The sequence below is a fragment of the Dermacentor silvarum genome, chromosome 7, assembly GCF_013339745.2.
Source record: "Dermacentor silvarum isolate Dsil-2018 chromosome 7, BIME_Dsil_1.4, whole genome shotgun sequence".
Taxonomy (NCBI): Eukaryota; Metazoa; Arthropoda; class Arachnida; order Ixodida; family Ixodidae; genus Dermacentor; species Dermacentor silvarum.
In genome coordinates this window covers 101,984,452-102,272,809 of record NC_051160.1, presented here as the reverse complement: position 1 = coordinate 102,272,809, position 288,358 = coordinate 101,984,452, and the positions used below count along the sequence as shown (strand labels likewise).

Below are 288,358 nucleotides of genomic sequence, written 5' to 3'. Positions count from 1 at the left end.
GCACAGCAGTGCTGCTAATGCGCTATGGTTCTGTTGTCTCGGCTGCATAGCCACAAAAGGCAGTTGTTGTTGTTGGTGGTGGTGGTGGTGTGCGTTTTCTTTTCTCTTGATTGTGCTTTAGCTTATCGTTATCGTTTTATCTTTACTTTTTTTTTTTTACTTTGTGGAGTGTTTGCGGGGGTGGCTGGAAGGGAGGGGGGCGTGTATAGCGAAAGTCGACGCGTGGCTCACGTGTCCTTCCTCGACGGCGGACCATTCAAATGGACGTGCTTCACGCCAGATAAGGTCACGCAGGGGAGAGAGAGGCGAGAAACCGTGTTTACGCGCCGTGCACCGAGAATCACAAAAGAAATTACAAAAAGATGCGAAAACTCGCTTCGTCCCGACGATGAGGAAAGGAAACAGCCGTAGGTCACCAAAGTATTATTTATAAAGTGAAAGTCCCGGAAATAGCTGACCCTCGGCGGCGACCCCAGGAAATGCGGCTTTTCTGGAGGCAGGATACGGACGGCTGAGGTCTAGCTGTTTCCTTCTTCTTCTGTCCCCTCATCTCTGGCAACGAACGCTTGCACTCGCACGGCGGGCGGACTTCCTTTGAATCCGTGGAAGTCGCCTTAGAATGCAGTGTGCGTAATTAAGTCTATGACCATACAGGTACAGCGCGAGGAAGGGAACAGACTAGAGTTACTGTACAGGCTCTCCCTTTAGGGAGGCTATACAGTAACTCTAGAATAGACGAGTTGTGTGGGGCTATCTACTCATGTCTCTTTTAGGTATAGAAAGATAGAAGATGAGACAGACAGAGACACAGACAGACAGAGACAGACAGAGACACAGACAGACAGATATACAGATAGATATACAGAGACACAGACAGACAGATATACAGATAGATATACAGAGACACATACAGACAGATATACAGATAGATATACACATATACAGCTAGATAGATAGATAGATATACAGCTAGCTAGCTAGCTAGATAGATAGATAGATAGATAGATAGATAGATAGATAGATAGATAGATAGATAGATAGATAGATAGATAGATAGATAGATAGATAGATAGATAGATAGATAGATATGCAGCGAGTGCCTCTCACCCCGGTTCCCTATTCCATCACTTTCTTTTTGCTTATCGTAGACGTGTGCGAATACTGAAAACTTTCGGAAAACGAATGGAATGTTGCCCTATGCCCGATTCGGTTCTCTAATCGAATAGCTACAATTCAAAAATCCGAATTTTTTCCGATGAAGTTACGTCGTTAGTTGGGCGAGATCAAACGTGAAATTGAAAGGAAAAAGCGATAACTGTCCTCCCATTCACAGTGGACACAACAAACGAGAGCACACTGCGTCACTCAGACAGCCAGACTTGTCCGGCTTAACACGATCGCGCGCGATAAGATAGACACGCCATTCGGTAGCGGGTATTGTATGGCACTATATGTAAGGATGGAGCGCCTGTGTCGTCGTATCGGATGAATACGCTGCAATGCTATACAATACTTTTCGATTACATTCGCTTCTGCCACTATTCGACCAGTGTTCGATTTGGTCTCAATGATTACTATTCGCACGCGGGTAATTTTTCGCGCTCCGGCGCTCACCTGCCCGCGAATCACCTGCCCTTTCTCTCAATATACAGAGTGATCAACGGTGTCGTCGCGTAACAAGAAAGGTCGTTAGAACGAGCGTTTCGACAATTAGGACTTGTCCTTGCCAGACCCTGAGGAAAACAAGAGCCCCTTGTCGAAACGTTGGAACCAGCGACATTCCATGTGACACGACGACACCGTCGATCACTTCAAGCCACCGTGTTCCCGCGAACTTCTCTCTCACTTCAATTAATTTCATTAAGGTCTCTCGCTCTCTCGACAGAAAGCGAAACGACGCCACGCACATGGTATAATTTCAGATTGTATCGACAGTCGTCGATCGTTCCAAAGATTCCACGAGCGACGAAGTTTTCAAGGAAATCGCTTCACACAAAACGCGCGAGCAGTGCGAATATCCACGCTTCCCGCAGCGCATCGGCAATGCTTGGGCATTATCCCTCTCAGCCACCCACTCGAAAAAACACTCGCCTTCCCACCTCCTCCTAACGACAGTCTCGTCACAGGCACGCCGCATAAGAGCTATCCGTGCCGGCACCGCAGCAGCGCGGACACCTCATCAGACGCACCGAAATTCGCATAGCAGAACGTTGGTCTCACGAGAACGACCGGCATTTCCTCCCACCTGCTGTTCGAAAAACTCGAGCGCAGAGTGCGCAAGCGGCGCCCTTTTTTTATTGAGTCCTCGCGCAACGCTCGGGAAAAAAAATGTTTTTCGAGAGAAAGAGAGAGAGTGAGAAATAGAGGAAGAGGGAGAATGGAAACGACGACCACCACCTCTTGTCTAGAATGCGGCCGCATTCTCCAAAACTCTCACTGCACGTCGAGGACGGATGTGCACTTTCGCGTTCTTCGTTCGCCGCGGAACCCGGACATTTGCAGCGGCGCCCACCCCCCAATCCCCGCGCCATGACCATCACCGCCGTGATCTCGCGCGATCCGGCCCCCGCAAGGCAGCGGCGAGTCGTCGGCGAAAGACCTATTCGCCGAGCTGCAGCTAGGCGAATCGAGAGGGGAAAAAAAAAAACAAGCGAGCGGGCTCGCAGCGTGGAAACATTAAAAGGACACGATGCGGGCTCAAAAGGCCTGAAAAACAAAACAGAAAAAAAAAAGCCAAGCGCTCAGTAAAGTTAGCCTAAGCGGCGCGGGGTCACCCAAGTGGGCGACGGCATTTTCTGCCGCTTCAGCGTAAAGGCGGACGTTCCTCGGGGAAGGAATAAACAGACGACGGGAAAGTGCGATATTAAAGGTGACGCTGGTGCACTTCTAGAAGTGTAAAGTATGCCAGCCTTTCGGCAGAGCCCCGGGGCTTCGTGCGTCTGCAAGGATCAAAACTGAAGGCCGCGCTGGCGACGCCGCAGCGAAATTCCTGCACCAGCTCCCACGCGAAGTCGCAACTATGGTATCGTCTGGCCGAGGCCAAGTAATGGTTCCTGAATTTAAAAGAAACGCACGTACATCGCATTTGACACGCGAAAGAAGAACTGGTTAAACCAACGATTAGTATTCGTGGACCTTTACAAAGACAAACCGAAGTGACGTCACAACGGCGCCCCATTGGTAGGGCGGTTTCCGGCGTGAAATTTCAGAGGGAAAGTTTCGCTTTCGTGGCGTCCCTCTCAGTTACCCTGCTTCCTCTTGCTCTCGTAAGAAATGCAACGAGACCCTTTAGACTAACCTCCCTGTAGAGCCAGTATTGGACGGCGTAAATGAACCCATCATACAGTGCGGTCCATTGTTAAAGAGAACACGTCAGTGCAGGACTCGCGCGAATCTTCCCCTTTGGCAAGGGTACCATTGCCCGGCTTCGCAGCAGAAGACACCTGTGGTTGGTGGCGTTGGTTTCCTACACAGCAGTGGAGTACATTGACCATGGCCTGCCGGTCTCGGAGGCCAGCCATTGAAATAGTTTCAACGGCCGGCACTGGCAGCTGCATCACCAGTAAAGTGAGAGCTGCACATTGAAGTGTTCCCTTCAATAGCGAACCGCACAAGTACATCCTATCGCAAGAATGTGAAAGTCAGCTGCGCACTGCAGACAACGGCACACTGGCCTTATCTATTTTGCGATAGGATGCACATTTATTAGAAGCATGAACTACGTGTGCATACGTGAGCAGTGCGGATCTGCCACATTTGCAAATTACCGGAACGATGGTGTACGTAATCCCAGAAAACCATCAGCACATCGGTGACGCAGAGAACTTCTTTGTCGACAAATACCATCGCATCGCTGAGGAGTAGCGCAGCGCGATACTGTGGTATGTGTACATGGGTTCACAACATACCTGCAAACCTGTAAACATTGACATTCGGAAAACTCCGCGGGCATGGCACTGAAGGTGAGGAAGATATATATATAGGTAGTAGCACGCGAGAGCAAACTAAGGTTGCTCGCGCCTGAAACCGTAAAAAGCGACAGCGCTGTATCTCCTGGAAGCTGTGACAACGTTCGTGGGAAAGTGTCCTTCGGATCCTCGAGGACAGACAAGCGCGCTCACTTCAGGAGCCTCCATAGAAGCGAAAGGGGTAAACATGCCTCTTGTAAACGCGCCGGTAAAGTGCTTTCCTTGGGCGTGCGCATATAACGGCGCTCAGTATGTATGTATGTATGTATGTATGTATGTATGTATGTATGTATGTATGTATGTATGTGTGTGTGTGTGTATGTGTGTGTGTGTATGTGTGTGTGTGTATGTGTGTGTGTGTATGTGTGTGTGTGTGTGTGTGTGTGTGTGTGTGTGTGTGTGTGTGTGTGTGTGTGTGTGTGTGTGTGTGTGTGTGTGTGTGTGTGTGTGTGTGTTTACAACTGTGCGTCCCGGAGCAATAACGTGGTGACGACAGGCGCTATACTTCCGAATTGATGGAGAGTAATTGAATAATTCAATTGCATGGTTTAAAGTCTAAGAAATACACTCTGGATTATGAGGGATGCCGTAGAAGTGGGTGGGAAGGGCTCCGGCTTAATTTTGACTACCTGGGGTACTTAACGGAGACACTAAAGAGAAAAAACTATTTCTTCTGTAAATTATCAGTAAATTACCCTCCTGCAATATCAAACACACCCCGTTTACCACGATAAGACGCTTGGTAAGCCAGAAAACCTTACCAGCTTACCACTGTCGTTGAAAAGAAAAGTGTACAATCATTGCATTCTACCGGTGCTAACATATATGGGGCAGAAACTTGGAGCTTTAACAAAGAAGCTCGAGAGCAAGTTAAGGACCGCACAAAGAGCGATGGAACGAAAGATCTTAGGACTAACGTTAAGAGACAGGAAGAGAGCAGTGTGGATCAGAGAACAAACGGGGATAGCCGATATTCTAGTTGACATTAAGCAGAAGAAATGGAGCTGGGCAGGCCATGTAATCCGTAGGATGGATAACAGGTGGACCATTAGGGTCACAGAATGGATACCAAGAGAAGGGAAGCACAGTCGAGGTCGGCCGAAAACCAGATGGGATGATGAAGTTAGGAAATTTGCAGGCGCAAGTTGGAATACGCTAGCGCAAGACAGGGGTAATTCGTGATCGCAGGGAGAGGCCTTCGTCCTGCAGTGGACGTAAAATATAGGCGGATGATCATGAAGCCAGAAAACTCGAAAAACACAGAAGACGGGTGGTGACGACTCCTTGAAGTTCCCGCACCAGCTCGCTGTGACGTCATGAATTTTGACAGCGTCCTTCTACGGTCTATATATAGTTAATTATTTAGCGGTGAATATCGACTACATTGTGTTCTAAAGGAGCCAGAGATTGAACATGGCGAGTTTCAGGATCTTTTGCTTAGCTACAGTGGCCAACGGGGCCTTAATACGAAAAAAAAAAATGCTTTCGTGACGTCACAGTGACGCACAGGCGTTGGGGATTCGGCGCGAAATTCAAAAAATGAAGCTTCGACCTTCCCTTTCTCTTCTAATATCAACCTGTTATTCCGAAATTAACCACAACGGAGTTTTTCAAAAACGCTTTGTCCGTCTAAACTGATTGAGTGTTTTGCTTTGGCGTCCAGTTAATGTGCACCTAAATCTATGCACACGACCGTGCTTGAACATCCGCCCCCATTGGAATGCGACCGCCGTGGCCAGGAATCAAACCCGGGACCTTTAATTGATACTTTAGGTGCGACAAGTAAGTCGACGGCCTCCCATAACCGTTAATTTGTTGCACGCCTTTAAGAGGAAGCTTTAGCTCGGGCCAAACTCCGATTCCGCCTATTCAAATATATGTAAAACGCAGAAACGCTTTTCTGAGATAACCCCTGGACCGATTTGAATGGACATTGCTGCACTTGAGAGAGAAAGTTAAATTCTAGTGACTGTTGGAAGCGAAATTTAGATTTTAAAAGGCCTGAACTTTTTTCAAATAAATTTTCGAAAATTCGTAAGTTTGAAAAAAAAATAGCAGCCCGAAGTTAATAAATTCGCAGCTCTGCACCAAGAACTGATATCGCAGTTCTGTTAATTGCATCCTATTAGATCATGCAAACCGGACAAATTTTAGGTCAATTTATATCCTACGCGAATTTTTGTTTACAAGGGATTTGCAAAGGCTCATATTACTCGTTTTATTGAGAGCCATGTGTAATATACCAAACTTTGATATCGCTAATCATTGCTGAGCTACTGAGTCGTAAACATAATAGTTTCGTTTTCTGAAAACTTGCGATTTTTTCGAATGATGATGATGACGAATGTAGTGTTTCGTGGCCCCACGGCCAAGTATCACCAAAGTGCGCCAGGCCTTTGTTAATATGTTCGAACTGGAGCGATGAATTACGAGTCGTGGATAAGACGTGGCTGTAAGGGGGCCTAAACATAGTCGCTGTAATGTACGTAAAATCTACATGTAATAAAATTATGGCAATGACTACTGAAGTGTACTATGAACATGAAGAATGCATCGCAAAATAATGATAGGATATACAAAATATGTCAGATGCAATAATTGCCAAGAAGCCCTACTGCCTAAACAGAGCCCTTGAACCACAAGGGCCTGGAGGCATCTGCTATACTGGGCCAGTATTTTGTAGCGATGCGTTGTGCTTTACTCTACATACTAGTCTTATCCACCACTCATGGCCGGCTGATCCCGTTGATAACGTGAGCGGACCGTCGCTCTGACCAATGACCAAGCGCAAAAAGCGCGAAAGGGCATTAGCATCCGAGACGCATCGCTACAAAATACTGGCCCTGAACTGATATCATAGCGGCATCCTCTGGAGAGAGGACGCGCTACGAATTTCTTGGCCAAACTTTATCAAAAATTTACGACATAAATCAATAATTCGCTACCAACAGTGACATTTTGATTGTTCCTTTTAAATGCAGCAAACCTCATGAAATTTGGTGCAGTGGTTGCCGAGAAAAACGATTTCTCCTTTCCCACGTATTTAGATAGTAGCCCCCGAGAATAATACGAGTCGGTATGGCAATTATGCAGTCCGCCACAACACACGGCTAGTTTTAGCGTTACCTGCTATTACTTAACAAGTTCCTCGGTACACCGTCAGCATGGCACACAAAGCGTACATGTGCACGGCATACAGCGCGACATACAGCCCCGTGTGCTTGCGTTGTGGTGCACGCTAAAGAGAACCCCGGGTGGTCAAAATTTATCCGGAGCCCTCCACTACGGCGTGCCTCATTATCGGAACTGGTTTTGGCACGTAAAACCCCCAGAGAAGAAGAACAAGCGATATGCAGCTACCGTAGCCGTTAATCGAAACCGCGCTCTTCAACGAGGCTGTATAAACATCAGGCAGACGCGAGAATAGTTATTCAAAAAACAACCGCCCGGAATGCACTTCAGCCGCGAGTTCAGCTCACACATCCCGGGTTATCTGTTTTGCTAGAAAGCGACTTGCTGAAAGGTCTCCCGTGGTAGATATGGCAACTGTGGTCACATCAGTTGGATTACTCGAAGAGGACTGTACTCGCAAAACACATCACAGTGATGGTAGATGATACCCCTGTCACAGGGGCAAATTTTGTGTCACTTTGAGCGAGTGCACTTCGCCTTCAGTGTCACTCGCAAGCTGTCAGACAAGTTTAGTGACACCTGCCGTAGATTGCACGTGTCAGCGAGTGCGTTCGATGAACTCACTTTGCTGCGCTGAAGTGTGTAGCCTCGATATCACTTAAACATTATATATATATATATATATATATATATATATATATATATATATATATACCCACTCAATACAGAGTCGACACAAATGCGAAGACCACTTTTTTTTTTGCTTCAAATGTTATGAGCGTCCCCGTGACATATCGGTGAAACCAAAACACGGTTGAAACGTTCATTTCCGGCACCCATCACGCCGTCCGATCGCCGACACTGAGTCCGCCATTTTGACTCTCGGAATTTGGATTTCTTCCGTGCTTGCATCAATGGGTTCAAACGAAACATGTTAACAAGAGTATACTATTTTCGTATCGAAGGTTCTCGTAAATAAGCTTTTTTTTTTTCCTAAACAAGTAAATGTTCCAACACTCAAACTGCTGAGAATCATATCAAGCCCTATGGCTTCATTGTCGTCATTGTCATCACTTCCGAATGACAGTCGGTTTTGCCGTCTAGAACCACACTACCGAAGTGACACCCAGCGAGGCGAAGTGACCTCGCTCGAAGTGTCCTTAAATTTGCTCGCCTGACTAAGGTATAACAATATGCCGCTACACACTCCACCTCACCAGTTCCGTGCAATGAAGCGAAAGCTACGGCTCGTGTTAGCCAATCGGCAAGTAGGAGCGGCTGCGTGTTCCGAGAAAGATACGTGGCTCGGTCATCGCGCGCGCCACTGATTCGTCTATGAAGCATTCCATTCATTCGGCGTCGCGTCGCGTGGAAAGGCGGGCTGGGCTGACTACGGTTGGCGGAAACGACTAAGTTGGTGAGACCGAGTAGACTTACTTAATCACTTGATAACGCATGTCCTAACTGCAGCATTGAAGCCCATCGGCAATAAAGTAGTATTCATTGAGCAGAAATCCTGCACCTTAGCGCCAGTTTCGAGATATGCCTAAATATATGTAGAAAAATCCACCTTATTCCAAGTGTGTGTGTGTGTGTGTGTGTGTGTGGTGTGTGTGTGTGTGTGTGGGTGTGGTGTGTGTGCGTGGCGTGTGCGTGTGTGCGTGACGTCATCACTTGGTCACGTGTGTGTTGGTACCATCGGATGTTACCGCCGGAAGAAGGATTTTTCGCTTCATGGGGCATACAAGGGTTTCGCCTTAAAACGCGTTCCAATGAGCACCGAAAAATGGAGCGCTTATGCGTGAGACCGCGGTTGCCGTATCTACCGTAACACAGGAGATATTCAGCGTGCCTTCATTGAGGCAAGGTAGTACCCGTCCTCTCGCCGAGGCATGGCGTGCGCGCGCGGACACCCGAAGCAAGCGGCCGAAACACGTTCCACGCGGCTGCCCCTCCTTTGTGCCTGCTCGCAGCTGCGTCGGAAACCACGCCCGTAACGGGACTCGGACAACGATGACCGACCAGCGCAAGCACGGAGACAATGCAGAAGTCGTCACGCTGTGTAACGCACAATCACCCCATCCGGCTTTAGCGAACTGCCCGAGTTAGCCGTGAACCCTATAGGGCACGCGCACCACCGCGTGAGCGCAAGTCCGACGACCGCCAGAGGAGGGAGGCTTGAGCTTGTCGCGTTTGCGCAATACCACGCTATGGTACGGCACTAACCATAGCCTCCTCGATACAGTTTATCGAGGAGGCTATGCACTAACACAACTGGTATAGCTACATCCTGTGACGCTGAGTTTAACCAGAGAGCACATACGCACAGTTAATACCGCAGTCACATACATTTCGTGATTTTTTCTTCGGCGAGAACACTGACGCGGCACATTTTTTTTTTTTTTTTCATACGCATCGTATTTTGAGATATCGTCGCAAGATGTCAGTCACTACCAGCTCTGCTACTCCTCACCGGGCTAAGGGCCGGGAAATGGGAGTTACAGGAAAAAAGATGGCGACTGACAATGCACTAGTACAACGAACTATATACAGGTTGTCCAATACGCAGTATGCGCACTATACACATGCACTACGCGCTGGAGTAGTGCGTCGGCACGAAACATTCTCGTGCGAAGCTGAGTAAATGGCACGTTGCCACTTCAAAAAACGCCGGAACAAGCGGTCGCCCGCCGACTGCACGTGGTGGTTGAAGTAAGCTAAGGGCCCTTTCGAGTGCATGGAAACCATCCGCAGCGATGGCCGAGTACGAGGTTCGCAGCATGCGCAGGTTTTGAGATGGCCTCAGAGATCAAAATGTGATCTCGGAGGCCATCGTTTCTGGAATAGGCGCCCGCTAGCAGCCATTTTCTATACTTTCACGTGCGCTCTAAGAAAATTAAACTCGTCACAAATGAACCCCTGAACCCCATTTCCCGCATGGGGTTCAACATTTCGACTTATGACATTGCCTCTATGGGGGGGGCTTTGGCTTCGTATGCTCGTGGAACGGCAGAAAACATCTATTCAGCTACTCTAAAAACAAATTAAATTATGGGGTTTTACGTGCAGTAACGATGGAACCCAGCCTTTAAGACGCAAACACCAGGACAGAAGTAGACGGCCACACGCTCTGATTATGAGGCACGCCATAGTGGGGGACTCCGGAAATTTGGACCTGGGGTTCTTTAACGTGCACCTAAATCTAAGTACACGGGTGTTTTCGCATTTCGCCCCCATTGAAATGCGGCTGCCGTGGATCCATTGAAATGCGGCTGCCGAGGTCGCGGGATTCGATCCCGCGACCTCGTGCTCAGCAGCCCAACACCATAGCCACTGAGCAAGCACTGCGGGTTATTCAGCTACTTGAAGGATATGCCTTCTTGTAAAGCAATATGCGAAAACAAAAATGAACTTAACCCACTACAAGATGCCATACTGAACAGAGAGAGCAAGTGCCCAGCCGTATTAGCTTCCAACTGGCTTCACTAAAACACTTTGCACATATTACTCAAAGTGATCGGCACAGATGTAATCAGAGGAGTATCAAGATGTACGCGACGTTTAAAGTAACCTTTCCACCGGTGATATTGATTTTCATGCAACCGTCTCGGCGTTCACACTTGCGCATATACAGCACGTGTATAGGGGATAACACATCCCTATGTCCATTCAAGCACCGCATTCACAGTAGGGTCGTGAGCTTTCACAGAAACCCTTACCCCCGTACACGCGGGGTGTACGGCATGTGACGTCAAACAAAAGGCTCGATCCGCCACCGGCGGGGCCTCCCTCCCACGCGCAGTCTAGCGTTTTTTTTTTTTTTTTTTTTTCGGGTCTCCTTGGCCCAGATTCCGATTCCCAGACCCACTGAGCCACACTCGCCGTCGCCGTGAGGAATTACATAACGTAGCCAGAATGAGTCACGAGCCCACGTACATACCAGAGGGAAAATGCCGTACGAAAAGTATTCTTTTTTAGGCAATGACAAAATTAGTCGTAGTGATGTCCTTTAAAATCGGGATATGCGAACGCCCTCTACCAAGGCTTACTTGCTCTGAAGCGCATAATTCTCTGCGTGGGGCGCTGTACATGAAAGAGCGTCATTACCTCGCCTCCGCTTTGCTCACCTTGGCCGCTATAATGGAACGATCCCTTTCGCCATACTGCTTGCTTATCATCCACCGTTCACGACAGGCCGATCCCGGCGATAACGTAGGTGAAGCGCCCTCTGTCAATTAACTGTCAAAGGTCGCCCAGGGACACAAATGCAATGCAATCGAAACATTAGCTTGGTCCATTCGTTCAACAGGCTGCCGTACAACTTAGGCTTGGACGACTCGAAATGCATACCATTTCGCATGTCTACCGCGAAATCCGTTACCAAAAGTAGTTTTTTTTTTTTCATATATTTTCAAATTTTGTTTTTTGGTGCTCTTGTGACATCATTGTATGCCCCTTGCTCCGCCCTCATCTAATAGCCCTCTGGGGTTATTATTAAGTAAATAAATAAATGATTGTTGTTTCTTTTTTACACTCCTTCTGTCCTCGTCATTCCAATACACTTTTCTCACATTTCCCTCAGCCTTGCAAAGAGCACGCAGGTGAATAAAACTTCTATGCCACCAGTCATCTGTGCTGCCTCTTTTCAAAGTCGCAGGCATCGGTTCTTTATACACAGGCGTGAGTGACATATCTAGTTACGATTAAGCAGTGTTGGATAGTTAAAAGTACGCGGAGCTCCAGATGAACGGCGGTCAGAAACGGCGGCGATAGAGCGGAAAGGCAGTCGAGGACAGCAGAATATTAAGATTAGGAAACTCGCAAGCATAGGTCGGCATCTGCTGACAGCGGTGACCGCGATGCCTCGTGGTGACGTGCCCTGCAGTGAACTTCAATCGCGGACGACGAAGGGAGTATACGTCGATATAGGTTTCCATTCTGTCTGTCTCTCCCATCGACATCGCGATAATGGGCCCGAGGTCGCGGGTTCATCACGGTCGCGGTGACCTCGTTTCGATGGCGGCGAAATGAAAAAAAAAAAAAAAAACGTTCGTGTGCCGCGCACTGGACGCACATTAAAGACCAGCAGGGGATCAAAATTAATCCGCAGTTCCCTGCCTCAGATAGTTTGGCACGTAGAACCCCAGAATTTGTCTTTTCACGTGTCTCTCTCTCAGGAGGTCACCTTTAACCCGTGTAGCTGTTTTTCGATCTTTGCACCGGTATCCAGTGGAAGGCCTGCACGGGCCAGTAAGGAACTAAATCCAACCCACAGCAATTGGCAGACTATAGCCTTCTAAAATGGCACATATAGGCTGCACTTGCCCAAAGGACAGTTTTCATACGTCGAGGAAATGGCGCGTAAGTTAGACTCGTTAACCACCAGGGAGGGTACTCTGTAAATGTCCACCTAGCGGACACGTCAGTTACGGATGCTAAAGTGCTGACTGGCTGGGCTGGAACAGTCAGTTTCCTTCTCGCTGGTTCAGCGCTAGCCAATCAGATGTGCCAGCAATGGACAATTTACTAAGTGGATACTTTACAGAAGAACCCTCCAGGTTCTGCATTCGAGATCAAAAGTGGAGGCATAGTTTGTGTTTCTTTTTTTCTTCTTTTCTTTTTGTACACTGTGTCGACAAGTATTTAAAAAAAAAAAAAAAACAAGCACGAACAGGCCGCGAGACCTTTAACCTCACGTAATGACGCCGTTGCCGGCTGCCGCTCTTAGCACTCGGGGTCAGAAAAAAACTGCGGCTTTTTACCGCGTTCAATTGAAAGGTTAGCCTAGCCAGGTTTAAACAGCCTCTGTTTGACCGCAACGTTTCCGGTACTAGCGTGAACAATAATGCCGGCGATCGACACCCAGCAACGCTGCGTTCAAACAAAGGGCGCAAAACGCTTACGCAGAGCGACCGACTGCGCTGTGTTTGTCGACTAGCGTAAACACTAGACGGGGGGTAGCGCCGTGTGCAAAATCCTCCCACCCCCCCTCCTCCTCCTCCCCGACGGACGGCACATAATCGCAATTTACGAACTGTAGCCGGTGTGTTCGAAGGTCGTGTTCATTTGGAACGAATTGTGTGAATGACACAAGTTTCGAGATATGCGTTGCCGAAATTTGCGTCGAAAGGCACATTGGCGCCCCTGTTATTTTGGTCCTGAAATGCACAAAAGACCGTTTTGTTAACTTCCAAGATTCATTCTAAGCCGGCATGCCTTGAGAGCTCTCTGGCTTCAATTTGTAAATAGCAAGATGTGTTGCAAAGTAACTAGCTTAAAAGATAATTGCTGAAATTTTGTTAACCAATTCCGCATTTAGATTTGTTGTCCAAGTCCGCCACTTCGAGCTATCAAATTCGTGGATTACATTTGTGCTACCTGCCTCCAGAGATTTGTTTTTTTTTTTACTTGTTTTATCGAAAAGAAAAAAAAAAACGAAAAAAAAAAAACATACACAAGGCGGAAGTGCGACGTAGCCATAGTCAAAAGTTCGACAAAAACTCGTCCCGTCAGGTTTATTCCCGATCATTATATGTCACGTGCTACTTAAACTGACGACTGCCTTACGTAACAGCACTAGCTGAACAAGGAACCAGTATGGGTTCGGAAACCTCAAACTAACCGACTTCGTCAATACCTTTGTATTTGGTCGGATAACATTTACTTGATCAGAACATTTGTATTCACACGTGCATTGTATTCACACGGGAACCTTTGTGCGCGCACTTGTCATCTTTCACGGTTGACCGCGTTTCACCATCCAAGTGCTGTCGCTCGGCTCAGAACGCGCCTGCATGTATCGGAAGTTTCTCGAATGTTATCGATGGCTCTATCCGCTGTCTGTTGTCACCGGCCCTTGTGTAATCTGACTGCATGCGCGCGCGACGCGGATTGTGTAGTACTTTCCGGAAGACACGCGGGCACCAGGGATTACTCTGGAACCTTCGATGACTCGTGTATAAAAAGCCGACGCGCTTGACCCGTATGTTTCGACGATCGCCGACTGCGCTCGCCGCTATCGTTGCGCTTCGAGCATTACTTGTTTTGTGGGCACAAAAGTTCACCCCCCCCCCAAAAAAAAGTTAGTTTCCTCATTCACATTGTTGCTGCCGTGTTCTTGACCCTCACGACCACGTGACAGTGTATGTCTTATTTCCCTACGACCCTGCCAATGTGCCGAGGGCCCTCCTCTATACAACTTCATGGAAGCACGACGTAATAGACGCTCAACACCGCACGACGGACGCGAACGTCGTAACCGGAGCCGTTTGTCTGTTCGGATTATCAACGCAGCGATACGGCGCGCAATGCACTCCGCTGCCTACACGTCGCAACACGCTGCCTCGTCCTGGCAGCAGTCGCGACAGCTGCGAAGTTGCCAGGCTGCCGGCGAGGCAGAAGAAAACACCGAATGGAGGTCGCCATGCGTATTCTGCTACACAGCGACAAACGCCGGCCATTTTTATTACAACGCATTCGCCAGGGCGATCAGTTGCAAGGACATTAAAAGGAATATTCCGTTTCACGCATTGGAGGCAACGTGGCGAAAGCTATATGCAACCAGTGCGGTCACAAATGTCTCACTCCGCGCGTTTCCCAGTGTAGTCCTTTTACAGCGAAGCTGCACACGGCTAGGTTCTGACCCAAAGTGCGTGCATCGACAGGGCGTGTTGAAAAAAGTCGCGTCGACAGAATTGAATGTATGTAAGTTGCTTGACATAAGTGTCAAAGCCAGTAACGGATGACCATTACGTCACAGTCTACCCACCAATTAAGGAGGATTAGGGTGGATTAAGCATTAGGGTTGATTGAGGAGGATTAGGGTGCATTAACTGGATTAAGGTCGACTAAAGTGGATGGAGGACTAGGGTGGATTAAGGTCGGACTAAGGTGTACTACGGATAATTACGGTAGATTAAGCCGCATTAAGGTGTCTGTCTTGATGCTTTAATTGCATATATATATATATATATATATATATATATATATATATATGGAAGAATGAGAAAATGAAAAAAGAAAAAAAAAAGAAAGACGTGTGTTGACGCCGTTTTGAAGTTCCCGTACCACCCCGCCGTGACTTCGTCGATTTTGACAGCCTCTACTAGGTGTTCAGTACTGGCGTCGCCGTAGGGCCGGTACCTCGTCGGTCTCATCACCCATCCGAGGCGATCGCTTCTGTCGCCGTCGCGCGACGGCGGCATCGAAATAGGCTACAGTTTGTTATTCACAAGGAAGAGTAATTAACAGAACAAAGTTATGCTGAAAATTAGTCATTGAAGATCTTTTTAGATAAGAACCTGCCTGACGTTGAGAGTACGCATTCGGTCCCAAATCGAATGCGAATGAGTTCTGTGAACTCATTCGGTTGAAAATGTTGTTTTGAACTAATGTCATTCGTTGCAAATGACATTAGAGTTGCCGTGTGACAGGGATATAATTGCCTATGTGTGAAAAAGGGCAACATTACATTCTGAGGGAGCCAAATGATCTCGCAAGTTATGATAACATTTCCTGCGCCCTAAACCACCCTAAAACAAGGCAATATACAGATTTAGCTTAACGTTAGCGTAATAGCAGGGTTAAGGAAATACTGTTAACGTTCCACAAACAAACTTTGCAGAAAGCTAGTTTTGCGTGATAGCGGGTTTACATGCGGGACGCTATTCCATTACGCTTTGAATTTTGCTTACATCGTGTACCTGAGTGATTTTGTCTGTGTGCGCGTCCGGAAAGTGGGAGCCGCGTTGTATTTGTACCTTACATGTCCGCCGATCTGCGGCGACACAGTTCAAGCTGTCTACCATATAGCATAGCCTCCGAAATCTTCCGATCTCAGAGGCCGTATGCCGTCGTCGCGCCTATCTCCCGACTTCACCGATAGGTAGCGCTGGCATCTCAGAAACCCTACAATGCAAAGCAACGGGGCAGATTTTTTTCAAAGCACTGGGGTTTAGGGTCAGTGAAGGAAAAATAGACTTTAAGCGGGTAGAAATAACCAAACGGAGGTTATCTTATTGGTGGCTAAAATCAAGGCAGGGGTGAAATTTCACCCACCACAAAGTACAATATGTTAATAGTCACGGCTAGGTGGCGTATGCCACTGCCCGATTTAAAAGGGTTCAGCCTCAACCATCCATCCATACTTTCCCTTGTTAGGCTTGGTTGCGTTTGAAACAAGAAGCTATCTCGAAAACTCCTCAAGACTATCCGTTACACTCCATCGTCAAAGTGGCCTGAGACTAAGCGAAAGCTCTTTACACAGTCATTTGCTAAGAACGAAGTGAATTCTACAAAAACAACGACAAATTCAGTTCGAAGCGGGCGGCCGGGACAGCCGCCATGTTTTACGTAAACTAAGTAAACCACGCAAAGACGGTAGCGTTAAATCTAAGAAATAGCGTGTTGTACGGTAAACGGCATGGGTAAACAGCATGGGTAATTTAGCGTTCTGCGCATGCGCATTTCGATCCCGCTATTCCGCTAAACTAAAACTTTGAAGAGCGTGACGTCGGACTAACGTACTGCCGTACTGACGTATTCAAGTTCCCTCGCAGACTACGACACCGACGGTACATGCGCAAGAAAATGGTAATTTGTAGCTTTGCCAAGTTACTCCCGGCCCAACTGTACCAGTGAGGTGCAATTCAGTTGGAATGCACTATCGGATTGGACTGAATCACGTATTCCACGATATTCCAACGACCCGGCCAGGCTTGCGCTCTCAAAAACCGACGAAATACACTATTTGCAGATCGCGTATGTTCAAAGTTGCGCTTCTTTCTTGCTGGCAGACCACAACCCTCGCCCATGCGCGCTGTCGACAACGATTTCTCCCATTGAAAGCGATAGTAAGGAGAAAAGTTTAGCTGACGAATTCGCAGAAATTCTCCCTGACGGTAGACCTCCGAATAAAGAAGTTTCGAAAGAATGCATAGAGTGATTTAGCAGTGCTGCCCTTTAGCGTCAGCTTACAAGTTCCAAGAACTCTTAATTACTTTGAACCGCGCTAGCAATTCTCCAACATGCATCAACGAGATACTCGCCCGGCGAGAATTTCACCATTTGCGCGAACATTTCCCTTACCCTCATCTCTCTCACTTTTCTTTTTCCTGCGAGAGATACTGGGAAAATATGGGCACATATGCAAACGCACAATGGGCCAGAAGATGGCTCACAGCTGCGCCGCTCAGTCAAGAATCTACGCCCAGCTGGCCGGCGCTGTCAGCGTAGGAGCCACGAGCAACCGGAGAGCATTACTCGCTTTCAAACTATCTCCAGATCTCGCTCCAGAAGAAGACAACGCACAAACACTAAAAACGATTCACGCGAGCCGAAACTACTGCAACGACAGTGCATACAAGTTATTTCACCACCACCACGCACGCAGGCAAGCGCTACACAATTTGCAGATAAAGTATAAGAGGACAAGCCTCTTTAACCGCAACGTGTGCATCAACCGATCTTCCGTTCGGGAATTTACTACGCTGCAAGAACATTACGAACACATTCATGCTGCGTCACATGAAGCCCAATGCGATCGATCGGGTGATCTCTTACTGTTTTGCAGACAATCAAGGCAGGACGTTACAAATCACACACTAGCTTGAGCAGCTACGCGACCATGCAGGCCTTGAGCATGACGCACAGTTCCGAGACACACGCATAGAAACGCACCTGGATGTCTCTTGGTGAACACTGTTCCACAGTCTGTACGCAAACACCAAATGCCGCGTGCCCACTTGGCCACCACTTGCACACGAGGCCCGCCTGGCTGAAGACATTTCTCTGCAGCCACTCTTTAAACACGGACGCCTCACAGAAAATGTCACGGGGCAGGCGGGATCTACGCAGTTCCCCAGCACTGCTTACACACCAAGTGCATCAACCATTCTGAGGTCACGTGGTAGCCCTGGTTACGCATGCATCATCACGTGACTGTATAGAAGCTACTTGCGATGATTCCCCATAGCTACTAAGTACCCACCAGCCACAAGTACGCACTGTAGGTGCGATGGCATCCGTTTTGCATACATATCCAATTGTTCAGTTGAAAATACGTGTTTGCAGACAGATGAACCAAGGTCCACACACTAAGTGGTGGCTATCTCGATTGCTCTGTGCAACTTCGCGCGACTGCACTGAACAATGAAGTCCCCTTCGAGCCCAACACACTGCGCTGAACATATGTCCCAACTGTCCTGCCCGAGACTTGGCATATACTACAGCTGTAAGCACACGTGAACCGTGATGCATAGAGCATTGTGAGGTGTTGAAGCACTGTGCAATACTCGGCAAAACACACTCAGTGCACTGAAAATTTCCGACCCGCATTTGAGCACAGGCAATAATCACGAGCACGTCCACTTTTGTCACGTCTTTCACACGATGTAAGTATACTGGGGCCCGAAAATGTTAAACGTGCAAACTGTGGATGTGCTAGAGCGTTGCAGCTATCAGCAAGCCCATAGATTGAGGTTCCAATGGCTGAAGAATGCTCGCTGCTACATAGCATCCTTTGTGTGTTGATGTTTTGTGTATTGAAGAAAAAGAATTATGCGGACTAGCTGAAGGATGCCTCTTGTGCTACTTGAACCGAGAGGGTCTGAGAGTGACATTCTTTGGCAAACTCAGCTGAGCAAAACCTTCACTTGAATTTAGTGGGATCACTTTCTGCCAGATGTATCACTCCCTCCAATGAAAGGACTTTTTCCTATCACTGGCCACTCACTTCTGTCCATTAGACTACACAATGCAAGCAATGCATTTCTTTGCAGCAGTTTTGTCACTTCTTGATATGTCTGTTTATACAGCTACAAAAGTGCCCTACACATCATGATTAACACCAACATTAAAAACAATATGGAGAGTGCAATGGCTATATATGCGTAAAATAATTCCAAGATATTTCAAGGTGTGCCAAGATGACCGCATCTTTATTGCAAAGAATGCAGATGCAGTTTCCCTCTGATCCAAAGTTACAGTCTGCTTATTTTATCTTAGTGTTACTGCTAAAAAAATATTTTTTCTGAAGTTCTGTGTGAACAACTGAAGCACCATAGAGAATAAGTTGTGAACACGCATTCACGCATCTTATACAGCTGGTCGGTTTGTTCTTATTGCATTTCAATAGTATCATTCATTTAGAAAGAAAAACCTACAATGTGCTTGGAATTTAACTGAACAAGCTTAGGAATGCAGCAGGGCTATTTAAATGCAGATTTCCTGTCCATAAACCTTCAACACCACCACAAAGCCAGTCAAAATGCAAAGTGCTATCTAGGTAACATTAACATACATTTGCAAAGTGTTTCTGAAGAAAGGCATTATGTGTGCTTGTAATGGACCCTATGTGCCAAGCAACATTCCAATTCCCCGGAAATCTTGCAATACATGCCAATGTGGAAATGTTAAACGAAACACATCAAATGTGCAGGTCACTTCCAAAGCTTGGAAACTGGATTGGTAACCTTTCTCGCAGACAGAAAAACCTTCCAACGCCTGTACGCTTGCCCTTCTACCACGAGGGTTGCAAGACATGGCAGTTCTACGAGTACGAGTTACTAATATTCCTACACTGGCAAGAGATTGTGCAATGGCCAACAGCTATGTAGATGAAAAAGCTTCACACACACATGTGTAATGCTAAAAAATCTTGGGTACATAAGCAACATCTCGAGGCCTGGCTAGCATCAGTCGAAACACTGGCTCTGAAAAATTCATCTTTAAGATCAAGCAGTCTCAATTCCTAAGTTGCCTAGTCCACTACAACTACAGAGAACTCTCTTCAATACTGGATATTGTTGGGTTGTACAGCGAAAATCAGGCTTGCAAAGCATAAAATTTGAAAAATGAAGCTGCAATATAGTAGTGCCATTTGGTGAAAAATACTGAAGACTTTTGTGCTATTCAGAATTGATAAACTTATTCACAGGCTTTGGTTCTGTAGGGACGTGGTAAACAGGCAAGCTGCTCTATAGTGAAGCTAGAATGATGTGCACCCCAGACAAACGGAAATATTCATGTAATGATGGCCAAAATTTCAGCTCCCATTGCACAATGGTTCTACAAAGCGTGTGTGGCTGCTGTGAATAGGTCGCATAATCGAGCGGTCAGACAAATCTGTATCAGAAAATTGGCTGTCAACTGCATTGGCAGTTCTCGAGTTGGTTTTACCCTAAACTTGACGCAAATAAAATATAGTAAAATCATTGGCATCTGATACAGCAATCGTAAACAAGCTACAAATACCAGGTATTTTAAAACAAAGTTGCAAAAGTTGGCAGCTATGAAAAATGTGAGCAGAGCGCTCGCACAGGTTGTACGCTCACAATATTAACGCCAAAAATGTGCATTTTTGAAAGTGCTCCAAATTTCCAGCATCTCTTAACAACTTAGCCAAACCAACTGCAAAATGCAATGCTACTCAGTATGAACTGCTATATTTGTGCATTTTCAATAACAAGGCAATGCACTGGGTGAAGACCATCTGCTTACACAAAGCCAACAGCTGCCTCTGGATGAAGCCACTACATGCCTGCTGCAGGAGAGCCTCATATGTACAGTCTGTTTCACACTTAGGGGAAAACTCGCAGCGCCTGGCAAGGCGCTCCGAGTTTTCCCCTAAGTGTGAAACAGACTCTACATTCAACATTTCTACAGATTTTTAGTGCTCAATTCCACCATTCAAGATAAACACTATGCATTATTCAAGTGAAGTAACCATGGCTTTCCTACAAACAGAAAAGAAAAAGCTAGAGCATACTTGTTGAGCATTTTGTAAGTGTGAGAGAATTCTGAAAGCAGCCTAGGGAATGCTACAAAGATATTTGATGCAAGTTATTGTTTACCGAAACTCAAAAACAAGGTTGTCCTTAGTGCAATTACCAACTACCATAAAAACCGGAATATAGGTCGAACTTTTTTTCAAAAAACCATTGCGAAAAGTCGACCCTCATCTTATATACCGGACATTGGCGGAAAAACTAGGGAAGTCTTGCAACAATGGGCAAATGAAGTAAACAGCCGCCTTCCCCATCGCATTCAGGCTGCTTTTTCACATTTTGTTTCAAAATGAGCGGAAGCCAAAGGCAATTCACCGTCGCCTTCAAGAAAAAGGCGATTGAGAACGCGGAAGCCCACGGCAACCCGCCAGGTTGCCGTGGGCTTAGTATCGTGCGACCATCGACCCGCGTGTTTGTCAGCACCTTATCATCACGGCACGGAGCAGCATTTAAATAAATACTGTCACCATTGTGCAACCGGCAGAGTCGCATTAGTTTAAGGTAAGGGTGTCTTTCGGTACTTTTGCCATTGAAAACGATTTTTTTTTTTTTTTTCATTTTTAGAATTGGTTAGTTGGGGGGTCGACCTATATTCCGGTTCGACCTATAGTCCGCTTTTTACGGTAGTCCTCTGGGAGCCTAAAGTCAAACCTGACGAGATGAAAACTAATACCCATTGCTTAATAGGTGACAATTTTGCAAAGGCATTGAATACCTGCATTCTTTTATTCTATGCTTTCTCAATTCCTTACTTTCTAAGTCTTGCGGCAGACCTGCTAAAATTAAACAAAAATGTTCACCTGTAAGAACTGCCAGAAATAGACAAGGATGGTAAGCAGTCCTGCCACGTTTCTAGTGCATTTGATGCAATTCCTAAACACTGAATGCTTGAACAAAGTTGCGCAACTCTTCGTCCTTGTCTGCTTATCACCCTACCTTTTGTCCCTAAGTCATGAACCAACTTGCCCAGCAACACGCTTTGTTATATTGTCTTTCCAACACTCAATACAGACACCTCCAGCGAACTGCATGATCATGCAATGCTACTCTATGCCAGCAGCTATTAGGATATGTTCACAACAGTGAAGCAATCCATTGCGTTGAAGCAGTAGCTGCTATAACACCAATCATTGCCTTCCTACGTATCATCATGTGCCTGCAGACAAAAAAGTTTTGATGCATGGGCAGCATTTACTTGCGGCACTATTTCCAAGGCACATTCAGATTCCCCTCAACAAAATCCATGCGAGTCAATGCCAGCATCAAGATTGTGTGTCCCTTTCTGCACACAGAAGATTTGCAGAGAATTTATGAGTGATGTTTAATTACAAGTACTCATAATGCACTCAATTACAATGCAGGAGCCAAAGACCATTTTCTCTGGAGATAACCATTACATGCCCGCAGGCCAGGAAAATGTCCTAGGGCACGCAGGCAACACATTTTACTGCTTGAGAGCTTAACAATATGCACTGACGTCAATCATCCTTGACACTACAAAACCCAGCACTTTATGTTAAACAGCATGAATCGATCAGTTAGCCTTCCCACACAGTGAAGGAATAAACCTTTGCCATTTAACCTGGCACGCCATACTGTAGAGCTCTGCATGCAGGTTACAATGCTGTTGCAAGTTACTATTACTTCACCAACAGTTGCAATACACGGAGCCAAAATCCAAAAGCTGACCCAATGAAATCACCAGCTACTCTGTAGAACTTTATGCATTTGATGCCAGAAGCCCTTGGATGCAAGACAATGTTTCGTTCCTCGAACCCACGACATGAACAATGCAGGAGGTTGCTCAAATGCATTGAAACTTGCCATTTTGAGTTTTCTGTGAATAGGCATGTTCATTTGCAAAGGTAAATTGGGATCTGTATGCACCAAACATTTTCTGCAAAATAGCTATTTAACCAGAAAACGCATTTCTGCGTTCATACGACAAACCCAAAGCTTCACCTCGCGCGGTGTTTTTTTTTTTTTTTTTTTTTTTTGCGAAGGCATGAAAACGTATGAGCTGCTTCGCAAGCGTGCCCCGACAAGACCGAATCATTACAAGTAGCTTGCTTTCAGAAAACATGCGGGCCCCGAAAAGGCTCTTAAACTGCATTCCGAGAAAGGTATACATACATTATTCCACCGTGTTTGCGATGGCATTCGGCGCTCCGAATGAAATGTTCCGAAGACCAGGTTGTTTTGGTTAACGACGCAAGTGGTTTCTAGAGTTCGCGCACACTTCTAGCTAACACTCCTCCACGCGCGGGATGCTAAACATAAAAACAGCCCTTGGTCAGGTCATCGATGTCATGCTTCCTTAAAAGTGCAGCAAACAAGTCAACAAACGACTCCCACGAGACATTTTCCGGTCGCGAAAAGCCGAAGAAATTCACTTGCGTTCGACAACAGCAAAACCGGTAAACGACCGCTTAGTCATGAGAAGTACAGCGAAAAGCATGACGCCCTCGGAAATGAGAAACTAAAACAAGAAAGAAACGAGTTCCAGAAGCACGTCTGTTCCCGTCCCACGTGAAAAGGCATCGGAACAACCGCGCAAACAAAGGAGGCTTCTTTCGCCGTCGTCGTGATGCACCGCCCCTACGAGGTCGTTACTTTTTCCCGTCACGGACGGGCAAGGCCGACGTTTCGGCTGGCAGCCAAGTTCGATGACCAAAACACACGCCCCGAAACCCCGAGTTCGACGCGCGCGCAACACACTTCGAACGAAGCTTCGGCTCATCGAAACGCGGAGCGTGAACGGATTCGTCGACGGCGCCGTTCGATTCCAAAACACCAACAACGCCTGCGAACTTAGGGACGCCGTTCGTGGGAACCACACGCACGGGCCAAAACACCAGAAACGCGATTCCGCGTTTCAGCACTTGGCAACGACAGACCTTTGTTGTTTTGTTCTATCTTTCAAACTCGCCCTGCCGCCGTGCGCTAAAACACGCCTCTGCAGAGTTTCCCACACGGAACGAGAGGCGGTCACGGAACAGCCTTGACTGATTTTTTTTCGGAACGACCGCCGCCGCAGCACAAGCCAGAACCTGTCGCCGACTTTTGCGTGCACGAGCCGCCAGACTATTACAACAAACCTGTTCAACGTGCAGCGTGTCGAGCAGCACAAACTGTCGCGGTGATACCGCACTCAAGTGCATTTGCTTTATTCGAATTCAAAACTCCCGATTGGCTAAATCTGCAGTGAGAACGCGGTTTAACCGAAAGAGAAAACCTGGAGAAAAACCCGTGAGCTTTGAAATATTATACGCGAGCGGCGCGTCGAAACGACCGTGCCAAGCGATGTGCTACGGGCGAGAGAATGTTTTTGTTTGTTGCCGCCGCACGACGGGAACCTGCGGTTCACGGCGCTTCGAGCTCCCGTCACTACGGTGAAGAGCCAGTAGACATCTACCCAGAGGTAACTGGGCGTTAAGGATACGCATCGGGCGAAACCACGAGGGTGCCGTTGAGAAATTGTAAATATCGGGACGCGGCGACGAGCAGTTTATTATCGAAACGGCCGTGCTCTCTCGGAGCGGAGTCGGCTGGTCCGTTGTTCGCGTGCAAGAGCCGTTGCTACGGCGCCGGCAGCGCACGATGCCGCCATGTCGCGCGTTCTGCCGGGTGCTCGGGTGTTTCCGCGAGCCTTTGGCGGCGAATCTCGAGCGTTTCGAAAAGGATGAAAAACGCACGAGGCGATTACTTACAGTTTCTGGTGGTCAGGCATCATCCATTATCCAACACAAATGTCTGCGTCCGTCGTGACAAGTGCCGCCACCTATCTTTTGTAACAGCTGCCAGCGACCGCGCGTCGTCGACGCTTGGCGGCGCCTCGAGGTCAATACAGCGAAAACAGAACTAAATGGAGAAATGTACACATTAAATAAAACATACTAAGAAAGTATTTAAACCCACCATAAAACAAAAGTTAATTGTTTATTCTCATAATAAGAAATGAACAAAAATTGACTATGATCAGTTTTTTTGTGGTAGAAGCAAGCAATGGCGGGAAATTCAAATGTCTTGGCATATTTGCTGCCGGTCACAGCCTCCACCTCTGTATATTCGCCACGTAAGTATTTTTTTTCTCACTATATTTATCCCACTCGCTTCATTCATTAGTATGTGCATAAATGTATAGGTAGCATTTACTTAGTATCGTAGTATGTGTAGGTAAAATTATTAGGGATAACATGTTTCTCCATCATTATTTCCTTCAAATACCTAACGGTTACTTTTTCAAAATCACTGTGAATATCCACTCTGCCTATATTGCGGAAACAGGCAATAAAGAAAGAAAAGTTAAATACAGCGAAAGCAGTATTTATTAAATCGCCATATCTATATCACTATAACCTATCACTCATTCAAGTTACCAGAGCAAATATGTCAAGAATTTTCTTGAATCTGACAATATTCTCTGTAATGCTCAGCATGGTTTACGGCATGCATTCAGACCCATCGCTCTGCCAAGTGTATTCACTCCCTTCAGGTAACTATAGCTGTTGACTTGGGTCTTCAGGTTGAAGCAATATTCATAGGCTTTTCCAAAGCTTTAGACACTGTGACTCACCCTAACCGTCTTCATAAACTTCACCTTATATTAAATAACCATTCACTTGCCGAACAGATTAGAAATTTATTTTCCAATCACCGTCAATATGTCTTAACGGGAAGCTTTAGTTCGTGGCCAACTGCGATTTCCCTATACAGATACATGTAAGACGCTCTCATGAGACAACCGATCGACTGATCTGAGTGAAATTTCTTGCATTTTGGAAAGGGAGTTAAATTTTAGCAACTGCAGGAAGCAGAATTCCGATTTAACACCTACTTTTTATGAATATTGTCAAAAAATTTGAAGCTTCAAAAGAATTGAAGCACGAAGTTTACAAATCTGTGAACTGCATCTATTAGAATATCTAAAGCGGACAAATTTGGTAGAAGAGTCTATACAGCTTACGCGACATAGTTACAATTATTACGAGACATTTACAAAAGTCCAACTCAGAAATTAGTTGTACTTTTGAGCGCGGTACCAGACATTAATTTTATCCGAGATTTAGATGTCTCAATGGGTGCAGTTTTTTTTTTTTTCTGAGTTACAGAGTTGTAAACGTGTAATTGGAGTTTGTTTTCATTTTGTGAGTTTTGAGAATTTGATTTCTCAATATAGATGACGAATAAAAAATCAGTAGCCCCTCCCCTGTCGAGAAAATGGGGTTAAGCGAAGCTTGTCGTGTGTTTCTTCGGTGTTCCTCCGAACGAATTGCACTGACGAGTACCACGTTCTGCTCGAACCACAACCGGTCACACGCACTGCAGCTGGCTCCGAAGTTCCGGTTGCGAAACTCGCGTTGAAACCTGGCCGTCGCACAGGGGCAGTTGGCGCTATAGCGTTGCGGAGGCGTGCACCACCGTACGCTGTCGGGTTCCTAGAGGAGGAGGAAAAACATTTATTAAGAAAGAAAAAAAAAACAAGCAGGCGTCTTCCTGCTTGTGTTGGGAGGTGCCCTCAGTCCAGGGCTCCTGCGGCTCTTGCTGTCTCCCGGGCCCGCCGCACCAGTTGTTGCTGGTCACGAGGGTCCGAGCTAGTCAGCACGGCGTCCCACTGCTCGGGTGTGGGGTTGGTTATATGCGGGGCTGCCTGTATATTGGGGCATGCCCATGTGGTGTGATATAGGGAAGCGTAGTCGTTACAAAGGGGGCATTTGTACGAGTACAGTGCAGGGTGTATTGCGTTTAATCTGCTTAAATGGGGGTATGTGTTGGTTTGTAATTGTCGCCATGCTACTGTGTCTTCGCGTGAGAGGGTCTTGTGCGGGGGTGGGTATTGTCGTCTGTTGAATCTGTGGTGTTCTAATATGGCGTGGTATTGTAAAGGTACAGGCTGCATAGATGCGGCCGTATCCCTCTCTTGTGGCGCCCGGGTAGCATGAGCTCGGGCGACAGCGTGCGCACGCTGATTTCCACGGAAGGACTCGTGTCCTGCAGTCCATACTATTTCAACGTCGGGTAATTGAGAGGCTTGTTTGAGGAGTCGGGCGGCGATGGAACATATTCTGCCTCTGGCATAGCTACGGCAAGCTGCTTGAGAGTCGGTAATAATTGTAGCGTGTGAATTATTTGGTTTGACTAGAGGCGATGGCTAAGGCGATGGCTGTCTCCTCCGCTTCGAGGGTGTTGGTAGTGCGGACCGTCATCAAGACCACCTCTTGAAGGTTATGGTCGACAACACTGACTGCCATGGCTGCTTTTCGGGGGTACTGTGCGGCATCTGTGTATAGTATGCTGGGGAGGTTACCGTATCTTGTTTGAAGAGTCTTTGCGCGAGCTTTGCGACGACCGGCATGATGTTCCGGGTGCATGCTTCTGGGGATGGCGGCTACCTTGATATGCTCCCGGATGTTGGGGGCCAGATAGATTGATTTTTCGTGGCCTCGGCCCTGTGTTGGGTAGCCTAGGCGCGCTAGGAGCTTCTTGCCTGTTGGTGTGAGGGCTAGGCGTTCTCGTTGGCTTGTGAGGTGGGCGTCTATGATTTCTCTTACTGTGTTATGGACTCCTAGGGCTTCGAGCTTGAGTGTGGCTGTTCCCGGTGGTAGGCCGAGCGCTTGCTTGTATGCTTTCCGCAGAAGTATGTCTATTTGATCTTTCTCCTTGGGAGTGAGGGGAAGGTACGTACGGGGCAGCGTAGGCGATGCGGCTGATTATCAGAGCCTGGACGAGCTGGGTCACGTCGTCTTCTTTCAGGCCGTGTTGTTTGGCGGTGATGCAGCTGATCATTCTCATGACTTGGAAAGTCGTATGCTTGAGACGTTGGATCGTGTAGGCGCCTCCGCCGTCCTGTTGTATGTGGAGGCCGAGGATGCGGACGCGATTTACTGTGGGTATTTCTTTGCCGTCGAGGGTGGGTGTAATGTGGGGTATTTCATTGAGTTTTCTACGGGATTTCTGTCGAACGACTAATAGTTCCGACTTCTCGGGAGAGCATCGGAGACCGCTGCTTCTTGCATAATGCTGGACGACGTCAGTCGCTTGTTGGAGTGCGTCTTGTTTTTCTCCTTCAGAACCAGTGGTGGTCCAGATAGTGATATCATCGGCGTATATTGCGTGCCTGATTCCTGGTATTGCATTGAATTTATCAGGTAGCTTCATCATAGCAATGTTGAAAAGGGTGGGTGATAGAACGGCACCTTGTGGGGTTCCTTTGTTGTGAGTAGGTAACGTCGGGGTTCTGAGTGAGCCAATGCCTACTGTGGCCGTGCGGTTGGTTAGAAAGGCGCGTACGTAGTTGTAAGTATTACGACCACAGTTGGTAAGACTTAGGTTTGTAAGGATGGTACTGTGAGCCACATTGTCGAAAGCACCTTTAAGGTCTAGTGCTAAGATCACTCCGGTGTTGTGTGGTGAAATGTGTTCAAGGACTTGTTCCTTCAGTTGAAGGAGAACGTCATGGCTAGAAAGGTGGGGCCGGAATCCGAACATCGTTTCGGGCAGCAAGTCACTGGATTCTAGGTAAGGTTGAAGTCGTTTCAGAATGACGTGCTCCAGAAGCTTACCTAGGCATGAAGTCAGTGATATTGGTCTGAGATTTTCTAAGCTGGAGGGTTTGCCTGGCTTTGGAATGAGGATGATGTCCGCGAGCTTCCAATCCGCTGGTAGCGTACCCGCCTCCCAATGATGATTAAATAGGTCAGTAAGAGATTGAATAGTGCCGTCATCCAGATTGCACAGGAGCTTGCTATTTATTTTGTCCTTGCCTGGGGTGGTGTTTCGTGTGAGTGCATGGATTGCTTGTTGCACCTCAGAGATGGTGATCGGCTTGTCCAGGTCGTGGTTGTCGCCTCCGCTGTACGTGGGAGATTGTCCCTGTGTGAGTTTGAAATCTCCTATGTACCGCACCCTCAACTTTTCCAGGATGTCATCGTCAGATCCCGGATGGTTGTGGAGGAGACGTTGAATTGTTTGCTGGCTGACTGCTTTGCTTTGCGTGGGGTCAAGAAGATGGCGTAGTAGCGACCATGTTTTGGCCGTGCAAAGAGTGCCCTGCAACTTGTTGCATAGTTGTCGCCAGTTGTGACGGGTAAGCTCCCCAGCATAAAATTCCCGCGGCTTCCTGGAGGACTAGACAACGATGACGTTTAGCCTCAACATCACGTTCGCTCACCGCGCCTCTTCGCTGACATTTCGCCTGGGCTTCAGAAGCCCTCACGCTAGAATCGGCACGTCGACGAACGAGCCCTTTGCCGAGCGCGTTCATTATGGATAGATTTCCATGAAATTTCTTCAAAATTTAATCTGTCCGTTACGTAACACAATGAATGGCCCATACACCCGTAAACGCAGCCTCCCCACTACGACGACACTAGAGAAGTGAAATTCTACACTGGAATTATTAGCGGCAACACAGCCAGCTGTGGAAGCAGACGACGACGACGAACACGGGAGCAGTGGTACCAGCGCGTGCCTCGTGCCTGTGCAGCTCTGAGAGCAGCTTTTTTTTTTTTTAGCGTTACATCACCGGCGCAGGGTAGCGTATACAAGCTTCGTTTAAAAAAAATTATCAGGCAGGCTGTATTGGCAACGCAGCCGCTGTAAGTGAAACGTCGTTTGCGTACGGCTGAGAAAGTATATGGGTATATTAGGGTACAGATATGGACGTAACCAAATGCGCAAGTGACATTTATTCGTGCATTATAAAGTTCACATGCTTAGCTTATGACCACAGGCGTATCTACCAGAGGAGGGGGGGGGGGCAATGCAGAACATTAGCCCCCCCCCCCCCCCTCCTGCACACACACACACACACATTTTAAAGCGGGCTCTATCGGGTGCCCACTGGCAAATCCAGCAAAACAACAGCTCAGCCAAGTTTTCTTTCAGAATATCGCCCACATCAGAATGTTTTTTATTCTCTTTTATTACACATCCTCTGCTTGGGCAGCGAGGATTGTCTTTCGGGCCTCGCACCCACGCGCTGTAACACGGACGCGCCATGCACGCCTGCATTGCGGAGGAGGCAGTCGCCGGGCAGTCCTAAATAAGTTTCACCGCCCGCCGCTTGAACAATATCGGGTTTGTTGGGGCCCTCTATAACCTAACCATATTTGAAAACACAAGATGAAGGTTGCTCCTGTAATTTACCGGTATGTAATCAGTGGTGCCATTTTAGCGAACTTGTCGCTAGACTTTATTGTCTGTTTACGACAAAGCTTTCTGTTTAGCGACCGGCAACGCTGTTTAGCAACTTCAATGAACAATTGGCGATATTTAGCGACTTCGAAGTTGGGAAAGTTGCTTCAGAAATGGCCTTCTAGAACGCAGGTTGTACGCAATCAGCTACCAGGGTAGCTGATTGAGCAACTTGGTAAAGCACTACTCGTGAGTCTATACAGCGCGGAGCACTAAGTGCGTTCGATCGTTGATGGAGGTTCGCAAGCGTAGCAATAAACTAATTTAACAAAACCAATTCGAATGTTCCGATTTAGAACACAGAAGATGAATAAGACAGATCAACTGCACAGAAATGCGTAGATATCGGAGCGACTGAGCTCATTCACGCAAGTCTGAACAAGTGTCTCCTGTTGCTCACAGCTTTCGGATCTATCAGTGCTTCACGGCGGCTCTCATGCAGGTATATCGAGGGCGGAAGCGTAGTATACGACCTGTCTAAAGATCTTGGGGGTTCAGATGTTCTTGTGGCTTCGTACATTACGCGTTATCTGTCTTCATTGGCCTAAACTTCAAAGCAATTTAAACAATTATTTTAATGCAGAAGGCGATAAGATTCTGCGAGCACGCATCTAATCGCTGCTAATTGCAGTGGTTCCGCTTGTCCATGCGGCCGTGGCGTAATGGTTTCAATGTCGGGCTTCTGTGCTAGAAGTCCTGTGTTCCAATCCTGCCGTCGGACAAATTTTAGTAATGTTTCATTATTTATAACGCAGTAGGTTCTTTAAAAACGGGCAAGTTTGCACTAGGTGGTGCAAAGCTTAGGCACAGCGAAACTGTCGATCCTCAAGCCTTACTGGCTACTGCTGCTAGGTATTAACTTGGTTTAACTTAACAACGTATGTAGGGAAGGTATTCTCGAGCGCTCATTTTGGGAGGTACCTTCCCTTTCGCGACATTTCGCGAGGCTAGCGCTGGACACGTCGGCGCCTACGAGCGACAGCTAGCGTTCCTGGCATGCCACAATCGCAGGCAGGGTTGGCACAGTGCCAAGAACGCTGTTGCTTGCCGACGCCGAACGCGTTGGACGCTAGCCGCTCGATATCGCTTGCTTGCTTGCCTTCAAATATCAATCGGCCAGCTTTTTTTTTTCTTTTCTCCTGGCTCAGCGCGCCGCGGAGAGAAGAGAGGCGGGGTCGGGAAGGGAGCTGGCGAGGGAGACCACGTGCGCATGCACGCGGTCTCCTCCTCCTTCTCCTGGTTACCATGGCTACGGCGCGGCAGTTTCTTGATACGAACCACGAACCACAAATTACGGCTGGATTAAACAGCTTCGCTGTTAAAAACGATCACTTTGCAAAGTCACGAACCCATTTAAAGCAAGGAGGACGAAGTTTAGGCACATCCATGTACTATACCCACCATTACCATGCTGGCCGAACTACCCTCCTTGCAGCTCCCGTAGACACTGTAGCGCCCCAGTTACCTCTAGTAATTGTATGAAACTCGTATGCATTGCTCCATTGCCCGATCCACGTTAGCGTTCGAACTTGTACGGTCAATTGACCAGCCTGGAGCTCGCGCCTGTCCTGACGACAGACGCCCGCTTCACGCTGGTCATGGTATACGGCATTCGCAGTTGTTCAGCATTTACAGGATGTTTCACTTAATTTGGGCCAAACCTTAAAAATAGGCAACTGCTATACTTAGTTGGACAGAACCAAGGCAATGTTGTTTGCCGTCGCTTGGAGAGACTCAGATTATTCTTTCGTTGCATTTCGCGTAATTACATAATCAGTCTTGATTAATTTGTCAACTTCTCAAATATTATATTTACATAAAACGTGTCAACTGGGAAAAGCTCCCGATACATCTTTCTGTCGCTCAGTACGTGCTATATAAAAGCGTTTTTTCGAGCGTGAAGATGCCCGCGAATACACGCAAAATTTGCTCGCGACTGGCTGCTCCAGGTACTTTGCGTGTATACTCGTGCGCAGCCGCACACCAGAAATTCAATTGCAGGAAAACGTGTAAAAAGGCTCACCGAAGGGAATTAAGACTTTACCGTGGTAAATCGGTGTTGCACAATCCACCCTGCATATGTGGCTGTAAATGAGGAGCTCCACTATATACTATACAAGGACGTATATATATATATATATATATAACGCACCTCAACAAACTAAGACATCCTGCTCAACCAGGGCCACTGTGTTTTTTCTTTGACGACAAAAAGCCTTTGTCGGGACCAGGCACACAATCCCTAGAAAAAAAAGTTGCAGTGGCTTAGCTCGGCTATGCGAGGATATACGTAGCGTTAGCAAAGGTTCAGCTGATTATTCTTAGTTTATTCTTAAGATTATTCTTAAGATAAGATTATTCTTATGAGTCAAGCTTCTCCGTTCTTCTGCGCTGTTGAGCAGCATTTGCGCTTTCCTTCTCCATGGCTATACCACACTGGCAAACGCCAGTCAGAAGCGCAGCGGCTCCAGTGCAGTGTCAGACGGCGACTGCACAGCGAGCGCGCGCCGGCGCCAGTGCGTCTACCACGGCTACGACGTCACTCCTCTGGAATGCGCAGACCAGCGGCGGTGAGTCGCGCACGGCGGCGGCGGAGTGCGCGAGAGGTGCCGGCTCCGGTGGCTCCGGTGCGCAAGCCGTGTGACATCACTGATCCTTACGCATGCGCAGCACGGCTCTTGATGTGCCGCGCGAAACGGGCTTGGCTAGGCCAGTGTAGCTAACGCTACAAAAACGGATAGTTTGCCTCCAATCCATAGGATGTTCCGCGTGTCAAGAAAACATTTCCCCAAGTTTCCCCAAAGTGTAAAGGTGTTTGAATGTGTCTCCAGTGAAGGTGATGTGATACTTCCGCACTTCTTTCTACAGGGACTCAGGCTATGTGGTTATTCGTGGCTATTGGAAAGGTTATGTGGAGCTTTTGAACACTGTTGTGAAGTCTTTGGTGGAGAGGGCGGATGCCGGACTACCCTGCCTGTGGCCGCAAGACTCAAATCCCTGTCACAACGCTGGAAAATCTCGGAAATGGCTCTCCGAGGATTTTCACGGTTTCACTGGCCCCAACACCTCGCCCCCTAACTTCACTGATAGCCATCCTATGAATTAGTACGTGTGGGGCGTGTTTGACCAGGTAACCAACCGCAGTGCCTGTAACACCGAGACCCAGCTGATCGACACAATTCAGGTGGCTTTTGCGGCTCTCCTTCCGGACACCGTGAAGACCGCTTGTACCAGATTCCAGAGCCACCTCAAGGCTTTTTGTAGATGCTGAGGGTGGCTTCTCCGAGCGATTTCGCCTATTCATCTTTTCCCCTTTGTCTTTATTCCGTGTCTCCTATAGATCTTGTTTTGCTTAATGTATGGCCACTTTTGATTTTCACCTACAAGTGTCAAATTTACCCCGAACACCCTCCAAATATCCTAGCTGCCACCAATACACGCCGCATAGAGTTTCACACTATAAAACCTAGAGGGAAATGTGGCGCTGCTGCGCCGTGGTATGCAAGGGAATGTCGGTATATTGTGGATTCGGATTGGCATCGTTCTTGGAGAGCCAGAACGCCTTGAAGTCGCGCCTGGCTAGCACCGTTCCGTCTGTCACAATGATTCATTTCCTGCTAAAACAGCACGTAAAAAACTGCTTTAGCTTTATTATTACACAAAAACATGTTTTGTTTAATTTTGAGGACATACTACTGGATGCACAATTCTATGAAACGTAAAAAGTATCAGCTGGCCGCTAAAGTTGGAGGGCAGACGACAAAATTCTCGCTCGCTTTGGAACAACTTGTCGTCTGTTCTTGCTTTTCTTCGCTTGATGCTGCATTGTAGGTGAGTAAACTTTATTGAGAGATGTAATATGGGTGAATGAAAGCCTATTATGTAGATTTTATTTTAAGAACGCGTTATTTGTGTAGCCATATCCACGTTTTAGACGAAGCCTCGTACAACATCAGCCAACACAAGCCCCGCAGACACATATCCCGTCATTCCCATGAGGGCACGGCAGCCCTTTAAGAAACTCGCATAGACGGTGGCGCCAGTTTACCCTCTAGGTGTTATAGTGAGAAACTCTATGACACGCCGTCAAGGGCATCATTCCTTTAATAAAGCGAATATCTATAGATTTCCTGATCGCTTTCGGCTATTCGCTTTTACAACGACAATCACTGGCCATGCTTTCTGCACAAGTTTATTTTCGCACTATATACACGCCCGTTTCAGTTCCTTGGAAGACAACTTTCAGCCCAGAGCATCTTATATGCGAGATTAGAACGCCATAACGTTAGCACGTTAGCTGCCAGGTCGGTGTGATGGCGCTCTCCGTCGGCATGCTGTTGTTCGTGGCCGTGAGCAAATTTAATAACGGTGATCGGCGTCGCACTACACGAGTTGGCCTATTTTCTTCACCTCCAATGTCACTGGCGGGTGGCTGACCATGCACATCCATGCACTTCCATAGCCTATATACGTATACTTTCCGAATTTGCATGCAGGATGCTATGCCGCCTCCTACCAAGGTCAAGGGTATACTTGTGGTCTTAACTTACCGGCGACGTTCTGACGAACGCTGCAAGCGAAGCCTAGCCTATACTGAAGGCCCCAGCATCCAATACCAGTCTTTCGCGCCAATAAAGCATTCTCCCCCTCCAACTACACCAAAGCCAATAGAAATAATGCACACAATAAGTTTACATCTAATGAATAAGATGGAGCAGGTATACCAGATGCACGAGGAAGTGCGATAATTAAAAGGAAAGGGACACCTTATGGCCGGCGCCATTTAAATTCAGTCATTAAGAATGAATCTGACAGAACATCTAGTAAAATGTATACGCCATGCTTATTTAGCAGTTGATATGTACGTATTGCAATTCTACGTATTGATACAAGTTATCAGTAGCCCTTTCCTGGCCTAACAGCATTTCCCTCCTGCTCCTGATCTTGCCATAAGGATCGCCACAACCTGGATGTCGCCTGAACCTTGTGAGCTATATTCACGCCTGCAGCCATTCCTAGTGTGGCAGGAGAAGCTTGGGGTGTCGTTCTGAAAACGGCAATTAACGTGTTCTGCGATTGTGGCCTCCTTTCCCAACCTGTATAACCAAATGTGCACCCACAACAATGCAGGGTAATGCGGGTGGTTAACGTGCGCGAAATGAAATGACACGCTTATCGAAAGCAGCAACCTGTTGCATTTAGATATCGGGTGCTTAAGAGGACACTAAATAGAAGAGGTAGTTGTGCTGTACCAGTAATTTCCCTTCTACAACATTTAAACAAAACCACCCTTACCGTGATCACGGCAAGCGGCCACAAGAGACTGGCGGCGACGCCGCCTTGAACGTTTCGCACCAGCTCCCCATGACGTCATGATTTTGACGACGTCTGATTCTTTTAAACGAAGCTTTCTATGTCTCACTGATTAGTCCTTGAGCGCCGAAAACGCACTGCAGGAGAGCCAACTTACACAATGGAACTATCTGCGCATCTGCGCACACAATAGAACAACGGCTGCGCACCTGCGCAAACAATAGACTGGCGCACGACATACGTATCGTATAACACTACTGTTTACATTCGCAGTTGCACCGATAACAATGGGAACTGCGACGCCACGCTACCCAGACGAACTGTGTATATCTGCATTGAATTACGCGCGTCATGCAATGCATTCCCGGCCGTCACCATGGTTAAGCCGCGAGTGTCACGCACGGTAGAAGAGGCTGCCGTACGCGAACGTAAACGCGATCGTGTCCGTAAGGCCGATCCCGTGTATCGGCAACGGCAGAGCCTCTCACAGTCTACCGCAGCGATCACAAATGTAGAGTCGTCCGTGAAAGCGTGAGTGTGTGCGTGTAATCAACGGCTACATGATCTAAAATGAAAGTTATGCAGCTTACCGAAATGTGACCTCATTCAGCTTAAACGTGCAAAAAATACAATCCTAAACAATCAACCAAATCACATAACCATCACATCGGGTTCTTTCAGCCACCTCCTGAATTGTAATGACAATGTGATCAGAGAACTGAAGGTACACGTTGGACTAGTGGGGCTGGACGCGTGGGAGGAGGGGGGGGGGGGGGGTTACAACACCTAAAGCCCCTCAATTATTGAGGGGCTTTAACAACACCCGACCCCTCCTCCCCCGGTCGGTGCGCCACTGCTTGCTACACCATGTAGACACACGCACAGTCAGATTAAGTTCAAAGCAAAAACTTCCTTTGCGTCAATGCATTTCTTGGGTGCGTTGCGTGGTCGTTGGCTTTGGACTTCGCATGGGAGAAGGCTTCGCGTTCAACCATCTTTCTGTAAGAAAGGGCTTTGATTTTTATCTTGAACACGGGCTAAATTCTATTCTAAAGGAACCAAATACTGAGCCTTGGCTAGTTTCAAGAACATTTACTTTACCCCGAACCCCTCCAAATATCCTAGCTGCCACCAATACACGCCGCATAGAGTTTCACACTATAAAACCTAGAGGGAAATGTGGCGCTGCTGCGCCGTGGTATGCAAGGGAATGTCGGTAGTCACAACGGCCCAAATACGAAATATACCTTAAAATATTTGACGTCACATTGATGTACAGTCTGTTTCACACTTAGGGGAAATCTCGGAGCGCATTGCATCGCGATGCGGCGAGCGCTGGAGTTAGGTGCCGGAAGCAGCTCGCGCAGGCGCAGACGCTCGAGGCGCGTTATCTTGCGTCGAGCTGTCGACGCGGTTGGCGGCGAGCAGTCGACGCGATTCAAGATAACGCGTTTTACTGAATATAATGTAAGCGTGAATGAATAAATACAAGACAGTGATAGAGAGTTTTTGTTAATCAGGAAAATTCGACCTCAAGCCCCCTCCTGAATTGTAAGGACAACGTGATCAGAGCTCTGGAGGTACAGGTTGGACTGGTGGGGCTGGACGCGTGGGGGGAGGGGGTTATAACACCCGAACAACCCCCCCCCCCCCCTCCCCGGTGGCTGCGCCACTGCTTGCTACACCATGTAGACACACGCACAGTCAGATTAATTTCAAGGCAAAAACTTCCTTTGCGTCAATTTATTCCACCGCGGGGAAACACCAACGCAATGTCCGGACGTATAGCGGGCAGTGAAAGCCTAAAGCGTCCGCCAGGAATTCAACTCTCGAAAGCGTGCGAACAGCTTGGCTCGACACCCCCGAGAGCACACGGCCAACAACCGTCCCTTGAACGAATAACGTTGATATATAGATGCAGGCCATATCGCTTGAACACAACTCCCTTCCTGGAAGGCGTCGAACCTGTGATCATGTAAAATTCGCGAGAACATTTGGCCGATGCCGATAGCATTTGGCCGATGCTTTTAAAAAGCACACTAATATGACGTTGATCCGGCCGTTCGAGTGCCACCGCAGGTGTATATTTTAATTTTAGGCTTGAAGAAACACGGTCGCACGTTGTTAGGGCTGGCATGTCTAAATATCATTCGACACGCGACGTGTCTTCGACCATACATACGCAAATATTTGTTTCCATTCAAAGCGCGAAAAAGAGAAAGAAGTAGAAAAGCGTCGAACAAGAGGCGGCAGATACAAAAGTCGAAAGCGCTAAAATAACAAATGCGCGAGTTTCACATACAGCGGTGCAAAAAGTACCGTCCTTCGCGCGTAAGTCATGTTCCCGCCCAACGCATACAGTGCAGACAGACTCCCACAGAATGGGCGGCAAACAGAACAACGAGGCTAAAACGCTGTCACAGCAATGCGCCACACGAGCAAGTTGTCGGCGGCTGATGGCTTGCTCGGCGGCGTTAGGCCTCGCACTCTCCCTGGACGAAGTCCTGGCGGCCGGTGCAGCCGAACGCGTCGGCGAACTCTCGCATGTTGTGCAGGGGCAGCATGCAGCGTTCCTGCGCCGACAGCCGACCGCCCGTGCTGTCCGAGGTGCACCACAGCAAGCACGAACGCGAGAAGAAGGTGCGCTGGGCATTGTGCATGTAGAGCACGGCGTCGTCCTGCGCATGCGCGGGGGCACGACACTGAAAGAACCGCTATATGTGACGACGTCGCCAGTGTATACCTTTAACAGTGTATTGCATGCGTCGACAACTAAAAGGGCACCAGGCAAGCACAAAGATTACAGTCGAGCATCGATATATCAGAATTAAATTATGGGGTTTTACGTCTCAAAACCACGACCCGATTATGAGGCACGCCGTTGTGAGGGACTCTGGAATACTTTGGACCATCTGGGGTTCTTTGAACGTGCACCAAAATCTAAGTATACACGGGTGTTTTCGCATTATGCGCCCATCGAAATGAGGACGCCATGGCCGGGATTTGATCCCGCGACCTCGTGCTTAGCAGCCCGACACCATAGCCACTAAGTAACCACGGCGGGTGATATATAAGAATCACGGACGCAACAAATTATCTGATATAACGAAGTGCTATATCCAAAATGTTTCATCCATACTTATCGGTGAGGAATGTTATAACAAATACTGGATATAGCGCGCATATTTTTGCCACGTCGTTATAACGAGTTTCGACTGTGTCACAAAGTACGTGCACGCGCGTCCCTTTGATATCGCCGCCATTAGTTAATGTTGCAGCCGCGGCGACGCTTAAGCGACTGCACTCGCCTGACCTGCTCGTCACGTGAGTTGCTGGCGCGCAGCGAGGGATACTGTGGGGAGGTCAGTGCGGGATGCCTCACAGTTTGCTTGGAAACTCGGCGGCGTGGCCGTGCATCCGGAGACAGCTGAAGAATGTGGTCGGTAGGCGAAGTTCCGCAGGCCGGCGCACTCGGCCGGAGTGACACGCGGTGTGGTCCACCATCGTCTTCAGCAGCGAGAAACCAGCAGCACGACGCGTCTTCAGATCGGTGTATCTAGAAGCTCACGTGTTCCAACCTGCCATCAGAACTGTCCGTCGGACTATCTTTCATCCCGTTTAATCTTCCGTTTAGGTAATCATCGCGTGTTCGTTTTCGTATATTCTTTCAGCTGACGGTTCGTGTAGTGTAGTTTCAGTGTAGTGTTCGTGGGGGAAGGGAAGGGGTAGAAAAATCGAAATGTCACCTCGAGATAACTCGTCCTTTCGCCGCAACAATGTTTCTTGGTTGGGGAAACGGAAAGAAAGGAATGCACGTGGGCCACAAGTGAGTGTCTACTTTGGGATGCCACGACCGAAGGATCGACCGAACACAAAGAAAGTGCGAGGCGCTCGCAGAGGATCGTGCGCATACTGCCCGCCATCGTACACCGGCGAGACGAAAAATAAAGAGGCGCGGTTCATGTCTCACATACAGAGGCATAGTTGAGACCATGCTTGTGTCCAGGTACAGCCCAGTACGTGGCAGGTGCAGCGTGTGGGCCAGCCATGCGGACGTCTCTGAACAGTTTGTGCGGTGTGATAGGGTCAGTAACTTGACGCTGCCGCAGTGTTACAGATAAAGGTGGCGAACTGCTTCCGCGGCGTTAAAAGTCGTTCTATAGAAAACTCCTAGGGTGGTCCCGGCGCAGGTGGTTGTCTTGGTAACCGTGTATGAGACAGCGCGAGAAAATTTGGGGGAAAAGAGATGAATTAAGCCGCATAAGCCAACCCCCCAACCCCCTTCCCCTGGATACCCCCCTGGATACCCCCCTGGATACCCCCCTGAACCGAGCTGCCATAGGGGTTTTGCTTTATGTGGAAGGGGTGAGGTAAGGGACTGTGTGAAGGAGTCCAGGACTGAGACGCTATTTCTGAGCGATGCCTACCGCTCGATTATATGCCAGTCTTATCCACCGTTCAAGGCCGGCTGATCCCGTTGATAACTAGGGAGCCTACATGCGACGCTGTAGCAGTGTTGCATGTAGGCTACCTAGTTGATAACGCGGGCCGAGCGCCGATCTCATCAGCACTGAGGAAGTGCGACAAGGAATTAGCATCGGAAAAGGCATCACTTCAAAACAGTAGCCAAGGTCATGTAGGAGCCACTGCGTTGACAGTTGTGGCGTCTGGGAAGGCGTGCTACCGCGAATGCACGACGGCAACGTGTGAGAAAAATAAGAGAGTGTCATAGCATGTCCGATAAGGATGTCGTGCGCACGAAGTAGGCCGGTGTGCAGAGGTGGAGGACGCATTGGCCGGGCAAAATAATCACGGGGGCTTGGCCCGGAGAAGTCGGGAGCCCTACGGCGAGCCTACTTGACCATTAGTTCCCCCGACAGTGCCGCGTGACCTGATAGACATATGATTTAAACAGGTGTGAGAGACCGCTAAAAGGGGTAGAACTTCAACAGCAAAACTTGCGACGGTGACAAGCAATGAGAGCAGAGAATGTGTGCTGACTAGCAGCTAGACAACCCACTGTCCTCGACAAATTAACTTGTCCCATTACCCTCGCCTGTACACTTTTCAACAAAGCACGCAAGACGCTGTTCTGGCAAAGAGCAAAGCAGATCAACAACGTCCAAGATAAGCGTGGCACACGCCACTGATTGGATCTTGAGAAAACCTGTACGATAGCCGCGGAACTTGGCAAATTTACAGTCTGACAGGCGACCACAGACAGCGTGAAAATGACAGGCGGGTGAAGGGAAACGAGGGGGAAACGAGGGGGAAACAGAGGCAAGCATCTACAATGACGTGTAGTTCAGCAAGAGGATGTTACACTATTTAGGCATAGCATATGTTACGTACCAAACATGCACCCTTTTGCGAACAAGGAAACCTTCAACCTGGGGGCAACGTTTCAACAAGGGGAGTAGTAGCCCTGACGAATACAAACGCTAATGGACCTTTTTCAGAAAAAATGTAGGGCCGCGCTTTCCCCTAGTGGCGTCTTTTGGCGAGAGGGCGCGCCGGGCAGCTGCCTTCAATACAAATGTGGAGGCGTCGTGCGAAGTTTTCGTTTTTATTTGAAGTTTTGACTTATCTTTCGTGATTGTCGGTCGCGATCTGCAACGTGCATAATGCCGAACCTTCGGTAAGCATTTTACGATTATTTTACTGCCTTAAGCATGCCACAGAAAAAGAACAAAGGCTGCAGGCTAAAGTGCTGTGCACCCGGTGAAATGTTCGATGGGCAACGACAACAAGAGCTTAATAAAGGAGACGTCGCGGCAAAGAGCTTATATAGAGTCGCCGCATCAATTTCGGTCAATGTGGTGAAGCGTACCTACATGGTGTGTTGTTCTGAAAACTAAGAATCGCGGACAGCCGATCTTGCACGCGAACACTACCCCCCCCCCCCCCCCCCGGCACGCTTTGGCAGCCCCAATTCACAGACCACATCTGAGATCCTGCGCCATTCAAATTTATCATATTCTCAGGTCCTGAGGCCTCCGTTGGCAAGTATTTTTATCTTCGCGTGGTAAATGATCTCGCAACAATACATATCTGTATTGCGGTGAAGCTTAGTCAGCCGTTATATAAAACGCATGCTATCGTAGAAAAAAAAAAGATTTTGCGCTTATCGTACTTCTGTTATCGCTAAAATTTTTCTGAAAGATCATATAGCCTGGATCATTCATTTTAACCCATGGCGTTGTTACTTGCTTAGTTTGTAAGCAAGAACTGTGAATTTGTGTTCGTGTGCACCTCTCAGATGCTACCCCGAGCAAGATAGCGAATCTCGAAGGCCATGCTCTGCATTATTATTGCAGACGACGAAAGTGACATATATAGCCGCTACGTTTTAGCCATTATTTAGAAATATAAAACATTCTGCAATTACTTGCCAGGTTTGTCAAGAAAATATAAAGCCATGTTGGTAATGTCTGAAACATGCCTGTAATCTCGTTTCCGCCATCTGCAATACGTCAGAGAAGAACCTTCGACGTTTGATTCCAAAAATTGCTCGAGGGTGCATCTGAGAGGTCCAAACGAGCACAATTTCGCAGTTACTTCTTGACGAACTAGGCAAGCAACAGCGCCAAGTGTTAGTTTGAGCGATCTGGGCGAAAAAACAAACAAACATGCGATTCTTCATCATAATTTCACCAAATACGGAGCTGTGCTAACAGCAAATGTCTTTTTTCTACTATTTTAAGGGAAAATGGCACATCCCTGTTTGAGACCCTTGCCGACAGTACTCCCAGTAACAAACGTCAAAAAGTGCTCAGTTGCACGATTTTTCGAGCTTTAAAGCGCGGTGAACAAATATTTGTACTTATGAGAAACATTCACGAAGCTTGCACCGCACTTCCTGACCTTAAAAGCAAGAAAACGCTTGATGTTGCTTGTGCCCGTCGCACAACGTCCATGCAAATGCAGTAAACCCTCGCTGACTCGAACTCTGATATCTAGAATTATCGGATAAGTCGAATTTTTTTGCCTAGCACGGTGTCAACTTCATGGGTTAATTTTTAACCCCTTATCTCGAAACGCCACTGTGACGAACTCCGGATATCTCGAAACCTAGACTGCGAAAATGCTGAAAAAGAAAAGGCAGTACCGAAATGTTTTTTTGTACTTTTTTGCGCAGCTGTGGTATCGTCAAAAAGGGAGCCCAGGGCCGGTATTTTGCAGTGATGCCTTTTCCGATGCTAATGCCTTTTCGTGCTTGGTGAGCGGTACAGCGACGGTCCGCTCCCGTTATTAACGGGATCAGCAGGTCGTGAGCGGTGGTTGATAAGGCTAGCATAGAATAAAGCATAACGCATCGCTACAAAATACAGGTACAGGGGCGCCATAACGTACAGCTTTTCCAAACTGTTTTTATTCCAATCTGCTGACGTCAAATTTACGTTAACCACCGACGCAAGCATCGGGCGGTGACCCGCAGCGTTGTCTGAACAACCCAATCAAACACTCTCCTCGTTTATAGGAGGTCACCTTTGTTCGCTTTCAAAAAGGATAACATTACCTGCACTGAGAGGTTTTGTTATCTAATTGGCTGACAAGAGGCGAGGAGCACGCTCTAGTGGAGAGGGTTTCGATGAGGCCGAGCCAGCACAGTGAAAATAGATAGCCGCATGAAGAGGGTGGTGCCGGCTTCTCCAATTCGTCCGCTTCGCCTTACTTAGCTTGCGGTGGCTGGTCGAAAATCGCGGCGGCGTGCAACGGAAGGATAAGAATGCCGCTAAAACGGATCCTCAGCAAGGAAGAGTTGGCAGAGCAATGTCGTATACGTGTCGAAAGGGCTCGATAACGTTTTACTGCCACGCAAAAAGGCTTATCATGCGCAAATAAATACATGCTCACCGGCAGGTGCGAGTAGCGAGGGCCTGAGCGATCGGCGGGCAGCCATCTTCTATTCCTTTCGGAACGGGGCAGTCTGTGGCTACTCAGAAAAATTTTCAGTTTTGTTCGGCATATTAATGCTTTTTTTTTCGCGTACACGTCACATTGACGCGGTGAGTTTTCGCGGTTTTGTGAGGTCGCGTGACAGAAAGGCGAAGTGGGCGTGGCCAGAAAACATTACCAATAGCAGAGGGCTAATGGTGAAAAGGCGCCGAATCAGGAATAATTATTTTTCTTTTGTGCGGTTTAATCATGCATAATCACTGTGCACACGTTATATCAGATGGCGAGCTATCGCGGTTTTCATAACGTCGCGTGACAGACAGGCGAAGTTGGGAGTGGCCCGAAAATGTTTTGACCAATCGTGGTGGGCTGCTTGCAGAAATTGTAATAGAAAAGTCTGGAATAGCTTGATGTTATAGCGCCCCAGTTCTGCAAATTTGTCCGAATGCCTTTTGCATGATTCGACTTCACCCTCATCTACAGTTCTCGGCCGGCTGATCCCATTGATTACGCGAGTGGAGCGTCGCTATACGACCGCTGACGCGCGCAAAGAGTGCGTGAAAGAGCGGCGTCGACGAGAGGCGAGCGCGCCGACACTTACTTGTTAAGGGCCGTGCCTTTGCAGCGACAGCTTATCCGGTGCAGTTCATTTTCGCGTTTTCTCAGTGGTCAGCACGAGGCTCTGCGGAGGTTATCCTCGGTCGAAAACTCCGGGGAACCGCGAGCACGCCCGCGAGATTTTTAGCGTGACTCGGCTTCGAACACGGTGTTAGCATGCATCTGCGTTTGCGCTTATATGGGCGAGGTTCGCCGTTACCTATAAACGACCGACGTGTCGGTAGCTAGGTCGCGCGTAATATCGCAAGAATGATGTACTAAGAGTACCGCTCCTGGTGCATTGAGCTTTTGTGAGGAAGTCCGCGGTAACCGGCGCCATATTGGAAAGGCGTCATGTTGGCTTTACCCGGTGGTTATGCTTATATTTTCGTGAATTCGGCTATCTCTAAGCTACGCTTATCTCGAAATTCTTTTGCAGCTTTTACTACGTTGAGTTAACGGGGTATTACTGTACATGGTAGTAACAGACGATAGCGGAGGCGGCGCGCTTTCATCTGGTTTCCTCAGCCGGCTGCCTCTAGGGGCGCACGTGACTTTCTGAGAATGTCCATTTCACTCCACGCCGAGTCCTTCCTTGTTCAGCCACTGTCAATCACTCCCATATGAGATATGCGATGCATGGTCGGGGCCTAATCAGCGGTTTGAAAAAAGTCGCAGTTTCGCCCGAAAGGCGAGGCATCGATTGCGATAGTAAATTAGTAGACAACTCTACGAAGTAAGCATATTAGTTTTATCGGCCGTATAAACTTGCAAACATTCGCTTACTAACTAAATTAACAAGCACGGTGTCAGGCGCGCCCAGGTAAACATGAACACATCTTGCTCGATGACCGCAGAAACTCGCTGCCAAAACGCTGGAGTGAGGCAGCGCGGCAGCAGCAGCGAGCGATTTCACATTTGTGTTGTCTCTCGCTTCAACGCGAACTAAACGTCGAAAGCACAGCGCATACGAAGCTGCCGGCACTCGGCGCATGCACTTTGTACCCATCGCAGATCGCTTTGCCCATAAGGCCCGCGCGGGCGCACACTGTTTACGTCGCAGATCGCTTTTAAGATACGGCGCCCTCGCGGCCACGCCATAAGCAGCAGCCGCTGGCGTAGAACGCCCGCCCCACTCTCTCACCTATACCCACAGACGACGGTGCGCTTCCGCCGCCCCACCTTCCTCCCTCGCACGCGCCAGATTGAGCCGCGATCGTCGGCTGACTCTCACAAGCTTTCACTCGCAGATACGACGTACGGCGCGCGGCGACGATGTTATCATGTTTGGACTTTATACGGAACATCACGACGACGGCGACGGCGTCAGAAATGAGCTTGGAGTGGCCATTGCAATAAAGAAGTCGCAGTTTCGCCCGAAAGGCGAAGCATCGATTGCGATAGCAAATTAGTAGAGAGCTATGCGAAGTAAGGATAATATTTTAATGGGCTGTATAAACCTTTAAAAGTTCGCTTACTAACTAAAAAGACAAGCACGGTGTCACGCGCGCACAGGTAAACATGAGCACATCTCGCTCGATGACCGCGGAAACTCGCTGTGAGAACGCAGGAGAAAGCGCGCCAGCAGCAGCGGCGGGCAAATTGACCTTCGCGCTATCTCTCGTCTCGCTTCAACGCGAACGAAATGTCGAAAGCACAGCGCATAAGAAACTACCGGCACTCGGTGCATGCCCTTTGTCCCCATCGCAGATCGCTTTGAAGATGAGGCCCCCGCGGGCGCGCACTTCGCCCACGTCGCAGATCGCTTTCAAGATACGGCGCCCGCGCGGCCGCGCTATGAGCAGCAGCCGACGGTGCATAACGCACCCCTACCCCTTCCCACTCCCTCTCAGTCGCCTCCCCCTTGCCTCGCACGCGAAAGACCGCGCGCTTCCGGCCTGCCTTCCTCCCTCGCGTGCGCTGTATTGAGCCGCGACTGCCGGCTCACCCTCATACGCTTTCACTCGTACACACAGCGTACGGCACGCGGCGACGGTCTTATCGTCGTTGGACTTTATACGGAACCTCACGGCGACGGCGACGACGGCAGAAATGCGCTTGGAGTGTCCATATAATTGCTATCGCAATAAAAAGGAAGAAGGACGCTAATTAGCGCGGGCGCAGTCGACGAACCTCGCGTTCGGCCAGCTCGCTGAACCGCTTCATGACGGCGTGGTAAGCGAGGTTCACTCCCTGTACCCAGGTGAAGAGCGTGCCCTGTTCGCCGCCGCGCGCCTCGCTGCCCGATTCAAAGCCCATGCGCTGGCGCAGACTCTCCAGGCACTGCACCGACCGGTTGTACCGCTCGCGGGTCTCCTCCGTCCACAAGGGCGACGGCTTGGATTGAACGCCGGACGCGGCGGATGCACCCGGGTCCTTGTTCATAGCCTGGCACGGGTCAAGTAAAACAAGATGTCGCGTTAGCGGAGTACTCGAAAGAATTTCTAAGAACATAGACTGGTTCTTAGAAAAGCTTTATACATATACGCTGTTCCGAAGGAGAAGTTGGGTGCACAGATAAGGAAGACGACGAAGCTGGCAAGGGACGGAAAGAATGAATACAAGATGGCTGACCTCACAGTTTAGCCCTATTGTGCATAATTTCTTTCAGAACGAGACATTTAAATACCGAAAAAAATGTTTGTTTTGCGAAATGTGCAAAATTCACTGAGAATAAGAATATTCAAAGAAAATAAAAATTGTTTTGTGGAAACGTTTTTCAGCAATAGATCAGTGGTAAACAGCAGGCTGAACACTGGAAGTGAGCGTCACCCAAGCCACTCAGGGCTTCGTTTGGAACTTGTACAGAGAGCTCTCATCATATGTAAACCGTAGGTGTAAATCGCATTCGCTTTACGCAACGTGTGCGACACCTCTGCAGCCGGAGATCTTGCATCGACCCATCTCCTGCGACCATGCTCTAAAAAAGAAAGAGAGTCAAGTGCCAAAATGTATGAATTCTTTCTTTTCGAAATAACACTCCGCTGACATCTTGTGCTTCCCTTGTGTGTTCCTTGTCTTCTGCTTCCTTCAAGCTACTTTCACGTATACGAGCGCCGAACTTCTTTTTCCTCGTCCTGTGTTCTTGCTCTAAACCAACAAATGACTTGCTGCCTGTCAGTCAGTATTGGCCGAAGGCATTTAGCCAGAAACTCTGTACTCAATACTGAAACCCAGCAAGGAGACAAAATTGCTTTCTGGTGCGTTGCCTGTAGGCAGCACTAGTCCATAAGGGGTTATTTATTTAAAGACTGAATTATTTAAACACAGTAACTTATTCAGGAAGTGGCGGTTGTCCTTCCTCTTCCTATTATGTTGTACGGCATCCCGATGAGTCTGTACCAATTTGCCCAAATTTGAGTTTTGTTAAAAGCACCGTACGAAGAGCTCCAGCACAACGATAAACATTGCCTTCGCTTTCAGTGCTTCACCAACATCGAGCGAAACTGCAGAACTTCTTTTTCTTTTTTGCCGACACTTCTGGAACATTACCCTGCGTAAGAGATAGCCCCCCCCCCCCCTTTACCCCTCTCCCTCCGCTAGTACCCCGCTTCCCTCGTAGGCTTCCAGCGATGCACACTGATAGCCAACCCCTGAGTGACAAATATTGCATTACGACAAAACTCATGCCAACGGAGTCTGTCCTGTACTGGACCGACAAACAAAAAGTTAGTGACGTTTCACTTCGTGAACGCGGGTGACGCGCAAGCGTATGGCTACTAGAGCGCACATGAAGCGATCGGCCCTCTGTGCGCCTCGACACCTCAGCTGTCCGCATCGCAGATCGTATTTAAGAAAGGGCTCGCGCGGCCGCGCCACAAGCAGCAGCCGCCGGAGTAAAAGCCCCCCGGTGCGAAGACGCGTCGCGCTTCCTCTCCGTTTTATACTCCGTCGCGCGCGCGAGATTGAACCGCTATCGTCGGCTCCCCATGGCGCGCTTTCAATCGCACATACAGCATATGGCGCGATCATGCGATGAACCCGGTACGCCCATTCCGCGCACACCACCCGTAGCAACTGCCAGAGGAGGTCAACTCAGCGCGCCTCCGCCTACCCTCCACTGCGTAGCTTCGCCTCTTTTCTCCTCCCCGCGTCGCTCAACGCCACCTAGACTTCCCTCTAGGTGGCGTTGATAATTGCTTTGCCGCGTGCTCACGAAAACAAAATCAGGAAAGAAACAATTTATGACAACTCAAAGGGAAGCTCTTTACTTATCGGAGCGAGATCAAGCTGCCTTAGAACAGGCACTCACAAAGCGAGATACAACAAGGAAGAAGCGTGTGCTTGCTGCGGTAGAGCTAGGGAAACGATGGAGCATGTTTTATTAGAATGTGTATATATCTGCCCAGCGGTCGATTTAGGGTCCATTAGCCTCCTTTAAACGCTTGGGTTCAGGGATAGCAAGGGGAAAGTAAACATGCCCGCATTAGAGATCAATAAGATGCGATTGGAAGATTGGTGGAATTAGGGAAACGACAAACGGAGGCGTACAAAAACAAAGCTCCCAATAGGGGTTCAGAAAGTTTGGTGAAGCGAATTCTTCGCGTTTTTTTTTCTTTGAGTATAGGTAGGACAAGATAGTATAGATAGGACAAGAGCTTGGTGGCGCAACCCACCGCCCCGTATACCAAAGGGGACGTTCCTAGCATCCATCCATCCACAGCGCGCTCATTTGTACATTTCCCGGCGCGCGATTCTCTTCTCCACCTCCAGGCCCTTTCCTCCTGCGCTTCCTTCGTGGCTTCACACTACCCCTTAACGACACTCGGTGAGCCTAGCCATTTACCCTTGCAGGCAAAAAGAAAAGAATAATAAATACAGCTTAGCGAAGACAGTTGAACACGGTCGTTGTTGAACTGCGTTCAGCTGGGTTATCCCATGGTTAATTTTTTTAAATTAAACAGAGCGCATTTCTTTTCAGCTGCAGCGAATAGGCAAACCGTGACGTTATCAAGATGTAGCGGCGCTGCCGTAACATTCCCAGTCGGCAAACTTCACGTGTCAGTTTTAATGGCGATTGGAAGATTGGTGGAATTGACAGACCCAGCGAAGCCTTTCAATAGTTACTCCGGCCTTGATTATTTTTTAAGTGAAACTTTGCGAACGTACCACTCATACTGAACCGGATGATTCTGGATTGTCCTTCGCTGTATGTGCTCTCTGCCCGCTTGAAGCTTGTTCACCCGATAATACTACTCAGACCCTGCGACATCTCAAGGGCATAATCGCTTCTCACGTGGGTGTTTATTACCGACTGGCATGTTATGAGCGTGAAAAAGAAGACAAAATATTGTTTAGTTTATATAGCACTGATAGATGCCAACATCAGCATATTCCAGTATACACGACCATAGTCAGCGTGGCCTCGTGTTTTACAGCGTAAGCTCCAATAGCCGTTTCTGGCCGCGATGATGCCGCCGCCGCCCCTAACCGCTATCGCCGGAAATGCGAAAAAAAAGTACCCGCTCTCCGCCAGGATCGAACCCAGGCACGCCGCGTGGGAGTCGGATACCTTACCACTGAGCCACGCAAGCGCTTGCTATACAGACAAGGCGCGCAATCAAACAAGGCGCGCAATCAACGCTATCCTAATGTTAGATGTGCGCCACGTATTCTGGGTACCTCTTCGGTACACGTTATGGCGTCTCCTCGCAAGGTACGAACCGCTGCAGAAGAAGCAAATCGTAGAGCTACGTGCGCGGATACAACCGGGCATCATCGGGCTCAGCAGACTGCTGTGCAGAGAGCATTACAAGCCGCAGCTCGTCGTCGACGCCGACGCCGGGTGGACAGTTCAGATCGTTCTCGTCAAAATCGAGGCGAAGACACTTTGCCGCGATGACCTTGTTGTGCGTGATGCCGGGATCGGAGCTACTCTTGCGCCACTCAACCAGCTTACGCTGCGACTGTGCTGCGTGTGCTGCGTGTGCTGCGCAGGCCTGTGACGTTTTTTTTTGTCGTAACAACTTCTTTTATTTGCTTAAACACAGATATGAAGATGTAAGATCGTAGGGTAAATTGGCGCGGTGATGTTACGTCCTGCATTTCATGTCGACTCACTGTATTTCGGAAGGCAACTCGCGTTCGTCGTCTTTGGAGAGACCATATACGGTATAGATAAAATTGGTGTTAATTTTTTACGAAAGCTGACGGTAAGAATATGCTTAAACCACTTCCGTACTGTTCTATAAAGCATGCATCTGAATTTATATCCGGGATGAATGTTTTACGTAAACGCTTTCGAGTTAATCTTGAGAAGCATTGAAGGGCAATATGAGTTATAAATGCTTATCCACAGGGGTCCAACGAGTGGACTCTGCCGATCTTTTCCGACACCAACGAAGCTTCTAGCAAGCAAGAACTCGAATGTGTTGGTGATCTCTGCACGAACAACGTAGACTGTCTACAAGTAACACTCACGTGCGCAATGGCCGTCCCCAGCTGTGTACCCAGGGTGCCATAGTTGTAGTACATGGGTACCCCGTGCGGGTACAGGTACGGATCCTTCAGGTACAGCGAGGGGACGAGGATGGAGTCGAGGTTGCCTTCGTACGAGACCGGCCCTAGGGGCTCCAGGAACTGGTACACCACGTCCCTGTGCGTGGGCGGAGCTTGCTGCAGGTCCAGCTCCATGATCTTGAGCAGGCCCAACACGAAGGCCTGCGCAGTGTCCATGGCCGGAATCTCGAACTGGGTCATGTCGATGCTGTTCTCGCTGCGTCAGAAAGAAAGAAAAAAATAAATGGAAAAAAAAGAATGAAAAAAAAAATGTGGGCAGCTTGCACTAGTGGTGCAAGGCTGGAGTAAACTGCGGAGCTGGTGATCGACCTAGCTTCTTTCAGGTTTTACTAGGCTTGGCTAAGTTTTGCTAGGTAATGCTAAGTGCTGCTAGGCACGGCATTCCGAATCGGCTCGCAGCCGACGCACAGATTCTCGCTTGGCCGCGCGACGTGCTTCAAGATGAGCGGCTTCTTCGGGTGTCCGGATCTTCTTTGGTCGTCCCATGTCAAGGCTACATGTACTCGCTACAGAGTCAACGCGTTTGTCGCGAACGCGGGGAAATGCGGATGGCGTCGGCAGCAGCTCTGCGCGTTGCCTCGATTGTGCTACTACACTTTTTTCTCTCACTCTCATTTTCTCTTTCTCTCTCCCGAGCATAGCGCGCGCCGCACGCATGCTCTCCTTCCCTCTCCTTAACGTCCCAAGTCAAGGCAACGTGTGCACCGCACGGAGAAGAGGCGAAGCACGCGCCGCTCCGCGAGGTGGTTGCTAGGCAACGCTAGGTGACGCCATCGCCAGGTGCAGTTTTTTGTTCGCACTACGCGGCCTAACCAAGAGCTTAAACAGCTCCGCTGTTAAAATTCACAGACGATTACGATGCTCCCTAATGCGAATTTTGAGCGCAGCTGTTTAGGTGTTTTGAATTCGCGATATATTGTAGCAAAGAATTTGATTCTGAACGGCACTCGGCGGCGGCCCTGAGCCTGTGCTCGGGCAGCTAATTTAGCAGCAGCGGCAGAGAAAGCATTTCCACCGGTTGCGTCACCCGCCGGGGTGGCGCAGTCAGCTAAGGCGTTGAGCTGCTGAGCACGAGGTCGCGGGATCAAATCCCGGCCCCGGCAGCCGCGTTTCGATGGAGGCGAAATGGGAAAACGCCCGTGTGCTTGCATTGTAGTGCACGTTAAAGAACCCCAGGTGGTCAAAATTAATCCGGAGCCCTCCACTACGGCGTGCCTCATAATCAGAATTCACTGGTTTTGGCACGTAAAACCCCAGAAAGAAGAAGAACCGGTTGCGTCGCGCGTTGTTCAGAAAGCAAGCGTGAACTCGGGAACGCATGGCTGGCGTGGAGCGCATTCTCTAGCGGCGGCGGCGCAGGCTTTGCTGCGCATGCGCAGTTGGTCCGAAGCCCACGCCAGCGCTTTCTTTCATATATGGTACCGGTGGACGCGCTGGCCGCATGTCTGGTCGCCGCCGGCACTCCGCTTTCCTCTCACCCTTTCACCATATTCTCCTTTCCCTCTTCCCTCCTCGCGCGCTCTTCGCTATCGCTGTCCTTCATCCCCCGCTGCGCTCCGCGTTCGCTCTTTCATTCTTCGCTGTGCTCGTTCGCTCGGTTACGCCGAGGGACGCCGACGTTCAACGCAGGGACGGGAGCTGCGCTCTAAAAAGCAGAGGAAACGCGATTCCTGGCTGATTGATGCCTCCGCGCAGAGAAACCTGCACGGAGGTCGGTTATAGAGGCAAAGCATGGCCTTCCTGCAGTGCCAGACCTTCCCAGTGAGCTCGTTTGAGCGCGGAGTCATCTGGAAGAGATTTAAAGCGAATAGCTATCTCTGGCTCTTTAGGCCGTTCTCGTAGTTGGTGGTCGGTGACCGGACTACGCAATAAAAACGTTCGTTCGTTCGCTGTCTCTCTCGCCCACTCTCCGTCTCGTTCGCTCGCTCGTTCGTTTCACGTTAATTAGTTCAGGCTACTCGCTTAATTGACAATCATGGTCAACGATTCCCGCATCATTTTTTTTGTGTGTCTCGCGGTCTTTCTTTTACGCGCGGTGAAAGAGCCACGCAAGAGACGGCACGTCGAAACAGTTGAAATTGATATTTTCGAAGTCCCTTCGAAAATATCAATGATGTTGACACATCTGCCGTAAATTGACTAGAAAGAACAAAAAAGAAACATTTCTAGATTGCTACCAACAGCACCCACCGTGGTTGCTCAGTGGTTATGGTGTGGGGCTGCTAAGCACAGGGTTGATTCCCGGCCTCGGCGGCCGCATTTCCATGGGGACGAAATGCAAAAATACCCGTGTACTTAAATTTAGGTGCACGTCAAAGAACCACAGGCGGTCCTAATTAATCCGGAGTCCCCCACTACGGCGTGCCTCATAATCAAATTGGTGGTTTTGACACACACACACACACACACACACACACACACACACACACACACACACACACACACACACACACACACACACACACACACCCACACCCACACCCACACCCACACACACACACACACACACACACACACACACACACACACACACACACACACACACACACACACACGCACACACACACACACCTCACCCTATCCAACTACCGCAAAGCATTACACACGTCGTCATGCAAATAGGCACCTGACACGCTTGGCGTTGATGACTTCGATGTGCGTGTCGAAGGCGAGCTGGAGTGCTTTATCGCGCGCGTCCTTGGAGAGCCAGGTGAGCGTGCTTTGATCCTTGACGGTGTGCGCCAGCGTGGCGAACATTTCGGTGGCCACCGCGGCGCCGTCCGCCAGGCCCTCGTCTTGGAGCAGTTCGCCCACCAGCGACTTCCAGGCCAGCGAGTGAATGCGCCGGCACTGCTCCAGGCAGAACTGCGCTTTCTTGGCGTCACCCGCGGTCCTGCAGCGACGTAAGGCGTCTTGGGCGCGGAGGCAGCAAAGGACTTGGAAGGAGCATCACGCAACAAAATCAAAGCCAAGAGGAGTCGGCCCACACGTGACCATTTCGCGCTAAGTTTGAGTATCTCAAACCAGCCTCAGCTGCGCGGCCGGCGAGAAGCGGGGAGTGGTCAGACAGCCGAGCGGAAGCCGCCGGTTGTTTACGTGGGCTGACGTCGGGTCACCCGACCCGTAGTCCTGAAATTTGTCTATGGCTCAGCGCATGCTCTTCCGAAAAGGCAACGCGTGCGACAGCAACGTGCGGCTGGCGCATACGCATTTTGAAATGAAGACGATAAATGTATACGTCGCAATAAATGACACGGGTTGCACAGACACGCCGGGGAGAAAATGCGCACACGGAAGTTGGCAAAGCACCCGCATGCACCCGAGCAAAGTGCCCATCGATTAAAGCCTACCGGGAACCAAGCCAACGCCACCTAGATAGAACAAGTCCCGTTAACTCCGATCCGTGACGTCATGCTTACCTGGCGCCAAATTTCCATTGCCAAGCCTGGCGTGACGAAAGCGGTGACGTCGAAATCACCGCTGCTTACTCGGGAGCATCCCATTAGATTCTATGCAAGTCGGGCCAGGTAGCATGACGTCATCGATCGGAGTAAACAGGCCTTGTGCTGTCTAGGTGGTGTTGACCAAGCCCATTGGCTGCTGCTGATGATGATTTATTGGCATCCCCTTTGAAACGGGGCGGCGACAAATAGTCATCTAGCCTGCTTGATTTAACCAGCTATACTATACATGTGCTTTATCTAGCATTTCTGTATACCTCTCATTATTCTTTTTTCTTTTTCAAAAATTTACCTTGTACCGCCACCTATGATTTAAGAGATCAGGTCGTATCCATCTTTTCCCTGCTTTTTTCCACCAGTACTCTAATCGTATCTTGCTTATCTCTACGGCTGATGTGTTGATGTTTCCTTCCACTTTAAACCCTAAGCGCTTCCGGGAGTTGCACGTTACCTACGGTTCTAGCTGGGTGGATCCCGTCGCATTCCATTAGGATGTGCTGAGTGGTCTCTGGATCTTTACTGCAGCATACACATGCCTCATCTAGTTCCGAATATTTGCTCCGGTATGTTTTGGTCCTTAGGCAACCGGCTCGGTCCTCAAATAGCAAGGAACTGCCCTTTGTGTTATCGTACATATTTTCCCTTCTAATTTCTTTCTTCTCATTCTTGTAAATCTCCATTGTCCTTTTTGTTTCCATTCTTTGCACCCAATTCACGGTCTCTATTTCTCTCACTTTCTTTCTGATGACTCCTTGTTGTCTATTTACAGTTTCGATTATCCTGTACTTAGTTGCCAACTTCCGTGACCTCTTCCTCCATTCTGTGTCCACGCTTTTTATGTAGAGATACTTGTGCACTTTAGCCGCCCATTTATTTTCATCCATGTTCCTGAGCCTTTCTTCAAAACTGACTACTGAACTCATTAATATCGCTTCTAATGCAATCAACCAATTCCTTATTTTTTTCTCTGCTATCACTACCTATCCATAGGTAAGCTACTCCCAGCCACGTCTTTTACCTTGCAATGTGCCGCTAATCCATAAATGCTATTTACATGTCTCGTTTGCCCTTCGCCACTGCAGACCTCGTCTAATTAATACGCCTACGCCTACGCATTTCCTTGATCCGGTCATTCTGTTGCACCCTTCCCATACAAAATTGGTAATAACAGGCGGCTGCTCCAAATCTCGTAGATGTGTTTCGGTCAAAGCGTACACGCTAATCACTTCATCATTCAGCTGCGTTTGAATTTCCAGCCATATTTCCTGCTTGCGACCACCCTGCATGTTAATGAAGCAGATTTTACCTTCTCTATTCTTATCCTTTCTGCGTCTTTTCCTGACTTCTGGTCGTCTAATTCTGCCCTTTGCTGGTGTTTCGCTACGTTCAATACTTAATCCTGCTTCCTGATTGCCTGAGGCCCTCCTAAAAAAGCTACAGCTCGCACCGCGAATCGTCGTCCGACCGGTGTTGCTACACTTTCACTAAAATTTCACAATTTCACATGGCAGCACCGCTCGCTGCGCCGTCTGGCGTCGTCTGCTCGAGTTACCACGGCGCGGCGACGCGCCGCCGCCGCCGCAGTTGTGCTGCAAGTGTTCACCGCTTGCATCTGGTATGACGTCAGAGGAGGAGCCGGTGAAACCTCGATGCAACATAGGAGGAGCCGGCGTTGCATCGTATATCTAGAAGGGGCGGCTCGGTGGGATTCGTCGGCAGATATGGAAAGTGAGTCGGAGAGACTGAAAGAAGCCAGGCTTCGTCGTCGGAACGAAACCAGGAGAAGGCAGCGAGCCGAGGTGACGGAGGAAGAACGAGCCGCACGCCTCGAGAAGCGTCGTAAGTACTAAGCGGCCAGGCAAGTGATTCAGATTAGGATGGCACCCGAAACGTGTTCAAGTCACTGGACGACAGCCCCTTATCCTCCAGCCTCACCGACCATCAGGCCGCCTTTGTGGCAATCGATAAACAACACGATGAAGACTTTCAAAATAAATGCGTTACACTTTAAAAATGTATAGTCTTTAATGTAACCATAACTTAACAAGAGGTAACAACCAAACCTAACCCCTCAGACGTACGAAGCTAAATGATAAAGATGTAACCGTAGGGAGAACCAAGCTAAACAATAACATCAACCATACATCTCGCTACGCACACCCAGGCATAACTGAGTTAAGCCACGTACAGCCAATTTTTGGCAGTGCGCGTCTCCTTTCTTCCCCGCATCTCCCCCCTTCGCCCACGTCTGGTGATCTTTGTAATCAGCCTTTGACGTCAGGCTTTCCTCTTTCCACTTTCTTCCTCGCACTCCGTTTATCGGTGCCAGACGAAGGAATTTCGCCTGAGAGGTAGCGAAAACGAAATTACTAGGTCACATTTAGTACTAGACATATATCCTCGCTGTGTTTCTGGCGCTAAAGCTGCGCAAGAAATTAGAAAAAAATTGAGGACGCTTAAGCTTCGCCGTTAAGAGTGCGACGCAATATCTTTCAGAGATCCCTGAATGCTTGTCAGGCTTCCCGGCAACTGTAGCGTGTTTTATACACCTTCGCCTCTGCGCGCCGCTGCCATTTTACGCTGCCGAGGCGGCGAGCGCCATCTGGATAGTGTTTTTGCAAGTAACCTACCCAGGCGCGCCGCTTTATGAATCGTAGAAATGCTGGAAAAGGAGTTTCTGTTTGAGTTTCCTCCGTCACAGAATGATGTTTTCTCGTATATTCAAAATACAATCCGACGCTGCACACCGTCAGCCAGGTTGTGGTTAAGTCGTACTTTACGATTGTCCTGACAGATTTTACTATGAGAAATTCAATTCACTAACGCCTCTGCTCCATGCGGAGGGCTTGCGTGGTCGGGATGGTTCCGCATGATTTTCTTGGCCGCGGACGCCGGCGCCCACGCTGACACCGACGCCGGATTTTCTGCGACACAGGGCCCTTAACGCTATCGCGTTAAAAAGAATTGCACTCTCACTTGAGCCTATCTCTGGACGTCTCGAGGTACGCGATCTCAGCGTCCAGGTTCGCACCCAGGTAGAAGGCAGTGCTCGCCACGCCGCCTGACACGAGCGCCGCGAACGCGCTGCGGAACGAGGCCCAAGCCACGGTCGACACATTGGCCCTGGCGTCGATCCGGTACTTCTCGGGCAACGCGGCATTCAGGGCGTCCACCCACGCCTGGGCGTTCATGCCGTGCACCAGATTGTCCACGAAGGTGGACAGCGGACCGGTCACAATGCGGAAGCCCGTCGAGATGGGCGCCGCCGCCGCGCCGCTGCTTCTCGGCTCCAGGGCGGCCTCGACGCCGCGGTCAGCCGCGATGATCGCGCCGACAGTGTCCCTGCAGAGGGAGTGAAGTGTCATCGACGACCACGCCAGGTCTTGACGAAGCAAACGCGGTTTCCGCCGCTACCGACGACGAAACGCCGCATCCACTGGCTGGGCTTGCTGTTGCAATTGCACTTACGCTGAGCGCTAACGCGAGCACGCGAAACATGTAACAAATCAAGCGGCGCAAGGCAAGCGAAGCGGAAGAAAACAGTCGAAATAATTCTCGGCGAATATCACACAACCGAAGTGCGGCCGGCCTGCTCTCGCAAGGCTCACAGTCGGAAATGGCAGCATAACATGTTCTGACGCTAGACGTCGCCCGCGTCGGGCAATGGCGCTACTGAAACGTCGGTTTGTGAAAAGGTCTATTGTTTCGTCAAATCAGCTGTTGTGTACCTTAAACTGCGGTTCTTATTTTATTGCGATAGCAATTATATAGACACTTCAAGCAGATTTCTGCCGTCGCCGTCGCCGTGAGGTTCCGTATAAAGTCCAAGGGCGATAAAATCGTCGCCGCGCGCCGTATGCGCGCGCTATCACGGAGAGCAAACGCACGGCGGAAAGAAAACGCAACTTCCGTCGAGCGAAAGCACGTGGGGGTATGGGAGGGAGGGAGGCTGGGCGACGCTGTGCTGCGGCACCAAATGCGTATCTTGCAACCGGGCGCAAGGGGAATTGGCCACTCAATCTCCCACGCAAAATGAGGAAAGCGGCAAGGCAGCGCGGAAGAGAGGGGGGGGGGGGGCAGCTTCTACTCGGCCAACAGCTGGTCTCGTACTTTGCCCGGCTGCGGCGGTCATCCGCACCGTCTCTTAAAAGCGATCTCCACATGGCTCTTACCTTTGTATGCGCTGTGCATTCGCCGCTCAGTTTCCGTTGAAGTGATAGAGCGCACGAATCTCCACTCGCTGCGGCGGCTGCGCTTGCTGCCAGCGTTTTGACAGTGGTTGTCTGAGGTCATTGAGTGTGATCTATTCATGTTTGCTTCTGCGCGCTGACACCACGCTTGTTAAATCAGTTAGTAAGCGAATTTCTCCAAGTTTAAGTAGCCGATAAAACTACTATCCCTGCTCCGAATAGCTCTCTACTAATTTGCTATCGCAATTGATGCTTCGCCTTTCGGGCGAAACTGCGACATTTTTTCTTGCTAATTTTTGTTCCATTGTCACGCACCTTTACAGGATGACACGAGATGTTTCGCGGAATAGTTATTTTTCGCGTGCTTGCTTAGTAAAAGTTTCTGCTGCGCGTCTTTCGTTGTGAAAGAAATAAATAGCATTAACTTGCACTCTAAACGCCGAAGCTGTGTGGTGCGACGTCGTTACGCTGTTGAGACGCGGCTATTGAGTTCTCGTCGGTCTGTTGATAGGCAGGAGGCATTGAGCAGAACGACAGCGTCGACTGGGACCGTCTGCCTTAACAATAGGCCGGAACGGCCTTAAATATGGCCGGGGTCCCCGGCTCGCCAGTCCATCGTTGGGTACAAGATTGGACGAATTTTTTTGACGCGGGAAAGCAGTCGCTGTGGACCCTGGACGCTCTCTTAATCGCCTGCACATGTTTGCGGGGGCGAAATACATAATTGTTTCCCAGAACATGCTCCCAAACGCGACGAATCGCCGTCGGAAGGGAGGCTTGGTTGCCTTCACACGTTTGCAGGGCGAAAGGTTTCCTCGTTTGCGTGAAACCGCCCCAAAACGCAGCCAGTTGTCCTTGAGGTGGTCCTCGATCCCGGGTTGTTAGGCACGATGCCGGTTAATTACCCGACGCTACAGCCTTGGCGTATGTCTGCTGCTTAAGCGGCGAGCCGCGTGGTGGTTCGGTGCGTTACCTGACCCACATAACACAGACTCAACTGCTTCCCACACTTGAATTCCTTTGCTGGCCTCGGCGCGCGTTTGCCACGCCTACTATGTGCGCATATTCCGAAACCCCCGCAGCAGACGCAACCGAAGCGAGCCGAGTAAAATCTATCAAAATCTATCATGTACGTGAGGGCCTATTTTCCCATCATCCCAGTGACTAGGCTTCAAGATTGTCACGTGACGCTCCTTCCTAGTCTTTTTCCTTCCTCCACGGCCGTCGCCACAATCTTTCTCCCTTGCCCTTACCCGTCTCCATTCCTGTCCTCAGTAAGCCGCCCAGGGTACCCCCCCCCCCCCCCCCCTACTCGGAAGGCATGCATACGGGGGCTAGAGGCAAACAGCGTCGCTGTAAACGAGTCCACGCACTTGTTGTACACATTGGGAAGCCACGTGAACGTGGTGTCGAGGACGCGATGCAGCTCTTCGTAGTCGGCCACGTCGAGCTTGCGCAGGATGGAATTTCCGGGCCCCATTCTCAGCACCGCTTTCTCGCCCACCTCGCTGGTCTGCAAGCTTAGCCAGAGCACCGTATGCAGGCCCACCTGAAGCGACGTGCGCGCCATCAGCTGCACCACATCGCCGAAAGTGGCGGCCCTGCGTGCAAAATGAAGGAGAATTACAGAGCGTTTATGGTTCAATGAAGCACGCGAAACTAATGCGGAAAAAAAATGACAGGACATAAAATAACGAGAAGGGAAATCGAGGAGCCAGATTTTCGTTAGTCACAATCATACGAAGCCAACAGACAATGAAACTAAGGAACCCAGGGGATAATTACTTTTAATGAAGATGTAAAGCTGAAGAAAGTAACCAGAATTGAGCGTGGATGAAAAGCCAACCCGTCGCCGGTGGGAAGTAACCCCACAACCTAAACTAAACTCCACGAACACACGCAAAATTTCCGCATGGCTGGCCACTCGAGGCACTTAGCGTGTCTTCGTGGGCTTCTTTCACGCTCGGAACGACACTTATGTAGCACGGATTGAGCAACAGAAAGCTGTAGCGGGACTTCTTCATGTTGAACTACAATTTCCTCACTGACACTTTGATAATTAGGACAGTACTTCTCGAGTTAGATAATTACAACTACATAATTAAGTCTCAGTAACGAAAAAAATTACTGAGAAAAGCTCTTCGGGCCCCAGCGCTCCCCCCCCCCCCTCCCTCCCTCTTCCTTGGTAACATGGAAACTCTACACCTACGCCCCTGCCACGGCATCCCTCGTAACATTTGTATTGCTTTGAGACGATAAACCACAGAATTTGAAAGAAATGATATCGCAACGCAAATTTCACAATATTCATTGAGTGAATATTACAATAACTGCATTAGCGATTATCACACTAATTGTTATGTCCACAGCTTCGCCAGTAAAATTTATCACCGTATATTGAATCCGTATTTTCAGTTATCTGATAAAGCAGTCGCAGAAACGCGCGGTATACACTAAAGAGTGTCTAGAAAATGTTACTAACGCGTCCTTGTGTCTGTGTTCCGTAGGCTTCACATTCGTTGTTTATAGACAGTGTGTAAATTGGAGTAGTCGACAAAAAGTAGAGGGCAAATAAGCGTGTTTGAAGAAAACTTGATAGAAACGTCTGTACCAGTGTGTCTCAACTATCATGCACCAGGATTTAAAATTTTGCAAATGCCACGTAGCTACACGGCATCATGGTAATGTTTGCCGTGGCTTGAAGATACTCAGATTATTTCTTGCATTCCGCCTAATTACATAATTAGTCTTAATTTATCAATCAACTTCTCAACTATTATAGTTAGATGAAAAGAGTCAATGAGAAAATTGTAGAGCAACATTAAAAACTCCCGATACAGCTTTCTGTTGCTCAATACGTGCTACATAAAAGTGTTTTTGCGAGCGCGAAAGAAGCCCGCGATTACATTGCAAAGTGCCTCAAGCGATCAGTCGCGCGGCAATATTGCGTGCATTCGTGGGCTTCCTTCACGTTCGGAAAAACACTCATGTAGCACGTGTTGCGCAACAGAAAGTCGTATCGGGACTTTTTCATGTTGCTCTAGAATTTTCTCATCGACACTTTTCGTCTAACTATAATAACTGAGATTTGATTAATTAATTACGACTAACTATGCGCTTAGGCTGAACGCAAAAAAAAATATCTGAGTGTCTGCAAGCGACAGCAAATAACATTACCTCGGTTCTGTCCAGCTACCTGGCATTTGCGTATTTTTCAATCTTGGTGCATGATAGTTAGGACACCCTGTATACCTACAGAGACCTTCTCGGAAAAGGATTCAGCGAGGGGCACGTACTCGCGCATGGGGCCCGACATGACCTTGTCCTCGGTGAAGGACAGCGCGGCATCGATGTTGTCGCGCGAGTCCAGATACGTGTGACATCCGCGGTACACGTTCGCCACCACGTAGCCCCCCAGGGGGTCGGGGGGCTTGGAGTACTCGGCGAGCTTCTGGCCCAGAGTGACCAGCAGCGCGTCCTGCTGGTCCCGCGCGAAGCTCGAGCCCTTTTCCTGCCAGCGGTGGCACACGTAGCGGTAAAAGTCCTTGCAGCGGTCCTGCCGCGAGTCCAGCAGGTCGTCCATGAACTTGCGCGCCGCGCTGCACTCGGGGGTGGAGCAGGCGACCTGCGCGACACCTAACGTTAACTGCGACGAAATCTTGAAGCGCGGATAAAGATGTGCCTGTAGCTTCAGATAACGTGGATATGGAGCGCAGCCTCCGTGCGAAATTTTACGTTTGGAAATACAGTCCAATCGGGTTTTCACGAACAAGGGTCTTATGACGTAAAACTATTCCAATCTGGGCGCGAATTCGCAAGAGCTTCTTACGCTAGAATTTTCTGTAAGAAAGAATTTTAGCCAATCCGGATGCCAGACATATCGTTATCGAAGGCGGCCAGCCAATGGCAACTTGCGAAGGGAAAGCTTTGCGAATCGGGGCCCAATTCATTCGTAAGTGCTTCGTGCCATTGGCCAGCCGCCTCCGCTAATGATATGTCCAACACCACGATTGGCTGACACCTGCTTCTACGAACAGATTTAGCGTAAGAACGTTTTTGTGAATCCGGCCCCTGTTTTTAGCAGCAGAGCTGTTTAAGCTTTTCGTTTCCCCGCGTAGCGTTCGCAAAAACTCGACTAGCGATGACGTCACTGCCCACAGCTGCGCCTCGCTTCACCTTGCGATAGCCAATCGATAGCCAATCAATAGCTAATCGATAATCGATCAATAATAAATAAATTCAGGAAAATGCTGGGGATGACTTAGTAGTGCTTAGCCTAGCCCAAATACGTGGCCAATACCTTGCGATAGCCGATCGATAACCAATCAATAGCTAATCGATAATCAATCATTATTCGATAAATTCCGGAAAAGTATAACCCGTAAGGCCACGACCAGCTAGGTTCCGATCAGCTCCGCTGTTTCTTTAGCCTTGCGCCACTAGTGCAAGCTACGCAATTTGTTTTTATTCCAATCTGCTTACGTCAAATTTACATTGACAGGTTTTTCTTATCTGATTGGCTGACCAGAGGCGAGGAGCATGCCGAAGAGGAGAGGGTTTGGGTGGGGCCGAGCTAGCGCAGTCAAAGTAGATAACCTTAAGAGGAGGGTGGTTCCAGCGTACGTGATTGGCCCGCTTCTTTTTGCTTAGCATTCGGCGTCTGGTAGAATATCGCGGCGGCGTGCAACGGAAGAGTAAAAATGCAGCTAAAACAGGTCCTCAGAGAAGATGAAGCTTTGGTAGAGCGATGTTTGGTAGAGCGATGGCAGAGAGATTTGTCAGAGCGATGTCGTGTACGTGCTAAAAGGGCTCGACAACGTTATACTGGCACGCAAAAATATTTCATTGTGCACAAATAAATCTATTCCCCATGGCAACTCCGAGTAGCCAGTGGCAGGGTGATCGGCGTGCAGTCATCTTCTATTCATTTCGGAACGGGGCAGTCTCCGGCTATTTAGAAAAAAAATTCAGTTTTGTTCGGCATATTAATGCACCTTTACTGCGTACACGCCACTTTGACGCGGTGAGTTTTCCTAGTTTGCGACGTCGCATAACTGACAGGTGAAGTAGGCGCAGCCCAAAAACTTTTCACCAATTGCGGAGGGCTGATGGTAAAAAGGCCGTAGAATCGGAAAGAATGATGTTTTTTTTCTTTTGTTCGGTCTAATCACGCATAATCAGTGTGTATGCGTCATATCAGATGAGGAGCTCTGGCGGTTTTCCTGACGTCGCGTGACAGAAAAGCTAAGTGCGGGTGGCCCGGAAAATTTTTTACCAATCGTGGAGGGATTATTGCAGAATTGGAATCCAAAATAGTGTTGGCCTGAGCTCGTTGGTTGCACATAGCACAAATGGTTTCCAGCAGAACGAATGGACACGGACAGAAAGGGACGACGACACACGCTGGTCGTCGTCCCTTTCTGTCCGTGTCCATTCGTTCTGCTGGAAACCATTTGTGCTATGTGCAATCCAAAGTTTGGAATAGCTTTACGCTAGAGCGCCCCACGCTTACGCGCTAAAAATAGTTCGATATATCGGATAATTCGATATACAAAACTTTGCCTATAGCGAACCTTAACAAACCTTTGTAATTCGTTTGTTATACAGTCGACTCCAGTAGATTCGACCCTTACGGGAAGACAATATTTGGTCCGCTTATCAGAAAAGTCGAATTAACAAACCGTTGCAAAATTAACGAAATCTTTTTTCTCTTGAAGTTGACTGTGATGTCTTAGTTTCTTGCTCTTGAAGGGCGACTCAACCAGCATGAGGCGAAGAGCGCCGACATGTTTGAACTCAGCGTGACCCGACACAAAACAAGCGGCAACGGATTGCTTCACAGGTGGAAGGAGCGTCGGCCACTATAAGATAAAATAAATTTATATAAAACAGCCTCACGGCTAGGGATGCAGTAGCATCGTTTGCTGAATTTCTCGTGTTTTCAAGCTTGTATAAACCACTGAGGCGCCTGATGGGCCGGGTAAGGTCGGTGGAGATCGAACTAAACGAAGCGACATGCTTTCAAGTTCGAACTAAACCAGCTTTCCTTCCATAGCAATGTATGCTTTCTCGCCGGGGCTTAACAGTGCGTTTGAATTAAGCAGAAGTTCGAACTAATCGAAGTCAAATTAACGGCATTAGACTTTATCTAGATATTTACTACCTCCAGTGGAGCAAAGAAGAAAGGAAGGCATCTATTTACTGAGAACAAACTACGTGTATTAGGCAGCACGTTAAAAAATTAGGGGGATTAACGGGGCAAAGCCAACAAGCCCAGTGAGCGTGGTTTTCGTATATCCCAGGAATGCGTGGGCGCAGGAACAATGTGGGTCCATTTCGCACATGTAGCTCGGGTCGTGCCACTTGATGCGATAAGTGCCAACAGCTCAAGGTAGCCGATGGCAAGACGTATCGGAGAGAAGTATAAATTGCGCTAGGACTCACAGGAGGAAGCCCCGGAGAAAAATAAATTATGTGAAAGGATATGGATCACTCAGTCTCGCAGCTTCGGAGAGCTCGATTGTTTCACGACAGTGAGCAGATAAAAGAAATTAAAAGTGAATCCGCTCACGAAAATTCGGTTGTTTGCTAAGATATCAACGCCCGACAGAGCGTTTGCGATGATGTGCCGATTTAGGAAGAACCGGCGGTGCCGGTGGAAAACCGGCACGGTGGCATCCCTACCCTGAAGTCGTTTACTGCGACCGTAGCAGTATTTTACAGCGGACCATCACGTTTCCTACATAAAGCATCAGAGAAAGTCTCTACGGGACCTGCACAACCAGCATGAGAGAACGATGGGCAGGGCGTGGACTCGGCTGAACTTCGTTCTTCTGGCTTGAAACGGATGTGATTTCCTTTGTTATTTGATCACATTCAACGAAATACTGGAACTCATCAATTCAGTCATTCGCAGTTATTATTCAGGTGCGCAAATACTTATTGAATTCGTGCGTTTGGGAGTACATACCCCCGATTGCCTGGGAATTAAGAAAAGTAAACTGTAATAAAAAAAATCACCGCCCCTTCCACTCCGTGAAAATGGTCGAACAGCGAATCTGTGTTAGTTACACTGAGTGTTACGATTGTTACATGTGCATGTGTTGCACGTAATGCAATTGCGTAAACAGAAGTAAACACACATCTACATCAGGAACTTATATTGAAACGTTGCGAGGTGACAAGAGGCAGTGACTTCCGACGCTACTCGACGAGTGTTGAGTTCTCTGGTCGAAGAGGCATCGGCTGCAGTCACGGATACCGCGCGCATTCGGCGCGAACGCGAGGAAACGGGGACGGCGTCGGCAGCAGCTCTACGCATTGCGCGTTATCCGAAAGGGCACGCCACACAGAAACGACTTCTCTCATCGCCTCCCCTCCTCCCGCCCTGCGCGGCCTCTCATTGGTCGCCTCCTCCTCACAGAGCGCGCCCTCTGATTGGCCCCCTTCTCCCCCAGCGTGGCTCAAATCCTCTGCTGGTCACGTGACCTACCCTCCCCCGGCCCGGCTATCATGTTCTTCTGGTCACGTGACCAGCGTGACGCCGGACAGACGGCGAAGGGTCGACTAAGAACAGCTCCGCTGTTAAAAAAACGTCACAGGCCTGCGCGGCACACGCAGCAGAGTCACAGCGTAAGCTGGTGGAGGGGCTCAAGAGTAGCTCCAATTTGGGCACCACGCCCAACAGGGTCATCGCGGCAGTCTGTTCGCCTCGTTTTGACGAGAACGATCTGAACTGTTCGCTCGGCGTCGACGGCGAGCTGCGGCTTGTAATGCTCTCTGCACAGTAGTCTTCTGAGCCCGATCAAGCCTTACAACTGCAACTTACATGTCGGGCACGCTGTGCTTGCAGGCACCTTAACTAGATGGCGCCACCATCCTGGCGGAGGCTCGGCAGCCCGGGATCGCGTTGATTGCGCGCCTCGTCTGAATCGCATCTCGTCGTCTGCACCTGCATACGCTGCGTTTGCAGGCACCTTACCTAGATGGCGCCACCATACTGGCGGAGGCTCGGGTCGTTTGCCCCTGCGCGCTTGCTTTATAGGGCATTTTCCGCTGCCCGATAGCAAGCGCTTGTGTGGCTCAGTTGTAGAGTATTTGGCTCCCACGCAGCGGGCGCGGGTTCGATCCCGGCGGGAATCGGGTACTTCTTTCGGATTTCCGGTGATAGCGGTTACGGCGGCGTACGCCGTCGGCATCATCGTGACCCGAAACGTCTATTGGAATGAGCCCATAACAGCTTACGTTGTAAAACACCGCCCAAGCACTCCGTACAGATGGTTAACCAGCGAAGCTGAAACATGCAGCCCCGGTGTTTAGCAGTGGGTTAATCCAGACGCTGTAGTGAAGCGTTTCTCAATTATTGGTTACATGTGTGTTTCTAGTGCAACGCAAGTGCCAATGGTGGGCGGATGCTGCTAACCACTATGCCGAGCTAACTCGAGATATCGAACGCATGCGAAAACGGCGATCCGATGAAGCGGCGTTGCAGGCAGAGCAGCGTCAATGTGGCAATGGCGGGAACGCGTTCGCCGGGACCATAACGCCCGCTTTCTGCGGGAGTTTCTCGAGCGGCACTTTGGCTTCGGCAGAGACGAAACGTCTACGTTGATATCGCGAAGTGGAACGCAAGCGCCAATGACGGGCGGATGCTGCTAACCACGACGCCGAGCTAACTCGAGATATCGAACCTATGCGACAACGGCGAGCCGAGGAGCTGGCGTTGCGGGCAGAGCAGGTACGACGCGGAGAACGACGTCACTAACGGCGCTGCCAATGGCACGCGCGCTTGGGTGCGACGTAGAGAATGACGTAACTGACGGCGCAGCCAATGGAGACGTTTAGCGAAAAATGAGACGAACGGTTTTTCGTTTCGCCTAGCCATATACAGCTTTCGCTGTAAAAATCATGACCCATTCCACTCTGTGAAGGAAGATGACCAGCGCCGCTGTTTAGCACACGACACAGAGGTGACACAATGGGTACGCCGCGTACAGCCCGGACTCCCGAGGAGCAATGCGCCTACGATGAGCGACGGCAGCAACAGAGACGGGAATGCAATCGTAGCCGGGAGTGCGCAATACACACGGCCTCCCCTCCCCATTACGACGAGAGAAGTGAAACTCAAAATGGAGAACGGCACCTTGTCTTATATACGCGCGCGACGGTGCCGCCGCCCCAGGAGGGCGGCAGGAAACTAGGCACGCAAACGGTTGGAACGCCGACAAAGAGAGGGGGGTGTGAACGCAGACATGGCCGATGCGGGTCGGCCTTTTGGGCTAACAACACGGGTATCTGTTGTTACCCGTGTTCTAGGGACCTCTCCGAGTCCCAGGTGTGACAAAAGTAGCTCAAGGGCGCGTTACACGTCCCGGGGCCCACTACCCGGAGTGCACAGGGGTATGTGCCATTGCGCTTTGATCCTTTCTGCACTATCACCAGGATCGTACCACATTTTTGCACACGTGATGTGCGAAGCATGCAGCGCTCCTCTCTCACTCTTCGCTCTGGACACGCTACGCATTCTAGCGGCCGCGCCATCAAGTCCGCGCATACCCAGTGGCACATACAGGGTGCACATACCCAGGCGAACGGCCCACATTTTTAGGCTGAACTACCTTCGAGATCGGTGGACATTTTTGGTGGGATAAGTGGACAGCTAGATAGTCGTAAAGAAAACAGGTCTAACAATATGTCAAGAATGCTATTCGCAATAATAACGCCATAAGAAAGTCCGAAGCCACAAACAGACAAGTTCACGTATACTACCGATCATTCCACTGGCAGCCGAATGATCGGATTGCCAGGGTCCGCCTTAGTTGCCTTAGTATGAAACTATGCCGAGGCCGCCATCACCTGCTCAAGAGCAACTTTGGAATGTGCGCAATTTCGTCTTCGTCCGCTACAAGGTTGCCTCATGTGGCCTCCGAGATGCGTACGCAGACGCCGTCACTCTCGGGGTGTATTGCCAAACACGAAGGTTATTAGCGCGGCCGACTTCCAACTGCATATTGCCGAGTGACGCGAGTTCGACCCGCAGTGTTGGGCGAAGTTTCTTCGTCTTTCTGGGGTTTTACGAGCCAAAACCAGTTCTAGATTATGAGGCACGCCGTAATGGAGGGCTCCGGATTAATTTTGACCATCTGGGATTCTTTAACGCGCACTACAACGCAATCACACGGGCGTTTTTTACATTTCGCCTCCATTGAAAGGCGGCCGCCGCGGCCGGGATGCGATCCCGTTATCTCGTGCTCAGCAGCGCAACGCCTTAGCTGACAGAGCCACCGCGGCGGGTTTGGGCGAAGTTTCGTTTTTCGACATAGTTATGGCGAAGGTGAACCCGAAGGAGGACAAGGTGCTGACAAGGTGACCACGGGTGGGCCCTCGTTGTTTGTGTGATTTAGTATATATAGGTCGAACCCGGAAATATCGATTCTGAAGGGGATCACAAAAAAGTTCGATATATAAGTAATTCGATATATAAAATAAAAAAATTATGCACACATTTTCAAGGGGATTTTACAGCTGTCCATATACACAATAATTCGTTATATGTGGGTTCGATATATCCGGGTTCGACTATATATATATATATATATATATATATATATATATATATATATATTGTCACGAAGCACTTTGGGAAGTAAGCGTTCGCGACTAGAACGTTAGAGGTAGCACAGCCGATCAAGCACCGAAACAAGGTTATCTCTCTCGTCATGCATATGTGGCAGCTACTTGCGGTGGTGAGGGAAAAGCGCTGGTAGGTCCGGATTGAATAGCTGCAGACGGAGGTCTTGGATTCGCGACAACGGCAGCGTATACGTAAGTGGAACAGGCGTCGGAGGCCGTTGCTGAGCAAGTGGTACGGCGTTAGCGACTTGTTCTTCTTGTATCACCTGACGGAGATTGGGAGGACAAGGGCGACTCTGACGCTTGACTGGCTGGGATGAGAAAGTTGGCGTGCCACTTCTCGTACAAATTGCTAAGATTTGGTCGAAGATATCCGAACTGCAAGGAGTAGCACTGACATCGTCACTCAGCGCTGAAAGCGCGGCGTCCGGGGCGGGAGCTCGGCGCGTAGAAAGCCGTTGTTTGCGTAGCTCTTCAGAGCTCTGGCAAAGCGTTGCGAGCTCGTTGGCGAAACCAACCCTGGCGAAAGCGCATACAGGAGCTGCAAGCTAGGAGCGGTCCAGCCAGCGTGGAATGATGGCTGGCACATGGATTTGCCTAAAAACTTGTCCTTAAGGCTTCAAACGGATTTGTGACTTCGTAAATTACTCAGCTTCGGCAACGTCATCATCATCCGCTTAGTTTTATGTCCACTGCAGGACGAAGGCCTCTCCCTGCGATCTCCAAATACCCCTGTCTGGCGCTATCTGATTCCAACCCTTGCGCCTGCAAATTTCCTAACTTCATCACTCTACCTAGTTTTCTGCCGTCCTCGACTGCGCCTCCCTTCTCTTGGTATCCATTCTGTAACCCTAATGGTCCACCGGTTATCCATCCTACGCATTACATGGCCTGCCCAGCTCCATTCTTTCCGCTTAATGTCAACTAGAATATCGGCTATCCCCGTTTGTTCACTGATCCACACCGCTCTCTTCCTGTCTCTTAATATATATATATATATATATATATATATATATATATATATGGACGAGTCCTCGGTGTGCAAATGCCTATCGTGCAGCTCAACTCTCCTGTGCATGGAGGTTGTCGCACACCAGTATTTTCGAGGGCTGACATAAGTTTACATGGTTTTCCTCCGGTCGCGACTGATATCTCTTCGGCGGCCGCCGCTATAGGACTGCTAAGAAAGACCTGCTCGACGCCATGCACACGCCAGCAGCTCAGCAGATCGCTATATACACTTGCCCGTGAGTTGATGCCCTTCCCTTTGCTGAAGTAGACAGCCATGGTCAGGACGATGAACAGGAGGACGGTGCACCCGAGGGCGCCCGCCAGGGCCAGGCAGTGCTGCTGCTGACTGTCCAGCTCGCTGTGGCCGCTCTCCCCCTCCTCGTGGTCTGCAACGGGTGTGGCGAATAGTATAAACAGCCTTCGTCGAAAGTTTCCAAGCCAATGCGCGAACGCTGAACTTGACACAGCTCGAAGAAATTTAGGACGAATACACGAATACACAAAAGCGACGGTATCATAACGCCGAGATTGGAAGTGATTACATTGAAATGAGCCCGAAGTATTAAGTAAAACTTAACGAAACTATGTCGTATACGGGTTAGTGTTCGGTAGTATTAAATCGTTATTACCGCGACATTAGGCACGAGCAGATGCGTCCTAATACATGAGAGCTCATTTTAATATACGTGATTTATTTATTTATTTATTTATTTATTTATTTATTTATTTATTTATTTATTTATTTATTTATTTATTTATTTGTTTGTTTGTTTGTTTGTTTGTTTGTTTGTTTGTTTGTTTGTTTGTTTGTTTGTTTGTTTGTTTGTTTGTTTGTTTGTTTGTTTGCGTATTGACGTGTAGGCATGGCGTCACAGCATGACATGCACGACCACGAGCACATACTAAGTGGTCCAAGCTAGCAATACATGACATGATTGAATGGCGTGACATCATTACCATGATGAAAATGCAATCCATGCCAGTTATGTGATCGTTCGTGTAAATCATGAAACTCACGTAATGCCATTCATGTCACATTATACATGTCCTGGCATGGATGTCACGTCATTCAAGCCATATATACGTTATGGTATGCATGCACGTCATAACACGCCATCAATGCGTGTCATTCATGCCATGACGGCTTAAGTGGATAGACACATAGATTCAACGTGCCCAAAGTAGGCAAATTCGGCTTCTTGTGTTTTCAGCTTAAACAAATTATTTTTGCAGAAGAAAACAGCACACTGGTAGCTTGTAGCCTTGAGTCGCCTGACACCACACTAATCACACACGAAACTTGTTAGAATCCCAGTAATTCGCGATGGCACCACTACCGCTCCAAGCGGCCGCTGGAAACCATGAATGTCCGCACATACCTTAGGAAAGAGATGCGGCCTTGAAATTTCACTTTGTTCATCTTACAGCCAAGAAAAAGGTATAATCTTGGAACAGCGTAACGCGTCTCACCGGTGTTTTTCAAGACTTCGGCCCTCTTATCCGCCAGTGTCTCGCCCGGGGTCTTGGTCTTGACGAGGTTCGTCGCAGCCTTCATCATCATGGCCATAGTGGAAGATGCGGCAGTTGACTTCCTGCGTTTGCGTGGCCGTTTCCTTGAAGGGCCGCCGCTCCTGCTGGCCGCCTTGCCGCTCGCGACCGACTTGTCAATGTGGCTACGGGAGGGCTCCTGTTCCTCGTGCGCCTGGCCGGAGGCATCGGCCGCGGCAGAGGGCGCTGCTTTCGGTGCCTGTGCCGATTAAGAATCGGCAGACAGTCTCAGAATGATGCAATCACGCAATTATTATGGACAGCGATGCAGTTGGAATTAATACATATGTAGCGATACCAAAGTTGTATACTAAGTCGTAGTTTCGCCCGAAAGGCGAAGCATCAATCGCGATAGCAAATTAGTAGGGAGCTATACGGAGTAAGGATAGTAGATTTATAGGCTGTACAAACTTGGACACATTCGCTTACTAACTTAATTAACAAGCATGGTGTCAGCGCGCACAAGCAAACAAGGATAAAGCACACTCGATGACCACAGACAACCGCTGTCAAAACGCTGGCGTGAGCAAGCGCGCTGCAGCAGCGAGCGAAGGTTCGTGCGGTCTATCGCGTCAACGAAACTGAGCGGCGAAAGCACAGCGCATACAAAGGTAGGGGCCGTGTAAAGAATGATTTCAAGATACGGCGCGCGCGACCACCCGCAGCCGCGCAAAGTACAAGTACGCAGTTGCTGGCACAGTAGAAGCCGCACCCCTCCCTCCCGTGATTCCTTCCTGCTTTCCTCCTTTCGCGTGCGAGATTGAGTCGCCAATTCCTCTTGCGCCCGGTCGCAAGATACGCAGTTGGTGCCGGAGCACAAGTCACCCCCTCCTCTTCCCTCCCATCCCCCCACGGCCTTTCGCGCGAAGGGAAGACGTCGCGTTTGCTCTCCGCCGTGCGTTCGCTATCCGTGAAAGCGCGCGTCCCTCACGCGCTTTCACTCGCACATACAGCATACGACGCGCGGCGACGATTTTATCGCCCTTGGACTTTATACGGAACTTCGCGACGACGCCGACGGCAGAAATCCGCTTGGAGTGTCCATAAAATTGCTATCGCAATAATAGTATATGCTGAAGTGCTGTGGCAAATGCTACCGCACCGTTTCATAAGAGAGTTCGCTCATGATCATAATCATCGAGCCGAGATCATAGGCCTTCAGCACCGAGGCGAGTCTGTGCTACCATATCAGCATTAAGCACGTGGAATAACCCACGCAAACAGTATCATATAAAGTAGCATTTATTAAGAGGTCATATTTGAACACACGCCACTGCTTTAGTAGGCACGTGAAGCATTAAGATACGCAGTAGGTGCCCTCCCTAAATAACACCCATATTTCCTATATCCAATAATCTCATATAAGACCCATATGTTCCCGTATACATGTAAAATCCGTATGTCGACATCATGCTCCATAGCATAGCATAAGAAAACATACGGGTCATATGGGATCCCATATGAGCAAAATGGACATGCCTCATGCAATATATGGGAATATACTTATATGTCACACGAGGTTATTGGTAATAGGGCATCTAGGTTTTCTCGATGGGAATAAATCAATGGAAACTGTTATTTTCGCGTAGAATTCTGAAGGCAGCACTATCCGCATAAACATCTTGTTCGTTATGCCTAAAACGACAGTAACACTGATTTATACGCAACCTCCCTACACTTGTCGCTACGGCGCAGTGTATAGCTGGAATTGCAGCGAAGATGGCCATAGTGTTTCGACTAAGCATGCGTCAGTTAAATCAGAAACGACCATGTCCACACGTTGTGCGAGTAACGTGATCAAAACGTCGCAACGCTTCATAAACCTGCTGGTGTAAACACGCAGAGATGGGTGACGATACAACTTCCATCCGCCCAAGCCCGGGTCCAAACTCGAGTGCATGCGTTTTGATAGATCCACAGTTGACGAGAAATTACTTTCAACGAGGCTCATACAAAAAAAAAAAAAAAAACGAAGACACTGGAAAACATGACGAGGTTTGGACAAATGCATGTGCTTGCAATATAGACTTGGCGAGTGCATTGAAGTGTAGTCTGTACAGACTTAGCGTCTCTGCAGACTTGGCGTTATGTAAAGACTTGGAGTACGTACAGGCTTGGCGTTACTTACAATGCTCCTTTTTCGTGCCGGTCGGCTGTCATTTTCTCCAGCCGGGGGGTGTTCATCGTGACCCCTGGCGGAGGCCGACTTCCTGCCGCGTACTGCGGACTTGTTCAACCCGGAAGCGACGTTCAAATCTTCCTGTGGGCTTGAGGGGGAGAGAGATTTCGGTCCCAATGAGACAGCAGACATGGACTTCCTTTTGTCAGCGATGGCTTGCACGTGTTCTTCGGGAATCTTGGTGGAGGTAGGCCTCCTGCCAGCTAAAGACCCCGGCTTGCATGGGATGGCAGTAGCCTGCTGGTGTTCTTCGTGAGCCTTGGCGGAGACCGACTTCCTGCCGTGTATTGCGGACTTGCTCAACCCGGAAGTGACGTTCAGACGTTCCTCTGGGCTTGAGGGGGAGAGAGACGTCGATCCCATTGCGACAGCGGACACGGACTTCCTTTTGCCAGCGACGGCTTGCACGTGTTCTTCGGGAATCTTGGTGGAGGTAGGCCTCCTGCCAGCTAAATCACCAAAAACAGTGTTACCAATTCTTTTTCTAGCGTGTTGCTAAACTGAGACAAGGAAGTCGCTAATTTATGGCAAAATTTCCCTCTAAAGTCGCTAAAATATGTGGTAGCCAGATTGCGCCCTCAGTGGCGGCGCAACTACTGTAATTAAAGCCAACCTCGGAGGCCACGCTTTTGAGTGCTGTCTATTACAGGAGCCGGAATCACGTCACGGTCGCCATGTTTTAGACACCACCTACTATGTAACTTTCGAGTGAGTTCTAAATAATGTAAACTATCTATCGAACTTATTAACAATGCATTTTATAAGCGCAATGTTAAGCGAGTTTCCCTCAGCGCAGTTAACCGCAGCGTATGGCCTCCGTGAGAGAAAGCTACCGTTGCATCATCATGGTCAGAGCCCACACTCCGTACAGCCAATGTCGGCGGCACACTTGCAGCTTTTGAATAATCAAGTGCGTTTTAGGAAGTCGCTAATATGCCGCCGATTGTTCCGACAAATCCTAAAGCAAAGACCAAAGGTCGCTAATTATAGGAAAAAAATTGCCGCTTAACTGGCCAAGAAATCGCTAACAACGAAATCGCTAAAATGGCAAACTGACCTGCAGCAACCAACTTGCGTGGCATGGCAGTCAAGTGCGGGTTTTGTTCTGGACTCTTGGAGGACACCGACTTGAGGGTACTGCAAGCGTTGCGCTGGTGTTCTTCGGGAGCCCCTGAACCGGGCGCCTCGAGCTCCTCTTTGGAACCCTTGGCTGCCGGCCGCTTCTTGGCTCGGATGAGAGAGGGCTTCCCAGTAGCGCCGATCTCTGGCGACTGCGGCTTCTCCGAGCTGTTCATGCTTCGAGAGAGGTGGAGCCAGACGTTGTAGTTCAACGGAGGACAGTGCTGCGAAGCGTTCGCTTAATCTACGGCAGGAACGAGTTCATGCGGCCTCGAGCGATGGTCGCGAGCCCGCGAGGAGCTTCTTCTTCTTCTTACCTAGCAAGGCACATACCCTCAGCGGGGATTGTCCAAGAAGAAGACGATTATAATTCTACGCCGCGTTTTTTTTAATGCGATTGGCATTTTTGGGGGGGTACTTCACGCATTTTTGGGGACTGACTGTCTTTGTATACCGTTTTCCCGCCTACTTGCGTCACGGGTAGTCCATGGCAGCGCATCGGGTTGCTGGGCTGACGGAACAGGCCGGGTTATGAAAGAACAAAGGGACCAACTTGGGTCACTGAGCACGTGGCACTGTATGCCTATGTTCAACTCTTCAACGAACCTCTTTGACGCCGACTTTGAGTACTGGCTATGTGCCACTCGGTCAGCGCTGGTCTTCAATGAACCTCTTTCAGGCCTACTTGGGTCACGTGGTATGTGCCAGTATAGGTGCGTGCCACTCTTCCCTGAACCCCTTTGACGCACTCTTGGGTAGCTGGATATACTGGGTACGAGCCACTGCACAATGACAAAATTTATAACTTAAATTTCTTCGATGCTCGTGGTAATTGAACCCACGCCACGAGCGGTCCTTACGGCGGCGCCGTTAGGTGACGCAACATGGGCAGTGGGAAGCGCGCGAGGGAGGAGCCTCCAGTAAAAGTCCCCGAATTCAGTAAACTTAAGCAAACTACGGACTGCAGCCCAACAGCTCAGTAATATGCTCAGAAGGGTGACGAATAGGAACCAGGGAGTGGAAGAAAAAGAGGCATGCAGACTAGTCCAAGCCTTCCTCATTGGAAGCAAGGCTAGCCTACGCGTGCCCATACCTCTACGTCCGAAAATCGGACTTTAAAATACTCAATACGACGATCAGGAACGTCTACAAAATGGCATTGGGAATCTCTAAAGGCACCAGTAGCCGGCGTGTCAAGTGCATAACACTATAGAAGAGATCACTGAAGACATATATAAGGCTGCTCAACTGTGGTGCCTCTCATGTTCTGCTCAAGGGCACAAAATTCTAGAAGCCATGAATCTCCGCCCCGTTGCTGGTACACGGATATAGTTCGTATTCCCAACAGTATCAGGAATAAAAATTATCATTCCGCCACCGTCCCCCGAAAAATCACCACCCCTTCCACTCCGTGAAGATGATCGAACAGCGAAGCTGTGCATTCGCGGCCGCTTACTTGGCCCGAACGGTGCTACTTGTGGGTGATGGGACGCGTCGGCTTCCACGGGCGACGGTGTTCCTAGCGCGTTAATCACGCATTTTTTACGACGTTCCCAGATAAGAGTCCTTGACCAAAGTTCCGTATATACAACCAACGCTAACGCGAACTCCTCTCACACCCCACTCCTCCGTTGACCGACTTTTTTCGAACACCGCCATTGGTTGGCGCACCTTACGCTCTCCCCCTCCAACGCGAGTATTGGACGGCGCGACTTAAGTCAACCGCTTCCCCGTTTTCCTTTTCATCTGCACCCTCTCACAGCATTCTCACAGGGGGAAAGGGGTCACTCCAGTCCCACTCCCTCTGTTGAGCTCTTCTTTTCCTCTCCTTTCCCGCTAGGTCACGTGACCCCTTTTTAGCGAACTCCGACAACGTCGGAACACAGGGTCCGCATAAACATCTTCGCTGTAAAACATGGGGGGAAACGATGTAGGCAGGAGGAAGGCTCGGGCCGAGGCACTCGGCCGCCACCTTTTCAGCAAACCAGCTATACACGCGGACGCTGCACAGGAGCGCGCTCTGCATCATCATCAGCAGCAGCCTATATTTATGTCCACTGCTGGACGAAGGCCTCTCCCTGCGATATCCAATTACCTCTGTCTTGCGCTAGCTGATTCCAACTTGCGCCTGCAAATTCCCTAACTTCATCATCCCACCTGGTTTTCTGCCGTCCTAGACTGCGCTTCTCTTCTCTTGGTATCCATTCTGCAACTCTAATGGTCCACCGCTTATCCATCCTACGCATTACATGGCCTGCCCAGCTCCATTCTTTCCGCTTAATGTCAACTAGAATATCGGCTATCCCCGTTCGTTCTCTGATCCACACCGCTCTCTTCTTGTCTCTTAACGTTAGTCCTAAGATTTTTCGTTCCATTGCTCTTTGTGCGGTCCTTGACTTGTTCTCGAGTTTCTTTGTTAACCTCCAAGTTTCCGCCCCGTATGTTAGCACCGGTAGAATGCAATTATTGTACACTTTTCTTTTCAACGACAGTGGTAAGCTCCCAGTGAGGATTTGGCGATGCCTGCCGTATGCACTCCAACACAATTTTATTCTTCTGTAAATTTTCTTATCATGATGAGGGCACCCTATGAGTAAGTGGCCTAGATAAACGTACTCCTTTACAGACTCTAGAGGCTGACTGGCGATTCTTAATTTTGGTTCCCTTGCTAGGCTATTGAACATTATCTTTGTCTTCTCATATTATTCTTCAACCCCACTCTTACACTTTCTCGGTTAAGGTCCTCAATCATTTGCTGTAATTCGTCTCCATTGTTGCTGAATAGGACAATGTCATCTGCAAACCGAAGGTTGCTGAGATATTCGCCGTTGATCCTCACTCCTAAGTCTTCCCAGTCTAAGAGCTTGAATACTTCTAAGCATGCAGTGAATAGCATTGGAGAGATTGTGTCCCCTTTCTTGATAGGTATAACTTTCTACTTTTCTTGTGGAGAACCAAGGTAGCTGTGGAATCCTTGTAGATATTTGCTAAGATATTCACGTATGCCTCCTGTACTCCTTGATTACGCAATGCCTCTATGACTTCTGGTATCTCTACTGAATCAAATGCCTTTTCATAATCTATGAAAGCCATATAGAGAGGTTTATTGTACTCCGCAGATTTCTCGATTACCTGATTGATGACATGGATGTGATCCATTGTAGAATATCCCTTCCCGAAGCCAGCCTGTTCACCTTGGTTGATTGAAGTCAAATGGTGCCCTGATTATATTGGAAATTATTTTGGTGAATGTTTTATACAGGACTGAAAGCAGGAGAGCGCTCACACAGTCACAATTGCGGCAGTCAACAACGAAGGCCAGGCAGTGAGCTCACATAAAATAAGTGCAGGCTCCATTCACGACGCCGAGGAAGCCACGATTGCGCAGCATCGCCATACAGCTTAATAATATCGGACTCCAACACCGCTTTAAGAAATTACATACAAGGGTCGGTACGTAAGCCCACGAGCCTCCGAAATACTCGACGAACCGCCTGGCAAATAAGTTACGCTTATCTGAATGCCGACCCACTCTGGGAATGGCGGGAAGGAAATAGCCCAAGAATTAATTAACCTGGGAGGTGGAGGCATGTCCGGGACCGCTACCAGGTGGAACGGCACCCAGTCACAGCTACAATGAAATCGTCACCGAATACAGGAAGGACCGGCGGACATATACACTACCGGATTCTTCCTTTAGCAGAACGCAAGCGGCGGATCTCCGCAGGGCACAAACGGGAACTGTTATGCCTCCAAAATTATATCCTATATATCCAAAGGCAACTATCATTCAAAATGCAGATATTGCGACACGGATCCAGCCGATCAGTCCCATAATATGTGGGTTTGCAAGAATAATTCTCCCCCAAGAAATCTCCCTCACAGCAGGCGTGGGACTCCGTCCTGGGCTGGCGGAATGCATGGGTGGCGAAGGTCGCGGCCAGCTGGACGCCACCCTAGCCCCCTCCTCCTGATCTCGGCTCCCACCTACCCTCGTCATTATCAATAAAGTTTATTTTCTCCTCAGGGAGGAGCCCCGGCTGCGCGAACATTTCGGCGGTGTCAATACGGTGCGTCGCTACACTGTTTCGATGTTAATCGTATTAACGTCGACATTCACCGTGAGATGGGTTCTGTCGAAATTTTTTGCATTTATATTAACGCACGAGAGGGATTGCCCGCACTGCGCATTTCATTAACTCCAGTGTGACCAATCCCCCTCGTGGGTTCATTGAACCATGAGGTAAGGCAACAACAAGAACGAGAAGGATAGGCCACACATTGAGCGGCAGGTGGTTAATTGCGTCAGAGAAATAATTATTCTCAGTGGTGAGACGTAAACTACAAAAAGAAAGGCACCGAAAAGTCAAGAATATCACGCGAGTGAGCAGCCAGACTAACTGAAAGAAAATTATGAATGTGGTAATAATGAAAGAGTTATCAAAGACCACTTTAATACAAAAATATAAATCAATTAATTTCAGTGATATGAAGATTGGAGAGTAAACAAATGAGACAGGCTAGAAATTAGAAATTTGCGCGGTAATTTCTTTGTTTCACCTAAAAAAATTAAATACAGCGCGACAAACATTCATAAGCCTATATCCTAGTTTCGAAGGCCCCAAATGATAGTACGACAGGAATATACTTAACACATATATGAGACCTCGCAGATTTCGTGATCTTTTTCAACTTCCTCTGAATGTGAAATACTCAATATTCCCACGCGTCTTGTTATGGCGTTCTTCATTATCCATAACAACTTCAATTTAAGAAATGTTGAGAAATATTGAAATTGTAAGTTTTATATCTATCTCTCTTTGTGCATCAGTCAAGGAAAAAATATAGAAGTAATGCAATTCGAGCGTTGAAGCTTATGTCAAATATATTCCACAACGTGGGCTCTCGATTGAACAAAAGCATAATTCACACTGCAATTTTCTTATAAATTAAATTTAAACGTTTACATCCCGAGTAGAGGGCAATTTACTAATGGAGACATTTTACTTTTTAAAAAATTAATAAGGTAACCTAATTGTTTTAGTTCAGTGGGTGCAACAAACATGTTACAACAACTGAGCAAATTCTCGCAGCAAAATCTTTGTCAGTTGCGAAGTGAATGTTCCTCTTGTGAGCAAAAACAGTGTTGTCCAGAAATCGCTTTCAAGTGTTCAGTTGTTCACTATTCAGCCTGAAATGCACCAGTAGCATAACTTCAAGAATTATTTGCCCCGCATTCCTTCGCAAAATCCTTCCTGGTATTTACTCCTGCTTCTCTATTCAGCTTGCTTTTGAATAGTGTATAAAATATTCACCAAGATAATTTACAATAAAATCAGAGCAACACTTGACTTCAATTAACCAAGAGAACAGGCTGGCTTCGGGAAGGGATATTCTACAATGGATCACATCCATGTCATCACTCAGGTAATCGATAAATCTGCGGAATACAATAAACCTCTCTATATGGCTTTCATAGATTATTTCTCCACAGGATTTCTCCACAAGAAAAGTAGAAAGTTAATTATCAAGAAAGGGGTCAGGCAAGGAGACACAATATCTCCAATGCTATTCACTGCATGCTTAGAATATAAGTATTCAAGCTCCTGACTGGGAAGGCTTAGGAGTGAGGATCAACGGCGAATATCTCAGCAACCTTCGGTTTGCAGATGACATTGTCCTATTCAGCAACAATGGAGACGAATTACAGCAAATGATTGAGGACCTTAACCGAGAAAGTGTAAGAGTGGGGTTGAAGAATAATATGCAGAAGACAAAGATAATGTTCAATAGCCTAGCAAGGGAACAAGAATTCAGGATCGCCAGTCAGCCTCTAGAGTCTGTAAAGGAGTACGTTTATCTAGGCCACTTACTCATAGGGTGCCCTCATCATGATAGGAAAATTTACAGAAGAATAAAATTGTGTTGGAGTGCATACGGCAGGCATCGCCAAATCCTCACTGGGAGCTTACCACTGTCGTTGAAAAGAAAAGTGTACAATCATTGCATTCTACCGGTGCTAACATATGGGGCAGCAACATGGAGGTTAACAATGAAGCAACATGAAGGTTAAGAAAGGACCGCATAAGGAGCGATGGAACGAAAGATGTTAGGCCTAACGTTAAGAGGTCTTAATTTTAATTGAAGTATACACCGCCGGCACTTCTTGGTTGTGGGTGTGTGCCACAGCATGGAAATCATCATCATCAGTTCCACTTAAACGACGTCCTAAAGAAGAAAGAGGAGGAAGAAGGAGCGTGAGCAATCATGATCCAGCCACGGGCACCCGAGGTCCCGCAGACGGCGCCCTCGACCGCTAGCCCACCGCGGACGGTGGCGGCGGATGCCGCGGTCGAGGACGTGCGCTCGTCGTCGTCCACCGCTTCCACCTCTCCCCAGGACGAACAGCAGCAGTCTCGAAAGCCGCTCGGCTCACTCAAGCACGTCGGCCCCTACCCGCGCTGCCACCGACGCCACAGTAAGGGGTCCCGCAAGCCTTCGAACTCCTTCGCGTCGGCGACCAGCACGCGGGGAACCTACGCGGACGAGCTGTCGTCCTCGGAACAAGACACCACCGAGATGGGCACCGACACCGAGAGGTACAACGGTATTGTAAACGACGGGGTTTGAAGGGGCGCTGGCACCGAGGACAGAATGGAAGTCAAGGAGCGATGCAGCAGATATACTTTCCTATCCAAACGATATGAAGGCTGAGCAGAGTAGCTCGGAAACTCGACGTCTGCGTACAAGAAAGCGTATTCACGCTTTCTTCTGCGCTAGATGTAAGCTAAGTTGTGCTTTGCGTAAGTTAATTCGCACACGCAGAGTGTTTAACGCAGCGATATAGAATAACGTGCTATCGGCCTTGTCTTGTCGACGCGAGGTGGCGTCAAGTCGCAGATACGTCTTCCATATGCGTTTCATATGCGTTCCATTACTTGGGCTTGAGGCTCCGCTTAGCAATCACAGTAGACTGTTTTCGATGCTGGCCAGAATTGAAAGAGACCCCGAGAGATTGTACAGTTGACAGAGGGTGTCTTAGATTGTCGTGCAAGACTGCTCACGGCTGTCTGAGACGCTGCATACGCGCGTTGTGGTTAAAACAATGGCGAGGGTGTACATCCGAAAGAGTGACGTTTGCATCGAGTGCACAATTCCATCATTATATATATATATATATATATATATATATATATATATATATATTATATATATATATATGTGTGTGTGTGTGTGTGTGTGTGTGTGTGTGTGTGTGTGTGTGTGTGTGTGTGTGTGTGTGGTGTGTGTGTGTGTGTGTGTGTGTGTGTGTGTGTTGTGTGTGTGGTGTGTGTGTGTGTGTGTGTGGTAGAGTATACAGGTTGACTTCGTTCCGTCTTGATGGGCTGGTAAACAAAAAATCACAGCATATCCACGGGGTGAATGATGATGAGTGGGCGAAGCTCCGGAGGGAATCATCGGATCTCCCGCCTAAGGGGACGCTAGCACAAACGCGTTAGAAACGTGCAGTACTCTCTAGTAAGGGGGAGGGGCCACAGCGTCTTACGCAGCCATTTACACATGCCGGAACGTGCACCGCGTTTGCCGACGCCATCACATGACTGCTGAGAGAGTATACCCCCCGTATTCATAAACGCTCCTCGACTTGAACTTGACTTGCCAACGCGTTGAAGGTAAGGCGGAGAGGCCACAGCGTCTTACACCAGCTTCTTACACGGGCCGTAACGCGCTAGCACAAACGCGTTAGAAACGCGCTAGAAACGCGGCCTTTCGTTAATGTTGGGTATTTATTGCCATCGTGGTGCGTGTGTGTATGTGCGCTTCGTGGCGTAGTGGGCTAACGCCGCGCGCTCGGAAGCGAGGGGTCCCTGGTTCGATTCCGTGCTACGGACACAACTTCAGAATTTTTTTTTCTTATTTTTCTCAGACTGGTTACACACTACTACTACCACGACGGGGACGGAACGGGTGCCGCTATAAGGAGCTTCGCTCCTTAAAAAATACAACCAATTCCACGAAGTGAAATCTGTTGAAACAGCGTAGCTGTGGTCATTCTGTTTCTGCGATTGTCGCGTATGCTTCGGCGTGTTGCCGCTCGCGCCGAGCGGCGTCCATCGTGCCAAGAGCGCGCGGCGCAAACGCCTATTATTATACCCCGGCGCATCTCTCCCTCCTCCCCGGCGCGCGCTCCGACGGGTCGGCTCCTCTTTTCCCGGCGAGCTGGTCACGTGACCTCTCCGGCCCTGCTCCTGCGTGACGGAGCCGTCATCGACGGCGCACGCTCGACTAAGAACAGCTCCACTGTTAAAACGCAGCAAAGCAATCAGAAAAGAAGTTGCAGGGCGCGATGTTAAGCGCAATAACCTTTTTATTTTAAGCGTTGTCAGCGTTGTACATCAGCTGCCCCTGTCGCGTGGGAATCCACATGTTGGGCAGACGGGTCCTTGCGCCACTGTTATAGGTTAAGAGAGCACCAGAGGGAAGCGGAAAGCAAAGAGAAGTATTCGCACTTAGCTGCCCACTGTAAATCACGTGGATTTATCACAATGTACGACAAGACTATACTGTGCTAGGTAGACATGAATACAAAGAGAAAGTGATCATACTCGAAGCCTATAGTACCACATTAAGACGGAGGGGCAGTTATGCGTCATTCAACCTTCAGTGACCCTCAGTGATAATGAAACTGAATTCTTAGTAGTCGCCAGGGCATATAGACACTTTTCGCGGAGCACTTTGCGGATAAATATGGCGCTTTCTGCGGCGTGCCGCACGCGTTGCCTCTGCGAAAGCGCACGAATACGAAACCATTACCGCTTCTGCCCTGCTTCCGCCCGATGAGCTGTCAGAAATGCGACTGGGTGTTCACTAACGCACTGTATACACTACGTTCATGCCGCAAAATGTGCAACAGTAGATAGAATACGTGTGCAGTAGTTGGTTGCAAATATATATAGTAGCTGTCATATTAAGGAATGGAATGAATCAGTGTGACCAGACCCACGAACCACTGCTACCTAGGGACTGCCTGTGTGACCTGCCTTCCACGATGCACGGCTTTCCTCGAGGATGAAAAAAAAAAAAAGAAAAAAAATTCACTATTCCGCCAGTGTTTTATCGCTAACCTCCAAATAAGTTACTTCAGCCCCAGAACGTTGGCAAGAGTGAGTACCGCTCGTTGCATAGCGACAAAGGGAGTAGTGCCTGGCATAGTAAGTTTCTCGCACACGTTATCTATACGCATTCACCCCAACTCATACGCAAACTTATGCCCACTCCATCGCCAACATATCAAGAATAAGTGAATGGGCGCACACTTGAATCGATGTGCCGAAGCGTGGGTGAAGGCGACTACACCGACTACACACGAGTGTTCGAAGCTGAACGTTTCGTGGCCGTCGACAATGGGTAGGCGAATGCCTATAGCGATAAAACGTATTTGCCATAAGCGATTACAAAGTACAGAAAATCTACGTTCCAAGCCCTTGTGCGCAGCAAGAGCCAATATATCGCAACCGATCCCACCCGCGAGCGTTTAGGCAGAAAATAAATAATCAGATAGTGAATGCACCGAGAAACTTTGCTGGGTCAGAAACATGGAAAGCCGCTGCTTCGAAGTCGTTTCCGAATAAAGGATGAAGAGCAAAACACACTGATCGTGACAAAATTCATAAGCCGAACGTTTGGACAGCTTGGAACAAATTTCTAGCGCCGCTTCGATTACAAGCACTGCATGTGTACGCTGCACGCGCTGTTCGGACAAGGCGTAATGAGCTCCGAAAGCGCTTACATGTCCTTTGAAGCTGTGGCCAAAGTTTCGTGTCGTCCGCGCAATCGCCGTCTACAATATTCGCCGAAACATAGGTTTGCTGAGCCGCACCGGGCATCATGTACAGGGTCGTCCACTCTTAGTACGAACACGGCGCAGCGTGGTCGCGCTCCGTGGAGCGCCAGCGCGCACGGCGCGGCCGCGCAGCGAAGCTAAGCGGCGCAGGTGCATAGGGAATTAAAGGCGGGGCTTCGTGTCGTCTGCTAAAGCACGGCGTGCTCCGGTGCTCCGGAGCTTTAGACGACACACGACACGAAACCACACCTGCAAGCCCTTGTGCGCATGCGCCGCTTAGTTTCGATGCGCGGCTGCGCCGTGTGCGCTGGCGCTCCGCGGAGCGCGGCCACGCTGCGCCGTGTTCGTACTAAGAGTGGACGACCCTGTACATTCATTGCATAAACATGAGGGCAACGGAGGCAGTTGATACAAGCAATGGACGCGTCACCGCGTGATCATATACATGGCGGAGCCCACGGGATCAAGCAATTCGGTCGTGATCGCTGAAGAAAATAATTTTTAAAAAATAAGGAAGCAAACGAAAGAAAGAATAAGAGAGGAAGGAAAAAATCGCAGTTTCGCCCGAAAGGCGAAGCATCAATTGCAATTCCAAATTAGTAGAGAGCTATTCGGAGTAGGGATAGTAGTTTTATCGGCTGCATAAACTTGGACACATTCACTTACTAACTGAATTAACAAGCGTGGTGTCAGCGCGCCCAAGCAAACATGAATAGATCACACTGAATGACCGCAGACAACGACTGTCAAAACGCTGGCAGCAAGCGCAGCCACCGCAGCGGGTGAAGGTTCGCGCGGTCTATCGCTTCAACGGAAACTGAGCGGCGAATGCACAGCGCATACAAAGGTCAGAGCCGTGCGGAGATAAGAGACGGTGCGGGCGACCGCCACCACCGGGCAAAATGCAGAGAAGTTGTGCAGAGGAGAAGTTGTTGGCAGAGGAGAAGCTGCCCCCCCCCCTCCCTCCCGCGCTGCCTTCCCGATTTCTTGCTTTCGCGTGGGAGATTGAGTGGCCAGTTCCGCTTGCGCCCGATTGCAAGATAAGCATTTGGTGAAGCAGCACAGCGTCGGGCCGCCTCCCTCCCTCCCTCCTTCCCATACCCCACGGCCTTTCGCGCGACGGTCGCGTTTGCTGCCTGCCACGCGTTCGCTCTCCGTGATAGCGCGCGTCCCCCGCGCGCTTTCACCGTACGCGCGGCAACGATTATATCGCCCTTGGTCTTTATACGGAACCTCACGGCGACGACGACGACGGCAGAAATCCTGTTGAAGTGTCCATATAATTGCTATCGCAATAAAATTACAAGCATGCACAATCGCGTGAAAATTTGGCTTTCGTGTGACGTATACTGTGTGACGTCGTATACTGTCGTTGAAAGAAAAGTGTACAATCATTGCATTCTACCGGTGCTAACATATGGGGCAGAAACTTGGAGGTTAACAAAGAAGCTCGAGAACAAGTTAAGGACCGCACAAAGAGCGATGGAACGAAAAATCTTAGGACTAACGTTAAGAGACAGGAAGAGAGCGGTGTGGATCAGAGAACAAACGGGGATAGCCGATATTCTAGTTGACATTAAGCGGAAGAAATGGAGCTGGGCAGGCCATGTATTGCGTAGGATGGATAACCGGTGGACCATTAGGGTTACAGAATGGATACCAAGAGAAGGGAAGCGCAGTCGAGGTCGGCAGAAAGCCAGATGGGATGATGAGGTTAGGAAATTTGCAGGCGCAAGTTGGAATACGCTAGCGCAAGACAGGGGTAATTGGAGATCGCAGGGAGAGGCCTTCGTCCTGCAGTGGACATAAAATATAGGCTGATGATGATGATGATGATGATGATACTGTGTGACAACTCAAACGCTTGTTTGTGATATTTGTTTCTTCGTGTCCTTGTTTTATTCGCGCTGTTCAAACCTCAGTTCAAGATCATGACCCAACTAGCCCTCATCAAGACCTTACTAAATCAAGCGTTTTCAGTCGCTATGGACCGGGTTCTTCCCTACCAGTTTCGTGCTTATTCTGCTCTCCACGCGGGCGCTTGCGCGTTGTAAGTTCCAGCTCCGTTGCGTGTAGCAGGGCACAGTTGTGAGTTGAGTGACCATCCCATTTACTTCCCTGTTTTCGGCTTGTTTTGTGCTACAGCCACTCGTAATGAAATGGCCTGAAAACACAGACGTTCCCGCTGCATAAACGTAAAGCAGCCATGCCAGGTGTTTTTTTTTTTTTTTTTTTTTTCAAATTACTCCGGGGCCTCTTCGGCGTCTCCCACACCAATGCGACTCGCCGCGGTGGCTTAGCGGATATGGCGATACGCTGCGAAGCACGAGGTCGCGGGATCAAATCCCTGCCGCGGCGGCCGCATTTCGATGGGGGCGAAAAAAAAAAAAAACACAGCGCAGAACGCGCGTTTGTTCTCCGCCGTGGGTTCACTCCCCGTGAAAGCGCGCGTCCCTCGCGCCTTTTGACTCGCACATACAGCGTTCGGCGGCGCGCGGCGACGATTTCATCTCCGTTGACGTCATACGGAACCTCACGGCGACGGCGACGGCGACGCTGACGGCAGAAATCTGCTTCGAAGTGTCCATATAATTGCTATCGCAATAAAAGAAATTGTCCGTGGTTGAGCGCGGTTAAGCCAAGTTTGTCGAGCTATAGCACGGTTTTGCTTACTTTGGGAAAGGACATAGACGCTGCTCGGTGCCGTCAGCGACTACCGCATCTAAAGTTGCACCACAAGACAACACAAAGACGCTGCTCGGCGCGGCAGCAGCAGCAGCGAGCGAATTGACCTTCATGCTGCGTCTCTCTTCAGCGCGAACTAAGCGTCGAAAGAACAATGCATACGAAGCTACCAGCGCTCGGCGAAATTTGTACACATCGCAGATCGCTTTGAAGATGAGGTCGGCGCGACTGCGCACTTTGTCCACATCGCAGCTCGCTTTCGAGATATGGGCGCCCACGCGCCGTACGCAGCGGTTGCCGGTAGTGGCAGGCTAAGTCCCAATTTGACCTTGGCTGAGCTTGAAGGTCAGATTTACAGAACCAGGCGTTTTCTGGATTTGTATCTGCATGGAGTAGCAGAGCTATCGCTCTAAACACGCCCGTGTCCCGTGCATTGGGGGCAGGTTAAATATCTCCTGGTGGTCAAAATTAATCCGGAGTCTCCCACTACGGCGTGGCTCATGATCAAATCGCGGTTATGGCACATAAAACTCCAGAATTCAATTCACAGCCAGTGTCTTGCGTTAGGAAGCTGAATCCTGTAAATCAAGGTTAAATCTCATAAATTTATCAGTATGGGGTCCTCGCAAGAGTACTCACGCATTGCAGCACTCCTAGTAGGTCTGATAGCAGTGTACAGTTTCGTACCAAATAAAAAAAATTAGGGTCACTTGTGTTACATATTTGTATGTTCGCCGTATGACGTGGACGGATGCACCACTTCGTACCGCACACCACGTGCAGGCTGCAGCGGGTGGTGTTCCGGGTTCCCCCGGACCTGAGTGGCTGCCTGCTCCAGTTCTCCATCGACCTCCAGCACAAGTTGCGCGAGAGGGGACACGAGGGCAACGTCCTCCTCTCTCCCTTCTTCGTGGCCACCTCGCTCGTCATGCTACTGAGGGGAGCCAGCGGGAACACGCACGCTCAGGTAAGTGCTGCAGCTGCGAGCGAGTTGAATGTGGCCCGAGAGAGTATCTCTCTACCGTTTGGTATGGTTGGGCGCCAGTGGCTGCGAATCTCTAAACTTCTCGCCTAAGGAATGGGGCAGCATGTGAGCGCTGAAGGTCGGAAGAGGGGAGAGCGCCCACCGATTGGCCAACGCCCCTGTAACGACTGACGTCACTCTTGCCGGCCGGAGCGGCTGTGGAGAGGGGAGTGGCGGTAGTGGAGAGAAGGGAGAGGAGGTGGATTGCAGGGCGCGTTCGTAGCCGAACGCGAACGTGCTCTGAGATGCACGTGTTCTCGCGCTAGAGCTTTGTGGTTTTGTCGCATTCCGAGGTTTAGATATTATAGCTTAGATGCTGCGGCCGGTGGTGGCGCTGTGTCTCGGTTCTCCACGGCTTGGGCTGACAGTTTCGGGATTCGTTCGTCGCCGTAGTCCACTGCGCACCTCTAGACGAGATTCGCCGTATCGCCCTGCACAGAATGCCGAACAGCAAATGAGTCTACGGCAAATGATCTTGGTGAACCCTCGTCGACGGCAGGCCTGTCTCTTCGCTTCCTTAGATATTCATATTCGATTATCTTTCCATAAATTCATGTTACGGTGGAGGAGGGGAACGGAGAACTGTTTTAGTGTGTTAGCATTTTAAGGCTACTTCACGCTCTTTCCGGAGGCTATCTGCCTGTCTGTCTGTCTGTCTGTCTGTCTGTCTGTCTGTCTGTCTGTCTGTCTGTCTGTCTGTCTGTCTGTCTGTCTGTCTGTCTGTCTGTCTGTCTGTCTATCTATCTATCTATCTATCTATCTATCTATCTATCTATCTATCTATCTATCAACGATCTATCTATCTATCCATCTATCTATCCATCTATCTATCTATGTTTCTATCTAAGCGTTTTCCCGCCTACTTGGTCACTGGGTAGTCCGTGGTCGAATAGGTAGCGCGCATCGGGCTGCTGTGCTGAGGGAACACGGTTCGAAACCAACCATCGGACTAACTTGGGTCGCAGAGTATGTGCCAGTGTGTACGTACGTGCCATTCTTCAACGAACCTTTTCGACGTCGACATGGGCCACTGTTGATGCGGGACTGGGCATACGCACCGCTGTTCGAAGAAACTCTTTGACGCCGACTTGGAGCACTGGGTGTGTGTGTGCCGCTCTACAAGGACGAAAAAGATCACTTAAATTTGCAATGTCCGATGCTGGGCAGTATCGAACCCACGTCACAAGGGCTCCTCAAGGACAGCAACCCGACGCATTAGTAGGCTGCGCGACAGATGCGCTGGGTATACGTGCCGCTTGCAATTAACGTATTTCACGCCAACGCTTTAGTGAGCTGCGCCGTGAATAAGCCGGTATGCGCCGCTCTTCGATGAACCTCTCGTCAACTTGGGTCACTGAGTATGCGCCACTGAGTGTGCGGCAAGCGAGAGAACAATTCTCAGCGTTCGCACGCACCGGCGCGCCGTGCATTTCGGAGGCCACGCGCAAGCTTCGCGGCGGCTGCTCTAGATGGCGCCGGGTGTTCTTATAGGGAAGCGCGAAAGAGAAGTCCCGCTGCAGTACACGCATCATGCATAACTTGTATCGAAGGTGTGAATACATTGTGACGATATATTGATTCAATGCTAAAAGCATGACTGTCGCCAGTCACCGTGAGATGGGTTCTGCCGCAGTTTTAATGCGTTAGCATTACTAGGGTACTTCGCGCACCGGGGGATATATCTATTGATTGTTGTACTGCTGTTCGCTGAAACGTTCGCGTCATGTTTGTGAAGTCTGCATTAAAGCTCGCTGCTGTCTGAGCAGACTTACCACGCAGAGTGCTGTTTGTTTGACAGCTGAGTGCCTTTTGTGCCCATTTTGTAATGATTTCAATTTTTTGTTTGTTAATATCTTTCGCGGCGTAGGAGTGCAATGTTTACACCGGAAAGGACTAAACCCGCTCTTGCTGCCAGCGCCTATATCTACTTTGGCCGGTGCTATGTCGTGTGGCTTTTCTCTTCAGTAAAAGAAAACAAGGTACTCTAATGTTGGTATAGACCTTTAGATTCGTACGTTTGCAAGCAGGTCACTAAGAGGATTTCAAATTGAGAAAGCACTAGCGGGATGGGCAGTTCTTCGACGTACGCAGCGGAATTGCGTCGGCGGTGCAGCGCTAACTCGCGCGTGTATTCAGCCGTGCTTTTGGAGATTTCGTTGAAGGTGGCACGCATTTCCATCAACAGTTGCACAATTGCCCTTCATGAGGCGACTTTCAAGGCGGCGATGTCATGTGTATTCAGCGGTAGCAAGATCACTGCAATATGTGCCGGCATGAGTCGACTGAGATAAAGGTCTTCACCAACGACGTGTACTCATCATTGAGATATAGAAACAGTAATGCGTCAAGAGTAGAATAAAAAAAAGAACGATCGAGAAATCGCATTAGTCCACAAAATGAAACGGCTATTTAACACGAGCTCCCCTTCGTATACTGAGCTTCCTTACGCTTGTCTGCGGGACGCACCTGGCACGTATGCGGGCAGCGGACTGGGTTGTCCCAAACTCCGCTGACGTCATGTACATCTCCGCTCTCATAGAGGCCCGCGCCTTTCCTGCAGTTTTCACCGCAGAAGTAGTCTGGCACTCGAACAAAGGAGAGATTGCAGCCGTGAACCTCAGGCAGGGCCTTGCTGCAAAAGGTTGTCGTCAGCTACTGCTTCCGAGAATGCTTTCGAAAGCGGCCGCGAGGTGGCGGAGATTAACCAGATGTAGTTCCGGTTGTCTACTCTGCACGGTGAGCAAGGGGGAGAGGGATATAAAGAGAAAGAGAGCGGAAAGAGAGAGGGCAAGAAAGGCTAGCGCAAAGTAACAGCGGAAACTATATACAGCGGTAACAGGCGGCGCTCTTAGCACGAATGCCCGTAGACCTCAGGAATTTGAGTAGAGTGAACAAAGCTTTCTGCGCGGAGTTCCGTTGGGAGCACTGACCTATATAGAATACTTTGTTCTCACAACGACTGTCCAGTCTATCGCATCACTTGCCTCTCGCCGCTATATAGCGAGGAGAGTTATGCTGCCATGCCGTCCGTCGACGGTTCTGCAATGCGTGTGAGGTGCCCCGTAGACAACTATTCGGTAAAATTTTGTATAGCATTTTAAGTCACTATAGACGCACTTCGGTGTTGCGCGCCAACCTCGGGTTTCGAGCAGGTTGCCAGCGCCCTGCACATGGAGTGGGACCCCTCGGGAACGGCGGACCGGTTCGAGCAGATGGCGTCCGAACTGTTCCGGGACTTCGAGCGCGCCAAGATCCGCCGCCTGGGACTCAGGCTCACCTGTTTCATGGCGCTGTTCTACGACCAGTCGGTACCCGTGCACAAGCAGTACTACAGGTGCGCGGAAACAGTGGTGCGATGTGCACACTAGTGTCAGCTTGAATGAGCAGGGTGCGACCACCGAACTTAGTTATATTTGGTTAGATAAGTAGTTTAGTTCGGTTAGTTTTGAAAGTTTGTTATTAGCAAGTTTAGTGGGTAATTAGTTTATATATTAGTTGTAAGTAGGTTGCTTAAATTAGTTATTCGTTGATTAGCTTAGTTACTTTAGTTAGCTAATTATATAGCTTAGTTATTAGTTGGATAATTAGGTAATTCATTCAGCTAGCTTTGTTAGGTTCGTTGTTTAATCCAGTTAGTTAAGTTCGGTATTAGTGAGTTTAGCTGGTTTTATGTATACCGCTAGTTTAGTTAGTTTAGTGACAGCGTGCTTCGCTATCACGAAGCATGCTGTCACTACACGGACATAGATGTACAGTGCATAAACTGAAACACGTGCGATCGGCTGAAAGGAGCAACGCAGGTTTTTACGCGTAATTACATAAGAGCGCGGCGTGAACTTGCTCTGTAGTCGGTTCCTAACGAGTGTACATTTCCAAGTGTACGAGTGTACAAGTCCCAAGTGTACAATTCGAATTATGAAACAGGCCTCTGTTGCAAAGCAGATGAACCTAGCTGGAAATGATACAAAGCGTTGTATTTGTTTCAAAATTGTTCACCTTAAAATTTTTGAGCACTCTATACAGAAACAGGGCGGCGATTTGCACGTTGTGGCCGACAGTATTTACACGCCGACACTGGCAGACCACCCTTGCGCAAAAACGGGCGTGTATACGCACAGAACGCATGTGCCGTCTGTCAGGCGGCTGCTTCGATGCCCTTCTATAGGAAGCCTACATGCTTCTAAAGGGAGCCTACATCGTACTCAAGAAGCAGCTTAAGGACTTGCAATTGGCTCCGCGGGAGAACAATTAATTCTTTTCTGAGTAGAGCAACGCCTCGAAATTCGTGGTGGGGGGTCGACTTCGGCGCCAAAGCAAGGTTTCTATAGAGAGCGCACATGCTCATCCTGGCGCGATGTTAACCACAATCCTATAGCTCCGGTCCACTCCGCCGCTTTTTCTGAGCTGTTCATCGGTAATTACTTCGGAAGGACTAAGGGTCTCTGGGCTGTTCTTATTGCGCATGCGCCGTCGCAGGCTGCAGGACACGCTGTGCTACTTCATGGACCGGCGCGACTTCCGCAACCAGAGCCGCCAGTGCCGGCTCACCATGGACGCCCTGGCGAGGGCCATCAGCTCGTTCTCGGTGCCACGGGAGCACGTGTTCCCGCCCGGTTCCGTGGGACCCGACACGCTCCTGGTGCTGCTGTCGTCGCTGCGTCTGGAAGGACGCTGGAAGAGGCGCTTCGCTCTCTCCAGGGATCTCTTCCGCTGGATGCCAGGGGCTATAGACGCAGCTGGTACCAGGTAACTATAGCGCGGCTTGTTTCCCGCCTACGGCGTTACGGCGTCGCGCTACTGAGCCTGCAGAGGGCGCGGGATCGAGTCCCGGCCGTGGCGGCCGCATTTAGATGGGGGTGAAATGCAGAAACGCCCGTGTACCGTGCAATTGGATGCGCGCTAAAGAAACCCAGGCGGTCAAAGTTAATCCGAAGTCCCTCGCTACGGCGTATACCTCGTAATCAAATCGTGGTTTTGGCGCGTAAAACCCCAGAACTTTACTTAAAGTGGCTTGGAAACAAGACGCGGGCTCGTGGCCGATTTCTAAAGATTAACGAAATTACGGAGGTAATAGCACTGGGCCGATACAAATGGCCCCTGAGATGGGCGGCGCAATGGTGGGCCGCGGCACAAGATCTCTCGAGATTATACCGATACTCAAGCTTGGCCTAATGATGCGCGGAAAATTGCGAGCACTGTTCCACGTGGGTAGGGCGCACAGCTTTGAGAGCAGCAGCAACGACGGAAGAGAGGGTAAGTCCGCGAAGGCGTATGTCTTCAGAAGTTGTTACATTTAGCTATCTTCAAAAGCAAAGTAACATGAAAGTGAAGATACAACATTCCTAAACACAGCTGTCTGGGAAATAGATAAGTATGTCTTTAAAGTTACAGCGCAAGTCACATTACTGTCACTGCGGTAGTTTTTTTCTTCTTTTTTTTTAACTATGGTAACATGCAGCTGAGACACAGTTGGCAAAAACCGCGTATCTTACGCTTATTCTTGGGCCTTTATTCACGAAGCTTACGTATACTGACGTTTAAATATATATATTCGAAAACGACAATCTATAATCTTTTCAATGATATATACGACAACTTTATGCGATAAGCAGAAGAGCCGCCGCTGCTGCTCAAAAAGTGGCAAGAACGGAGTGTTCGTCCTCTCGCAATGAAACCGCCACTTAAAAAAAAAGATTCGCGAAGAGATGCGCCATTTATTAACAAATACAGCAACCGTTCGTTGCAACGAATTCACCGGGACAGGATATTCATTTCGTTGTATGCGATATTTCGTTAAAAGCGGATAAGCTATAGGATAGTCGTAGTAACGTGGGAACACGAAATTTTTCGAATAATGCGATATTTCGAATAAAGCGATTCCAGTAAGACGAAGGTTTACTGCGTGCACATTCCACGCCTTTACACGTAAGGGTCCCCACGCAGTGTTCCTACGATGCGTTGCACGGCTCCGTTCCGCACGGCCGACTGCGCCGAGCTGGGGGCGACGCTGGTCGAGGTGCCGTACGAGAACCCTCGCAACAGCATGGTCATCCTCCTGCCCACCGGTCCCGGCGGGCTCGCCGCCCTCGAGGAGAAGCTCAGCGCGCCCCTGGTGCTGCGCTGCATAGACCAACTGAAGGACGCTGGCGAGGTCGAGCTGTCGCTGCCCAAGTTTCGCATCAGGCACGTGGTTTTGTAAACCAAAACGCGGACTCCACTTCTAGAACGTGCACAATCCAGAAATGTATTACAAGTTTCACAAACGGACGGAACTTGCATCGTGCAAGAATTACGGCAATGCTCTGGATTATAAGCCTTCGCGCGCCTCCCTTTGTGGAAGTCAACAAACCGGTGGAAAATGAAGATTGATTGATTGATTGATTGATTGATTGATTTGTTGGTTGATTGCATAATATCCCGTTCCCTGCCATAAGGGCTCCCTGATGTGTCTCGTCTACGACAGATAGTCGATCACTGAAACCCCAAAATTCTTGGAAACTATTATCCTGATGAATGCGTCAAATGACAAGCAGTGGGGCTAATTACGCGAAGCTTCTTTTTGAACAAGTATGCTGAAGTAGGATTGAAAGTTGGGGGGGGGGGGGGGGGTGCTTGATTAAGCTTCGTCATTATATTGCCAGAGCGCCATCGTCCGGCTTTTAAAGAGAAGCGTTCTTGCGGACCCTTTTTGCATTTGCTTACCGTGACTGCTGTTGTCTTGCCGAATAGGGCATCACACAGAGAAAAACATTCAGAGCCCTTCCACTATGTGAAGATGGAAGACCAGCAAAGCTGTTGGTGTTGTTTAATTATATATATATTTTTAATTTGGTAGTTATGTTAAATGGTTGAAAAGACAACACATAACTTCGTTGCGTCGCCGCGCGCCGTATGCTGTATGTGCGAGTGAAAGCGAGTTTAGTCGACTAGATTCACACCACCTTGCACCATAGGCCGCAGCACGTTGGGCCGCTGCGCGTTCAGCTTCTCGTCGGTTACGCATCCATTCGCGCTCTTGAGCGCGCCGTCGCTCCTTGAAGGCGCGCTTTTCCTCTTCGGAGCGGGCGACACGGGTCTTACCCATACCGAGTACAAGGGGCAACTGATGACGTCGATAGCGACATGGCTACGTCAAGAGAGAATGTGACACAGCTATTTGTTGGTAGACTTACGTCTTAACACTGCCGCTTCGACACGCATCGTCATAGTCTAGCGTTTGGGCAACAGCGTTCATCGCTCCGGCACATTGCTTTTATCTCTTTGGGTCCCACGTGTGACAAGGGTAGTTGAAGGGCGCGTTAGAGGTCCTCGAGCCCACAGGGGTATGTGCCATTTATCTTGGACCCTTTCTGCGCTATCAACAGGACCGGCCCACTCTTTTTCTAATAGTTGTTCTACGCTTCGTTTTGTCCGCGGAGGCGATACGCCAGAACCTAGCCATATACAGCGAAGCTGTAATAAAAGAACTGCACGCCCGTTGGTGGGATCGAATCCCGGCCTGTGAGCACAACCCGAAGCTTGAACCATTAGACCACAATCGCGCGCACACGCTTCTCTTGCGCCAGCGCCAAGACTCTCTTTGAGCTGTTCGTGCATGCGCCACGGCGCGCAGCAAGTAAGAGCAAGTGCGTGCAAGAGCACATGCGCGCGATAGTTTCCATTAAGCCGCGGACGCAGAAATGAAAGGCGCCGACATTACCACCGTCTTTCGCGTCTCTATGACACACGCGCCTCTATTCACCACCTCGACAAACGTCGAACTTTGACTGTCCTCGTGACGTCACTACAGCATCCATGTCTCGATGTGTGCATTCGCCTGAACTGTTTGCGTTTCGGCATAGCTTGTGAACGGTACGTGTCGTGCATGAAAATAAATATTGCGTGATATTCAAGTTATGACCAGTGCGGCGCATAAGCATAAACACTGCACGCGATTGCATGGGATGACAATGAATGAATGAATGAATGAATGAATGAATGAATGATGAATGAATGAATGAATGAATGAATGAATGAATGAATGAATGAATGAATGAATTCAGCGTTTTTATTAACTTATAACTGTCTCTATGGCCGGAGTGGGAAGAGGTGGGTGAGAGCAAAGAAGAGAGGAGGGACAGCGTGGAAGTCAGCAGCCGATCCCGAGGACATCACCAAGAGTTCCTCAAAAGGGAGGCGGATGACGCCTGTTTCGCGGGATCCAATCCTCGAAATCGGCCGCCAAGGTTGCATTGGAACGCTGGGTGACAATAAAGATAATTGTGCGCATCACTTTCAGTTTTATAGCATTTCAGTAACCGCTTCACGAAAGCGATTAACTCGCGTAGATTCAGACATTCGCGCTAAATCTGCATTTTTTATTTATTTCTTTACTCGGCGAGACGGCGTCGAGTTCTTTCCGCTGCAAGAGCTCACTAGTTTCCGAAACAGCAGAATGCAGCTGTAACGTCACGATGAAGGTGCGCCTTCCTTCGTGATGTTGAAGCAAGTTACTCTTTCTGCAGACAGGTGACCGACCTGACGCAGGTTCTTCCCTTGCTGGGCATCCGCGAGGCGTTCACCGGAGAGGCACGGCTGGACCGGCTCACTCCGGCGACCAACAAAGGCATTCACGTGTCGTGCGTCCGCCACGTGGCCACCGTTCACGTGAGCCAGACCGGGGCTCGACCGGCGGCTCTGCGAAGCTGTGGCGGCTCGCCCATACCGCCTGGTGCTGTCGCCAAGAGGGTGACCGTGGACCGGCCATTCATGTTCCTCGTGCTCAACAGGAAGCCCGACTTGGTGCTCTTCCTCGGGTCCGTCACCACTGTCGTGTGATTCGGGACCCGAGAAACGGAATAGTATAATATCGCGTCGATGCATATCGTATCGCCTTCTGACGCCGCCTTCGCGAACATTTTCGGTCGTTTCCTTTTTTTCGGTGCATTTCAATATCTTCGAAGTATTTCAGTTGCTCTTCGCATAATAAAACTAGCCAATTATCGCATTATGTGCCTGCCGGATCATTGGCGACCCAATGGGAAGCGGCCTTCATTGGAACCTGCGTAACGGCAGTTTTCCGGTGATACGGCAGGCGCAGGTTTCTTCATTCGGATCCTCGGTAAGATGGTCTGTTGCCACGGTACCGTGCCTCTATTGCATTATTCCCGTTGAAGTACTGGAAGTAGGCTTTTTCACACCATTAGGTTGCCCTACACAAGGTGGCCGACATGGCAGGCTTGCCAACACCGAGGACGAAGTAAGGAAGAGATGGTGGCAAGGATAGCAGCACCAGCTGGCGCGTTCCTGCTTTATTTACTCTTCTATGGTGATGTCGGCCGTCTAGCGTGGGTCAAACTAGACGTGTGGTGAAGCACAGGCGCAGGATTTCGCATATCTTCTATGGAGGAAAGCGAAACTGGCTTCTCCACATACAAACCCTTGTTGCGGTGAAGCTAGGTCAACGCGGGACACTTTGTATGTCGTGTGTCCCAGCTTCGCCACACGGAGCAAGTTTTAATGCGAAGCACTATTGGGACTGACGTGCGACTTCCTTCGTACGATGTGCGGGTTACCATGGTTCAACCGACCTGCAAAGTAGTTCCAGGGACCCCACCTCAGTTCTGCGCAATAAAGCAACAACTCACGGCATAAAACATTTACGTATAAAATGCAGTATAACATTGTAGCACAGCTACCTCTAAAGCACGAGGGGAATGGGAGAATGGAAGAATGGAATAGAATAGAAAGTTATGGCCAATGCGCAGAAACTGAGCTCGGAGCACCGCGTCTTCATTAGCGGCTAATACAACAGACAGACAACACGTGTCACGTGCTCTCGTGTGCAGCACTTCGCTTTCATTTCTGTAGACGCGTGTTTTACTGCAGGCATCCAAATTGGCCAATATTAACACAATATTAACAGCGGAGCTGTTTAAGCCGGCCGGTATTCCGTTAGTCGTCCACAAAAAAATGTGGGCCGATCCTGGCGGTAGTGCAGAAAGGGTCCAAGCGCAATTATGGCGCATACCCCTTGAACTAGCGAAGCTGGGCCTGGATAAGTCTAGCTAAGCATGGTTGGGACTACTTAAGCTTAGTCAGTCATCAATAGCCAATCAATAGCTGATCGATAATCGACAAATAATAAATTCCGGAAAATGCTGAGGATGTCTTCGCAGTGCTCAGCCTAGCTCAAATACGTGCCGAATACCTTGCGATAACCAATCGACAGTCAGTCAATAGCTAATCGATCAATAATCAATAAATTCCGGAAAATGCTGTGGATGGCTTGGTAGTGCTTAGCCTAGCCCACAAGCCAGGCCTATAGCTAGGTGCCCATCAGCTCCGGTGTCTTTAGCATCGCGTCTCCAGTGCAAGCTACGCTAGTCTTTTATTAAATTGCTCTTTTAACGGCGCACTAGAGAAGGTGACATCAAAACAGTGGCATGGAAAAATGCTCTAATGGCATTTAAGCCCGCTCTGACAGCGAGACACATTGAACCGCGTAAACATCCCCGTGCTGATAGGAAACGTTCGCAATTCGGTACTGTCATACTGTGACAATATCCGAGATACGTTACTGCATGGTGACATTAAAGGGGCTGACAACTGGCCAGAATGCGTTGTGAGATGTTGATGGAAATGAAATGGCCATGAGTTATAGTGAGAGAATCCAGCACGCTGTTCGCGATTTAAGTAGGAATTATAATTTTAAATTGGCAAAGAAAGTCTAAAAAGCCAGTAAGTGGCGCAAACTGGCGGTGCAGTCTCGGTACTTCAGGTGTAGTATTGAGTTTACTGTACGTAAGTCGGCTGTTATTAAGTACAGCATACTTGTTGCTTAAAATTGAAGTTCGTATATTATTAGAGGCTTGCGGTCCACACGAGCGATGCTCGTGTCCCACAATGCATGGCGGCGCATATACTGTTGTACGCAACGCTGGTTGTACACGCGCCAGTTTACGAGTAAGTATACCCAGAGTAGTGCGGTCTCCCTGTGAAATACAAAATACCATCGACTAGTTGTGCCGTAAGTGTGTGCCAGTACTACAACATTAGTACGCGCGTGGCTAAGACAACACGCTGAACAGCGTATCACGTGTAAATGTGTCGTTTCGCTTTCGAGAACCTTACTTGATGTCACACACCCCTTGAACGACATGCCAACGCCGGGCCAAGTTCCAAAGCCGACTTATCAGCTTCCGAAAATAACCCCACGAAAGCAAGGACAATTAATGAGGGGCCCTCTGGTGCGCCAGCGAACGCCGGTTGTGGTCCAAAGACCGAGTCAGAGCCAAGAGTAGTCAAAGCACAACGAAATATATCCTTCAAATAAATCAGTTACATAAACACATAAACACTTCGGCTAGGTACAACAAAATGTTATTCAGACGGGTGTTAACAAAACACCGGAAAATAATTAACGACAACCACTAAGAGTCCAACACATACAGTATAGAATGAATAGGAACCCGAAGTGTCCAATCGTATTCACCCGTGCTGGTCTTGAGCCGGACGATCTCGGCGTAGCTCGAGGCAAATCTCGAAGAAGGAACTTCTTCCGGAAATGCAGACGCTCGAGGAACTCGTCGACTAGCTTGCCGGGGAATCCCCTTCTTCCACAGACGGTCAGTCTTCACGTCACATCTCTTCACCGGCGCGGTCTGATCCCCCTACTGATTCCCGCACGGCGCTTTTATTGCCTTCGCGGTGTTTCTCGAACCTTCTGACGGAGTCGTGCTCCCATAGCATGAACAAAGCCTGGGAATCTTCTAGACATTTCTCGCGTTTTCAACCACGGCCGCTGAAACGTCTTCGAGGAGGATGGTGACTCATCCATGGGCACAAGTCGCGTTGGCGTCCTCCTCCTCTCTCACTCTGCACGCCATGAGTCTGTCTGAGAGGGTGTTTCGGCGCGCACCCTCTCCCTCTCTCTCGTTACCATAGCCTTCGCGTATCTTGTCGAAGCTTCTAGTCTCCGTTGATCGCGTCGGCTGTCTGTGGCGTATGCGCTCTCTCTCCCTCTGGCGAGGAGCTCTGCCGCGGGGCCGACGCGCTCACGGCGGGCTTGGCTGATACGTGGCGCGCGCTTTAATTATGCGCACTTTTGTGACACTTGGCTTGACTGAAAAACGCTCTTGTCTGGTTAAGGACCATAGCACTCGGACAGAAAACCACGAGAATACTTTCTCGACAATTAAGGCCGCACTTGTCTGCTTCCCACCGAGGCCGGCGCATAGGCGCTGTTGCGCTCACTTATCACTGTTTTCAGCATGCTTCCAGTGAACGACAGATGCAAATATTCTGCTAAAAAAATGTTCCAGGGCGTTTTCTTCGTTACCACTACATGATTAGACAATCTGACCAGTAAGCTTGTCATTGCACTAAAGAAAATGGGTACCACGAAAATTGGTTGACAATTTTGGTTGACACGGCCCAGGCGGCCGCGCGCGCCAGCCTGGGCCGTTGTATCTTGAAAGCCATCTGCATCGGGTACACAGTTCGCCGTGCGCTGTGTTTTCGCGGTTCGGTCTGCATTGATGCGAGACGCAGCACGAAAGTCGATTCGTTCGCTGCTGCTGCCGCGCTTCCTTACTCCAGCGTTTTGACAGCGAGTTTCCGCGCAGTCATCGAGTGAGATGTGTGCTCGTGTTTGTTTGAGCGCGCGAGACACCATGTTTGTTCATTTAGTTAATATGCCTGTGTTTAATATAAGTTTATACGGCCGATAAAACTACTACCCTTACATCGTATAGCTGTCCACTAATTCGCTATCGCAAACGATATGCTCCGCCTTTCGGGCGAAACTGCGACTTTTTTCATAACCACCTTGACTGAAATCGAGGCATCCAAGCTGGCGTGATGAATTAGCGCCGGCAGCGGGGCACGCGCGCTTGTTCCCGCGGCCTCCGAGATCGGGCGGCGAGCGTTGTGACAGCGCGGGCCGCCCGATCTCGGGGGTCATGCTGCTCGCGGTGCCACGCCTCGAAAGGCAGATTACGTGACGTCCACACTGGGCGTGCATGAAGGCACCCGCCTTCTCAGCTCGCAGTCGCAGCAAATAGCGTCACCTGCAACACTCGGTGCGCGGGTCACGCATGCGCCGTCGCGCTCTGGACAGCATGACGGCGCGAGCGTGCTTCGAGTGACAATGGAGTGAAAACTTCCCTTTAATACCGCGCCAAAACTTCAGCGCCGGTACTTGCGTCACGGCGACGTCACGAATTTAAAAGTATTTTGGCATTTGCTAGATTGAATGCTCGCTTCAAGTGTGCAATGACCTACTGTTTTACTTCATAGACAATGTCTACGACGTCAGGATGGACTGTTGTGGGAGCTTTAGGGCAGCGTCAACACCTATCCGGCAACGGAACAGGCAATGTTATTACATGTGATGGGCCCCTTTGCTATTGCACAAGCATAATCCACGAAATGTTTTTAGTATTCCCTTTAGTTTGGGGTGGTCCACCTCACGTGCAGTGGCCACCGGGTAGCCTCAAGGCAAGAAATATAGGACTGTCATGATAAAGTTCCATATAAAGAGGGATGGTTGAAACGTTAATCGGTGCCATGCTACTGCCAACACTGCGAATTAAATGTGCCAACCATTTGAGAAATGTGGCACCTAGATACCAGACACCTAATCACCATTTTCTCATGTACACCTTTTTCATACTAAATTTGGTTCCGCACAGTTATAGTGTGCAAGAACTCTTGTTCCTACAGTGAACTGCAAGAAATCTTCAGTGTTCGGACAGGCTGGCAATCGGAACATTGTTGCCGATTGTGTGTTGCCTTTGCAAATCAAATCTAAGTGAATCTAGGAATCCCTTCAGAGTGAGTATGCAGGAATACAGCAACCCACCTTTGTTATACGAAGTTCTTTAGATGGCTGTGACAGCCTGAGGCTTCACTCTATGTTATTTAGATAGAGCAATTAAGTTAGTCTGCAACCAATTTCAGCGGCCTTTATTTTGGGGGAATTCCCATCACTTGAATGCAAGAGAGTACCATAAGCTCACCCAGAAAGCACTTATATCTAAACCCTTGCAATGCACCATATAATCCCTTTCCTAGTCAGGGACAACAATGCCAAAGAAAAAGATCCCATGAAAAATTGACTTGGCAAAGAAGGCATAGAATATGTGCTCTTTTATTAGTTATTTACAAAGAGAGAAGCAAAATGATAGCTTTCACTCAAAGCAGATACATAATAAATATTGCCAGTCCATAGCGGTCACATGTCAATATATGATTGCAGCCCCAAACCCACACGGGGCTTAGAAAATCCTCCAAGCTGGCAAAAAGTAAGGACGAATGCACAGCTGCACACTCAAATGGTTCATCATGTCACGGCAGCCCACGTATGCAACAATCATTTTCTTCACTCCAAGCTCAAGGACATTTCAGGGTGCATAATGATGCTCCTGCTGTCGTATATATTATTACCGATTATTTGTATGCGCTATATATTCACTCTGCAAATAAATGTAAAAAGTAACAATATGATGGTGATGTGCCTGACACTCTGGTGTGTGCGTAGAAAAGGATTAGCCTGTGCACTAGGCTAATGTATGAGATGCGAGCTGTGAATTGTGTTTATATTTTGCAATGAGTTAACATGTCGTAACATAACAGATGCATGTGGATTTTCATAATTTCAAAAGTTTTCCGTATTATTGGTATGAAAATTATACCAGCTCCGCTTTTTTTTTTTCTTTCCACATACGAATATCATACAGAATCATGAGAATGCATACCAGTGTGTTCAGTAGGGATGCATTAGCAGATGCTGTCAGTGTAACGCAGATTTGAAATGCTCCTGGAAGCAACTAAAAATAAGGCAACCTTGCACAAGATTTCTGTTGATTTAATTTGCCCAACTCTTATGTAATGGTTCTACAAAAGCCTACTAACCTTGACGGTGATTATGTTCATCACTGACTTGCAGTGATGCACTTCACTTGCATTAACATACTGCATGAACTACTCAACACATGACAAACAACTTGTTCTGAACGATGTCAGAAAGCATTATTTTTACTTCATGTATGTCATACTAACCCTGTTATGTACACTTTAAGCAGTTTGAAGGACTGAAGGGTAAGAAAGCTACGCTCATCACAAACTTCAGACTTTCCTTTCTTGTATGCAGCTCTCTTGTTCGAAGTTTGTAACCCTCAGCAAAATGAAAAAAAATTCTTGTCTCACAAAACTTTGTACACAGACTACAACTACAGAAGTAAGAAAAAAAGACACTGTGGTGAAGAAAATGCACTTGGGCCTACACATTTCCAAAACCCGACCGTACATCACACCCCCAAAAATCTTGGCAAGAAACCAAAATGTACACAGTACACTCCGCACCTTTGCTCGTACCCGAGAGGCATGAAAAAAGACGGGAAGCTAAATGACGCTACGATAGATGAAATGATGAGGCCGCAAGCAGCCATCGCATGAACTCACTTTTTTCATGTGCTGTACATAACTTGTGCTGCATGTTGCATTATACATGTGGACCGCCTGACAAGGCATTCATGTGGCAGCGCCGGCTATGAATATAGCTCACACTCGAGTTACTCGTTATCTTTAAAGCCTGTGCGTGAAATGCTCCTGTCGACGTGGTGTCATTCACGCAACCGTGCGCTCGGGACGTTTTGAGCTTAACGTTGAGCACGAACTGCTGCAACATGTAGTGGCAAAGGAAATGTTCTCTTGAAACTTTGCAGCTTAAGAAACAAACAGTGTCGGGAGAAAAAAGAAGTGGCATAGAAAAACTGTGCCCCTTCCTGAAAATTTCAACTTTTCTTAACAATATTCAAAAGCTACCAAGAGGACTTAGCACGACGGTACTCGCACTTCCCGATTCATGAATGCTACCTCCACTTGAAGTTCACTCTTACTTGAATCAACTGTGCTGAGGTCAGCCTTGACTGAAGTAGTGACTGCAATTCAGCAATGCTTCTAAACTACTCCTGCTGTAAGGAGTTGCTTGTTGATTGCATAATACACTCTTGTGTGCCCCTCTTATGCAATGCCCTCCGGGCCCCTAAGGATCAATGAATGAAATGGAATGCCCCTTCACTCCAACACCTTTGTGCAGATACTGAAAGCGCCCGATTGCAAAATTTCAGGTATATTGCAAGTGACAATTACTGAATCGTAGTGACTATATCAATTAATGCCGGATGAGAAGGGAGGCAATGCTTCTTTCTACCCGGCAGATTTTGGAGTGATATTACAGTCAAGCACATTACTGAATACAGTAGGCAGTGCTCTGCAAACATCCTAAATATACAATGCACACAGTATGATCCAAAGACATGCTCCACAGTATGTGTTCAAATACTTTTGACGTGCACACACAGCACACAGAACCTTGCAGCTGTCACATGAGCTAGCTGCATTGAAACATCAATACGGTCACAAAAAGCTTTCTTTGTCTGATTTAAAAGCAGAAAAATGAACAGCTGCTCCAAAAATTTATGAAGATGAAAGATTTCCGGCCAGGCCTTGGCATGAAGCCCAGTACTGTAAGGTGTATACCTTAAGTTGCAATTAAAAATGCGAAGTAAGCCCTCTTGATTTTGTAGCTGGTGAGGCACTCAAGTTCTTTCATATCTGTGGGCAGGTGTGATGTCTCTGAGGTGCCCTCAAAGCACTTTATGCACAAGTGCGGAGTGGATCTGTTCTCATTTCACAAACGCGCAGTAACCAACACTTCAAACGCACTTTTACAAGAATGCAAACGCACAGACTTCAACATGCATTCCAGATGCCATGAAGTAACCGAGCGAAATGTTAAACGTGAAAAAAAAAAAAAAATTCACCATGTTTATACTGAACAATCGCAACCTACCATGCACCGCAAAACGAGCAAGCAGTTGGTAAAACATTGCAACAAATGTAAACAGTGCTAAAATAAAAAAGCAGTCTCACTTTGAACGGTAAGCACAGTAACGTAAAACAGCTGCAAACTTGTCATTCATTGTTGATGCGATAAAAACAACCGCAGATGCACAACAAATGCGAACTAATAAGAGCATGTCAGTAACTTCACAAAAGACATCCCCTCACATCCAACATCTATGACCTCCGACCAGACAAGCGAAACAACAACATCTGTTTATGTTATGATGACTTGTTGTTACAAATGCCTATTTCATAGCTTGCTAGCAGACCAGCAACAAATAGACCTACTGCTACAAGCAGTTTCATCATTTACTGCCAGTGAATGGGATAGTCTGCACAAAACTGTCGAAAAGTATGTGCACGTTTGGGAAGAGTTAACAAGCACCGGGATATATAAGCACAATGTGACATGCACTTTGCTGTGTAAAAGCTCGCCAGAGTATTGCTCGATTCATTTTTCATTCACTTTCGCCATGCGCTTTTGATTGAATGTACAAATATCTGCAAACGGCTCCACCCCAGAATGCACTATATTAATGCAGCAGGCTTGCAGCCTTGCTGCATTACAACGAATGAGTAAAAGTGGCATCCCTCATTTCCATGCTAAAGAGGCTAAACTGTTAATGCACAATTATTCTTCCACTAACTGGTGGCATACATGCTACCCGACATTTAGCAAGACAAACAGGAACGAACATACCAAAAAAGAAAGTATAAAAAGAAAGTCCAGCTCATGCATTGTCTTTCCAGACAACTTCAATCTCACCAGATATAGCTGTCAGTGCCCAAATACGCAATCTCAGTGCAGTAAAAACAAGAGTCACTTCTCACAAAAAACACTCGCTCCACATCCAGATCATGTCAAAATGAAAATCTCTGATGAAATTAATGACTTGCACAGTGCTAACCACAAGAAAACAATGCTGGCAAAACAATCTAGTGCAAAAAAAAAAGCTAAAGACAAGCAATGTAATGTTGGAAGTTGCCAGCATGCTTTGTCACTGCAAAGTGCACATACCAAGACAAGCGTTCAAAAACTCCATGCATTTAGGGCTTTCACATTTTTACAAAACACCGGAAAGAGAGCCCCTTCATAGTTTGTTCACACTCCCAGAGACGTGCAAGAAAATTCAAGCTCCCACCTCATCACAAACGCTATTTTGGAACTGTCTAAGTGTTTGATTAAAGGCTTCAAAACACTAGTGCCATGTGAAGTTCTAGCAAAAGGAGGCAGTTATAATGTAGTGATCCATAACTATCACTATAAGAAGCATTATTGCAATAAAGGACTGCAGTGTGATACATAGCAAGCACTGTAATCCACAATTGTGTACCCACAATTATCGTACCTCGCACTGAAAGCATCTGCTGCTCAAGATGAAGAGATGTGCAAAGTGAGAACGTTCTCAATAGTTAACTGCTGCGAATGCTTTCAATTTCTTTGTGGCTTTCATGGAACAATTTCTTTGTCTACTGCACAAAGCTGGACCTGGCAAATGCAGTTCCAACATTCTCGGCAAACTTTACTCGCACTGGGAATGAATGTGCATTGTAAATACAGTCTATCCCTCAACTCTGTGGAAAACCATGCGCATGTCCCAAACATGGTATGCTGGAGTGAAAAACGTTGCATGCAAATGTACCACACACAACTATAATCAAGTCCCAAACTCAATTTTTACAAATCAGCATCACATACAGAGGTGCGTTACAATGATTGCGATAGTCTCACAGTTATGTCACTGATGACTGACCGCGTCACAATTACTCCATGCAACAAACACTTTAAATACTCAATCCTAAAATTTTTCGGTCACACTATAAATGATATGAAATTACGGCATAGCAGTTGGAAGTGTAACCTTTGCACACATGTCCAGCGCCATGCTTGTGCACACAACACGGATGTAGCAGACACTAAGAGCACAGTCACAACCTCAACTCATCGTAGACATTTTCACATGCCTCGTGTATTGCTGTTAAGCTTACTTTTTTTTTACGTATGTCACACGCTGAACCCTTGTGTACACCAAGCTCAAACCAGCAGGAACACTCGAAGTCAAAATAGACTGCAGTACAAATTGCCGACGTGGATGGCTTTTACAAAGCACCTGTGTTGTTTCGTATGAGCTACTACGATGTGGAAGTTCAAAATGCAGAATCACAGTCTTTTTTCTCTTCCATTTATGTCTACAGGCAACAAAAACCACAAAAGCCACAGTGAACAAAAGCTTCCGTTGGAGGCAGTTCTTTGTTGTTTTTTTTCTTTCTGAAAATCTATTAGGACAGTGTGCTTACCTCACGAGCAACAGCATTAAATAAACAATGGAAGAAATGCTGCAAGAGTGTACAAAATTGTCTGAATTCAACCTGGTGCCATTAAGTGCAACAAATTTGAAACCATTGCACAATGGCAACTGGATGCTACAACTACTACTTGCAACATCTCCTTGCACAACCATCATAACAGAGTACGAAAGGAGAGAGGCTGATTAAACAAAAGTTGCACAAAGAAGGTGCAATTCTTGGTCGCGAATGTTCACACAATGCAGGAAACAACTTGAAACATTGTCAGAAGTAACTCGATTGTTATATTGTCATAAGATTCATGGTTGAAAACAGTCGTCACTTAAAAAAGTTAAAAAAAGAATAGCGGCTTCAGATGGTGACAAAAGCGAAGACAAACCTTCATTTGTGAAACACACAGCAGTCATTTAGGACAATCTAAACTAAACCTGCCAGTAATGAACACGGGCCTCTGCTTACCTGCGCAATGATAAACATGCAAGAACTTTACAGAGTTTGTGGTTGAGGCACGTCACTGATCAACGTGTTCACGCCTAACTTGTTCAACTAAGGACACAGAAAGGAATAGCACATCTGTCCTTCCCATAAAATGCTACGTACCAAAATTTCTCAAAACAAACAACGCTGCCAGGGTGTGACTGTGTCAGCGAGTACGAGCGCAGGACTGTGTGTCGCACGCGTGGAATACCTCGGAGCTGTGATCACGAGCTTAGTAGCTGCATTCTTTCTGGCAAAGGCTGTGTACTAGGCACTAAGAGTCATCTGTATAGAAAGAAAAAAAGAAAAAAAAATAGAGGAAACCACATTTCTATCTTAACAAAATGTACGCATAAAAAGTGATGGCTTGGGATAACCGCCCACAGTATGGTGATTATGAGGCAATGATCTCATCCAACCATAAATCGAAAAGAAAACAAGAACAACATGCAGATGGGGTGAAGGGAGATGCTGAAAATGGACTTGCCAGAACTCACGAACACAACATGCAACTTAGATTTTGATGGGAAACGAACAATCCTTCCAATGATGCAGTGGGCAGTGTACAATTACATCCTGACAGTGATACGTTGGCATATTATCAGACACGTACGTATGCCTCAACAACCGGTAAAACAATAATCGCTACCTCTGCTTTCCAAAACAGACGACAGTGACAGTCAATGCTTACGGCTGCACATCATGTGTTGGTTCAATGATTACCAAAAATAAAAACAAAACTGTCGTGATCCTCGAAGTAGCTACAAATTACTTAGCCCATGATAACCACCATTAGCAGTGTCAGCATGCACATATGATTTTGCTCGATACAATTGCACTGGTTTTGCAGAGCAAGCTGATTACGGCGCTGAATTGTACATCTATATCCGACAAATGCAGATACAACTGCTTGAATTGGCAGCATGCGACGCAAATAGCTAATTTGATTCAGTACCAACAATCACCGGCTGCAAACAGAATAGAAGAGACAGCGAAAGCATTATTTTTTCCTTTCAGCCGCAATTTTCTCTGCACATTTGCATAAGCCTCACTCGGCAAGCCGATTACAGCAACCTTACACATCTGCCTCCGTCGACTGCCCACACAACAACCTACTGTGACATGCAATGCAAAAGACGGTCACGACTTCACAAACAACTGACAATCACAGGCTGTGAACACACATCACAACCGAATTGCCTTTCGCAAGTCACCCTCTGCATGTTCAATTCTTTGAGCTACGTCCTGGACTGTTTCGCCACTGGAAAATTCCAACGCACTGGCTCCTCGAAGCCAATCAAGACCCTCTACAGTGGTGGTATTCTCAGGTGTGTTGAAACAAACAGAACAGCCTTGTGCCACTCTTGACGTGTTGTCCTGTATTGTCCTGGGTGCAGAGGTGCAACTCCTTGTCGTGCGACTTCGAAGCGTGGGGCCCAACTATTTCTTTCGGTGCCACTTGCAGCTTCAGACGACGGCCCACTGAAGCACTGCACAGTCCCGTCCGCCCAGGGAGATGAGGCGGTTGTCATCGGGCAAGAAGTCCACTGCTGTCACGTGACTGCTGTGACCACCATACATGTGGCTCAGGCACTGCGTCAAGGTAGAATCAGGGGAAGAGGGCCATTCACTTTCAAATGTGTGCAATTATTCAACACTTTCGAATAACAAGTCGAATATCGTCCCATTCGATTCAGTCACGGAATTCAACCCCCTCACTATTCGTAAATACGAATAGTTTTCAAATACAGTCAAACCTCGACATAACGAACCTCGATTTAACGAAATTCGCAATGTAACAAACTATTTTTATTTCCCCATCTTAGTTCTATTGAATAAACGAAACCTCTACATAACGAAATTCTCAATATAACAAAGTTTTTCACTGCAAGTACAACTTTGTTACATCGAGGTTTGACTGTGTTTCAATTTGTCAGCTGTGTGTGATCAAACATGAATGGATGGATGCAGCATTTATTACAAGAAAGCTGGCTGAAAGCTGACTAAATGTAAAATCGAAGCAAAAGTTCGATGAATTCCATCCCCCACGACGAAAGCATACATAAAACACCGGAAGTTACATAGTGGAGCAGGCAAGTCACTCAGAGAGCTGGACCTTACCGGCTAAACAGCAATTCATTGCACTCTCCGAAGAGTCTTCAGTATGCAAACAAACTGGTGATTTGTTTCTAATGCTCCATTAATGCTTTTAATAAACAACCCGTCCTAACGTGCAATGTAATGACAGAAACTTACTCATGCTGTGAATGCTACAATGTGAACATTGTATTATATTAGTGACGACAATAGCAGTTCATTATCTGAAAACTATATTTGAAAAGTATTCAATATTTCATTCGATTCATTAATTGCACTATTCAATTTGGTCTCAAAAATTGCAATTTGCATATGCCCCTACATAATTAAGCATGTGTTGGGGATAGTTGGCACTGCATCGACATCAACCTTCGAGTCCATTTCTTCTAACTAAACCAGTCATTAGATTATTTATAAAATACGTGCGCACTTTCAAAGACCAATCAAATATGTGAACCTCATTGTATGGTTCCTTTGCACTATACTGCAAAAAGGGAAACACTCATGAAAGGAGGGGAAAAAAAAAGAAATAAAAAAACAGGAGGAAGTTTCGCGAGACAATTTTGAAGCCAAATCATAAAAATTATAAAGTACCACTCTTGAGAAATCGGCTCACCATGTGATAGGAGAGCGTTAATTTTAAGCCAACTCTCGTGTTGCGGAAAGTGTGACACTGATCAACAACTGTGACCCGGGCATCACTAAAGGCTACCATGAACCAAACACAGCCTTGAATGCTCTTACAACTACGTGCAGGCTCATTTTCTAAGAGTCAATGCACCAATCGGTGCCGAAGGAAGACGGAAAGAGGGAGGGGGTGTCAAAGGAGGCTGCCTTGCTCAGGCTAGTTGCCCGACATCATGCTCCTTTCTAGTTTGTTTGTTTTCCCCTCTTCTATGGAGTCAGCGGGGTTTGCAGGATTCAACGGCCTTTGGTTTCAAATGGCATTTGAAAATACACTTGTGACATGTGCATTATCGTTAATGTTTAGCCTACTGGTGGCATCCTGTACAACTACGCAATGATACTTGACGTTGGCTACACCCAAGTTCCTATTAACACAATCACAGGCTTCATTTTGTGAGTGTGTTAAAGTAAAATTTCAAAAATATGATTCTCATGGTACTGCACAAGCTACATTCGTGTTGTACAAATCCATATCATTAAATATTAAAAGAAATATACAAGGCAGGAAAGCATTCACAGTGTGGCAGAAGGAACTGCCAATTTAAAATATCTGAATGATCAGCAGGTTCTAAAATGTGAATTTAGGTAAGGATCTGGGCAAGTTGAGTTCAGGTGTTCCCTTTAACAGCAGACCTCACTGTACATTAATAACCAGCTGTAGCATTTTTGATGCTCCTCATGTGGAATGAATGAATTCTGGGATTTTACGTGCCAAAACCACGATTTGATTATGAGGCACGCCGTAGTGGGGAAATCCGGATTAATTTTGACCACCAAGGGGATCTTTAATGTGCCCCCAATGCACAGGACACTGGCATTTTGCATTTTGCCCCCATCGAAATGCAGTCGCCGCGGCAGGCATTTGATCCCGCGACGTCGTGCTTAGCAACGCAACACCATAGCCGCTAAGCCACCACTGCGGGTTCCTCATGTGGAGAGCAAACAATAAGTATAATAGGTTTTTTTTAAAGGTTGAATGGTGCCAAGCTAAGGTCTTTGAAGCTGAGGAAGCTTCATTTGGTGTCCCATAGTTTCAGTGCCCTTCTGTTAGGCCAAACCTTTGATGAGAACGAACTTCACCAGTCATTTTACAATCATCTCTGAGGAAGAGTATCTACATAAGCGTAACAAGTGAGCAAGAAAGAACTGCTGAGCTGTTTTTTTTTTTTTCAAAGCAAATTTTATGATGCGCCAAGACTTGCAATAAATTTTGCCCTGAAGCAATTCTGCTATTTTTTTTAAAGAACATTTTCTTTTCAAATGCTAGGAAGAAGAAATCTATCAATGAAAAGAATAATAATAATAAATAGAGAACCATAACGGGGAGTGGTATGCTGTTTCACAGATCTTCCATTAACATTCGAATAGCCTGTTCTGTTTAGTCACCTAACATGCTTTTAAATATGATGTGGATGAAATACATCAACAAAGTGAAAGCAGCCTGCAGGTGTGATGACAAGGAACTGACAGCGCTCAGAGGAAATAAATTATAATCTAATCACCCAAACATACTGCTATTTTCTTCAAAAGTAGTAACTTAAACAAATTCCAGAGAGCAAGATAATGAGAACAGCATATCTGTGCACATGCAAGTGCTGCAAAGCTACCTGTGCCCCTCACTTGCGGGGAGCTGAAGGTACACGCTATAACATAAGACCCCCGTTGCCCCAGCGCTGTGTGCCTTCATCGGAAAAGTCTTTAATATCAATTTAAAACATGAAACATTTTCAACATATTTTGACTGGCAGCTACACAACTGTAATGCAGCATATTCCCATCTTGTACAAAGTTGATTCTAGAGGCAGCAATAATTAAGCAACATTGAATACGCATACTGAAAAACAGAAAGCTGTGTGAAGAACCCTTACAAGCTATATTCGCTATAATAATTTGCAAGATTGGCTGTCCCAAGCCTTCTCATGACAACACCAGCCAAGAAAAGGACAAATAACACCACTTAAATGGGGTATTGGAGGTATTAAATAAATAAATAAATATATTGGGCAAACACACTAACCTTGGGCTGGGAGGCAGGGTAGGAGAAGACCCTGACTTTGCCAAAGTCATCACCGGTGGCAAGTAGTCGGCCCGAGTGGGAACGTGAGCAAGTGTTTATGTCCGTGCCATCGGCATTCTCAGGCCAGATACCTGCAACAGGCAGGGAGAGAAACATGTTTTATATGAAACAACCTTTATCCCAATTGCCCAATTGCACCAAGCAGCTGGGTGTAATGAATCACTACCGGCCCGACACTTACTACATTGGATGTTGACATGGTGAGCAGTCAGATGTTGGCAAGGATTACACAACCATTCCCATCCTCCAAAAGCAGATGGCAAACGTGCCAAACATATACTCTGTTTCAGTAGTTTCGTGCAGCAGAGCCAAGGCTTGGCAACCCATAAGCACAGATTCTTGCACAGCGAGATGTAGTGCCACAGTTCCTAACCCGCTGGATGACTACATGGCGTTGACAAGTGGTCTTGTCGGCAGGTAAAGTTTACTTAGAAGCTTCTCCGCAGGTCACAGGGCGGTCTATTGCACGATTTTGCTTCGTTATTTAATAAAATACAGTGGACTCACAATAAACGAAACTCGGTTAAACGGAAGTTACTCATAAGCGAAATTAAATAGGATTATTTGGTTGGTTTCCTATGTCTGAAGCAGTAAAGTTCTTCGGTTAATCAAAACAAAACTTATTTGTTACCTGCGGTTAAATGGCACAAAAGCTAAACACTGCACAGGCATCTTTTTGCTTGTAATGCCGTAGTCAGGACAAGCCAATCCAGTAGCCAGGCCTCGTCTGTTGCAGCGGCTGCGGTGTGTTAGGCCTACAACTGTGCCAACATGCAGCACGATGGGGAACACAAAGAAACGGCCGCATCAAGCGCTGTCGCTTGAAACGAAGCTTCAAATTCTCCAGATGCTCGACGGAAGTGGCCTGTACAAAACAGAGGTGGCAAAGAAGTTCGGTATCCCGAAGTCTACGTTCTCGAGGATTTCGAAGAACAAAGAAGCGATTGAATGTGCTATCAAGAATGGAACGTTCACGTCAAAGCGAATGCGGATGCAGACAACGCCTTACGAAGAACTGGAAACGGTTCTTTTCTTGTGGTTTAAGCGTGCGCAGAGTGTAAACTTTCCCATAAGCGGACCCATTTTGGAACAGCAGGCGCGGGAGATAGCACTGCAAATGGGCATCAAAACTTTTGCCGTAAGCGATGGATGGCTAAGCCGATTTAAGATGCACCATGGCCTTGTCTTTAAGAGTATCTCAGGTGAGAGTGCTGCTGTCAACAGAGACGTTTGCACCGACTGCCAACAAGGGCGGCAGCAGTAAATTTCGGGGAACTATGAGCCACGGGAAGTTTTCAACGCTGACGAGATGGGCCTTTTTTACAAAGCGCTTCCATCAAAGACTCTCGACTTCATAGGTGAAGCCTGTACCAGAGGACAATGCAGCAAGGATCGAATCACTGTGCTGGTGGGCGCAAACATGGCTGGGGACGAGAAATTGAAGCTATTGGTAGTGGGAAGATCAAAGCACCCACGTTGTTTCACGGGTTGTTCGAGACCTTCCTGTTACATAACGGAAGAGCATGGATGACTATGACAATTTTTAAAGACTGGCTACAGGATGAAGATGCAAGATTTACCAAACAAAGCAGGAAGGTTGTCCTTATCGTGGATAATTGCCCTGCTCATGGCAAGGTGGAAGGATTGAAGTCCATCAGTCTTGAATTTTTGCCAGCCAGCCTATCAATCAAGGTGTTATACAGAATATCAAAGTTCGTTACCGTAGCCAGCTGCTCCACCGAATGCTACTTTGTGCAGCACTGTAAAGAGCTACAGCACAGATTTGTTGTCAGGTATCCACATTTTGGACCATGCCTGGGAACAAGTGCAGGAAACCACATTACAGAGGTGCGCCCACCATGCAGGCTTTCAAACACAAGAACTAACACTTGATGAAGAGGAAATCCCTGCCGACGCTGATGCCATATTCAGTCAGGTAGTGCCCTCTGCCCCTTTTACGCGGCAGGACTACGAGGCAATTGATGAAAATTTGCGCACCTGTCGCGGGGACAGCCTCGAGGAACTAATTGTGGAAGCACAAGCCGAGGATCAACCCTCCTCCAGAGATGATCGAGTGTGACGACTTTATTCCTAGTGCCGTGGTGCCAGACAGTGCAGCTAAAGAAGCAGTTGAACTTTTGCAGCGCTATTTTGAGCGTGAGGGATGTCCAGAATTTCTAGCAAGCCTGTCAAGCATGGGCACTTTGTGAAAAAGCAGCTCAAGCGGGCCAAGCAAACCATAAGTGATTGCTTTTTCTCTGTCCATCTAGATAAGTAGGGGTTAGTGCAACCTAAATAAACTTGTACTTCATGAAACATGTGTGCTTTGCTTAAATGAAACTTCTGATAAATGGAATACTTTTATGGATCCCCTCCAAGTTCCATTTAAGAGGAGTGCACTGTATTTATTGAGGCTCTATGATACTGATAATAGAGCTCTCCCCTTGTCCGAATGAAAACGTGCAGAGAACAAAAAACAATGCAACACTGCTTTACAGACATTAATTTGCTCTTAAAAAGTACGAACAATTAATTCGGCAGTGGCTAAATTCATACGTGTAGTCGGCACAGCCAGAACACCATGGAGGACTCCCTCCTGGGTAGTGCTTCGTACTTCGCCAGAATGGTGTCCGCAGACTTGCTTTTCTGGTATCGTTCCAAGCTGCTCTTTTACATGAAAGAAACTAATAAGCTGGTGTTGAACATGCTTGGAACAGTGCGGAAGGAGTGCTGTAAACAAGCACAAATTCCAATAAATAAAATGGCTGCACTTAAGAATGCCAGCGAGCGCATCATGTACAAGTAAATGTCACAAGAGGGATCAAAAGATGGCTACCATCCTGTGCGACATGCTGGCCGAGTGCTCCTTCTGAACCCTCCGCTTCCACCGTCTCAGCAACCCTCCTTCTCCTCTGCATCTCAACGTATCTTGAAGACTCACGCTTTTTTGGTATCAGAGTGAATATGGAAGGAATTTTCTACCGCTGCTATCACAACAGCTGATCTCACTGCACAGTTGCAGTGTTAGTGGATGCTGCCACCACCTGCGCTACAGCGCTTGCCGCTAGCAGACGACATGACGCAGAAGGGCACCTTTAAGATGTGCTCGCCCCCCTGACTGGTTGAAGAACACCGTAGCTTCCACAATGCTGCACGGAACTACTGAAACAAGCCTGCATAGATTGACATGTTTCAACAAAAAAGAAAAGAAACTGAGAAAATAGGGCTTCTGTATAGTTGGCTGAGCAAACTATGAGTGACAGCTAACAATGATGTCAAGGAAGACAAGCTAGTTGAACTCACCATACACGCTAAAGCCAATGGTGCACGTCTGTGTGTGCCACTTGAGGTCTCGAGTGATGGACATGTTTGTGACTTGCCGACAGACCAAGGCATTCCCTGTACACAGGAACAGAAGTTGGGATGAACAACAATTAGCAAGTAGATTAGCATTCTCAGAAGAAGTTGTTTTATTATGCTTACTGAGGCCCTAAGGTTTCCTGCACAAATTTACAAATATTGTTGCCCCATGCTGCTCACATGTTCAACTACTCTTTCCAAGGTTTTGTTGTCCCAACGCTGTTTTCATCAAATATAAATAATAACTTCTCTGGACATTCGGGGCCTTTCCTTGTCACAACCAGCTAATACAAGTGACACTGATGGCCCCTCTGCAGTTTTGTTTTGAAATTCGGCCTCCTTTATCGCATGCAACTTCGACACCAGCCAAAAGTCAGTTTATAAGTGCCTCCAACTGCCAGGTATGAATAGCTGTCCCGTGACCACATGTTAGTATTCACTTGTTTCTGCACCACAGTACTGCTGACAACGACTGAGAGCAGCAACATGCTCGTGATTTTCCTCTATGTCCATAACACAATTCCATAAAATCTGTGCTGGCAGTCATGTGCAAAGCTTGTTTGTTTCCATGCACGCTGACAGTCGCAGTGTGAAGACCCCTTCGTAGGCTTTCCCTGAAGCATACTGGCACTGCAATTGTGCAGTTATCATGAGTGATACACGGATTTGTCTATCCTTATGGTTATGGTACTAGATGTCCCTATGGCTTTGTTTATTACACTTTGTGCCTCTACTGGCCTAAATTTTAATGCAGTGATATTTTTCTATCATTGTGTATCACAATCATTGCATACCATTGCGTTCGTAAGGCAATATTTTGCGGAATATTATCAACTTCCAAATACCCAGAAAGCCCAGAAGGATGAAGTTTAGACAAATATATGTACTACGCATCATTCCAGTGCTGGCTGTGTATACATGCTTGCAGCGCTCGTAAGCACTAGCACCACACTTCCCTCTAGCAACTTTTGTAGGAAACTGCGTCCCGAAGCACTTCCTGAGCTTACTGCCACCAGACTGCAAATAAGCCCATCCCTGCCACATTAGGGTCGTTAATGCTGCTGTGGCAACAACAATTAAATTGACTTGACACATCTCATAGTGCGAAGTGCGTTTTCTACGTTCAGGCAAAGTATTACTTCCCGACGTATTCTCACATGTTTAGTATATGCTGTATTCACCCTAATTTAATGCGCACCTTTCTTCAGAGAAAGTGTGTAAAAATATTGGCTGCATATTACAAACGGACACTAAACCACAACCGCATTTACGGCGTTGGCAACAGCCTACCGTCAGAGACATCACGCACAGCATCGTCACCATCACAAAATGACGACAGAGGATTAAAAAGTTGCCGACTTTTGTGCTTGACTCTAGAGCAGTATTCTCCGTCAATAACTTTCAGAGATGCTATCACTTTCACGATTTCGCATGGCTCGTCACCTGATACGTGCGTGTACACGGCTGTCAGCACTTCTGCCGCTTTGCCAAGTTCGCTATCTGTGCACAGTGCCAGGAGCGCTGTTTGCCGCACACTTCGACAAGTCCCACAGAGAGTCTCGCGAAAGTAACAGCAGCATAGCTAAAAGTGATCGCTCGAGAATAATGCCCCTGTGTGCTTGGTATCCTGAGGCCAATGAAGCGCTAATGGTGATGATGACATGCTGCTTTCGTTATGAAAGTTCATTAAACATTTTATCTCCTGTGAAGGTAAACTCTGCATGGCTCGTTTTTTCTTGCCGCGAACATGGGGGACATGCTATATTTTCTATTATAACTCGGTGGCATGTTACATTCAGGTGCACTTTTATGTTGTTACATTAAACCCGAAAGAATTGGGTGCGTTTTAGAGTCAGGGTTTATTTATTTATTTACTTATTTATTATTTATTTATTTGCTGTTACAAGCGAGAATTTGCATTAGAATTTGTGTTGGGTTCCGTTAGAATCGAGCAAATACGGTACACTACGCAAGAAGTACTTATCCCAGAAGTACTTCTCTACGAAGCACTCTCAACAGAATTTTCTCTGTTTTTCTTGAGACACACTTACAGTAGAGGATCTCGTAATCGCCAGAACATGAACGCAGGTACGTGCTGTCAACTGCCCAGTCCAGGTGGATGACGAAGCTCGAGTGGCCCTGTCGTCAAAAACATCAAAAACACGTTAAGGCTAAATCCACAGGATTGATCATCAGCTGGAGCACACAGTCAATCGACTTCGGTTAGCTTGAAAGAGATACTAGTCGAACCTGCATTTTAATCCAACCATGTCAATCTTTGACCCGGCTCAATTTCGCCAATGTTTTGATTCAACCATGCCCAAAAATCTCTAGATGCCCATGCTTCAAACATGAAATAAGTCCAGCCTAGTTTGTGTGTCCCACAGAGGCTAAATTAAAAGAAACGACTGCAATACAAAATTAGAAAACACACACACGGAAATTATTATGCTAACTCTGCATTCAGATGAAATTTTTAAAAATATTAAGAAAAAAACTATTCAGTGATGAATCATGAGCAAATGAAGTCTTCCACTGCTACTAATAGTACTGCAGAACCTTGGTATGTCCCCAGTTCAAATCACTTGTAAGTTTACATACTTACGGTTAAGCATTGAAAAATTTGTATACATAGTCAATTGATGAATTAATTGACGAATTAATTGACGAAACAAAAACTCCTCAAGTCAGATGCTGAGACACAATAATGTTGATCTACCTAATTTGTTCCATGGACTACAAGTGAGCCTTTATGAAAATATTAGCCAGAACATCAATGCACTACAGCAGACAATTTCAGAGATACATCAGGAAACTGGTGGCAGTGTCAAGGTTTATGCAAAATCCTTGTGGCTTCATTAAAACCAAGCCTAAGTTATGCAAATGTAAATGTGCTATAAGGTGAACAATACATTAATTAGTGCAGTTTCGATTAGCTATTATTGTTATTAGGTCTGCAAATGACGCTTGTGTCTTACGGTACACCAGATGAAGTAGTGGAATGGTGTTATCTGCCACAAGCTACCGTAAAGAAGTCTGTATAGCTTTAAACAAATCTGGGTGGCACAGAAATAACTGTAGTACCTCTGGAAAAACAAGGAGTGTTATGTTTGCAGAACAGAGAGCAGTGGCAAAAATGCACAGTGGCTCTTAAAACAGGTACGCCATGAACAAGATGCATCGCTTCTGGAAATTCATATGGGTGTTCAAATAATAACATTTCCTAATAGAACTGAATAAGAATGTTATAGAAATTGTACTTCAGAATATCGAATTGAATATTGCGTATTTTTTAAACAACATGAAATATAAAGGTCTCGGTAGACTCTGTCAAAGTAAAAAAAAAAAAAAAAAAACGGCTTATTTAAATTATTTCATTCACGCATGTAATTATGTTCACAACAGAATGTCCAATCAACTGCGGCACTTGTAAATAAGCAACAACTGATTAGAATTTTCTCATGCACCATGACAATGACTAACGAAACAAGGAAAAAGCCCATTCCCAGATGCATATAGTGAGTTGTGTTCACTGAGAGAGAGGCATGATACCACAGTATTACACTATGTCTTGAAGGGATGCAAAACATAGTGGGACTGGCCAAATTATAAACTATTTTGATTTTGCCTAAACTGAGACAACAAATTCGTATCTATGCTGCCTAAAAGTAAGGCATATTAAATGACTGGAAGTTATTGGGCACAATTGTCTGCCTGTGTGTTCACTACGAAACTGGTGCCTCAGTGCAACAACCCTCTTTTCTGCAGCAGAACCCTTAGGAACAGTCCTTACCTTCGCCACTCCGTTTCCCTCAAAGCTCCACCAAATTCAATCATAAATGAATGTTTGACAATATCGAATACTCAATTCTCATATCGAATACAGGTAGAATAGCAAAGACTACTACACTTGTATTCAAAGTTTTGCATTTCAGACACCCCTAGAAACTTAGCATCCAGAGACAAATCACAGCCCACAGCTAACAGTGATAAAATCAGTGACAAGCACAATGACAAAACACAATATAGGCAACATAACTATACTCTGCTATGGCATGTTTCTAGTACACGCTGCTCCTATTCTTGCCATGTAACACCAGCACTGCTTCCTGTCATCACTTTTGCGCTTTCTGTATTTGTGTTCTACTGCACAGCCTTTTAAGCATTAAAGATGGACCTTGATGAAATTTGCTGTTTTGCCATTTTGCTTCAACATTCACCAGTGAATGCAATCTACACAGCGTGTGTCTGAATCAAGATTGCAAGATAATTCAGTCTTCTTGCATCTTGTGTGTTCTGGAAGCTTGGATGAGAAAGGAATCTAGAAGATGCAGTTTCTGTTCGACATTCACGAGCGTGTGGCGTGCAACTAATGCATTTTACTCAGACATGTAGTTTGGGGTACTCAGCACCAGTTAAAGTACAAGCACACATCACCACTTCAAGTAATTAGGTGTTCTACTTGTTTCGTCTCATTTGTGTTTCATTCTCGCATAACTGCATCAACTGTACAGCCTAGCCTAGGCCTAGTCAAACTGGTGACTCTAGCTTTGAACTGCGGGTACTAATTCCAGCGCTGTTCCATAGAGCATCTTTGAGTTGGACACACATTTCCGAGCATCGGAAATTTAGGTGGCTCGCAATTCTGTAGCTTCCGCAGCAATTCCGTAGGTAAACGGCCTTGTTTCCGCAAACCAGCACACAACCTTTTAGAAATTTTACATGTTGTGCACCAGAGCCGCGGCTGCACGCCTAAAGTACATGTTCTGCAATACATATCTGTAACAAATTGATACTCATTATCATTCTTGTGTCAGCTTTATTTTCTTTTGAAACCCCGTACAGCAATGCTCACATATGCACTATGCAGAATATACAATAATACACAGACTATGCATTAAGATACAGAATATGCAGTATTGGTGACAGTCAAACACACAAGCTACTCTGGTCATTATTGAAAAAAGAAAGAGAGAGAAAAGTAACAGAATGTGCTCTAATGTAAAAATTATTCCGGGGCAAAGGGTAGAAAATATTTTGAGAGTGTAGAACACGTTTCCCCACAGTGAGCCACAATGCATGAGGGGAAAAAAGTGAGATCAGGTAAAAATGGCAAGAAATGCAAAAGAATGCGGCAAAAGAAGAAAGAGAGAAAGAAAATGAAATGGTGCAGTGGCAAGTAATATTTTTGTTTTAATTTTCTTTTGTTACGTGGTGAGTCATACCCATAGAGAGGTGGGGGGTCGTCGCGGTGCCTCCTGGTCCCGTGGAGGAGGAGGCTTCTAGACCCGACCGAGGGGCGTCACGTGACACCCGATGGGGGAGAGTTACGCAAAAGATTGTTTTGCGATTCGCATTGTAGTGGGGGAGAGAGAGAAGGCAGGAAGAGAAGAGAAACAGCAGCTGGTGAGCAGAGAGACTTAACCATGCCACCGCAACAACAAACGGGCTCAAACTTACGAGAGTGCAAAACAGGCAGAGGTTACGAGAGAGAGAAAATTTGATCAAAGTGGTGCTTGGCAGGCTTAATTATGCACTTCAAGGAATGTTTGTCTTATAATTTAGCCAAAACCGAAGATCTCATTGAGCGATGCTTATGACAATACAAGGGGGAAAAAAATGATTGTGAGCATAGGCTCAGAATTTCTTTTTGTCATGATGCAAGCAAGGTGTTGCAGTGCACTGCTTAGCTGCAACATCAACCCCTCTACTAATTCACTTCCATGTTAAGCTTATGAATCATTCATTCCCATGCCAAGATTAAGAGAGAAAATGAATTTAATATAATGAACTGGTGCTTTTTGTGAGCTGAATTAAAACCTTCAAAAAGAAGCCGCTCTTATAGCAGCAGCAGCTTGGTAGCAATTGACAGACTTTGTTGTTGTGTGTTGAAATGATACAAGCCCAGAAAAATGTTTGCACAGGTAGGCAGGAGAGATTTGACAGCATACAGTTTGGCTGCAACATTTATTCAACTATAATACTCCAATTCAATGCTACACTTAAGTGGGACCGTTCCCACATCATACGTTGCGAACTGCCACCCCGCGCCGGCCCGAGCGGCCATTTTGACTTTTCATGTCGCTTGGCTTGGTGGCTTGACGATGGCATTGGCCGCCCAAAGTGCGGGGGGCGACAACTATGACGTAGTTTCGGTTTCCGCCAGCGAAAGTATGGCCCTTGAGATCCGTATCTGCTATATAAAAATGGTGTCTATGATGCGTTGTGGCCTTAAAATTGGTTTTGGCTCATAGATATTCCGTATAAAGTCCAAGGGAGATAACGCAGTCGCCGCGCACCGTATGTTGTATGTGCAAGTGAAAACGTGCGAGGGGAGCCGACGACCGCGTCTAAATCTCGCGCACGCAAGAAAAGCAGGGAGGAAGCGCGCCTTCTTGCATTCCGCGTTGCGCTCGAGGCACCGGCGAGGGAGCGAGGGGGGAGGGATAGCGGGGCGGCGTTGTACTGTACTCTGGCATCAACTGCGTACTGCGCGGCGGCGTGCCGTCGCGCGAGCCGTATCTTGAAAGCGATCTGCGTTGTGGCAGAGTCTAGCAGTGTAGGTGAGTCGGCGGCCCGTAGCTTTGTGCGTGCTGTGCTTTCTCGGATATCAACTATAATACTCCAATTCAATGCTACACTTTATCTGTGCCAGTCATGTTCCGATTTCAAGAAAGCTGGGATACACTGAAACAAAGTTAAAACAAATGGTTCTTTTCGAATATGGCATTCAAGCTTGGATTTAATATGCATCTTGATAACACAGGTGGCCAAGAAGTAATTTAAAGTACTTCCAAGCAACTTTGCTTCACGGAGTGCCTATAGTTGGGGATGAACGCATTTTATTTCTGCTCTCTTCAAATGCAGCTGTTCACGGCTGGCAGGATGCAGCTCTAAAACAGATATATAAAAAGGATAGCTGTTATGCTCTACAGCATTATTTAGTCAAACTGCAGTAGTGAAAGACAAAGTGCACTTTCACAGCTTTACTGCTGCTATTTTTATCACCAGAGCCAATGCTTACCAAATGTATTGCAGGCTGAAAGACGATTGAGGCAATATGTGAGACAGAGAGTAAGAGTTCTACAAGCCCTATTCTCTGTTCACTTAAACGCAATGTATTTGTTCTCCTGCTTGCACAGTATTCATGAGATGACCCAAATGATTAAAGTCTCGGCTGGCACCGTTGATTCCCAAGAAATTCCCTCTATGAAAACCGAGTAGTACGCAAGGCAGCGAACAGCAGGCAAAGAGTAAGCAACAGCACGCAGGCTGAAAGACACGAGCAGACGAGAAGCCCGATCAGGCAAGGCATGCGAGCACAGGACACCAAATCGAGGCGGTCAAGATCCGAGACTCACCGAACACCGGCTGATGCGATTGTACTTGCGGCCTTCTTCACTGACTTGGTACACGTAGATGAAGCTGTCTCGTGAGGCGAGGGCAAGAAGTTGGCCATCTGCAGCGCGCATTCAAGCAGTAATCATGTCACGCTTCTCGTGTTAACGTCCTTTTCTACACTTCCCCCATCACATTGAGAATTTACACAACCAAAAGATACCGTGTTTATTCGAATATAAGGCAAGCTTTTTTCCCTAGAATTGTTCAATCAGTTTCAGGCCTAGGTTGCATCTGCTGGACTCCTTGTGTTTTCCCACTTTTAATAACCGCTGCATTCATCAGGGGTTGCTAGTGCAGGTCAGTGGTAGTTGAATTGAGCAAGTCGCACTGCTCTCGCATTCGAACTAAATGAGTTTTCCTTCCTTAGTAACGTGTGATTTCCTGCAGGGTATTTCCAGCGCATTCGAATTAAGCGAAATGCCTAATTAAATGAAGTCTAATTAACTGAATCGACTATAGTACATTCAAATACCATGTGCAAGAAGAAACAAAGACAATGTGAGTGTAAAGCATAAGGAAGAATTTTACCAGTGATAACTACATTTGCACAAGAAAAAAAAAAGAGCTGTATTTGGGTGACCAATGCCTCTTTCTTTCCTTTTTTTTTTCTTTTTTACATATGAGAGAGCACTTTATATTGCATTAAAAACCATGGTCCAAATGCAATGCAATAACGTGTTTCCTGCAACTCTTTCACTTTTACATACGGCTCGCTCAGCCGCCAGACGAGCAGTGCTCTCCAGAAAAGCCAGCCACTCAGATGTGCTCACTTGGCGAGAATGCCACGGCGTCGATGGGCTCGGTGCCGTCACTGTGCATGGAGTAGAGCTGCCGCGTGGACGAGTCTATGACGCTCCACCGACCCGTCCGTGTCGTGAGCACCAGCACACTGCCGTCGGGAGAGAAGCACGCAGCCTGTGCCTGTTCCTACATGTGCAATAGGCAATACAGATAAGGAACACCGGGAAAGCCAAACGACACAGAGATCAATGACGTGATAAGCGATAAAGGTGAGAGGTTGGCGAAGATGCCACATAACAGCTGTCAACTGAAACATAACTCGCTTTGATGTGATATGTGAGAAAAGGTACAAACCATAAACTTGAAGTGCACTGAAAACAAGACAAGGAGAGACGTACATACATTATGGTGCTCTCAAAAAGAAAACACCCAATTAATGCTGAAACCAACATCAATCAATCCTTATTTTCCCTTTACAGAAAGAAAAGCAGACACATAAAAGCTGCTGCACTGAGCAGCTTGACGGGGCAGCTGCACCCTGATTTGACTGCACTATATAGTCAGCAATACACAGCTTGATGCACCTTGCTTTGTGCAGGTATTTAAAATAATAAGCATGGACACAATATGCTTACTTGAAAAAAAAAAAGGTAAAGACACTATTAGAATAAAAAGAGAACACTTTAAGAGAACATAACCTCAATGTATCAACCCTACAGGAAACAACTCCACAGGAAAGAAGTGCTTGATGCGAGGTGTTAGGCCGATCTATAATAGTAAAAAATTACTGCCACGCCTTCATTTTAAGACAAAGCTATACAGTAGAACCTCGTTCATACGTTTACGAAAAAACGCAAGAAAGAAACGTACTAACGAGGAAAACGTACAACCTGAAGTTACTAAAAAACAGCTTCTTTGGGTGGCAATTGGCGGGAGGTTCTGACATGCCCACTCAGCTGGAATCATTGTAGCACGAGACGTCCATGCAATTTTGCTACTGCACAGCCTTAGTGCTGCGGCGACGGGAAACCAAAACGAAATTGAGCTCACTCTTGCATCAAAACAAAATCACTCTTGCATCATCATATGCTGGTGGACACCAGCATACGATGATGCAAGAGTGAAACCTGACACTCACTTTGCTCCGCCTGTAGTAGCAGGTAAAGGCGCAACGGCGGCGCATTTGAGTTACCACCTATTAAAAGCATGCAGCATACTCTTCCAATGGTACTACACCACACACACTCTGAAACCGACAGATGAAGATGCTTATCGCAATAGGGTTGATGGTGATGGCTGTGAATGCGACAACCCACGAGGAGATTAGCTGGTGCGATCATTATGCGAGGAAAAGAAAAACACACTTGATTGGGAAAGTGGGAAGTACGTTCATTATGCGAGTAAATACGGTATTTCACTTGGCTTGGAGCTATATTCAAATATGCCCCACCAACTACTGCATTGACTCGCATAATGAATGCACTCGCGTAAAGAACGCCCCCCCCCTCCCCCCTTTTCAATCAAGAAGTGTGTTTTTTATTGCAATAGCAATTATACGGACACTCCAAAGCGGATTTCTGCCGTCGCCGTGAGGTTCCGTATTACGTCAACGGCAATGAAATCATCGCTGCGCTCCGGATGCTGTATGTGCGAGTGACAGGGTGCGAGGGACGCGCGCTTTCACGGGGAGCAAACGCACGTCGGAGAGCAAACGCGCGTTCTGCCCAGTGCTCCCTGAAGGGCTGCAGCATTAAGCGCCTCTTTCCTCCTTTACAATCACCATATATAGACAGCAAACGCAACTTATTCGTCACGCGAAAGGCCGTGGGGGGAAGGGAGGGAGGGAGGGAGGGGGGGGGCAACGTTTAGCTGCGGCACCAAATGCGTATTTATATAAAAACGTTGCAAGGCAAGAAGGTGGGTAAGATTTCCGACGCAGCTCGACGAGCGTCCCATTCTGATCTCGTCGAAAACCACCGAGCCGCCCCCAGAGGCACCGGCAACATTCACCAGCGCCGCGCGCGTTCGGTGCAAACATGGGCAAAACGCCGACGGCGTCGACAACAGTTCTGTGCGTTGCTGGTGCTGCTGCATGTCCAAATTTATACAGCTGATAAAACTCATATCCTTACTCCGGATAGCTCTCTACAATTTGATATCGCGATTGATGCTTCGCCTTTCGGGTGAAACTGCAACAATTTTTCTTTTCCTCGCATAATGAACGCCCCCTGAACATGCTGCCGTGATGTAGGAGAGACACGGTACGATTCGGCGTCTGATATGGCTTACGGCGGGTACAACTGTATCAGACGCTGTATGGTATACCATTTATCTCTTACTTTTATTGCGATAGCAAGCATATGGTCACTCCAGACGCATTTTTGCCGTCAGCGCCAACGATTGCGCCTCTATCTCCCGCGTCCGAGAGAGGAAAGCGGGGAAGAAACGTGCCGTATTCCATAGTGCGCATGGCGCCAAGGAGAAGGGAGGGAGGGAGGCGGTGCAGCAACTGCTCATTGCGCAGCCGGCGCAGTGCCCCATCTTGAAAGCGATCTGCGTTGGGGGCTGAGTCTAGGTGTGACGGCGGCTTATACCTTTGTGTGTGCTCCGTTCTCACCGCTCAGTTTGCGTTGATAGCTATACACGGCACGAAGGTCACTTCGCTCGCTGTTGCTGCCGCACTTCATCACGCCAACGTTTCGACAGCGAGTGTCCGCGGTCATCGAGTGTGGATGTGTTCATGCTTACCACTGTGTGCTAACACCATGCTTGTTAATTTACATATTTAGCAAATGTTTGCAAGTTTATACGGCCGATAAAACTATTATCCTTACTTTGTGTAGCTGTTTACGCATTTGCTATCGCAATCGATGGTTCACCTTTCAGGCGAAACGAAACTGACTTTTTTAAAGGTGGCTGCGGAAAAAGAATCTCTCAAAATTTTACCCCGCATAATGAATGCACCCCCCAACTTCGGGCATATTTTCAGGGGAATAGAGTGCGTTCATTATGCGAGTAAATACGGTATTTGTGCATGTTTTGAGAGAGCCATCCACTTGTTTACATGGTCACATTGACCCTCAGACAAGTTCACACTGACAATGAAAAAATTTATGATTTAAAACATCACACACTACCCAAATAATGACGATTACGCATGCTTTGAATGTGCCACATTGTGCAGTCACAACCCCTTTGAGACTAAGCTCTCCCGACAAAGCTGTCTGAGCTCTCCCATGAAGATGGCACAGTGACACTCACGCCCAGGTCCCGACTCCAGACTACCGAGTGCGACAGGGTGTCCCAGAGATGCACCTGGCAGTCGTAGCCGCCCGTCACGAACTGGTTCTGCGTTGGGTGGACCGCCAGCGCCCAGATCTCCTCCGTGTGGCCCTGAAAACACCCGAGGCCCATGAGCGAGAGTTAACATTGTCATGCTATGGAATGCCCTATGTGTGCTTCATGGCCAGGTACAGTAGAACCTCGTTCACACGTATTGGGAAAAAAATTCGATAAAAAAAACCTGCTAACCGATAAAACATACGATCGGAAGTCACTAAAACAATTTACACACTCAAATGTAGTTGGCATCTACGTAATGCAAAGCACTGCGCCAATCGTTGCAGCACGAGACACCGACGCGAGCCGAGCTGGTGGGGCTGGAGCGGCAGAGATGTGCGTTGTCGTTTTTGCGACTTCGGAAAGCTTCCGTTTGCGCTCATAGAATTCAGCCTGGGTCAGCAGACTCTTCGAGCAGGGCATCTTCGCGGGAAGTTTTCCCGTGCCCACTCGGCGCCAATCGTTGCGGCACAAGACGTGGGCCCACGTTGAGCTTGTAGGACCCAAGCGACCCGAGCTAGTGCACATATGCCATAAAATAACCAAATACAGCTAGAAAACAAGACATGGGCCATGCACATGTCTAACAGAGCATCAATGGTTATACTGGTGCACTACATTGTTTCGTAGCAACCATACTTAGCAGCGGATTGCACAATATTGAACACTACACAGGAAACACACACCTCAACGTCTATAACAGCAGCAGCCAGCGCTGTCAACCCCAATAAGTACTTCCCATAAACAAGTTATCGAACTCATCATGAAATAGAATAGTTGAACCACTTCATTCATAGTTGATCAGTAGTGGTGGAACAAGGAAAACCTCAGAGCCAACGTTTCATAAGGAGCTTGTCTTCCCTGACAAAGACAAGGGAAAAGCACGGGGAATACTGGAGATTGAAATTAAGACGATGAGTAACATGAGAACAAGGTGAGAGTAGGAGCCAACGTTTCAACAAGTGGACTTGTCTTTTTCAAGGCAAGTCCACTTGTCGAAATGTTGGCTCCTGCTCTCACCTCGTTCTCGTGTTGCTCATCATCTGCACAAAGACAAGTATCCTTGTAAAAATGTTGACTCTGGGCTGAGGCTTTTTTTTTTTTTGTTCAACCGCTACTAATCAATTCAGGTCTCTGTGACCCCTTTGTGCTGAAGACAAAATTGTCGTAAACCACTTTATTGCTAGACTTGGGAAGAAATACTTGGATAGGAAGTTCACACACTGATCGTGCCCTGGACGTACTGTTGTGCAGTGCTTGTGACTAACCGTGTAGATGTATCCCCCGTATACAGTGACTATAGTAAGAACAAAAACAACAAAAGAGTAATAATACTCGCGTATTCATTATCGCGCCTTCTCTTTATGCCCATTTCATTTTGCGCTGCAAGCAACCTAGAGGCCCCATCATTCCTCCACCGCCCACCCACCTGCACGACAGTGGAGAAGTTGAGGCTGAACGTTCCCTGCAGGATCGAGTTCCGAGTGGTCCCGATGAGCAGCATGCTGCCTTTGCCCTGGGCGAGGGTTCGAATCCCACCAGCCATGTCCGGAAGCTGCGGGAGAGAGCAAGGCTCGATGAAAGGCACAGTGCAAGCGAAGTTACAGCTTGTGGGGTATGACCCATCAGCTACCAAAGCCACAAAATTGCAAGGTGTAGCAATCCAGGCCGGCATGCACAAGTGTGATCTTCCAGTTCCATGACACCGCAGAAACCTTCTGCACTAGTGAAATCTAGTGCACAACAACAGTGATACATCTGTAAGCCAGGCCTTCGGTATCCCTGACCACATATAGAATATGCAATAAATGTTGGCTGTTAGTGCTGTGCTAGTTGAGACCACCCCTCCCATACTTATCTTTTGCAGTGCTCATCCAATTTCAAGTTCGAGACAGCTCTGCTACCACATTTAGGGAAAGTAAAATAAGGATAGCTGGTCTTTTAGCATAGTTGGCTAGTTCTTCGTTCACAGAACACACACGAAGTCAGCGTTGGTAATACAAAATAGCACTTACACATAGCAATACAATAGCACATCGCTGTAAACAAAAGGTAGATCAAAAGTAATACAGTGAGCAATTGCCCGCTATAAAATTCAACAATAGAAGAAGTAACATAGCGGTGTGCTTTAATAAAAACAATAAGTACAAAAGGAGGTAGGAATGAAGGGCTGTGGGCATCGTAACTATCACTTCTAAGTGGACACCTGTCCTGTCCCGCAGTCGTGAGAAAGATGCAGGCTACGAGTAAAGACAGGGGAAGGAAAGTTGCAATGACATAGGTGTAAAGAAAATAGGAAAAAAGTGAAAACGGGGACATACCTATAAATACATGACTCTAAATATCTTCAAAAATACCGAACAAATATATGTGCAAGAGCGATGCACAGCACGGGGCTGTGCACTGTGTTACTCAGCAACGCAGTGTTGTGTGCGGTGCCAGATAAAAAAATCACAGAAAGCTTTGTACATTATATAACCCAAGATTACAGCCGGCACAGAGAACCAGTTGAGTAAGGTAGAACACTTTTGATGAAAGGCTAAAATTTAGATTAAATTTTAGTTACAAAACCCCTCTATGGTGGTAGTTTATGCTTGCAAGCAAGTCCTGCAGTGCGGAAGGCCCAGAATTGGGCATTCCTATTAGCTGAATTCAGATTTATATTTGCATTTATTGCCTAGTTCTCTCCTTGTATCTAGTGTTATTGCTGCTCGCTCATTTCAAGCATAGTGCAACTTGCCATAGGGACAACAGACAACAATACAGACAATGTTGGGCAGACAAAAAAGATGCAAAAGCACCGGGTTTGAGCAGCTGCACCCCGGTGCTCTGTAAGGAAATCCAGGAATCTACCGGGAAGTTCGATCACTAGTTACATCCCAATTCAATGGCATTACTAATTGCCATTCACTGCTAGCATTTACCTTTTATTATTTTCGAATTTCTCTCTAACCTAAGTTAGTATCTAATTTAGGAAGCCAATGTTACTAAATTACATCTGCTGACATAGCAAGAGGCACTGTAAAAAACAACACCATCTTCATTAAGATACTTAGATGGGCTAGTTGGTCGCTGGCGTGATGAAACACGGTTAAGTTAACTGAACCAAGTTAACTGAACCAGCTGAAGTTCGGCAAATGTCGTCTGCGCATTCTTTCTCTGTCCCATCCTTACACACGCCGATTTAACCATGTTTCACCAAACACTATCCCCGCCTATCAGTCAGTTTGTTAATCTGCTGCAAAAGGTTAGGTTGGCGAGTGCTCACTGGTAAATAAATGCTGGTGTGGAAAGAGAGATAAGCCATTTTCACCTAAGAGAAGCAAGAAAATTAGATTCCGTAACTTCAACCAATTCCCACAGAAGTGTAAAATGGGAAAAAAAAATTGGCAGAGACACTTTAGACTACTTTCGTGTGGGAATGCAATAGCTTTGTACCGTTTGTAGACCTCGGAACGCCATGAACGTGCTCATTTCATCCGTTTATGACGTGGCGCCACCTCCTCCCCACTGGCTGTGCCGTCACATGCCCAATGACGCATGCACTAGGCACACCTTTAGTCAGCCAGAACCGTGGAGCCACCACGGCGTTGGGGAATCGTGCTCATCTCGCACCCCAGAGGACTGGGTTGGATTCCCACCTGAAGCGAAACGTACCAAATGTTCTTTTCAGAGCCATCAATTTACTTTGTTTACAGGAACCTCTCTGGGAAATTTGGGGTCAATCCAAGCATTTTGACATTTTTTTTTTACTCTTTGCGCCGTCGGTCGGTCGGCTGGCATCGACGGATTTTCGCGTAACGGGGCATATAGCGCTTTCGCATTAAGAAGTCATCAGAGCTGCTACACACACAATGCCTTTGTGGAAGCTCTCTTGCATCTTATCGTGGCTATCTTCCGTTCACTGCCTTTACACCTTTTACCAACGGTTCTGTTGGCCTTGTGCTCCCTATACAAAGCAATGAACTATTAAAGTGTAGATTAGCTAACCATACTTTCAATGTCAAAGTTTTAATACGTAAGACAGTCCCTCTCGTTTCAAACCTTTCTTTCGTGCTGTTACCCCGCATCCTGGTGATGTGAGGCGATGCTGCTCCGTCACGTGGCAACATTGCGTGTTACCCACCCAGACAACAAGCCTCTCACCTTGGCCTCTTGTCCTGTCCTCGTGAGGCTGGAATCCCACTGGACCACCTTGCGATCTTTTGCACCACCTGTGACTATCGTGCCGTCCTTCATGGCGCAGATCGAGAACAGTGGACCGTCATGGGCACCTACAACCGTCCTGCACACCTTGTTGGAGCCTGCACCAGATCATGAGGTTGCGTGTCATGCGATGATCCCTTCCAGCATTCACTCAAACTGTCATACGCATACTTCCAGTGCCCACTGGAATAGTTTATTTGTTTGTTGTTGTTGCTTTTACTTATTTGCAATAATCTACTGCACCCTGTAGGAGGATTTCCCAGAAATAACTACACATACACATGTAAAGCACATGTATGTGCAAGGGAAATGCAGTTTGACTACACAGGCTAGAAGAGAAGTTTAATCATAAAAACATTGCGGAATGAAAGATGAGAAAGCAGCAAAGATAAAAGAAAAAACAGCAACATATCTGGACATAGAACTCATTAAACCGTCCTGGAGTCAATTAAACAAGGCGGAAGACTAGAATATATAATGTGTTGCGCTTTCATGTGCATGCACACAAAATCTTAACATTTAGGCACGAAGCTGGAGTGTGCTGGGTAGTGATCACTGCAGAGTGCAGGTTATATGTGAATAGTATAGGAGTGTCACACGGTGCATTTTTGATCGCAATCGAGCCCTATCAGAATCAAATATCTTGGTCACGACTGACTACATTGTGCAAGCTGTGGAAGAAAGCCAATCGTGATAGAGAAATTCGACCCCGATTGGGCTCAATCACAATCAAAAGTGCATCGTGTGACATTGTTATTAGTGGTGATTTCAGGTGCAGCTACAGGGCAATGCAGTATTCATTGATGTCACCCACAATATTCACTCCATATTCACCCCCTTCCATTGGCACTTGAATTTCCCGCCTTCTTCTCATAAGGTTACTGTTTATGATGCGTGTCATTAGCAGCAATACCTTCTGGATTCATAGATCCTTTGCGCTTCTAAAAAATATAGCAACACTTCCATGTCTATTAGTCTATTGAACTGTCTTGCGTGAAGGAAGTTGAGTACTCTTTTTCTACACTGGTTTTTTGGTTCAATGCCAAGTAAAATGGTATTACCAAGTCATTCCTTGTTCGATGAGGCTGGGACATAAGTGAAGTGTCATAATATCACACTGCACTGTTGTCTAAGGTAACTGAAAAAACGTTTGGCTACATTCCTAGGAGCCCAAGGAGCTGAGAGCTCACCCCTTTGCCAGACCATGATGTTTCCATTGGAGTCCCCGGTGAGCAGTTCCCCAAGCTCTGTGAAGGTCATGCAGAGCACGTACTTGGGCTTGTTGCTCTTCTGCAACACAACAGCACACAAAGGTCACTCAGCGACACATGAGCGTCGTAGCTCATTCTTTCATAATTGGTGCCAGACAAGCATTTAAAAAGAAAAAGTTAATCGCGAGCTTTCTCACTGTATGAAAATTGGTGATCATTTTCTACATCACACTGTTTACTTCTCTTCAAAATTTGTAACCACTGTCACTCAACATTCCGTGAAGCCAGTGAGACATAACAGATTAAAAAAAAGTAAATCACAGAAAACCTGACGTTCACTAATCAAGTACTATGTTTGGACAAGTATCATAACAGAGTCAACTAGGTTGATGATAAAGTCTTGTTACCGGTCACAAACATCAAACAAGCAGACAATTTCGGGCATTTATGGATACTGAAACATCCACCTTGTATCGCTTGCCTTTCATCAGACATGATAATTTACTGCTAACTTCCTCATCCATAAAATGACAATTTTCTGCCAAATGTAAAATTAAATCAGACTCTGCCTAGGCAAAAAGCAATTGCCAGAAAAAAAAAAAGAGAGACACAAAAAAAGAATACGCAGACACACGTACATGAACGTACACAAAGGACATTCGTCTCAAGACTACTTGATAACCGAACTTGCCAAGTAGTAATCCTCTCCTAGTATCCTTGCTGTGAGCTGCCGAACTAAAGGCAGAGTGGTGATGCACTGATCAGCTGTAATCTCACCAGCTTATTGCACTGTTTGTGGAAAAATAGACAAGGCCAAATTCATCAAGAGAAGCCAGCGAAGCAGCTCTTGTTTCTTCACTTCCTGACTCGATTCAGTGGCCCAGTGATTATGGTGTTGAGTTGCCAAGCCCAAGGTTGTCAGCTAGATTCGTGGCAGCAACAGCCACATTTTGATGGAGGCAAAGAGCACAGATGCTGACGTACCGAGATTATGGTCCACCGCTTCTTTGGTTTTGCTTGCCAGAGACGAGCTGCAACTCATCAACTCGGCCCTTTTTTTCCCCCACAACTTATCTTTTTTCACCAGCCATTTATTTAGTGTTTCTGGAAAACTAGTCATATTGCGGTAATTAATTCTTCGAAAGCTTGTTTGCAATCAGATTCTAAAGATTGTGAGAGGATATTCGTGCAGATTTTTTTAATGACAATTAGTGATCTAGTGTTTCAAACTGATTCCTTTTCACTGTTAGTTAGCTGTCCTTTTTTGCACTAGTTAGTCCAGGCGTAATATTCCTGCTGTCTGAGTTTGACTATACAATATTTGATTCAATATTTAATGCTTACTATTTGTACTCGATTCGTATTCGAAAAAGCTTATATTTGTCCACATATTTATTTATTTATTTACAATACTGCCGCTCTCGATCGAGAGCATAACAGGTGGGCATATTGAGGGTACATTGTAGAGTAAAAGTGAGACGAAAGAAAAAAAAATGTATCTATACATATATATGCCTAGGAATGTAAAATTGCGACATACATATTTACTCGTGTGATTTGCAACAATGTATACAGCAACATACAAGACGGAAAAAGGTTTCACTGAGTAGTACCTATACACTTAATTTGAACATGAAACAAGAAAGCGTACCAAAAAAATTAACACGCAGAAAAGAAAGAAAGGCAATCAAGTGATTAAAATATCTATATATATCCTTTACGATGAGACAGTCAGCCTGTTCAATTGCGTAAACATGCTGTTTGTCAATTTAAAGTTAGTGCCTCTATTTTGGTGCGGAACTCAGAGAGAGTGTTAGTGCTTGTTATATTGCGATCTAATTGGTTCCATTTTCGTATTGTAGACGGGAAAAATGAGTGTTTAAATGCGTCGACCTTGTGAGAATATTCCACCAATGTATGCAGATGCTTATGTCGGCTTTCACGTGACTGTGAATAAGCGACATATTTGGAATGGTCAATTTTATAAGTATTATGAAGAATTTGAAAAAGAAATATTAATAGGGACTGTATCGCTCTAGTTTCTAATGTCTGAAGGCCAGAGGCAACCAACAGGTTAGTAGGGGAATCCGTACGTTTATATTTGTTGTGAATAAACCTCACAGCCTTACGTTGGACAGTTTCTAGTTTTTTAATGTTAGTCTTCGAATGCGGAAACCATACTGTATTAGCATACTCTAAAATAGGTCTCACGAAGGTTGTGTAGGCTAGGAGTTTGGTGGACGGAGGTGATAGTTTTAGGCATCGTTTAAGGTAGAACAGTTTGCGCAGCGCTTTGGTAGTGATGCTTGTTATGTGAGTGTCCCATTTCAGATTAGATGTTAATGTAATACCTAGATATTTGTGTTCTATTACTTTTGCAAGGGGTTGGTTATTAATAAGGTACGTGTAGCAAGAGGGTTCTTTCTTTCTTGAGACGGTCATGGTCACGGATTTTTTTACGTTTACTGACATCTGCCAATTATTGCACCAATCTGCCAGCACACTAAGAGATCTGTTAAGTAGGAGGTGATCATTGTGACTGTTAATTTCTCTGTAAATAATGCAGTCGTCAGCAAATAACTTTATACTGCACTCTATGTTACTGATCATGTCATTAATAAATATTAAGAATAAGACTGGCCCAAGCACAGATCTCTGCGGAACTCCGGATGTTACTGGTACATTTTTAGATGGCATGTTTTCTATTACTACGAATTGGGATCTGTCTAATAAAAAGTCTTTAATCCAGGTGGTTATTGCCCCTTTTCCAAGCACGGTTTCTAGTTTCGCTATTAGTTTTATGTGGCAGACAGAATCAAATGCTTTAGCTAGGTCAAGTAATATCAAATCAATTTGACTGTGGTTATTGATAGCACACGCAAGGTCATGAACTACTTCAGTGAGCTGAGTAATGGTTGACAAACCGCTACGAAAACCGTGTTGATTAGGTGATACGTAGTTTATTCTCTCTAGGAAATTAGTGATATGTTTCAGAATTATATGCTCGAGCAACTTACAGGATGTACTTGTTAATGATATTGGCCTGAAATTAGACGGCGTGTCTATGTCTCCTGATTTGTGGATTGGAATTACTTTAGAGACTTTCCAATCGTCTGGTAATTTGGAAGTTAAAATTGATTTGCGAAAGATCAGGCAGAGGTAAGCGCTACATAATTCTGCATATCTTTTGAGGAAAATATTAAGAATGTCATCAGGGCCATTAGCCTTTTTGGGATCTAGTTTTAGTAGGAGGTTAAAAATTCCGGCATCAGTGATGTCTATGGGATCAATACTCGCATTAGTAGTCGTTCCTAGCGGAGGTAGCAAGCCGTTATCTTCCTTAAACACTGAATGAAAAAAATTGTTAAATTCATTTGCTCTAGCGGTGCTTTCTTCTGGCGAGGGCGTGGACGCAGAGGAAGAGCTCACACGAAAATATCTCCAGAATCTTTGCGGATGACTTGTAAGAAGGTTCGGAAGGGTTTCCTTGAAGTACTGTTGTTTCGCTTGTCTTTTCTTTTCTTTGAAGTCTACATATATATATAGAAACCACAAAGTGGGAGGAAGAGCCTAAAAAAGCTATCGCTTTAAAATGTGGGGCGCTACCTCCCGGACAACCCTCACCGCTCGAATAAGAATCATGCCAGAAGCTATTTTTTTGCAGCTGGTTTTAAATGCATTAGTACTACGTCAAGTAAAAGTGGAATGTTGACAAAGTAATTTTTACCAGACGGAAATGATGCAATTCTTTTAGTAGTGTACTTTTCTTTAACTGACATTTATTTTACAACGAACACCTGCTAATGCTGCATTCTGTGCTAACCTGTTCCTTCCTTGCCACCTACCCCCCTTCATTGCCCCATGCTATGTTAAATGGTGAGGCAGAGAGGTGTGGAAGAATAAGTAAACAACTGCCAAATGTATGCAAAAACTTAATTGCCTGTCGTAGTATGTGTCATCCCCACAGCTGTGGCACAACAGCTGCTCTTTTTCTATAATGAGCTGCTGCTGAAAACTGTGCAGCTTTCCTCATTGTTATTTTTTTTTTTTTTTCACATGACAGACACTTTAAGAGTGGCAAGCATAACTAGAGAATCCTGCATGAGTTGACCATATTGCGAACAGTTTCACACACCGAACTTACCACCAGGTATTTGCTTGTGACAGTAGAGTCGCCGCTGCCGGGACTGTCCCTCTGCCGTGATTGACAGCAGCGAGGGACATAGGAAGGACAGGGGAAGGACACAGCAGGAGAGGAAGGTGTGCAGGGCACAGGATGTGACGTGACATGCAAGGACAGCACACACAAGACCACCAGGGAAGTGTACATGCAGAAGTGCTCAGGACAACATCAAGGGTGCAGACATCAAGCGGTAAAGTGGAGGGGTGTCAAAGCGCGCACTTGCATATTAAGGTCAACAACCTCAAAAATTCTTTCATGTTTACTTCCATCTTGTCTGTCCAATTTTCCATCAATTTCAATGGCAGTAAGCATTTGGAACTTATGCTTTCCTCATTTGTTTGGTCGGAATGCCAGTTTCACGGTCATCTGTAAACCTAGTCCTGGAGGACTGAGTGAAGCAGTGTTGCTATGTGGTATTTTTATGTTACTCTGTACGGTGTGGTCCATTCTTCACGCTAACATTTACCTGAAAGTAAAGCCATCATAACACAGCACCTCTTCATCAGGAAAATCTGGCTGACAGAATTCATTAGGCAGATATCCATGCTTTGAAACATAAGTCTGCAAGCTTTGACGTAGTCTAAACTGTATGAAGTAGTGGAACACTGAGTGTCTCCTTTACTTATTGCTTTTTGATCTTTTCACAATTTAGTTTTTCTTGTCCTCCATCCTGTTTGTTATGAATGCCACTGTAGCACAGGCTTAGTCAGGCTGTAGGCCAATAGAACTTGTTTTCAGAAGCAGAGAGCTAAAATAAACATACGGCAATAGTTAAAAACTCAAAGCAGATTCAACTGACCGTTTAATTGTTTTTCTTTCTGCTTTCTCTATAAGATGATTATGCTACTTGAATGCATTTTGCTGAATAAGCCTTCTCTTCTGAGAATCAGGTTTCCAGATATAGAACTGGCAAACCAGATCAGTATCACTGCCAAGTGCATGTAATATTTACGCAAAGTTGTGGGTACCAACAAGACAGCAGTAACTCCAAAACGGTTTTATAAGCTAATTGATTCAAATGGGCTAGTCAGTGTATAAAAATGATGCACCGTGAATGTGCCATGAAATTTGGAAGTGCTGGACTGAAAAAGAACAGGTTTTATGGCCATATGCTACTGTTGTTGTATGGTAACTGTGCCGTGACCTTATTATAAAGTTATAAACTTCTAACATTTACTTTGCAGCCGGTAGCTTTGGAGGAGGCAAGCGGCATGAGAACAAGATGAGAAAAACAGATGCATGCGTCAGTGAGTGCATGTGTATGCTTTCTTTACTTTGTATAAGTGATATACAGATCTAATCGGTCAGTGTACCAGTGTACCTACTGAAGTAATAAGCAACAACTGAACTTACATAATGTATGTACAATATAGTTTACCAGTATATCTGACGCGCCTCACTATCATACATAACGAGGGCCACTCAGCCTACTTAAACGGCCACATGAACTGTTTTTGCTCCCAGTAGCCTTATTTTACTCACTGATGCTCCTTTTTGTAAAGGCGTACATTTCCCAAACTATTCTGGTTGAGCCCAATGCCTTTAGCTGACAAATGCAACAACAACAACAAAAAAATTGTTTCGCATAAATTAGAAGCTTTGTTTGTTTTAGAATAAACAAATCATGTGCTTGCTCTTGCTTGGTTATCCTGAGTTAGACCAGTCAGTGTACTTAACTCCGCAAGATGCCCTTGGTTCTAGATGAATAAAATCCTCACAATTCACTCATAAAAAAAAAAAAAAAGATGAGAGCGAGGAATGCTCAATAGTTAATTTTGAGGCCACCTGGTAACTTGCACATGCTCTCGAATTGCATTTATTTATTTTTTTGTTATACTGCATGTAAATCCATTTTCTTTTGTTCGTGCAATATATGTGCTGTAACTGCACACAATATCGTCTACCCAAGCGAACAATTCCATACTACAATAATGGCTTAAACTATTCCTACAATTAGCTTTTCTGCAAACAGGCCAAAGGGGCAGTCTGGTACTCTCTGTATGCATGCTTCCAACAAGTGTTCAATTGAAGAACCAAAATACTGGGCCCAGCCCCCATAATCCCGAAACAGTACGCATGCAGCTGACAGCATGTGAGCACCCACACAACAGCCCAGATCCACGAAAAGGCACTGCCAGATCATGATAGCACCACCTGCAATGATCACAATTACCTCAAAGAGGCCAAGCTTTTTGGCGAGTGTTCCCCCCTCCATATCCCAGAAGTGGATGTGGCCCTTTCCAAGTGTCACCAGGGTGTGCCGGTCCATCGGGTGGAACTCCACAGCCAGAACAGCATCCGAGGCACTCTGTCGAGAAGCGAAAAAAGATTTTCAAGGATCACTGTCCAATCCCTACACGGTCATTGTATTTTTGAAAGGTTGATTAGAGAAGTCAAGCTGCGCAATGCTGATTACCTTGATTGTATCCACATTAACACTGAACATTCTTGGAATTGAATATTCAATTGTTTGTTCATTTATCGCTTTGTTCAACCATCTATCGTTAAAAGCAAAGTGAATGTTAGCAGCCATGATGCTGATTGATTTTTCATTGTTACTACGAATGTAGAGAGAGATGGGGCACATTCATTCATTCTCCAAGGCCCACAGAAACTATTACTAAGCAAAATCGTAAATACGTATAATCACAAGCAGAAAATTAACAACTGATTACAATATGAAGCATGTCAAGCCTTCTTTCACAAAAATATTGTGAGAATTGAAACAAGGCAACATTCAGAGCAGGACAGCACAGGTCTGAAAAGCATGATTATCTTCAGTCAGCAGGGTGAACAGTTAAACCTGATCTAAACTTGCTATCAGGAATGGAAATAGTAAATCACGAAGGAGAGTCCACTTGTTAAACCTTTATGACAAAAAGAAATGCGAAATTATGATGATAGATAATATTCTTCCAAAGTGATGTGTGTACATAATACATCGATAAACATCATACCTTTCCGTAATCCAAAATTTTAGAAAATGTACTTCAGGAATTTGTGCATAAAACATACTATGATCTTAAAGCTCTATATACTCAGTAGTTTGCCAATCAATACACTTGAAGCTTCAAGTGCACAAGCACTTCAGCCATAGACACAAATCATGTGCTCACACTTCAAGCTTATTAAGTGCCAATGCCATTAAGAAAATCTAAATTAGAGACCCTTAGAGAAAACTGTATTGGGGAGGGAGTCTAAGAACTGAGGTCAGCAAAAGTGGCCACAGCAATTACACAGCCAAAGCATGAGGAGTGTAGTCGGGAAGTTGCCCACACCTTTGTCTCCGTAATCTTGACCCCTTTCTCCCCTCGTTGCCAGTCCCAGAGGGAGATGGTGTGTTCGCTCGAGTCGTCCACTGCACACAGGATGGAGCCACCGTCCTGCAGAGAGCAGAGAGCCAACTAAAGCCACGCAGCACACCTTAGGTCACTGAGAGATGGTATGAGGCAACTGCAGATGCACTGATGGATGGGTGACAGAATGTGACATTCTCACAGAGCCTTAGCAGGTTCTGAACCATGACCTTGTTGGTATGACATGGAGTGTGGTGCTCAGCACCAAAAGAAAAAAAATAATCTTGGAATGAGGACATAGAAAGAAGATGCTTAGATGTTTGTCTTGTTTTTATGCCATCGTCTAAAGGTTACTGTGCTAAATAGCAGTTTCTGTGAAGAGTCTCTATGGAGTAACGAAGCTGGTGTACATGTGAAGGTACAGTGTTCCTTAAGAGCTGTGGGCCTTAGTAATATGAAAAAGAAGAGTCCCAATGTTAACGTTGGGAAAGTGAAAACAGGCTCTCATTGTAACCATTTGCAAACACAATGCATAATCTTCAGTGGTGCCTTGATGCATCAGTGACCATCGAGAAAGCACAAGAAAGTAATTTTTGATTGCCAGGAAAGGTCACTCAATAACGGTACTCACTACAAAAATTATAAATAACGTCAAGCCTGCCCAGCTTGAATAAATACAAGATTGTGGTGCCAGTTGCACGTCACTTAGCCAAAAGCATTGTGTCTACGAAGGTTACAGAAGACAATTGTACTCAATCCACTCAATATCAATGAGTGCAGCTGCAATAAGTTGAGCTGACAAGCAAGATAATGCCTAAGCATACTTTCTAGACTATACAATGCTGGTTTTAAAGTGCAGCATTTTGAAACTGCGGTTCTCAGTGTAGTCACAGCTAGTGAACAGCTAAGCATAATGACCTGGTTTACAATTTCCAAGCTGGATTTCTCGCAAGGCAGCTTGTCAAGACTATGAAAGCACAGCAGATTTTTAAATAAGCCTCATTCAGTATGCTTTGACAGGCAGGAGGTATTGGAGAACAGCCTTTGCCAAACGTTTTGAGGACCCCCCAGTGAGCAACAAAAACTATTGCTGAACCCTGTCACGAGAACTCTGTAGTGCCCTCCTAGTGCTCTCAACCTTCAGAGCTCTCAAGTGCCAAAGGTTCCGGTCCTACAGTATGTGACCAGGCAACAGGTCTGGTAATAAGCACACTATAGTGGTTTCACAACTTTTGACAAAAACTGTACCTCCCACAAGAACATCACATGAGCGTTACAGTACACACATTTCATGCCTATTCTTTGTTCAAACATTGAGCACCGTCACCATTAGTCATACAAATACAATGCAAAGAGGCAAAGATAACATGTCCAAATGCAAATCTGGGTTAGCTGGGTGATATTGACGATAGAAAAAGCACTGCAGACAGATGAAGAAGATCCTCACGTCCACTTGTTTGTAATGCTTCTTTTTGTAAAACACAACACTGATGCTGCTCTTCACTCCCAACAAACTTATTCTGTCTTTCACTTCAAGTACAGCAGGTTAAAGGAGGATGGCATGACGATCAAGGCGAAGATGTAGAGAACAAAATGAAGACAGATAAAAAGGATGCATGATTGAGTCCATTACGAGACCCAGGCTGTGAAACGAAGTACTCACCATCTTGGAGAATGCAATGCAGCTGACTGCTCGTTCAAAGTCACCAACTCCAATGACGTGCAAGGTGTTGAGGCTGACGGAGTCCCATATCCTGACATGGGGCTGGAACAAGGAGCACGCACAGGGACCGCACGTAGAGTGCGCACCAATGTGCTGTCATTAGAAATGATATAGCGTGGAATCTTGAAAGTCATAGCAAAAGTGAAGAACGCCAACAGCCACGAGAGGATGCTCAAGCCTGGCTTTAAGCAAAGCTGTACTAAACTTTCCTTCACTTTTTTTTTTTGCCACGGCATTAGCTCAAATGCAACACTGACTCTCTAGAAGTGCAACGCATGAAAGTACAAAAAGACAATGGGCTTGTCAATGTGACATTTTGTTCAACTTCAGACTAAAAAATAGATTCTGAATGATGAGAAATTTTTTATTAAGTTTAGTGGTACTCAAGGACACCGCAATCAGTTGTGAAACTGTAAGGGTACTAAATTTACTTTTTAGGCTAGCTCACTTTTTCACACACATGTAATTGAGGGAACCCCTTAACATTATGAGGATCTGTCAACACCTTTCCTGCACAAATATTAGTTTTCCAAGTCACTACTACATGCTATGGCATCAAATATATGACGTTTCTTTGAAGGCAACGTGTCTATAATTCCACAAGTCCTGCCTGTAATATAAACAAAAGCTTCCTTTTTCTTTTAAGTCTCGATGCCAAAAACTGGCGTCAGAAGTTTACGGGGCACAAGTTCTGGCAAAAAAGTGAAATTCTCATACGGTCTGTACCCACAGCCAGTAAAACAGTACAAAAGAATATTGGCTGCACATACCAGTGTGCATTGCAAATCTATATCCCGGCTGTCACGCTAATACCGCAGAAACATTTAGCCTTTTCACAAGTTCTGTGTCCCGTAGCCTTCTGACACCGATGGTTACGCAACTGAAATCGCAGTACTTGAACATCCTCTCCAAGCACAATGGGAAACACAGTTTGCTGTGCAGCAACGGATGCAAAGCCACTGCAGCAAAAAGCAGCAGGCAGGACACAAATGTGCTCACAGACAAGGCACACTACTCCAGGGCAGAGGTCTCGAACTCTTATTGGGATGCAAGCTACAAGTGAGAAAGTCAAAACCTGCTGAAGCTGCAGCATTGGAGCAGCGACTCAAAAGAAGGCATCAGAGGGGACTCTCGAGAAGAGAGCACCTCTGTCTTATAGTAAGGGAGTTTTTTACTTCCTCAGAGTGCATGATTGCTAGGGTTAACTTAAGAGAGCACTCATAAAATGTGTACTACTATATGAAAGTGCACAAGCATGTGAAGTTGATCTAGACGATTCAAGGCCAACAACCTAACAACGGTGTAGACGGCAGCACAACAGCACTAATTAAGGCAGACGACACGGGCACTATTCTCATCACTACTGCTCCTAAATTATGTAAAAGAAACGATGAGAGCTCAAGTTCTCTTACTTCACCCTTGTTCCACATGTAATATAATTCTCAACAACGGCTCAAGAATCCTGCAAATGACTCAACAATCACGATTTTTGCACTCGGCAGAATGTGAGTATCTAGGAGCCAGCAATGATCAGGCAAAAGAAATAAAGTAAAACATAAATTAAAATTTAAAAAAAGCTCAAATACGTTAAAACTCTCATGGCAGTTCAGTGAATCAGAACAGCATATGCAACAAACTGAAAGCTGTCGAGTGTGAGCAACAAAAATGGCTAAATATAAAAAATTGCTAAGCGTTGAGGAGGGCTTAGTGCTCCAGTGTAGTTCGAGATGTTGAGAGACGGTGAAGATAGTAGAAAAGACTGCCCAAATAACATGTTTGAGACCACTGCCCTGGTGGCCAGCCTACAAGCTGCCACATGCCACGTGACACAGGATGGTTCTACAACTATGCCTCAGGCAGGGAAGCCAGCAACAGAAAAGAACCAACTGTCATTAATGCTGCATATACTGATGCCGAGTAGGGCCAGTGAAAAATAAAGCTACCTGTTCCACACATTGTTCAGACTGAACTGAGCTGAACAAGTGGTGCCCACAGAAAGGATAAAAACGGTCCAGATGACTTACTATCATCCCAGTTATAAATCACTTTACCATCATTTGTTAACCAGGTCTTCATTTCAACCACTCACTCAAGAAAAAGAATATACTGATGAGAAAAATTGGTTTAAAAAATTGGCAGCTGTGAATGACAGACTAGACTGAATATTTCAAAATAAAATTTATATTTCATCCCACAAGACTGTAACTGCCAGAACTTCACAAGTGAAAGTCTCTGGCCAAGTATTAAAAAAATCAAGGAATAATTAAACTGTAAAATAAAATCAATTCTACGTAGAAAAATTTTGGACGAATCATCAGCTAGAATGAATTTATGAATGAAGTTCAGGTAAAGCGGTCCTGGCTTCATTCAATGAGGGTGACATAGACTTGACAAGGCCATCTGAGACTTGAATCACGGTCAGTGCAAACAGCTAACTAACCATTCTCACGGCTAACACCAGATTGCTGACTTAAACAACTTAAACAACTGCATTCTCCTAACTGGCCCAAAGCCCTTTCAGTTTACACTCAAGTGGACTGTACCACTTGAGCACCACAAGATCGTTGCCACCTATTGTTCACTGCATAAACAATATGTAGTACGGTCAATGCGAGACAGTATCGACTGTTTCAATGTCGGATGCTATGCAGCACAATGTAGTCAGCCATAAAGCACACAGAAAAGTCTACTACAGGCAAACAGCACAGCCGAAAGACAAAAAGCACGCCATTACATCACACACACACAGACAGACACACACACACACACACACATCTATGCAAGTTCAGGCAAATACCAGGTGTGCACAAGAACCATGCCACCCCCCCCCCCTCCCTTATAACAAAGTGGCATCTATACATGTACAAGACGTGATAGCTGGTTGTACCCTGTTGCCATGTGAAGTGGTTTTGTTCAGAAAGTGAAATAATGAAATTTGACCTGTCAGTGCTTCTCCAGTGATGATGCTAGACATAATGCATAAAAATGAACTTGAGGTCGGACCGTGGTTCCTAGCTGTGTAGGAAGAAAGTGATTTGTCAGTGCCAATGTGATTACATAAAAAATTATATAGAGCCTTGCAAAAAATACTGGAACATGGGCTGCCTATCACACAGGAGCACTGACTCTATCGGCCAAAAAGTCTTGTGTTCGGCAAGAAACCATACGTTATGAAACACAGTCCCATCAACTGTGGTTCGGCTTTCTCCTACAAAACCAACATCCCTTGAGAAAGAAATGCAGTTGCTAGCAGAAGTTTATGGATATTGATAGAAGTAAACAATCAATGTACTTTTTTTTTTTACAGGCCAGCCATGCTACTTAGAAATAAAATGTATGCAGTGTGTAGTGGTGGTTCAACCCTAACAGCAGCCCTAACTCTTCAAATTCTGGGATGCACACTGAGACAAAGCAATGAATATTGGTGGTTTCACAGCTGCATAGTCCATAAATTTTTACAGCCTTGATTGCATCTGTTCCACAATGCCCTCCCCCATCTGCATAGCACGTGTGAGTGTAACATTCTTAAGAAGCATTAACAAAAAAAAAGATAGCCTAAGGACCATAACTTCATAATTCAGATATATAGTACTATGCAGGCAGGCTGATAAGATGCCAGATCAGATAAAAGAACTCGACAACCAGACATGCTCCACCTCATGCACTCAACTACGCCTTGCAATATATAAGTGCGCAGGCTATGGCAGTAAAGAAAAGGGTGATGCAGGGGACAAATAAGTGTGCACCAGAGAAAATGACTTTTAATTACCCGGCTGATGACACGTGGCTATAGAAGGGGGGGTTTTCGAGGCAGAGAAAAAGAGAGAGAGAGAAAAAAAAAAGAATACGTCTTAGCTGCATTGCACAAAAGTCTGTCTGAAATTTATTTGTAGCTCACATTTGCTGCACCATACTTTGAACTGGCTTACAGATTGGCAGTTATGTTCACCAACATGTGCCTCTGTGTAGTAGTAGTCATCAGTTAATGCAACAGCATAACTTCACATATGTTTGCATGGCACAAGTGGCTGCAACCATTTAGCGCGCAATCACGCAGTCATAGCTGCAATCATCTAGCAAAAAATAATTAAATGCATTCCTTTATCTCTATCTCCACAGGCACATGTGCTTCAGTTTTTAAACTTTAGATCGCATTAGAAGATCTGGAGTGTATCAAATAACAATTTGGTGCAGTGTAAATGGAAGTTGTAATGTGCATATGCTTTGTTGAAAGCCAAGAACAATTACAATTGACAAACAGCTGTTGAAAATGCTGTTCAGTTGCTTAGACTAGTTGCTACAAAGCTTCATGTAATAACATGAAGCTTATTCTGTGCAATTCATGGTAGCAAAGCACGACACAGTGGAATTTTCCATGTTGAGCACAATGTCACTCCGTAGAGACCTGAAAGTGATTGTACCAAGCAAGTGTGTGCTTTTCAAGCAAGAAACAGGTTCTTTCGAGCGCAACCAACATGTGTGAAATAGCAATGCCATTGGGTTTTGTGATGCATGTGATGTGTGCTCGGGTGTACGTAAAATGCCTACACCCAATCTAGTGTTCACTGGGGACCTCTTTTACTACACTATGACAATCCGCATCTCCTTCTCAGAAAATTTTTTATGTCTGCGTCTCTCATAATTGTATGGCACACCGAAGACAAGTTGGTTTGCATTCAAAGCAAACTGAAATGGGAGCAGTATAGATCGATTTTGCACTGCATTTTATTGTTGCAACACTACATCTAGAAATGCTTGATTAGGAGATTAGGAAAAAAAAGCTGGAAGCTTTTCTCATATTTTTTTTTTTTTGTGGAGTCTCAGCTGTTCATTGCCTTTGGTTGAGCTTGATGAAGGCTCTCAAGTATGTGCTTCTGTGGTTAGGCGTGAAATTTGAATCTAACAAGTCGCTTCACAGATGCCTCCTGTTGCCCCAATGCACAATGTGATTTGTTTACAAGATAAAACCAAAAACTGCAACTCAGATAGGCAATCTGCACAGTGGCACCTGCTCAGTTGCTTGTGTCCCAGTTTCCAAGTATGACGAGACGTTAACCCTTTTCTACTTACGTCACATAAAGCTATAAAACAGACTTAACCCTTTTTTGGGTCCTTTATTAATAAGGAGTCAAACACTATGCAATTGTAAGAATTAATTAAAACACTGCTTGTAACTCATGACAGATATGCAGGAGAACGAACTACATGTGATGGCCATTAAAAGCTAAAGTGCTGAAGCGTTGTGCATGTTCTGTGCCGTGATGTGCAGGAGGTTTTGCAATGCTAGCAGTATGGAGATACGAAAAGTGAACAATGTCACTACAGCACAATACTTGAAGACTATCCGATACTGAAGATATTGCTGCAAGACTGACAAAACCTTGTGTCAGACAAAGTTGAAGAAGAGGAAGTTGAAGTCCTTCTGCACCACCTCAGCTACTGTAATGCCTGTGCTCTTTGTTTTCCCCTTTGTAGATATAAGCAAATACACATTTTTGTGCAACAATATTTTTCTTGTCCTCTCATTGCCTTCAAGTAAAAAAATATCACTGTGTGCAGAAAACATTCACAAATGAAAAAATAAACTAACAATAATGTTTCTGAACCATTCATTAGTAAACATGTGTCGTTGACTTTACAAATATTCCAATATGCACATCTCAGAGACTACTGAAAAAAAAGAAACAGGAAACATTTTATTCTTTAAAAAAATGTCTTTGAAAAACTGGTACATCTACAGCTACTGTGTCACAAGGCAAAATGTTTACAAGGTTATCCTGCGAGGGTTGCCGAAGAAAAAGAGTGTTTCTTGCTGTTGTGCCCACCATGACATGTGCATGGCTCAATAGACATGCTGTCAGTAGTCTTGTGTGGCCTGCCAAAGGCTCTAACGCAGTTGCCCAGGAGTGCCACTGCGAACAGTGGTTTCGACTGCGTCTCGGCCTACGAGCGTAAGTCATGCAGCAGAACTCGGACACCCGGAGTGCAGTAACAACAGAAGCGTGGTGCGTACAACAAGGTAACGTGACCGGCTCCCGCAAGAAATAAAATAAAATCCCAACAAGAATGCATGTGACAGTGGCAGCAGCAGCAGCAGTGACGTGACGTGACGTGATGTGACGCAACGACGGTGCACAGAGGCTGCACATGTGACGAGTCACAAACAAAGGGGGGAAAAAATGCGAGATGAGGGAATTGCTTTTTGCAAAAAGCCAGTGCCCCTGATAACTCACCATAAAACCCTCTTCCTCCAGCCTTATCTCTGTGCGCCGGTTCTGTGCTCGAAATTGGGGACAAGCTTTGTCACTTTGCAGCATGTCATTCTAAAACTATCGGTCAATGTACGAAGTTCGTTCGCAGACTCCGTGGATGCTCATGAGCCCAAGGTCGCAATAAAGTTTTGTCATCGCAATTAAGTTTTGTCATGTTGCAAGCTAACGACAATGTGAATGTGAAAAAGGGAGTGAATAAACCAAAATAGAGAGACTACGACTGAACCATTGTAAAGTGTCATGACAGTTTAATCACAGTTCCCAACAGTAAATGTGAGAAGAAAAAAATTGCTGTAACTGCATGTTTCTAAAGCAATTTCACTGCGACTGTATATAAACGAAGTATATAATGACACTTTGCTGTATCCTCATCCTTTAAGAGCACACCACACCATACTATGTGCTTGACAGTAATAGCAGTGTATAGCATGCGATAGACATGACATAATACAGTGGAATCTCGATGATACGAATCTCACGGGGTCACGAAAAATATTCGTATTAGCCGAAATTCTAATCATCGAAACACAATTAAAACTAGCTAAATTATGGGGGGACGCGGGGATCAGATCGCGAAAATCGCGAGAAAAATTGATTTTTGAAAGCGATGCATTTCGGTATCTGCAACGACTAATCTACGCTGTACCAAAATGATTTGGCTGAAAACGCACTAAAGGTGGCCAAAAAAAATTAATTCGTCAGTGCGCAGGGCGAGAAAACAGCTTTAAATCGCGCAAAATCACTGCAGTTCACGGAGACATATCTCCTCCCACCGAGCGCCACCATCTTGGTATCGTTCGAAAGCTCAAAGTTTTGCCGTTCTGCTTCTCAATTCGTCCGTAGTCGCCATCTTGTAACAAACGCACAAACACAAAAGAATCGCGGGTCTGCGATAGGTAGTCACACGGGCCCACCGATGAAAGCGGGCCTCCGATTGGCTGCCGTGCTGAAAGGCGTATCTCCATTGTTTGCTGCTCTGGCAAGGGGCAAGATGGCAACTGCAGTTGTCTGCTTCGTAAACCACGCTGGCGTCTTCACTTGACACACAGAATTCGAATTACTGAGAACTCCCAGGTTAGTGATGGAGCGACGATGGCGAATAAACTTTGGACGAAGCACGCCTTCGGAATACGGAAGTGCAAGCCTCCTACGGCAAGAAAAATATGGCTATTAGCGGAAGAAGTGGAGGAGCACCCGACTGAACGTGCCGTGCTACCTTGCCTCGTGGATTACGTGCCGCGCAATCTTGCACCGTGTGACTCCAGCAGCAAAACCGACAATCGCCCTGTGCCATCGGCGCCGATAACGCAGTCGACGGAAGACGTGCCAACGGAGGCTCCCGCGCCTCGGCGTATGGCCGAGATCGTATCTCGGTAGACATAGCTCACTGCAACTAGGCAAAATGGCGCAAACACAAAGAACGTGGCCCGAAGCACAGCAGCCACTCCGTCCGATGGGCAGCCTAAAAGGAGGAAAAGCACAAAAGCAACAAAAGTGCCACTGCTTCAAACTCTTTGCGCCCAGTCGCGGCATCCGCGCTGTCCGGCGCCGCATCCACGCGTCCGCACCAAAAGAGAACGGGAGAAAGAGCATTACTGCGCGCTGTTCTCTTTCGCGGCCGTCGGTGGGGCAACGTTTGTTCGTATCAACCGACGCGGGTCAAAAATCTATTCGTAACAACCGTTCTCTAGCACGTTGCAAAGTAATGGGGCTCGGCCGGGACCACGGAAAAATTTGTATCATCCGGAAATTCGTATTAGCCGTGATCGAACCATCGAGATTCCACTGCAGCAGTGCATTAGTCACTAGGAAGTATGTAATGGCAGCATTTCCATGGCAATTTAGCAGTAAAAACGCTTGAAGAACAAGAAGGAGCAAGACTCTTTTAATTTACAGCTTGCATGTGCCTTTGTAAAGGAGTGCTTGGGGCCTCCAATATCATTTTTTATACAGGTCACTTGGTCGTAAAGGTCACATCCCGCACACCTCACAATAGAACTGTTATACAGTAGAATCGGTATACAGGTAATTTTTGTTGTAGAAGCATCCGCCTGTCGTTCTTTCAAAAGTAGAATGAATGGGGTACTGTTTTCTTTTTTTTAATCACATTTAAAACTTATCCACAAAAACTGTCCAATCTGTTCTAATAGTTGTAAACAGCTCCCATAAGTGTTCAAGGGTAGCAAAGATGAAAGTCTGTTATTTCGGAAAACATTTAACATTCTCAGAAGTTTAGTGTTTCCAATATGTCTCAAAACTGTAAGCAGCTCACATAACTGTTCAGTAGCAACAATAATGGAGCTCTCCTATCTATGGCTTAATTCAAAATCTACGCACAACCTGGTGTAAAAGGTAAACTTCAAGTGCAGATCTCATTTTGTAGTGGAAATACCCTACTTGGCTTTCACTCATCCAAGTGCAGCATGCTTTGATAAGCGCACATCTGCGTGCACAAAACTTCCCAAATTTTTCCAAACCATCAACCAGACTGTCAATATAGCCACCACCGAGTTGTAGTGTTTCCTTAGCAGGCATCAAGTTCACCAAATAAAGAGCTCAAGTTTCTTCACTAAGTTATAATGGCACACTTGAAAAAAAATATCAGGACACTCCGATTTTTTGCGTGTCCATAATTTTTCAATTGCGCTGCTTATAACTAAGTCATGAATTACCAACTAACCCACGAGCACCTTAATAAGCAAATTTCTTCAGTTCATCATTTCTTGTCTGCCTACTTGCATCCATTATGACTGCATAACAATGTCTCTTAACTACCTACTGGACGCCCTATGTACACTTTGTGCCACATTTCGTAGGTGCAAGCAGAAGCCTGGATGATGTGTGAGGGTTATTGCGTGCACATGGCAACAATGTCTTTCAGCGGTCTGCCACTGGAATAATCCAGCAGCCCCGACCGCAGGTGCAAGAAGAGTGAACATGCCATGTGATCGCTTACAGTGCAATCTCCTCCGCATTGGAGGAAAACAGTGAAGCAGCCACTTAGCACGGGAGGCAATGACTCCTCTACAACAAAACTATTTTCCTGTGCGCTCCACCTTCAATGAGGGAGCACTTGGGACTGCCCTTGGTTTCTCTGAGTGCGTTAAACCTGTTCTTGCAAAGCTCAGTAAGATCACACATCCTATTCTCAGTCAATTTGCTAAAGCTATCGTTCTCATCTTGTTGCACCATTTTTATTTTCGATTTTTGTTTGTTCTGTGTGTCATGCATGACAATGAGGTTGGTGTGTAGTCAGTGTAATAAGCTGCAAGAAGATGTGTAAGAGAATCATATGTTCTCTTCTGACCATTCAGCAACACAATGTCAAAGCCCCTACCTGTCTGATGTGTTGACAACATGTCATTTTAAGTGACCTTGAAATTTGAAGTTTCCTTACACCACTTTTTTCAATTCAGTAACATGTAACTGGTGTTCATGTGAAATTTCACATTTCAGCTGTTTATTAGGACAGGTGCCTTAGAGAATTAAAAGAATGAGCCGGCAGCTCCTCATGTGAAATCTGATCTAATTAAGGAATTAATTAATTTCAGGGTTTTATGTGCCAAAATCACTCAATTTGATCTGTAGATGGTGTTGGAATATTAGTTGTTGCAATACCAGTTAAATGCTTTTATGATTGTTCATCGTGATTATATGTTCAATCGCTCTGAGATAGCAGCACGACATGTTGTATAATAATTTAGTTGCAAATATTTTTTGTATCCACCGTTCCGAAGTACTATTTAAAGTGCTGTGAATTTGTCAAGCTGTCTAGACAGCTTTTTCTCGCAGACCCCTGTGTCTGCACTTCTGTCAGAATTTGATTTGATGTTTCCCTCTAAGTGCAAGTGTACCCTGAATGTGTGGCACCAGTACAGAAAAATTAGACTGTAAACGTGTGCAATGCGAACATGTTCAATAAAACAAGCCAAAAAAATCGATCTACAGAGCTAGGAATCAAAGAAACAAAACTGCGGAAGACATACCTTTCTCTCTCGTCTGTCTATACTTGCTACCTGACCTGTTGCGATCAGGAGCTTGTTTGGATGAACTGCAAGGCTGGAAAATAGAAGACAAAGATAAGCACACATACCACTCGTCAATTAGTTGCATGCTGAAAATGCAGACACCCTTCTGGCCTACGTGTACACGACTACAAAGGAACTGAACTAGATAAACCACTGCACATTCAAAGGAACAAGGTGCTTGTCGTGAAATTCATATATATCATCTGATCTGCAGATATGCACTTGCCGAGTTATAGTCACAGTTTTGCACTTTGCATATCTGCAGAGTGTAAGTCTGCGAGTGTAACTCTGCATCTCTGCAAGGGCATATGTCTTGCTGACTGCAAGAAAACCCAACGCAGTGTCCCGGTGTCTAAGGCATTCCGTTGCAGAGCGCGAGTTCAGGGGTGCGGTTCCCAGCCAATGCGGCTGCTGCATTCTGATGCAAGCGCAATGCTAAAGTGCTCATGCACATAGATTTTGACGCTCGATGAACAACCAAACGGGGCCAAAATTATTCCAGAGCCTTCCACTGAGTTGTGCTTCATCCTCCCGCCAGCAAAGCCGGTGTTTGCTGGCTTTCTTGCATGACTTGGCTCGGTTACGTGACTAAACATCAAGCCCCTCGGTTCCCGCTGATTCTCCTACTTGTCACTGGCAGGAAGCCCCGTATGCCAAGCGACCAATCAGACCCAGCACTCTGCGTAAGCCTTCCAACATGTGCTCACCACTTGATGTCGTCCGTGTGTCCCAGGTAGTGCCGCTGAATCTGCTCCTCCACATTGTAGAGGACCACCACGGCTGCTATGAAGTAGACCATCTCGCCCGTGGGCAAGAGGAACAGGTTGGCCCGACAGTCGCGGCCCCGGTACCCGTAGCTGGTCTCGAGTCAAGGAGACAAGGAGTGCGGGCAATGAAAGGGAAGCCAACATTCGGTGGACAGTACCAAGGCTGATTCTCGAGCTACCATTCTTTTTCCTTTCCTTCTCTAAATGAATGCTTGTCTTGCAAAACACTGGGTAACAAACACTTAAATTAAGCTGGACTTCTATACACACACACACACACACACAAAAGGTGCTTCACTATTTTCTGTAATTTGGGTATTGAGGTAAAAGTTCTAGGTTAAGATATTTTTTTTTTCTTCCATAGCTAATGCATCGACTTCATTGTACAGGACTGTCCGCTAAAATAATATAGCTATGCTATTGCATAGTTATGCCCACAGTGATTCAATATTCAAGAAGACTGAGCCTTAACTATGAAACCAGCATCCTGTAGCAATTACTTTTTGGCAACATTGGTTGCAAACCATCACAGCTCTTCAGACATTTTCGTTGGTGTAGGTGACGCGACACAATTCTGCTATCCACAGTTTTGCATCCAATGTGCCCGAGATGCATAAATCTAGCAATTAAGCTAGCTGGCGAGACTTGAGTCTGCCAAACTAGAAATGCCTCACATGGAGAACTCAACCTGCGGGACAATAAGCAAGAGGCAGTAACTGAATATCTCATGCTGTCAGTCAGCATCTGCAAATAGAGTTTATGTGGTCTTCATATCACTGCTACTTCTTCACCGTGATGGACCACGATCTTGACATATTCATGGACACTACAAGATGCAACATGGGGACGGGATGGGATGCAACGTCACAAGAGATCCAACCAAAAGCTACAGTGCTAGCGCACCAACTGGCATGCCTTGCTCGCACCAATCACGGTGAAGGATACACCCACTCCAGCTTGAGCCTCTGCGATGGCGCACTGTTCACCTTCATGAGACTGTAGTCGTGAAGTTGCTCGCTCGGAATGTGCATCACAATGGGGCGGCCACGCAGGTACATTCGCACAGTGCCATCCTCTGCATTGACACATTTTACAAGGTCGTGACGGTGCACACTTGTTTTCTTGCAAGACTGTAGTCACGTGTCCGCACAATGTCTCGGATGTTTCATGCAGTGGTCTGGAAACTGGCAACTTGAAAGATTCACAGTTAGCCGAAAACATGTGTTGAACCGTCACATATTTCTGCCGAATCATGCAAGTTTTGTGGTTAAAGGCTGTCCTAGGAACACACCTGCATTTCAGAATGACTAACTTCTTTAGAGCTGCATGAAATCTCAGAGACATGGCACACAGGCACGTGAACTTTGTTCTCAAGATGTCAGAGTGAATGCTATCATTTCATAAGCGGTTAACTATCATTGCGGGCTGAATCAAGTCCATAGCACGATAAAGCTCTCTCCCACAGCTCTTTAACTATTTCTCTACTGTGGGGGAATATGGCCATTTCTTGTAGGTTACATTAGGTTTTTTTCTGAAGAAACTATTGCACTCAAAATTTTATGCAATACATGAAAGCAAAGCAAAATGCACTTTTTAGGCAAACAACTCTTATTAACGGGATTTATGTCATAAAGAAATATAACTTTCCAAACACAAGATTCTGGAATAAAATTGAGCCAAGCTTGTAACGATAAACTTGAATATAAAAAGAAAAAATGCAAAAATTTTTTGGAAATATATACAAAACGTTTCGCTATCTAATAGCCATATCTGCAAAGAAATCAATATTTTAAATGGAAACTACTTGTGCTACAAAATTTATCTGGAAGCCCTACAGTTTGGCGTGCCACGCAGCAAAGCAGTTCCTCGGTGTGAAACATTGGGGAATGTTGCAAGTTTTGGAGTAAACTCCTTTTCTGCTTCTTGCAGTTACGGTATGTCTTCTTGTCAGCTCGCTAGCGCTGAATGCCTTCAAGTTGGCGGAGGAGCACAAATTAGCGGTGCATCCTCAAGTTCCGGGTTGATTTCAGTCCTCATCAATCTCAGAATCAGTCAGATGAAAAGGCAGCATCCTGCGACTCGCTGTTGCTTGAGCAGTAGATAAAAGCAGCCGCTGACACAGTGGAATCGTGAGATCTGCTATGTTCCGGAGGCAGTCGTTTTCACTTTCAACTCCAATGAATGCGTACATCATTGGAGCCCATTTAAAAATAACCGCCAAGTGGGGAGAAAACGAACTCTAAAGAAACGAAAGTTTACTGCTACTATTATACATCAGATGACGCAGTGTGTCCCTGAGTGGCACAGAAGGTCTCAAAAACGGCCTTTGAAACCATCGTTAGCGGGCTAACTATGCCCAATGGGCAAGGTAGGGAAAGCGTTAACCCTGTCCTTCATCTCCCACACTTGCCTGACACATGTGAATTTCCTAAGCTTTCTCATTACCTCCAATTCTCCACTGCCCCTCGAATGCATTTACCTACCCTTGTTATTTATGCTCTTATTCCAAAAGAACAACCTGCAGAGTGTGATATCACTAAGATGAGGCAGCGCTGCGATCAGGTTCAGTGTCAGCAACACAGGTGGCCATCCTCAGCGAGCAGCTTAGGAGTGCAAGCTCACATGCAGAATTAGGGCACTCACTGAACTATGACAGCTTATATGTTAATTTAAATGCTTTTCCATCAAGATTACCGTTCTAGTCAGTGTACAGCAAAGTAGTGGACAAATGCGCGCCCCTCTGTCTGCCTGCAAACAGCAATGTCCCACACTTCAGTGCCCTCTTTGTTCACAAATTCAAAGCTCATTTCAAAGTTCAAATTCGAAGTTCACATTCAATCTTGGATGATCCGACCAAGATTGAATCATCCTCAGATGCATGGCATATAGTAAAGAATCAATTGTTGTTCCTCAGTCGGGGGCAATGGTCAAGACAAGTCTGTTCTCTAAACCACACTGTTCCCCTTCTACTGTCTAACGTTACTCCCATCATTATACATATGCTTTTTATTGGCACTTGAGCTCCATGGTTCAGCGGGCAAAATGCACCGAGTATAGTGGATACTTTTCTCTCACGGGATATCAGCAAGTTGCTGTCCATCACTTGGGAAGAGTTGCCACATGCGCTTTAAAAAACATTGTTATTTTTTTTCTCTCATATTTCTCTTGCTGTGGCCTTCCCCACTGTGAGGTCGAGATAACTGCAGAGAAAGCTTTTCTAATAACAACAATGAACATAAGAGCTACCACAGATAACAATGTTGCATAATATGTTGGAAACCATCCACAGAAATAAAACTTAAAAATTTCAATGCAATAAACCATCAATTACCTGTATTGAGCTGGGCCTCTCTTGTGCTGGAAAACAAAGTTGCCAAAGAAAAAAAAACATGTTCATTACAAATACTCAGCAAGATCAAGGAATAAAATATGCACATAAGCGTCAATTAATGATGCATGAATACTACAATCAATGATTATGTACATGCTAAGGATAGCTACACCTGCTCAATCGAGTAACTCTCTGAGGTGCATCTTTAAACATTGCACAGATGATTACATAGATCAGCTCTGTTCGCTAGAAATTTCTTGCTTACCACTGCCATACAGGCAGACATGAAGTAGAAAAAAAATGTTGTAGGAAAACAAAATTAGCTCACAAAAGAAACTGTCCCAAGAAAACAGAGATGAAATGTCCAGTGTTAGACTGAAAAGGCCCAATAACCACAAAGGTAGGCCTGTGTTAACCCCCACAACACAAGAATAACAAAACTCTTAACACCAAACCAAACCTTGACCCCAACATGTTGCAACTGAAGCACTTTTAAATTTGCCAATGCGAAGTTGCGTTGTATGTTTTGCCTAATATGTGTGTGCAGTGAGCTCACAGGAAAGTTGGATCATCACACATGCATGATTGAGTTGTAAACTCGTTAGCTTTACCTGAAAAACAGGGCAATATTTTGCTAGTCTACCCAGCCCCTCAAGGCTAAAGGAGCAGTGTGGTCCACGTAAACCACAACATCACAGACAGCTAATATTCCAAACCCCTAGGTGAGTAAACTTAATTAACATCATCATAAACAATTAGGTGCTCAAGCAAAGAAGAAGAGTTAAGAGGGAGACATTTACACAATAAAGGTTTTGCTAGTAAGGGAAGTGTATCTTAGTAAAATTGTTTGTTGGTCGAGTTGGTTCTTGTTATAATGGCTAAGAAACTGAAGATGACATTAAAATGAGGATAAGAGAGAAGACCAAACGAGTGTTCCACTGAAGCACTTTTCAGGAATGAATTGTGCGCACAATGCAAAGAAAAGATAAAGAACAAGGACAATAAGAAACTTGGTAAAGGGGGTAAAAACAGCACATAAAACCATGACGACAGAAGAAAAGAGAGTGCCCACTATGAAGGGTTTCTTCTGTCGTCATGGCTTTATGTGCCGTTTCCACCCCCCTTAACCATGTTAAACTAACTAGCCCAGCGATGCACGCCTCTGCAATAAGAAACTAACAGAACTAACAGTGACTTAACTGTCGTAAAGACTAAAATGAAGACAAGGGTACAACAGAAAAATGGTACTGCACAAGTTTCTGCACACAACATATATAGTAGATATATTTTTGCTATTGTATTCCCACCACAACCAGCCTTAACTTGCAACTGATTGTGGACATGTGACGTTCTCATTCAGCCTCCTTGAGTGACAAAGCAATCTACCATCTCTGCGGTTAGGAACTCTGCAGTTCAGCTGTGTGGAATCTTCCATGCTTTGCTACCCTTTCACTGCGGTGTTTTCATTATTGCAGTGTTTCACTTTGGCATACACTGACAGGGAGCGATGAAATGTGATCAACACTCAGGTTTATTTCCGAGCAGGCCATCTCGCGAAGCTTGACATTCTAGCTACCGTCTTCACCATACCACATGCATCATCTTCATCTGTCAACCATTAGCTTCATTTGCAAAAAACAATAACTATGTTATTAGCCTGCACTTCCCTGTGTATCATCACACAACATAAACCAGTGCCAAACCACATAACACTGGGCAGTGCAACACTAGCACATAAAATGCAACACTAGCCCATAAAGTACCATCTTATGCATGGCTGGCACTTTGAGGAGGTGTACGAAGCTTTCAGCATTAAAAATGGAAGTTCTCAGTGTTTTTGAGTACGTGAAAGTTATGACACTGCTCAGTGCAGAAGTCGTAGTTGGTGCAGAAATTTGCTCAGTGCCAAATCTCTGAATGTACCTTAGTAATTCATTTTCACAAATTCTGCAGATGATGTTGTTAACATCAGTCCTGCCTTGTTTCAGATGTTCGAGTTCCTCAGCAGTGCTTGCGCAATATATTCTACATTACCAGGTTCATAAATCGCCGAGATGAATGTTGCTTCCTCCACGCTCTCCTGGAGTGTCTTCTTTCCTCCAGAGCCTCACAATAACAAGGGCACGCAGCTACGTTCGTGTATTCGCACAACTACATCAGTTGCAAACCAGTTGGGGGCAAAGTGAACTGGTGTAGTACAAGTCTACAGACTACCACCCCTACAACCACCACCAACTACTGCCACCACCATGCAGGACGGTCTTCTCATGCAAGACTCCCCGACAAAAGCCAGTCACGTCAAGGCCAGTGCGAGTCTTTCATCTAATTAAAGAGTGAGCGACTATCAAAATACAGTTGACGCTGCCTCTAAAACAGCCGTAAAAGATCTACCTCTCGCTTCCCAGGAATGTGCACATGACTCACAAGAAAAAAAAAGAAAGAGGGGATGCATGTGCAGTTCATCTTTCTGCCATGCATGGCGCATGTCTTGAGAGCCTCCATCAAGTGCAGATGCGTGCATGCAAATGCACATTCCTGACAGCATCAGTTTACAAAATGTGCAGTTAATTCTTAGCCTCCCCTGAATCCAAACAAAAGAAAATTTGCCAGAATATACGCCACTACTGTGCTAGACCACTGTAAGCTGGCCAATTACTTGTCAGTATTGCTACAACAACAGTACGTTTCCAGACAATGCAATCAGAAGCTTGTACTGAACCAACTGGAAACCTTTTACAGTGCCATCCTCCAAATACATGGAAGGGAGCCATGAGAGGTGTTTTTGTGTAGCCCATCTCATCCTCCTCGCTAAGCTACCTCTTTATGGTAACTTAATTTGTATCAATGAACTAACCAAGAGTGGCTCACAATATAGCCTGTGGCAGCAGTTAAAAGCACTAAACTGGGTTCACTGTGTCCTTCTGTCTGTCCATCCATCCAACTCCATCATGGTGATCATTGCCAACTCATCGTTATAGTGTCATCGTTAGGCCTTGGCCTCATCTTCACCCTCATAATAGGATGAAGAAAAAACTAAATTTTGACCACCAGTAATACTGGGATTTTGACTCTGCAGCAGTGTGCTGTTGCAAGTTGGACACAGTAACCATTGCAAGTTCCGTAGGCTTATTGCACACAGCGTTGCCTCGGAGAATGCTGGCACCTGTGCATATATTTCAGAGGCCCCAACAAGCAACACTGTAACGGATAATGACAACACTGTATGCATCGTGAAGAGTCGTTCTTGAGAAAATGGCATCGTCTGTGGCAAGAGCCTGCAGCAGCTGTTAAAGTAAACGAGTTCAGAGCTGGAGGAATCGCTGAAGTCAGCATATTTTTCTTTTCTTTCAGGGTCTAGTATTTTTGTTTAAATCAATTCCGCAGTACATTCGTTACTCGGATGCACAGCTACATCCATCCTACACCAGCCCCTTTAATCCTAAACACTGACCAACACAGTATCCTGCTAGATTACCCACAATTACCTCGTCCACGCCCACAATGCAAAAAACGCTCGGCTGTCGGCACTTGCACTGCCCTCTCCGCGAGCCCTTCGGGGAGCCTTCAGACCAGTCCCGCAGTCACCCCACTCGGATGCAGTCATGCAGTTTGGCAGTCTTTACCCATGTCTATAGAGAGTCCCCGAGGAAGACCGCATGGGCAGATTGTACATGGAACCACTTACAATGCGTCTACATGGGGGCAGGAGGAGAAAAAGAAGGTCAGCAGCAAGGGAAATAAACACGCACATACACAAACGCGCATACAAATGCATACAAAAGTTGAAAAAATATATATGTGTGTGCACAAGTGGCGCTCGTGCCAGGAGAAGCCAGAACTGCCGTAAAGCCATGCAGATGATGTTAAGCGAGAGAATAATGCAAAGTACCGAGGAATGACAGCTGATTTTGTTTGTGCACTAGGACCTAAGCCAACATGTTTCACAGATGCCTGACAAACGTCGAAGCAAGCTTAGAATGTCTGCAATCTCGACAAAATAGCCCACAAAGAAGGTAGTTTAGGTAGATATACATATACATCTCCCATGTGAGATGTACATCTACCTAAACTGATTTTCTTTTGTCATCTTGCATTGGGTATCCCTCGCAAAGTGTTTGATGGGCACTGCACACCTTAACCTATTCAGCTTAATGCCACACCAGAGTTGCTAAGTGCTAGCACATGCAGCTCATTCTATCAACAGCCTTCTCCGGGCACAAAAGAAATGTAGGATTGCTGTATGTGCAGCTATCATAGATGTCGTTATTCTTTCAATGAACAGTCGCAGCATGCTTCTTGGCGTAGTACCAATGAAGCTATAGCAAAAGTACTATATAGCACAACCTCTCTAACTAACAGGTTTTTCAGACTACATAATGTTCCTGAAGCTCTGCACTTGTGCGGTGCTAACAAAAACTCAGCATAAAATATCTGCAAAGCTACTGTGTGTTCTTTCTGCAGTTCCATCAAAAACATTTCAGTGGGGGTCTAGAATACGTAAATTTAGCCAAAGGGCAACTGCAAAGGGCTACCCAGAACTGGCAAGTGGATGACATTTACAAGGCAATTTCAAAACTAGTAAGGAAGACAACAGTGCCAGAAAATGTGTGCCATCTTTAATAAAAGACACAAAATGCATAATTTGGCATGAATCAAACAACCACTCTGGGGCATTTCAACAAAATCAAATCAATGTTCTTGCTACAAAGAGCCTACTAGTGTGAATGCTTGCAGGTGGTCCTAGTGCACAAATTTGTAAATGAAAACAGCCAAGTGAAAAACTAGCCATCCTCTTCCTTGCACTGTATTCAATGTCATTAATAAAACAAACAAGTTATGCAGAGACAAGTGCATAGGCAATGACTAATCGCTTTCTTAAGCCACATTGGACACTGACTGAACCAATTTTGAAAGAATGCGTATCGGGTCCCGAATAAAATTTGTGCAAGACGACCCGATGTTACAAGAATAGTTCTTCCAATGCTGTTCTAAAAGCAAAAAAGAAATGGTGCAAGAAAGGGAATGACATCCATAGGCAAAAAAAATGTTTCATCTCGACACTCCCTAGACATCATGATGCCTTAAAACTAAGCTACGTATAAATTAATTTAGTATTACAAGGAATGATCTCACAAAAATATTATATAAAAAGGCAACAATTTTTGTAAACTAATGGTACGTTAAGCACGATTTCCTGCAAAAAAAAAATGATTTGCAGCGAAGTCAAATCCACATTTGTCAGCCGGTTTTGCTATGCAATCTTGTGCATGCCGGAAAAGTGTTCACTCTCCACTTAGTTTATCCTTTTCCTGCGCCCCCCCCCCCCCCCCTTCTTTTCCAGAGCGAGCAATGAAGTGTTTTCTGCTAAATTTGTATTGCACCATATTTCCCTTGGCGCTATATAAAGAAAAGCATTTTTAAGCCTTGCCGATTAGCTAAACCAAGTTTTGGTTGCACTGACTCATTTTGAGCAGCAAGGTTATGATCATCAAAGGCACCATGATCCTGTGCTTAATGTAAATGCTATGGAAGCTTCAGTGCAAGAGTGAATCCATGCCACGACTTCAGCACACACACACACACATTCACTTGCACAAGAAATTAAGTGTACGGCTATGATCTACATAGATAATTAAGGTTTAAATTCTCAAAGCTGCACTGTGGGCTATGTCTGCTATGTGTGGACCTGAACTTGTTTCTTTTTTTTTTTTTTCACGTTCAGTCCCACACAAGAAGGACAGTGTTATCTAAGGCTGAAAATTAAAGAAAAAGAAAGACGAAATGTCTTACAGCTACCAGATTACCAATTTATAGCTTACGGACTTCAAACGCGTCAGTGGTTATACTGCTAGAACTGTCCTGTGGACGCCTTTTGCATTACACTGTGGAACGAGATAACATCCAGAAGAGAGTCAATGTGTGTGTGTGTCTGTGCAGGCATGGTGTGTATGTACTACCATCACTTTAAGGTTTGTGAACCAGGGTAGCTCTAATAAAAATTTCCTCACGAGTATTGTAATGAGTCACGAGTATTGTAATTTAGTGGCCACCGCATACTTTTCAACAGGTGGTGTTCAAACTGCGCTCTATGAGCCGTGGCTCCTTCAGCATAATGGAAGCTAATGGCACGTAGCATTGAAGGAAGGGGACCAAAGTGTAGGTACGACTCCTACTTGCAATGTGGCTCCCTCATGGTAGTAAAACCGACCAGAAAGTGATGTGCTAACACATTTTTTGATTACACACTTCACGAGTTCATAACACTACAGTAAACCTCTTCATGAGCGGCAGTTTTGTTTGGCCTCTGACATAGTGGTGCTCTACTGTTGCTACAGCACTGGGCGCCACATTTTCCGAGGCCATGATTCTAGTGTAGCTGCGGTCGTCCCCGCTTGTCTCGCAACAACTGGAATCTGGTGTTTACAAGTTGACATGCGCAGCAACCGGCGATCTTTGTTGTGCCGCATTAAATTTATGACGTCAGAGGTCTGCCTCGTTTGAGAGAATTCCAAAACACCCACTCGAAGGTATCAGCCCAGAAAGGCAACGACAGAGAGGGTGCCAGAAACAAACAGTGGAAAAAATGCCCAATGTATTTTTGACACCACCCAGTCTTGGCTGTGAAACTATATACAGTTTCCTCACAGCTACCACAGTCCATAAACTCTTGGTGATGATAGTACATTGGTGCAAAATGCAGAAAAAAAATGCTAGAAGTTCTGCAAAAAACATGCAGTGTGACGGCCAGCATCTGAGCGAGTGCTGCGTGAAAAGCACAAAGCCATCGTTTTTCTCATTTTCAAACTTTCTAAGCCAAGCACAGCAGCAAAAGTGAAAGCCAGTCAATGTGGAGAACCTTGCAAAAAATGTGCACAGTCTGAAAACATCCTGAAGCACAACTATGCTTCTCTAACACCGCTAGGCAATGGCTGAGTCAACGCAATCTTTAGAAATGCTCAGTATGATAGAATTTTTATGAGCTGCTTATACCTACAAGACTGTCTCACCCTGGCCATTGGCAACACTTATGATGTTATATTTGTCGATCTCAACGCAGCTGTCATCTCAAGTAATTCATAAAAGAATTACTGCAATTAGCCCACCGGCAAGATTAATGACAGCATGTAGTGGCGTACACATAGGTACATGTAGTTACTGTGATAGGACACTAATCTGTACAGGTGCTGCCAACTGCACACCTACACTGTATTTGTAGCAGATCAGCAAGAACTTTGCACTTTCTCAGCGGCTAACTGAGAAAAACCTTTTGTAGCGATAGGTGACAGATTACCATATTGCAATGTCACCAGAGTTTCGAAGTGCTTTAGAAATAAGTGCACTACAAGAAATGCAGCTGTTCTCCAATCAGTTCAGACTGTGCAAACATAAGTGCATTGTGAAAGAATCTACATAGCACAGGATGTATGCTACCTACTATACAACAGAAACTATGCTGCACGAGAACATGGGTGATGAAACATATGCAAGGACAACAGGCACGACATCGAACTACTGTGAAGGCTGTTCAAATACTACTTCAACAGCCAAAAAAGGTGCACATGAGTAACATGCTGACAGACTGAATATTATTTGAAACTACAAGATGAAAGACTTTTTCATCCACTAACCAGAATGAACCATTGCAGCCAAGTGAAACACAAACTGGACAACTCAAATGAAAGCTAAAAAATTTGAATATTTTAGATTGGAGAGGTTTATTAATGACACTGTTTGTTTTTTGCTAATAACAAGCAAGTTCAGATCAACCTCATTACTGTTAGATCTACATCAAGCACTATTTTCCAAAGTGTGTTCACGATTTGAATTGTGCAATTGCGTCTCATTTGTTTAAAGAAGTTCACAGTAGTTTAGTAATCTCCACCAAGTTGAAAAAACTTGTTCCTCTAGTCAGTTTAGAGCCTCAAAGGCTGTGATGTAAGCCTCTCGGGCCACGACGATAAGACTGACACCATATTTTGGCAACTAATTTCACTAGCCTAATGCTTACAATTAGTCCTATACTTCTATGTTACCTGGTTGTGTTATGCTTACTGCTTTAAATGTGTAAACGTTGAAAGACTATGACTGCTTCAGGATAACTGCTGGTTGGAAACGGTACCAGAGTCATTGCAGTCTCCCTAAAACGTGCATTGTCTTTGTTCACTATATATAAGTAATCTGTACTCCAACTGCTGAAGAAGACAGCTGCGTACTACTGCCTTTATTACTGGCAAGCAGCCACAAATTTATGAGCAATTCTAAAAGGAGTGACTAAGCAAGAGTAAAAGCTATTGATACCTATTGCAGATTGCAACTGTATAGCAAAAAATTTATAAACAGTTAATCATAAACAAAAATCAAACGATAATGTTCAAGCACGCGATTAACGAGTCGGGATGTTTGTATTTCTGTTGCCACATCTTGCGATTTGCAGGTTTCGGAAGTGAATGGGTTACACACACTGAAGAAAGAAAACCGAAAAATTCGGCTAAGCAAAGCTAAAAAAGAGTCAAACTATGGGAGACAGAAAAATGACCAAGCACCAACAAACGTGCTGGCGCACAGCTCGCAAAATGCCCGCCAGAGTGGCCAGCTTGCAAGAGGCCACCGCTTGTACCTGCTGGCAGTGGCAAAGTCCTGGCTGCTGCAGCTGCTGCTCCACCGCTTCATGGCGGACAGGTTGGACGTGGAGGCCGAGATGTGGCGGTTCGGGGAGGGCGTCTGCCGGGGCGAGGGGGAGCTGCGGTAGGACGAGGGCGCCGGAGACGGAACGGGCGACGCTGACGTCGAGCTCTGGCCACCCTCACTGGGGGGGGGGGGGCAGGGAGGCAGCGAGCAAGAAAAGCAAGGCATAATGATAATAAGCAATGTGCAGATAATAAGTAATAGCGCTTGTGTGTGTCCCTTCCTGTGTCCTGTGTTAAAAATGTCTCCGCGCTAAAACACTATATCAAAGGTGCAGAAGTCGACAATCAGAAGCAAGGTTGACAATAAAACGAGTTGGGTGGATCGACAGACAAGTGCAGAATCAAGAAAACAACATCACAATCACTTACACTAACAACTAAACATAGCTCTGTTTAGACGGTAGCAGATGAGTTCAGATGGATAGTTTAGGTTTGGTTTAAAGCTTTACATGGAACGCGGTTCTTAAATACTACAACACAGGAATTTCAAAGGGCAGGTGATGATGAATGTAATGTACTGAAATTAGGAACCATGTTCTTCTGGACTTCTCTACATGGCCGGAAAAGTGCAACTACGACAGGAAAGCCTCCTGCTACAAGGCTCTTTACAGCATCTTAAAACAATGACGTTATGAGGGTCATAACACACCCATAACATTGCAGGCTTGTCAATGTCTGTCTGGGTCTGGCCAATCCTGCTTTAGCACTTCACCTCTAAATCATGCTACAAGTCAGCATACAGCAATGTCAGTGCTGTGATGATGCAAAGGAAAAGAGGCCATGGGGTTCTTAAGGATGTCTGTATCTATGAAACAATTCCAGTAATTTTCAAGAAACTGGCGCGAGACGCTTAGTTCGATTGTGGTAATGCTAGTCATTATCACAGTAGTTACAGGACATAAGCCAGGTGACCCTATATTGAATGCATTATAATGTAGGGGTTAAATTACCTTCACACGATACTCGACACATCATTGCAGGATGCCTACAAAGATCATCGTACAAACCATGTGCGGCAGAACACACATCTTCCTGCTTACCGTATTTTCATTACCCTGCATGCAAGTGCAAAGAAACAGACAATAGTGGGGCTTCAGCAACAGAGGTTACATGCATATATACGTAGTACTGTAGCACATCAAGTTTGAATTGAAAAATGGTGGATAGAATGCAAATGTTTAGATACGGAATACACTTGACAAGGATTCAGTGTTTTTGTTATAAACCGGGAAAAAGAAAGGGGGGAAAATGATGAAAATGCAAACTTTTTTAAAGATGTCACGAATTTTTTTTTTTAATTAGCATATTTCTTCGAACATTTCAAAGCGTATGTAACATTGAAGGTACAGTTGCTCAGACACAACGGATTTATCCCACCACTTAATCCATTGTTTAAAACTCCTCAGCAACTTCTGTTAACAGATGACTCTCAGTGCTACTGTAATTCTGTCGTATGATTGTTCTCTAATGAGCCTTCGTGCACTTCCTTTTGTTCAGGAAAGCCAATAAATCAATTTAACCAAGCACCCTGTTTGAAATTAGCTGTCTTCAAAACACATTGAAATTATCAGACCAGCCAATATTTTCAGCTTTTTTCATGCTAATTGAAATTTTTAACTACCGGAGTTTAAATTTGAGGAAACTGCAATCCGCAGCACACCTGTGTGTGATTTCTCTGCACAACAGAGAAATAATAAGAGAGTATGAAAGCATACCCTCTTGTTTGCTCGATGCAGCAATGAATCTCAAATTATTATTTAATGCAGCAGCTGCCCTGACCCCCCTACAGAAGAAAGTGGAGAGAGCACTGCAGTCAGGGCCAGAAGGTGTTAAGAGCTTCATCATGACACCACTGATAATGTTGGCCTATAATCATAAACTGCCCAGAATGTGTTCAGAATAACCTTCTCAAGTTAACTGCCAAAAGCGGTGTAACAACTACATTCACTACAGGACCACCTCTCCCCAAATATAAACCTATGTTGTCAACCTACACAAGTTAGTTCAAGTTCTGCTGCCCTCTAATCCCAATCGCCTCACTGCTGAGCGGGTCACAAGATGCAAGCCAATTGCCATTTTCCTTCTGACCAGTAAGATACATCATTGCTTCACTTACAGACTTTGGTTGGACGCCTTTGTTGCATTACAACCTGAAGAAATCAAACAATTTATCTCTACAACTTCCAGTATGGTTATTCTTAAATTAGTTGCCGCTGGACAAACTGTTTCCCATTTTGTATTAACGATGCCCACTTCCTTAACCCTGCCACTCCATCCAATTCCCTAATGAACCCAACTACTTTTTCCTTTCTCTCAGTGTCAAACTTGCCTCTCTATAGGAGCATGTACAAGAAATGTGCTGCACGCAACAGGCATCTGGCACAAACTGGTGATGCTGGTTCGTGGGCCCCACACACCTGTGCAGTGAACTGGTGGAGGCAGTAGGAAAGTAGCTGAGTCGGCGCTGGGGTGCCACCCCTGGCGAAGTGTGCGTCGGGTGGTGGTTGCCATTGTGCGGCGTCACCCCGTCCGTGTAGGACGATGTGGAACTGTTGCTGGCCTGCAGCGAGAAGACGGCAGTTGTGCGGTGCATCAGAAACCATTCAGTCAAGTACAACTGGCACAATAGCTAGACATACAGCACAGGAACATGAGATGCGCAGGAGAAGACAGACGTAGCAGAGTTGCAAGAAATGATATCACAGAACAGCAAAACTTTTCTAACTTGGCATGTAACTCTAGGGAAACATGTATAAGAAAACTTAAACAATATTGCTGTGTGTGCCCAACTGTGAATCTTCAAACCCTTTTTTTTTTCACTATCTTGCTACTAGAGGGCAGTTTTGCAGTGAAAATGCCCAACCAACTTCAAGAATACGTACAGTACACTCCCTTTAAGACGAATTCTGTTGAGATGAACTCAGTCATAAGCAGAAGAGTTCAGGGGCGACTGCATAGCTTTCTATACATTCAGAGCACTTCTGTACAGCTGAGCGCCTTCTGGTAAGACAAGAAGATTTACACTTAGGTTACTTAGGTTCCTCTTAAACAAAGTCTATGGCACACTGCTTAACTGACCTAACTAAGAGGCTTTTGGCTTTTTATATCACTACTACACTTGAATTTGCTATGTCCTCACGAAATGAAGTTCATTTACTACAGCAAAACTTAACACCAAGAGCTAATACAATCTGTAAAAAAAAAAGTATTACATCCATTCAGTAAATGATAAATTGTGAGTTACACACACGGAGAAAAGTCTGTAATAACGTGTGCTTTGCAGTTTTGCTAGCTAAGCAGCTCAGCTGGATGTTTTTCATTGAATTTCAATGGAATTCCTTTTCGGCAGAGCTTTGGTGGGCATATAAAAAATTTAAATATGTAGTAGATTCTACCTTAGTTTGGGTGCTGCTTTAGTGAAACCTTGCAAGAAAAGTCGCAACAATGGACCTAGCATATTCTTAGCATAGAAAAAAGGGGATCTTTTTTTTTCTTCAGTGTAGTGAAGCCTGTCTCATCTTTTTCAGTGGCACCTATGAAAACCAGCAATGCAAATAAACCGAGATCATGTATGGTAGGTAATGGACTCATGATCAGCAACATGCATGAGTGAATTCACAGTTGATTCACTATTTTCACCCCATCATGCTCTTTCATTCGCTATCTGTTGTGGAAAATGTGGCTGCACTGTATCCCCGAGAGAGATAGGAAAGGCACGAAGGTTAACCAGATTGAAAGTTTGCAGTCTGCTACGCTGCACGGGTGGGGGGTCAAGGAAAAATGGGTTAAAAAATGGAAGAAAGAAAAAAAATAACATAATATACTAGTGACGTTCACTGAAAGACATGTAAAAGCAGGCGACTTCATTTTAAATGACTGTGGACACCCTACCTGTCTGTGAAATGTATGTCGGTTCTGGACGGCAGCCGGGTGCTGAGGCAAGGACGGCGACACCTTGGTTGGCGTTGTGGCATGGCTGTTGGAATTTGTGATCACCGGAGCTGCAGGGAGCGAGGAAACAAGTCCAGCAGTGCCCCATCAATGCTGGCAAATCCTGGTGGCATTCAAGCCAATCTAGTGCAGCACCAAAAATGTGCACTCCCACCTAGCTCTAACAGTAAATTTGTATGAAAGATCTTTATCTTATAACATTTGCGTGCTTCTTACACTAACCTCTGCGACAGAAAGAAGTTTAGCCAATAATAGCGCTTGTTACATAAGAGCCACACATTGCCCACATAGGCAGCAATATAGTGTACAGCCATTTTATAAGTCATAGACTACATGTGCTACATAGACTACATGTGGCGACAATAGGTTGAGGGGGAAAAAGCCATGCTGCAATGGCTTAATGCTGCTTTTATCCCTCCAGACCCCATAAGGGAGTGTTTAGGCATACGATGCAATGTGCCACCTACTACCACGATGAAGTTACACTACAGGTCGCATGCATACACACTGGCACAGCAGCAGGTGTGCACCACAACCTAAGTGGCATGTTTCTAGTACACTAAATCATCAAACTGTGCAATGCGCTATGATGGGACTCTCTGTCATTCAGCATGTTCAAACAGAGGTACTTACTATGGTAGCAAAAGTTCAAAGGCTTAACTGTTCGCGGCCAGACTGGATATCAACCTACATGGTGGTGCTATATATGCTCCCTGACTGACCCCTATGCAAACTGCACCCCTATAAAAGCCTCAATTTTCACTCAAATTTCACCCCCGGGTGGCATTAAATTGTGCAGTGTACTTCACCTAATATGCCACTTGAATAATGTACTTACCCTGTTTTGTACAGAATAAGTGAAAAGTACATGTGGTCTGTGTCGAGGCTAAAGAAAAAAGCATAGACTTTCCTACAAACTGAATGGTGGCACCAACCATGACTGTTACTGCAAAATGCAGTGTGCACCGAGTTTGATGGTACCATTGACAGAGGGCACCACTGTTCCTTGCATTGACATAAATTATTTTTTCAATCTCACATCACCACAGATGATACATCATTGGTATTTGGGATGAAAAAGGCAAATATTGTGTCTAAACACAGTAGTAATTGTAATTCCCTGTAAAATACCAACTCCATGTGAATTTCAAGCGCAATTAAATGCATCAGGGTTTTGCATAAAGAGTGATGTATATATGCATGCCTATCTTACTTAAGCGACATTCTGTACACTGTTGGATCAGCCTAGGGTTAACCAATACAGAGAGCCTTAAAGTCCTACGTCCAGCCTGGTTGTGACTACCTCAACCTGGAAACTTTTGAAGCAGAGAGTATGCTTGCAAGCATCTATGGCTAAATTCATAGCATGATCACAAGTAATATAAAAAAAAGTGTTGCACAGAAAGAGACAAGTGCTTTTAAGCATGCCACACTGAAAGATACATGACAAAAGCTGCTCATCATTGAAACATCCAATATGCAACGTAATCAGCAAGTGAAATTTACTTCTTCATTGTTATTAACTGCTGAAAGCAAAATTTCCTCACGGTGCTCATACAGGTAAAACACAAGCAAAATACAAGCAATGAGAAAATGCTTACAATATGCGAAACACAATGGCAGTCACGGCACACCAAAAACAAAAAGCATCAGTGGATGACGAAAACAAACTGATAATGCATGTGGCCAAAGCATGTTATTGACCCCTCTGATCAGTGTACGATGGCATGCAAGCGTCTGGCAAGCTGGCCGCAAGTTTACTTACCATCTTCAATTTCCAGGGTGGGATTCCGATTGCAAGAACAGACAAAATTAGAAAATTTATTTTCATAGACAGTTGTGAATGGTAACAAAGACTTACAACGTTCCGCAATATATTACGCCTGACCCACAGCTATTCTATATAACATTTTTCTTTGCTATCATTAGGGCTGAGCATCAATTCAAGGTTTTTAACCCTGTTAGTCAGCAGCCTTAAATTGACTAACTGGATAATGTAGTTTCTCAGGTAAACCAAATTACACGCACAAAATCCAAAAGCAGAACTAATAACATTTTCCACTGGGCAACCACGGAGAAGGTGCTTTTCACAGAACAACCACTTTTCTGTCTGTAAACATACGCTGGGCTTACAGTCGTTATCGTCACATTTTTCTGACAGTCCTCCCAATGTAAGAATGTGCCAACTGAGCTCAATACTATACTGCTTTTACAGAAGGCAGGTAAGCTGAATATGAAAACCACTCGGAGACAGACACAAGTTTCAAGAGAGGATGCTGGCTTCATTTGCGTCATAAATGAGCATGTCTGCCTCATCCAAGTCCAGTGACTTCAAATAACCATCCAGTTTAGGAGAGTTGGACGCAGTCATTGCACATGGCCCAAAGCATGGCTTGCATGCCGAAAACGGCAGGGGATAAATGAATGACACGAAGAAAAGGACGCTGACAAAAGCAAATGCAAGCTCCCAGCTTGGTAATTTGGCTCGTTATAGTATAGTTACAACCAGTCTGTGCCGTTGTCCTTTTCAGTATGTCCTCCAAATAGCCCATTCCATTGTAGAACAGCAAGTCCCATCCCAACAACCAGCCTAAGAACAACTACACAACAACATCAGTAATTTTTGGAGTTGATCTAGCCCATGCAAGTAAATTGCCAACCTTTAATAAAACTGGCACCAGCTGCCATTGATTTCAGCACAGCGAAATGTTAAGCATAATTTCATCTTCAGTGTGCCATGTCAATCATGCGACAAACTACAAAACACTTAATGATTATATAAGTAGCAATACAAGTAAAAAAAAAACAGAAAGCAAGCACCAAAAACACAAATGTTTTTTGCTCACTTTACCTGATGTTGCAGTGTACACATCCCATAACACTGACATCTACATTTATGCTTCTAATTCCTCGTCTGTAAACTTGCTTCTTACTACTGCACAATCCACTGTGGCTCAGACCTATCTTTGGAATATGACGGTGAGCACAAGTGCACATTTGAGCACAAGGGCACATTTGAGCACCTGCTCCCCATTCAAATTTGATCTTGTTCGCATAAAATGCTTCAAATGCAAGGACCAAGTTCCTACTTTGTAACTATTGAGTGAGCTCACAACTTCCACTTACATTAACAATGCACCAATTTATCACAGTTCAGACATAGTTTGAAAGCTTGAAACAGCACAAGTGTGCAGATCTTGACTGGCAACGCTCCTTTTGAGCTGGCTGAACATATGCTAACTAGCCTCTTTTATAGTTCTGTAAAGTGCAGTTTCTTGATTAATATTGCCTGCTTCACCATTCACTCCAGTCATAGAAGCGAGAAATATGCGAGAAGAGATACTCCCTTTTTTTTGCTACCACTGCAAATGAGAAAACAAGTAACTTTGCATAAAGAAGTATGTATAGTACTCAGAAAGAAAGAGATAAAAGAGAGGCTTGTCACAATGTGCTTTACTGGCAAATGGCTGCAGTGACACTAGTCTTTTTAATCCACCAAATGACACAATCATGAGGCTGGCTTCAATACAAGGAACATCAGTGACATGTGTTCCCACCAAAAAATGAAGTCCCAGGTTAACATTTTTGACGGCTTAACCACAGCTTAGGCGCAGCTTGAAAGATCATGACAGCAAGCACACGTCTACTCTGCTGAACCAAATGTCTACTCTGCTGAACCAAATCTTACAAAAAAGCACAAAGGAAGATGAGGACAAAGAGAAAAAAAGCAACAAGAGCAGTGTTGAACATGTGAGTCAGGAAGTTTGGAGGAACTAATGAAGTTCCTAAGTGACGTGTTCAGCATAATCACTTCTTCCTTTTTCAGCCTTGCCTCCCTAAGCACCATTTCACAAGGTGAATATACTATGCCAACTGTCAAGTTGGCATATTCACCTTGTGAATATACTGTTTGAATTCACCTTGTGAATATACTGTTTGTGAATTTTCAGTTTTGTTAAACAAAGTGCATGCTCACCCCTCCCCTCGAGCTGGTTGATGCGCCTGAGCAGGTCGGCAATGGTGCTCCGCAGGCAGGTGATCTCGTCCGCCTGCTCGAGGCTTTTCTTCTCGAGGTCGCTGACCCGCTCCTGGAGGGACAGCTCGTCATGGTTCAGCATGTCCTCTGCACGGGAAGAACAAGTGGAAGAGGGACTTTAGCGAGGTGCAGTTGCTCACGCTTGCAAACGAAATAATTACGTGTTCGAGATACTCGCTGCAGCTAGCAAAGGAGTAGAAATGTAGTGGAACATACACCACAAGTTATGCATTGTCAGCTTCCTTTTGTTGGCGAGTGCAAATGCACACAAAGAAGTGACATTACAAAAAAAAAAAAAAAATAGCGTAGCCTGGAACACACTATAGCTGTGAATGACTGTACAAGGCTTAGTGACCAATGCATCCAGCTCCCACCATTCCAACACAAGTTCCAATTCCTGTTTCTAACCCATTTCTTTTTAAACAGCAGTTGTTATTCTTGATATGGCAAAGATTGTGCATATAAAGTTATGCACCATGCAGCAAAGTTAAAGGCTTCAACAGAAGTACTGCCAGACTTGAACATTATATTCAATGCAGCATACAGAGTTCTCTACTGCAAACTGCTGTGGTCAGAAGTTCAGCATATACACTCCGACAAAGATCTCGATTTTTTAACAAGAGCACACTGACTGTTCAACATGTATTTGAAGGCACCATCGTCTAAATGAGAAGACGAACAAAACAGTAAGAGGCTACTATAAATTCTTAGGTCACTGCTCCTTCACACATGCGATACAGAGATTATGACAAAAACAGCACCTTGAAGAAGGGACGGCTGCTCGATCTGCACTCATAAGCTTATGTTAGTGACTGTATGAGACAGCACAGGCCATCTGTGGAAGTGAACGACCCGGCGAGAATGCATGCTGACGCTTTGCTCTTTGTGCACGTGTTTGGAAACCAGCTGCTACAGCATCCATCTTTCAAACCAGCCTGACAACAAACACAGCGCTCGTATGAATCAATACCGGGCATCCCTCTACACATCAGCCACATTTTAGGATGGTGCCTCACTGCACGGAAAGTTCAGCGAGCAGGCACACGACAAGGTATGACGCATACTGACTTCAACACTCACAGCTACATACACCGGATACTCAGGGGCGGTGCCAAGATATATATATATATATATATATATATATTCTTTTTTTTTGGGGGGGGGGGGGCCCAGAGCATGATTCTTTATTTTCAATGGGTGTGCAGGATAGCACTCCATCACATGACAACCCTTGTGCTAGGAGAGGGGGGGTTGGCTGCCCCGGGCCCCTTACCCCTGCAGATACCAATGCATTACATGTAGCATGCACACGTACATTCACCATCATAATTAAAGTGAACATGCCTTAAGCTCTTTCCTGCTTCCCCTGCAGGGGGTGCCAGAGATTTCTGGTCAGGGTGCCTTGAATGTGCTCGCTTATAGCATCTTCCTTCTATGGCATTGGATGTTTGCCCCTTACAGCCCTAGCTTGTTAAACCACTACAGATCTGTTCTCAATTCGTGTGCACCGTACGGGTTAAGTTTGACGGCAGATGTACATGTTATCCATGCGTGACTATAGTAAGACCATAAATAAAGCAAAAAACAATAAATAGGCTTGTGTCATCAAGTCAAGCTGTTACTTTCATTACCATTATAGACAAATGGGAAAATGTTTAATAATATCTGCAAAGGTTAGCCTAGTGGCAGGCTACTCCAGGTGACATAGTGAAAGATGAAAAAAAGAAAGGGAGTGAGATAAAAGCACAAAGCACAAACACACACACACACTAACATGCGCAGAAAATACACTATCCCCAAAGTTATTCACATAGTCTCGTTGAGGCCTGTATCCAGCAGGACTGCTATAAGCACTTTGGTAAGGCGCAGTTCAGATACCAGACATTGCCACCAGTATGGCCAATCGGGACACTTAACAAACTACAGGAGAGTCAAAATCTGGGCCAGTTGGTACATCATCTACAGGAAAAACCAGTCAAAAAGACGAAGGACAAGAGAAGGCAATTCACACCACAACGACTGGACTAACAACTGCGCTTTATTGAAAACAGCGCAGTCCAGTCGTTGTGGTGTGAATTCCCTTCTGTAGTCCTTGGTCTTCTTGACTGTTTTCTTTTTCCCTGTAAACTAACAAACTAAACTCACATGCATCCAGCGATAAACCAATTATCTTGGCCTAGCAATGACCAATCACGCCTCGGCTACATCGTCGCATCCTCTCGAGGCTCACCTCGCTGACCACAACACGGGCGCACGTTGTCATGAAAACAGGCACGTCAACAGCGGCACCCGAAGTGGCATGGCCGCAGCGGTTAGCGTCCCCGCTCTTTCGTACTACTCGCCCGCATCCCTCGTTCGAACGCGCGTCTCGCCGACTCCGGAACCTGGGCGCGTCCCGAACGCCTGCCGCCGCGGCCACAGCTGGAGGGAGCGGGGGCCGACCGCTTCGCCGTATGATGCGCGGCAGGAATAATAAGTAAATAAAAAAAGCGCGGTCACATCGTTCACATAGCGATACAGAAGCGACCCGCCTCGGACGAAATTGAAAACTCGACGGATGGCCAAAACAATATATCCGAAAGAAAAAAAAAAAAGAAAGAAAGAAACGAGCACAGCTGGCGTTATAGCGCTCGCTTTCAAGTACCGCACGGATGGCGACGACGAAGTTTTCAAACTAGGAGTTCGAAGGACGAGACAAGTGAGAGAGAAAGGAAGATAACTGGAACGAAAACATCCGGTTTGTTACCCTACAACGGGGGAGAGGGGAGGAAGGAAATAGAAAGCGGGAGAGAAACGCAGCACGTGTACACGATCCAGTTATAGCAGAATAAGAGTGAACACTTGTCATTCCCTTTTTTTTTTTTTTTTTTTGTCGTCACCGGCTTCACCGGCAAACGGCCCGCGTTAAATAGTGCGACGTACAGAGGTCAATCCCCATCGGGACGCGACCCATCGACCACGTGCTCCTGGGCGCCAAGGACGACACGTGCGGCATGGAATCTACGTTCCATTTGTCGAGTTTAACAAAAGACGGTTACACTAATGTCCGCAGAGCCTTGACTAAAGGCCCCCGTATTTGCAGGCGAACCGTCAACGCATGCATATAGTGGGGGCGAGAACTTACGGGGTCGCCATCTGTCGGAAGCGCCTCGCTTGCGTAGTATGAGGGTTAACGCGGCGCCTCTTAATATACCAGTTCGGCTGTCGGCGCTCAACAAGAACACCACGCCGGAATCCCCCTCGCCATTTCTTTAAGTACTCCCCGAACGAGTGAAGTAATTCTTACTGTCAAAAGAATAATCTTGGGCAAACAGAAAGCGCAGAATAGTTTACAGGCGCTATCTCTTTACCGAATACGTGCAGTGAACGCCCATTGCGCGCGGTCGCCGCGATGGAGTCCCCCGAACCAGCTTCTTGCGTGAAAGGTAGACAATCGCTGAGAACAGCTTCTGTCAAATATGTTAATACATTGTGCTGTCTGTACAACCAAACGGAGCATAACATAATGAAGCCTCAACGCAGCGATCGCACGGTTCGCAGCAACCGACTGCGTACGTGTCTGCATGCATGTCCGCGCACGATGTTTCGCTTGCTGCGAGCGCGTTTTCGCACCGTACCGTGAGCTTTAGGCCGCAGTATATGAACATTTGACTATACACAAGCAACCATTGTTGCGTGGACGCTATCAGAGCTGTTCAAAAATAATTTAGTTAGAACTGATTGAATCGTCATGATGGCACATCACGAGACGCCTACGGCGACTCGTGATGTGCCATCGTGACGATTCAGTCAGTTTTTTTTTAAATTATTGGGCGTTTCATTATCGTTATTTCTCAAGTTGCGTCGCACTGTATGTTTATCGGTCTTCTAAGCGAAGAATTTCCCGCTGCTCCTTTTTGTTAATCCAGTACATTCATTGTTTGGTGCTAGCACAAACATAAGCATATGCCATGCCTTTTTTTTTAATGTGCTTCTTACCGTGCGCTTTCCATTCTGGTCATAGACCAAATCTTCATGACATTAACCGGGCAGCACGCGCGAGCGAGCTTCTCATTGCGCGCTTTCTGCTACTCACCGAATATCGCAGCCCCAACGCCGTAGCCGAAATCTTCCTCGCGTAAGTGCTTGCTACACACCTCAGTTGTAGCCGATGGCTACTTGCCGGTTCTGAGTTTCGCAACCCAAGCTACACGCAGCTTCTTGGCCTGTGCGGGTACGTGTGGAAGGCTGACACCGGACTTCGTTGTGTATGCGTCCGGCACTGTGGTACCGAGCAATAGCCTACCATGTCGGACGCCTTCAAAGGCAGCCACTACCTATTATAGTGCTTTCAAATGTTGTCATGCAGACGCCTGAAGCGGGAAAACATCCCCACTTAATCAGAACCTCAGCGCAGGTGGGACTAAACTTTCGTTTTCAGCTCGCTTCGGCGCTTCCGAAGCAGACGACGCGGCCGCTGTGTCCACGTGATCCCTCATACCACGTCACGCCGACGGTGGCGCCAGCTTTTCCAGTGGTGGAGCTCGCCCCCAATATTCGCGGAGTATAACTTCCACCCTATTGGTACGACTTAATCCCCCGTGACATCCCTTCTATATCTCCGTGGCACCGTGAAAAGCGTTTACGAATTCTACACCTTTTGGGGCGTACTTTTGGCACAGAAACAGCCATCACGCGTTCTGAGGCCGCTTATAACGCCTCGTTTCTTCCCTTCTTTACATTTTGCCACCGCCTTTCATTATTACGGAGTTGGAAATAATCTTCATCGTCGCCCACGGAAGCCGCAGTGTCGTGAAGACATCCCCACAGCTCGTCAAGTGCAATGAAAATGCGGCAGTTACAGTGCTGTTACGTATATAAGACCGAAGAAGCTGCGAACGCGTATGTACGAACTAATTTCGAGAGAAAGGTGCAGTCTCCACTAGGGGGAGTCAGTGACAAGGACATGAGCCGTCGAAGCATCCGTGCGACTGTCCTTTCAGGCGGCTTAATTTGTTACAGGAGGCTCAATTTGTTACAGGAAGCTAGAACCGAATGTGCAGGAAAGCTCTTCGAAAAAGTAGTACAAACTCGACTCGCGGACCACATGGAAACAAACGACCTTTTTCCCGCGAACATGTTTGGTTTCCGTCCCAACATATCTGCGCAGGATGTTTTCCTAGCTTTACAGCACGAGGTACTACACCCACATATTGGGGCAAATGACAACGTAGTGCTGGCCTTAGACTTGCGGAAAGCCTTCGATACAATATCTCACGAGGCCATTCTGCAGAGCCTGGAGTCAGTGGGCTGTGGAGAGCGAATATATCAATACGCAAGGAGCTTCCTGTGTGATCGTAGGGCGACCATAGGAATAGGATCCACAAGGTCGGAACCTTTCACGCTGCCGAACAGGGGTACCCCCCAGGGCTCCCCACTTTCTCCGCTCCTCTTTAATGTGACCATAAGGAGGTTAGCAACAGAGTTGGAAAGGGAAGCGAGATTAGGAAGTGCCATATACGCGGATGATATCACCATATGGGTGACTCGAGGATCCTACGGTGAAAAACAGGACCTCTTGCAGTGGGCAATCGACCAGGTAGAGCTTTTCGCACGGGAGGCGGGAATGGCATGCGTCCCCGAAAAGTCAGAGTTCGTTCGGGTGCGTGCAAGATATTCCAGGCGGGCAAACCGGCCGAGTATAGAACTCACTCTGAACGGACAGGAAGTCCGCGAAGTGCAAACCCTAAATATTCTGGGGATATGGATTCAACCGAAAGCCAACGCGGAGCATGCGATACGGTTGCTAAAGGGCACGGTGATGAATGTGGCGAAAATGATCCGCAGGGTCACGCGCAGCAGAGAAGGCTTTTCGGAGGACGAGACAATTAGACTAGTGCACGCTTTTGTCATCAGTCGAGTCACGTACAGCATCCCGTACTTAAACACCACCGCACAAGAGATTAAACAGTTGGACATTATATAATACGACGAGCATATAAGGCTGCCCTTGGGCTCCCTCAGAGCACCAGCACGGAACGAATGGAGAAGCTAGGGGTGTACAACACCTTCGAAGAACACGCAGCGGCCGTTTTCTTGTCTCAGAGAGAGAGGTTAGGCAAAACCAAACAAGGGAGAACTGTTCTAAACAGACTGGGGTATGCACCTCGTCCGTTTTATAGCGCAGACGATACATCACTTCTCGATAGGGAAATTAGGGCACGTATATGCGTAGCACGAATCCCAAAAAATATGAGCCCGAAGTACCACGGGGGAAGAAGAGAGGCTCGGGTGCGAGCATTGCGAAGGAGTTTCGAAGGCAAGCCGGACGTCTACTACACGGACGCAAGTTACTCTGGATGTGGCATACACATCGCAGTCGCCACGTGTCAGGAACGGGTAGTAGGGGCATCAGTAAAAACCGCATGTACGGCAACCGCCGAGGCGACCGCGGTAGCTTTAGCTTTGAAGGACGCCGAATGCAGAGGGACATCCGCGGCTGTCATCACCGACTCACAGGCGGCGTGTCGCCTCTTCCTGTCAGGGGCGGTACCCCGGGCGGTGATTAGGATCATAGGCAATAAGCTATGTAATTTTCACAGCCTCACGCGGTGCCCGGCACACGAAGGCATGAAGGGAAATACGAGGGTGGACCGATTAGCTCGAGTATACTAAATATCCGAGCGGCGGACCAGCCACGTAGGGACTTTCCAACGACTGCGAGAGATATCTTGGAACAACAAAGAGAGGAAAGACGGGAGTTCGGCAGGCCCCATCCAAAATTGACCAGACGGCAAGCGACAGACTGGCGCCGACTCCAAACGAACACTTATCCTAATCTACACAAGCTAAGACAAATACATGGCGAAGCGTACGCAGACAAATGTCCGTGGTGTGGCGAAAAGCCTACATTGCCACACATCACACTCATATGCGCGAGAAGACCTCCACAAGCGAACACACACAAATTTACTAAACAACACTTTCTAAGGCAGTGGGAGGCATGGCTTGCGGACGAGGAACAGGACAGTCAGCTGGCTCTCCTGGACCAAGCCCAGCGAGCCGCTCAAGCCAGTGGGGCCCTGGACTAGGGGCTCCACCCACATTTTCCTTGTTTTTTTTTTTTTGCCTTTCCCCATTAAAGTTTACTCTCTCTCTCTCTCTAGAACCGAATACGTTTTTCATCCTTTTTTTTATAAGCTTGCGCGCTAGCGTGGACCGGGATTAGGTCAGATCCGCGTGTCCAGCAGCTATCCTACACTTCTGCTTGCGACCGAGACAAGTAAGATGCAAAACAAGGACAACCGACCATACACACTGTACACGCGTGGGTCCCACAGCGCACGTCAACGACAAAAGACAAAATACCAGGAGGAGATAATTAATAAGATAACCGCGGAGGCGCGCCTCCAAGTCGCCCGCGGGGAAGTGACAGAAAAGGCTAGAGAGAGAAAGACGTCCAGGAGCTGATTCATTAAGGATCCAGTTGCGAACTGCAGCGCGGGAGCCGTGGGCTGCCACCTTCGTATAGTGTTGGTGCAGGAAGATTGAAAGAGAGAGAGAGAGAGACTTGTTATGGGGGGGCCGTAGAGGCAAAAGCGCCTTGCTAATAATGCACCGCGTTCGGCGCCGCCGCCATGGACCTAGACGCGCGATAGGGCGAGTCTTCGGCGCGAGCGCGGCATGCAAATCGCATGCAAATGAGCGCCCTAATAGCGCGAGCGAGCGAGCGCTGTCAGCCGCGACGCGACTGCAAGGTCGGCGAGGTGGGGAAGCGCACCACTGTCGCTGTTGAGCGCGTAGAAAGTGACGGTGACAGGGAAGTAGGAGACAATTTGTTACTCCTGGCGGAAAAAGAAAGAAAAAATTACTGGTGTTCGCCTCTTTCTTGTTCTTCTACCCACTACATACATACCCAGCAATGCGGTTTACCTGTGGCTGCGGCCCGACCTGCTGTAACGGCGCGTCATTTCCCGTTCGTTTTACAGATGAGAACGGTCGGTTTTCTTCGCGTTTGCGTACACAGATATGAGCATTTGGGTGAGTGACTTACTGACAAACTGATGAACAGCGCTAAAACAAGAAATGTACGCTGCTGCAGTTGCGGCCCTGGCGAAGACAAGTCCCCATGTCGAAACGTTGGCTCCGGAGGGATTCCTTGTTCGACTATACTAACCACTTCAAGCCTCCATCTTCGCGTGAGCTTCTTGCTTAATTGGATCGTTATTAAGGCGAAAGCCTCGGGTGCCTAGGTTGGCGGTTCCCTTGGCGGTGACCTTGCAGTGACCTTCGCGAAACTGTGTCGTGACCAAAAATGGCCAGCGCCGCAAAGAGAAAAAAAAAAACATGTCTAAAAATTCCCGGATTGACGTCAGATTTCTCAGGGAGGATAAATTAGTGGATTTGAAAAGAATATTTGGTAAATTTTGATCTGAGTGGGAATCGAACCCGGAGATCCGCGCTGCGAGTCGAGCACGCTTCCCTGAAGCCACGGCTGCTCCACAGTTGTGGTTTACTAAAGGTGTGACCAGTGCGTGCCTGATTACACACGTCACGTGGTCACAGACACTCGCTCGTGCCACTGCTCGCGCGTTCGTCGTCTTCTTCCACTGCGGGCAGGCTTTCGCCTTCACATTTTACAAACGTGGAACACTTGCTTATCTTTTTTTTCTTTTTGATAAACTGAATAACTGATCGACCGACCAGCGACATAGAGGAGGCGCTGGACCGACTGACTGACTCATAGATTGACTGTTTCCAGCGCCTTAAAGAGGAAAAGTTCCCAGTATACCTTTCATAACTTGCCACGGGCCTTCAAAGTACGTGATAGTCAAAGTACGTGACAGTGCTTTCTTTTTATTTTCTCTTCTTTTACGCCTCCGCGTTCGAGCCTGCAGAAACCTTCGGTCAATCAAAGAACGCCGTATCCGGCGGATATTCAAGCAAGAATTTACTATAGCTGCCTAAGCAAACAATGCAAGCCGTTTACGTACTGCTGCTAATTACTGCTAATTACTGTAAAAGGCGTAACAGTTGCACATGCGTGCTTGGCGTTCTGCAAGACTGTAACCTGGCGCGATCATGCAACGAAAGAGAAGTTCAGCTTCTGCGTCATTCGTGGCTTCAAGAGTGGCTTTTGTTGGCGTTGTAGAATCGCCAATACGGGGTGTTTCAGCGAACACTTTCAAAATTTATTTAAGGTTACCTGTGGTAGATAGCTCAATTCTAGTTCATGAGCTGGTCTATTCGAAGAGGCGGACATTACTAGCACAAAAAAATTGAAATGCATAATCGACTATAATCAACAAAAATTCACTAATTAAGGTTTTAACTAATTACCCGATGGCCCATATTGCAATTAACAAATTGTAGGCGTGGAGTTCGGAAAGCGGATCCACTTGGAATGATTTCTCAGGATGACACCAGTTTCGAGATATTAATTACCGAACTTTGCGGAGAAATGCATTGGCGTTCCAGTTAAGTTTGTGCTTCAATGTATAAAGCGAGAGAGAGAACCAACTTTATTTATCCCATTTTAAAGGGAAAGGGGCTGCGAGAAGAAGGCGAGAGGTTGTCCTCCTCGCGGTAGGCCGCCTCTACCACCTCAGCCCACCTATGGATAGCTTCCAGAAGTTCGGGGTTATGGCTGCGCATGGCAGCCTCCCACAGCTCCCGACTACTTAAAACTCGACAAAGGTGAGGGGGTGGGGAGTGGTTCTTGCATTGCCACATAATGTGGTTTAGGTCCGCTCTGCTAGCGGGACTAAACTTGCAGGCTGAGGTAGGGTATATTCCAGGGTGAATTTTGTGACGTAAGGCAGGGGATAGAAAAGTGCGAGTCTGCAGTCTACGCCATAGCACCTCGTGTATGCGTGACGACCGACACATTAAAGGTGGGAGGGTTCGGCGGCCTAGGCGGTAATGCCCGCAAATGTCGTGGTATGAAAGTAACTTGTCTTTGGAGGTGAATGCTAGAGGTAGATTGTTGGCGTCTGAACCGTCCCTAGCCTGCGCTCGGTTCGTGAAAGCTCGAGCACTTGCGTGGGCCGTTTCATTGCCGAATAGGGCTGTGTGATTAGGTGTCCAGATTAAACTCAGAAGTTGGCATGGCGGATTATGGGATAGGATGGCTAGGACTGTCCTGCAAACCCTATTCGCTCCAAAGTTGTATATGGCAGTTTTCGAGTCACTTACTAGTATAGAGTAACTGGGTATTGTTGCGGCGAGTGCCACCGCCGCCTCCTCCGAAGAAGAGGCTAGAATGGATGCTGCCATCGCAACGCTGCCAGTGGAGTCAACGGCTGATATGGCAAATTTGTGTCCACACGGATACTCTGCGGCATCGACATAGACCACGTCTTTGTAGTTACATAACTTTTTCTGTAGGGCTTTAGCTCGTTGTTGCCTTCTATGTTCGTGATGATCGAACAGGGTGCATATTCTTAGGGAGAGGAGGTATATGAAAGCGCTCATGAATCGGGTGGGGAATATTAAATGTCTCATTGGTCATGGGTGCTGGGTTAATATTTACGGAGTTTAGGATGTGCCTACCAGTGTGGGTGTTCGATAAGCGCTGGTATTGAGCTGTCAGGTGGGCTTCTGCGAGCTCACTAAATGTATACAAAGTACCTGTAGCCAAAAGTCTCTCAGTGGAGGCTCTACTTGGCACTCCAAGGGCAAATTTGTAGAGTGTGCGTATCAGTGCGTTAACTTTATCTTCCTCGGTCCTAGTTAAGTGTAGATAGGGAAGGGAGAATGTGATTTTACTAACTGAAAGCGCCTGTACCAGTGTTAGCAGTTATGCTTCACGGAGACCTCCATGCTTATTAGACACCCTTCCTATAAGCCGTGTGGTGTGGTCTACGCTGGCAGTAACCGTTTGAAGTGTGTAAGTATTGAGTCGGTTAGATTGAATGTGCATGCCAAGTACACTAATTTTCTCGACGACGTAAACTTGCTTCCCGTTAATATTAATCTGAATGTTGGGCGTATGGCGTTTATTTGCGGATAGAAGTAACAGCTCATATTTAGCGGGCGAGCACTCGAGGTTCAAGAACCCGGCTCTCGTAGCCACTGCATCTGCAGCCGCTTGAAAGGTATTTTGAATGTAGTCATCCGAACCACCCTTAATCGATAGGGTAATGTCGTCTGCATACAAGGGATATTGGAGATGCGGTATTTTTGCCAGCGCCCCTGCTATAGCTAGGTTAAATGGAAACGGCGAAAGCACAGATCCCCGAGGAGTGCCAAAGCTACCTAGGGTGATTGGGGGAGAAGTTTGATCATTGAGAGTAATGACGGCTGTACGACTGGTAAGAATAGTCATGCATTTTTCTACCACAGCTAATAACATTCAATTCACGTAAGATGGATTCATGATCTATGTTGTTAAATGCACCGCGAAGGTCGAGTCCCAAGATGGCTTTGGTGTCTTTGCTACCTGTAGGAGTAAGGAGGTCATGCTTGAGCCTTAGCATGGCATCCTGGCAAGAGAGCGACTGGCGAAAGCCAATCCTCTCTGGCGGGAACAACTGATTGCCTTCCGCGTATTTATTTAAGCGATTAAGCATGACATGTTCGAGCGTTTTGCCCAAGCATGACGTGAGGGAAATAGGTCTAAGATTAGCTATGTCGACGTTTTGTTAAGAAACTAACTGGAACGAAAGTGCATTTCTCCGCAAACTTCGTGAATTGTTATCTCGAAACTGCTGTCATCCCAAGAATTCGTTCCAAGTGGATCCGCCTTGCGAACTACACGGCTACAATTTGTAAATTGCAATATGGGCCATCAGGTAATCAGTTAAAAACTTAATTAGTGAATTTTTGTTAATTAGTCGATTATGCGTTTCAATTTCTTGTGCAAGTAATGTCCGCCTCTTCGAGTAGACCAGCTCATGAACTATAATTGTGCTATCTGCCACAGGCAACCTTTAAGGATATTTGACAGTGTTCGCTGAAACACCCTGTATATAGTAACGTAATTTTCTCTTTAGTTTAAGTATAGGGAGAAATTGGGATAATTCGAGTTCTTGATCAGTTATATAATGAACAACGGACTAAATGGGGCAATAGTTGGCTCGTTTTTTTAATTTATTTTAAGAGAGCGGTGACTTCAAAGCACTACACGAAGAAACAAGACTTTGTCCTGTCAACTTGTGTTTCCGTCTTGTTTCATCGTGCAGTGCTTTTAAAATAACATATTCTTAAAATAAATTATATATTATACACTCAATTGTACTCTGCGCACTACCAGGGAGGGGGTATTCTGTAAGAGTCCACCTAGTGGGCACGTTCATTTCGTCTGCTGCTGAAGTTCTAATTGGCTGGGCTGGGGTGCACGTCAGCAGGAGCCATGGGCGCCACGGCCAATCAGCACAATTCAGCAGCGACCGAAATGGACACGTCGACTAGGTGGACTCTTACAGAATACCTTCCCAGATGTGCCTTTAAATACGTGGCAGGATTCGCATATATACGACACCCTCCCTGAGACGCCCACGCGCTGGTCACAATGTGTTCCTGGCAACGCGGATGTGAGCGTTACTGACAACGCGTGGCCGTCGACGGGACACCGCGAGATTTGCCCAGCAGCTGCTGCTACCACCACACTCCCGTCACGTGATCGTCGTCACGCCTGGTTGTGCTCGCCGCGCAGTTATATAAGAGCAACTATACAACAGCGACACCGTGGTGCGACCGCTATACATAAGTGCGCGGACAGACGCGCGCGCGCGCCTTCCAGCCACGGCTTCCCGCGGGGGCGCGGCAAAGCGAAAGCGATGCACGTCATTAATTATTAATGCCGCGCAAGTGAGGCGCGCGTGATCACCTCAGGCGCGACGACCGCGGCGGCGCAGTCAGAGCGCGCTACCGGCGTTGTGACGCAATCGCCGTCGGTCGTGCGGCGGCTCATGACCACAAAGCACGCCGCAGCTTTCAGTCCACCGGCCTCGCGGAGCAGCGCATATTGCGAGGGAAATGAGCGGCCCGCGAAGCAAACCAGGTCGTCGCGGCGTTTTGTCGCAGTATACGTGCGCGCGCGCGCGCTGTCGTATAAACAAGGCGGAAGGTATAATAGCCTATAAATGATTTTGAGGTGGCCGACTTGCGAGACGAAGATAACGGAAAGAGCAGCTGCGACAAGAGCTAAGTGGCAGGAAATGTAAAGTATATAGGCCTCGATTTTTTTTTTCCCCGAACGTCTACATCTGTTGTGTCATCATCGGCAGCCTATATTTTGTGTTCACCACAGCACGAAGGCCTTTTCACTGACTTCCACTTATAGCCCCGGCCGTTTTCCGCCAGCTGACTCCACCACGTGGCAGAAATTTTCCCGATCTCGTCATTACCCCATTAAACCTTCTGCCGTCCAAGACCGCCTTGTCTCGTCCATTCACGCTTGTTCCGGTGCTACGCGGGATAATATAGCGGTTATATGCTCTATACGCTTACGCGTCTTATACACTCAATTTTACCCGCGTTTATCAGCTGTACCTACGGTCACTCTGTCATCCGCAATGCCTACACTTCCGGTGTCTTATAGCTATGTCTGTCAATTTCCGGCGATTAGATTGTCGCGCGCTTTCAATCAATTCGATCGGAAGCTTTTTTTTTTAATGATTGCAAGTGCCAACAACGATGGCCGGTGCGACAAGAAATATGCGACATAAACTACCCACGCTTAATTCTGATGAAGGGGACACAACCACCAAATATGGCTGCCGCAAGGTTCCAACGCAGTAAAATAATTTACACGCTTAAAGGTGAATAAGGGTGTACGCACATCTGTCTATATATAGCTCACACCTTACAGTCAAAAAGGGCGAGTTATAGACCGATTTACACCCCTATTCATTTTAAAGGGTGAATTATTTTACAGTGAATGCCCACTGCTGCTGCTTTTGGTTTGAACTGGTCTGCAAACAACGGCGGTTCGCTCACAAATTAAGTTGATGTAGCGGGATGATTTGGCCCGCTAAATCAACGTACTGTATAGATGCTTGTGTAGTAGCTGACACCACCCTACTGCATGAATTAAGGCTCACTAATTGAAAGAAAAAAATGATTGATAATCCATCCGAGAGAGCAACAGTTATAGGAAACCCGTACGGGTTTCTCAGAAAAGAAAGCGTCGCAGTTGTAGAAAAAATGAGTCCTCACCGGGGATTGAACCCCAGGGTCCATCTGTGACATTCAGTGTATACCTGTGCTTTGAGTTGTCGATTAATTCGATCTCGCCATGCTAGACTCCATGCTTAGCTCAGATGGCAGAGTATACTTTCCCTGGAAAGGCGTCGGTTTCGGGTTCGATCCCCGAAGCAAGGCGAACGTTTCTTCAACTGCGAAGCTTTCTCTATTATTAACCCGTATGAGTATCGCATATGGGCTTCCTTTGAAGCAACGTGACTTTTTTTTCTTTTTTCCATTTCATGGAAATTCCACATTACGGATTCGCACGGTGCCGACGACATATCTCTCCCGACGAGACAGAAGAGAGAATGAACGGACATAGAGCCCTCGTTTCACGATGACGTCACTCGGAACGGGGACACCCGTAGCGGACACACGAATCGGCGGGGCGTACGCATATATACCGAAACGATGTCAGTCGGCACCGAATCTGGTTCGGACAGATCCGACAGGTCGGTGAATTCGAACGCGACTATCTCGCCCCCGCCCGCTCTACACAGGGACGCCACATCGCGACGGGACCGCCAGCGATAAGGCCAGCCGCCGCAGTGAACCGCGAAAAGGTCGCCGCGATGTAATCAACGCCACCACGCGACGCTTATCTAAGCGCGCGCCGTGTATACGAACTCGCCACACGCGTATATACATATCACCCGCGCCCACATGCGACGGCCTCGTCTTTCTTTTTTTTTTTTCCTTCTGGACGCGGCATGGATCGATCGACCACTTTCCGGTCCCCGAGAGGCAGGCACGTATAATAAACACACGCTGGCTGAAAGACCCGTATACGGTATTAGGGGTCCTATCTGCTTATTTTCACGCGCATAGCCGCGCGCACACTGCAAACACGCGGGGCGCCACGTAGACTGCAGGGCCACGCGGGCCGGCGAATAAAGCGGCGCTTCCGCAAGGCCTCTACGTTGACAGCACGGCGAGCGTGAATGCGAACCGCTCAGTTCGGCGTATAGTGCAGACTGAGATATATAGGCACGGAGAAAGCGTCAACGATCTGTGTCTGATCAAGCACCAGGCCAAAACAAGTACATTGATTGATTGATTGATTTTAACATGTATATAAGTGACACATGATGAGCAAGGTAAGACAAGTGGAACCCTATACACGGGCTAAGTTTGGCCGGCCCGGATTCTATTTCAACCCCATATCACAATTTGGCCGCTGTGACAGGCAATCGATCCCACAATCTAGCGCACAGGACGCATTTATCCTGAACCACCGCGACCACACCCCCAGGCGGGGATCGGGATGAATTTCTCCGCCACGGATGCCACGGACGCCGATGCTTACGCCGACGCCGGATTTTCTGCGACACGGGGCCCTTAAGGCTATCGCGTTAGAACAGAAGGCTGTGCAAGAGTCATGGCTTGCAGGAAGACACTGACGAGTTTAAAGATCATTTCGCTCGCATTACTGATAGAGTATGCGTCGGTCCTGACGTCAATGCTGCGCCATCGCGGGCATCCTGTGGCGTCTGCACAGTGGAAGGCGTTTTATGCTAAGCACTGTGCGGGTGATATGTAGCACCAGTGTATGTGTATGGTCGAAAGCATCAAATATAAGTCAGAAACCGCTCTTTCGAAACGTACGGAGATGAGTCCACTGCGCAGTAACTGCCCCGTTGAAAACGACGGAGCGGCGAAACAGGAGCAGCAGCCGTATGACGTAGAGAATCACATGACAAGAGGAGCGACGGCGGTTCTTGCGGCGGGCAGGCTGGATTGCGCAACGCTCTCAAGCACTGCGCTCAAGCAGGCGCACGTTGCGAGTCCACTGCCGTCGGTGTGCTGCTGTGATTTCGGTTGATCGCATAGGTGGCGCTGGATAATCCACAGATAATACAGTGACTGCATATGATTCCACAGCACATGCAGCAACTCTAGTATAGACAGCAGCAGTAGATCACAAGGTCATAACTCACATATAACCATCAGATAGAAGTCATGTGAACGTCGATAGATAATCATCGGATGATGATATGGTGTTACAGTTGCTCGAGTGAAGCATGAAACTCTGTACGCTGTTTTCGTTCTTCACTTCCTTTTCATTTTTTTTTTTTATTCTTGCCGCTTTCACCGGCGAAGCTCGCTGGGCTGGGCTGAAGAAGCGAACCATTACGGCAAAGGCTGCAATCGGCAACAAGCAGCCGTAAGCGTCCGCAGCACTGCACGGAACTGCTGAGGCCAAGAGCTTCGCTAAACGTCGGCGTCGAGAGCAAATTCTCGCCCTTGCCGCGTATACGGAGCACAGACAGGGCGTGATCGCCGGCTGCAGAACGAGAATGGAGCAAAGGTTTACCGATTCTACAGCAATGGTGCTTTGCAACCGATACCGATCGACAGCGCTCCGATTGATCGCCAGCGTCGGCTGGCACAGCCGATCGTTCGGCGTCTGATTAACGGGCAACGTGTACGCACACTCCGAGATAGAGTTGTTGGGAGCGCCGCTAGACGCACCATGCATTACAATGGCCGACACGGGTCTCTGGCCAATTGAGTCATCAAACGAGTGCAGTGGAGATAGCTTGGTTAATTCCCTATACTGATCCAATGATCAGATCAGACCGCGACCCCAATGTGCACTCGGCGTCACATTTCGGAGATAGTTCAGTGACAGGGCAGTCGTCTTCAGAAAAAAAAAAAATCAGTCAGGCAGAGTTGCGATGTCAAATAGTGGAGAATACTCGGGGATTTTAATAATGCTTATACGCATTGTTAACACTCGCCCCCGAGAAAAATGAACGACCCGTATCGGAGAAAATTTCTCCTTCGAAGTGCTACCCGCAATTGGTCATATAGCTGCGGCTATCGTCTCGTTATCAGGCTTGTGACTGTCGTAATATGAAGACGTCCAAACGCTGGTCAATATACCAAGACGCTCTTACGTATAAAAGGTTTGCGAATATGCACCCAGAACATTTATGGCAAGGCTCGAATGTGCACGAAACTGTGCTTTCTCTCTCTCCTCTCTTTTCATCCCTATACCCCCTTCCCCCAGTGCAGGATAGCAAACCGGACGTGCGTCTGGTTAACCTCCCTGCCTCTCTTCTATTTCTCTCTCTCTCTCTCTCTCTCTGGAAACATGCCCCTATATAAAATTACGATTCATAAGGTATATATAACGTTCCTAAACAACAGAGAACTCCAAAGTACCTTTGGTCTCCTGGAGTTCTTTCTAACGTGCGCTCAAAGCTCGAAAGTTTTCGCGTTCCACCCTGAAAAAAAAAATTTTTTTTTACATAAAGCTGCTGAAATCGATGACGCCACGAGGAACTGGTGCGGAATTGCCGAAGGTGGCGGCGCCACTGGTCTCCTTTTTGATCCCCTTCCTGGCTTACCAGAATTCACTGCAACACCGACTTATTTGGTATTCCAGAAGCGCGATACAGCGAGTTTTTAGTTAGCACGCCTGTCCCTCGGCGCCCGGCAGAGCGTTTAAAGCTCTGCTGGGTGAAAACGTGCGCAATCAGTTCCTCGGCGCGGCGCGTCCAATGAACCGCGGTAAGATCGAACTCCGCGGATGCCTTCTTGTCGGTGGCGAGCCGGAGGATATATATATATATATGCTATACACTCGTACGAATGCACAATAGGTGGGGAGGCGGACGGAGCGGAGAGTGGCTACCGGGCCGGAACACATCGTCGGCACGCGTGCACCTACACGCACAGACCTTAAAAAAGGCAGCGCGGACGCGAGTTCCAACGATGTTTCGTGCGAGGACGAAAATTGGCCGTTGCAACCGCGATCGTCCTTCTTGGGGAGCCAGCCAGGCGGATCGACAGCGCAGAAGCGATCTTTTTTCTGCATTCAGTAAAACTCACCATTTCCTTGCGCATACCTTCTTTTCGTTTCTTATTTCTTTCTTCAAGTTTTTTTTTTCTTTAGTTCACAGTCTCTGCTCAACTACTATAGCGTTGCAGGGAATCCTCGCTACGCGGCCAGCCTATGGAATGTACCGAGAAATCCTGCATGTAATACGACGGGACTGAGCGATGCATGTGGGGGCGCTCCAGCGCCAATTGAACGCAAGGTAGACCACCTTGCTTGCACAGAAAAGCTGATCGAACGCAATAATCAACTGTGAGGAGGCTTCTGCGTGCTCCCTGACCTGACAACCATTGCTCCGCGAGCCTATATAGAGAATGTAGTAAAAAGACAAACCAGCTGCCTGCTGCAATGAGTAAAAACAAATGCTTCCTGTACAATAGAAACTTGCCCGTTTACACATTTGCGAAGGTACTGCTTCCCCGCATAGCATGGTAATCACTATGGCTAGTATTTACGCCATTATATATATATATATATATATATATATATATATATATATATATATATCCCTTCAAAGCCCCAGTGATCAGGCTATCATTTTATGTATCGCGGTGTACGTTCTGACTACTGCGTTGTGAAATAAAACGTTCAAACGTAAAAGCACCGAAAATGAGCAGATCTCTAGCGGAAAAACGAAAGAGTCAAGGGCTCTAAGGAATCAACCGCGTTTAGCTGTACCAGGATAACTTGCTGCACCTACTTTTACATTTCGCGGCTTCGAAATCGCACCCCGTTTAACTTCGGGCTTCGTATATTATATTCTAAATGTCATAGCAATTCTTTTTTTCTTTGTTTTTTGCCATTCCTTTGCCTTTTCTCTTTTCTTCTCCGTCATTATAATCGGTTTTCTTATTTGTATTTTCTTTTTTCCTAGCAGAGGTAAACAATAAATAATAACACAAGTGACGCCGTCGCAGAGACTGTTCGTTGCGGAGGATCCCCCTGGCGAAGGGGCAGACAAACAACATTGCTTCCGCAGCGCGTCACGCAACACTGCATCCACGAACAGACGAATCCGGTTACTCGTGTGCAGACGATATTTTTCTGCGGCCCGCCGTGTTTCGATTTCGCCGTCCATTTGGCGCCGCCTTCTTACAAACCACACCACCGCGAATACGTGTACTACATCTTGGCGGTTCAATGCCACTTTCGGCTCTCCGGTCCAGGGACGGACTGGTCAGATTTTGTTTGTTGTGTAAATATACGCGCAAGTCGGCATGCTGCGAGCGCTGCTGCAGGCGCCGCAGGCTGACAACGCTACTCGTTTCGAGATATCGATCGGTTCGGCGTACACCGGTTATGCAAAGTGTGCGAGATCTCCGGCGGATCTGATCCGACATAGAGCGAATGTTGAAAACAACGAAAAAAACGACACGCGAACAGAAGACGCAAGCGCAATCGTCGTTGCATGTCTCTTCTCTATAATCTATAGTTTTTGCATCAGCTTCCGAGACGTGTTTTCGGACAATTAGTCGTGCCTGCAAACCATTTTCAGGAGGCGCCCGCGACGCGTAATTATTCCGTCTTATACAAGCTCTGCTCATTACGAGCTCTGCGGTTAGCACATGGACTTTTCTGATCTTCCTGATGGTGGCTTCAAACGATCTTGCAACGCTACTTATCACGCTTTATTTATCCCTTCTAAATTTTCGCGCTTTCATAGTTCTCCGAACACAGCAAGGAAATTATTATCTATACGGAAATGCGCAGGCATTTATAATTGTCGCCGTTTTAAAGCAATCTCTCGTTGAAGAATGATGAGTTTTCAAGGTCACGAAGTTGTCTGAAGCCAGAAGGAGGAAGTTAGGCAAATCCATTCACACGCCGCTCGGTTACGAGGGACTCCGACGCAGCGCAAGAGAAGAAGACAGACGAAGCGCTTCTTCCTCTTACATCCTGTGTCTTGCGCTGTTACTCGTTTGTCTTCTTATGCAACATGCATACCAACCGGCCCAAATTCGCACTCTATTGACGGATACGTGACAGCGCGCGCCTGGAGCGGCTCCGCAATCCGCTGGAGTGCGCAGTTCAGCAGGCTCTCTTTAAGGAGCTAAAGGGAGCCCATACAGTCACTCTATAGGTGTGGCCGCCGTAAAAGCGCAATTTCCTTGGGAGCATATCCCATATACGCTCGGGCTGCGCAAAATGCGGCCAAGGCGGCGTCAATACAGAGAATGCTGACCATGCAGGCGAATCCTCCGAGGTCGAAGCAGATTCTGCCGGCAGTAAAACATATACGCCTGCAATTGCGCGCTACCCGTTCTGACACACTCAGCATGTCTCTGCGGCGCCTGGTTTTCAAACGACTTAAAGTATAGCTGTTCCGTGTTCCCACTTTGTGTGCTTAATAATCGCGCGCCAAAGCAAACAGTTTTCATCGGTAGCTCTCCCTATCTGAACCTCCTTCACAGAATACCCGAATGACAAGAGAGCTCTGTGTTTGCACTTAAACACGTACACTGAATTACGCAATCTTAGCACGAGGTATACCTTCTGCACCATCTAGTATAAATTTCCTATCTTCTTTCTCCCTACCTGGAGGCCATGTGCCAATTAAAGATGAAATTGCTCGCTTACACCGAGCCGTAAACTATGTAGTTTGTTCTCGTTCTTCCTATATATAGGTTCAGTACTGCAGCTAACGTGCAATGACACGAATTTCACGCCACTGCCTTCCGCGGAGCAGTCTATAGCGAAATGATATACCGGCGGTAGGCCGTCCCATACACCTCATAACTTTTACAGCGTGGAATATCTGTTTCAGACGTTACAATATCAACATGTATGCAAGGAAAAATAAATTCTGATCATCAAGTGTCAGTAAATTTAGGTCATTTTCTATAGATAACCCAATCTTGAGTCATCTCCTTCTAGATCCTCCGTGGCCGTTTCTTAGTATAGCCATGTAATAGCCACTTATTTTTTTTTATATATGTTCTCAGTTAACAAACCACTCTCGCGAAAATTCGGAAGGTGGGGGAACGTTCACGAAAGGAAAAGCTTAGTCTATATCATCCATCCGAGAGTACGTAATTTCATGCGAACCTACAAAACAACCGCCCATATAGGGGTTCGTGATTAAAAAAAAAAAAAAAAAGACCCGCGGCTGAGGAAACTGTGGGATGGATGACAACTTGCTCCCTTTGATTTCATAATTTTAGTATATTTTTCTTCCACTTAATCTAAATAAGAACAAAAAAGAAGGACAACAACTACAGTGTCGTAAGCTGTGCGTGTTTCACTGCGACCGAATTCAGGAAATGTACGCAAGTTCCGAAAGTTCCAACCTATCATGTGCAAAAGCAATTCACATCCCAATAATGCTGGTGCAATCGAACGAGAAACGGCGTCAGTTAGCAGCCAGCTGGCATCTGCCTCAGTTTGAAAAGCGCGACGCGTCAGTTCACTTTCAGCGGCGCAGCATACATGCAGTGCAGGGCCTGCCTGTGGCATAGTTTCCCACGCCTTCGGTGCGAAAGGTAACACCCGTGCAACACTGGCAGAAATTTCTCACGCTTATATAGGTGCTATACTACACGCTCACTGACGCATGCAGCCACGCCGTATATACAGCTCATCTATCCCCCTTCATACATTTTTTTTGCAACGCTGTCCGCTCCAGGGCTTTGGATGATGCAAGTTATATACCTCTAGCTGGTCGAAATAATCCGGAGCCTTCCACTATATGGCGTCGCTCACAGCAATCAATCAATCAATCAATCAATCGATCAATCAACCGGCCTCTGTGCAACGCTAACTAAAAAGAAGAAAAAGGAGCAGCGTCGCGCACAAAAGCACACCAACACCATTCTTGTAAGGCGACGGAATTGCTCGGCCTGCACCATGCTTCCATGCAAGTCAACGCGGTTACGTTAGGAGCGAGCAAAATGTGGCGGCCAGTCAGAGTACTGTGCACGTTCACGAGTGACCGAACGCCACCAAGAAAAAAAAAAAAAAAAAACGCGCGAAAAGCGCACAGGACATAGCACTGCGTTATGCATACGTAAAGTAGTGCTCGACCGACTTCACATCCCTCGTGTAAAAACTGCAGCTACGTTGCCCACTGCCCGGCTCTCGCACTTTAGCGTCAAGTGTACAACTGCCGCGGAACTATCTCGATCACGCATTCAAGAGACGGAGATGATACGGCATCTCTGATGAATACCGCTCAACGCTGCAAATAAGACGCATACGTGTTACCTCGGACAAGCATTCGCATAGCCAGAAAAAAAAAATCTCTTCTGGTCTATATAGGTGATACTTACCAGGGATAACCTCGAGACGGAGGCCTTCGCTCCAACAATCGAGCAGAGCAGAGGCTATGACGGACGGTAACGCGAGGGCAGAGTTAATGGTCAATACGAAACTATAGCCGCCACGTCGTCCACTCTCAAATTAACCTCCGCTTTACGGATTTCTACACAGCTCACTCGCATTGCGATAGAGGCGTAAGGAAGAAGTTGCATATCCACTATATACGGAAGAAACAAACGTCCTCGAGCAACGCGCCCGCACGAGAAAATGGTTCGGTCTGCACCGACTCCGCAAAGCTGTATATACACGGGCCACGTCAGCCAATCAGGAAGGACGGCGAGCTACAGGGCCCTTCGATACGCTGTCCACCGCTAATACCCACGTGCGCCCGCCAGCTAATGTGATGATCACCAAAGGATTAGTGAAAGGGGATTGGGGAAAAAGCCTTCTTCCTAACCCCTGGAACGCTTGGCCGTCGGTTCTCGTTCGAGGCTGGCCCCAACACCACCCGCATGTATAACTTTCGCTACACTACATGGAGCTGGCAGAACAGTGCGGCCTATACACAAGGGGGCGCTGTGGAAGGCCGACGTCGATATCCGGGAACGTTGTGAAACCGGAGTTTCCGCCCCGATAGGAAGGTATATCGGGGCGAACGCACTTGTAAATCACTTCAATACGCGTGTACGAGAGCCATCGACACGCAGCGTATATACTGGTCAGCGGCAGTGCCCGGTCCCAGCTAGATAAGACCACGCGAGCCAACGCCCATCGACCGTAAAGAAAAAAAAAGAAAAAAAAAAGAAAGGAAGAGCACGCTTCGTGGAGTGGCCGCCCCAACTTCAGAGCTCGCTCACTTGCCTGCTCATCACCACTTATAGAACACCTCCTCTTATCCGCATTTTTTTTTTTTTTTTTTTTTTACAGATCTCCTAATAACAGGCCCTGGAAGAACACGCGTCTCCAGTCCATATACTGCGAGCGTCGAAAACATTGTTGCTCGTTTTTCGCGTGATTGTTCTTTCCAGTCTGCATGCCGCGCACTCTACAGCGTGTTGCGAGTGCTTCGGGCCGAGCGCGGCGCGTTTTACCAGTCCAAGTTGCCCCGTTTCGGTGGACGGGAGCGAGACGGCCTTGTCAATTTCTTGTGACGCGACCTTCTTCCCTCCCAACTCTCCTCTCGTCCGCGTTGCTGGAGTTGTTTTGACGGCCAAAACGAGGAGCCGCGTCTGCCGGTCCGATCCTGTCAGGTTACCTTCTGGGACACACGGCCTGCGTCTGATGGAGGGAGGCGAATAACCCAGTGAACGTGCCCTTTTTCTGTCTCGGTGCAGTCGGTCCATATACTGTCGCGTACTTTTCTTTTAATTTTTTTCTGCACTATTTGTATAGAATGTCTGCTGTAAAACCCGCCTTGTGTTTGAAGTGAAGCACTGTATATGTCTGCTGTCGTGAACGCAGCGGTTATACAGTCGAACCCGGACATATCGAATCTGAAGGGGATCACAAGAAACTTCGATATACAGGTATAATTCGATACACGAAATAAATGGTTTGTAAAGAAATTTTCAAGGGAATTTTACAGCTGTTCCATATACACAATAATTCGTTATATGTAGGTTCGTTATATCCGGGTATGACTGTAGGTGGTCCTGGTACGTATACAGGGGTCGTCAAAAGTTTCCAGGCCACAGCTTGCGCGAACACGTTGACTTCGTGCCCCGCGGCGTGTCACGTATCGGATTATAAGATCCCCAAGGTTCTTGTGAATAGGGTAAGGGACACTGTTATCGTCACACACAGCTTCCGACTGCCAAAATTACTCCAGGGGCCGCGCCACTTGCTTGAGAGTGAACGTGTTCGCGCACGCTGCGGCCTGGAAAGTTTTAGCCACCCCTGTACATTCAGTGCAACCTGCTCGCGTTGCGATCAGCATGATTGTGCTTTAAGTCGCGCATGAAAACGCCGACAAGAACGGACAAACGACAAGCACTCCTGCTCATGCCAGACTGACTTCTCAATTTTCAGTTTTATTTTTTGTTTCTCCGTCTTCAAAAGTTTCGCGTATTCAATTGAATTTACGGCTCCTCGAAGTTTTCTTTCCTCGGGCGCCGCCCACTTATTGACGGTACCCCCCCCCCCCCCCCTACACACACGCACAGTGCGTGTAAGTCACAGTTCCTGACGTCGCCATTCAACTATATTCTTCTGCACATCGTGTTTCTTTATCTTTTCTCTCTCTCTCTCTTTTTGCCGTAACGCTAATTAAATTGAAGGCGGCGATGTCAAATAAGGAGAGCGCCACACAAATAGACAAAAAATGTGTTGACAGCGCCAGCGCACGAATACGAACGCTTTTCGTTTTTCTACCAACTGGTAGGAGTATTTCGATAAGTACAATCGATTTACTGTAAACAACGACGTCCGTTTCCTGCTGTGTCCGGACGGCACTCGACAGACGACCACTTCAACGCGTCTGTGTTGTATAAGTCGAGACCAAACGAGCTCAAGACAAAGATCACCGATCACACGTGTATATATTACGTATGATCGGTATTCACTACGCGTACAGTGGCTGCGCCGGCGCCGATATTCCTTATCCACAGCATAAACCCCCGTTCGCATCAGGTAGGTGAGCCAAGGCACACTTTGCACACTTTCCTGCATCGTAAAAGAGAATGCGTGGCGAAGAGACGATCGAGAGCTAAAATTGGAATGCAAGAGATTAAGAAAGAATGCGCAGTTGAAAGATACGAGGCCGTTGTCGAGACTGCCCGAAGCGCGGTATTTCTGTGTGTGCGCAAACACTGCATCGCCTTCTGCTCCACTTTTCGGCAACGAACGAACAGTTAAGTCCAGATGCCAGAAGCACCGCGAAACGTCTTCTCCTGCCCGGCCCATCTGGTGACCCTTTCTGACCGCCCTCGAGGAAGGCCTGAGGTTAGTGTGCAGATTGCCAGATGCGCGCATACACGTGCCAGAAACCTGTACAGTGCGCATCGCGAACTTTCTACGGAGAGTTATTCTTTTTTTCCTTTCTCGTGACGGCATGCAGTTCGTGCACGGTGCAAGACGCGAGAAAGTATAACTTCTCTACCTCCTCACCCACCCCTCTTGTTTATTTGCTTTCTCGCCGTCAACGTCCTCGTCATCGTGATGCCAACGCACGCAGGGTCCTCACACTGCTGCATCCAAGCGACGAGCGAGTGAAACGATGACTTGAACGGGACTACTATAGACTGCGCGAAGACGGCGAAGAAGCGCTGCCGTTTGCCCCAACGGGAAAGCTGCGACGCCAATTAATAGCTCGGACGACGCAAATGTGAACACGCGAAAAAAAAAAAAAAAATAAGCGACCAAAAGGGGGCCTGTGAAGACAACTAAGAGTAAGACTATAAATCGGTTTAGCCAGACGATTCTTTCGAAACCCCTATTTCTTTATTTGTTCGGGGGGAGACAACGTCGATCATTGGTAGAGCAAATGAAGCTCCAGCCATTTACGAATTTCGCACCGAAACCAGTTACCCGTATACTTCAGTTACACGTCGCGAATTTCCACGTATATTTCTCGTGTTCGGGCCGCGTTTCGAAGCAGGAAAACTTCCACAAGACTGGCAAGGTCCCCGCGGTTTCTTTAAAATGCGCTGCATAATCTTTCTTTGCGGCTAAACGAAAGTTACAGACCAAAGTGGACGCTGTCGACATCCATGGCGAGACGGCCGAGCTGGTATACCGCAATAATTCGGTGCCGTCGCCACCCGCATTTAGTTTCTATACGTCTCTTGTGAGGTATGCCGACTCTGCTCCGTATAACGAGTAAGAGTAGCCCTCTATAGCTGCCGCACAAGCGTAACTTTTACTGACGCTAAATACTAATTTACTAATATTCCTCTCTATTTTATCCTAAAGACTGCACCATGTGTCGTTCAAGCTTATGCAGCGCGAATTAAGAGCTGCTCGGATATATATTCAGCAAACTGGCGCAACGTTAATCTGGACAACAACGGATAACCTGGACAATCCATAAGCGCACTTGCACAAATCTGTGACACCAAAAGTCTGCCACTATAGGTCTGCATGCCCAGCTTTGTGACAGTCCCACTCATAAAGTATGCGTCCCCGCGGTGACCACGGTGACTGCCTTATGTTGCCATCTTTTCAAGAAACATTCGAAGTTTCGGGACACCAGCTGCTTGTGCAGTCCTTCCTTTTCTGCCCGGCCTCGTTCTATGGTCGCACCGTAGTGTGTATAGGAACGAGTGATGGGCCACCCGACTGTATACTAAATACTGTCGCTTACACTGCTGCACTTGGCGTATGTATATACGTTTCGGACCACGCGTATACAAGTGTGCTTCGCGCCGTGCGGGCCGTTAAAGATGACGACCACCTCCGCCCTGCCCCATTAGCGATATACACGCAGCATCCGGGACAACTTATACGGCAACACACGCCGTTCCGCTTCCGCCTATACGATAAGGTGCGCGGGTGTGGAGCGATGACGATCAGGCACCTATACATCATTGCGCACGCCGCGCTCGAGTTCCGAAACACCCAAGATTGCGCGCGCAGGCAGGGCACTGTCGCGCACACGCGACACGCTCGAATGCCTGAGACGATGCTCATGAGGATCGCCGGTTGTCTCTCGGATCTTGGATTGTCAACCTCGGAACAGCGCATGCTCAACGCACTGCGTTGAAGGAGGGGCGCGACAAAATGTTGAATGGCCGGAGTCCCACTGGCAGCTGCTCTTCAACTCGTTTTCGGTTTGTCGAACGAAAAATAAATGAAAGAAGTGCGCAAGTCTTTCTTATCAGCGGCCCCATAACGTTTTTTTAAGACGTATAAGGGCGCTGGTGAACGTGGCATTTATACCGCAGACTGACGCTTTCTTAGTTTTTCTCCTCAAAGTTGGTCGTTTTACAAGAACAAAAAAGTGCCTGAATCGCTTATTTTATTTTTTTTCCCGTGGTACAATAATAATTACGTGAATCCCTAAGTTAACTAGCCTCTGGCTAAGGATCCATACGCTCACGACTAACGATCTTGTATTCTGTAACTACGAATAATATTTATTATTATTATTAATTTAATTATGGAGCCCTAACGGTGGCATCGAGATGATGCCCCTGAGTGTCGTGACATGGCCGTAGTATGCCTCTGTTTTCGCCAGGAACAGTCTTTCGTTAGGCCAAGGTTTAGTTGATCTTCGAATGGGATGTATTTATTTACTTACACTATACCCTGCTGACCACAGGAGTACGAGCAGAGGAAGATGTATAATAGAAGAAAATACAGATTACATTGTAAAACTTATGTAATACATACACAATACAGGAAAGCCGATGCACGTCGTGAATCTAAAAAAAAAAAAAATCCACGCTTCTTGCAGAGAGCTGAAAACTTTCGACGTCATATTCTGTCATCACGTGCGCCTCCAGATAATTGCAGTTTATGTGGGAGCACAATTAACTGAAGCAGCTTGTATGCGCGGGGCCACCGAGAGCTTGACGCAGTCTAGGGCACTAGGCCGAGTAACTGTACTTCATAAATTCGAAGGCATATCGCGCCGCCACAGTTTTATCGCTTTGGCGTCGTCAATTGAGACATACACCCGGCCTGTGATCTCGCTAAAGAACGATCGGATGGTCGTTTCCAACGTTACAAATACAAGTGTGCCTTCATTATTTCCCTTCAGAGAGCGCTAGGCAGTTGGTAAGCATGTCAGGTGGCTGTACAGCTGCAGCACGTAATTTACCCTGCCTTCCACCAAAGCCTGCCGCACGTGAGCCTGGCGTTTCGAGAATTCGGGGTCGAAGCGGACAACAAACACAAGAAGATTTTTTTTTTCTCTCTCTCTCTCCCTTAATTCGAGAACAGGTGGCTCACAGCAAAAGAAGAGGTATAGTAACGTTCTTTGCGAGTGGGGCTGCATTCAGTGAGAACAAGCCTATATACAGTGTCTCGCTCTCTCCACAATGGCGGCGCCAATGGCACGATCCACTTCTCGCATTAACAGCGGTAAATGCAGAGGTTGTATATACCGCAGACCTTGTTGGCGACATCGAGGTAGACAAGGCAGCGACAGCGGTCAGCCGCGGTGCGTGCACAAACGAACGGGAGGCACAAGAAACAGTCGCCGCCGCCGGCGGCGATGGTGGGCCAGGACCACCCGCGTCGCGCCACGTGACACAGCGCGTCCTTGTCCTTCGACAAAGATTCTTGCCGCCTCAACATCCTCCCCCCCCCTCCCTCTCTCGCCCACCCTCGTCCTCTTCCCTATATTCGATGCATCTCTCGACATCTGTTCGGGTGGTTGTAGTACACTGGCATGACGACCACCTCCTCCGCTTCCACACGACCTCCCCTCTCTCTCCATTATTTTAAGCGCGCGAGAGGGTTGGCCCGACCGGGCTCCATTCTCCACTGCCGCGAGTGTGGCTTTTTTTCCTAAATATACAGAGATCGATAAATTCGGCGCCTGATGCTTCCCGACATACCTGAGACAACTGCGAAACAACCTGAGAAAACGTTACACCACCGAACTCCTAAAAACGATCCCACACCACTTGGTGTTTAATCCGTGTACAGGTGGTCACTCGTTAGACGGTCTTAATTGTCTAGGAACTAAGAAAATTTCTCATTTATCACGTAAAAAAGAAAAAGAAAAAGAAGGAGGTGGGAAGGGGGGGGGAGGGTAAGGAAAAATTATGAGCGACACCTGCTGCTCGACGCGTGTCTTTTTATATATAGGGCTCATTTCCGCGTACATCTAATAGTCGATGCCGACGCACAAGGTATATACGCTGTAGTAACAAATGGCACCCGCTTTTCAAGGCAAGGGGCAAAACACCTGTGCGACACGGGCCGCCGAACTGTCGTAGACAGGCAATTAACCGGCCTGTCTCCGTGACACATGAGCGGATCATTCGGCGCACGAACCCCATATAATACTGGTGGCGCGCTGTTCGCAATGACGCGAAAGTTCCCGCACCAAGCCCCATGACGTACTGCGACGAACGGCTTAAAACGCTTGGAGCTGGACTTGCTTTCGCCGTTCGCACTCAAGAAAATTCAGAGCCCTTCCGCTACTGTGAAGATGGAAGCCAGCGAAGCTGTGACTATGGTGGGTCTGCTGTAGTGACTATTGACTATGGTGAATTTATATATTATCATTTTTGACTACATTGAGCGTCTTGGGCGTGTTCGTCAAGGAGCAAGGACACCGGCCCCTTGTTTTCGCCCGGCGCGATGGCCAAGTAGTGCGTTTGCTGCGCCAAGTCCGCCCCATCATCAGACTAGCGTATGAGCCACAGCGTTCATAGCCGCAGCACACAGCACGGTATCGCCAGGATCCCTATGTCAGGATCCTGGAAGATGCGGTTAAACGAGCGTCCGTCTCATAGAGACGGGCAACTGCTGATAACCGCGCGACCTTTACGTCACGAGACAAAGCGGCACAACGATTGGTGGGACGTGCCGCCGCCGAGTATCGCGACACTTGTGAAAGAGGCATCGGCGGTGGCGAGGGGTACAACAATCGGCCATCCAACATCCGTTTTGACACCTGTGTTAAGGCACAACTGGCGGGAAACCGACACGCGCATGGAGCCGAAATTGTTGTACACGCCGGTCGGTCGACGGACGCGATCTTCTGGATCTCTAGCCCTTAACAGCTTCGCTGTAAAAACGGCCTCAAAGAAACCGCCGGGACTCGAAGTCGGGGCAAAAGCAAAACAGCACACACTGCACTGCAGGATAATAGAGCGCTAATTTGGGACGCTTGGTGTATCACTGAGCTATCAAAGAAACATTGCTTTAGAGTGGGACGTAAAAGCAGACGACACACGCCGCGCTCTTAAGTATAGTCGGCTTTATGGCCTTCTTTAGAGTGCTGTTTCTTTGATTACCCCCACTGAAGGTTGAAACTGCTTGCGTGTCCGTGTCCGCATGCGTGCCAGCATGCTATAAGTCTCGGTGCTATTCTCGCACCTTCTTTTACGATGAAGCACGTCATGGCCGCCGCAAAGCGACGGACTCATTCAACTTTTGTCGCAAAGAACCCGCTCGTCCTCCAACCTCGGCAATTATACCACGTCCGCTATAAGGACACCGGTGATATGACGATATCGAAAAGGAAAGTCGCACAGCTTGACGTGTTTGCATCGAATTGCAAAGATATACGCGCAGGTTAGTCACAGTGGTAGTATATAGCCTGCTTCTAGGCCACAGTTGGAGCCCAACCAAAGAGAGAAACGACTGCGTAGAGGAACTATCGCTGAGTTTACACGCTAACCGAGTGGTCCGTATATATAGACAGTGCGAGCAATCTCGGTCGAAGAGGCAGCTCCTGGAAACTTCTTCTTTGATGACTACAAGCTGCTGAACGCACACGTACCAAAAAATGGTGACGCGGCATCCGCTCCGTCGATAAAAGTCTGTGCACGTTGACGAATACTCCCCACAAAGGCGCCAGCAGCACTGGCATTATATTCCGCGTGTGTTATGTGCTATGTTCTTTATAGCCATCCACATATACCGCCGTTCTGTTGCCTTCACCGGGCTTTCAGCGCGCTTATTTACAGCTTGCTATATACCTCGCCGACACAGGCAGCTCACGACCATGCACTGGAATGTCTCCGGGAGTAGAAGAGCTCACAAGGATCGCCCGCCGCGGTGGCTTATAGTGGCTACGGCGTTGCAGTTGCCGAGGTCGCGGGCTCCATTCCAGGCCGTTCACTGTAAAATGATTTACACCCTTAGAACTAAAAAAAGGGTGTAAACGTGTCTATAACCCACACCCTTACACCTAAATAGGGTGTAAGGATGTGAGTTATATACATTTACACCATTTTCTCACTTTTAGGGTGTAAATTATTGCAGTGTGTAAGGGTGTATTATATACACATTTACGCCTTTTTTCACTTCTAAGGGTGTAAATTATTTTACAGTGTTCCGGTGGTGCGGAATGCAAGAACGCTAGTGTTCGGGCGGTGCACGTTAAATGAACTCTATGGATGTGGTCAAAATTAACCCATTGCACACACAACGTGTCCGATATCCATGCTCTGCCAGTTTCGGGATGGTAAACCTCGTAGGTTATTTAAGCTTGCAGGGATCACCGGCTGGCTTCACTTCGGGATGCGCGTGCACACCTGTTATTTACGCATATATATAGAGAGAGTGTCCCGATTCCCTCTCCCCCAACGGTACACACGCTGGTCTCACCGCGGGGCACCCATCAATTAACGTCCCCGTCCGTGTGTGTTATACGCAACGAGGAAAAAATACACCCGGGCTGCCGCCGACGGCGGCTCCCACGCACCGGGCCTTGTAGGGAAAGCACTGCTTCCAGCGTGTAACGCACAAGGAAGCCGCGTCACGAACTTATAGATATGGACGAGTGTCGTCCGACGTGCAACACACGACACGCCCGCTTCGCGCGAAGGGCGACAAGAGGACGTGCGAGCAGTCTTGTTGAGGACTGACACGCACGGCCCTATACACTGCCTGCGGTAACGGCCCTCCTCTATACCGACTGATTGAACGAACGCCCATTACCAGTGGTCTCGAAGCACCAGACCGGCCTGCAAGCCAGAACTTGAGCGATTATTTGGCGGTTGATTGATCGACTACAATCGATCAATTGCGTTCGTTAATTGCGATGGAGACTTTCGTTGAGGCATAATATGTTTGGCATGTGTGTGCCGTAAGGCCTGTGCTGCATGTGCATTCAATTGGCGCTTTATAGTACCAGTGTTTGTCATGTATATATCCCAGCGACCGATTGCTTTAACTGCAACGCACGAGATGTGATAGACGCCGAAGTGGAGCGCTCCGCAATTACTACTGACCGGCAGGGGTTTCTTGGCGTGCACACAAAGCGCGATACAGGAGCGCTTTTACATTCCGCCCCCATGCGGTCACAGCGGTCGGTCGGCAATCCAAGCCGCGGTGGTCTCGCACCCAACACCACAATATCGTTGCCACTTCCCTGAGCCATCACGGCAGTACCGATTCCAGGTTAGAACTCGCAAATACAGGATATATATACGCACAGACGCAGCCCCGGAAACCCGCCACAATTGAGTGTCATTATAGCACTGTATACTATCGCTTTGTGCTGATGACTACAGCTATCCGCAGCTATGCGCAGCAAGAGTCGCTAATGTCCGACAAGAGGGCACGTGACTATCTCCCTTCCACTCAAGAAGCCTTGTAGCTTGCCGAGCGGACGAAAGCAAGGCATCGGGAGACCTTCGAAGCGTGTATAGAGGGAGATTATATACTACGAATAACAAACACTATAGGCCAACGCCTCGCGAAGGCGGCAATTCGACCTCGGGCACGCCAGTCACGAAACAAAGGCCGCCCATGTAATAGCTGGGCGCTTTCACTGTCTGGAAAGACCTCCTGCAGAGTGACAGCCGGCCAGCATATTCCGCGACCTCCTCGATGCCGATGCAATTAAAACAAACTGAGCGAAAACGGATGCCGAAGAAGGAGGAACGGAACAGGCCGCCCCATTTCCAAAGGCAGCGCGCGATATCGTATACTAATGGTAATAGTATAATAGACTATATATATACAAAGACCATCGCAGTACATGCATTCTCCTGAGAAGCGAAGACAGTTCAGGGACATAAAGGCGTTTCAAGTCGGTTGTTATTGCTGACTGGTACGCCACCGTTAGATGACAGAAGCAGCACCTCCGCGTACACGGACAAAGTATAACCACCTCTTCGCTGACATGGTAAAAACGGATTTTCATTGTATAAACAAAGACGTGAAGACGCAACATCGTACGTTAGGGTGCCATGATTTCGAAACACACTTCACGGTTGCTTTTCGTCTGGGCTGATCCGACACAACCGCCTGTATATATGTCAAATTCGCGTCAATTTTCTCAAAAGCTGGCATAAAGAACTCGCCTAGCTATACAGTTCCGCATGCATCTGACATCATATCCGGGGTCAATGTGTTACGTAATCGCTTCGTGGTTAACTTTGAGAAGGCAAATCACAATTACACTCAATGTAATGTAACATATGATTGTATATACATAATGTACATCATAGATATAATCTATATAATGTACAAGGAGTCACAGGTAAACATGGATGAGAAGAAGACGAAAGGGCAAGGACCAAACTACAAGACAATCCAAACAGTCCCGAGCGTTCATTTGGCATCGCTGCTACAGAGAGTGCTTGTTTCACACGCTGCCATTCTGCATTACGGAAGGGAACGTGTTTCGATCGCAGTGGTAGAATCGCGCTTGCGCGCACTCTCAATTATGGGCGTGGCTGCGTGCGCTCACAACATGTGGCAAACGACGGTAGCTCGGCCCATGACTCACCAAAAAAAACGATCGAACGTTCGGACTCACCGTACACTTTACAGCCTTGCGATACATAGCTGGAAGACTGTTGCGACCTGCTGGTGCAGCTAAACAGTCCAGCGTTTAGAGACATTGTTTAGCAAAATACAATCACTGAAGGCACAGGTGGCTTCTTCGGTCAACTATATCATCATCATCATCAAGCAGAGCACGTGGTACATTACGGACGCAGACGAAAGTACGTAACAGGACGCACTTGGTGCTAACTCGCAACAGTTTATAAACTGTTGCGAGTTAGCGCCAAGTGTCCAACGTTACTTTGCCTTCGTCAGCAATGCGCTACGTGTAGTGTTCGTGACAGATCAACAAGCACAACCTGCCGTGTACATCTTCCATGGCAGAACTGTCGTGCCAGTAAAGCACACCATCTTCAGCCTAATTTACGTCAACTGCAGGAGACCAAGGCCAATCTCTCAGCGATCTCCCCAATTACCCCAGTCTCGCGTCAGACGACTCACGCTCCCCGCCTGCCTGCGGTCAACTATATGCATCGGGGCAAATCACGCGATGAACGGCGACTTACTTCCTGCAGAGTCACGTAGAGCATCTTTCCGAAACCAGACGCGCAGCTTCTTGGTCGGACGCATCGGGGTCAGGTATATGCGTGTGTAAGCACGTACAATACGCGAAGCTTCCGCGCACTATATGGTGGGCACCCAGACACGACTGGCTTCGAGGGAAGACAGTTCGCCTTCTAAAACCAGGTCCCTCCCCCTTCCTCACGTGGACGCAAGAAAGCCCGCACCCCGTTAGACATTTGAGATGAGACCACGACGGCATATAATACCGCACCACCTGCCGTTTGTTTTGTGTTCCTTTTGTTCCCGAGCACGCGCAGCTGGGCCCCCCTCGATCAAAAGCAGTGACGGACAGACGAGCGTCACGACCGGGCCGAGCGGAGCTAACCAGGCGTGGCGGCAACGCTCATATGGCTGGCCGCCACATGAGCTGCCCATCAAACGCACGCACGCGAGTTGGTACGCCTGGAGCAGGATTCGAGGGGGGCACAAAATGGCGGACGACGCGCCCGCCGTGCCTCGTGGACACTCCCGCGACGCTCTGCGCGCCCACGCATTCGATGGCTTCGACGAGGAAAGCGCAGATGCGCTTGGTCTCGGGTGTGTTTCTCGCAAACGCCTAGCAGAGGAGCAGGATGCGATGGAACAGGCGTACGTGGTCGCAGATGCGAAAGTGATCACTTCGGGCTTAGCGAAGTCTAGATTAAAGTGCATGAGCCCGCGTAGCTTTATATTCTTGCGACAAGTGCGTAAAACGTGCGTCAATTTTAGTTCGTCCTTTACTTTCTCCACCCGACAGTGGAGTTCTCCTTAGAAGATCAAGTTAACGTCACGGCTGATCAGACATATTCGTCCATGTTTGACCAACGCAACCGAATGCGATCACCAGAACGCGCGCGTTTAGTCTACAGTTATAGGGCGCGAAGTTGAGAGCTGTTTGCCGCATTCTCACGGCAAATTACAGTTCTGACCTTCTCGGTAATTTTGGGGTTCTAAGTCCTGAAACAGCACAGTTGGTTACGAGGGGTGCCGTATAGTGGAGGACTCCAGATTAACTTTGACCACCCCGGGTTCCTTAACGTGCGCACAAAGCACGGTATACGGTTCGGACGTGTGAGGCGTTGTTTGAGCAGGCAAACGTAGATAACCTTGATATGGTAGTATAGTTGCGCATACTTGATGCAAGGAGTAGTGGGTGCGGGAGTACCAGTTATGCAAATGTTGCACAGATGGTTTTAATTACAGACCGCGCCGATGTAAGACCCTTCGATGGAGCAATCAATACTGGTCAGCACCTGAAAAAGAGCAAACCAAACGTCCACACCTATCTGTCTACAGCGCTTCAAACGCGGTACGCAAACCGATGTTTTCACGCTCCTGGTGTTGGTGAAAGCGTCTTCATTTATAGGGATGACCTCGAGGCCTACGAAGGGACGCGGCAACGTGTCACCCGTTTCATTCCGTGGATTCTAAATCGACTTCCTGTATACGTGGGAGCGATAGGATAGACCATATAGCTATTTTTTTGCGAGCCATTTTCATCTCGGGTGCTGATCCCGGCTTGAGCAGCATGGGAACGCCGAGTAATGATGGTTGCGGAGCAACTCCATGGCAGGTATTGTTACTTTGTTTTGTTTTGTGTTGCTCGTTTGTTGTTGTTGCTTTTTTTTTATTGCTTGTATCGTGAATTGAGATACTCCATCCGCTCTGCCGTAAAACGAAACGAGCTTCCCTTCGAAGACGGTTTCCCCAGGACCCCGGGACACATCTCAAGTTTACGACTAGGGTTGGGCTTGCCGGAGGTCCCGGAATGCCTTGGGGGAAGAGTAACTGGGAGAAACTGGGAGAAACTGGGAGAGCAGGCGGAGGCAGAACGACTGGGATGAGCTGGTGCGCAAGTATCTCAAAACGGCCGCTCTGACGGTATCTTAACATGTAAAAGGAAGCGATCTTAATTGCATACCTATAACTGGAAGCATAAGCAAGAGTACATACACACCAAACGACAGTGCCTTACTGAACGACCGTCGACGACAACAACGACTAAGCAACACAGCAGGTGCTGTGCGGTCCCCCAGCTCGTCACCCTGCGGTGGCAAGAAGGGTTGAGAGATAGACGTTCTGAAGATACCTTACGTGTCTTGCATGTGGAAGCTGCATTTTCGCGCAAGCTCTTTCTCTCAAACACGCAGGAAAGACAACTGTGGACGTCTGTGCAGACACGTTCAACGTTCCACTTCTCGGCGACAATGTTAGCTTATCTCCAGTGATTTTGAATACTAGGTAGTTTGCGTATCAGCAGCCACTCGTTTTCTAGATGGCAGCACATGGTAACTAATATGATCCTACATGCGTTTTATGCCTATACATACGGACGGGCGACGTTTTCCTCAGGCAGCACGAATGATTTCGCGATGTCGGTTTTACATGCGCCGCGATGGCTACACATATTCACTGTTGCATATTCCAAACGCGGCACTACAGTTGTGTCGCAGCTGACACCTCACGCCCAGCCGACATCACTGAACCTTTATCTCATGCATAACGCGACTCACCCGAATTTTTCAACCCCAGACCGTACTGCGTCAGCGCTTTTGCAAGGCTGTTCTTATGCAATGGTTGGAGCCGAAAGAAAGTCAAAATAGAGAAACCAATCGATACCGCTATGTCTAGGTATCTTTATACAGACAAGCCTGTTCTGTACAAACATACCCTATTTGCACAAAATTGCCATGTACGGAAAACATTGAGACGGTAAGGGCGAATGCGTGCGTGCATCGCTTCCAAAACTGTTTTCTGTCGTCACGACGTGATCTAAGGCAATCAAATGACCGCAGCATGCCGCGGTCGTATTTCCTTCAGACCCACCGACGTGCTCGTATGCATCGTCTCTTCGAAGCCTCATCAAGCGTCGCTGCAACGCTACAGAGTTGCGCAACGTACAAGCGCATTGAGGCCTCGTTATAATACAGAAACGCGGCAGACGATTGCATCGACTCGATGACGTCACCGCTCGGCATCGACCTATACAGACGAGCGAGGTGGCGCAAGCTGCTTGCTATACCGGGATGATGAGCAGCTCGGACAGGTTAGCATGTATACGGTGCGCATACAGCAGACGACGTAGAAGACACCCACGCAGATATCAAGAACGGTGGCGCATGCGCATAGGTTCCTACAAAATTTACCAGGGGGAGCCTTGATCGCCGAGCTACAATGGGAATTATAGGTAGTACATGGATTTGTCCATGGAGGAAGGAAAAGTTAGGAGGGAGCATCGCGCATCGCGATTGAAGCCAAACCTGTCGGCCCAACACGTGATCGCACGTCATCAAAGTGCGCAGTTGGTATACAGTGATCCCGCTCTGCAGGCAGAGCCACGACAGGGCAGCCGAACAAGCGCGCACCGAATAAAAACTACTGGCATAGCTATACATGCGAACCAAACGTCTCAGCAAATCTCGATTCTTGCTCCGTGATCTGGACGCAAGAGGTCACGTGTTGGGCCGCCACTGAGCAAAGGGACTGGCTTCACGGAGCGTTCACTTGCCAAGCCTGGCTGCGTGACGTAATGCTCTCTTTTAAATTTTTCCTTCCTCCATGGATTTGTCCATCTTCGTGCCTGTGGCTCCAGACGTTCTTGCGGCGTTATTTATCGCGATTTATCTTCCTAAATTTAAAGAGAAATCACATTTCTCTGGACGCATGAAGACAGTAAGTTTCTGCGCATTTTCAGTCATTGCGAATCGTTGCACTCATGGAGCAATATTTCGTCGCAAATTATCAATTCGGAAATGACCACGCCATAAAGCCGTTCTGAAGCCAGAAGGGCGATGTTTAAGCAAATCCACGCCCTATACCCATCATTACGATGCTGGCTGTACCGCGATGTGCTTGCAGCTCATAAGACACTATAGCGACAGAGTTTCATCTAGTATTTTTGAACCAAACTCTATGGATGATGCAAGCTGCTCGCGCTACCGTAATGACGGTCGTTAAAGAAAGCTCAGACAGGTTCGGATATAATACGGCATGCACGAAGCAGACGACGTGGAAGGCACCCACGCAGACGACATCGAGCGGAGTGGTGCAGACGATCATGCATCTCCGGGCACCCAACGCGTTGCGCCAAGGATATAAGCGCCAAGGCATATACGTACGCGTATACGTCGTGAACCGTTCTTCTGCAAACAAGGCCCGAGGAAAGCCAGCTGCTAGCTGCGCGCGTGAGGGTGCCATTGAAGCGGGCACGTGGCGACAGTCGCTTCTCCAGCGGCTCTCGTGCACGCACATGAGTTATTTGCCTTCTTTCTTTCCGCCCTAACTATACGACTTCTTTTTTTCTTTTTACCCCGTATATGTTTGTCGATCCCTTTCTCGCCTGCATTTTCGCCGCTCCGTTCCCAAGCCAGGCAGGTTTAGCGCAGCTGAGGTTCCCGCCCGGATTGCGTCACACCTCGTACAAACAGTCGGCCCTGATGGTTCCCAGCGGGGAGCGATTGAAAAGGCCGGGCTGTTACGCGGGGTTCTGATTGCAGCCGCATGCGAGTGTGTCGGCGTGCTCTATAAGGGAGGGCTTCGCTTCTGGTTTGACGATGTACAAGATCCGTGACTTAACGCGATAGCTGATGCAAGTTGAGAGAGAGAGAGAGAGAGAGAGATGGATATAAGGAAGGCAGGGATGTTAACCAGTCAAGAGCCCGATTATCTACCCTACGCTGGGGGAAGGGGAACAGAAAGAAGAGAAGGGCGGGGGGGGGGGGGCACAGAGACGTGAACGGACAGTACTAGAGACTCAAAGGCGCTCGCACAAACAAGACGTTCTCAGAGAGCTAGAAGAAAGCTCTCGTGCCAAACGATATATACCCAGCTAGCGCTCCAGCGTCTATTACAAACGAGGTAGGACATTAACATCTGCAGACTTTTCTTCGTGCGTAGACGCCTGTGAATAACATCATGTGGATATCTGTTTATTTCAACGCAATAAAACTTCGATCCGGTTTATTATCAGTTAAGCGTTCCGCCACTCTCAGAGTGTTCGTGGAGCACAAAATGCCGCACAATTAGCGAAGCTCCAAGGAAGCCTGCCCCAGGGGGCGTGAGTTGGACTACCATGCAGTGTCGCTAGGAGGGCAAGGTTTCGCCACGTGGCGAATAGAACGGCTTCGAGGAAAGGATGCGTACTCGTAAAACCAAGTTTAGAGCGTTAAACACGTCGTCGCAGTAAACGGCTAAAAGGAAGCCTCGGAACGAAGCTATCTATAAGAAGAAAAAATCCTCCTCGCGCCATTTACAGCAAACGTGGTAAACTGACGACGAGCATAAAGAGACGGGACAGGACGAACAAAAGGCACACATCACGGATATAATTAAAACCCCGGGGAGAAATGAAAAGAAGGAAGTCTTCGACGAAGAGCACACAGCTAGTGGGAGAGACAGCTGTTAAAACGATTGCGTGAGCTCCGCGCCACGCCCGCCCCCTAATAACATCGCACACGCACACAATAAGCGCTGCACGAATTATTAAAAGCCGTGTTCTTCCGCGGGTTATTAAGAGCGGAGAGAGAGAAAGTCTCAAAAAGGCACCAAGACAGAAAGAAGGGTTTCGTCCTAGAAGCCGCATCCCCCTCGGAGGTCGCAACGAGGTTCAAGGTTGCATCCACCGCGTTGCCGCGGGGGGCCATGCAACGAAGAGGAAAGGCCGAGTGCTTACCGCGGGCCGAGGCTTCGCGGTTCGTTTAGCACCGCATATAAAAGCGGGCATACCGCATCGACGCGCATATAACTACACCTGCGTCCCTTGAGAAGCATACCTGTCCCCGCTCACCCAACCACCAGGTGTGTCTCGGCGTCTGGTCGAACGTATGCCGGAGTTCAGATGCGTTTTTCAAGCGTCTCCTAGTTATGGGCATAATAAAGGGGCGTTACCGAAGTTGGCCCGATGTCGGATGCCGTGGAAGAGCGTACAATAGGGACATTACTGGACGGTAGGATGTGTCGATGCGTGCGCTACTCGGTGGTGTGGATGCGACCGTACTGTCCAAGCACCCTATACAGTCTAACCCGGATATAACGAATTACCGTGTATAACGAACAGATACATTTTTGCATAAAATTTCTCTTCTACATTTCGAACTATTGATATCTGGAATTATTTCGCGATCACCTTCGAGTTTGATATATCCGGGTTCGACTACTCGATGGAGTAAAGAAAAAAAAGTTTGGCGCCCAGGCCAGTTATGGCACGCCTTCGGTTCCAAGCGCCAGAGTCCGCGCGTGCACGTATAACCCAAACATGTGGAACCATATGCGCCACTTGAAGCCCCTAATATTGCCAACAATTCTTAAAGCTTGATATATACATAACTGAAGGTTCAGCTTCTCCTGTAAGAAAATAATCGTCATCAATACTGGGCGCGTTTTATTAAACACTTTTCTCACGAAGACGATGCGTACGTGTCGCATCCCACAGCGTTCCTGGTAGGAAAGTTAGCGGGAGCGCACAGAGTTCGAGAAAACAATTAATGGACGCAAGAGTGATAACGGTAACCGTTGCGAAGCAGAATTGCGCCCTAAAGGGTGCGAAGAAAGTGGGGTCCATGCATGGGTGATGCTTAATCCGCACTAATATGCGATGCAGTGACGAAGTGAGAAGACGCGGTGCGAGCATAGCAGCGTTATTGCCTGCCGCGTAAGTAACACGACCGCGGTGGCATAGCAAGCGCAACTCGGGCACGAGCGCGAAGTGTGTAAGCCCACGCCCACCACGCGAGTAACTCACAAGGTCGCACACGGCTGCAGGACGCGGCCCATTCGCGGCGGAAGTATGCACAAATTCAACGCACCTTGGCCCCATTTTTCTTAGTCGAGACCGCGTTTAAAAGAATGTTTCATATACGAAACGAAGAAACGATAAAAAATGAATGAATGAATGAATTAATTAATTAATGAAAGAAAGTAAAGTGCGAAAACAAAACGACACTCAGGTACACGTAACCAGAGAGGAACACACTTTGACGGCAACGAACACTATACAGTAATAGTGCGGTATGAGCCTGGCCGACTATATACAGATCACAACTGCCGATCATGTGGCGGGTTTTGTCGACTGCACGACAGCCTGCACACGAAAGCATGGCCCCTTGCCATTCGTAACAAAACCGTAAGGGTGAGAGCACAAGTGCACGCACGCACGCACGCACGCACGCACGCACACACACACACACACACACACACACACACACACACACACACACACACACACACACACACACACACACACACACACACACACACACACACACACACACACGCGCGCGCGCGCGCGCGCGCGCACAAACACACATCATTAATGCGATTTATATACCCAGCATGCCTCTGCACACAAACACACGCATAATCAACGACATATACAGTAATTGATTACACCGTGTACAGCCAAGCTCTGCCAACATCATATATACGAGTATATATAATCATAAGAAGCCAACAAACAAAGATACCAAGGACAACATAGATGAAATTACGTGTACATACTAATTGAATTAAAGAAATGATTAACTAATGGAAGTGAAAATGGCTGAAAAAGGTTTGTGAGTGGTGGCGCTGGCTAACAAACCCAGGTTTAGTTGTAGTAGTAAAACATAAATACCTCGGAAAGCGGATGGTAAAACGGCGCCGCGGGGTAGCTCAATTGGTAAGAGCATCGCACTTGGTATCGTCGCACGTGAGATCGACCCCCCCCCCCCCCCCTGCGGTAAGTTGTGTGTTCATTCATTTTCATTTCCATTAATCTTAATTTCTTTGATTCAATTAGTAAGGACAAGTAATTTCCCCTATGTGGTCCTTGGTATCTGCGCTTTTTTTTTTTGCTTCTTATGGTATGATTAATAAAAATCGGGTACCTCGATTCCCTTTCTTCCTGCCCCCCCCCCCCCCCCCACACACACACACACCGAACCACCGCCAATGGAAACTGAACCTGGCAACGTTCAACATGCGCACCCTATCGAGTGAGGCTAGCTTAGCAGGGCTATTTGTAAGAATTATCAGGTATTGCCTGGGATATTATTGGCCTTAGTGAGGTGAGAAGAACTGGTGAGCCTTATACAGTGCTGACTAACGGCCACGTCCTCTGCTGCAGAGGTCTTCCAGATAGGAGAGAATTCGGGGTAGGATTTCTAGTCCATAAGGACGTAGCGGGCAACATTGATGAACTCTACTGCATTAACGAGATGGTAGTAGTCGTCGTAATAAAACTGAATAGGAGGTATAGAATGAAGGTTGTACAAGTCTACGCCTCAACCTCCAGTCACGACGATGAAGAAATAGAACAGTTTTATGAAGATGTTGAACTAGCAATGAGAAAGGTGCAAACTCAGTATACTTTAGTCATGGGCGACTTCAATGCAAAAGTGGGGGGAAAAGCAGGCTGGCGAGCAAGCAATTGGCCACTACGGCATCGATTCTAGGAACACTAGAGGAGAGATGTTGGTAGAATTCGCGGAAAGTAATGGGCTGCGAATAATGAATACCTTCTTCGTGAAGAAAGGAAGCTCTAAAGCTATAAATAAAGAAATAGGAAAGCTGTTACTTTCCTAAACATGAAATAAAGCTCGCAAGGGCCTCCCCGTTTCGCGAAGCGCACAGGTCTAGCCGAGGCGCGAGTTGCGACGACGCAGCAAGACGAGACTCGATTTCGCGGGGCCGACATATATACACGGGGCCACAGCGCCGATGCTTTACATCCACGCAGTGTCGCGCGCCGCACGCAATGTCCGCCCTGCACGTGGCACACACGCATGAGGTGCACCCGAATTTCCCGCGTAACTGCAACGTCGTCGCGATGCGGCCCTTTCCAAGAATGATCGTCACCACTGCAGGAAAGACGTCACTGCAGGATGCCGCTGAAAGCATTCGTATACATGCGCCGGCAAGGATTGCTTTATCGACCTCCAGAAATGGGATGCTCGAGGCAGAGACGAGCGTTTCCTAGTCCTAATTGTTTGTTTGTTTCTTTCTTTCTCAACGCTATCCACTAGATTATTCACTAGATTTACGAACGATTCGTTTTGTTTGTTTCTCTGTTTTCTGTATGTTCCGGCGTTCTTTTTTTTTTTTTTTTTTCGTTTACTGGTTCGAACCGGTTCATTTATATCCACACTGTATCGAGCCAAAAATGAGTTAAACTCCGGATTTTTTTTTACGAGCCGAAACCGCGATCCGGTTGCGAGGCACGACGCAGCGGGAGGGCTCCGGATTAATTTCGACCACCCGGGGGTTCTTTTAACGCGCATCCAATACACGGCACGCGTGCGTTCTCGCATTCCGCCTCGGTCGGATGCGGCCGCCGCGGCCATGGTGTCGAACCAGCGACCTTCACTGTATACCAAGTGCATTAACGCTTCCACAACGCACGTCATCGATTCGAACGTCTCGAGAGGTGGTTGTCAGCTGTATAGGCGAACCTGGCAATTGCAAATATGCCCGCCAGATGTAGTGACCCCGCTCGGGCGCTTAAATCCTGCGAAATAGGCATTACTTAATGGATGCCGGAGGCTTCATGACACACGCCTAACAGGCTACATAATTGCGGAACGCAAACTGAAAGCATACATCACAATGAGCGCGCTCATCGAGACATATGCAGCGTTTATAATCGAGCCCTGTCGAATGTGAATTTACTTTGATCTATATGGCCTCATTCTATCTGCAGCATTATTCGGCTATAGTGACCGCGTTCTTAGATATACTGGCGTGTTCACTGAAAAAAGTGCAGGTCACGTGGTGGGCTTCTCGGAGAGTAAGTTTGTTCAGCCTCCATGACGGGCTATAGACAGAAACAGGACGAGCATACTGCGATTTCCTTCCAAAGCTGGCACGAGAAAGGAGAAAAAAAGATTATTATTATTATTATTATTATTATTATTATTATTATTATTATTATTATTATTATTATTATTATTATTATTATTATTATTATTATTTAAAGAACCAACGCGCATGTTGTAATGTAGCTATGCGAAGCGAAGCAGTCGGTCCCTTAAAAAAAAGGAATTAAGGATCTACACGCGTTGTCTACACTCAGTCCACTGGATTGCTTTCTACCAGGCTTGGCTATACAAACAGTGCAGACTTTACACAGAAGAAAAAAAGAAGTTTATTCGCTAGTTTATCCTTATGTATAGTAATCAAACGGACTATTTGTAGAACCTCCTGTAGAAATGGAGTTATACTTGTATTTACCGAAGTCGATGGGAGCCGAGAATGGTTTTCGATAAGTGGAGAACTTCATTAAATAATGTTTCTAAAAAATGGGGTTTCGTTAAATCGAGGTTTCACTGTATAGATAACAGTCGACAACAAGTACGAGGCCGCAAGCCCACGTGACGTGAAAAGTTAAATCTGTAGACATCACAAAAAAAAAAAAAAAATACACGATAGACTTTGTATAGGAGTGCACTAATATATCTCAACAATGAAACAAAAGCAGATTCGTGCAAACAGGACTCAAGGAGTGGGGAATAAAAACGTTCATTTCAAAGCTTCGGAAGCGGCGTGAGACGCTTAAAACGCAGCCACAAGGAGCGCCCTCGTAAACGAATCCACGCGACTCAAAAATACTTTTTTAAATAAATACAAACTAAAACATTTCATTTGGGCGAACATCGCCTCAGGCGGTCTTTAAACGTCGTCGCAAGCCAGACTCCCTCCGTCGGCTCGTTTAGGAGTGTGGCAATCAAGGAAACGTGTTTCGTCGCATTGCGCAGTCCTCATCGCGGCTAACGAACTTCGATATATTTAATTTTTTTTTTTTAGTGTTAGGGGGCGCCGCTGTAGAAGAAAATTACCAAAAATATACAAAATCGATTAGGTGACTGCACGAAGAACCGCGGGCAGCACAGATTTTCCGCCGCGCACTCGACAGGAACCTTAATTCGGCACGCGACGTAATTTACAACACGTATTTATTATACTTCTTCAACCTGACTTGTGCATTTACTTCCTTGATTTTCGCTGCCTGGACGAACGGGGGGACGTCTCTTAATGACCCGTGCAAATCTCTAGAATACGCCTGTCGAAATGCCGCGAAGTGCTGACGACGAATAACGGGACAGGGACTGAGAATAGAACAATAAATGAAGCCACAAATGCGTGTAACGAGACGATCGAACTCGGGCGCGCGGCCCTAGCCATATACGGCGCCGACGTAAGCACATATGTATACAGTAATACGCTTTATGAAGCAGCGGAAACAGTCCGCGTACTGTCTTCCTTCTTAGATTTTCTTACATACTTTTTTTTTTCTATATCTGCCGTCGCACTGTTCCGCATTACGCATATGCGCGCAACGAATATACAGTCGAACCCGGATACATCGAACGTGAAGGTGATCACAAAAGAGTTCGACATATAGGTAATTCGATATATAATGTGTGTGCGTGCGTGCGTGCGTGTGTGCGTGTGTGTGTGCGTGCTTGTGCGCATGCGTGTGTGCATGCGTGTGTGCGTGTGCGTGCGTGTGTGCGTGCGTGTGTCCGTGCTTGGTGGTGTGTTGTGTGTGTGTGTGGTGTGTGTGTGTGTGTGTGTGTGTGTGTTGTGTGTGTGGTGTGTGTGTGTGTGTGTGTGTGTTGGGTGTGTGTGTGTGGGTGGTGTGTGTGTGTGTGTGTGTGTGTGTGTGTGTGTGTGGGTGTGTGTGTGTGTGTGTGTGTGTGGTGTGTGTCTGTGTCGTGTGTGTGTGTGTGTGTGTGTGTGTGCGTGTTCGAGCGAGCGCACTGAAGTACGAACGCGGAACGCGAGATGGAAGCTGGTGCGGTATAAAACACACACACACCATCTTTCACGAGAAACACACGACGACCGGACGCTAAAGGGAGCAGAAAGAAAGCAGTGTGACGAAAAGGGTCTGGCAGCCGAAATCCGGCTCGCTCGCTAGCTCTCTCTCCCCGGGCCCTGAGACAACGTGGCCGCTGGAGAAGCACGCTCGGACGTGACTTATCCCTCGCCATCATCGCTATGGCCGAGCGGCGACCGCAAAAGAAAGGGGAGAGATCGAGATCCGAGACCGGCAGCCTACGTGGTGCAGCGAGCTAGAAGAAAAGAAGCGCCCGTAACGGGCAGCCTTCTGCGAGGAAAAAAAAAAGGAGTTCTCAAAGGAACGCCGCCGCCGACTCGAATCTCTCGCTCGCTCTTTGTCGGGAACATTGTATAAGAACACTAAAGGAAAGGAGGAATCCGAGTATAACCGACCCTTGTGCACGCTCCATAAAAAAAGTGGCCGACGTCGTTATATGTCTGGTCCTGCAACGGCGTGCGGCTGAAAAAGAGCTCAGTGTAAGGCACAGCGGATGCTCGAGACGCACAACTCGAAACAGCGAAATTCCCGGAGCCGCCGAATATTTCTCGTGCACAGAGAAGTGCGTTTCAACGCTCGTAGCGGGTAAACGTATATACACGATCATGTGAACACAATGCGTCAAAAACCGTAGGTACCGGTTCGTTCACGCATGCATGAACCGACCTAACCGGGAAAAAATAATAATAATAAGGTTCATCTTGCACTTCGTGAACCGCGCGGTGAAAGCCACTTCCTTGCTCGCACTAAACGAGCCCGGCACCTCGTGCGCAAATGCCTGCGTCAGTTCCCCCACAAAAGCAGGGAATGCCACGAGCTCGTCCTGCACGAAACCTGAACGTGCGTGAAACGTGTGACATGTTACGCATGACACAAACGCCGGCGTTTGTGCTGTTCCGTTAACACTCGCGTCAGCGTTAGCGCGCCCACCTTTCAGTAGCATGAAACCCTTGCCCACTGGTTCAGCTCTCGGTCGTTCTAAGCTAGTACGCCGACGCGTAAATATATACCGCCACGTGATGAAGCGAATTAGCAAACTGCAGAACCTCCCCGACTTAAGCTGGTGGCTGGATGACGCCAGCTGGTTGGTGCCCGCCTGACATTGTCAGCCACGGGTCCCGCGACCACCTCCGTCGCTTCCCGCTTCTCATTTCATCCTTACGTTCACCTCCCTTTCCCCAAGGCGTCGAGCCGTGAATGCTTGCTCACTAATGTGCTGCAGAAAATCGCGCTTCTTGCGCTCCACAATCTCTCTCTCTTCTCAATGTATACACACCAGGAAGCTCGAGCGAATCGAATACACATAAAACTGGCAGCGGTATACGGTGCATCCGTCAAGGAGCGTAGTACGACTCACAGTTTAGGAAACAGCTTTTTACAACCACAGACAAACACATGTCAATGCGGACACTGCCTATGAGAATGCGTACATGTACATATATGTGCATATGTATATAACTATGTACATGTGTGTGCAACACGCGTATACCCGTACACGCCGCCGTGGCTCAGCGGCTCGTTCTGCTCCTGTGCTGGATGTCATCGGTTCAATTCTCAGCCGCCGCTGCATTTCGATGGGAACGGAACGCAAAGACGCTAGAGCAGTTTTTTTTTTTTTCCACAACTGTCTTCGCAGTGTAATTTATATATAGCATCCGTGGCCAAAGTCAATCTTGAGCCCTCCACTGCATAGGGAGCTCTCTGACAGTTGACATCAAAATCAATCAATCAGAGGCGTGTATATATATAGGCACAACGACGTCTACGAGCAACATGCGCGGCCTCCATAAAGACACTGGGCAAAAGGACACACGATGTACGGCAGCCAAGTATAGTGGGCGTCTTTCGGCATCGGCTTGCCACCGATGTTTGCTCTCCAGCAGTATACCGTATATATGTGCAACGAGCCAGCTGCAAGAGCGGATGGGCAGCGCGGAAATGGCGCCCAAGTAGTCAGAATCTCTCGGCACACACTGCGAAGGAAAGCCGCCACTTTATCGTGCGGCTGAACCGGACGCGACAAACTTTCTGTCGGCCGCGCTCTTTTCGATCGAAATGAGCAACTTGCACCGCTTCGCAAGCGATCTGTAGCGAATGGCGGAGGTCACGTGTTCTGTACACGGTACCAGAGGAGAATGCCTTATAGAACACTCTTCCCTGTCGACGCTGACACTGCAATTCGGTTTGAGCAGCGGCACGTCGTCGATGCTGTTTTTTTTTTTTTTTTTTTTTTTTTTTTTTTTTTTTTGAGGTAGACGAAGCATGTCAAACGGTCGTGAATAATTTCTTCAGCCCATGCGAGAGCGGCGGAACTGAACATGCACCTGAGTCTGCATAAAGCGGGAGACCAAAAGACTGAGATGAAGACGTGCCTCAGCCAACAATCCGGGAAGCCGTCCAGAGTGCCCGCGATCGGGCCGTCAAGCTCGGCTTGGCGGTCCCTACGTGGGACTAGCCGGGTGACACGGGGTCTCCCCTGCGTCTTCTCTGGACCTAAATAAAGTTATTTCACTCACTCACTCACCCAACCACATTCCTTTCCCACCTAATCCCCAACAGCGGCCTATAGAGCCGTACCCTTCCTTAAAATAAAGGCTTTATTCATTCATTCTCACCAAACGCAACTTCTCCTCTTAAAGCAACTGAAATAAAGTTTTTATTTATTTATTTAATAATTGATTCATTGATTGATTCATTTATTGATTCGTTAATTTATTGGTCAATTGATTTATTCATTCATTCCTTCATTGATTCATCCATCCATGCATTGATTGATTCATTGATCAAAGTAGTCAGCACTTGTAAGTCAACATAACTCCCCATTTTTCTGCACAAAAAACCTGCGTAAACCACGAAATCCTCCCGTACGGTGTACACGATCTCCTGCCAACACGGTCACGGCTTTTCGTTCGCCTTCCCACCGTGCTCTTAGCGCAACGCTAAGGAGGCCGAAACGCGCGTTCGCGAACGCGCGGCTGCAGAGACATCTCTATCACCCGCACGGCCAGGTCCGTTATTACACACACACACACGCTGCCGGAGCTACTTATCTCGGCAGTGCCACTCGTCCGCACAAATGCGACGCGCAGCCGTCCGTGCACACACCCGGCTCACCGCGGGTTCCTATAAGGCGGCCACGCTGATTACAGACCGCGCGCCGAGTTCCGCCTCTATGCCTGGCATGTATATACACAGACGACTCGCGCGGAGTACAAATTCACAAGCACCGCGGAGAAGGCCGGCGGGATCCTTGACACCGTCCACGCAGCATGCAGTACGTACGGGTTGGCGCGAAACGCCATGGCGCCCGTCGCCGACCGCCCCACCGTTTTGCGGCGGCGGCCACGTAAAGGCGGAGGCGGATGTATGTATACTTGCGTGAATCGCGTGGAGGATGACTCTGTTCACTATATACGCGTCTCTCAACAAGTCCGTGCAGTGCGGTGGAGAGCTGTGGCTCGCGCGTCGCGTATATCCGGCCAAAAACGATAAGCAGCTATATACGGCCGTATTATACGTAAGCACTCGTTTCAGAGTTTTTTTTTTTTATTGCGATAGCAATTATATGGACACTTCAACCGGATTTCTGCCGTCGGCGTCGCCGTGAGGTTCCGTATAGATAAAATCTTCGCCGCGCGCCGTATGCCCCAGAGGCAGCGTGCGGGGACGCGCGCTATCACGGAGAGCGAACGCACTCAATCTCCCACGCGCAAGCAAGGAAGCGGGAAGCCCGCGCCGGAAGGAGCGGGGGGGGGGGGGGGGGGGGCGCACTTCTACGCTGCCAACAACCGCGCTCGTCGTTCGTTCGACCGCACCGTCTCTTATCTCCACACGGCTCTGACCTTTATGCGCATTCGCCGCTCAGTTTCCGTTGAAGCGATAGACCGCACGTACCTTCGCCCGCTGCTGCGGCGTATATATGCGCTTGCTGCCAGCGTTTTGACAGTCGTTGTCTGCAGTCATTCAGTGTGATCTATTCATGTTTGTTTGTGCGCGCTCACACCACGCTTGTTCAATCAGTTAGTAATAGTCGGGCCACATTTTCCAACGCACGCTACACATGCAATGCTGCCCGGGTCGGCAGTGCAGCGCTACAGGTGTGTCCCTTCGCACGCGCTGCCCACGGGAAGCGCTTCTCATCAACACCACCGTTTCACACGCGCCTTCTCGTGGTCATCGAGTCTCTCTTCATGTCGGTCTACTTACGCCGCACCACACCTGCTTACTTAATCAGCTCATGTTTACTACAATTCATATTGCTACCAAAGCCGCTTACCTTAATTCGTATGACATTGCTGTGTTGCTATCGCATTCATCGCTTCGCCCTTAGGGCGAAACTGTGACTTTTTTTTTTTTTCGTTCAATCTGCCCCTCAAAAACGCCCGTGTGCTTGCGTTGTAGTGCACGTTAAAGAACCTCAGGTGGTCAAAATTAATCCAGAGCCCTCCACTACGGCGTTCCTCATAATCAGAACTGGTTTTGACACGTAAAACCCCAAAACAGAAGAAGAGGAGTCTGACCCTCGTAATGTGCTGGCGTGACGTCAAGTCTTATATCGCCAGTATGGGCCACTTGCTGCGCCGTGCGGCATAGGGAACGAATAAATAAATCGAAGGAAAGTAATCCTTGCATAACAAAGCCCCAGACGATGACCCCTATGGCTTCCACTGTCCGCCACTAATCCCCTCTGTGCGACGCCCGATGAAAAACGAAAGAAGGATTACGGAAGGATTAGCGCGTCGCGAAGGGGGGCGAGCCTTCGTCTCCCTTCGAGACATGCAGCCGCGCCTCCCGCTCGCGAACGGCTGACATTGAGCCCTATATAGCTTCCGATGTACTGCACCGAATTGGCGAGGCAGAGTTACAGCGGCTGCTTTGGCTTCGGCTGCCCACTATGCTGCTGCTGCTGCCGTGCAGTTGCCCGTTAGCGCCCTCTGGTGCCGAGAGAACCGGGACGGGGGCACTGCGTGAAGGCGGCCTCCTAAGCAGACACACGACAGACCCCGCAGGAGGGGGCGGGTCGGCCCTCCGACGTAGCCAACTATAGATGCGGGGGGAAATAAGAAAACCACCGCATTGTGTACTATAACGCAGTATTGTTCTCGTTTTTCTTTTTCTTCTTCTTCCTGGTTTGTCTCGCTGGTATACTGTCGTAGCCGGTCGCGTAGCCTATATATCGTTATAACAATGCAAGCGTCTATAAGGCTCCATGCAGTTGCACCCTCAAATGTTTCAGTCACGGGAAAGATATACCATTGCTATATAGAGCAGGTGCGCTACGACTATATACGCGCTCTAGCGGACTCCTTCGTGAGAATCACATCGGGAGGACCCGGTGCGACTGCATGCGGTCCCGAGTGTCTCCCGTGCCGTACACCTGCTTATCGGAGCAGCGCGGCGCTGAATATTGGGACTGTGTTTGCTGCAAGGCGGGCTGTACTGAAGCAATGGTTACTGGCCGACAAGCAACGGGCTCGCAGTAAGCTTTTGGCGTTTTGATTATGCCAAAGTGATAATGAGCCATAATGATGAGAAAGTGCGCCACAGCAAAATGATAGCGAGGCAAATGGAACGTCGCCTTCAGTATAGTCTTATTAGTCGTGTGACCAACTGTGACGAGATACGCACGAAAATAGCACAACGCAAATAATGAATCTAAAGAAAGAAAGAAAGAAAGAAAGAAGAAGAAAGAAGAAAGAAAGAAAGAAAGAAAGAAAGAAAGAAAGAAAGAAAGAAAGAAAGAAAGAAAGCCTATGCCAAACCGGCTATATCATATAGCCACTATGTATAGACTATGCTAAAGTCCGAGACCGACATTGTATAAGCGACTGTATACGACACTCTATAACCCTACGGCCTTATAACACTCTATAACCCAGCGAAATGCGAACAGCTGAGCGTTTCTTTCATTTTTTCCTTTTCTCTCCCGTTTTAGCAGCCTATCCAAAGCGTCGTGACCGACACCAATGTGTAACGAGTTACGCTCGCGACACATTAGGTCTGTCACGAATCCAACCCCCCCACCCGTGCCCATCAATTGATTTTCACCCTATAGGCTGCGTCAAAGCAAAACAGTCCGACCGTTAATCGGTGCTCACAATTTCAATACGTACCACATAACAGGAATACGTTGGATATATGGAAACAAGCTATAGTCTGTAAAAGCCGATGTATACAGACAATGTGTATACAGTATCTCTATCCGTATTCATAAGGCCATTTACCTTAATTCTTATATGCCGTTCGACCTTGCGCCGTGCAGCTAGTCATGTATGCAAAAGCGAGCGCTTCACAAACAAACAAACAGGACTTTCACTCACTCGAGCGCGCGCCGATGAGAAGGCTGTCCATTAGCCGCAGCCAATTAGGCATTCTCGACCGCGCGCACAGGGCCGTGCCCGACCTCGGTCGCGGTTGAAAGGTGCCGCCTCGGTTGCATACACACACGAACGCGCAGCGGCTATACAGAACAAGGCGATCGTGGTTGAGGTTTGCGCGTCCTTCGGCGCTCATTTGAATCCCGCTTTCCCAGCTGTATAACGCGTTCGATCCCTGGGCTGTCATTGTTTTCTGCCTCTCGGATACTCGGCGCGTCTCATTCGTGCCCGGCAGTGACCTCAATCAACGGGCAGTCCAGTCACGAAGGTATGCGTCCCCATTCAGTAATTGTTCGATACATGTACAGTCGAACCCGGATATATCGAACCCACATATAACGAATTATTGTGTATGACGAACAGCAGTAAAACCCCCTTGAAAATTTCCGCATAAATTTTTTATTTGATATATCAATTACCGACATAGCCAACTTTTTTTTTTTTTGTGGGGGGGGGGGGGGATCCCCTTCAAATTCGATAAACACGGGTTCGACTGTATATAAGGAGCACAAAGCTGCAAAGGCCTTCGACAAACGATAGCCGCCAGAAATGCTCACCGACCGAGTTTGAACGAAAACTCGGTTTCGAGCTCTTATGCAGCGTCAGTTCAAAGTCAATTAGAATTTTGCTTCTACGGCGCTAAGCAAAGTTATTGAGCATTCCCCGTGTTTCCTGCTAGCTGACGTTTCACGGCAGAGAAGTGAACTGAATTGAACACAACTGAACTTATTTGACAACACTTCCCAATCTTTGAGGAATGAAATAGCACTCGCAAATTCTTTATACATAGCCGCACGCACACAAACTTTCTTAAATTTAGGAGACTTATAGTACATTGTTAGACATTAGAATAATAATAGTAATTAGTAGTATTTATAGGCTATACGGGGCCACGCCACAGTTGGGACGCGATGAGTGGAGGTTCCGGATTAATCTGGACTGTACGAGGTGTGGTTCATTAACGTGAGTCTAAATGTAACGAGTACAAGGGCGCTTTAATATTCTACCACAATCGGAATCCGGCCATAGCCCCACGGAATCGAGCCCGTAACCTCGTGTTTAGCAGTACAATGTTCCACAGCCACAGGGACTCGTGAATTATGGCTGTGAAAGATCACCTGTACCTTATGGTACTACAGCCGATCAAATATGAATTCAAGGCACAGACAGCGAAAAAAAGTTAGGTATAAATAAGGACAAAATAGGAGAAACAACGCCAACGCAGATAGGCCTGGAATTGAGCGCGTTTGGTTGTGAAACTCGCAGTAGATTCTGGGTTCGGCTAGCACAAGAAGCAACGTTCTTTTCTTCCACTATCACTTCCCTTTCTTTATTATTATTATTATTATTATTATTATTATTATTATTATTATTATTATTATTATTATTATTATTATTATTATTATTACATTCAGTTTAATCAGACACAATTGATCTCGCTGCCACATCTACCTCTTCTCTTGGTCTCTTCTGTGCGCTTCTTCCTTCTCTTTCACGAGCGCTACAATTATTATTATTATTATTACTAAGAATAAGAAGATATCGCAAATGTAACCAGCATTCATAATTAATTTGAAAAATCGAGCACTTCAGTTTCCTTTATTTTCCTTGTCGTTCGGGATGTTTTAATAGTAACTCGCGACATAATTCTCCCGAAACAACAAGTTTCCGATCACGGGAAATATGGATGCCGCCCGCACATAAGCGGTCATTCCAAACACGAACGTAAGCCAAGCTACGAACAAGAAGAAAAAAAAAAAAAAGAAGTAAGCGTAAGCCATGTAAAGTCGTACTTCTGCCGCCATCTTTTTCAAACTCAACGCGCGCAAGCTAGCAGATGCGCCGGCGCACACGCACCCAACAGCGCGTGGTGACCCCCAACCTACGCGAATCCCCTTTTTGAGCAGCGCGAAGCGCACGTGACCCCATGGCTGTCCGCTACGGAGTGCGTGGAACGCATAGCGCTCCGCCGGCCAACCAACACACATAGCCCGACCTGCCCGCGACCTTGGCACCAAAGCAAAAACCGAAACTGCGTGCGCAGAGAACAGACGGTCGGGTCGGCCCCGCTTTCATGGCAGACGACGGCGAAGAATCGCTCTGACAACAAAGCGACGCTGCTGCTGTTGCTGCTTCTGAGTCGTACCTGCACAAGCAGCGGCGCATGCGCACTGGCCACGCACGCACGAAGCCGACCCTGCAGCAGACACACACCACTTTCGCTTTATTGAAAGCCTTCAGTGCCAGACTCTCCTTTGTCTAAAGCAGTGCGCAGAACAGGCGCGCGCACTCATGCGAGCATAGCAGACGACGCCGCGCTTCACGCACCTGCCACGCGAGCTGAAGGACAGGAAACGGAAGTCCGTTGTCGCACCAGACGATGCCGCGGACTCGTGCGCACGCAGCCACGTTATATAGCATTGTGCAGACGGACGACAGACCCTGAGGCCGTCGCGCACGCAATGGCGTCAACGGGCACATACCAGGCGCGTCTATCCCCCACAGACTTCCACAACATAGTAGGTCACATACAGGCGCTTGTTCACACCTTGACAATTTTTGTTTCGTGTGCTTTGGTTGCTTGAACTGAGGCCTCGAAAGGCACTGCGCGAACTCGGGAGGCACGCATACACTTCCGCCCCCCTCCCTCTTGGACACCCCTAGTGCGAACGCCATTACTAAATCTCTCTATATATACCAACAATGTTTCGCCTTATTATTTGGCCTTTTCTCTCTAAGATATAGTATGGGGTGGTTCAGCAAGCCACTATGCTACATATAGGAGGCGTAGGCGGAGGAAAGGGCGGAGCGGGGGGGGGGGGGGGGGGGTGGCGACGGAGATGACGGTAGTACAGGTAAGTACCAAGCCTGTGACGCGTCTCGCGTATACGAGCAGAATGGTGTCGCCACGATCAAAACAAACGACGGCAGCGAACTGGCGGAAACGGTAATTGGAACCCAAAGTAAGCCAGTCTATAATTCGGACCTGCTTTGCAACTCTTCTATACCAAGTGTATTTTAAGTAATCCGACAAGGCTATGGATCCGTCTGCAGCCAACACCCTCCTCCTAAGTAAATACGTTCAGGGCTCTCGACCGCCCCAGAAAACAGCGTATGGGAAAGCCATATAAAAAATTAAGTGTTTTTAATGAAGAAAGCTTTGATTAATTGAGAAAGATACTACGAGGGCCTAGCTGCTGCTTCAAAGAGAGGCCCAGAGCCGTCCGAAAGATAGCACCCCCAACTTAACTCTCAACGACTTGGCAAACATGGCCGTGCTCCGACGTCCTTCCCCCGGCTGCGAAAAAAATATAAAAGAAAAACAGAAAGGAGGAAATAAATTGACCAAGACCCGTAAGCCTCAGCGGAGACTCCACGCAAGGCGACGACTGCTCTCGAAAACGCGACGATTTCGAACGCGCGACAAAAGAAAAAGACCACTGCGCGACACCGACCACTTTCGCCTGTCGCCTGCCCGATCTAGCTGCCCGTTCATGCGAGGCAAAACAGCGTTCGCGGATGAACGCGCAGACCGGAACAGGAAGTCGATTGTTATCGCACAACAGCGCTGCGCGCATTGCCGAATTCACTTCCTCGCGGCTGTGCATTCACGCGAGTGGCGACAAAGAAGCCCCCGCGGTATAACGAACGGTTTCTCATTAGCGTCGAGCCGCGAACAAAAGGACCGCCACATATACATTGCGGCGCGCTTCTTGGTCGAAGCTCTACATAGCTGGTGGCATACGTGCAGAAGGTAACTGGAGAGTATGTAATCTCCTCTCGCGTGGATATTCATTTTTATGACCACGTTGGGATGAAGCTGAGAGAAAGCTGCTATACAGCCTTATTCAGAAAGCGTATAATGGCGAAGGCGGAATACGTATCGACGGTTTCAATCCTGCGTTTGCTTTCTTTTTCTTTTTGTTTTGTTTCTTTTGTGGCAAGTAAAAGGCGGACAAAACCTATCGGACAAAAGAGCCCTCCCCGGACAACATTAATACGACACTATATATTCTTACTTATGACGCTTACGCTGACTGCAGTAGTATACGGCTGCCTTGTGAGCCCTGCTTTGAACAGCTTCGCAAATGGGGTACCGATAAACAGTGCCTGCTATAGCCAATTAGTCGGAGAACTCCAGCTGTATCTGGAACTCGCAAATTCTTATTATTTTTATATATATATACTGTGGCAGATAGTCTTAAGAGCGGAAACGTGTATTTGTATACAAATCAGGGTTAGTATTCAATCTGTCCGGATAAGACAGAAACCATATATTTGTGATAGTGGAGCTATTAGCGAAGCCAGCGCCAGCGAGGGGCAAACAGCCTTACGAACGGAATTTGCATTATGAACGCGACACCATGATGCACTGGGCAAACTAACCTTTGCACATATGTATAGGGGTCGAATATGGACATTTCAACGGGCGAATCGGTCCCGATCATCAAGCGGAACGCCCCCTGGCCCATTTGGCAGCGCGCGAGAACAGGATCGGCGACACAGTGACGACTCCGACTAATACGCGAGGTATTCGGACAATTAAGTTACCTTTCCCGTCAACACCAATTCCTTTCTTTTGCTGTATACAACTCCGTCACGAGGGTAAAACGCAATTTGAAAACAAAATTGCCGGTTGCTAAAAAAAAAAAATCAATTCTGGGGTTTTACGTGCCAAAACGAAGATCCGATGAGGCGCGCACGCCGCTTTGGGGGGTGGTTCTGGATTTTGGACCACAGGGCCGCGTTCTTTAACGTGCACCCAATACATCATATAAACGAGCGTTTTTTTTTTTTTTTTTTTTTTCAGAATGCGGCAGCCGCAGCCGGAAACGAACCCGCGACCTCGAGCTTAGCGCAACGTGCAAACTGCGCGGGGCTACCGCGACGGATATTTAATTGATGGTTGTGACAACCCTTTATATAAAGCCGTACGGACAAGTTCGGTGTGACGCAAGAACACACCACGTATCGCGCGAAGGCGACGACGCTTCGACCAGAACTAATTCCCAGGCGCACGCGGAGCGAGAACTTCTCGCGAAAACCGTTCAACTAAGCGCTCAAACTGCCGCCTGACTAGTACTATACTACAACTATACCGTCTAACCAGTCTTCTTAAATAAATTATAAACACGCATCCGCGCAGACGGTTTGCCTCTACGGTTGGCGTGAACTTCGTCACGCTCCAGCGAAGCGGTTTTAACGCACCGTTCTGTCGGAGCCGTTTCATAAACCGTTACAGGTTATATAGTACAAACTGGCTCACGCGATGCCGTATAAGCTATAGACGTCTTTTTTTTTTTTCTCCTATAATTATTTTCTCGGAAAACGCATAGCGGGAAGCGTTACAACGTTTACACCGTTATCTCGATCGCACCGACCCGATAAAACCGCTATTACTAAAGCCGGGCAACCGCGCGGAAAACAAGGGGCCTGCGTAATCGCCCGGGCGGAAAGAACGACAAGACCACCGGCCAGCTGTATATATAAACCCGTCCTATCAGCGACTAACCATCGCGGCATCCATCATTTTCGCCAAATTTCGTGAGCTCGTCGCCCTTCGTGATCGCGCAGTTATACATTAAGTCCGCTGAAGGTGCAATATCACGATAACTATGTAGCCCCTCTGTGCGAGCGAGCGGTTTCACGCCTACGTTCATTCTGCACGCTTGGTCAGAAAAGTCCGTCGGGAAGGGTATGGGGGGGGGATATTGAAAGAAGCAAGAAGGGGACTGATTGAACGAGAGCCCCAGAAACTTCCCGATCGTGAGTACTCTGTGTATGTAATGGAAAGACGAGAAGCAAGAACCAAGGAAGCTCGCGTTCGCGCCTCTATATAAACGGCGATTCGTGGCCAGAAACCGGCAGGCAGAACGGCCGCAATTACGCGCACGACGGAACAGCCCATTACGCCAATTACGCACCGCACGAGATGCGTCCCCGTACGTTGTTCGTTTACAGCGCCCGAGCGGCTTTGTATACCTGCGTAAGTAAATGAAAAAATTAATAAAGTGAGGGGACGCAGAGAAATGCATACAACCGTAACTGCAGGGCTACATCACTGGTTGGAGAGAACGGGGGGAAAGTAACAAAGAAAAGTTCAGTCCGCGAGGCCATTTCTGGCTTTTTCCCATACGCAGATGACCCTGCGCGATGGAAAGACACAGCATGACGGAGAATGAATACTCACGCAGCCACAAACACAGAAACGAAGAGAGCCGGTTGTTAAAAAAAAAGATAGAAAAAAAAAAGAAAAAGGCCGAATAGCTGTCGCCGCCATGTTTTATCTTCTGGACGCAAAAGTAGCAGACGACCTGGAAGTTGCGCTGGCGAGGCGCGTCACTCGGCGTAGCGCGCAGACGATCAACAGACGACGACAAAGGCTGCGTATAGCGGACAGAGAGAGCGAGAGAGAGAGAGAAAAATGTAAATATAACGAAAAAACTATATGGCTCCACCAGGAAGGTCATGTCGCGCCGACGGCCGCAGGCATGCTATATGAAAGGCGCCCGCGGCGACCGCGCGCTATACACACAAACACCGTAAAACCACCGGAAAAAAAAGAAATAATAACCCAGAAGAAGCAGAAGAGCCGTCGCTCCAGGAAAGACGCTCGGAGGGGACACATTTCGAGGCGGTGCGCGCCATTTCCGCCCTGCGCCAAGCAGAGCACATAAAAGGCGGCGGTGCGGTCCACACATGATCCACAAAAGGCGCCGCCATGCAACCCATCGCGTTATATGCCGCCAGCTGCTGCCCCCCAACTCCATTTCCCACTCCGTGCCTTCCATGGAGCACGTCGCATTAGCGCCACGGTGTGAGTGCACGGTATACCATGCCGGGCATTATTCGTGACCTTCTCGAGGGCGGACCGGACGAACGAGTGCTATATACTACATGGTTAGCATCAACGGCAATATCTACTGTATTTTTTTTTTTCTTTTGGCGGACGCGCCTGAGATTCCGCTACATATAAAGCCGCGCTTCCTTTCATCACTATTCAGCGCAAAGGTTGCCGTTATATGGTTATCTCAAGCTTCGGTCAAAGGTGAATGCCCTGTTGAAAGTGCTTGGATGTCAATGCGAAACAAAGACCTTTTAAAGGCCTTACATTTCTTTTAACTCGAGCGTGTGCATGCGTGCGTGCTACTTATAACGAGGCAAAACACGAAACACATATCATCAATGACTGAAAAGAGAATTAGATGCAACACGCGTCACGCGGCGGTGGCTGTTATCCCGGCACCTTCCCGGTCGTTTAAATGCGTTCCTCACCATATAGGAACGCTCCCAACGTTTCGACTATAGTGCAATTTTACCGTTCCGACATCGGTGAATTCGACTTTTCGCTTAGTTTCAACGCACTGGAAAGTTCCGGCGAGAAACGACATTGCCACGGAAGGAAAAACTCGTTTAGTTCGAACGCGAAATCATTAATTCGACCGCGCCACCGGTGCTCGCTCGGGCGCGCAGCGGTTAAGGTTACTATAAAAAGCCTGAAAACAAGAAATTCACGAGACGGCGTTGCTCTTTTTTCCTAGGCTCGAAGCTCTTTTTTTTTTATTTTTTTTTTTAATGTTTGAATCGCCGACGCTCCTTTGCAACCAGGAAGTCATTCGTTCCCGTTTGTTTCGTGTCGCGTTGCGTCACGACCTCATTGAGTAGGCTGCAGTTCGCCCGCTCATCATGGCATCGCGTGGCAATTACACAGCGCTGTCCATCGAGATACAGTTCGCGAATCGAGAGCAAGAAGACACTAACAGACAGCTTCAGGAAAATGAAAGAAAAAAAAACTGAATTCGTTCGTTTTGCCTCCGTTTCGTCAATTCGACTTTTCGGATAATTCGACCCAACCTCGCGTTGCCGCAATGGTCGAAATAGGGGAGTCGACTGCACTTGCCTTCGTCAAGTGTCTACAAAGTAACTTACTTCTAAGGCCTTTTATTTTATTTATTCTTTTTTGGGGCCTTAGATTCTTACATTAAAGATCCCGCAAAACCTACACGACGAACATATTCGGCACGGGCCGTGGTGATTATAGACCTATAGCTAAAGAATGACCACGGTCCAACGACTGGACCAATGCAACAGGCACGAGCTGGATTACAGATTTTTGGGAGAAAAAGTCGGGTGGGTGAGAAACACGTGAGTCTCCTCGTGTGGGGGCGCTTTCGGATCGACGACGGCAGTACCTCACCGCCCGGAACGGTGAGGTATATAACTGCCGTCTGAAAGTGAGGTACTCACCGTGACTGAACGGTGAGTACCTCAGCACGCACCGCCCGGAACAGCAGGCGAGCTCAGACCGGAAGCAGCTGCTTGACCACCAAGAGCGGGCGTCTGCGCTCCGTGCAAGCGCGCGCACAACAGGCTCGCAAGGAGTGGCGAGGCGAACCTTCCAGCTGCCACCACAAAATTTCAAAAGAAAGGCGTAGAAAACCGAGAAAACGTGAAGGAATATACAAGGAAGAAACGCGCGCTTCGTCGCGTCGCCCCGAAAAGCGGGCAGACCAGACAGACAAACAACAACAAATGCAGGGAAGCAAGAAACTGCGATCGCGGGCTCAAGCGGGGTCAGGAGCCCGGCGCGGCCCCCCTCAGTATAGGAAAGGGGGCCCCCATTCAGTTCCTCGCTCGTGACCGACCCGCTCTCGGAAACTAGATGACCACCCGCTTCTGCCCCGCTTCACTCGCTCGCCTCTCTCTCTCTCACCCATACACTCACGCACGCGCACTAGGGAGATCTGTATAGTATATATCCGCGCGCAAGGGCTGACGTCACGCCTCGGCAATCACGAAGCGACCGACTGGCCGCAGCTGCAGTGGTCACAAGTCGGAAGAATATGAAATCGGAAGAACGGGGGTGGACGCGGTGGATGTCCACCGAAAAGAGAAGGAAAGAAAATGAAGACAGCGGAACATCTGAGGCTACCGGCATGCAGGGCGGCGCGCGCGATATTTATCGCGCGTGCGCGACTAAAGCAGTGCGTGTGGGTTCATCTGCTGCAGTCCGTTAAAACGCACTGTCCGGAAACGTGGTGAAGGCGGAAAGAGAGAGGGGAAGAAGAAGAAAGGCGGGGAAATGCAGGACCGCATGCTTATGGCCGCAAGGTCGCGAGGCGGCTCCCGAGCGACAAGGCAGCAGCAACGACATCCCTGACCTCTCAGAGAGTTTCCTTCATTCTGCTCCTTTTCCTGTCGCGTCTCTTCGTCGCATTTCTTCTTCCTCGAGGTCACGACCACCACCACAATCCCGGGGGAGCCATGGCGGCCGCAGCGGTCGACACAGGAACGCAGACGCGCGTGTCGAAAAAAAAGTAACACAAGAACACGCAACGTCAGGAAAGTGAGGACGAAACGGGGGCTAACGAACTGGAAAAGCATGCGCCAGCCCTTGCCTGTCCAACTGACAACGCACATGTCCCATAGAGGTCGCGTTTATTTGTTACCCTCAGACGCGTCAACAGATGTAGAACAAAGAAGTTACACGTAGCTCAAGGTCAACATGTGAACACATCTTGAGTGTGCGCGCAACACAATGGCAATGTGCCAAATGCGAAATGTTTACGCAACACGGGAAGCGTATATAAACGGGGTATGTATAGCAAGCACATCTTTCTGTCACCCCTTCCCCAATGGAGGGTAGCAAACTGGATATATATCTTCCACTTAAACTCCCTGTCTTTCGCATCTAATTTATCTCTCTCTCTCGGACTACTCCAGTACACTATCCGTAGACAAACTGCGAAATGGTGGGGAATATATCGTTACGAATAACAAATCGGCGGAAACGACTGCACCAGTGTGAGCGAATGCTCTTTGCTAGCCAACATGGAAGTTCCCAAACACGTGGGCAAGGCTATAGAGGCCACGCAGGAAAACTAGAAGTGCACTCCCTATCAGCCTTTGTTTTCTATTTTTTTAAAAGGAAGTATAGAAACCTTCATTTGTATTTCGAAACTATACGTTATCTGATCCTCGCAAACCTGACGAGAAGCAGGTTTGCGAAGATCCTGTGGAAAAGTATTGCGAAGATACCCCTGTGGAAACGTATTGGCTCCAGACTGACGTCCCACGTTCGACCAAGTGTTCATCACTTCAAGACTCCATCTTTGCTATGATCGTTTGTCTCGCTCGGCAGAACTATACGTATGTTGCCATACACAACTGGCAAGGTACACTATACCGCTTATAGTGACGGATTAGTCAAATGAGATAACACCATTTCGCTTCCCACGCGGTTTCCATTACGTATCATACACCGGTTGGTTACATCGAATTTCAGTGCGGTGCCATTCCTGTGACGTCACTTTCACCGTTGCACCTGCAGACTGACGGTCACACTCGTAACCCTTACTCACAAAAGAAAGCTACCTGCTCATGTACGTTCTTTGACAGGTATACGCGGTGCTTCCAAAAAGGACACAAGTACTTCCGCGAGCTCGCGGCAGTCGCGCAACAAACATGCCCGCGGACGCGAGGATCGCGGGGCCGGCGACGTTGGACTGAAGACGGAAAGATAAGGGGCGTGTGGGGTGTGCTTCTTAATAAAGAATATAAAAAAGGGGGCAACGGAAGGGCTGCGAAAGACGCATTTGTCGCCCGTCAGCGAAAGACGGAGTGGCCTACACGAGCCGACGGGGGGCAAACACAAACACGCATAAACAAGCGCGCACGTATAGACACACCGCAGACAACACCGGGAACCGCGGGGAGCGAAACACCGCGCGGGCAGTCCTAAATAAGAGCACGGCACGACGACGCGAGGAGGGTAACGCACGCGCGAAGCCTACCCGCTCATCAGCGAGAGGACGGAGAGAAAGGAGTGGAAAGAGGAGAGAAGCCAGAGGCATCCTTCGTTATAACCTCCTCTATATACCCTTCTCCCTCTCATATCTCAAGGCGGCTCGTACCACGTCGTCGTCAACTTGACAGGCATCCCGAAAAGGAAACCGCTTAAGGGCTAGGCCCCGCGGAGAGCTAGCTATAGGAGTGGAGGAGCAGCCAGAGGAGCGGCCAGATCACAGAGGAGAATCGCGCGAAAGGATATATAGATGATGAAGAAGAAGAGGAATGGAAGGGAAAGGGTGCTGCTGCGCCGAGAATGGAGTGGAGCGAGGGGGGACTAACGTATTTATGACACGAGAGAGTGTCGATTAGGGAGAGAGCGCGTGACAAACGACGACCCGCGGTCGTATTTATATATACAGAGAGAGAGGAAGATAGCGGGGTGTTTTGCTCGGGTCGTCCCACGCCGAAAGACAATGGATGACGCTGAGGAAAGAAGAGACGCCGCCGCCAATGACACCGGAGGCACACACCGTCTCTGGAAAACGGTTTCGAAAGCATAAGAACAGACAAAGGTAGATTGGGGGGGGGGGGGGGGGGGCAAAGACAAAAGGCTCAATCGTATGCGAAGTTTAGGGTGTATCGGAGTTCATTCGCGACTCGCGAAGCTTGCTTCTTACAGTTGGCGGTGAGCCGTGCTCTCTCCTCAAGGGCTGCAGAAGATAGCGCCAACCTTACCTCTTCTCATCCAGAACCACTTATTATAGAATCGGAAGGCAAGAAAAGAGCGTGAAAATGCGGCTGACGCCGTCGTTGACCGCAGCTCCTCCTCATAAGATGCGCTAAAGCCGTCGACTGCTATACGCGAGCCACCCGCAGGCTTTAGAGATCCGCGGTCAGGGTACTCGGCCGAGACGTTGATGAACTTGAAACGTATGCATTGACGAAACGTAAGGAAAACAGAATTACCGTTCGGGAAACAAATGCATAGAGGAGGACTGCAACCAAACAGTAAGCGAGCAAGACATATCGAAGGAGCGCAAATGCACAAAGCAACCAGAGGTTGGCCCGCTTGACTGATGGCCGACGGAACAGCACACAGGACGGGAAGTGGGAAAAGACGGCACGCAGCCCTATGTATAGTCAGAAGATAAAGAATTTACCGTTAACCGCTGCTTTGTTTTCGCTCAGATTTAGCAACAAAATCGTATTTTTCGTCCGACATCGCTCAACGCATTATAGTTGAAACCAATGCGTGGACCGTCCTGGAAAAAAGAAGGCAGAACCACGCACAAATGTACTGGCCCCGCTGATTGTCGAAAGTGATTGACTGGGTTCATGAGGTTCAACGTTCCGAAGTAAATCTGCAGCTATTACAGACGCCGCCAGAGGGGGCTCCGGATTAATTTTCACCAGCCGGGGTTCCCTAACGTGCACCTAAATCGAAGCGCACGAACGTTTCTGCATTACCCCTCCACCGAAATGCTATAATGGTGATCGAACCCGAAACCTATTAGTGCCCAGCACCAGAACGCCATAGCCGCTGATGCTACAACAGCGGGGCCTGTTAACGAGCGAAACACGTACCGCACAAACCAGGCAGACCATGAAGCCAATAGTTGCTAATCAACGATGCGGAGCAATAAAACGAAATCTTTCTGCGAAATCTGAGCGGTGACGATGTGTTTTGAATGTATCCTCATAAAAACGCAGCTCACGTTGCATTGCAGCACGTTTTCGTCATTTAATGACCAACGAGCAAAACAAGCAAATCCGACTTGTGTCTCTCTATCTCGTTAATTAGCGAGAACAGAAGGCCTCGCGAACGAGACCGAATGCCCGGAGAGGGCGACGACCGCTCCAAAGTCGTGCCGCGACCGACCCGCCCGTATACCGAGACATCGCGCGAAACTGCGCGGCGTTTTGTTTTGCCGTCCTTTCTTTTAATTTCTACAGTTTCGTTTTTTTTTTTTTTCGGCTACACGCACATGCAAGCAACGCCCTTTCTCGGGTGACGTTCTCCAAGCGCCGCTCAACTCTCTGGCGAGTACACGCAACAAAACAGGCAGCTGGAAGATCACCGCTGCTCAAGCCGCAATTTCGGCGACGCGCTTCAGTGCACAACCAACCGTCCGCCACTTGAACCTCCACGCGAAATGTTTAAAAGGCCGCCCCGACGGCGAACGAAACCGTTGCAGAACCCCCCTCTTTCTGTGGAACTGGTGGCGATGCAAACGAGAGCCGGAAGAGTCAGGGTACGTATTCTGAAGCGATCCACGTCGGCGATAGTATATCGCCTCGGCCACGCCTCCACCAACGGCGAGCGCTGATTGGCTGTTTTAGCAAAACTGGATGAGCTGATTGGCTGGTTGAGCACGACGTCATCCAATTTTGCTCAAACAGCCAATCAGCGCGATATTGTCGCCGAGGCGCCACTACTTCGTGTTGCTAAAAGTGGATCGTTTCAGAATACGTCCCAGAAATGTTCGTGCGTTCAATGTATTCGACGGCGCGTCGTTAAGCGATGTGCAATAATGCTAACTAAGGCTTCGGATATACAGTTAGTACATATCTATAACGCTCGCAATGGCAAGAAATCGTTTTCTGCACCAATGCGCGTCTATTAAAATCGAGCGTTTTTGACGCGTCGAGATATAACACCCAAATATTCTACCGTCGGTAATGACGTAAGCATGCAGCGGCAAATGCACTGCTGTTATGCCCGAAGAGAAATAGACGCCCCAGCTCACCTACGTGACGTCACGGCGAACTCGTTTCAATGCGGACGTTCTTCGACAGGCTATATGCTTCCGAGCGCGGAAGCACAGATGCCACGTGCCGGGTGGTTCTCTGGCCGGCGCTTGCAGATATTTCTTAAACTGCGTATGTATTAAATTATAGGCTATAATGCTGTCAAAACGATGATACGATTATGAGACAGGCCATATAGCGGGGGACTCCGGGTTAATTTTGACCATCTGGTGCTCTTTAACGTGCCCCTAAATCTACAAGTATATCACACGAGCGTTTTTGCAATTCGCCCCCATCGAAACACGCGGCCGCCGCGACCTAGTATAGATCGAACTCGGGACCTCGAGGTCAGCAGCACCGTACACAGTCGAACGCCTTTATAACGAAGCGCTGGAGGTCTCCGAAATAATTCGTTATACACGTCACTTGGTTGTAAATGACGCGCAACGCGCGGTTCACATTGGAACCGGGACAGAATTATGCCTTCGTATATGCAGGTCATTTCGCTGTAGCGGCTCTCGACTGCACACAAGCTACGCGCGCGCAGCGCTCGCAGTGAATTTTTACGTTGTCGCCGAGTGGAGAGAGTAAAAAGAGCTGCGTAAAACTGCAGGACTCAATCTTAGAGCAGATATAGCGTCGCACAAGGCCTGCAGCTATATACGCGGCTGATCAACAACCGCCTTTGGAAATGTCTGACCAGTCTAACGTCCTCGCGCCCTCTATACAGGGGAGTGCCACATGCAGAACAGTAGCAAACGAACGCGTTCAATTAATGGGCACAGTGTGCAAGAACAAATGAAGTGCTGGAAATTTTATTTGAGGGAATAACTGCTTGTCTCCGTTTTCCCCTGGGTTACCATTTATCAATGGGGTACGCTTGCTTTGTTCGGGGCACAATCGGCGTAAACTCATTGTTCCATTGTGGAGTAACACAACTTGCAAACCGAAAAGCGAAAATTTCTCTCTCTCTCTCTCTCTCCACACACACACACACACACACACACACACACACACACACACACACACACACACACACACACACACACACACACACACGCACACACACACACACACACACACACACACACACACACACACACACACATACATACATACATACATACATACATACATACATACATACATACATACATGCATGCATGCATGCATGCATACATACGCGTGCGTGCGTGCGCTTTTTTATAATATGGCGACATATGTAGTGCGAACTACTCTGCATTGTGCCGATTCGGCGTTACCTTTTCTCGCGGAATGTCTTTCTTTGTCCCCTCAGCGTTCTCGCTTTAAACCTACCTTTACTAGTTAACCGTACAGCGCCCAGTCGCATGGTGGCACTTATTCCAAGTCCTATATGATAGTTGCTGCAGCCTTCTTCCTTTCCGTTTTTTTTTTTTTTTTTTTCCTTCCTCATAAAACATGGCTCCCGGCTAAGCCGCCGATCCAGTCGACCGGCGGATGAGGAAGGTCAAGGGCAATAAAAGAGCGAACGGCCAAAAAAAGAAAGAAGCGGGCAAGAAAAAAGAAAGCCGCTTCGTCCTCGCGTCGACAAACATGCGCGCGCATCCGCGTATATCATCAACAGCCCCTGCCGAAACGGGGCCACGCTTCCTCGTTATCCGCAGCGGAGGCGAGGGCCAGAGGTTCAATGGGCGCGACAAGGCGTCCACAACACGGCAACGAGAGAGCAGCAGCTGCTGCTGCAACGACAACGGCTGCAGTGCATTCGGGGAACGCCGGTGTGTGCGTGTACGCACGCACGCATTAGTAACGAGATCGAGGAACGAGGAAGGGGCGCGCGTAGCACGTATACTACGCGTGCATACACACATACAGGCAAACACTTCGAGGAGATAAGCGACTCCTTTATGGCCGGCAGCGCCGTCGCTCTCTTAACGCTCGCAGCCTCAACGCTTGCGCGCGTAGTACGGTAAACACGTGCACGAACGACGCGGGACGCTTCGCCGAGAGAGAGCTGCGGCTCGACGGGCCACAATTGGCGGTGACGGGCCTATAGGGCTATAGAGTGGTCTCGACACTGCCACGACGGGGAGGAACAGCTTTTTGCTTCTATCTCTCTCTCTCTCTCTCTTTCGTTCGTTCTGTTTTGGCACAGACTGTTCTCGCCTCGTCTCCCAAACATTGGCTCATACCCGCGCTCTTCTCATCTTACACGAAAATGCTGTTGCGTCTTCTGCCTCGTCTACCACTGCCTATCTGCCTCACATGTCGACCCACTTCTCGCGTACTTTGTTTTGACGGGCGCTATAGAAAAAAACACAGCTCGCAACATAGCATATACTTCATTGGCCCTTATTATGGGATGCGCCGGGGCTTCCGCGGCGAAGAAAGGGTGTCAGCAAGCTGTGTTCTCCGGTCAAAACAAGGATGAGCCATAAAAAGACATCGGTAGAATAAAGCCGCCTGCTCGTTCCTTCCCCGCCCCCTCCTCCCCACCTAAAGGGAAAAAAATGCCGTGGGTGAGACAGGCAACTATATGCGTAAAATGCGAGATGAAATTCAGCAGTACTAACACAGCAAGGAAGCGAGATATGATTCACAGACATGTGACCAAACAAGCAGCGCATCACGCTCGAAAGGCTCGAGGGACCACGGCTCGACAGGTTCGTCGACGATATCGTAGAGGAGCGTACGGACATCGGAAAATTCGGACGCAGACGCTTAATCCCCTTCGCTTGACATGACGTAAAGTGGACGCGTATGCCACTCGAACCTGACGGAGAGTCCTCTGATGTAAACTCCTGATGCTATCTGATGTAAACGTCGGACGTAAATGTATGCCGGATGCCGTTCCCAACGTAGACAGCAGCAGCAGTTAGCGGCTTTCTATGTAACTGCACTGCTTCCGCGTCATACAATGCGTATCGCACAGGTAAATCGCTAAGCAGCACAAGGGCCGTGGCTCGAAAGCTCAATGTCCTCTTCCGAAGTGAGACTTCGGAGGCCAACACACGTGCGCAGAACAGGTTTCCGGAAAGCTAACCTCACTTTACAAGCAAATACGCGCACGTCGCGTTTCCCCATGTATACTACAGCGAAACTGATGCGGTCGTCCACGCATTTCGCAGTCGAGTTCGCAATACTCGCAAGGTGAATGCAAGGTCGATTGTTTGACTGGACACCAACTACGAGAAGGCGTAGAAGGGCAGGCGCCGAAAATGCTTACACAGGACCAAAACCCCGCTGCTTCACCGACTCCAAGTAGCAGCAGCGTCAGCGTACAAGGACAGAATGCTCAGGACAGATAAACGGTGTGTTATATACCACCGGTTTTGCTTCCCAAAACGGAACCCAGTCGATGGCGACAGAAGGTCACTTGAAATGATTAGATCGACAGGCATATCGATCCTCAGCTGCTGATGCAGGAAGGAGGCAAATTAAACAGGCACCTCCGACAGGGCTCGCCATTGTCCTATATACAACTGACTTAAGGTAGACTGATGATGATGACGCCGGCACCCATGTGCCCTGCATCGAAACCGATCCAACACAATGGGAGTCAATTGAATCAGAGGGAAAACGCGGTGCCCCCGTGGCCCCCACCGCGCAACAATCAATGCCGCATGCAGGAGTGGGCGGGTCGCAATTATATTCGCGCACACCCGAAGAACTCGCGTCGCTCGCGCTGTTGCCCCTTCGCTCCCCGTGCACGTCTCTCTCTCTCTCTCTCTCTCTCTCTCTCTCTCGCGCGCGCGCGGGGTCAAACGAGTGCGCGGTGGCATCGAAAATCACATCCTGCTTCATTTCACCCTTCTGCAGGCGTGCCGCCATTGTATGCACGCGCGAGGGGGCCAGCGGCGAAACGGGAACGACCGCCGAACTTTCGCTCTTCTTCCTGGTATCGCCGAAGCGGCGGCGGCGGCGAAAGTTGGGACACGGCCGCGGGTTATAGGCCACGGACCCGCGAGTCTAAAGAGGGCGTCGATTAATTTGCGATTTAGGAAGCGATACTAGTTAGGAAGCGATGTTAGAAAGGAAAGCGAAGTTAGGCTGGGACTTTCCTCAATGACTCCATAGGCGCTGCAGGCACGCAGAACGTTCACGCGAGCACGCATTCGGCAACGAGACAAAACGTAATAGTCGACCAAATCAACGGCAGCGGCGCGGCCTCTGCCCGAGACGCCTGCTGTGAGCAGCCAGGGTTGTGCCAGTAAATTCGTGCATAGACTAAGGACAACGCCGCGAGGCTTGCAACGTGGAGCTGCAGAAACCGAAACTATACGTCGACACGGAATTCATAGCTGCCTTGCAAACACGATCTATGGCGACGTCGAACAGCTCTCGGCCAGCTATAGCCCATCGTCGACCGCGCATTCGTCATCGTGCGATTACGTCGTGCGAGCAAGCGAGACGACGAACCTTTCGCAGGCAGTCGAACGGGTCGAATCCGCGACTTCGTGATTCCGGCCTGGAGATATCGGCCACTTGGAGAGCTGATTATACTCTGCCGGGAGAAGCTAAGCATCTGGCAGAGTTATTGCACAGGATGCGCCTGATGCGGTCTTCACTCTTCACACCAGAAGGTCCCGGCGAGGGCGCTACACTGAAGTTCATCCGGGCACTTCCTCCAGGCACTGGGGGCACCTGAGTTCCTGTGTGCACGTGCGCGTGTGAAGTTCATCCGGGCACTTCCTCCAGGCACTGGGGGCACCTGAGTTCCTGTGTGTGTGCGCGCGTGTGTGTGTTTAATCTCCGTCTCTTTCTGTGTGTACATTTTTCTGTATCTCTCTGTCTCCCCTTACCCCTTCCCCAGTGCAGTGTAGCAAACTCGATATCTATCTTCCGGTTGGCCTCCCTGCCTTTCGCATCTCATTTATCTCTCTCTCTGCACATGATGCCAGCATCAGTCAAGTATTGCGGTCCGCGTAAATAAAATGACCGCCCAGCAACTACGCGAGCACGCACTTTGGGAGCTACGTCACCGCGTGACGTCTATGTCGCCGTGTGACGCATACACGAGGGCTCAATGTCACTGAACGTGGCAACGTCGTGAAAATCATTCATGCCGTGATAACAGCCAAGGTGTATCGAGCGGCGCGAGGCATACGTACACACGCAGCGCGGCGCACGAAACACGCGAGAAAGCTTCAAACTCGTGAGGCTTTTGCATCTACATTTCGCGGCGACATTTTTCGGCTATACCTATGAGCATCACTTCAAGGAGACGGGTAGTAAAGCAGGTACGTAGGCGATGACGTACCTGGAACAAGTGGCCTTTCTTTTTGTTTTCTTCCTACACACACAGACGCATTTTTTGTGTGGGAGGCGTTATTCGAGGGAACGTCGGATCCGCGGTTATGACATTCACGAACGCGCCGCGTCCAGCTCAATTATGCAGTCTACGAAACAAGCACGCTTGCCCACAGATTTTCGAAATTTTCGGTAGGCGAATTTTTTTTTTTTGTTAATCATCCGAGCCTGCATCTTGCAATTTAGGAGTGCATTCAGCACACGAGTGTAGAGCCCACACCTCTATAACCGCTGCGATGCATACAAAAATTGTGTCTCGCTTTTCCGCATTACCTGCTACTTTCGTGGGCGGTTCCACCATCTTTCTCTCGTTTTACAAAATTTCGCCTGGGTTGCGGCAAATACCGGTATAACCTAAAAACAAAAAATTAACATCCCAGGAATTCGCGCCGCACCGAAGAAAGCCTTTTTTTTTTCTCTCTCTCTCTCTCTCTCTCTTCCCACTGGTTCGAGAAAGGCTTATCAGTCGCATCTCGGCGAAACGCCGACGCTCGGCGCGCGAGCGCCGAGAACGGAACAAACATCGAACCACACACTATATACTAAACGCGTAGACACGCGGGACCCAAGAAATGCACCGCGTTCCCGTTCCCTGGGCCGTCTACACACACGTCGTCGCGCGTTACGTGGGAGACACACCCCCTCGCAGCGTTCACCGCTATCACGCGCACACCTAGATCTATAAACGGCCCGAGGCACGCGGCGCGTGGGAAACCCGAGAGGAAAAGGAAAACAAACAAACGGAAAAACGTCGGTGCGTCTACCGCTCACACGAACACTTCCTTCCTCCCTTCATGCAGTGAGTAACCCAAGCAAGGCACCGCCCTCACCCTTTTTCCTTTTTTTTTCCCCTCCCGTTATTTTCCTCTCACTTTCTCGCCAAAGTGTGACGCTCGAACCGACCGAGATATTATGCGGATACTTGCGCACACTATGTACACGGACGGACGCCTTCCGGCGCGCGCGCGAATTCGCCAGCATCTATACCTCATATATGCCCGACACGCGCAAGCGAATACAAGCCAACAGACGACGCGCTTCCAGTAAGGCATGCACTGGCGCTCAAACACGTACACTATACGTACTGCACAGAGGTATATATACTATAGATGCACGGGACTCATTCATGTATGCAGCGCGGCTCGTGAGCGAAAAGAAGAGCACACTTCTCCATTCCCACACGCCGAAGGCGCGTGTGCGTACTAGTTGCGTGCAGCACTGTCGTAAGCTCTCTCGCCCTGTTATCCTCGAGCTACCGTGGAAATGATGGTTAGTGCATGGACTCCTCATGACGTTATGATGGCGAAAGCCTTGTATGTCCAGCTCATAGTTCAGTCGACATTCAAAGTCCGTGAGCGAAGACGCGTGTACCACACGAAAGGTACAAAAAGGAGTCGAACCCTCGACCTTTGGTTTTAATTAGGGCAAATTTAATTAAGTCGCAGCTAATTAACGTCGCCTCAATTAAGGCACTCGAAACCACGACCTTTGGTGGGAGAAAACGAGTGACAAGTAACGACGCATTCGGAATGAGAATGTCAAGTAATTTAACGAATGTCTCCTGGTACGCAGGCTCTCGCCCTTATCCTCTTTGGCGTACGCTAAAGTGACTCAACTTTTTTATCATACCGCTTCATCGTTCTAAACTTCAACGCAATTGTCTCACAGTTTTATTATAAGCACGGTAATCATTCTCTACGCACGTCCGTAATCATTGGGACTTGCGTTCATAAAGCGACCGTTTATTGAAAGACAACCAATTTGCAAAATCATAAAGTTGTGCGAAGCCAAAGGACGAAGTACTAGGCAAATTCATGCCCCTGCATATCATATTCCCGTTCTGGCAGAACCGCCATATATACCTGCTGCTTCTGTAGACACTACACGTGCCAGAGTTCGATCAAGCAATTTTTCGCTAGAGGAAACCTAACGCTGCGCGACCGGCAACTAGCGCAGAAACTTTGCCTGCCGACAGCAGCGCCGTAACACGCAGCCTATATATAGCGGGCGGAGGGAACAGTTTTCAGTAGGGCATGATGACGCGATTTCGCGTCAGCAAATTCACCCCTCATCTTGAGAGAGATAAAACTTTATAATGTCCACGATGGGGTCCGCGGGAGGCGGGGGATGGGAGACTAACCCCCAGTCCCTTCCACCCCTTCCTCAGACAGCGGCCAGTCCTCGCCAGAAAGCAAGGACTGGCCGCTCATCTCGAGGAACAAGTGTCCAGCTATATACTGACCTGATCCAGCTACTGACCAACATGCCCACGAAACACGCGTGCTTGGTTGGACGCATCAATCGGGCGTTAGCAATCGCATACGTTTTCGTGGCTTGTCTAGCACAAGGCGTTGGCATACTTATAGTAGAACAGACAAGCTTCCGTACAGCGTCTGGCGAAAGGGTAAAGGCGGGCAGAACAAACGGTGAATAAGCGTCACATGGCGGATATGTCGCGCAGATGTCGGTATGCTACGCATAACAACGAGACATGTATAGAAGACAAGAGCAGCGCGGGCTACGGTCGAAAACGGGCGCAGCTGGCGATAGCGCACGACACCACGTTTTTTTTCCCCTCTCTTTCCCCAACTCTTCCGTGCGGTGATGACCGCTGTCTGTCTGTTCGCAATGTCAACATCGGACAGCTGTGATGATGGGATCGGTAAGCCCCTGCTCCCAGAGATAACGGGTGAAGGGCAGACGGAAGTATATGAGCCCCATATATACGAGTGCGTTTGCAACTTCCTTTTTAGAAGTGTATAGCGCACGGACTTACGTGAACGCTATCACGACACTGCCATGCAATACAGCGCATGGCTGTCGCGGTTCCATTCACGAATTGGCTACGCCAATAGCTTGCACTCATGCTGAATCCTCGCTAGCGTTTACCGCGTGAGACAGCCGTGCAACAAAACGAACGGTCGAGAGATCACCTGTGACATGCAGAACGGGGCCGACACAGTTTTAAAAGGCCTCGGCTGCACATAACTGCCGAGGACAGACAACCACTGGCACAACATAAAAATAAACAACAAAAAACTCGCCGCTAATACGACGGTAAACTGGGCGGTATACTGCAGTTCCACTCAACGTGAAAGCTGTGGAAGTGCGGAGCAGTGATTCGCCGGTGTTTCCTTCGTGTTTTATCCTGCGTTTATCTTGTTTTATCCTGCGTTTACCTTGTGTTTAGCAATTCATCATCCGTTTTGACGCCTGTGTTAAGGCACAACTGGTGGGAAACCACTACGCACATGGAGCCAAACCGACACGCACATGGAGCCGAAGCCTTTGCCGATGATAGTTAGAAGCGATTTTAACGAGCTTGTGTTAATTAATGCGCTGAATGCCTCATTATTCATGTCTTTTAAGTTATTCTGAATCATGCTAGTTTACTTTGAACCGGTTTTGATCAATTCTGCACTTGTTTTGACCCTGTTTTGAGCACTTGTTTTTGAGCGCGATCGCGCGACAGACGCCGACAGCCCGGGCCCCTAAAGTGCTTCGCACTTAGAAAGGCGGTAAAGATGCAGCCAACATATACTATATAAAGGCGAGGAAAACGCGCATTACGCGCGGCCCCCGTGGAATCCGCAGTACACAAGGTTCAAACTAGGTTGATGAACGGGCCGAACTTCACACACAATGACCTCTAAACATCAAAACAGATTTGAAAGAGAGAGAGAGAAAACGATGCCTTGTTATTACTCCAAGGGGTCTTCCGCTTTGCACGCAGCGATGCGAAACGAAAAAGAAAAATGACGTAGCGTAGGGGGGGGAGATGCGGCACGGTGCGCAAGTGTCAGTATATGCGCCGTTTTCTTCAACCTTGTAGCAAGAGGAAGGTATAGGAGTGCATGTATCAGGGGCGAGTTTCCGTCCATCTATAGCGTTGTTTGTTTGCTGTCGCGCGATGATAGATGTGTCCGTATAGGAATGAAACACGCCCTTCGTCGTTCCTGTATACTGCACGCAAGTGCGCGGAGGAAGAATAGAATTCGCGCTCTCTTTCTTCGCACACACCCACAAAAACGGGGCCAGTCCCCGTGCACTGTCGCGAGGCCGCCGCGTATACGAGCAACAAAGAAAATGTAGCCATACAGCGGGATACAGCGGCGGCGCCGGTATACAATGGGAACGCGCGCCATGGAGCCGTCGTGGATGTATACATGTCACAGGAATACATAACGCGCCGATTGTGTACAGCCCTCTCAGGCCGCTGTGAGCCTCGATTACTTGTTTTGTTTCTCGTCTATAGGCCCGAGCTGCACGCTTTGTGCCACATTATAGTATAGTACGACATAGTATAGTGATCAACAGAGGTCCAACAAGGAATGTCGCTGGAGTTGTTGCCCTGACGAGGACACAACCCCTTGCCGAAACGTTGGTTCTGTGCTCGACCCCTGTTCCCGATCACTTCGAGCCTTCTTCCTGTGAACTTCTGTGTTGTTTGCAAGACGACATGTGTCCCTTAAAACGAGCAGCCTCTTTGGTACTAACGTACTTTCTTGATATTTCCCTCCCATTTTTCATTCCCCCAGTGCAGGGTAGCCAGCCGGGCTCAGTCCTGGTTAACCTCCTCGCCTCTTATTTATCCTCTTCCTCTCTCTCTTCTAGCGGATCAGCGCAAGAGTAAACCACCATATGCAGCCGGCGTCTGCTTTAGCTTATCAGGCGCAACCGTGGAATACTGTCGATTTCTTTAACGGTGCCCTCCGAGTCGTAGTAACATGAAATATAATGGTCAAATTTCGCTGAGCGAACGATGGTGTACACATGTATTTTGTCGAAGACAATGCCTACTCAAGGATGCGCTGTAGTCTACAAGTTGCGCCTCTGATCGGCATCACGCAGCCTACGGTGTATATCGGGATAAATTGAACCAAGAACGCAATCGCCACGAGAGGGTCACAGGCATCAGACCCTACTTATTTATAGCCTGCACCAACTGATTCCACAGTTCCTTGAACGTTAAAAAAAGAAATAAAGATTCCACGCTTTGACGTCCCAATTCCGATGATGCGGCTTCGAGGACCAAGCTTCAATGACATATTGATTTACCGATTTCAATCATGCGTGCTTTCTTCGAAACGCACGAAAAGAGAGACATCCTTCGTGTTTTTTTTTTTCCATTTATTTTTGCAGCTTTACTCAGAAGCAAATAAAAAATCCACACTAAAAACTGGAACGTTACACCCCGAAGGATCAAACAGCTGTGACCGCGTGACCTGTGAAGCTGTCAAATCGAACGGCCTGCTTTTGACCCAGGATAAAGGAAATTTCCTAAGGGATGGCAAGGGAGAAAAATATGCGAAAGAAACAACAAATGCTCCGTAGGTAACGAGGCCTCATCCCCCGTATCCTTATACTGTCATTTTCTGCTGCCAATAACTCGCAAGAAATTTCGGCAGAACCCCCTCCAACGACCACTGCGACTTTAAAAGTCGAGAAAATAAGCACTGCCAAGTGAGAACCGGTGCAGATCGTCCACGTGGGGTCGCGTACAAGCCGCGGAGGGCTTTATGGGGACATTATCGCAGCGACGCATCGGCGATGGAAATGAGAGCGAGAGAAAAGGCGGTTCCGTGCACACACCGGAAGCCCACACCACTCAGTCACCGACTTGATCCCGGCCTATAAAAGCAAGAACAGTAAAGAAAGAAAGAAAAGAAAGAAAGAAAGAAAGAAAGAAAGAAAGAAAGAAAGAAAGAAAGAAAGAAAGAAAGAAAGAAGAAAGAAAGAAAGAAAAGAAAGAAAGAAAGAAAGGAAAAGAAAGAAAGAGGAACTTTCGGGGCAGGATGTGCGGTTCTTGAGCATTGTGCGGGCCGCGCCCGCCGGAGAAACGCAAAATACTGCGAACGAATCTCGCGCTTTCTCGCGAGTTCGCTCGCACGGCGTTGCCGGGATTTTCTTCGGAGAGAGGCTGACGAGGGGTCGAGCGTTTATACCCGAGCTCGAGTTTCGCCAACAACCGCACATTCGACAAGAGGTTCTATAGAACGCCCAGGCAGTGCTTGAGTGTACAGGCTGTGGAACACAAGAGCGAAGCTTGATTGCGAGCACATAAGCGGGCTCCCAACGGAGATAATGGTGCCCGATTATCCCTATACTATATATAGACCCGGGTTGCTATTCGGGACACTTAAAAAATTTCCGCCATGTTGGCTCTTCGAGCCAATCAGAGAGAGGGACCCGTAGCCGCCATGGCAGCCAATCGGAGATGACAATTAAGATGGCGAATTTTACATGGTCGTTTGGCAGCGTCGGCGAATAGCACCGCCGGTGATTCTAGTAATAGAGCATTCGAAGCCGTTTTTAACGACTTTTCTGGCACAGCCAGGGCGCTTATAAGAGGACCTTTCGGATGTGCCGTTAGATTACAGGAGCGAAAACTCGCGCTGCAAGTGTTTAGCTATATATACCGTGGGAATCCTATGGTTAAATAGCGTGGATTTTTTCTACGATTAGGCATGTGCATTTTGTTAACGAAGCACACTGCAGATTCATTGGTTGTCCTTTGATGTTGTTAATCATCGTGTGGCGCGCTAGACTCGCAACGTTTGTTTGGCGCAGTTCAGTGCTTCGCATTCGCACTTTAATTTCATTTGAGCAATTTCTATCCCGTAAGTAAATCGCGACGCCTCTCTGCACGCGCTTCCGCTGAATATATATGCTGCTTTTAAGTATGCATTCGCCGTGCGTATAATTAATGCTCGATGGCACGTTTATCGTTCTTTATCATGTTTTTCACAACCACTAAAATGGTGTATACATATGATGGTCTAAATACGCTAACTCTTTCCATATAATTATTTTACGATGAAAAATGGGGGCTTCAGAAATGTCCGTACAGGAATCCGCAAGGTCGAGTGAAACCAGAAGGACGAAGCTTAGGCACACCCAAGCACAGACTGCTCGTCCCATACACGCTGGACGAACGTCCACATACACGCACACACTATACAGCGCCTCATTCTCTCCTCTACTGTTTTCTCAGTATGAAACTCAATGACCGGATCACCTTCATATATCCTTCTTCATACGTTACACGTACACATACGAAGACGGGGACAGAGAACGGGGACAAATGCACGGTGCGCAAACTTGCAACTGGTTTATTAGTGTCAGGTCAGGTATATACAACAAAGGATCACCGTCTGCTATACATAGATCTACATAATGTGTCACCACAAGATGGCGCCTCCCGTGAAATAAGGCTCTACGCCGACTTCTCGTCTGCCACGCGATGACGCGTTCACATTTCCCAAGGAAGCGGGGCGCCGGTTGATGCATGCCTCGTCGAGAATGCTGATCCGCGCTGCGCACTTTTTTTTTTTTTTTTTTTTTGTTACCGGATTTACGGGACAGCTAGGGCTCGAGAATGGGACAACGAGGGGGCGACCAGCTGCGCACTTTCGCGTGCGCACAATTCTCGCAGAAGGTGACGGGTTAAGCGGAAAAGACCTGCGGCTTCGGGCAGCTGCCAAATACTACATAGGAGCAACAGGCTCTGCAATTATAGTATATACTGAATCCGGAGAGTAGCCGCCGTAAACCAATCTCTTAACGCACATACAACGGATACAGGGAGAAAGTTTTCAAGACACGTTGAGGCACAGGTTCTCCTAAAACTGATCCCACAGAAGAAAAAAAAAATGCTTAGAAGTCTATAAAAAACTGTATAGATTGTCATAATCATCTCGAAAACTTGCGTTCTCTCTCCCCCCCCCCCCCTTTTCTTTTTTTTAATATCGGCTTACGTCCGCAGACTTTCTGCAACTAACGCCATTGCGAAGTTTACGGATCACGAAACGAATTCAGTTGTCAAACAAACTATTTTCTCCCCGCAATGGAACAAAACGACAATCCAGCGCATGAGATAACGCAAGGTGCACGGGTTTGATTCCTGCTCTGCCTCGCGCTTCTAAATGACGACGACGCACAGAACAACGTGTGCTTGTAAATTTGACATTCCTTACGCTTTCCCGAAATGTGGCGCTCGGACGGAGGATTGTTGGTAAGTCTCGCAAGGTAAGTATCGCAATCCGCCTGCAGTGAACAACATTCTCCTCCTTCAAAATCGGACAAGTCTAAGACGGCAAAAGCAGTCTATACGAGAAGCCAATGTGCCGACTAAACTCCTTCCTATAGGCTACAAGTGATGTAATTGCAGTCTTTTCCACGCAGTCTTTTCCAAATAAAAAAAGAAAAAAAGCTATGGAACAAAGGATAGCAATAAGCGGTGTACACGGGAGTAACGAAAATGAAATAATGATAATAATAATGATAAGGTAGGATGAAAACTGAGGTGGTACGGCGCTCAAAACTCAGCGGCTTGATTTATTCTTGCCAAGAAATCGAAGTTGTTCCTCACAACGCAAGCATATATATCGTCGTGTTCAGTTAAGAGGCAGCTCCCCCCCCCCCCCCCCCCCAAAAAAAAAAAATGAAAAAAGACAACAGGCACTCGTAGGCCCCTTACCTTCCACCTATAACCGAACCCTTTGGGTAACGAGCGATGTTCAGCCACGAACACGGGCTAGTCGACACCTGTCATCATCGACGCCGGCGGCAATACGCTCGAGAACTGCCATAAAATGCAGGCCTTTTGAAGAGCTCATCCCTGATTGGCTGTAGTTTTGCGAGAGAAGCATGGCCACAGCGCAGCAAATGCGCTGTAATTATACAGGTCCTGCGCTACCCGAGAAGCACGCATATAGTTTAAGAGATTGCACGGGGACCGCCAGGTGCGTCTAACATAAACCGCGAAATGCGCCATAATGATCACCGGTGAATGACAAAATTACGTCGCAACGGTCAAATATTGCGCACCGACTTGGAGAAGAGGGGCATGCTCCTGCGCCGCTCTATAATCAATAACGAGCCCCGAACATTTTCCCGAACGTACAATTTTCGGCACTCAACTCGGTCTCAGCGCGCGATAAAACGTCGTTTGCTCACTTCCGGTCTCCCTTCACTCAACTTCTGGAAAACGCTTTCCAAGCGCCAGGCGAAATACGGGCAACCATCGACTTCTCGATAAGAATTATCGAGTGGTAAATAAAAGAGCTGGGTAACGCTGCGTTGCGACACGCGGAGTCAAGGAGTGATTGTACTGTAGCCCTCCCGTGGCCCCCTGACGAGAATCGGCCCAATTGATTGATTAGTGATCGATAGGACGCTCCAGAGCAACACCGAGGATTGCGAGAGGCATCGTGACCGAGGGCAACAGATTAATTCCGACCACGCGGGGCTATCTCAAGTTGCGCAAAAATCTAGTATACACGAGTGATTTTGCAATCCGCCCCCATCGTATAATGCGAACCGAAATCCCCCGACAAGGTACACCCTTGGATGTTTATATTTTTAATTTATTTTTAATATCGCGAGAGCGTCGACCAGACGGCGAGTCAGCGACCTTGTAGCGGCGATGGAGCACTCCTAAAGCGAACAGCGCAGCAGATGGTATTCGAACTGGAAATTACGACATTATTAAAAAATCGACATTATTAACAAATTTGAAAAGGCACATGTTCTCAGAAGCAGAGCGTCCCAATCGCTGAACTACCAACGCGGGCCAAAAGGATCGTCCAATGCCAAACTCTTAACAGATTACGACCTCAGAAACGAAATAAGGAAAAGAACGAGGAAATCTTTAAGAGCTCTGCCAAGTGATCAATTTCGTTATTCACAACTACTACAAGGTGTATGCCAGCAGAGGAAGAACACAGCGATAGCTGTAGCTCCTAGCGAAATCCAAACACGACAGCGGTTCACAGAAAGATGTTGACATGAAGTATTCGGCATTGATGGAACAAGTGAAGTCACGTGCTGGATCTCCATATTTCCGGTAAGATGACTTGTCTTCCTCAGGGATCCTGACGAAGACAAGTCCTCTTTTCGAAACATCAGCTCCAGCGTGAGGCAACCCTTGCTCGGCCACTATTTAAAATTTTACAGCTTCTTACGAGTTCTACAGCAGGCGGTATAAAAGGCTTCGTGCCTTACGATGGTGCATTCGAGGCAACGCCTACATTTTACCGTGCCCTGTTATCTTTCTCGGTTACCGCAAGAATATCTGCCCAATAGCGAGCTGCCCATAATGCCATAATGAGAGATATAAAACAGAGCAGAAGGGCTCACCTTCCTCTTGGGTCGTCTGCTCCTGACTGCCCCCACCTTCGTCGCAGGTGTCTTGGAAGCGAACCTCCTTGTGACCGTTAATCCTCATGGCTGGACCACGAAACCAAACTCGACGAACGACCGAACAGACGACAATGCAGACGAAATAGCCGCTCCTTCTGGGCACAAAGCGACGCTCGAAATGCCACGGAGACAGAAGAACAAAAGCCTCGCAACACCGCAGATGTTGAGCGTTGCCGAAACCCGCGACGATCGCTTACTACACCGCGAAAAGACGGGAGCTTCCGAGCACGCAGTTGAGTTCCAAGTCACTTCCAAGTCACAACAGCTAATCAGACGGGTTCATTACACAGCACCCCTGGTACTCTTCAAGACGTCAAAAGCAAACAGCTGACGAATCTGGTGCACGAAGATTTTGGTCACGCGGTAAACCAGCTACGTGACAGACGACGACGACCGTGCGCTACAACGCGACATTCGCGTCTGCTTCGTCAGACGCGAGGAAAACAGGGCCGCACGCCCCCTTCGTATACTACTACGCGTTTCTCGCTCTGAAGAACACACACACACACAACGAAGGCGAGAAGACGTCGCGACCCGAAGCACAACAACCAACGCTCCTCCACACCGGCCGCCAAAGGCAGACTGCTCGCCGGCCCGGTTTTCTAGAATGAGCCGGCTTTGGGCCGGCGTTTCTCTCTCGGCCCCGTAGCAGACGACGCCGCGCCGTATAGTAGCAGACGAACCGGAAGAGCGGCAGGAGCGCTGCGCCACTTGAGGGCGCGAGAATGCCGACCGGTGGCGCCACGTCGCGGAATCAGATGGAAGCTCTTCTTACGAGGATTCCGTCGAATTTCACAACCGAGCGCAGATTCTCGCACAAGGCTGAGCTTCCGCGTTAATGGACGAAAGTGTACCGTAACATTACAATAAGAACGCTGGTTAAAGAAGCGAAGGATAAAAGTTCCCGCAGTACTGACTGACGGATCATGTGACTACTGATAACTGAAACGAAACTTCCGCAATCAATTTTTCACGGGAAGTTTAAAGAAACGTCATGAATGATTTATTACGTGCACTTTTTTTTTTTCACCGTTCTGACGCTATACTACCGTAACGTCGCCTAGCACTACACCTGTCACAGTGCCTCACTGGCTAAGTAAGCCATACTCGGGCTGACAACAAAGCCGATGGCTCGATGCCCAGCCGCAGCAGATGCATTCCACATCGAAGGCACGATGCACGAACTCCCACGTGCTCACATTCAAGCCCGATTAGTGAAACTCGGATGGCAGGAAATAGTAGTCCGGATACCTCTGCAGGGTACGGTGTCAGTAAGTCTAACTCCGAGACGTTACGCCCCACTGATTCATTTCATAAAGAAACGTCTGCGCAGAACGGTGCACTCCTACACATACACTGTTGAAAACCAAATGAGACGCGCGGCCAGAAAAAGAGAGAGAGAGAAAGGAAAAGAACGAAGAGAAATGAAAATAATGCGAACTAACGATGTCGTCTTGAAAAAGAAACACTCCTATGCAGCAGACGATGAACAGGCGAGTACGATGCCGATGGGTAAGTATTTTTTCGAAGGCGTCACGTTCGAGTATACCCTGGCTCTCACGGCGCCAAATGCAGACGTCACGAAACGAGCACCCCCCAGACCGATTCTGCCAAGAAAAAAACAGCCCATGCAGAGAGGAACCCACGGCGCTTTATAACTATCCAAACACAATTAAACGACCTCTATAATAGCAGCTCAAACAAGAAATATCGCGGCCTCATTGTTAGCGGCGCTCGCGAGAGCCGATCAATATACGCGCTCTTTCATTACACGATCCACGGGCGATAAGATTTCCTTAGCACGCCGAAGGCGCCTCCTCCCAAACATTGGCAAAAGCGGGCTACGCTCTTCGCGGAGCGGCATTTTAAATAGACCCATTGTTTTTCTCTCTCTAGGTCCTAAAGAGCTACGTATTCTGCGCCGAAGCAGCCATCTCGGCCCTTCATCGTTCTATGGATTATTGGCTGTTTGCTGAGCCGACCCGTTCGTTAAATATCTCCACGACGCCGCCTATCGCGCATGTTTTTTTCGACTGGCCGTCGCTGCTTGCGCTGCTGTGTTGTTTTTCATGGACGCATTTATACTTGAATCCTCGGCGTTGTTTTATCCTGCACCTCCCATCATGCCCTTGTTCTGTCAGCAGCTGGATGCCATCGTGATTGGAGTCACGTATTCAATCGATACGGTCCAGCGATTCCTGCACCCCCCCCCCTCCCCCTCCCGAAATCGATCCCAGCAGAGGAACGCACGCGGAGCCAAGACATGCCAAAATCTTGATAACGGAACCCGTTTTCTATATGCCGCTCTCTCTAATTCTCGGGAAGACCATCCACTGCTATCACTGTAGACCAAACGCGCCCTCGAAAAAAATTCTCGAGCGAGGTACGAGGCGTACGCGTTCCGTTGTTAACAGACGTGCGTACACAAGTAGCAGCAGACTTTTGACTTAAGATGGAAGCAGACGACGAACGCTGTAAGCACCAGACGACCGCTATAAGCAGCAGACGACCACGCCATACCTTGGCAGACGAGGAAAGCGCTGGGTGTGTGCGCCCCACGACAGTTATAGCAGACGAAGCAAAACGTCGGTTTAACTATATCGCAAAAAGTAAGCGGATACTACGGCCCGACGACCAGACGTAAACACAGCGCTATACAGCAAACGAGAGAGAGAGAGAGAGAGAGAGAAGAAAGACACAGAAACAAGAAAATGAAGAGGGCACGAATTCCCGAGAAAACAGCTGCGTAAGCTGCAGACGACAGTGCAAAGGCGCAAGCAGAAGTCGCGCCTCTAAGCGGATGAAAATATATATCCTCCCGTGGGAGGGGAAAATAAAACGCAAAACCGGCACGCAATACTTAATAACTACGCGTTGGCGGGAAAACAAATGGGTCTTGGCAAAACCGTCTCCCGAGGTCTTCCTTTTTTGTTTCTCCTGGCGCATCGCGCGTTCAAGACAAGCTGGCACAGTACCAAGTGAAAGTAAAGAAGCCTTAAAAAGGATCGCAGTGCCATTTTGTCAACGCCTCGTTCGCTCACTGTAGGCGCTAAATAAGACAGGGACGCATGCTGTGCTGCGGTTAGAAGCGTAACACTGCTCAATCTACGGACTGTCTGTGCGTGTGTCACGCACATACACACGTATACTGTCGACCGCAAATGTTTGCAGAACGCGGGATCTAAGAAAAAAGAAAAAAAGACGCTGAATACTTTCGGAATCGGGGCATGGCTGCCTGGCATTCGCATTTTCAGACATGTGTTATGCGAACAAGATTGCGCACGGTTTTACTGGCTACGGTCACGAACTGCCGAGAAATTCAACGTCCGTATGACCTTTCGACACCAACTTCATCAGGAGACACAGTTACAGAATAATGAGCTGCCGTGGGCATAATATACTACATGGACATGGGAAACATTACAGAGTGGTAACTCTACATTTCCGTGGCAGATCGGAGTACCATTAATTGGCACTCAGCGTTAACTGGCCTGCGGTATCTGTTACAATTAAGCCTGCCGCTACAAGACCCATGCTGCTTAGAATGACGTGACGAGAACTGGACATTCATTCAGCATAACATGGCCGAAGGCCGGGAAAGTTAACCATCATGATATAACAGAAGACGGTGACCGAGTCCACATTGATTTTTGTACAGGATTGCTGAGCAAGTCTCAATTTTAACTTCAAGTTATATTCGCGTGCCCTTAAAGCGCAGCAAGTTACAACCCACCCTGATGGAGGCGCCAGGAAGCAAGACTCGATGGCAAACCTCAGTATACTTCTAACTCAAACAAAGCAGGACTTCGCATACCTTAAGGCAAACAGAATAAATGAATGGACTGCGGTTACAAGTGTTATTACAAATCCATTCTCGGCGTAACAAGTAGTCCGAGTAACATTTTTTAGGACATGCTGAAAGAAAAAAAAAAAAAAAAAAAAAACAGGAACGAAGGCTGCACTTGAGTAATAACCTATAGCTATATCGCAGTTGCACGAACAATGAAGTCATTTTTTTCTCATCTACGAATACGAGCACACTCCCTGTGTTTCATCGCAAAACGAACAAAATTAATCATCTTCCAGCGGGAAGCAATCGCCCCTAACCATCTCTGCGCCAGCCTTAATCATACCCTCTCGTAAGCCAGCACAGAACGGTTCTCCTCATACTGCTCTTTCCGTTACAACTGAAATCTATAGCTAGGTAAGGAGTACGCCAGTCGGCTATAATAGTCGCCTCCGAGGAAGCGTACTTAAGCGGACAGCCCAACAAATCCAGACGATCGATATTTTCTTCTTATTTCTTTTCTCAATTGCAGTTTCTTTCAACGCTAGAAACCTCATATTCCATCATCGAGACCCATTACTGCACCACAAAGTGCCTCATTATCCTCCGATCATATAGCAGACGAAAGCCATATAGAAGCAGACGACCCATAGCTATATACAACTCGCAGCGTCACTCCCATAACCGCACTGGCTTCACCGTGGTTTCGTATTAACTATACCGAGCCATATCGTCTCTTTGAGCAAACGGGCTCTACTCGTATCCGAAAAAGCCTAACAAAGCTAACACAACCAAGAAAATAGGATAAATATAGAGTCATTATACCTTTCGTTGGCGCAAAATCAGCGCTCTTTCATCTTTCTGCGAAGCGCCCACAGCTATATATATATATATATATATATATATATATATATATATATACAGAGCAGACCGCTTCCTATACGAACGATTCAAAAAGCCGAACCAAATAGTCGCCGAAGAGGAAATGATCGCAACCGTCGCTCCCAATGCCGAATGGTTCGAATCAGTCAGAGTTGATATTATCTTACGGGCGCTTAATTTTAGCCGGAGCGCGTTCTCACGTAAACGAAGTCCGTGTGGTCGTGTGAATGCTGTCATAAGCAACGCATAACAGCACCGATGACGAAAATGCATTTACTACAGACGCAGAACGTATTGTTTCGGCGCCGATTTCGAGCGCGCTGAGCGTCAGAAATTAGAGCGACCGAGCCGCTAGCCGCCTCAAATGAAAAGATACAAAAACGAAGGCGCGCTGCGCTTCAAAGGCGCGAAAATTGAGAGAAAGAAAGTCATGATGAGAGAGCAAAAAAAAAATAAAATAAAGGCCGAGTCTACACAGCGTAGCCGCAGAAAGCGAGCCCGACCAAAAAAGCAGGTCAAGCATCGCGAGAAACGGCGAGGAAACGCTCCTTTAAACGGACCACGCACCAGAGAAAACAAATAAAAACACACCCGAAGGAGAAAACGATCCTCCCAAACTGCCCCTCGTGTAGTTACGAAGGGAGGAGGAAAACGAAGCCGAAAACAACGCCGAATTAGAACGAAGACGGGCTGCAGCTGTGCTCGCTTCGACTGAGCAACGCTCCCGTAAGATCTCTCGCGTTTCCTTACGAAGCCGCATTCTGTGCGTGCTAAAAGGAAAAAGAAAACAAAAAAAGGCCAATAAGATCGTCTGCTTCGCCAGGTTTCGTCTGCACAGCGCACGTCGTTCATCGTCTGCTTAATGCCGCAGTCACGGCCACCGACAGTACTAATCGTCTGCAGAGGCGGTTACGTGAGGACGTGATATATTCATCCCAGCGCTTTGGCCCATGGGGCGCTTGCAGCTTGCTTGCTTACGTCTCGAAAGTAGGTAAAAAATCAAAGGAAGAAAACAAAAATATTCCTAAGGTTCTTGCGAAAGATCACTCGGCAAGTCTTATAGCGAGCCCGCGTATACGTGAGTATATCGCAGTGCTCGTTTGCGATGTGCGAGTGGAGTCCCGCGAAGTGGGGGGTAAAAGGATAAGAAAGAAAGAAATGTCATTCATCTATAGTGTGCTCATTCTGTTTCCTAGCCCGCATGCAGCCAGGGCTACGGCTAGTCGATCGTCTGCTGCATATATATACACATAAATCAGTAACGTGTCGGCGACTCGGCGACTCGGCACTTATATATCGTCTGCTCAAACCAGCGCGAACGGTCTCGAGAGCGCCGCCCATTACGGCAGCACCTTTAAAGATGCGTTCCAATACAATTCGCCATAGCTTACGTTATTCAGTTCTGCATGGCGTGATTATACGGTGGTTATAGCTAGTCAGGCATCATAAGCACGGTGTGAGACAAGGCTAGTTGGTAATCCATGATCCGCATAGTGCGACAGCAGACAAAGGACGGAAAGGCACGACGGAGACAAGCGGCCATAATTACGCAATGCGCTGCAGACTAATATACTAGAATAGATCGAATTACAGAAAGTCGCAATGTTAACCATGCATTTGGGTGGCCGAGCAGCTATGAAGTTTCTGCTGTTTGAGCACGAGGTCGCCGGTTCCAACCCAGCCGCATTGCGATGTAGGCTGAATGCAAAATGCTGGGAGAATTCGGTGCACGTTAACCATCTCCAAGTGGTCAAAATCAACCCAGAGCCACGGCGATCTACACGGTGTATCCCTCAAGTATAGCCAGCTTTGTATGACGTAATTGATTTGTGTGACGTAAGCGTGATTTGAATACGCACGCGCTTCTTGCCACCAGCAGCTTGAAAAGAGGAAGAGAGAGCGAAAAAAAAAAAGCAAACGCAGACGGCGTTGAAATTTCGGAACTGCGTTAACTTAGTTCCTCCCCACGTCAAAGTGATGAAATGCTGCTATTAATAACCTACAGAGTCTTTAAACGGCACCGGCCTCATGTGTTCTGAAAATAACAGTCTACAGAGGAAATGGAAAGTAAGAAAAAAAAAAGGGGGGGGGGGGGGAGAGAGAGAAAAGCAAGCAAAATAAATATATAACCCTTCCAAGCGTGCTCAATGTGTGCCTGGCGTTACTGACATTCGTAGAAAGAATTTCAAGCTTCTGTTGGCTGACTGTGGAGTGTCTTATTCACGCTGCATAGCATACGGAGCGTGTCAATAATGACACGACAAACACATTTTTAAACGCACCAATTCCGGAAAGTATGTAACATATAGAAAACCTGGGAACGTCTGTGAATGCAACACATACCGAGCACTCCGACGTTCGTACAACCTGCCATATTTCCGCCGTTATACGATACCTTGTCCAGCGTCTGTATGCACAAAAACGTATTACACTATAGAATTGTTAATTTAGGAGAAAATTTCAGCCAATCATGATGCTGGACACATCATTAGCGACGTCAGTTGGCCAATGACAACCATCACTTACAAACGTAAAGCTTATTGAAATCGGCCCCCGTTTCATGCGCACACACGTATATAGGGGCGTGTGCGATGCTTCGAATAAAGCAACGCGATCGGGTATTGCCCAATTGATTGCCAATTAAAGTGGGATGCATCATGGCGATTCGTAAGAACTGATTCTGGGCCTACACTTGGTACTTGCTGCGAGACATAATTGCCGCTAAAAAGTCAAACACGAAAACACATACACGAAAGAAGGCATTTCGTGTGCGTCACTTTAGCGGCAATTATACAGTATGTATAATTGCCGCATCATGGCGACTTCTCGCAAAGAATCGCGAAGGAGGCGAAGTTTACCGCTCGTGGCAGGCGAAACCTTATCGCCGTGTCCTCTATAAAGACGATCGTGCTGAGAGTTGATTGGTCACCGCTCGACCGAAACGCACACAACGCGACGAAGTGTCGTCGGGTCAACACAAGAGAATTGAACGCATACACGCTGTACGAGTCGACGCAGCTAGCAAAACGAAGCGGCCGAACAGTTCAACGCACTTGAACTGTCCCCACACAGACGCCTGCGCACTTCCGACATGCAAGAATAGAATAGAAAAAAAAAAGCAATAATGAAACAAAGCAGAACTGCCAGGACGCAACACAACTGACCATGCAGGCTATACAGCCCCGCTAAATCTGAGCGAAGACGAACCCCATGTGGCGCTCTCTTATTCGCCCGCAGCGCGTCCTCCTTCAGAATTCTATCACGGGCTGCAGTTGTACGAACTATATGCATAACACTCGATCATCATTCCAAAACGATAACGCGGCAATCGGAGAACTGCATACAACCTCCCCAAGGGCGGCAGCCCCGTGCAATAGTCGAGACGTCTCGTGTATCTCCAGCGACATTTAGCGCGCCTGCAAACTCTCAGCCATCAGCAGTGACCGAGTTCGCGGTGTTTACATATTATATGGAAGTCGCAGTATAAGCGTGGCCGCGCTGTCTATACAGAGGAGCCAGAGAAGAAAGACGGCCGTCCAAACGCACGCGCAATAAGCAGAAGGCAAGACTCTTGACACATAAAAGCCGGGTGGCACCAGTACATATATACCAACCACTCCCTATAGGAGAAGAGGGGGAGGGGGCGAGGTAATTTATATAAAACCAGCGCACCCCGCTTCATGCGAAAGGGTTAACGAACGGGCTCTTCCGTCTTGGGAGACTCACTCGCCGAGCGAACGCCACCCACAGTGACAGACACCCTCACTCCCTTCGGCCACCCATAAAAATAATTGAGAAACAGCAATAACGCCAGAGAGAGAGAGAAAAAAAAAAGACGAAGGAAACACACCGGAACAAACAAGCGCCACGAAGGAAGCCAGTCGACTCCGCGACGTTGACGGACGACACACGCATACGTTTCATAACGAGGCCATGCGCATGCGCCCCGACTGCGAGCACGTCAAGGGACAACGGATTCATTATATACCTCGCCCATATTTTCGCTCTCTTGCGCTTTGTTTTACTCGAGACAAAATGGGCGCGCGCGGAAAAACAAGCTTCGGCTCAGTACCGCGGCTGTCACGATCTGTGGTTGCTCATGCAGCTCTTGTGCGAGAGCCGTATACAGCAGACGAAACGCAAGACGAGCGCGCGTCGTCCGCGAAAAACGTCGTCTGTGTTGTGTCTGCTGTGTCGTCTGCAAGCAAAGCGCGTCGCAGACGTCGTTCTCGATACCGCGGGCATATGCATATATGAGCGTCGCAGGACGTGTGAACGTTCTCGGCGGCGCACAATGCTCCCACGATAACTGCAGCTAAACGAAGTCCATTGTCTTTTCAGTGTCAAGGGCTCCGGAACATGCATTGTGGATCACTTCGGAAAGTGATCGCGTTCACCGAATCGAAGGCCAACACAACGGCCGATCGGATACCATACGCGGCATAACAATGATACATCACCGGCTTTTGTCTGGAGAAAGCCATTACGCGCGCCCTATATGGTGTCCCCACATATCTCTGAGGCAGAACGATGTACAACGGGAAATGAAATGGTGGATGCAGAAGTAAAATCAAGCTCACGAGAAACGCGAGGTGCATGGTGTGGGAACTCTGATTCCCTGTCGTGCGTACGTATCTTGCATGGTACAACAAAAACTGCACTTAAAGGGACGTATACGGTAAAGAACAGAAAACCAGTTTAGACTGGTGAAATATTCTCTTCGAAAATATTTTTATTTGTGAAGGCCAGACATCCTTTCCTCACATTTAGCGCTTAAACCTCATCGCCGATATGTCGCTGTGACATCAGGCATTGCAATGCATTATCTTCTATTTGGGTTTGAAAGTTCTTGAAAGTTGCTAATATAAATTTTAGGTTTATTAGGGATACAATGCATGCAGTCCTCCTTTATCGGTAAACAATTAGCTATGGAGCTCAGCAGACGCTGCAAAAATCTTTGACGTCACGGCAGGATGGTGTGGGAATTACGAGGCGGTGTCGCCACCGATATTTCGTCCTATTGTCTTTTCTGGTACGTTAAAAGCCTGCCCTCACGTCAAGAGTGGCCGTTTTACTTCCGCAGAAGCTTAAGCACTCAAAATGTTTGAAAGAGTACTAACATGCCATGCTCGGTGTTTCTTTTTTTTTTTTTTCTCGTAAGGATCGAGGAACCTAATTAGCTCGGGGCTCCTATACCTAAGTGCATGGAATATTTCTCCCAACCACTGCACCAAATTTGATTAAGTTCGTTGCATTTAAAAGAACTTAATATTTCGTGACTGTATAGGAATTAGATGTGTTGCTCCATCGCAATTTTGTTAACAATAAGTGCTAAAAATTGGAAGAAAAAAAAAAGGCTCACGAGTTTACCAAGTCTACAGCTCTCAAGCTCATCAATACAACGTAACATCACAATTCCGTAAAGTACGTCTAATAAGACATTTAAAACGGACAAACTTGATCTGTATTATACATCGCTCTGAAATATACCACTAATTCGTTAGTGTGGCTTTTGCAAAACCTCCGTAAGCGTTGCAACAATTTATCGGAAGCTGTAAATTTATATATCAACATTGTCGGCTTGAAACACTCAACACATGCAGGTTAAAGAACTGCGATACCTGTATTTCTGGTGCAGAGTTAAGGATTTGCATCCTTCATGCTACAATTTTTTAACTTACTAGTTTTCGATAATTCATGCAAAAATTTCACGCTCTAAATCAAAATTTTGCTTCCTAAGGTAACAACAAAATTTACCTTTTTCTCTCAATTGCAACAGATTTCGTTGAAATCGGTCCACCAGTTGTGTCATCATCATCAAAGCATTTCGACATTTTACGGTATCTGAATATGGAAATCGTAGTCGGTCCCGAGCTACATCTTCCTGCTATCTACATGATTCACTACCCAGGAATTTGATACGTAATGACTTCACGCGACATCGCCGTGCTTCGTTCCTGCAAACACTCTGGCTGTAGTCGTGTTTATTATTATTATTATTATTATTATTATTATTATTATTATTATTATTATTATTATTATTATTATTATTATTATTATTATTATTATTATTCATCTATACAACATCGCCATACCTAGGTTTAGTGCCACACGACGTCAGCAAATTTTGCTCTTTGTCACGACTACACGACAATGTCGACGACGTCAGGTCCGGCGTCTCGAGACCAACTTAATTAGTATTAAATTAAATATCTATTAACTGCTATCTTTTATTACTTTTTATTATTTTTTCAATTTTAATTTGAGCGTTGCCGTGAGCATTCTATGACGTTTATGCATTTCAGTGGAGGTAGCACAATGCTCCATCATCTCAAACTACGGCACATCAATGGCGTACATAAGCAGTTAAACGCCATGAATCCGCTCTTACGTGTATAGAGTAAGCATTCAGTAACATACGACCGCATTAACACACATATCGGAGAGAGTTCATCGGCGACTCACGTCTGAGCGATAGAGCCACTTCGAAATGCTTATTCATCATTCACCAGTCACATAAGACATGATCGCCTGACGTCCCCACAACAACTTGACGCAAACGGCTCTTTGATCGTTATAAACGAAGATGGCGGAACCACCCAGTGTTTCCGCCTATCCCGAAAGGGGGCAGAGGTACAACGGGGCCCGCCTCACGCCTATATCTTGCACGGGACAATGACCGACAGAGACTATTAACCTGAGATACGCACGGGCGCGCGCGGTATGCCGGGTTACAGTGTTATACAAAGTATACCCCGAAGACGTAAGCACGCGCTAAGGCCACGTAACAGCTGTGAGCGCATCTTCGCGTGTCAGTGCGCCTATATAAACGGCGCCGTAATGAGCGCCGCAGTCTCGACCCACTTCAGGGAAAAGTGAACCTCACCCCTCACCCTCTCCTTCGTCGTTTTCGCTCGTTTTTCGCCCCGCATTGCCGCTGTTGGCCCATTGTCGGCTGCATAGCGAGACGTGCGGGGAGTGCAACAACAGAGTCAGGCACCGGTGCCCGCATGACCGAATCCGCCGCTGTGTGCCGTTCCGACGCAGAAGGTCATTGGCAAGGACAAAAAGCTGGGTATACACGTGGGCTATAAGGTGCTGAGTGCACCAGGACCTATCTCATGCTCGAGGTGACAAAACTAAAGCCTTGACATTTCGGAGAACTATACCCGCTGGGTGACGGACAGTAAATATACGCTATACCTCATTGATGCCGTACCCGCGTCACAAAGGGCTGCATGCGTTATTCTGATGTCCGCTTCATTTTTTTTTTATACATTGTGCATTGCGACAAATCCCACAGAAATAAAAAGGAGTAATAACCCTTGCAGAAACCATTCTCTAGTGTCCATTGAAGGCAACACAAAGTCAGCAACTTTCCATAACGATTGGTGTAAGTGGGGGTAGAAGGGCGGACGAGAAATAAAAATAAAAGGCCGAGAAATATAATTAAATGCTAGAGAAAGAAGAACGTGTAGTTCAGTTGTCAGACCAGGAAAATATTTAGCAGACGACCTGCGCAATATCGTTTGCCCTTCGTGCCTCATCTGTCGCGCTGATTATCACAACGCGTATACGAAGTCCGGCTCCCTAACCAGCTCCCCGTTCTAGTTTGAAAGAACGACGTGAAACGAGCCATCAACTGACACACCGAACATGTTAGCGGGGCTAAATCAGATCCGCGATGGCATCTTTTTTTCTTTCGATTCGTATTTCGCGTCTACTGCCCGACAAACAAACAAACAAACAAACAAACAAACAAACAAACACACACACAAACACACACACACACACACACACACACACACACACACACACACACACACACACACACACACACACACACACACACACACACACACACACACACACACACACACACACACACACACACTTTGCTGCACAAAGGCAATCGGCGGGCGAGCCAAGGAGAACGGCAGTGAACCGAGAGCTGGGCTCGACGTGTTGTCCAGCGCACTACGCCACTATACACGCTCGAGTGGTCACAGTGATCGCGTACGCCGTCCACGTAACGGCGGGCTGTTGTGCTCGACAAAGCCGTTATTGCGCCTGTTTACACGTACTACACGGGACGGGGATTTCGCGACCCTCGCGTCACAAGACCTGCGAGGAAATAGATATATATCGGGCCTTTACGCGTCCGAAAGTATACGACACGGTACCATATGAAGCCAGTCGCATTATACGGTGGGCGCGGCCCGTATATAGCTCCACGTTTCTAGGCAATTCAATTGCTCCGAACACGTACTTTTCGTAACCTAATCGCTGAATTAACGTTGTCTTACTGTTTTCCTGGCCGCATATATTCCGCCGTCCGTGACATTCTCCATCGGTGCAACGTCAAGCCCTCGATTTCCTGTTCGATTTTATATACTGACCCGATTGGCCGCCTGTCAAAAAAAAAAAAAATCCAGCTGTGAATCGGACTGCAACGTCCCATTGCGGAAAGAATGAAGCGCGACCAAGAAATTACATCGCATAGAATTCGAGAGCACGATCTGGCACCGCCACTTAACCTGCCACCGAAGGTAGCGCAGGCCGGAGAATACACGTGAAAGCCGAAATTGTGCCGACGTCACACTGACTGGCGAAGGAGGAAAATAAGAACGCGTATACCTCGCGCTACAACTTGTTCGCGTTTCAATTGTCCGCGATATATATCTGACCGTTTAAAATACCAGCAGTGCGAATCCAAGAAGACAAGTCGGACCCAAACAAGTCGACAGTAAATTGTCACGTCGTTCTTGTAGCTTTGTTTTTCGCTTTCTTGTTCCCTCCTTTTACGCCACCTCTGCCACTCCTGCCCCTTCCTTTCAGAGTTGCATGCAGGCGAACATCTTTACGACATCAAATGCCTCGTATCGAGACGAGGCCTCACAGGCAGTCGTCGTAGACAAATATGAATGGTATTGCGTAGACCAGGCTACGCGCTTTGTGCAACGTCACGGCGGAACGACGCTAGACTGCTGTGGTCCGCGATAGTTATAGTCGTCGTAACTATATGCATGGTTTTAAGCCAAGCTGCGATCCGACAGGCCGCGTAAATGATGCATCGACAATTGAGACACCAAGTTTGGATGAATCATTTGTTCAAAAGAATACAGACGCAGCAGAGACATTCCACGAGCCCTCTTAATTTAAGAGGCCCCTAAACCACCCCTGATGACTCGGGAGAAAAAAAAAGAAAAACTTTCGCATGCTCCTCCTCTCCAGGTTTTTCCTGTCCCCTCATCAAACGCCGTGACGCAAACACGTGACGTAACCAAAGTGAAATATGTAGGACCATCCGCCCAAACCATATCGAAAAAAAAAATACACAGAAGTCCTCCAATAATCCGATATGACCATACGGCTGAGGTCCGGTGTAAAACCCCGTAAGCTCCCATATATCACGCGGGACATGCCCCATATACAATGTTTTTTTTTTTCCTTTTTTCTTCTTTTTTTTTTTTTTTTTTTTTTTTGCAAATACACATTTTTCTATAAAAAAGAAGCTATTACTGTGAGACACCTGTCGTCTTCGCATACGAGCTCTACGGCGAGGCGGAAATACTTTGCCACTGCTTAAGTCACTCTGAAAGGACTAATTAACGAAAAATTATTAATGCCATCGGGGCAGTTGTTTAAATGGCGAACTTGAAGCCAGACACATTTTTGTGCCCCCTTATTTCTTAATATCTTGAAAATCGCACTTAATTCGAGATATTTACCATCGAATTTCAACGGTAAACCCAGCCGATATCGAAACCGAGCTCCACGGGAGCGCAGTAAAGGTACAGTGCCTAGAATATAATTACAGCATATTCTAGGCACTGTAGTAAAGGCGGCCCCGCTATCATATCAGACCGAAACGCCCCGTGACGACGAGCGCGAGAAAGTTTGAAACTGAACGTCTCGGCCAGTCGCGGCACCTACACGCTTTGCCTGGATAAGGATTTGCCCGCGGCACACCACCATTCACACTTAAGAGGCGTTGCCGTCTGACGCGCAGCGGGACGCGCTCAGAGTCGATATTGCTTGGGTTTGGCCCTAAATTTCGATGATGAATATCTCAAATTACGTGCGATTTTAAATGCGTAAGCCTTTCTATGCCTACCCAACGAGGAAACCTGTCCGTCACCTAAGACGAATCGCTATAGAGAAATTAATGTATAAAACAGAATAAATTCGAAAGGAAAAACTTCGAACCTACGACTCCACGCTCAGAAGCCGAGTGTCTTACCAACTGAGCTAAACACCCACGCTCGCAGGAGGTGCATACATGTAAACCATATCTGTTGTACCGGCGGTACAAAACAAATGTCAAAGGAGAACAGTTTCTACGAAGTTTTTTTTTCTTTTTTTTTTTTTTTTTTTTTTGAAAGAGTTGGTGTTGGTGGAATATAAGGCCATATCCAGGACCACATGCAGAGCCGATCTGGAGCATTGTAGACATTAGGGAAATTCCGATATTGCGAATACGTAAAGCCAAACACGCCACATCCCCCCGATGCGTTTCGGTGGTCGCGTGATGCGCCTTCCGTTGGGGCGTTCTTTCACCGACCGAAATGCTACCGATCTCTGAGGGCTCGTGCGCTTCGCGTCGCGCAACACTGACAGTTAGCAGTCAATGAGTTGATTTAAGGATGATAGTGATGAGGGTTTATATGGGTCTCATCACGGTTGATAGCGGTTCGACGCGGATGGATAAGGTGCTAAAGAGCGATAAGGGCTCATAATGGTCGGAGCAATTATGATAAGATTGATAAGGACCGATACGAGTTGATAAGGGTCGGATCTTGTCCTATAAGGTTGATAAGGACAGATCAGGCTTGATAAGGATCGGATCGATGGCGATAAGGTTGATAACAACCAATAAGGGTTGCTATGGGTCGGATGTGGTCCGATAAGGTTGATGACGACCGATAAGGGTTGATAAGTGTTTATATTGGTCGGATCAAGTTTGATAAGATTGATAATGACACCGGGCTGCGTGGAGATGAGCAAGTGGCGCAATGCTTACGCATACTTAGACAGCTACACTGGAGTTTCTGCGTGAACTTTTTGGATTTCTAAAAAATGGGTATGCCATAAATTGTGACGCGCTACAAGTTTTCCACGTAAACAACTGCCCTCAAGGTAACAAAAAAATATAATTAACAATTTTTTATTACTTAGCCTTTTCAGAGTAACTTAAGCAGCGCAAAAGTATTTCCGTCTCGCCGCGTAGACCTCGTATGCGAAGATGACAGGTGTCTCGCGGTCATTTTTCCTTATATAAAAAAAAGCACCCTGTATGATATATGGGAACGCACGAGTTTTTATATGGGATCCCCACACGACCATATAATCATATGGGAGACGCCCCATATGATACTATATGCAAACATACAGGTTTTTATATGGGACACATATGTGGGATTATTGGATGCGGGGCAGATTATTATCCCGTATCATAAAAAATAATAATAAAAAAGATTTTACTGCTTTCCAACGCGACCGTGCATTGCTGCTGCCAGTGCTGCTCTGCTGCTGCCAGGAACGAAGTGCGCAGAGAAGAAAATGTGGAGACGGGACCCCGAGAGGTCACCCCGAGAGCTCGCAGAACGTTGTAATTCATCGCGCACGCCTGAGTCACGTGTTGCTGAGTGAGCGGGTGCATACACTCGCAAGAGCTGGGAGAAAACGCCCAGCTCAGCAAGGTCCGGGAGTTCAACCACTGTTTATTATATTCTTCCTTTCGAGTGCCTTCGAACCGCGGTAAGCGCCGCTGAGCTTGGAGCGAATGCCAACTGATCCCAGTGGAGAAGCTTACTGCTCCGAATTGTGGAACTAAATACAAAGAGAGAGAGAGAGAGAGAAAAGGGGCAAGTAATTTTACGATAACCTTAAAAGTATTTACACCGAATAAAGCCAAATTTTGTCAAAGTTGCTGCGTGTCTTCGATTTTATCCACGATAAGTGTTGACGCGTTCTTTCAGTTGACTTTTTGTTTAGAATTTGGCGAACTGTTTGCAAGTAAGTCAAAACGCGCTTTTCACCGATAAACCTTAAATATGTTCAAATTCAAACAAATTTTATCTTGTCATTTTTCTGATTACACCCCGATCGAACTAAGCGATATCATTTTCTTTGCTTCCATACTTTTTGATCAGACCGTCCACTAGCCTGTTGATTTCTCCATATACTGTGTGAAGAAAGCTCCTTCTGATTCTGATTCTCTCTCTGGAAAAACAACATACACACTTTTACGGACATTATTAGGAACCTACAAAGTACGACAAAAAAAATTAAATTATGGGGTTTTACGTGCCAAAACCAGTTCTGATTATGAGGCACGCCGTAGTGGGGGACTCCGGAAATTTGGACTACCTGCATGGGGTTCTTTAACGTGCACCTAAATCTAAGTACACGGGTGCTTTCGCATTTCGCCCCCATCGAAATGCGGCCGCCGTGGCCGGGATTCGATCCCGCGACCTCGTGCTCAGCAGCCCAACACCAGAGCCACTGAGCAACCACGGCGGGTACAAAGTACGACATCACAAGCCATCGCAGCGGAGGGCGACGAGGTCTTTGTCACAGTTCTTAAGGGCAACAGACTTGGACAAGAGGCTGTAGCCTCAACTTATGCTTACAGTGCTACAAGTGCTATACTGTGCTGCAGCGCGATAGTATGCGGTGACAGTGACCGACGTGTGACTTTATCTGTGCTCCCTTTCTTTGTCTATCTCTACTTTCGTGTCACTTTGCCTCCCCCTCCCCTCTCTCCCCACCGTAGGGTAGCAAATCGGGTTTTCCCCTCTGGTTATAACCTTCATGCCTATACAAAGCAAGACGGCGGTGCCACGTGTCCTGCAGGGAAACTGTCAGCTGTGCACCGCGTCGGTAACGATTGAGTTGTCCTTCGTGTGCCCCCCCCCCCCCCCCCCCCCTACACCCACCTCTAGAGCAACGATCAATAAGTGTTTGGAGCGTATAGACAACCGGCGATTTTCTCAATCATTTTGGGCCAGTAACCATAGTGTCGTGGTTGTCAGCCGATATAGAGAGAGCGTTAAAAAAAAAAAGTTTCTTTTCGTTCTTTTATAAGTGAACGAGCCAAACGCGATGCGCGACTCTATAGGAAAGTGCTTCCATCCTTCAAGCGCAGATACAAACTCCTCCATCACAAATGTCATCATCGCCATCATTATTTCCATTTTCCTTGGATTTCTTTATCGATTTGTCAGAATGCGCCGATCAGGCCGGCCTCTCGAGCTCTCTGTCGACCGTCCGCTTGCTTCGTCAATCTATCACTATATACGGGATGTTCAATAAAGACTGATACTGGTGCTCTGAAATCTTTATTTCTGAAAATTCTTATTCGGCAGTTCTATCCCTTTATTTTTTGCTCTCCAGTGAGTGAAATGCGCACGTCACTGTTTCTACCAAGCCTAGATAACACGAGTCAAGCTATCTTTTGACCCCTACTTCAAGATCGCCTCCAGTGTCAAAGCAAAGTGATTTTTTTTTACCACTGTCCGAAGCATCGCAACAATGCGCAGTCCAGATGCGGCACTATCCGACTTATTTATGCACCTCACGGTAAAAAGGGGCATTGCCTTGACATGGAACAGGGTGTAAAGACATTTTAGGCGATTTTGAGGTTTCTTGGCTACCTGCGGTACAGCTTGCCAGCCTTAACTAACGTCAACAAAACGAGTCTGCGCACCATACAAAGTGTTCAAGCACAAGCGCTCCGCATTTGCCTAGGCCTGCCTCGGAGTGCATCCACAGTGGCGACTATAGCAATTGCTGGAGACCACCTCGCCAAGACTCACATTGAGGTTGAAGCATTAAGGACACATATACGACATCTTGCCCGGACTCCCCACCACCACCTGGCATCTCTGCCAGCGGACAGACAACGTACCTCTTTCTGCCAAACAATAGCCACGCATGGTGAATCATTACCAACTTGCTTCACTCCTGCCGCAAGACCTTCGATTCCTCCGTGGTGCCTTACACAGCCAAATATCAACCTGACAATACCTGGCATCCACCAAAAAGCAGAGCTGTCATCACCAGCCCTTAAACAGCTCGCCTTACTCCTGTTGTACGAGAAGTACCAAGACTCTGCCCATATATACACCGACGGCTCCGTCCTGCCGAACAGCTCTACCGCGGCAGTGGTGATACCAACGATGGGCACAACTATTAAATTCAAGACGTCTCACGTCACAACATCGACGGCAGCAGAGCTTGCAGCACTTTGTGCCGCGCTGCAATTCATTAGTGATCAAGTGACACACAAATGGACAATTTTCTCCGACTCAAAGGCGGCTCTGCAGTCTCTACTATCACCTTTACGCCGCGGTCCACACGAGCAGCTGGTCTTTGAGATTGCCGAGGCAATACACAATCTGACTGAGATAGGGCAAGAAATAACTTTTCAGTGGCTTCCAAGTCACTGTGGAATTATCGGCAATGAACGTGCCGATCAAGCTGCCCGCACAGCTCATAAAGAAGATCACAAACGACCCATTCCACTTTCTAGGACTGACGCTGCACGGAAGCTGCGCGTGCTCGCTCGCCAACGCACAAGGTCACAATGGAATGAATCGCACTTCATGCATGCTCGCCTATACTCTCTGGACCCAACCCTAAGCCTTCAAGTACCATCAAGGCTTCGCCGAGGAGACGCAACACTTTTGTGCAGATTATGGTTGCGCGTTGCGTTTACCAACGCCTATGCGTTCCGCATAGGAATGGCCGACAGCGCAGCCTGTGACCACTGCGGCAATGAAGAATCAATTGTACATATTTTGTGCGACTGCCCGCAGTACATTGCGCAACGACATTCTCTTACCAACGCGTTCAACCAATTGGACGACCGGCCTCTGTCGGAAGAAAAAATTCTCCACCACAGACTGGACCCAACGTCACAGAAGAAGGCCGTGCAGGCGCTTCTGCGCTTCTTGCGAACCACCGGCCTATCTGACCGACTGTGATTCGAACGCTCTTCCGGTGCAACGAAGCAATCGCACACCTTCTTTGTGAGTGCCCTCGTTTTAACCCGCAGAGAGCAGCTCTCTCAGCCACGATAGGTCCACTAGACAAACGCTTAATCACGCAAATCCACATCCTTGTAAACTGGCCTACACGAACAACAGCGCGAGCCACCTTGAAGGCACTGCTGCGTTATTTAAAAGACACCGAACTCAGTGACAAATTGTGACTCTACACTGTGTGACGTAGGATGAGACGTTGACACTATTCAACACTAGAACGCCTTCGCAGACTGCGTGACAATGCCCACAGAAACAGTTCTGTTTTGTGTGTGTGTGTGATATTTTTTCTTTCCTTTTTTCCCTTTTTTGTACTTATTTTTTCTCTCTCTCTCCTGTCGAATCCATTTACCCCTCCCCCGGTATAGGGTAGCCAACCGGAGCTAATGTCTGGTTAACCTCCCTGTCTTTCCTTTACCTTTTTTCTCCCCCTTAGGCGATTTTGAAGTAGGCCCGAAAACATGGCTTGAGGCATGTCATCTAGGCTTGGTAGAAACGGTTGGACGCGTGCACTTCCCTTAGTAGGGAGCATATAGAAAGGGATAAATGCGTTCATGAATAACTTTCGGAAATCAAGATTTCAGAGCATCAGTCTCAGCCTTTATTGAACAACCTTCGTATTAACGCCATGCGCTCTCTCTACATTTGTGGAGCACATTTGCACGTGTATTATCCACATCAGTCATCCAGGGCAGGTGAACACGCGTCTCCTCCTTTAACCCGGCCGGGGCTGCGCGTGGCTGCCCGCGCGGCTGAGCGCACACGCGGCCCACATGCCGTATCTTGGAAGTAATCTGCGGCGGGTGCAAACTCTAAGGGCGAGCCTAGATGGCTGGTGGCTTGATGCGCGCTGTGTTCTCGCGCACCTAGTGTTGGAGGTTGCGTAATCTCGTTTCCGAGACGCGGTGAAGCAGGATGCAGCACAAAGCATTTGCTCCCCGCTTCCGACGCTCTCCATCACGCCAGCGTTGCGACAGCGAATGTTCGTGGTCACCGAGCGAGATAAATGTTCATGTTTGCCAGAGCGGGAACGTGACCCCACGCGTGTTGATTTAATTAGTAATGGAATGTTCACTGCAATTTACAAAGCCGATAAAACTGCGATCATCCCTTCGTGTAGTTGTCTAATACTTTGGCATCGTTATCAACGCTTCGCCTTGCGGGAGAAACTGAGTATTTCTGTGTCTACCAATATTCGAGACGTATTGCTTATCTCGACTGCTGGCCAGTTAATACTTCCATCCTCTTTGAACTCCAGCTCTTCGGGAAGGAGCTTGTTCTCCATGCTTCTTGATGACGTATTTCCATTACGATAAGCTCAGTCGTCTCCAGATTATTGCTGCAGCAAGCACCTGCCTCATCCTGTAGCGAATATTTGCGCCGGTAAAGCGGCGCCTTAAGGTGGTAGCTTCTAATGTTTTTTTCTGACCTAGTGTTTAATTAAGGTAAGCTTTTATTACTAGCACCTATACTGAACTGCATAATCCGACACAATTCGCGCGATATAACAATAACTTCAATGAGCGTGAATGCTATACAACATCCAAACAGGTCTAACGGCCACCGGTCACTTGTCCCATTATGTCACCTACAGTCTATGCATCGCAGGCGACGCCATCAATACCACAGCACCGAATCTTTGAGCTCGACAAAACCAGAGAAACAAGTCGTGTGCTGTTGATAAGACACTGTCACCGAGCTTCGAGCTTTTAATGCGAAGCTTTTTCGGCGTCTACCCCGCTGGGTTTGGCATTCGTCAACGTTTCCTCGCGGGATATATTTGTGGATATATATAGACAACTTGGTGTACTGCAGGTTCACGCCCCGATTAGACAACTTGCAGCTTGCTACTGCGCCCGGCCTACTGTAGACAACTTGGGTCACTCGGTACTTGCCACTGGGTACATGCCAGAACAGACGATACACTTCTGCACTGGGTATGTACCCATCCTTGGCCTATCAGCCAGTGTGGACTTGCCACCGTAACACAACGGGTATCATCATCAGCCTATATTTATGTCCACTGCAGGACGAAGGCCTCTCCCTGCGATCTCCAATTACCCCTGTCTTGCGCTAGCATATTCCAACTTGCGCCTGCGAATTTTCTAACCTCATCATCCCACCTGACTTTCTGCCGTCCTCGACTGCGCTTCCCTTCTCTTGGTATCCATTCTGTAACCCTAATGGTCCACCGGTTATCCATCCTACGCATTACATGGCCTGCCCAGCTCCATTTCTTCCGCTTAATGTCAACTAGAATATCGTCTACCCCCGTTTGTTCTCTGATCCACACCGCTCTCTTCCTGTCTCTTAACGTTACTCCTAAGATTTTTCGTTCCATTGCTCTTTGTGCGGTCCTTAACTTGTTCTCGAGCTTCTTTGTTAACCTCCAAGTTTCTGCCCCGTATGTTAGCACCGGTAGAATGCAATGATTGTACACTTTTCTTTTCAACGACAGTGGTAAGCTCCCAGTCAGGATTTGGCAATGCCTGCCGTATGCACTCCAACCTAATTTTATTCTTCTGTAAATTTCTTTCTCATGATCAGGGTCCCCTGTGAGTAATTGACCTAGATAAACATATTCCTTACAGATTCTAGAGGCTGACTGGCGATCCTGAATTCTTGTTCCCTTGCCAGGCTATTGAACATTATTTTTGTCTTCTGCATATTCATCTTCAACCCAATTCTTGCACTTTCTCGATGAAGGTCCTCAATCATTTGTTGTAATTCCTCTCCATTGTTGCTCAATAGGACAATGTCATCTGCAAACCGAAGATTGCTGAGATATTCGCCATCGATCCTCACTCCTAATCCTTCCCAGTCTAAGAGCTTGAATACTTCTTCTAAGCATGCAGTGAATAGGATTGGAGAAATTGTGTCTCCTTGCCTGACCCCTTTCTTGATAGGTATCTTTCTGCTTTTCTTGTGGAGAACCAAGGTAGCTGTGGAATCATTGTAGATATTTGCCAAGATATTCACGTATGCCTCCTCCACTCCTTGATTACGCAATGCCTCTATGACTGCTGATATCTCTACTGAATCGAATGCCTTTTCATAATCTATGAAAGCCATATAGAGAGGTTGATTGTACTGATGTTGATGAAGTGGTGGCGTGGAGTAGAGGTAGAACACCCGACTTCAAATCTGAAGGTCGTAAGTTCGAATCCTGCTCCATTCCACTACATTTTCAGGCATGGAGTGGTGCCTGACACCGGCAAAGAAAAAAGTGCATATTGCCGAGAGCTAGTGGGGCTATAGTAGTTCAGGTGCAACCAAACTAGGCAGGCCCACTAAGCTTCATCAAAGTCACTCCCTCACCAGAACAGGAATTGGCCTCCCTGGTGCAGTATTCGGCCACTACCTCCCTCATGACTCCGACAATTAACAACGGGTATATGGATCCCTAAATGTATTTAGACATGTGTCGCCACATTTATGTGCATGCACACCTCTCCTCAACATCCTTCCCTGACATACACACCCCGTGACGCAGACAGCTAACAGCCACAGGCGACGAGGCTGTGCGTCGCGTCATTCGCTATGCTGCCGCTACCTCGCTAACTCAGACAAGCATGGCGTCATGTAGACATTGCGTTGAATCTGCTTTTTCTTTTTTTCTTTTTTAGTTCCCGTTCTCTTCTGAGACTATCCTTCGACTTTTTCATCGAAGCTTGCACAAGGAGTAACGCGCAAAGCACGTCGCTATGTATAGAACAACCTCTCTAGATATTTTTTTTCCGCTTGGGTTGCCACGCGGCATAACGTCATAATGGATTTAAATATAAGCACGCAAGCCCGGTTCATAAAGATACTGCTACAGTGACCTATTAAATGCGTTGTCCACCAATCCATCTTTCATATAGTCTTCTGCTTGATTACTCTTCAATTTCACACCTTTAAGGACATTTTCCCGAATTTTATTTGTCCAAGGACAGGTCCAAAGTAGATGGTGGGAATCAGATGCAGGAGCAGAGCACTTCGGACACCGCGACAATGTCTTCGTATGGTTGACCCCAAGCTCAAGTTACGGCTGGTGTAAGGGCCGCACCTGCCTGAGGTATCCGGAGAGAGACTTCCATTCTCTAGTTGTCATTAAACTTCCTCTCTGTCAGCGAGCTACCCTTCTGGCGGCCCGGATATATCCGGCCGGCATCTTCCTTCCTTCCCGTATACGTATTGCAGCTATACCACGGCGTGTGTTCAAATACGCGACCATCAAACGCGGCGCCGCGCCGGTTTTCACCCAAACAAATATACGCGTTGTCAATTTTGCGTGCACATTTATAAACAGCGCGTATACGGAAGCCGATCAACCCTGAATGCTGGAGAAGATAAATAAAACCCTCCGGAATCCAGATATTTCGATCGACACACACCTAACACCACACTTCCCCTATCTAAGATTTGAAAAAAAGACTCCGTCTCTCAGCTTCGATCGATGCATTTTATTATGTTCCCAACAAAGAGTCGACGCACTATTTGGAGGTGTATATATAGATATATATCACCCCGCACACAGAGGCGGATCTGGAGAAAGCTACGAACTTCCCTTGACGTCATCCTTCAACCCCGGGTGATAACGACAAGGGCACGCGCGCCGCGCGGAACCTCGCGTCTGGGAAACGGGAAACCCCTCCGAATCGTTCTGGAACCTATTGTGTGAGGAAACCGTATTTGGAAACACGAAGAAAGAAGGCAAACGAGACCACACGCTGCAAAAGGAACGGTTTACGCTTCCTCGAGCAGAGGCGGACGTTTCTTCTTCTATTTCTTTTTTTTTTCATTCTCAGTTGTTTTTTTTTTTTTTTTCAGGCGCGAATTATGACGGAGTGTTCTCAATACGTAGAAAATTATATAATTCGCTGTAGATGCGGCGAAAACATCGCAGGCAAAAAATATTTCACCGGTAGCCTGAATATATTAGGGGAGTCGGAATAATTACGAAGAATAATTTATCACGCATACTGGCCTCTTGTAGTAAAACTAAAACAGCGCGAAAAACGAGACGGACCAGAACGCTAGCTTTATCGCTCTTGCAATTTTTGCTTGATACCATGAATCAACTATCCCAGCAACGAGCCTCGTTGACCTCTTATAAACTGATGCGTTTTATCACGAAAAGAATTGAAACAATCGTCGCAATTAAGTAGATGCGTTGTTAACTGAGTTCAGGCCCTGCTGATCAATGCAAAAAAAAAAAAACACCAATTAACAGCTGTGATACAGCGTCAGACGTCTTGTATGACCAGACTAAACGTGTTCCTCTTAAATGCTATTTTTCTGCATTATTATGCATACTAAAGTGATATGTGTCATTATTTTTGGTTAGTGGAGGGATACGTTTACACGCAGGGCTATATTCAATATATTTGTCTCGTCGTCAGTTGTCGGAACATTCAAAAGCAAGTTGCGTCTCCATGTGGAGACCGAGTTGACTTATAAAAGGTTACAGCACAGGACTGACGTCAGAATTGGCCGCGCAGCTGTTTGCGTATGCGAGCTGTGCGTTGGCCAATCAACGAACTGAACGAGCGAAAATTCGCGCAGCATTCTCCGACTATACTGACGTTAGAAAAAGCAACGAAGGCGCCACATGCCGCAACAAGAAAGAAAGAAAGAAAGAAAGAAAGAAAGAAAGAAAGAAAGAAAGAAAGAAAGAAAGAAAGAAAGAAAGAAAGAAAGAAAGAAAGAAAGAAAGAAAGAGAAAAAGAAAGAAAAGACAAAGCTATCAATTTGCGCCACGCAACAACTTTTAGAACTGAAAGAGCATCTCTTTCTCTATTTGAAGTTATGTGTGCGTTGTGTGTTTGGTGTGGAAAGATAGCAATACAGTCAAACCCGGATATATCGAACTGGAACGGGGTTGCGAAATAGTTCGATATATCATAATTCGACATAGAAAATAAAAATTTTGTACAAAAATTTTCAAGGGGATTTTACAGCTTTTCGTTATAGACGATAATTCGTTATATCCGGGTTCGACTGTAGTAGCAAAACGAGCGAGAATCATGCAAATGGAAACGAGATTGCCGCTTCATCCTGGCCTACTTGTTGAAACTGCTGACACACTATGGGAACCCCCCCCCCCCCCCCCCCACACACACACACACACACACGCAGCCATGCACGCACGCGCACACAGCAATTCGAGCATGTCGCCCTTTCGGTCCGATAAGGAACACTGGCCCACAGAGCGCGCATACACTGCAAACGCGAGGAGGCATTCCGTGCTTCGTATACGCGCATACTCCAGCAGTTATGGCTAGCAGTAAGGGGAACGAGAGCGTTCCTCCCATCTGCCGTGAAAGGCTCCGCGAAGTCCCACGTAGGGGTGTGGGCTACTATGTACGCTCAGCGGGTTGCCGAGCTTTAAGGCTGAGCCGTCCTTCGTTGCTCCCCGCTGTACGGCATCTAAATTAATTGACGCAATCTAGAAAACGACGCTGCGCTTGTGCTCGGGTTAAACTTGTAACGATTAAGACGTGTAACCCGATTAAACGGCCAGCCCAGAATCGATTAGTCGGCTGCGTTTATTGAACGCGCGCGTAACACGAAAAAAAAAAAAAAAAAAGACAAGAAGCGGCGTGCGCATTTTTCCATTGGCCATTTCTGGCATACCTTTTATTATTCTTATTATTATTATAAACACTGGGCGACTTTTTATGCAGTTTCCAGTGGTATGCGTTCACCAGGTTCTGGCCACAATATGGGCCACGAGTTTAATGGCCCCGAACAACAACAGGGTCGGCGACACTGTGGAACTGGAACTGCAGGGAGCTGTAAATACAGAACGATCGCATTCTCTCTCTCTCTATCGTTTTTTTTTTTTTTTTCATTTCTGGTGGACCTTGGAGAAACATCCAGCCAGTGCGCCATTTATAACGAGACCCGTGCACACTAACGGTTTGAGAAAGCACGAAAGCAAACACGGGGCCACCTTGCTTCATGCTCTATTGTCCCAATTATAATCTGGACCTCATTATAAATTGAGGAAATTAACACATTAAAAATCTTGGTTGATGGAGAAAGCCGCAATAGTCAAAGCAGAGGGCCCCCCAAAAAAGAATAACTGGATAATTCAACATTAAATTAAATCATGGTGTTCATTATTAACGTCCGCGAAACTACACACTGCCCACTCAGGAAAATTACGCCCTCGAGGGTGGATTGGATGTCGAAACACATTTTCTGCAACCTTAATTTCTCCGTATTTCGAAACTATAGGTGCATTTGTTAGCCGAACACCCTTAGTGCACGCCTTCATTATTTTCGAAGTGCTAAAAGAGTGCTTTGTGCGGAACATACACCTTGTAGAATTTAAGGGTACTCGGGCACTTAAACATTTCAAGAAAGTAAAAAGCCACCAGTGTCTATTTCCCATGCAGCGGTTTACGCAATGTCGTTGGTCGAATCCGTCATACGGTCACAGTATAGGCTACGAATGTCAATGTGCTACTTTATGTACATGGCGTCCACGGTGGGGAAGTGGCAAGATATAGCTTTTTCATTTACTTCCTACCCTGCCCTTCGGTTTTTACCACTGGCTTCATTTAAGCTGTTTCAGCTCGGTATCGTTTTATAGATCAGTTGCCAATCGGCAGCGATTTGTATATAGTGCGTCAACCAATCATAGTCCTTAATGCGCGTGTTCTTCTTGGTGTATATAGCATCAGGGCCGGCGCAATATTAAGCGGCAGTAAATATTGGGCCGTTTCACGCAGTATCTGCCAGTTGGATTAATAAACATTCGCAGTATACATAGGCCAGGAAATCTACTACCGATAAGAAGAAAGTATTTATTGCGCAATTGGCGTGCCGCAGTCGTAAAGTGGAAAGCCACGACTACATTGTCCTCTTCCCTCCGTCCGGCCTTTAACATCTTACCGTTTGATTCTCTTAAATTGTGCCACCTTGGTGCTGATTTACAGATAATCTGAAGCCCTTAAGAGCATGGCGTCGGCCTATCGGGGCAGCTAGCTAGAGGCGCTAACGCACTCCAGCCGTTTCACTCCTCGTGTTTGTGTCGGACGAGAGAAGTGTCCAAGAAACAGGCTGAACCACCCGACTTCGTGGAGTTGCTGGATGACTTGGCAAACATCAAGCAATTTCGATGTAAATACCACCTATTGCATCCAGGTATAGTGCGAGCTAGCGCTTGTTTTGTTAAAAACTATCGTGCTTTACAGGCAATAAAGAAGAAAAAAAACGCGGTGTGGTCGAGAGGTACCACTTCCGGCTGGCCATCTTCTTTAGGTCCACGGTAAACTCAAATCAACGCTGCGCTGTTTTTTTTTCTTGTTTTTGTTTTTAAGCGAAGCCTTATATGTCTACGCGAAATCGTATATATGGCTAGGCGAAATCGCCTGTGTACAGAAAACTATCATCATCAGTATTGGCTCGAGCGTGGTCGTCGTCGTCTTCCGCAGCTGGCGCGTTGGCGCCCCTCGGATTGCGCTCGTGCTCGGCACGCGCTCGTGCGACTGTTCCCGCGTTCGTCATCGTCGACGTCTTCTTGTACAGCTGGCTGCATTGCCGCTAATCATTCCAGCGTAGAATTTCACTTCTCTTCTGTAGTCGTAATGGGGAGGCCGCGTTTACGGGGGGTATGAGCCATTGCTTAAGGGGGTACGAGCCATTCGTTGTCATACGTGACGGACAGATTTAATTTTGAAGCAATTTAATTTCGAAGAATCGCAAGCGGCAATGGCGGACTGCCGGCATACCGTGCAGTGACGTCGTTCTCTCCATCGCAGCCGAACTTGTGCGTAACCTCATAATTGAGAAATACTTTAATGAGCCCTCGGGATTAACCCAGTGATAATAAACACCGGGGCCGCACGTTTCAGCTTAGCTGGTTAACCATCTTAACGAAGTAGAAAGGCCGACATTTTCTCTTTCTTTTTTTTGCGTACCCAGCAGAGCCAGCAAGGGAGAGGAGGGTTGACTTCGCTGGAATAGGTGGATAGCAAAATGACGATGTGTCGTCAGCTAGCGACTTCCGGTTCGAGGGTTAACGCTTCTGTTGCTTCGTTCAGCCTTGTCAGAAGTTTCTACCGTGCGATTTCCCGCTGTTCGCGAAGAAAACACGCTTCAGCAACGTGGTTACGGTTGGCTGCTCGGCATTAGGGTGCACGAACACTTCCGTGAAAGGAAAAAAAATGTTTCGTTTTCCATGGAATGAAGCGCACAAACGTAAATGGACAGTTGCCGCCAAACAAGCGACTATGAACGGCGAGCTGCGGGTACCGAACGTAGGAGCCAGAATATGTGAAGATCATTTCGTCGCAGGCAAGTGTTTTGGCGAATAACTTCGTCTACTAACGTTATAGTACAAATACCCCCTTTTTAATAATCAGTGAAGTACACACAGGTGCACCCAGCAAGGATCCTCAGCCCATTATGTGCCGTCTTCATTCCGGTACAACGAAAAGGCAACTGAGGCTGCACGAAAGAGGGAGGGGAGGTAACCTCAAAATAATTCGTGCACTTTTCAGATACTTAAATCAGTGCTTTCTCTCTGCAGTTATACACGACATGCGTCTCTTGAGAAAAAACGGGAGACTGCGAAGGCACAGCAGCCGACGACATGGCGCGCGCTGGGCACAGCTGCAGACAAAACAGCGGACTGCACCGTTCGTTATGGGAAGCGTTACTAACAGCCACTTATTAGGTTGACTTCTACCACTTATTAAAACCTACTTCTTAAGCTAACGAACGTTTATTTGCGCTCGAAAAACGTTTCCGCTAGGTAAACGTTTTGACGCGACAGAAACACGTTAGGGCATGAAATGCCTGCCACCTAAAAATGGCGCCAACATAAGTACGAAGGAGCGATAGCTCACACCTACGTTTTGGAACTGCCCAGCGGTGGTTATATCGTGGTTTTTCACCAAAGTTCCGCAGTATATAAAAGACAAAGCGCGTGAAGCATGGGCATGAAGTGACGGCGGCATAGACGGCGTCGTGCTCTCGAACCGGAAGTTGTAGAAGAATACGCCGTATACCCCAGAATCCCTAGCGACAATCGAGATTTTGCTATCCACCTATACCTTGTTGGCCCGAATGAAGAAACTCTCCGTCTCGCAAACCGGCGTTAATCCCTGTGCGACTGCGCACTCTCGTCGCGTCTTTAGGGGCGGGGACGCAGTTACACCAACCAGTAGCGCCTGCGTCGATCTTGCTGCCACGTTTATATAATGCCTCACACACCACCTTCCCCACGGAACGTTCGCTGCAGCCAAGTACGCCAGGTAAATGCTCGCCAAACGACCACGTGCGCGCACGTACAACGACGTGATGTGAACGGATTGGGTTCCTTTTTTTCACGCTCCGTATAATGCGTGTACACGCTCTATATAATACACAAGTGCCGCGAACGTCACGACTCTTATAGCGCAGTAATGCGCGCGCGTTTCTCGCGATACACGACGACGACTGATCCGCAGTCGTGTCCAAGAGATGTGGAAGGCACTTATACCTATATGCTCGTATCGTCGATCATCATCATCACACTGCGATTGAGTGGATGCATTAGTCTATACGTAGCGCCGATTCCGGGGCGGACGGTAGAAATTGGCGGTAAAGTACGGGTGCCCCGCGGGTGCGTTTGCATTGTGTGCGTGTTACGAATTGTGTTATTTTGTGTGTAACGGGGAGGAGGCACGGTATAGGGGGAGGCATTGCAAGTTCCCTCGCGGATAGTGCAGATGATCTACACTTGTGTCCGAAAAATACGCGGTAATGACCGCGTTTTGCGATAACACGTGTTCACGTGTATCTTGTACAGTGGCGTCACCTTGCTTCGCGACACCTAGTGCAGCTGCTCGGCGTGTCACCCTCCCCTCTTCTTTTTTTTTTTCTCTCTTCCCTCCTATTTCCTATAACGCACATTTTGTATAGCAAATGCGAAATAATTTTATAAAAGGGTAAAGTTCCCATTTTGCCGGTAATTCGGCAGTTATTTCCATTAAAAAAATAAAAATGACAATATGGTGGCAGCCTGACGTGTCACATTTCGCGAGCGCTTTAGAAATTGTGCCGCTAGACAATGCAAACGCTGACCGCACAGTTCGCAGCTAAAATATCGTACATTTAGAATAAAAATAAGCAACGCACCTGCACCATACAAACGATGCTTGTAGTAAACTATAATTACCACACCTTCTAACCAGAAATGGTTACTTTTCATAAATGCTCAAGCCCGTTCAGCCCAATGAATTCAGTCTGTCCACTCTCATCATCGGCCCATTCGGCTGCCTCGGGCGCAGACGCTTACCGCATTCGGTAGTACGAGCCGCGGTGAAACACAGGCGACCGCAGCGAAAGCCGCCACTCAGCGGGCTGCACCCCGGGGCGAGCGCCCCACCCCCCCCCCCCCCCGGTGACGTCATTGCATGTATATGCCGAAACAACGGGCCCGAAAGGCGGAAGTTTTGTGCGAGCGTCTGCTCAGCGTTGATCAGATAGATGAAGAATAGACCTAGGAGGGAGCATTCGCTAGTCTCGTGCCATATGTAGGCACCAAACCAAACAGAACTCGGATGACGAAAGGGAACGGCAAAGATCGAACGACGACGAGAACATCGGTCACGCGACACGCGACGACAACAGGAGAAGATGTGCGTTACAGAAGGACCTTGTTTATGCGTTATTTTTGTTTATTTTGTTACTTTAATAACAGCCGCTTCGTGCCTATATATCATACACAGCGAGTACGTGCCATAGTTAATAGTATCATCATCATCAACATAAACTTGTGCAGGCTTACTTGGCAAACACTGAAGTTGTCAACACTATTATAGTTGGCTTATATAACACAAAACACTCTAAAGATAGATGATACTTTTCTAACGAGCAACTCGCATCATCTAGTGGAGCACCTTCAGCATAACCACACATCAAAGAATGCCTCGTTTATAACTGATTTTCACATTTGCGTGGGATCCGCTATTTCGTCACCTAAAGTTTTGCGCGTTTGTACCTTCACTTAACGCAAGAAAAAAAAAAGTGTCAAGTCGACAATGTCATGCCAGCATTCCTTAAAGAACGATTCGAGGCCGAACAAAGTTCGGCGCATCGGAAGGACGAAAACGACGGCGCAAGCCGAACGCCGCTCGCGGGGGAACCCGGTGCTCGCGCCACGCGCTCGAGCCCACCGCGTGCCGTGGAACGGCCCGTGGCTGCCAGCACAGAAAGACCATGGACCATCGAGCTAGCCGGACGTGTCCCCCTGCAGCTGTAGCCGCACAGGTCCGTGGAACGCCGCCGGTCGCGACACCCCTTTGACGCCCCGTCGACACCCACCGGTTCCGGACACCGCCACCATGAGTGCCTCGACGACCGAGGTGAACGTGACCACCACGACCATCACGCGGGCCACGTCCAAGGCCGAGCTGGTGGCGAGAACCCGGACCTGGCCGCGGAATGCGTGCAGCACATCTGCGCCGACGGCAGCAAGCCCGTCGACCCGCAGCGCTGCCGCAACCGCTACTCTCAAATTACGAGCCTATGCTCAACAGGTGGCGGACGCTGTTTTTAGCTTTTCTGCTCGCGAAGCGGGGGGCCCGGAGTAGGCCTAGTAGTCTGTGATGCGGACTACTAGGCCTAGCCCTTGTAGAGACTAGCCCTTGTAGAGACTAGTAGGCCTAGCCCTGCCTTGCCCTATACATAGACTGTAGGCCTAGTAGGCCTCTCGGGTTAGGCCTAGCTAGGCCTATAGCCGAAAGCTACCCTAACTTCAAGCTCCTGGCTGCACGGACTTTCAACGGTTTGGTAGTTCGAAACTGGGCTGTTTCCTAGCCGATAGTGATACCTCCTTTTCTGCGCGACAGGTGTTTACCTTCATTATTAGCTCTGTCCGTTTTTCACCCCCTCTGGGGGACTGGGGTCGGAGCCCGTCCGGTTTCTGAGTAGTTTCTACTACTACTACTACTACTACTACTACTACTACTACTACTACTACTACTACTACTACTACTACACTACTACTATTAGCCCTGTTTAGAAATTCGAAGGCGTCCCGTACCCAGATAATGAAAATGACATTTGCCTGTGTTTTGGCTCTGCACGTCACGCCTGCCCAATTTCTGACGCAATACAGGTGCATTATCTAAGTAGTCACACATTGGAGGGATGAACAGCATGATCATTATTAAATTCGGAGCTTATTATGCGCGCGCCTTCAACGATCCTTCGACTAGCTTTATTTATGAGCTATCGCATTAGATGCCAAATGAATTTGCAACAGCATTAATCGAAGTGCTGTAAAGTGGCGCCGCGTCCGATGCGTTCCCTCACGTAGCATGCGATACATTCTGCGCGAGACCCAACCACTATCGCTCCCACAATCTAGCATCAGTCTCGGACCGGTTTACTCACTCAACCTTCTGCATTTCATGAATCTAATGCTTGTTTTTTTTTTTTTTTTTTTCGAGTCATTTATCGTTGAACACCATTGCAGTGCGCTGACCTATCGCCTCCGTTCTGGTCCGATTCAGGCCTTGTTTATGAATTCCTGGATCGAACCCAATTCACGTTTAATCCATTCAGACGCTAACTCGCTGTCGACCATGCTAGCGAGTTGACGATGACCATCGCTCTTAGTTTATTGCATGACAATGAGCATGGCATGAGCAAGCTCGTTAGGAGCTAGCATGGTTATATGGATCACTGTCTATACACGCACGTCTGCCTTCTGACCACCCCTTCTCAAACCCTTCACTCATCTACGTGGAAGTTGCCCATAATAAACCCCCTCCTCCGGCGCCGTGCGCATGCAGTTGACGCCGGAGACATGCCGCAAGGAGCAGCTGCTGCCGCCCGCCCACCGAGCGCGTGTTCGACCGCGACGAGTCCGGCTCGGTGACGGTGGACGTGCGCAAGACTCTGGACGAGGAGAACGTCGACAACGACAAGCTCTACCAGCACAAGCTCGAGGGCAGCGAGGTGCGAAAGCTGCGGAGAACCAGGCGCTCAAGGAGGCCTTCCAGGAGGCCAACACCTTCGACAACCTGCTCATGCAGAAG

At 47.6% G+C, this 288,358-nt stretch overlaps 4 protein-coding genes and 1 long non-coding RNA gene across 11 annotated transcripts in view; 3 read left to right on the top strand and 2 right to left on the bottom strand.

The window, feature by feature from the left end:
* Nucleotides 1-24,713, bottom strand: part of LOC119458328 (protein pellino-like) — a 116,296-nt gene extending 91,583 nt beyond the window's left edge. The window contains exon 1 of one of the 2 annotated variants that reach the window (XM_037720163.2): nt 24,595-24,713. In XM_037720163.2, the coding sequence (XP_037576091.1) occupies nt 24,595-24,617 (23 nt within the window). In that variant the 5' untranslated portion in view covers nt 24,618-24,713. Of the gene's footprint in view, nt 1-17,777; nt 18,074-24,594 lie in introns of those variants that run through there. The other variant, XM_037720161.2, reaches the window with a different exon arrangement.
* LOC125946906 (uncharacterized) lies at nt 20,217-22,697 on the top strand. Its single transcript, XR_007467975.1, has 2 exons — nt 20,217-21,715; nt 22,540-22,697. It is a non-coding gene; the product is annotated as an uncharacterized LOC125946906 (long non-coding RNA).
* Nucleotides 24,714-80,814: 56,101 nt separating the features above from the next.
* On the top strand, nt 80,815-97,341 carry LOC119459042 (serpin B3). Its single transcript, XM_037720888.2, has 6 exons — nt 80,815-81,146; nt 87,860-88,043; nt 91,253-91,434; nt 92,577-92,846; nt 94,044-94,287; nt 96,609-97,341. Exons 1-6 carry the CDS (start codon nt 80,815-80,817, stop codon nt 96,915-96,917), a joined length of 1,521 nt encoding a protein of 506 aa, XP_037576816.2. The 3' UTR covers nt 96,918-97,341.
* Nucleotides 97,342-102,215: 4,874 nt separating this feature from the next.
* Nucleotides 102,216-255,416, bottom strand: LOC119458325 (echinoderm microtubule-associated protein-like 2). Of its 6 annotated transcripts, none has more exons than XM_037720157.2 (25): nt 254,556-255,416; nt 173,108-173,254; nt 169,072-169,181; nt 167,598-167,740; nt 165,111-165,299; nt 160,117-160,185; nt 156,494-156,519; nt 154,108-154,237; nt 153,103-153,252; nt 152,354-152,426; nt 148,329-148,370; nt 142,036-142,137; nt 140,355-140,459; nt 139,250-139,384; nt 137,038-137,088; nt 132,873-132,972; nt 131,623-131,780; nt 128,906-129,031; nt 127,399-127,530; nt 124,167-124,323; nt 123,357-123,454; nt 118,047-118,134; nt 115,939-116,034; nt 112,576-112,706; nt 102,216-109,367 (listed from the first exon to the last, which is right to left on the bottom strand). In XM_037720157.2, the coding sequence occupies exons 1-25, from the start codon at nt 254,641-254,643 to the stop codon at nt 109,242-109,244; spliced, it is 2,772 nt and encodes a 923-aa protein (XP_037576085.1). In that variant the 5' UTR covers nt 254,644-255,416; the 3' UTR covers nt 102,216-109,241. The 6 variants fall into 6 exon arrangements, with proteins under 6 accessions (XP_037576085.1, XP_049527044.1, XP_049527045.1 ...); XM_049671087.1 differs by lacking the exon at nt 148,329-148,370 and adding an exon at nt 145,865-145,882; XM_049671088.1 differs by lacking the exon at nt 148,329-148,370 and having other exon boundaries at nt 254,556-255,415.
* Nucleotides 255,417-286,534: 31,118 nt separating this feature from the next.
* The window catches only part of LOC119458327 (uncharacterized), a 19,188-nt gene continuing 17,364 nt past the window's right edge, over nt 286,535-288,358 (top strand). Inside the window, exon 1 of the mRNA XM_049671092.1 lies at nt 286,535-286,583. The gene's annotated coding sequence lies outside the window, so the exon portion shown is untranslated. The remainder of the gene's footprint in view (nt 286,584-288,358) is intronic.

What these genes read in the sequence shown, in the direction of transcription:
- LOC119458325 (XM_037720157.2), bottom strand. Translation starts at nt 254,643, where the DNA reads ATGAGGATTAACGGTCACAAGGAGGTTCGCTTCCAAGACACCTGCGAC. An exon ending in TAGACAGACGAGAGAGAAAG is followed by an intron (nt 148,371 to 152,353) that starts GTATGTCTTCCG and finishes TTTCGAGCACAG; the next exon opens with AACCGGCGCACAGAGATAAG. An exon ending in CATCATGGTCTGGCAAAGGG is followed by an intron (nt 131,781 to 132,872) that starts GTGAGCTCTCAG and finishes GATCTGGTGCAG; the next exon opens with GCTCCAACAAGGTGTGCAGG.
- LOC119459042 (XM_037720888.2), top strand. Translation starts at nt 80,815, where the DNA reads ATGATCCAGCCACGGGCACCCGAGGTCCCGCAGACGGCGCCCTCGACC. An exon ending in ATGGGCACCGACACCGAGAG is followed by an intron (nt 81,147 to 87,859) that starts GTACAACGGTAT and finishes CACCACGTGCAG; the next exon opens with GCTGCAGCGGGTGGTGTTCC. An exon ending in CCAAGTTTCGCATCAGGCAC is followed by an intron (nt 94,288 to 96,608) that starts GTGGTTTTGTAA and finishes TTCTGCAGACAG; the next exon opens with GTGACCGACCTGACGCAGGT.